The following is a 288358-nucleotide window of genomic DNA, read 5'->3' on the forward strand; positions in this document are numbered from 1 at the left end:
GAATTTGAAGTGTAGATGAGGCCTACTGCAACTAAGGCACTTGTACCAAGGACCCAGCCACTGGAGGTGATGGAACCCCTGCATGTGCTCTAGTCAAACCTTCCTAGTTGGTAGGGGCAGTGAGAAAGGACTCCCCTCTCCCCTGGAGACCCTGGGCTGGGCCTCCCAGCAATCCAGAAGTCCATGAAGAACCCTGGGCCCTGGTACTGCCTTAATCGGCTTCTAAGCTACAAAGATCCAGACATCGCCTGCCTGCACCAAGTTTCTTCATGCCACATGCCATTGATTCTTGGGCTGCACCATGTGTTGGACCTAGTCGCCCAGCTCATGAAACCGACACAGAATCACCAGTTCAGCAAACACCTAGAAGTGTGGATCAATGTTATTGAGCCCCCAGAACCAGAACTAAATGCATTTGAGGTAGGCCAGTCACCCTGGCTTGCCTTAAGAGACCCCAGTGACTTGCAAGACCCCACTTGCTTTCTTTTACCATTTGCTGCAAACAAATTCTTTGCCTGAGCACCTTGTCTACAAAGAAAGTCTGCTGGAGCAGTGGTATTAGAGAGAGAGGTCGAGAGAGAGGTCGAGAGAGAGGTCGAGAGAGAGGTCGAGAGAGAGATAGCGAGAGAGATAGCGAGAGAGAGAGATAGCGAGAGAGAGAGAGATCGAGAGAGATCGAGAGATCGATATCTCCCAATGGACATTACAGGTCAGCCTGCCCCAACAGGACACAGATTGCTAGAGAGCACTGTATCATACATGCCAACATTCAGACGCACCTGGGAGGGATTTTTCCACAGGGAAATCGGGAGACGCATATTTCCCCATAGGAATGCATTGGTGCTACAATTATTTTAGGCGGGAGATCGTGCAAAAATAGCAATACTTTTCACCTAATAATCGGGAGTCTCCGAAATTAAATGTTGGGTTAATTCCTTCAAATGAAAGCCTAAACAGTCATTAAAGCATACACAAAAATAATGCTTTTATTTTACAAATAATGCAAATATGTGGTGCTGGCTTTCAGCCTTTGTTTATATATGTCCATACTAAGGTTAAATGTTACAAACATATATGGTAATAGAAACGCATTTAATACTATGTACATTTTTGGGTGTTGAGGTATAAAACATGAAAGGGAGGAATGAAATTCCTCTTTTGGAAAAATCATCTGTGCAAAGCATCATGTTGTCATGTTCATAAATGGTGCTAGATTGTAATGTTTCATGCATTTTTAGTTTTCACACATAGGTGCCAAAAATTGATGGTGTGCATTGTGAGGGGACAATGGTACACACACATGGATAACCGCCCACCCCTTCACAGTCCCGTGCCGGCCGGCGTGTCATGTGATGCAAGCAGCGTTGCTGGGTTCTTTCTTCTAATGATGATTCATTGGAGGACCGCTTGCAGGTGCATACATGCCAACATGCAGATGCACCCGGGCGGGAGATTTCCGCAGGGAAATCGGGAGACGTATATTTCCCCATAGCAATGCATTGGGGCTTCAGTTATTTTATGTGGGAGACCATGAAAAATAGCAATATTTTTCACTTAAAAATCGGGAGTCTCCCGCCTAAATCGGGAGGGTTGGCATGTATGCCGTGACAAGTTGCTTCATGAGCCAGATTGCAAAGAGCTGCAATGCCGTACGCCATTCTTGTGCAAGCTGAATAGAGCTGGGTATGTTAGGCTGAACCTTCTTGCCGTCTGGCAAACGTAGGCACTGCACGGGTGGCACACTCATGCCCTAGGCCTGTTACATCAGGTGAGTCCTTTCATCTGATGAGTCTCTGTTAGAGGAAAGGACCTTCTTGCAGTGGCAATCACAAGCAGATTACCCAAATTCCAAAATGTGTTTCTCCTCCCCTGAGTAAAACAATATTAATAATGGTCACCAGGATTTTAAGGGGTGGAACTATTTGAACAAAAAAATGTGTGTGACTTTCAATTAAATCACAAAAAGGGAAAAACAGAATTATGGAGAAAGTAGACCTACGACCTGCTGTCTTCAGTTTTCATTAGCGCTTTATAGAGGTAAAGACTCAGCACTTTGTATAATAAGCTCTGGAGTATGTCACAGTACCACAATCCGTTTTCAGCCTGAAAAAACTGCAATGCACAAGTATACAATAAAATGTGCATTAATAGTGAATTTAAAGTCTGCATTGTTGTATAGGCCGACATGCTTGCAATGGACTGCAGGTCAACTGGTGCCTGCACACAACTTTAATAAATGTAATCTTACGTAATAGCGCTATTGGGACAATTTCTTTCTGCCAAACCCTGTTACACAATATGTGTGTATATATATATATACTTGTGAAATGCGCACATATCCTCCAGACTTATGTGAATGGAGTGTGTCAAGGTGCAGTTACACACAGCTCCAGGTACTATATATGAGCAACATATCTGTGCCCCCTGCGAGAGAGGATGCTATGCTCCGGCGTGGCTAGGTGGAGTACGACATTTACTAGGAGAAACATGACTCGGGGCAACATATCTGTGCCCCCTGCGAGAGAGGATGCTATGCTCCGGCGTGGCTAGGTGGAGTACGACATTTACTAGGAGAAGCATGACTCGGGGCAACATATCTGTGCCCCCTGCGAGAGAGGATGCTATGCTCCGGCGTGGCTAGGTGGAGTACGACATTTACTAGGAGAAGCATGACTCGGGGCAACATATCTGTGCCCCCTGCGAGAGAGGATGCTATGCTCCGGCGTGGCTAGGTGGAGTCTGACATTTACTAGGAGAAGCATGACTCGGGCAGCTGTCTGAAGTCATGCTGAATATATCTCCAGAGAGAACGGTTCTCAACCTCAAGGCCCGAACTTTGAAGACAAAGGCCACATTATAAGTACGGCAGTGCAGTAAAAACAGCGGTAGAGCGGCAGTCATTCTGGAAGAGACACTTGTCAGCCGCCTCAGCGCACCACCGTACTATAGGGTTGGAGGTTGATTCTGAACATTACCACCAAACTCGTGATTAGGCTCAATGTGCCTCGACTCCTGGCACCAAATAGCAGAACAGTCTATGGGCACGAATCCTGTACGAGTCTAGCTTTGTGGGCTGTCTGGGAGGGTAAGGGGCCGTCCTTACCTTAACTGGTCAATTGAAGGCCTTCAGGATGTCTGTCCTGAGCATCTACCCAAAGAAGCATTTTTAGTGAATATTAAGGAGTGCATATTTATATCCGTCATTTTCTAGAGCAACGCCACCATTTCATAATTTCTATTATACGGCAGAGAGAGAGGTGTCTAATAAGGATATTATTTATCTAAAATATCTGGAGAACCTCGAAATAGAGTTTGAAAGTTGCTTCAAACATCCATACACTGCAGTGGGGTGGACAAGCCAAATTGTGGATGAAAAGTACATTGCTCCATGTAAATCACTGTTCCTCTGTATGTCAAACCGTATTATAATCCAGGATGCTTCCTGTTGTGAGTCTTGCAAACAACTGAGCAGTGTGTGATAGCTTCGTACAGTTGTATTTAGTGTGCCCCAGCCTACACAAATCAAGCCTAACTGTTTTGTTTTCTTGTACAGTGAAGCCACTCGGTCCCACAGATTTACGATGGGATTATGAGTAGCGGGGGCAATGCTTCCTCCACTCCACTTCCAAACACAGGATTTTGTACTGTGGTAAAACTGGTGGTAATCCTGTGACCGGCTAAAAAAAGTGGTAATAGCAGAATAACTGGCAAAAATGTACTGCGCCGCCCCTCGGAATGAGACCCAGAATACCAGAATATTCTAAGAAGTGGCCTCACGGTGCCTATGACAATTACAAAAAACATAAACCAGCATTTTAATAAAAAACACTCAAAAATGTAAAACAAACCTGCTTAAATAAATGTATCATTCAAATTCCCTAAAAGGCAGATCATGTTCAGGAATTCGAATGTGAGGTACATTCTGGAGGCATTTACCATCCTGCAAAAATGCGTCTGGAAAGGATAAATCTTAGAAGCCGCACTTGCACCAACATTTTCAGTGCCTCTGATATGTAGTAGAAATAGGTCCCAGACACAGGAAAGAGCAACACTTACAGGTCGGCTCACGAAAATGTGAGCAGAAGAAGGGTGGAAAAAAGAGTTCCATGGAAAGATGGATCTGCTTTGAAACTAGACCCCAATAAGCTGTTTCTTAAGCACATTTAGAAGGCTGAAGCCCCATCACATTATCCAGATGGAAGCCATGGTAGGACGCAGCAAGCGAAGGGGGCAGCCTTGACCGGAGCTTGTTCACTGTCCCCAAGATCGTAGAGACCCTCTGAGCCACTGTAAAAGTGCTCTCCTCTTCCGAAGCAACGGCGACCTCCGCTAGTGAGGCTGGATTCAATTGAACAGATCAAGTCGTTTTGGGCTTTCGATCAGTATGATTCCTCGGGCAATCCTTTTGGGATCTCGTAGATCCTCCACCCATTTGCACAAGTATGATCCGCAAAGTTCTGTAACTAGGAAATATTGTTAGAAGAAATTTGATCAGGGATGGGGGGATTACAAAATGAAAATAAAAACGTGTACATCAAATTGCTTTTGTACTCGTTGCTATCAATCGTAGTCAGGAAGAAGAGCCTTCAAAGCTGGCATGGGGAATATGGGCTTCTTCTCAGCGCTGCCAGAGGACCCTTGCAATGCAGGGTTACAACTGTACTTGGTTTGAAAATAAGACTAGTTCGGGCATCTCTTCAATGAATAAGACACTATCATCCATGCCCCCTTACTCCTCTGAAATGCTCTGTTACGCAGCATGGAAGAAAATACACTTGCTGTCTTCAAAAGCACAACTTGTTCTGTCCAATTGTGGGTGTTTCTTACAGCAGCGTGGCGCTTCTGCCATATCTTGAAAAGATACCAATGATACCAACAGGCACGATAAAAAAAAAAAACGTTTCTACTGGTGTCTTTGCCTTTGCCCATCAGTCTTCTCTGGTAGTTGGAGCACTTGTGCTAATCGACAACCAGCACATCGTCATCTCGTTTTTGGTATTTTAAGGTGAAGCACCAAACATCGCCCTCTACGGTCAGCATCCGGTAGGCGAGATTCCTCATTGGGGGACCCCATTGGCTTTCTCGGGTTCTTCTGTGATGTCCATTTCATAGCTGTTGAAGGCGGGATTGTCAGTCCCGTTTTCAGTATCGGGGTGCGGGTTCCACTTCAAAACTTGCACTTTCTCCGTCTAAAATAAGAAGATAACAAATAATTTAGTGGCATGGCGATGGTTTCTTACAAGACAATTACACTTCTAGAAAGTTCTATGAATTTAGTAACATCCCGCTCGGGTCCGTGGCAGCTTCCTTCTTGGGAATCCCTGGGGCGTTCTTTCTTCACTAGAAGGACCTGCTGACTTCCCAGCACACATTTTGGGCTTACGGTAATATGGTAAGTGGGTGGAGCTTCCCTCAATACTACCTGAATAAATGCTTAGTAGGATGTACTTCTTCAGCTTGGTGTACTTTATAGAAAGGTGTTTGGAGGCTAAGCTCAGGTGCCGGCCACATTCATGCCATCGTAATCCCATGAAGATCATTCGAGTGGACTCGTCACGTGGTGAAAAACCGAAACATGCCGCCCTACCACGGCTGTCTCTTTAGCTGTGCTCAATTATCCACAAACACATTGGGCCTCATTACAACCCAGGCGGTAAGGGTTAAAAGGCGCCGTCGGCGCCGTTAACCCTTAACGCCTGATTACCATTTTAACGCCTGCTTTTAGCAAATGCAATGCAAGGCGCTAACCCGTGCCTTCCCCACTCCCATTATGCCCTATGGGGCAAAAATGGGAATGGGGAAGGGTAAATGGGGAATGGGGAGTTACCGCCCCACTCACCTTGGAATGGGGCGGTAAATCCGCCAACCACATGGTGTAAACAGAGTGTACACCATGGTGGTAAAGTAGGGAACTTACCGCCTGGGTTGTAATGAGGCCCATTGCTAGATCTAGGACGAAAGGCGAGAAGTGGTTCCAAGCACAACCTTAATCGCAATCATTTGCCTTTATTCAGATCTCAAATGTATTGTGAGAAAAGTTATTTGACCCCTGCCCAAGACAATTGCTACTCTCCCAGAGGTTGCACCATAGGGTGCAGGAAGTGGTCCCTGATCGTCCAGCGATCGCATACACCACCCTGACATGGACAGCCCAAGAGTGACAGATTCCTAGACTACTTACTTTGCTGCCTCTGCAGTATGCCATGAAGTTGTAGATGTAGTCGAAGTCCTGCTTGTTCAGTAGGAAGTCTGGATTCACAGATTGCTTCAGTCCACCTGCAGAAGAGCCAGAGCAGAAACATTGAAATCAGAAGCCTGCGTCCGATTATTTCTGATAGCAGTAAGAATCCAGGCCTGCTTCAGTCCCGAGTTAAGAATCACTGGCAATAATGAGCCCGCCCCTTAGATGCACACTAAGGCAATGGTCCTGTTTACTGTGCACAGTATGTGTGCCAATAAAGTACATGCTGTGCTGGTGTTCCAAGCTGCAGGATTGATGGTTTATCGAATCCAAAAGGATTCACTGTGCAGTGGAGGGTACAATTCCAGGCACTCGTTGTAGACCAACACAACAAGTGTCTTGTGGATACAACGTTCAACAACGTATTTATTAATAGGAGAGGTTTGAATACACACCTGTTGGGCTTGGGGTTTATTTATGATAAAAAAGGAGTCTGCCTTCCAGAGGTTGGTGTACTTCAGCAGCAGGGGAGTTGCTAGGTCTGGAAAAGACCCGGGGCTAAGCTGATGTCGGTACTGTTGGGACTGGGGGCTAGCTAGTCTTTTGGCTGTAGCTCCTGAGATTCTATCCGGGGCTACAACCAAAAGATCAGGGGCTACAGCCCCCTCAGCCCCCCCAGCAAGGCCCCTGTTCAGCAGTGTCAGGATGGGATAAATAAGAATGCATTATAGCTGCCTATGTTAGCTATACTTGTTTCCCCCAGGTGTCCTAAATGCAACATCGTCGTCCTAGGGATATAGCGCCCAGCTGCTTTCTTGGCGGCTGAAACCTAGTCTCAAGGATATAGCTCCCATCCACGTCTTGGTTCACGTCAGAGTCAAGCCTCTGACTCAGCCTTTTCATTTATCGGCCTGTAGCATTGGTGCCAAACAGTCTCTACTGTGCGGCATTTCTTTTTGAGAGCTTTGGGTCTGTCAATGTACCAGGTTTTGGAAGGCGGTTGGGCAGAACCTTTCTTGAGGGGGCACGAGGCCACGGTCTGGGAGATGGTCAGGAAGTGAGAAATAAAATGATACATTGTCTACGAAGAGTGTGGGCAACAAGGTGGGGTTTGAATTTGGATGATGCCATCTTTTGCATGAACTCAGTAGGTTTGGGGTTTAATCAACTCAAGACAGGATTACTGTTACTGGCAAATCGGGAATCAAGAATTCAGTGGGGTTCTGCCTTCTCCCTAACTGCACCTATCCGATGTGGGGTACCTCAAGGGGCATGTGTTAGGAAGAATTCTCATTCTATGGCTAATTTCCCTCACCTAGTGAGTCACCCAGCAGCTTTGCTGGACTTCTGGAGTTTATTTTTTCCACTTGGTAAGAGTGTGAGCCTTTTCCCCACTCTTACCTGTGTTTTGCCATGCATATTTTTACTGTTTGTGTGATAGTGGGCTCTGGAGGGCCCAACTCCATGAACCCCACTTTTCATGTGTGTTACACAGCACCTTCCATGCAGTAACACGGGGTTGTCTTTAAGACTTCCCCCGACTCCATGTCCTGGGGCTGACTACTGTCCCCCAGAAACAGGTAAAGTTGCCATTTACTTTACATAGTCATTTAAAACTACAGACCCAGTACACCCCATCTTACATGGAGTACTGGAAAGGGTTAATTCTGATCCCTTTTTGTCTGTGCCTCTCTGAGCTTTGTTTTGCTCTTTTAACATTTAGACTTGGCTGGTGGCAGTGGTATCTACCCTAACTTTTCTACCGCGATTATATTATATAAACGTGGTACTGTTCCAGGCTATCATAGTAGCCTCAAACATAAACCTGCTTGACCAAATACTCTTTCTTTTGGCTCCGGTTGGGTTTATTCGCCATTTCTTTTTGTTAAAGTCCTTCTTGTGTTTTACTTTGCGTTGCAAACCAGGTTTGCCTTATTTGTTCACCGTCTTTTGGCGGGCTTCTCTCAAGAAGCCCTCCTTTTGGCGCCTGGGTGTCTAGGTCGGCTGAATGTGAGGGAGGGGTGTAGTCACCCCCTGCACAGGGTATCCTTGGAAACCCAAGTCGCACTTTGTCATGATTGGCTAAGGTGGTTGTCCAGGCCGGACAACCCCCCTGCTGGGTGATTTGACAGCCAGGCTGTGTGAATGGGGGATTTTTGCATAAAAGGCAGGACTCTTGGGCTGGAAGTCAGAGTCGCCACTCGAACTGCAAGGAACCGAAGAGAAGCGGAGAAGAAGACGGCTGCTGCAACTACCGAGTCCCGGTGGAGCCCTGCTGCAGTCCTGAGCTATCTACACTTCGACAAGAGAAGATCGAGTCCGGAGTTTTCTTCCCTTGAGCTTGGTGAGATTAACCAGCTCATCTTCCGCGGGCAGAGGATCCTCTTCTTGGTCGAAATCGCTGCACACAGCTGTAGTGGACTGAAGAGCCTCTCCTGTTTTAAAGGAGCGCTCCTTTTATTCACTGTTGCTTTTGCTGCTGCTGGCTTCATCCCTGGGTAGTGCAGATCACTCCAGACGTCATCCTTCTTGTCCCCACGACTGAAGTCACAGGAACCGTGAGTCTGCAGAAACTACCAGGGACAACTGCCGTGGCACCAGCTCTTCTTCAATTGAATAAGGTACTGTTTCTGACCTCGAGGAACTAGGGTGAATCCCTTTTCTCCTCACCAAACGCTTGTCCTTATCTTCCTTCCCTTTTATAACTTTTGCTTTCTCTTATGACAATATCCAAGTACTCCTGGCAATCTCGAATCGTGAGATCCTCGACAACAGGAGCCCTGTTCCACTTGACACTGGTGCAGGCCTGTTGACTTGTATTCACCTGTAGGGAAGTGACCTCTGATTCTATCTGCCTTGACAAAAGTATTGCCTATGATTTTTATCCCCAACTCTCTTGTGTTGATTCGTGTGCTAAGTGTGTTTTAACTCCGGTAACATTTCTTCCCGATTGTACGCGTATCTTTAGTAAAACCAAACTGTTATTACTGTCAAAAAGTGATCGCATCTGTCCCTCCGGTAACGTCTTTGTTTCACAACACCGGTCTGTAAAAACCAAATTTACTGCACAAAGTGAATTGGTTGTGTGTAGTGTATTTTACGTGTGGTTTTACATTATTAGAAGTCAAGTGTTTAACGAGCAGATGGTCTAGAAATAAATTTACTTTTACTTTTCAACCAGAAACTTGAGTAGGTGTTTGCTTGAGTCTCAGTAACTGTGGTCCTTTGTGTAATCTCTACTACTGCTCATATACTCTTGAGATAAGTCTGGCTGCTCCGCTACGGCTACCACTTTAACAGTGTAGTACAGGCTTGTACCAAGGGTGAACTTGTAGTGCCACCTGTAGTCTTAATTGTGTGTAGTGGTCCCTAAGGGCACTGCACAGGATTCTGTCTAACTACATGTCTATCGCCCATTGTTTTCAATCTTTACATCAGGCCACTGTGCTCGCTCCTGGTGGGCTTGGATATATTTTTACAAACTATGGCAACGATATCCAGCTAGTTCTGGGAATTAGCTGTGACCACATCCATGCCTCTGCCGTCCTAACCAATGTGCGTGATCGAATCGATCAATAACTGGCAATGCAAAACGGAGCTCCTCACTTATGGGTCTCGGCAGGCATTAGCTTAGCTCAGCGCCGGTCAAAAAGGTTTCCAAATTGGGAGCAATATCTTCCAAGCACAAAACAAGGTCAAACGCCTGTGCATTCAGTTGGAGGCCTCACTGAATGCGATGCTTATGTTAACCAGGTGAGCCAGAATTGCAATTACTACCTCCGGCTGCTTAAAAACATCCATCCCTACATCGGAGAAAATAATTGTGCAGTCTCGACTACTGTAATTCACTACTAATCGGATCTATGCCAGCCCGAGAAATCAGGAATATGGTATCTTTTCCAAGGCTTATGAACTGATCCCCCAAATGAAAGAAATCAAAGCTAAATATTGCAAATCTTCCATCTTGCCATTGATCAAATATTATGTAGCCAAAATAATTCTGGTTATTTTGTATGGCTTAGAAGAGAAACCCTTACTCTGGAGTGCAAATTGGGCCAGAATAGAAGGTAGAATTTGGAAAGTCTCTCTTAACCTCCCTATGAATACACCTGGTTGGAACTTGCGGTTTGTACTAGGCCTTGTCTCTTTAGAATGCTGTGCAGAATGGAAGTTAATCGTGTTACATAGAGAGATAATGTGCCATAAACGGACTCCCTGTATGAACATTTTAGAGGTCACTTGAAAGGCTTAAAATCCAGAATCTTGAGAGGGCTGGATTTAAAAACAAATAACATACTGGACAGAGTAAATTCAGATTTTGAAACTCTGATAACCAACCCTCTCAAGGTAAAACGGGACTTGGAGCGGTTAGACTGGATTAAAACCACCTCTTTGGTGAGACGCTCAAAGCCGTGTATGCGTTTCTGAAGGCAGAAAAAAATGTTGCCCATTTGCCACGTTACCTAGTAAAATACCCTGACCCCAGAATAAGATCCAACTTTTTACGGGTGTGATTGAACTTGGTCCCCAATGGGGAGGTCTTGGCAATAAGAAAGCAGGAAGATCTTGCGGTCAAACTATGTAAAGTGTGCTCCGATCCAAGACTCCAATCACTCCGTCATATCCTAATGGAGTGTGAAGGGACTTGGCCCCTGAGGCTAGCGAAATTAAGAAGATTCACACATAAGGAGGTGGGCCTTGTCTCGGAGCATCTTTTGGAAAGAATGATTGCAGGCCAAGAAATCCAGCTATCGGCAACAGGGGTTGAAATATTGGGAAATCCAAACCTGCTAAATTAACTATGTTGGGAAATGACTTGGTTAAGGGCTGAGGGCTTGGGGGGTAGCTTGACCCACATCAAGGAAAACTAGATCATGTGAATACTATTGTGGAATGCTGGGTAAAGGGGAAGGTCAAATGTACTCTTTTATTGTTCGGAAAGTAATTTGCAAACAAAAGGAGATGGGGGGTAATTACCCCACGTTGAGTTTCAAGAAGTGGGGAGAATGGACTTATTTTATTGAAATCAATGTGTGCAAATGGTTATTAATTCTTTTTAAACTATTTTTATTTGGTCTAATTTCCTAATTTTTGGGAATGTTAAATGGTATTAGTTGATAAATAATTTGTAAAGGTTCTAATGAAATGAAAGTGTCTTTTCTTTTTGTGAACCATTTTTTTTTATTTTTTTTTGTTTAAATACTAATCGGAGCCTCACTTTGCAACTTGAAAACATGCCAGATGATTTGGAATAGCGCTGTGCACGTTGTTAAAAAACTCACAAGAAAGGTTAACCTCTTGGATCATAGGAGGGGCCTTCACTGGCTTCCGATACAGGATACAGGAACGCACAAGCTTCAAAGTATGTACCATGATCCAACAGTGCGTCTTCGGAACAGCTCCCTTGTATCTAAAATGATTGACTCCCTGCTATATTCCAACCAGAGTGCTTCGCTCCCCCAAACTGCTGCAGGTGCTTTTCCCAGGCTTCCAACTCTCTAGGGGGCTTGGACGGTCCTTCCCAGTAAAAGCGGCAAACCTCTGCGCTTAGACTGGAGACGGACCTAAAGTCCTTCAGAAAAGTGCTGAACACATAATTGTTCAAGTAATCTTGATACATTTCTTCCGCCCTCCCCTCTATTGGATCTAATCCTGTCTTTTATGTTCGTGTGGAGTGTGTAAGTGTCTTGCGCCCTGTTACCTGCAAGCTCCGCACTATAAATTAAAAAAGAAAAAAACTGTTCTGCTCTGTATTCACGTCTCACATCATTGTAAATTCTCTGTCTACAAAAGAAAGAAAACCCAGCCATGTGCTTGATCTTGGAGCTGAAAAGGTACCGAGACTCCACTGGCCCCGGTTGCATGCAGGAACCAATTCAAGATGGTGCACTCGCCCATCCACACCTGTGGCCTGCAGCCTCCCGTCCAAGCCATCCTACTGGAGACAGGTGCTTCTTGGTTTTCGGCCCCGCCTCTGGAACTCGCTTCCGGCTCATCTGGGAGCCATTAGTGCGGGTCTTCTCACAAGTCACTGGCTCCACAGTTCTCATTGCGCTCTGGAGGTACAGGAGGGTTCACGCTGCAGTTGTTTTGTACAGGCCTAGCTATCAAGGAGGAGATGCAGCGATGTCCATGCAACATCAGCCCAAAAAAGGTGTGTCTCTGCCCGCTCGCTTCACCTGGCAACGTCACTCCTCATCAGCATCTCGCCGGCCTGCTAGGATTCCAGAAAAAGGCTCGGTCTGCTCATAGGCTCCTGCCATCAGTCAAGGTCATCACGTTGCACGTGGTTCCTTCCGGTCAACTCAGTTAGCCTCATTACGACCCAGGCGCTAAGTGGTTAACGGCGCCGTAAAAAGTGACCGCGCCGTTAAACCCTTAACGCCTAATTACGAGATCCCTTTGCGTCTTCCGACCTTAACGGCTGATCTGGACCAGCCGTTAAAGTAGGGACCCGCAAAGGGACCTCGCAGGCAATTACGGTACCGCAATTTGCGGTACCGTAATTGCCGCCTTCCCCATTCCCATTGAGCCTTATAGGGCAAAAATGGGGAAGGGCTATGGGGAAATGGGGAAATACCGCCCCGCCAACCTTGGAATGGGGCGGTATTTCCCCATTTCACCATGGCGGACTCGTTCCAACACCGGCGCCATGGTTTAGCGCCGGTGTTGTAATGAGGGCCAGTGGGATTAACTTCCGGACCCTTTTCCTTGATGAGTTAGGGGTCGTTGATGGGTCTGTGGACGTCGGGAAGTGAGAGTACACTTGGCAAGTGCAAGCAGTAACTGGTGTTTATCTCTCCCCATCCACACTGGTTCCACTGCAGTGCTGCTGTTCCAGCCCTTTCACACTCGAGGGAAGACCCCCCGCTGCTGTCCCTGCCAGCCCATATGGTCCCGGCCCGGTTGGTTTCTAACACACCTGCGTATCCTTTGGGGGAGTATTTTCTGAATAACCTATGTGCTCTCTCCTATTTGAATGCAAATGCCCACTTTAACCTTCTGTTTCTTTTTTCTCTCACTCTTGCTAGCGCCAAGAGGCAATTCAGTTGTAGTGTGTGCTATGCAAATGAACCATACATAAAGAAGTACACTATGCAAGGGAAACGGGCTGCAAGGCGCTTGCTCTCTCAGCCTAGCCCTCCTCCTGCGCAGTGTTACCCTCTGGGAAGCGCAGGCTGCCCCTAGGGGCCACAGCATGAAATGTGCATATTACGCCCCGTGGCTGCCAGCTGCTGTGATGTAGCCGTAAAACATTCAGAATGTGGTACAGGTACAAAAAGACAAACCTGTGACTCAAATGGCTCTCTCTGTACGACGCGTTGCGTACAAGGTTGGTAAGGCGCCCACTTATGCCGCAGCGCACCGTGGCAGCGATGAGGACGAATAGTGCCCCCTTTACTGTACCTGTGAGAAGACTGGCGATGATGCCAATCGCTACAGTCACCAAGGTCCCCAGGGTGCTGAAGTACAGGTAGGACAGCGAGTACCAGTTATCCGCCAGCGCAGGCCTGAAAAGCAAAAGCAGACATGTCAGCCACCATGCAGGCTCTACTTCTCCAAGTCACGTGATATTGGAACTCGAGCCCCCATCAACTTTATAGAGCTAATTTTCCATTAGGCAGATTTTACGCCTTCCATTAACATCATGCCCCATTTTCAATCATTTGTACGGGGGAGGGGAGCAGCGGCATGCAGCTTGCGTTCCCGCCGCCTCCCTTCCTCTACGCCATACGAATGCCCCAGCATTTTTGCTGGCCCAAATGCTGGGGATCCCTACGGAGCCCCCCCGGCTTAGAGCAGGCAGACTCCAGAGGGATCCATTGTAAACACGTTTACACTTCCTAGCATGCTTGATTGGCAGGAGGTGATCACAATAATTTATTTGTCTTTCAGTACATATTGAACTATTCACAAAACAACAAAATAGTTAAAAAATATATTTAAATACAACATATTCATCAACAAGTAAAATAACACAAAAGTGATTAAATATACAGAAAGTCATTATGGCATTACCTATAATTTCCTCTTACTAAAAACGGAGATCCTGTCATAAGAGTAAAATATGTTTCATTCACAATTCATGATAAAACGACTTTAAAAATCAAGAGCAAAGAAGTAACTCATTTCCAAATCTTATTTTAAATGGACAGGTAAATGCCTGCCATAGACGTACGAGGGCAGTTGGACTAGACATGCCACATCCTGACAGACTGTTCAGCCAAAATAATTCACCATGCCCCTGCACCCAACCATCTGTCAATTGTGTGTAGTACCTGATGTAGTGTTCTAGCATGAAAGTCCACCAGGTTAAGACATGTCTCAATCATTCTACAGATTCCAACTCATTGCATAGGCAGGATCCGGGCTCTTCTTTAGGTTTATGCAGCCATGCTCCTAGAACCTCTAAAACTGGTCATTAGTTTAGTCGCATTAGCAGGAAAATACGTCAAGCGGTTGGGCAGGGGAATCGGTATACATATTTGTGTGGTTTTCTGTAGGGGAAATACAGTCTAGAAAGTGTGCTCAGTGAAGAGAGACTCACTATATAATCGTGGTTCTGTGACCAGTTGCACTTTAAATGAGCTCTATAAGGCTCCCAACCCGTCCGACCAATCAGGAGACCAATGTATTTGATAAAAGAAGTTCTCATTATTATTTTTAACTTCCTTTAGCACTCAACAGGGCTCCTCAGAAATGTCTTCCTTTAGCAACAAGAGAATCGACGGCTTATCAGAGCCCATTTTATTGATGTATAATTTGCCTCTACGGCAATAATGGTGGTCCCTGAGGTCAAGTTCTATTCGAATGACTTGAAGTAGAGATGCTTTGGAAAGGCCCAAAATACGTTGCATTCAATTTGTTGGGATCTGACTATGAGCCCTCAAAGGCATAGACAATACTTGCAATTCATTTCTGATGACATAGTGTTACGCTGCCACCTGAACTATATCCTGCTTCGGCACTCACAAAGTTCCTTATTGACATCATCGTAGCTAAAGCCCTTGAGTGTCGCTTCTCGAATATTACGGATTCCTTAGAATGGAATTCCGTCTTGTAGCCAAGATAGCCATCGCTTTGACCATTGTGCATCGCCCCTCCTGGGGTCACCACTCTCAATGTATCTTTCTGGGCGTTTCCAACACACATACATTTGGATGTTTCCATGTTTATTGTCAGGTTGCTATTGCTCGCATATTCATCAAAAGCCGTGGCACTCCTGCCGAGACCAATGTAAGTGGTATCAAAGATGACCAGCTCATCTGCATAGGTCAGATATAAGATCGTTGAGGCACCCAGCTTTGGGGGAAAGCCGTAGACTTTAGACAGATGTTCACCAATGTCAGCCATCAATAGGTTGAATGAGGCAGGTGCCAAAACATAGCCCTGCTTTACTCTCGTTCCTATTTTTATGGATCGTGATAAATCCCCCGTGCTCTCGGGCTACGTTATGAGGCAACTGACCAGCAAAGAGAAGATCTGATGCCATTTCTAACTCTGTCACTTTATCCCACAACATTCCTCAGTCAATAGTGTCGAAGGCAGATGCAAAATCGACAAATAAAATTGACAATTGCACTGCCGGCTTATAATGTGCCTGCCGAATAAGGGAGTTCACTATGAATATGTTGTGGTTGCAGGATAGGCCTGTTTGGAACCCCATCTGAAATTCAGTAAGGACCTGTTTGTCTTCAATCCATTTTTTGATGTTGTGTAGTACACAGGTGGAGGCGATTTTGCTGGGTCCATCTAATGGCGAGAGTATTCTATAGATCACTGGATCATCTCTTTTACCTCACTTATATATTGGTATAAAGTGGGCTGACCTCCAGGATTCAGGAATTAAGCCAGACTTCCTAATTTGGTTAAAGAGAGTCAAAAATATATCTGACCAACTTTCCAGTTTTGCCAAACTTACCATATTTGAAAATCCATCGGGTCCGGGAGCTCTGGATTTTTGAATTTCTTAATAATGCCCAGTAAGTAGTCCCTGTCAAAACTCAGACTAGACAGCGAGCCAGGATATTTGTAGGACAAAGTAGGGGCAGAAAATGTATGGCCCTAACATGATTCCCAGACTAAAGTGACAATGGGATTCACTATACATTTCAAATGTTCTTTACCTTTGGTGTTAAAGATATGCCAAATCTTCTTGGTGTCTCCCTTTCTAATAATATTGTAAAGGGTTCTCGCAGTGGCATTAGCACTAGATAGCTTGTACCACTTCAACCAGTTGCAGAATTTCTTTTTTACATGGTAGGCAGCGTCTAATATTAATTGTAAACGCTGCCTGCTATGCAAGTACTGTTTACTCATTTGCACGGTGGATACGCAGCTGTCCACTAGATTAATTTGTTTCTGGGGGGATGTCGAAACCCTGGCCCATCTGGTGATCTTTTGTCCTCTATATGAAGATTTACGAAAACTGGATCTGTACGATGTACGGATTTACACCACGCGGGGAAAAGAAGAGCCTTGCATGATGGATTCATTCCGTAATAGGGTTATGTGGCAATTGCCAAGTGCTCCTGGACATCTTTAATGTGATATTGGTGGCATGATTTTATGATGATGTTTGTGTACTTTTTTTTAATGTTCTTTTTATATGTGTTTTATGCATTATCTGAAGTAAACAGTGGATCTATCTAATACTGCTTGATAGAGCTATCTCAAAGAGATCCCCAGTGGGTAGGACCCACTGGAGAAAGGTTAGGAAATGGCTGGCAATGGCCATAAAGACAAATATGGCCAGGAGGGGCGGTCGATGGATGGTTAAACAACCTAACAGCACCCACAGGCTGCCAGTCCCTCCTAACATCGCATCTCTCTCTCCTATCTTCACTTCCCATGACAACAGTTTCAGCTCAAAGGAATCACTTTCAGCGTTCCCCTGATAGACAAAACAAAAAGAAAGCAAAGTGCGGACTTGCTGCTAATCCATCCGGAAGCCTGAGAAAATGGATGTCCCAGAATCCTATGCGTGTGAAAAAGTGAAATGGAAGAAACGACAGCACACACTGTCAGCGGAAGGCAGCGCATAGAATCCGATTAAGCATCCGCACAGAACACTAGTCCACATGTGCTTGGATGAATGGGACTAAGCGAGTGAATGCGCCGTCACGCAATCAGACGCAGGCACTGTGGCGGCGGCGGCTGCGCTGTTGAATGACCTTTCTGGCGCCGTTAAGAATACCACAGACTATCTAGCATTTATAAGGCTGGTGAAAACCTACTTATTCTGACCGTCCGGGGCCCGGCTCTCACTTTCTCTACTAGCGCCATGATACCTTCGGGTGACCGTGCGCTCTATAAATTGCGATAACATAACATAACGCGGTGAAGACACTGGGAAATGGAACTAATAAGCAGTGGCTGGCTGAGGTGGGAGTGCTCCGCGTGCATGTTACTTGAAAGGTCTCAGATGACAATGGTCACAGTTCAAGCAGACATGTTACATTGATATTGTAAACCTGTGCGCTATTTAAACGAAATGGGAGGATAATACAGTTGAATATTTAGCTGTTAAACATCTGCTTTTTATGTTTTCATCAAAAACAGGTTCTGCTGTTCAGACTTAAATATTTGCACTTCTAAAATGAGCCATTTGGTTTAGAAGAGAGTGGGTTTCTTAAAGGGCCGATCTACTGAAAGCAAAGGATTGCAGCGGCCTGCAGTGGGAGGATTGGGGAAAGGCCCCTTGATGACGACTGGCTGCGTCTCGTGACACCTGCCGGCAGCCACTGGTTCCGCTTCCAAGGTCAAGAGACAATGGGCACCATTGCATTGGCCCAACACAATGTGTTCACAACATGCCAGCACAGGCACAGTGGTGGCGCGCGACATGTCAACATGGTTTCCAAAAAAGAGCAGAGTAAAGATGGTTGCCTGGTGACTTGGGCTCAGTTTGTTCTGGTTAAATCAGAAGGTTTTAGGGCCTTTGGCATATTCGCAATCCTCATTCTGCGCGTTTTGCATAATATTGCTGGCAGTACCTCTCGGTGCTTATTTGTTGTTAAACATCATGCCCCAGCCCCCGTGACTATTCTACCGCAGTTGATGGCTGTGCCCATTCAGAAAGGAGCTTCAAGACACACATACATTGGCAAGAGAGGCCACATGAAAATAAACAGTGTCGTGCACTGACACTACATGATTCATGAATAAGGCTGTCTGTGCTGCCTGGCCTGCCCTTGCAGCTGGTGTGCCATCACTAACTAGGCTTAAGTGCAAAAGCACTGCTAAGCAAATATCTTTTTTTCATTTTAGTTCTCTAATTAATGAATACCAAAAGCCAAAAATCCTGTCCTGTTTATCCGTCTTCTTATATATGTGTGCGTGTGTGTGTACGCCTACACAGGACTTCAAATGCTTGGTCCTAAAAGGCATTCAGCTCCAAAGACACACATGCTTTATAAATCAAGAGGCTGAATGCATGCTTGGGTAAGACATTTGTATTACAGCGTTATCCATTATCAGCTGCAATTAAGCGATGAACTCTCAGAATGCTGCTTTGATATAATACATGTTGGCCCTTCACAGACCAAATTCTGATCTTACTGCCTGGTCCAGCTGGCTCACAGTGATCACAGTGGGAAGTGTTTTGGGAGGGGAGGGGCAGGCAGTGTGTTAAAATGGCCATAGGGATTAGCATGGCCATGGGCAGTCAGTGGGTGGGTACATAACTAAACAACACCCACACATTGAGTCACTCCTCATGCATCATCTCTCTCCTATCTTCCCTCCCCATGAAAATAGTTTTGGTTTAAAGGAAGCGCTTCCAGCACCACTTTGTAGCCCAAACTAAAAATCTGTCAAACCGAACTACAGATATTTAAGTTTCCGAAAGGTATATCACAGTTTCAGCCCTACAAGTTAGATTCAGCGGAAAACACTCTAGGTTTGTGGAGACAAGAGTGAGATAAAAATACACCATCCCACCTCATCGTTGGTTCAAGGATGTTGAGTATGGAGGAAAGTTTATGGTGAGAGGTGCTGGTGAGAAAGGTGCAGCCATGAGCCAGGGCCATTTGTGTAGAGCAGTAGCAAGGGGTGCTCATCAGTCTGTCAAGATAGTCAAACATACATGAAGTCCTCTGTCCAGAAATCCTATCCTAACCTCATTTCTCTCCCTACTGCTCAAAAGAAAATATACAACCAAGAGATACTTTTGTGCCTTTTCCACAGGGAAAGGATGGCTGCTGGCTTCTGACCCCCGCCCTTATGTCTCTTTACTATAGACCCATGCCTATGTGCACAGTCTAAAACATACAGCCGGGTCTCTCTGGTACTCCTTGAACTTGTGTGTCTCATAGTCCTTCTCCCTTTGAGGAGACTTTCATATTTCCCCCTACCCTTGGTCTGGAGTTTCTTCTGTCTCTTCCTCTCCCCCTATGGGGCTCGCTCTTGCTTTTTGCCCTCTCTGAGCTCCTTGGTTCTTTCAAATACACTGAGTTTCTCTTTGCTCCATTTCCCCAGATCGGGCTTCTCTCGGTTTCTCTCCCCACTCTGGGGTTTACCTGATCTTTCCTCATCTCAAGATTTCTCTCTCTTTGCCCACTTTGGGACTTCTGTGTTCTTCCCCCACACTGGGACTTCTTTCCATTTCTATCCCCACTCTGGGGCTTCTGTGTTTTTCCCTGACCCTAGGGCTTCTCTCTCTCTGGCTTTGCTGCCCGCTCTCCTTTCCTCAGAAGCCACTGCGTACCTGTATCTGATGAGCAGTGATCCCTGGGAGGGCTAAGTACACCGACTGCCCCTCATACCGCCAAGAAACAGCTGACGTGACTCCTGAACTAGACTTCTTGGCAGGGGGTGTCTCCTCCAGGTTCCTGCTGGCTCAGTGCAGGAGCTTGTGGGTGGTGGTACTCTGTTCTTTCTCGGATTTCCACAGCCAATGGCCTCAGTTTCTTGCATGCCGGCCAGCCGGCATTGTACACTCCTAGCGCGGGCATCCGGATACGACGCTACATCTGGCGTTCTATCTCTCCGAGCGTCTTTCCTCTCAATATGCACTGTGACATAATTAAAGTACCTGGAGATTGGGTACGCCGGATAGCCAATGCGCTTAACCTGAATGGTCAATTTTACGGCAAGCTGCAGCTCTAGTACAAATGGGGTATACCCTTTACCCCAAAAAACAGTATTACAGACTTGTACTCGTGGCTTGCGCTTAGCCAAAAAATATATAGACACAATTGTCTGTTGCAAATGTATTAATTATAGATTCGATCTTGATTTATTGCCCATCTTGTCATTAGAGTTAATTCAGCCTGACATTGCAGTGCATTCAGCCGACGCGTGTTTCGACGTAACGTCTTTGTCAAGGCTGACACAATTATAATAACAACAGAAAATATATAACCATTATGTTGGTTACAAAGCAAAATAATTGAGCATATAACCGTTGAAAGAAAAAGACAATGTAAAAATGTTGTGTTACATACTATTGGCAGGATGGTGTGCAGATGAGGAACACAAACGAGACAAAGGGGTAACAGAAACTGGTATTGGACAGGTTGCTACTAGAACATGTTTTAAAACATTAAAACGCTGCTTTATATCTCTTCAGTGTAATCTAGTAGACATTAAACTTCCTACCTTTCTACTTGGCAGTGTGCCAGGTCCGTACATATGTGTATCACCGGACTGCTGGTACATGCACACGCAGTAGATTACTGCGGTATATCCATTGCATACTGACATTTGACCCTTTCCATTCATATTGCAGAGGGTCTCATTCAGAGTTCAGGGGAGTCCAACACTAAATAACCTAATGTAGTCATTGGCCTATTGGAGACTCATTAATAATGGCACATGGCAGCAGACAGAACGCACTTATTGTCTTGGTCTATAACCACACGGTCACTTCTTGTGTGAGAAGTTTAACATGTTCCTCATCTGCACACCATCTTGCCACTGATATGTAACAATCATTTTCACATTGTCTTTTCCTTTCAATGATGATATGCTCAATTATTTTGCTTTGTTACCAAACTAATGGTTATATATTTTCTTTTGTTATTCTGATTAATTGTGGCCGCTTGAAAAAGACGTCACGTGAATGCACTGTAATATTAGGCTGAATTAACTCTAATGAGAAGATAGTCAATAAATCAAGATCGACTTCATAATGAATACATTTGCGACAGACAGTTGCGTCTCTCTATTTTTGGGCTAAGCGCACGCTACGAGTACAAGTCTGTAATACTGCAGCTCTACGCGCTCTACGTGGATACTCCTTCATTGGTTGCTTGACGTGGTTTCAGGAGGCTGGTTTCCCGGTCCTTCCCGCGGCCTTCCCTAAATATGATGAAATGAAGTTTGGGTCAGAAGCCAAGCCAGCCATTGTTAAGGAGTTCTCGCACATCTCAGTGCCTGCATACCCCATAAAGATGTTAGTCTCGGGGTCTCCCTCTGAGGTTTTCCCTGTCCCTGTCCCCTTAGGGGTTGTCACCACCAGAGGGATCCCACTTACTGTCCCCTACGGGGTGTTAAGTGTAGCAGGCTCACCTCCCTAGTCCTAAAGGGGGTGGTGTCCACTTGGGTAGTGGCGTCAAACCGCCTGGATTCAACACAAAACATACAAACACTAACCACACAGCTCATACCCTCTCCCCATACATTCCACTATAAGCGCTACCATAAATACTGGGGAGCGCAAACAATAACACACACGCACCCACACAACACACATCCTCGGGGAAAAACATCCACGCACACATAAACGCTGAGTCAAACACAAAATAAAAGGAAACTCAGTCGAAATTCAGTATTTTCTTCATACAAAGTCCATCACAAATTAAAACTTAACACACACCACACTGCAGCTTTACATAACTCATTTTAACTATAGGCAGATGTAAGTTTATTATTCCTTAATTGGTGTACAATTGTAGAGTAGTGTGATTTATTTTTTGTGTCGGGGATATACTGAACTTGGACTGAGTGTTTGCACAATAATATTGCCACTAGTAATATCTGTTGACTTTGCCTTTTTATCAAAAGTAACCTTAACGTTTTTATTTGTTTATTCCCACTGATTTCCTCCTTTTTATTTTCACTTTGTGTGTCAATATATTGCCTACACATTATCGGTGGCGCTGTTCTTATATTTGTTTGGTGTGAGGGGGGCTTAGGGGGGGGCGTGTGTGTGCGCGCGCGCATATGCACATTGTCCATGCTCTAGGCACTTAGAGAGTACTGCATGCTGCTTGTGCAATGTCATAGTTTATGCGGTTTCTGAGTATATTGTCTGTGCTCAGGTACTCACTAATGTTTCGAGCATCCGTGTATAATTATTGTGGGGGGAGTGACAAACTTTTGGACTGGAAAGGCGCTGGTTGGATTTGATAGTCCAGTATTTGTTTGTAGGTAGTTTGCACAAGAAAATAGATGGTCCAGGTTGTTGGTGTGTTAAACATGAGATTTATAGGTGTATTCCTTGTTATAATCAGCACCAATGAAAGACATCATTGGATGTAAATGTAATATTCATAACATGATGATATGTTACACAGCCGACGCGCGTTTCAACCTAAGTCTTTTTCAAGGCTGTGTTTTTGGTGAGGTGGTGATACGGTATACCCAGTGTAGTGACATTCCAAGCCAATTAGTATTAAGGATATTTCATTCACATCCATTATGCATACATAATTTAGGCAGTATCATGAAACATAGACAAGCCAATTGTGATTAGGGCAAAACAGTACAGTGTGACACCCAGGAGAGGTGATTTACCATGTTGAGTGATTGCAGGTGATAGTGACAGTAAAAAATATAGTTAGTTGGACAGGGCAAATTCACAGTTTTTAGAAAATCAAGTGCAAATTCACAGTTTTAGTTTAGCAGAACGAAGAGAGACCAGTGTACCCAGGGAGAAAAGAACACAACAGAGGATAATAGGTTAGGTTTGGGTAAGTAAGGAGCTGGGTGGAATTCCCACATAGTTTCATAGAATTGGAAGAGTTAGAATCTTACCCAATTGGGTTTGGTGGTTGAGTTTCCAGGTGGAATGGGCTGGTCCTCCCAAGTGTGGGTGCCAGAGGGCTGAATAGCCGTACTGAAAAGGAAAAATAGTTGGAGTAAGTGATAGTCACCTGGAGTCTTAGAAAAGTGGGCATTGCTGTAGTAGTGGCGTGTTGTCCGAGCATGGTGGTATTGGGATGAAAAGGCCTGTTGTGTGTTGGAGGGTTACCAAGTCTAATAGTGTGATTAGACTTTTGAATGTTTGCGAGTGCGCGGTTAATAAGGAGGGAGCTTTAGTTACAGAGATATTTGTCGTATTATGTGCACAGTATGTTGGTAAAACGTGCTTATTATAAGGCGCATTAAGTAAAGGGTCTAAGTGATTCTAGGGCTGTGAGCGACTCCTCAATGTTGGTGTCAGCCTACATAATATAAGTACTCGGATTAATGCTGCAGTCAAGCAGCAATTGGTGAGCAGTACTGAATGTATAGTGAGGGCTAGTGTTTGGACAGAAGGCAAAAATAAAGGGAGATTGGCCCCGGAGGCGTCCAAAGTGGCGCAGTGATTGTCACGTGTTGGCGCTTACCTTGGCCGGGTTGAGCAATGCTGGTGTGTGGAGTCGTGAGTCAGCCAACATTGGAGTTGCACTCCTTCCTGAAATTATGGAAGCAGCGCTGTGGTTGGTGCCATCAACAAGCAATCTGATTCGCTTGTTGCAAGGCGCCCACGGATTGGCTGCAGGGTTCATGTATGTCATGGGGCTTGGAATAGCTTGTTCAATATAATTGTTACGAGTTTTAAAGGGTTCTAAGTCTGATAGTATGACTAGGATTCCAACTGTTTGCGAGTGTCCGGTTAGTGTGAAGGGAGCTTTTAGTTAAAAAAGGGGGGGGGGGGGAAACGAAAGACGATGTGCTTGATCGGGGTGTTTGTCGTATTGTCTGCACGTTGTGTTCATAATATGTGTTGTTGTTTGGCGCATTGGGTTTGGGAGGGCTGTTAGTGACTCCTCAATGTTGGTGTCACCAACCTAATAAAAATGGTTGGCTTAACGTTGCAGCCTGGCAGCAGCCTTTGGACAATGATGCATGTGCAATGGGGGCTCACAGTTTGACAAATTGGTGAAAATAAGGTGAAACGGTCCCGGAAGCGTCCATAGTGGCGCGGCGATTGTCCCGTGTTAGCGCTTACCTTGGCCGGGTTCGGCAATGCTGTTGTGTGGAGTCGTGGATCGGCTATCATGGTGTAGCACTTCTTCCTGAAGTTTATGGGAACAGCGCTGTGGTTGGTGCCAACAACAAGCGATCTGATTCGCTTGTTGCAAGGCGCCCACGGATTGGCTCTTGGGCTTGTGGATGTCATGAGGCTTGGAATAGCCTGTTCTGTAGAGTTATTGTGGGCGATGTTGGGTCTTATACCCTGGTTAGTACTGCGATTCGTGGCTGCGCGAGTGCATGGTGTGATAATTCTGTTCAGGTTGTGTCATAATGGGGATTAGTCCAGTTGAGAAGGGACTATAAAGTTATGGGGACTGTGTCCGCCCATGATGGGCGATGGGTGGGAATGAATGTGGGTGCATTTGGGCAAGCGTGTCAGACTATAGTTGGCATAGGGCCCACTGGCGTGCAGTTGGTTGGTAAGACGGCTATAATAATGAGCGAAGGTCTGGTTGGGGGCAATTAATGAAGGAGGGGCACGAGAGTTTACTATTGTGTCCGAGAGTAAAAACATGGGGTGAAAAGGGGAATTCAAGGTTATTCAAGGGGGTTGGTGCCCTCATGATGACGAAGGGGTACCGAATGTGGTAGTTTGGGTTCCAGAAGTGCCAAGGAGGTCATTAAGCAAATTAATCAAAAAATGTTTTGACATGTACAGCATGCATACTGTCTATATGAGTAAATAGACACTGTTATAAAAACACATGGAAATCGTGGTCACTGTTCAGTCCAGAGGTAACTGCTCGATATTTGCATATCAGCTTTGCTTCTCTCTGCCGTAGTCGGAGTTCCCTGTCTCCACCTCTCACGTTGATTGGTATTTTTTCCAGGCCCACGAAGGTGATGTCATCCTTGTTGTCCCACTGGTGTTTCTCCTGCCAGTGTAGCGCCAGTGGATATCTGGTGTCCTGAGCGTGAAGGGAATTCAAATGTTCCCTGATCCTTGTTCTGAGCTCTCTTATCGTGCTTCCAATGTATTTCCGGTTACAGACACAGTTGATAGCATACACCACAAATTTAGACTTACAGTTTATATATTGCCCAATGGTATGTGTGTCAGTGGTGCTGAAGGTTAACGTTTTAGTTGTAGTGGCGAATTTACACATAGAACAGGATCCACATTTGTAGAATCCTACTGGTTTATTGCTGGTGAGCCAGTTGGTGTCAGTTTTGGCAATGGGTGACATAAATGACGGACTGAGAATGTTTTTTAGTGTTCTGGCTTTAGTATAGGTTAAAATTGGTTTATCTGGGATCCATGCCCTAATGTCTTCATCAATTGTTAGGATATGCCAATGCTTCTTAAGGATTCTCTGTACTAGATGGCTGTCACTGCAGAATTGCGTGATGTACCGTATTTGACTGTCTTTAGTTTCTTCTTTGTTGGTGCGTCCTCTGGGGGTCAGGAGTGTGCTGCGTTCCCTATTGCTGGCCATAGTTATAGCTGATTGGATTGATTGCTCGGGATAGCCTCTCTCGAGGAAGCGTTTGCTGAGTGTTGAGCATTCTTTCCCAAATGCTGGTAGGCCACTACAGTTTCTTTTAGCTCGAAGGAATTCCCCCTTCGGGATATTGTTGATTATAGATTTCTTGTGGCAGCTTGAGGCATGTAGAACAGAGTTGACCTCCGTGGGTTTCCTGTAGGTTGTGGTTGTGAGACTTGTGCCTGATGGTGTGATGGTGATGTCCAAAAAGTCAATGTTTTCCTTGCTTGAGGAGCCTGTTAGTTGAATGCCAAAGTTGTTTTGGTTCAAATAGAGTTCAAATGAGACGAGTTCTTCTTTTGTTCCACACCAAATCATCAGGATGTCGTCAATAAATCGTATCCAAGTGTGGATCAGTTTGTTAAAGTCATGGTTGGTGAAGGCATGTGTTTGCTCGTAGTGGTGCATAAAGAGGTTAGCCATGGAGGGTGCATACGTGGCCCCCATGGCTATGCCTTTCGTTTGTTTATAGTACTGTTGGTTAAAGAGGAAAATAGTATTCGTTAGTGAGAATTCCAGGAGCTCCTTTGTGAGTTCCAGGTGTGACCAGAACGAAGCTGATGCTTTTGTGAAGGCATAATCGATGGCTTTGAGAGCTAGTCCATGGTCAATGGATGTGTACAGGGCTTTCACGTCCAGAGTGACGAGAGTGTAATCATTGCTCCATACAATTTCTTTTAGGATCAACAGGGTATGCATTGTGTCCCGTAGGAAGGTCGGTATCTTGGGTACTTCAGGTGCCAGGACATTGTTGATATATTTGTTTAGAGGTTCAGTGATCCAACCAATCCCGCTTAGAATGGGTCGTCCTTCTGGTATGGGGTCAAATTTCTTGTGTATCTTGGGCAAGAAGTATATTGTTGGCATCCTGGGATGTGAGGGTTGTAGGTACTTCAATTCATCGTCTGACAGAAGTCCACGTCTATGCCATTTGGCCAACATCCTGTTTGCTTCCGTTGTGATTTCCTTTGTCGGGTTCATGTTCAAGGTGTCATAGCAGCCGGGGGTGGTGAGGTGAGTGGTGGCCATTTTGATGTAGTCAGCTCTATCCATTATGACTACGTTGCCGCCCTTATCTGCTTCCTTAATTACAATTTGATGGTTATCTTGTAATTTTTTGAGTGCGAGTCGTTCCTTGTTGGTAATGTTGTCCACTCTTCTCGAGGGATTTGATTTTAGACGATCCTCTATTGCTTGGAGGTCTCTTGTAACTGCCTGGTTAAAGATGTCAATTGCATTGTCCCCTTGCAAATTTGGGGTGAATTTGGGGTGAATTTGGATTTCTGCTTCATTTCCGGTATTTTAAGGTTGCTTTCCTCAATGTTTAAATCCTGTATAGTCTGTGACATGGTCTGTCTTTCACTGTTAGGTAATTGGTCCAGATTCGTCAAGAGGTGTATAATTATTGCATTTCCATATTCAGAGTGCATTGTCAATGCCCGCTTATCGTCCCTGCATTTTGTATTTTGTGTCTGTGTGTTGCGAGGGTTTACAGTGTGCTGTGTGTTGTGGGGAGGTTCTGTGTGTATGTGTGGGCTCCATATGCGTATCTGTGTGTGGAGCTAGGCGTTGGAGAGCGTAGGGGTGTGCATGCATTGTTATTCCAGTGTATTGTTAGTTGGTGTTGTGCTTGCTTGTTTTGCAGGCGTATTGTATGGGCGGTTGCATATTCGACACATTCCTTGCGAGTCGTGTTGTGTTGATGCGTAGGCACAGCTCGCAGCTCTGCGTTTTCCTGCAGTCTCCATGGATACTGTCAGGACACCCACCAAAAGGCATTCTCTCCGAGACACAATGGATACAACACCAAGACCATGCATCCAATGAGAGGCTACCATTGGGAGTCTCCCGCAAAGGGGGGAACCGAGGGAATGCAGAGACCCACGAGGGGCCAAAAGTGAGAATACGGAAAATGGAGAGGCCTGTGACTAACTACCGAGGAGAGTACCCCTGAATGGGGCGATGAACCTAAAACACAATCCCTAAGGCAAGAGAGGCTGACAAGTCTACGCGAAGCTGATTGTGAGATAATCCCAAAAGGGGGTGAATTTCACTCCAGAATCCCAAGAGCAGAGAGGCTGACCAGCATACGGGGAATCGACAGGGCCCCCCCAGGAGGTGGAAGGAAACCGAAAAGCCAGGAGCCTGAAGGGCCAAATAGTTCAAGTCGAACTAGAAGAGCTACATGCAGGAAAGAGGCTATCCGAAGGCAATGGAGATTCACTTTGGAAAACAAGGCAAGCAACGCTTCCAATACCACTCCCTTGCAAGTGTAAGAGAACTCGTGGGACTGTTGGCACACTTTACCTAGGAGCCCCGAGTAACCTAGAGGAGCAGGAAAATACTCCAAGAGCTAGGGCTTGGGACAGAGAGAAAGAGCAGGGAGATAACTGGATGGGGGTCAGAACCCACCCCCCTGGAGCCAATGCATGGTGAGTCCATCTTACTTAGGCCAGTTATTTCGTTCACTTTTAGTGGTAGGGCTAGTGTAGGATAGAATAGGTTTTGGACAGAGGACCGAATCTATGTCAGACATCCTGAAAAGCAAGAGTTTGTTATTTCTTTTGAAGAGAGAGAACCTCATCGTAGTCATAGGGCAGTTCGCGTTTTCTTTTCTTTAATAAACACCCTTGAAACATGTCTTGTTCTCCTATGTCTGATTTACCACAACCCGAATTTACAGGGCAGAAGTATCTTTGCCCGGCCTCAAGGACACACCAACTCCCAAAGACAGTTCAAGGGCGTCCCTCTCTCTCTCAGGATTAGTGTGGGCAGTTCTCTCCTTAGCCCAAGCTTTCCCCAATGCCATGATGATCTCTAGAGCTCGGTAACCCCTACAGCCTAAACATTATTCCTGGCGGACTGTGATGGCCTAATGGAAAACACCAATGTTATCGGTCTCCCTCTAGGATAAATCTAGGCCATCCTACCCGATGTCTCACAATACAATTGAATACTGCTTGGTCCTTCCCTTTGACACCCTTGTACACCTTGCCCTGATGTTCTAGCCTTCCTTTCCCCCTTCTCCCTCCCACTCTCCTACGTCTCTCCCAGTCTCATTTTTCCCTTCTATCCCTCTGATGCTCTCTCTACTCCTACTCTCCTCCACTCTCTAAACTACTCCCTCTTCCCCATATTATGTTTCTCCCCTCTCCATGCTACTACTTCTCTCTCCTTTCTACACTACTACTACTTGCCCCTCTCCATGCTACTACTACTCTCCCCTCTCCACACTACTACTACTCTCCCCTCTCCACGCTACTAATACTCTCCAAACTACTACTCCCCCTCTCTGCACTATTACTGCTCGCTCCTCTCCACACTACTACTCTCCCCTCTCCACACTACTACTACTCTCCAAACTACTACTCCCCCTCTCTGCACTATTACTGCTCACTCCTCTCCACACTACTACTCTCCCCTCTCCACACTACTACTACTCTCCAAACTACTACTCCCCCCTCTGTACACTATTACTACTCTCTGCTCTCCACACTACTACTACTCTCCCCTCTCCACACTACTACTACTCTCCAAACTACTACTCCCCTCTCTACACTATTTCTACTCTCTGCGCTGCACACTACTACTACTACTCTCCCCTCTCCACACTACTAGTACTCTCCACACTACTACTCCCCCCTCTCCACACTACTACTCTCCAAACTACTACTCCACCCTCTCTACACTATTACTGCTCTCCCCTCTCCACACTACTACTACTCTCCACACTACTACTCTCCCCTCTCCACACTACTACTACTCTCCAAACTACTACTCACCCTCTCTACACTATTACTGCTCTCCCCTCTCCACGCCACTACTACTCTCCCCTCTCCACACTACTACTGCTTGCTCCTCTCCACACTACTACTCTCCCCTCTCCACACTACTACTACTCTCCAAATTACTACTCCCCCTCTCTGCACTATTACTGCTTGCTCCTCTCCACACTACTACTCTCCCCTCTCCACACTACTACTACCCTCCAAACTACTACTCCCCCTATCTACACTATTACTACTCTCTGCTCTCCACACTATTACCACTCTCCCCTCTCCACACTACTACTACTCTCCACACTACTACTCTCCCCTCTCCACACTACTACTACTCTCCAAACTACTACTCCCCCCTCTCTACACTATTACTGCTCTCCCCTCTCCACGCCACTACTACTCTCCCCTCTCCACACTACTACTGCTTGCTCCTCTCCACACTACTACTCTCCCCTCTCCACGCCACCACTACTCTCCCCTCTCCACACTACTACTGCTTGCTCCTCTCCACACTACTACTCTCCCCTCTCCATGCCACTACTCCTCTCCCCTCTCCACACTACTACTGCTTGCTCCTCTCCGCACTACTACTCTCCCCTCTCCACGCCAATACTTCTCTCCCCTCTCCACACTACTACTGCTCGCTCCTCTCCACACTACTACTCTCCCCTCTCCATGCCACTACTACTCTCCCCTCTCCACACTACTACTACTCTCCACACTACTACTCTCCCCTCTCCACACTACTACTCTCCAAACTACTACTCCCCCTCTCTGCACTATTACTGCTCGCTCCTCTCCACAATACTACTCTCCCCGCTACTAATACTCTCCAAACTACTACTCCCCCTCTCTGCACTATTACTGCTCACTCCTCTCCACACTACTACTCTCCCCTCTCCACACTACTACTACTCTCCAAACTACTACTCGCCCCTCTCTACACGATTACTACTCTCTGCTCTCCACACGACTACTACTCTCACCTCTCCACACTACTACTACTCTCCACACTACTACTCCCCTCTCTACACTATTTCTACTCTCTGCACTGCACACTACTACTACTACTCTCCCCTCTCCACACTACTAGTACTCTCCACACTACTACTCTCCCCTCTCCACACTACTACTCTCCAAACTACTACTCCCCCTCTCTACACTATTACTACTCTCTGCTCTCCACACTATTACTACTCTCCCCTCTCCACACTACTACTACTCTCCACACTACTACTCTCCCCTCTCCACACTACTACTACTCTCCAAACTACTACTCCCCCCTCTCTACACTATTACTGCTCTCCCCTCTCCACGCCACTACTACTCTCCCCTCTCCACACTACTACTGCTTGCTCCTCTCCACACTACTACTCTCCCCTCTCCACACCACCACTACTCTCCCCTCTCCACACTACTACTGCTTGCTCCTCTCCACACTACTACTCTCCCCTCTCCATGCCACTACTCCTCTCCCCTCTCCACACTACTACTGCTTGCTCCTCTCCGCACTACTACTCTCCCCTCTCCACGCCAATACTTCTCTCCCCTCTCCACACTACTACTGCTTGCTCCTCTCCACACTACTACTCTCCCCTCTCCATGCCACTACTACTCTCCCCTCTCCACACTACTACTACTCTCCACACTACTACTCTCCCCTCTCCACACTACTACTACTCTCCAAACTACTACTCCCCCTCTCTGCACTATTACTGCTCGCTCCTCTCCACAATACTACTCTCCCCGCTACTAATACTCTCCAAACTACTACTCCCCCTCTCTGCACTATTACTGCTCGCTCCTCTCCACACTACTACTCTCCCCTCTCCACACTACAACTACTCTCCAAACTACTACTCCCCCTCTCTGCACTATTACTGCTCACTCCTCTCCACACTACTACTCTCCCTCTCCACACTACTACTACTCTCCAAACTACTACTCCCCCCTCTCTACACTATTACTACTCTCCGCTCTCCACACTACTACTACTCTCCCCTCTCCACACTACTACTACTCTCCACACTACTACTCCCCTCTCTACACTATTTCTACTCTCTGCGCTGCACACTACTACTACTACTCTCCCCTCTCCACACTACTAGTACTCTCCACACTACTACTCTCCCCTCTCCACACTACTACTCTCCAAACTACTACTCCACCCTCTCTACACTATTACTGCTCTCCCCTCTCCACACTACTACTACTCTTCACACTACTACTCTCCCCTCTCCACACTACTACTACTCTCCAAACTACTACTCACCCTCTCTACACTATTACTGCTCTCCCCTCTCCACGCCACTACTACTCTCCCCTCTCCACACTACTACTGCTTGCTCCTCTCCACACTACTACTCTCCCCTCTCCACACTACTACTACTCTCCAAATTACTACTCCCCCTCTCTGCACTATTACTGCTCGCTCCTCTCCACACTACTACTCTCCCCTCTCCACACTACTACTACTCTCCAAACTACTACTCCCCCTCTCTACACTATTACTACTCTCTGCTCTCCACACTATTACTACTCTCCCCTCTCCACACTACTACTACTCTCCACACTACTACTCTCCCCTCTCCACACTACTACTACTCTCCAAACTACTACTCCCCCCTCTCTACACTATTACTGCTCTCCCCTCTCCACGCCACTACTACTCTCCCCTCTCCACACTACTACTGCTTGCTCCTCTCCACACTACAACTCTCCCCTCTCCACGCCACCACTACTCTCCCCCCTCCACACTACTACTGCTTGCTCCTCTCCACACTACTACTCTCCCCTCTCCATGCCACTACTCCTCTCCCCTCTCCACACTACTACTGCTTGCTCCTCTCCACACTACTACTCTCCCCTCTCCACGCCAATACTACTCTCCCCTCTCCACACTACTACTGCTTGCTCCTCTCCACACTACTACTCTCCCCTCTCCATGCCACTACTACTCTCCCCTCTCCACACTACTACTACTCTCCAGACTACTACTCTCCCCTCTCCACACTACTACTACTCTCCAAACTACTACTCCCCCTCTCTGCACTATTACTGCTCGCTCCTCTCCACACTACTACTCTCCCCTCTCCACACTACTACTCTCCCCTCTCCACACTACTACTCTCCAAACTACTACCCCCCCTCTCTACACTATTACTGCTCTCCCCTCTCCATGCCACTACTGCTCTCCCCTCTCCACACTATTACTACTCTCCAAACTACTACTCCCCCTCCCTACACTATTACTACTCTATGCTCTCCACACTACTACTCTCCCCTCTCCACACCACTACTACTCTCCACACTACTACTCTCCCCTCCCCACACTACTACTATTACTCTCCAAACTACTACTCCCCCCTCTCTACACTATTACTGCTCTCCCCTCTCCACGCCACTACTACTCTCCCCTCTCCACACTACTACTGCTTGCTCCTCTCCACACTACTACTCTCCCCTCTCCACACCACTACTATTCTCCCCTCTCCACACTACTACTGCTTGCTCCTCTCCACACTACTACTCTCCCCTCTCCACACTACTACTCTCCCCTCTCCATGCCACTACTACTCTCCCCTCTCCACTCTACTACTGCTTGCTCCTCTCCACACTACTACTCTCCCCTCTCCACACTACTACTCCCCCTCTCCACACTACTACTACTCTCCACACTACTACTCTCCCCTCTTCACACTACTGCTTGCTCCTTTCCACACTACTACTCTCCCCTCTCCACACTACTACTACTCTCCAAACTACTACTCCCCCTCTCTACACTATTACTGCTCTCCCCTCTCCACACCACTACTACTCTCCCCTCTCCACACTACTACTGCTTGCTCCTCTCCACACTACTACTCTCCCCTATCCACACTACTACTCTCCCCTCTCCACACTACTACTGCTTGCTCCTCTCAACACTACTACTCTCCCCTCTCCACGCCACTACTACTCTCCCCTCTCCACACTACTACTACTCTCCAAACGACTACTCCCCCTCTCTGCACTATTACTGCTCGCTCCTCTCCACACTACTACTCTCCCCTCTCCACGCCACTACTCTCCCATCTCTACACTATTATATCCCCTTTCCACTACTCTCTCCACCCACACTTTCTCCACAGTCACCTTCCTTTCACACTCTCAGTCACCTTTCTCAACCCCTCTCCTACACCCCCTACTCTCCCTCCAATAGCCTTACTCATACATCTGACATGCAGACTTACACCTAAGTACCACTTTCTCTTACCAGCCAATACCTCACCGTGGCCACTTCTTCTGCAATCCTTCTCCACGCCCCTTCTCCACGCTTCCGCTGCTTGATCTTTTGGTCTTCCTTCTCCTACCTTGACCTCATCCAAACTACCCACGCCTTCATGTTTCCGTGTCCATTTTCATCCTTTCTCTCCCCTTCCAATGGTCCCCCCTCTCAGCCGGTTCCCCGGGCTAACCGCTGGCTTTCCTTTCCCCAGGGCAGGTGTTACAGAGCATTAAGCCCGACCCCTTCTTGTACATGGGTTTGCCTTCATTCAGGAAACGGTGGCCCACTCATACTGTCCTAAATGTCCCCGTTCATATTAGAGCAGACTGGGGCGTCTGAACCGCTTCAATATGCAGAGCGCTCGTGTCGGCAAAGGCATGAAGACTGCTGCTGGTTCTCTAGCGCAGCATGTCAGAAGGGCGTGGTCAATGTGTGGACCTCTCTGAGCTCTAGCTGTGTGCAATATATGATATGATATGGCATTTATGACGCGCCTATAGACAAGTGTTTCAAGGCGCGGCGAGGCGGGGGGGGGAGGGGAACAGAGGGAAAACCGAAACAACGATCCTACCAGGCCAGGTGTCATTCAGATATAGCTGTCGGAGTCCAGTTTGCATAGAGCACTGGCTCGTTCCGCACTCTTTCATTTTCTAGCTAACTCTCTACTGGTCAGGCTGCTCAGCCATTCCCTCACCACTAGGCATGCTGGGAGCTGAAGTCCTACGGGACAAGAAAGAAACTACAGCATTGTGCAGTACAGGCATGGGGCAAGGAAAGATGGTACGCAATGCATGCCAACAGGCACAAGTAGGTCCCCTCTTGACAGAGTCAAGTCTTTTAGCCTGTCACATATCATAATTACAAACAAGGCTTTTGACATAATAGGATCAAATGTAATGCTCAGTTCATTTTTACAGATGTCCTTTCTTACGATCAGAGCTCAAGGATTATCTGTAATTCCACAAATCCAATCTCAAATCCAAGTCCCGGAGAAAGTCCAAATCCCGGATCCAGATGTGCAACCAGAATAAAACTGGATGCAACCCATCAAGAACTGGAAACTATTAAAACATATCCTTTGAATCTTCAGGAATCCCACATGTTCCATATCGACAAAGGGCCAACAGCAAGTCATCAGGCCCCTGACCAATGTCTACTCTATTTGGACATTTTGCAGGGACAGGCCAAGTGCACCCAATCGGCAATCAGCAGGGATGTGCTGTCTCCGGTGGCTGACCATGCTTGGCCAATCCTGTTAAAGGTCAAACGTGTGCAAGGCGTTCAACCAATAAGAAAAAGATAAGTTCGAATCCAAATACAATATCTTTTTGAAGCCACAAAGTGGCAGCCCTGCATTACTAATGCTGGTCGCTGCAAGCTAAGGCTATGCAATTGGAAAATGGTTTTGACCTGTAAGCCATGTGTAGACCAAGGTTTCTGCCAACCTAGTGACTGAGGGCTTGAGTGCTCGTATGAGTGAGGCTCCCACAAGATGCCACCCTGAGGAAGGCAAGTGGGCGAATGACGGCTACCATCTAGACATTTTGGGGATTTTTAAAAAAGTGAATAACTCAAGTGAGGTTGAGCCCATTTTTAAAATGTTTGTGGCATGTGTCCGTTTCGGATCCGTTGCTAACATCTGATTAATTGATGTGGAAGCTTCCAAGATATGCAAACTGAAGGCCTGTTTTTTGGGGGCCTGTGGGAAGTCCAATGCTGCAAGCGCCTTTTTATGCACATTGCATTTTTCATACCAAACATCACCAAGAATTGGAAAACATCCTCTTTCCCCAATTTATACGATGAAGAAATCACCAAACAAAAATATTGTATTTTTAACAAAAAGCGATTGATCTACTATTAATTTAAAAATGGAAACATCTTTACTCATTGATAACATCACTTCCAAACCATTGATTGATGAGTAAAATAAGTTCCAAATACGGGTGCTCATCTATGACCACAATAAAAACATAAATGTAATTTTGCAAAACTAGAAAAACATTAAAAGCCATCACTTTACATGGCACATGTCACACTAGACATAGACCACACGCAGGCCATCTACATTCTTTGGTTCTGTCGGCGGTGGCCACCTCAGATGTTCCGCAGGTACTGATAAAATTTCAAGACGTTCACTATTTCATACCGGAGTATCACTGCTTAATCACATATTTATCAAAAATCCAAACGTCGACACAATGTGTTTCGACCTTTCAGGAGCTAACCCTTCTATTGCGCCTCTGGTCTTGTGGCCTTCATCAGGAACAAGTACCAGTTAATGCATTCTCATGTATCCACATTTCATGATGCCCGGTTGTCTGTCACCAGTTACCAAAATTCATTTGCTGGCATCCTCCAATATGAAAGAACAATTCAATCATGAGTGGGCCTTAAATAACCTCCTGCCTCACGCGCACTGAAGGGCACGCAAGCTGTGGCCCGCGTCCCTCTGGAGCAAGTATTTTGACGCAAAAGCAGTCTATTAATGTTACCAAATGTGGCATGTGTGTTCAGATGTGGCCAGCTCAGTTTCCTGCAGGTGATCTTATTGCCATCCCTATGGCGGCTTGTCTCCAGCATGACACTACCCTTATACAGCGTTCCTGCGTCTTTCTGAATTGTCTTGTTGCTTCTGTCCATGCTGCCGATATTCCCCATCTGGCATCCCCTCCACAATCATCGCCTGTTATTTTTAGCAAAACCTCTGCTTGCTTTTTTGATGTCCTATTAGTACTTGGCTATTGGACACGGTGTCCGGACATTTCATCGACAACAATTGGTCGACAGGACATTTGGTCGACGTAATTTCGTCGAAAACCAAATGGTCGATTTTTTTTTTAAATTTATATATTTATTTTTAAGGTTGTAGTTTAGGGGAAAAAAGGGTTTTTTAGAGAAAAAAAGTGGGCTGGGGGGGACCCCCCCAAAAAAAAAAAGGGTAAAAATAAAAAAAATAAAAAATTCGACCATTTGGTTTTTGACGAAATTGGTTCGACCATTTGTCCAGTCGACCAATTTTTTTCGATGAAATGTCTGTCAACCATTGGACACATTATGTGGGCCGCTTCCTTAAGAAAGGACGTGGTGCTGCTACTATGTGCAAGACTCTTCTTATGGTGCCATGTTGTCCCCCACTCAGTTTTCAGACTGAAGTGCAGCAGGGATACTTCGTATACCTTTTCCGTTTTTCGTAATATTTTTGTTACTTTGATTTGTCCAAGTCGAATTGTAGCAATCTTTCTACTGCGGTTTTTAGTGTTTCTGAGTGGATAATGCTGTTTTGATTATCATATTCTCAAAATGTCTGTGACAGGTGTTTTTCACTCTTCCATTGGCCATCTTCCTGTCTTCTCAGGTCAGGTTAAACCATAGAGGGAAAGCCCTTTCATAGGCAAAAGCCTTGACGCTCCTGGGCAACGCAGTGATGTAAGCATCTGGCCGGCTGTGCGGGCTGGGGCGGTCTGGTCCCAATCCACACTGGCCAGGAGTATGTCAGTTTCTGGGGACTGTCTAGTTCCAATACACACTGGCGAGGAGTATTTTTGTTTCTGGGGACTGTGGTCCCAATCCACACTGGCTAGGAGTATGTCTTTTTCTGGGGACTGTCTGTTTCCAATCCACACTGGCCAGGAGTATGTCTGTTTCTGGGCACTGTCTGGTTCCAATCCACACTGGTCAGGAGTATGTCTGTTTCTGGGGACTGTCTGTTTCCAATCCACACTGGCCAGGAGTATGTCTGTTTCTGGGGACTGTCTGGTACCAATCCACACTGGCAAGGTGTATGTCTGTTTCTGGGGACTGTCTAGTCCCAATCCACAATGGCCAGGAGTATATGTGTTTCTGGGGACTGTCTGGTCCCAATCCACAATGGCTGGGAGTATGTCTGTTTCTGGGGACTGTCTGGTTCCAATCCACACTGGCCAGGAGTATGTCTGTTTCTAAGGGACTGTCTGGTTCCAATCCACACTGGCGAGCAGTATGTCTGTTTCTGGGGACTGTCAGGTTCCAATCCACACTGGCCAGGAGTATGTCTTTTTCTGGGGACTGTCTGGTTCCAGTCCACACTGCTGAGCAGTATGTCTGTTTCTGGGGACTGTCTGGTTCCATTCCACACTGGCGAGCATGTCTGTTTCTGGGGACTGTCTGGTTCCAATCCACACTGGCCAGGAGTATGTTTGTTTCTGGAGACTGTCTCGTACCAATCCACACTGGCGAGGAGTATGTCTGTTTCTGGGGACTTTCTGGGGACTGTCTGTTTCCAATCCACACTGGCGAGGAGTATGTCTGTTTCTGGGGACTGTCTGGTTCCAATCCACACTGGCCAGGAGTATGTCTGTTTCTGGGGACTGTCTGGTTCCAATCCACACTGGCCAGGAGTATGTCTGTTTCTGGAGACTGTCTGGTTCCAATCCACACTGGCTAGGACTATGTCTGTTTCTGGGGACTGCCTGGTCCCAATCCACACTGGCCAGGAGTATGTATGTTTCTGGGGACTGTCTGTTTTCAATCCACACTGGCCAGGAGTATGTCTGTTTCTGGTCTGATGTGGATCAACAGGCTGTCCAGGATTGAACAGCCCTTAATAGCACAGATTCTTGCCATTGGGGGACTGCGGGTGAGTCTGGCTCGAATTCAGGATAAAAAGAGGAGTCCTGCAGCCACTTTTCAGATCGTCATTGGAGCCCGCCGAAGAGCTGAGGACGACCGTTGAATACATCCAGCATTGCCTTCAGCCAAGTCCCAGTGGCGAACTGCCTCTCTGGACTGAACTGAAAATATTGATCAATGCTTCAAACCATGGGATGATGGCACCAACCATTCCAGAACCCCCGCCCACTGGAGCCTTCAGAAGTGTCCTGGAACCACCCTGTGCGCTGAGCAGTTCCATCCAGGGCACTACTGTGCATTGATCCCCGTTTTGATTTTCCGCTTGGAGGTCACCATCTTGTGTCCTAAGAACCGTCCTCTTACAGCTTCTGCTCTCCATCTTGAAGAGGGGCCTTCTTGGAGCAGTTTCTTTGCGCCTCATTATAACCCAGGCGGGACGGGGTTAACGGCGCCGGTAAAGGTGCCGGCGCCGTCAACCCCATCCTGTCTGATTACGAGGTCCCCTCGCGGGACCCGGTCTGCACGTCTGGTTTCACCAGACGTGCAGACCGGGTCCCGCGAGGGGAGGAGGGAGCAAACAACGGGCCGCTCATAATCGACCCGTTGTTTGCTCCCTCGCCCATTCCCATTCAGCCCTGTGGGGGCTGAAATGGGAATGGGGAAGGTCCGGGTCCGGGTTCCTAGAAGGAGGAATTACCGGGCCCTCCGAACTCGGAATGGCCCGGTAATTCCTCATTCTAGGAACTCGGACCTGGACATGGTGGCATGGCTACCGCCGAGGTCGTAATGAGGCCCTTTGTCTTGGCAACATGTGTCGGCCGCACCCATCTGAGCACAATGTGCTTCTCAGCTGCTGGCTTCAGCCATGTCCTGCGGGTATCCTGGCATTGTGGGACGTCTGGTGGTCTGTTTCCCATGGCGCCTGGGATGGCCCGCTGCAAAGCATCAAGAAGCATCTCTTCGGAGTTCGCGACCACAGCCTAGTTGTACCCAATCCAAACACTGGAAACGATCACTGTTCATGCAGACCTTGAAACGGACCCAATGATCGAAGTAAGTGGTGCCAGAGAATGTAGAAACTCAAGGAGTGGTGTCTAGTGGAGTCAGAGCAAGGGGCCGCAAGCCCATGGGTGGGAGGGTCAGAATCCAGTAGCCACCACTTTCATTGGTAAATTCCCCAAAAGTATTTCTCGGTTAATTTATTTTTTGATTTTCTAGTAGTGGGGCAACAAGCTAGGTTAGAGTAGGTTCCGGACGGAGGATGGCATTTCTGCTTTGCCCACCTGACACTCTGACAAGCATCCTCTTGACTTTCTTTTGTATACAGTAGTATTTAAAGTCATAGATTTACAGAAAGAGTCGGACTACACTGAAGCTAGAATTAAACGTGTGTGACTCATGACTCCTTGTCTGTCTCCTAGTTCTGACCCACAGCAGTTCTCTCGTTGTTATCATTTGTGCTAGCAAATATGAACTAGGATGTCTGTTTCTAAATTAATTGTTGAGAAAATATCAAATGATGTATATTTTTGGTCGAAATATTAAAGGATTGATATATTTTTCTAAAAAAATGTGTTCTGTGTGTATAAAATTGTATTTTGGGGAATTAGGCTTCTATGTAACACTCTGTGTGGTTACCAGATACAGACCAGATGTTTAGTGATTTCAAATAAAATGTATAACTAAATCTTTATAAATAAAATGATAGAATTATTTCTTCCCAAGTGTGTTAACTTAAATATACAACGTAACATTTTACATGTGAAGTGTCAGGTAACCTTAACTACGTGTTGCTACCTCAACCTCGTAGACACGTGTATTTGGGCTTCAGAAGTGTAAAATGTTCCAAACCTTTCCTTTTAAAACTTCATATGGAGTCCCAGAAGCAGCCTGGTACATATACGTGCAAAGAAAATGTTACACAGGGACTGTAACGGTAGCGGTATCAGGAATGAGGTATGCGAGCCAGTATGGCAGCGGAGGGACTGGGTGTGCGAGTCGGTATGGCAGCGGAGGGACTGTAACGGTAACGGTATCAGGAATGAGGTGTGAGAGCCGGTATGGCAGCGGAGGGACTGTAACGGTAACGGTATCAGGAATGAAGTGTGCGAGTCGGTGTGGCAGCGGAGGGACTGTCACGGTAACGGTATCAGGAATGAGGTGTGCGAGCCGGTATGGCAGCGGAGGGACTGTCACGGTCACGGTAACGGTATCAGGAATGAGGTGTGCGAGCCGGTATGGCAGCGGAGGGACTGTAACGGTATCAGGAATGAGGTGTGCGAGCCGGTATGGCAGCGGAGGGACTGTAACGGTAACGGTATCAGGAATGAGGTGTGCGAGCCGGTATGGCAGCGGAGGGACTGTCACGGTAACCTTGAAGAGGTTATCTTAGTGTGGAAATGTCTGTCTTGATGTCCTAATACCTTCAGTGGCGAGACGAGCATCACGGTTCCCATCCAGGTGGCCATAACCATACAACAATGCATTACAAAGGAGTGTCCACACCAGAGAACTCATTCTCGCAGCCCTCCTCTCCTCTAGTTTCAATGCATCTCTAATTTCCCCTTTCTTATGCGCTCACCTTCCTCCACCCCTCCTCCCAGAGTGCAAAGAAACAGCCACCTACCTTTCGTAGACTGCAGTTGTGGTAAGAGTTGTTATGGCGGGCATTTCTGTTGTTAAGGTCCAGTTGCTCTCGGTGCTAAAGTTGCACCCGGTGGTTGAAAGGCCCAAAGGCATACTACTCTCTGGAAGTAGTCCATGGATCTGCGATCCAATCCCGACCCATAAGGAAACGGCGAACCCCGCAATAATTCCGATGATGGAGCCCTGTAAGGAATGTGTCAAATTAATTGTACTCATGGAAGGGACACAGCGATAAAACAGCGATAAAACAGTTCATATTTTGCTAGCCTTGGAGCTGCTCAAATATCCAAAACTGTCGAATGAGGCATGATGTTAGTTTGTATTGACCTTCATTCAAAAGGTTGATTAAAAAAACACTTAGAACAATTTGCATCTCCCTTTTTTTGTTTGACTGTGTGTGATTTAAGTCATCAACGAGGGAAAGAAGAGGCGAAAAATGGTGCAATGTGTACGAAATTCTGATTTCTGTGACAATCCGGTGAATGCCATTGGCACGTTACGGCTAGTGCTCGGCTGGAAGGTGTAGAAGCAAATGGGTTCAAAGGTCAGCAGTGTTTCTTCCTGCAGTCGCAGAACAATGGGCCTCATTACGACCCTGGCGTTGGACCATGGTGCAAGTAGCACCATGGTCCATGCCGGTAACTTACCACCGACTCCGCCATGGTGGAATGGGGAAATACCGCCCCATTCCGAGGTTGGTGGGGCAGTAATTCCCCTTGCCGCCATGGCCCTTCCCCCATTCCCATTTTTGCCCCATAGGGCTCAATGGGAATGGGGAAGGCGCTAAGCACGGAGCCGCAAATTGCGGCACCGTACTTAGCACCAAGGTCCCTTTGCGGGTTGGTTTTGAACGCCTGCAAAAAGCAGGCATTAACGTCTCCAACCCACAAAGGGACCTCGTAATCAGGCACTAAGGGATTACCGGTACGGGTACCCTTACCGGTACGGGTAATCCCTTAGCGCCAGGGTCGTAATGAGGCCCAAGGTGTCAATTTCACACAGGAAGCTGTAATGAAATGCACCTGGTCTCTCTGGATGGTGCCTGAAGAGTCGTTTTTAACTGGCCAGGGCAAAGTAAGCGTTTAAGATAGATACCGCAGTGCTAATGAATGAAAACTTCTGCATATAAACTGCACCCGCAGGTTTGAACCCCAGCAGAGCAAAACTGTCTTGCCACTTTTAATAAGGAGTGCTATCAATGCCCAGTTCAACGATACCCAGGGCAGGGCCTCAAACGGTTTGCAGCATGCAAATGAACCCACACAGCTTCCTTACCAAACATAATAAGAAGCTATATTTGTATATCCCACACAACTTTAAAGTATTCATCTTATGCACTTCCAAAGACAGATAATCTCATCTTGCTGTTTCCAGGTATAGTAACTTATAAAACATTTAAAGAAACAAGCACACAAACAATCTTAAGGCCTATAATGGATAGGAAACACCGTCACCCTAGATAGGAAATATTCCTACCAGATATAAACGACCAGGCAGCCCTGGATTACAAAATGCAATCCTCTCCAGCCCATTTCCCATTGGCCTGGCCATTGGCACTTGGCTGTCCGAGTGACCTCCAAGTAGAAAGGCCCATCAGAGGGGCTCTTGTGGTGTCTCCACCATCCTCCCCTTCTAGGCAGTGCCCTCCTGGCTTCCCCTCTGACAGTCTAACACAGAGGTGTGTGTAACCCCCACTTTGAAACACAGCCACTACTAAACCTGCCAACATCTGGAATTAAACTGGGTGGATTTTGTTTTTGAACCGCTTATCAGAAATTGCATAATTTAACTGTAATTTGAACAGCTCTCAATCCAAGGGAATCCAATAAGCCTGGAACATTCCTATTGAATTTGAGAGGGATGCAGTTCACAGATGTGCCTTCACATCTGTTAACTTTGACACATTCTCTTTGCTGGAATCTGCTTAGAATTTGTGAGAAAAGCCTGGTACCGGAGGATAAATTGCTTGAGGGAAATTTTGTATTGTGTTTTTAACTTTAATTGTCTTTTCTTACTGTTTTTACATGTATATGTATTTTGATTTTATTCAAGCTTATTGATTTATCCGATTCATTGATGTATTGTTATTTTTATGTTTGGTTTATGGATATTCTATCCGAATAAACTTTGATGATGATGGCACCCTTTTTGGAAGCACAATTGGAAGTATGGTGAGAATTATTTGAACCTTTCAGATTGCAGGATAGCGTTACAACTGCGTGCACTGCAAGCCGCACATGGGTGGTGCATTCACAAATGAATGTTATCTATGCATAGAGATGAACTGTGCAAAGGGTTTCTTTCTAACTGTAACTGTTTAGAAATAATTTGTCAAAACGACACTCAATACTCTACCATGTGCAGCAATTCTATCTGTTTAGACTTTTTTTTAATGAAAATACAGTATCAGGGGAGGGAAAAAGTTCAAAACAAAAGACTGGAACATTGTTAAACAGAAGATGTGTATTTTGAAAAGGCCTGAGAGATGCTGTAATAGAAATGACATGTACATTCTCGTGCTTAGCTTGGCTTTGCATAATTGGAAACTAGTTACTTTAAATGATTACGAGTTGACTCCCAGCACCTACAAAAATATCCCTAGAATTAAAATCTACAACCACTGCAAACATCTTTTTTTTGTAAACTCGCCCGAATTTAGCTACTGAAAAAGCCTACTGGGGTTTTCAAACTTGATATTAAAAGGGAAATTAACCTAGTAGAAGGAGACACTGGAGTGACTAGCATACAACATCTTCATGTTCCAATACCTGCTTAATGCAGTCAAGCGGACAATACATGCCTGACAGACAGAAGTGTTATCAGTCCTAACACTCATTTTCCTGTGGCAGTGGCACAATCAGGGAGTCTGCCTAGGGAAACACTTTTTGAAAGCACATGCTGTAAAAAGTAGGGGCGTTATTTAAAACCATTCGCAGAAGTAGGGGTTCAGAACAAAGAGAATATTCTGGATTAACCTTCGAAAACACAGAGCTTCAAAATTGGTTTGGAGGCAATTTAGGATATCCTGGAAATGCTGCTTGACATGGGGGCTTAACATCTGAAGTATCAACACTGGGCCACATGAGTAGATTTCCCCCAACAGAAAGCAACTGACCTTTATACAAGACAACAGTATATCATCTTGAGGAGACACTTTAATGCAATCCTAGCACGAAATACTTTCATTGACGTAGGGGCCGAAACAAAGCACCCAATAAGACACTCTTACCATGTGTAGCTTCCTATTCCTCTCACAAGTGTTCAGGCGAGCTATACATGACTTATCATATCATATCATTATTCAAGGAGTAAATAGGAAGGTCACTTACCAGCCGTGAAGCATAACATTAATAGACACAGGTGGATGCACAATAGGAAATGCAATGCTTTGCACTAATGACATGGCAGAGCCATTAGTGTTACATTTAGTAGTGCGTTCACAGTACGGGTCTAGTGGTCAAGTTCCTATGTAAACACGTCATCGCCACACGCGACCTATCGGAGTGTTGCAAATAAGGAAGCATTTCAGCAGCTCAAGTTCCAGCTGCGAGGAGGTTCTTTCGCATCCCTGGAGAGAAGGTTGTTGCGGTTAGTAGGATGCTAGAACTATGAACTGAGCCACCAACACTGTGGGTTTGTGAGAACCGGTGGGCGTACTTATGTTTAGGCTTTTATAACATAATTGCCCAGAAGTAAGTGCACAAGAACATGGATGACTAGGAAGCAATACATTGTGCAGAGTATTAGTATGATCTGGTTGGTTTGAATGGAGTAGCGCTACACGGATTACAGCATATGGTGGTAAATGGGGCTGCGCAGGAGAGCAGCGAGGAAGAGGTGCATATATCATGACTTCTTTCTCTCTTTCCTTCAGACATTGAATGGAAGCATTGTGTTCATGTGGTCTTAATAATAACACGACAATGGACAGGCTGAGGAGTTCATATTCGTGTAAAACAGGAAGAAAAGTACGTGGAAAAACCATGGTTCAAGCAAGAAAAACTGTTCTAAACTTTGCCAATTTGAAGTGGTGAATGGCACAGGACTTGTTAAAAGAGCATTCTTTTGTATTTGTATTTGGTTTATTTATAAAGCGCAACCAGGCCCAGGGGCATACGGGCGCGTACGTTTTTTGATCATGTTACATAAGAGTACAGTTACATTAGCAAGCAGTAGGCAACACTTACAATAGTTGCGGTTACAAATAAATACATACATTGGTATTACAGGTACAAGCATACGTGTTGCAATTAAGGCAGTGGGCCGAAGGTGAGACAGATAGTAATATTATTTACAATATATACAGTGGGCAGGCAGTAAATCTAGGCTCTAGGATGTTAAGCTGTCAATGTGTCCATGTGGGCGTGTGTGTTTTTTCTGTTTTTCTCTTCTAGAGATACACATTTGAGTGTGCAGCAAAATGCTTAACTAAGGAGTATTCAGAAATGGAAAACTATATTGATTGAAAAATGGGACTACATTGAATGATCCAAAGTAAGTTATTTTGTTTTTCTATTCCTCAGTATGATAAGAAACATCCGGAGGTGAAGGAAATGTTAGAATGGGTGGATGACTGATTGTTGTATGTGTCGTTTGTAGGAGCTGCGAGTGAAAAAAGAATGTGCTTCCCAACCTGTTGCAGAAGCAGACGCCGTGATTAGGTTGCAGTAAAAAATAAAGACATAATATTGGAAGGTGTTAAAATAACACAAATCAAAAATAAAGAGGGCAAGAAAAATCTACAGGATGTAAAAATAACTAAATGTAGGCAATAATGCAGTATAGCAGGTTTGCTAGATATTTGAAAAAAAGAAAAATGGGTACAGTTATTAAAAGAAAGAACAGGAGGGATTAAGGGAGGCTTAATGTGTTGTTGAAGGATGGATGGAGAGCCTATCCCCTTGCCCCATTCAAATATACTTTTTATGTCAAGTGTAGGTAGGATGTATGCTAGGTTAGGTACATTTATTTAAAACAACCATAGAAACTTAAGTAGAAATGGAAACATATTATTATATAATGCACTAGATGGCAGTGTGAGACAATATATACATGCTGCATGTAGATATTAGGCTCAATGAAAAAGGTAACTCGTTATTTTTTATAGTTATTTAAGTGTTGTTATATATGTATTTTGCTGATATCCCAGCGTTAAAATCACGTATAACCAACTCAGTTGACGCAAAAGCTTTTCTGTCTTGAGGAAGGCCTCAAGAGAAAATTACAGGGATTGAGCAGTCCTCCAAAAATTGGATGAAACATAGACTTATAAATCTGCCTGCTTCTACTCTCCGCCCTCTGCAACTCATCCAGAACAGGACTATGAGGAGAGTTGTCCTTGGCCTCAAGCCCAGGAATCGTATCCCTACAGCACTGAGATCCCTGCACTGGCTCCCAGTGGCTGCGAGGATTACGTTCAAGACCCTCTGCATTGTACACAAGGCCTTCTGGGGCCTGGGGCCGCAATACCTTCAACTCTCTCTTCCTAAATACCTTCCTTCTCGAGCTCTTCGCACCTCCGCCTCCAACTCCCTCAGGGTCAGCGGCTTCTCCAAGCAACAAGTTGGTGGTAGATCTCTTTCTTCGGCATGGGCCTCCCTCTGGAACAGCCTCCCTGCCTCCCTGAAACTTGAGGAGAATCATCTACTGTTCAGGAATTACCTTAAGACTTTCCTCTTTACTTCTGCTTTCTCTCTTCCTCTCCCCTGCTGAAACTGCACTGGTCACCTGGCTACCCTCGATCTCGGGCTAGGTCCCCTTCCCACCCAGTTGCACACCTGTACTGCCCCCCTGTCAACCCTTGCACTTGGGTCTGTATCTGTAGCCCTACAGTCCCCCTACCTAGACTTTGGACACCTGCTGTCTGCACTTACTCTTGCACTTGCCACCCTTTGGCCGCACTTCATTTATTGTTTGATCCCATGTACTTCACTGCCCCCCTCCCCTGTCCCCTCGCACTTTTCCCCAAGCTTCTCCCCTGGACTTGCACAATCTCAATGCCACTTGGCCTAGTAAGATTGTTGTCTCTGTCTTCCCTTTGTCCCCCTCCCTTGCCTTGTCGCGCCTTGAAACAATGGGGGGAGGCGTGTTATAAATGCCATATCATATCATAGCAAGCTAGTGTCGACATCTTGTTCTGTTTAAAAAAGATGCATTGCATAACAAAGTTATTGCGGTCTTAGGTGTGACACATTGAAAAAAAATGTCTATTGTCTCTGTGTGTTTGCCAACGAGGGTTAGCCAATATGGATTACTCAGGTGATTGTTCCACTTAAATGGCTACCCACGAGTCATGCTGGTTTTTGAGTCTTGACTGATGCATTGTGTTGTTAGTGTGAACTTGTCCAATAAGTAATGGATTAAATAAGAATATGATTTTGGCTCACTTTACTAACCCCATCACCAAGCTTCTGATCTGAGAAAATGTACAGACAGAGGAGAATAGTTTTAACTGTCTTACTGCCAGCACCTTAGCGCCTACATCATCTCTATATCCTGTGTAGCCACAGTGATAGCCTCAGACTTACTGTCTTACTGGCCAGCGCCTTAGCACTTACATTATCTATATATCCTGTGTAGCCACAGTGATAGCCTCAGACTTGCTGTCTTACTGGCCAGCGCCTTAGCACTTACATTATCTATATATCCTGTGTAGCCACAGTGATAGCCTCAGACTTACTGTTTTACTGGCCAGCACCTTAACACTTACATTATCTATATATCCTGTGTAGCCACAGTGATAGCCTCAGACTTACTGTCTTACTGGCCAGCGCCTTAGCACTTACATTATCTATATATCCTGTGTAGCCACAGTGATAGTCTCAGACTTACTGTCTTACTGGCCAGCACCTTAGCGCCTACATCATCTCTATATCCTGTGTAGCCACAGTGATAGTCTCAGACTTACTGTTTTACTGGCCAGCGCCTTAGCACTTACATTATCTCTATATCCTGTGTAGCCACAGTGATAGCCTCAGACTTACTGTCTTACTGGCCAGCACCTTAGCGCCTACATCATCTCTATATCCTGTGTAGCCACAGTGATAGTGTCAGACTTACTGTCTTACTGGCCAGCGCCTTAGCACTTACATTATCTATATATCCTGTGTAGCCACAGTGATAGTCTCAGACTTACTATTACTGTCTTACTGGCCAGCACCTTAGCGCCTACATCATCTCTATATCCTGTGTAGCCACAGTGATAGTCTCAGACTTACTGTCTTACTGGCCAGCACCTTAGCACTTACATTATCTCTATATCCTGTGTAGCCACAGTGATAGCCTCAGACTTACTGTCTTACTGGCCAGCACCTTAGCGCCTACATCATCTCTATATCCTGTGTAGCCACAGTGATAGCCTCAGACTTACTGTCTTACTGTCCAGCACCTTAGCGCCTACATCATCTCTATATCCTGTGTAGCCACAGTGATAGCCTCAGACTTACTGTCTTACTGGCCAGCACCTTAGCACCTACATCATCTCTATATCCTATGTAGCCACAGTGATAGTCTCAGACTTACTGTCTTACTGGCCAGCACCTTAGCGCCTACATCATCTCTATATCCTGTGTAGCCACAGTGATAGTCTCAGACTTACTGTCTTACTGGCCAGCACCTTAGCACTTACATTATCTCTATATCCTGTGTAGCCACAGTGATAGCCTCAGACGTACTGTCTTACTGGCCAGCACCTTAGCGCCTACATCATCTCTATATCCTGTGTAGCCACAGTGATAGTCTCAGACTTACTGTCTTAGTGTACAGCACCTTAGCGCTACATTATCTCTATATCCTGTGTAGCCACAGTGATAGCCTCAGACTTACTGTCTTACTGGCCAGCACCTTAGCGCCTACATCATCTCTATATCCTGTGTAGCCACAGTGATAGTCTCAGACTTACTGTCTTAGTGTACAGCACCTTAGCGCTACATTATCTCTATATCCTGTGTAGCCACAATGATAGTCTCAGACTTACTGTCTTAGTGTACAGCACATTAGCGCCTACATCATCTCTATATTCTGTGTATACAATTACACTAGTCCTACAATATGTTGGGATGTGTGTTTTGTGCTGAAATCAAATTTCGTTTACCCTATGATGTTTGTTTTCAGCACTGAAATCACATTCAACCCCTAACGTGACATCACAGAACTCATAATGTCCCGACAGACACTGTTTTAGCAAACAGAAATGGTTGTATGTCCAAAACTAAATAACAGTTACTGCAGTTGATTTAGAAAGTGGTAAACATATTATTTGTGCTGCCCTGATTCCAATAGGGCAGTTGGTCTCCAGCATTGCAGATATTCTGGGACCTGATCCAATGACTTTACACCTGGATGACTCAACTCAGTAAGTCTTTGTATGCTCCTGACTAGGATGAGTCAAACCTCAAAGCAAATTTAGTGAATTTTAGAATGTTTCCCCGGCTTCAACAAATTTGCACATTTTTCACAACTATGCATGTTTAGAAGGTTTGTTTGTTTTTAAAACAGGTTGCAATGTTTTGCCTTTTTTGCCTTATTTGCATCGGTAGGAATACACCACACCAAAATATAGACCCATTTGCTCTAAACAATGTGGCCATGGAAAGTAGAAACTCTGCAACTAATTCACTTACCCTGCTCCTGGTAAGGAGAGTATTGCTTCATGTGCCCCTAAAGTCAACACAAATAGCACCTGTACCCCTGCGATCATAGCCACTCACCAACTAGAGGAATCCAGCACAGGGGCAGAAGACGTTACAGGGCAGAACAAAGAAGGGTCGTGAATCACTTGAGCGTCTGTAGATTGGCGAATGGAGCAAATCAGCTGCATGGTAGTGGGGACTCTCTAGGCCAGGTGTCTGCAACCTTTGGCTCGCCAGATGTTTTGGACTACAACTCCCATCATCCCTAACCAGCACAGTCAATAGCCGGATATCATGTGAATTGTATCCCGAAACATCTGGAGAACCAAATAATGCAGACTCCTGAACTAGGTATTTTGAACTAAGACTCCCATGATCTCTCACTGCTGGCTTTGCTGGCCATGAATGACGAGAGTTGTAGTCCGAAACATCTGGAGAGCCAAAGGTTGCAGACCCCTGAACTAGGTATTTTGAACTAAGACTCCCATGATCTGTCACCGCTGGCTTTGCTGGCCATGAATCAGGGGAGTTGTAGTCCGAAACATCTGGAGAGTCAAAGGTTGCAGACCCCTGAACTAGGTATTTTGAACTAAGACTCCCATGATCTGTCACCGCTGGCTTTGCTGGCCATGAATCAGGGGAGTTGTAGTCTGAAACATCTGGAGAGCCAAAGGTTGCAGACCCCTGAACTAGGTATTTTGAAATAAGACTCCCATTATCTCTCCCCACCGGCTGAGGGCAGTTGTTTCAAACTACTTCTGAAGAGCCAAAGGATTCAGTCCCCTGAGTTAAGGTGGTAGGTGTACTGAAGGAGTAGCTCCGATTAAGTAGTGTCTATTGCTCTGTATGGACAGAAAGACATTGGGTTGACAAGACAACTTGGGGCTCTCCAGATGTTTTGGCCTACAACTTCCCTCAGCCCTAGTCAGTACAGTCAATGGTGATGGATCATGGGAAATGTAGTCCTGGCGAGCAGCAGGTTGCCTACTCCGTTCCTAGATTACGTGGCTGCCTAATAATCTTATATTTTACCCATGGTAAGTAATGAACCTTACACAATTTATAATATAAATATGCAATACAAAACATACAATAGAGAAGGCAGAAAAGTAGAAATAGATGGCAAAGTATATGCCTTATTTATTGCACAAGACTTGATCGGGGCTGAGCAAAGTTGACTGATTCATGGCCGACATTGGCAGCACATAGTGTAGTAACGACCCATGATTCTCAAAGGAGGCCGCCGTGGCGCCGTAACGCCAAACTGTTAGTGCATGCACTGTTCCTGCTCTTCCAGGCGGGTAAATATGCATTGGTTCATAGGAGCCGCGACTTGGCTGACGTTCTAGAGCCCTGCCAACCTTGGCAGGCTCCTCTTCCTCCACTGAATGGGTTATGGAAGCATAGCTCATGTGACCAGTCTTAAAGTGCTCTTCATCTGAAATACTCTAATGCAGGGGTGGAAATGGAAACATGGATAGAAAGGCTCATGCTCAGCATGGGCCTTTCTATACGGATCTATGCAAAGCAGGCAGATCGTAAAATGAGGGCTAGCCACTGTGCACTTTTCAATTCGACAGGCCTGAGGTTGTGAGATCAGGTGATATGATAAGTCATTTTTAACGTGCCTTTACACAAGTGTTTCTAAGCACAACAAGACAAGGGAGGTAAGACAGAGGGAGGACAAGACAAACAATCTTACTAGGCCTTGTGTCATTCAGATCATGCAAGTGCGACAACGCAAAGTGCAGGAGGAAAGGAAGTGGGGAAGTGCAAGGGAGAGAGGAGAGGGGAGGGGAAAACAGGGCAGCAATGCTCTGAGTAAGTGCCGCCAGGGCAGCGCGGCTCTGGGTAGTGCAAGGAGAACAAGGGACTGTAGGGTTACAGTTACAGCCCCCAAGTGCATGGTAGGCCCAGAGGCAGTGCAGGGGTGACTGATCAAGAAAGAGTCTGGACTCAGTGAGACTCTGAGGGTAGCCGAGCAACCAGTCAGTACAGCAGACAGGGCCATTCCGGGCAGACGTAGCGTAATTTGCACATCATAGCACAAGTAGAGCAGCAACAAAGGGCTTTGAGTAGCATTCTATGCGCAAATGGCACCCATGTTCCAATTCACATGAACACTTTGCAAATGCAAGTTGGCAAATCAGTTTCTGTAAATCATGTTGTGCTCACAAAAACCCATAACTGTGCTAAATAAATAAATAGAACTATATTGGATCTTTTGCCAACAAAATTTAGTATTCTTGATTTTGAGTTTTGCCTATAAGGTGATGCTTTAGTGCCAACTAGAAGCTGTAGCTAATGCCTTGGAGTACAGCTAGGGAGAGATTGCATATGAGGAAGGCCTCAACGCATGGAGGTGCTGTTTGGTTATTGACAGCCCATGGCCATGCTAATCCCTATGGCCAGTCCCACCCACTTCCGGCCATTCCGCGCCCAAAACACACCCTCCTGGGAGCTGTGTCAGCTGGCTCTATCAAGCCTTAACATCCAACTTTGTACTCAATGTGGCGGCCAGGGTGTTTTAAAGCAGTCTTCTGATAGTTAATGGTTTAGTTGGTGGTATAAAAACGCTACCAGTGTAATACAAATGTTTTACCAAGGTCTGCCTTCAGCCACTTGGTTTATAAGCACTATGCGTGCCCTTCACTGAAGTCCTGTTAAAAACAAGCATTGGCAAAGCCAACAGTTTTGGCTTCTGTATATGTATTGGCCAGTTAGTACCATTATGGCAATGCTTGGCAAATACCTTCCCCATTTCTACACAAAGCCAAATCTTTTGGCATTGCCAATGCTGGTTTATTTTTATTGTGAAGAAGAGACAATGTTCACATGCCACAATTCTGTTCCAAATAACGAATTGATCATTTTCAAGAAACTACGGTTTCCGTTTGTGGAAAACCACATGTAACGCTACTCGGGTAAGTCTTTTTTTGTTTCTACTTACTACTGGAGTCGCGCAAGAGAACAGAATCCCCAAGGAGAAGATCCCCAACAGGGGGCCACCGATAATGCCGAAAATGGAGAGCGCCGCCTGCAGGTGGAATCAAAGACATTGATTAATATTCAATTATTGACAGTGATAAAAAGGAATGTTCACAAATAGGTTATGAGAGCGTCTGTAAAAAGTGCATTCGTCTAGTGGCTGAAGGGGTCGGTACTCAGGGTGGTCTCTCCCAAAGCCTTTCAATTGAATCAGAACAAGTGCATGGATTTCCTACGCTCCTATTGGCCAGTCCTCTCCACTCCCTTCTGCCTCTCTCATTGGTGCCAGGTTTAGTGCTTGCAGGAGCCATCTGTCACCACTAGGTGGCACCTGCTGGTGGCACCCTGGAATTACCATAGAGCGCTCAGCAAACAGGCTGAACAGCAGGAGATGTTAGCACATTAGGATTTATGGAGAGTGAGCCTGGCTAGCAGGTCGCAGCTGCTGTCCAAACAAATGAAGAATACAGAGAGAAAAGGACAAGGGAAGACCAAGCGTAAGGGGCTCTGAGCAAAGAGGTGTTGGGACCCCAGTTGCTTCTGAAGTGCAGCTGAGATGCATTCTTACGCTACTCCAGAGGTCAGGTGCACAGCAGTAGAAGTCACTTTCCAAGGTGTGGGGTAAAGGCTCGGACCGGCCTGCAGGGAGAGAAAGCCATGCCAGAAGTGCAGGTCCAACATGCTAGTATGGACCCGTGTGTTTGCTCAGAGTGGGCCAGCGTTTTAGCCGAAATGGGCCAGTTTGGTGAGATCCTTCGTGTGTACCAGTCACAAAAGGAAGGAATTGTCATGTGTAGTCCAACCCTACGGCAAAGTGAAATGATCTTATAGCATGTTGGGCTGCCCCACCTGCAAGAAAGGTGCCCTTACTCCTAGTATCATGAATTATACTGTGCAGCGTGTATGGGAATCCACTGATTACATCTGTGCCCGTCACATGGGCATAGAATTCAGTCAGCTGTGTTGATTAAAACGCTCCTCAAGCACATGTTTATCTCAATGGATTTTTGAAGATGGCTTCGGTGGTGACCTGCCCTTGCGACATTGTGTATCCATTAACGAAGCAAGGAACGTGCAAGTTCTCCCAGCCTCGTTTGAAATGGACAATGCAATACATTTTGAAATCGAAAGTGAAGTTTTAAGTGAGACGATGCAGAACTACTCTACAAATTGCTGACGCGGCAAAAGAAAAATCAATCCAAAATGGAAGGAGCTCCCACGAAATACCTCTTCAATATAGAAAACCTAACAAGAATGTTTCTCGCATTCAATTCACTAAACGTTACCTCATTGGGAGGCAATACAAGTAAGGCAAACCCTAATAATGGTAAAAAGGATATACAATTATACAATTTAACAATGTTGCATATTGCCACTTAGAAAATGATTCATATAGGACTTTGTATGTCCAATGTAAATGTATACATTTATAAAAAGGTCATAACCTATTTATAACACCTATTTATAATTAGGCCCTGAGGAAGCTCCAAGCGAGAGAAACACGTGTGGGAAACATGGGCATGTTGCTATCCTTACAATATTTTAAAGTCTGGACTTTAACATAAAGGTCATTCAGGAATAAAATACACAAAGATTGAAGATGTACATATATTTTTATTCTAGAATACCAAACAACGTCAGCACACACGGTTATCATGCCGGAGGAGAGATGAGAACCCCAGCATCTAACTAGATATCCATACATTGAAAGAATCTGAGCAAGTCAAAAACTAAAAAAGTACTGTGAGTGCAAGAAATTGATCAAGAATCCAAAGAATACTGCGACTATAGATTGAAGTCACACACGTTTGAGAGCTATTTGGAGACTACATGAAATCTACAACAGACGAACATTAGGATTATCATGTAGTGCAGACTGATATTATCAATAAGGAAAAAGCCCTGAAGAAGCTCACCATAGGATAGCTGTCTTTAATGTCCCATGTGGCGAAACGCGTGTAGACTGAGATTAAGTAACAGATTGCTATGAACACTAATAAACTCTTGACATACAACAAATGATGTAAGCAGCGGAATCAAGGAAGTTCTAACTATCCTTGGAGAAGCTATGTGTAATTTTCACATCTGAGATTTTACTTTTGTTGATGCAACAAGTTTTTTTTTTCTTTTTTTTAGTGTTATAGTTTATTACAAACTTTTTCCCACTCGTCTTTACAAGTGATTTACATTAATCTGTAAAACAACTTAAAATTGAATTTCTTAAAGTTAAAATTAAACTTCATTGCATTTCCTTATACTTTAGCGTTCATTAAGACTCATTATCGCTTTCCAGAATTAGATGATTCAGAATGTCAAGAGTTTTCCGTTTCCAGATTTGATTAAAGTCCATCTCTTTTCTGGATTCAGCTGTATCCTTGTTGGGGGCAACATTCCACTAAATAAAAGTCTTTTATTCTCCAGAGCTGGCCTGGAGAGCTGTACAGTTCATAATGAGGTGCTGTATAGACTCTACCTGATCTTGTTGTAAGGGCATGTACGCTACAAAAAGAAAACAATGCCTACATTTTCAATTTTTGCACATTTTTCCTGAATTACCTTTATCTTAAAGTCCAGACTTTAAGACCTTGTAAGGATAGTAACATGACCAAGTTAAAGTCGATATATGAAGGCAGGAGCAGGTAGCGGGCCCTGGTAATTGGATATGCTGTAAAGTTTTACATTGTGTGCAAATTCAAAATTCTATTCACTCAAAGATTGTCAAAGCGCAATAGCAGAACTTAAAATACCTGCAATTAAGACATTCTGTTTTAAAGTCAACAAAAGCATGTTACCAACCATGAAATGTTCTAAAAATGTATGCCGATAAAAACAGAAACCCTGTTTGAGGCAGTGGTCGAAGTGTACGAAAACAAATAGCGGAACTATGTTCCCTGCTGGGCTGCCCCAGCTCCCCACAAACCCCATCGCCACGCCCCCTCTCACGCATCTACAAACCCCTAAACAACCACACCTGCTGTTTAAGGGTGGGGGTGATAGTGAACGAGAAGAGGGGCACGGAAGAGGGACCCCCCAAAATCAAAACAAAATTGAAGTAACATTTTGAAATAATACTCACAAATTAAATTACAACTAAGTAATTGAATTAGTTGAAATGACATGGAACTGGTCTTAGAGCCGATCAATAACACTTTTGCCAAAATGTCAGGCCTGCAAACAAGTTGGGGATCAAAAACTATCGTCATTGACTACCTCTGGCCATAAATGCTACATTTAAGGAATAACCCAACAATGAGGGTCTTTACAGCATGGCTGTAATTTTAGGGAGGGGGATAGGGGTGTTTGTCTCCCCCCCAATTTTCATGGCACATCATTTTGTCCCCATTCATTTGGCTGGGGCCCCTTTCCTTCAGATGTCATGCCCCCCCAACATTTTCAGCAAAGTTACTCCACTGCTTTACAGACTGGTGTTGGCACCGAGACCAAGTTACAGGCTCGGAAAAATCAAGAGCCTTAACGCAGCCCTTGACACTTTTTCTGTCGGCTAAAGCACCCTTTGTTTATGTTTATATGCTTGTATCGTGCCGGAAGCCCACAGGCATTTGAGAGGGTTACAGCAATTAGTTCGCCATCATGGTGTCCAGGGTGCCAGTAGACAATTGCAAGGTAACATGGGTACCAAGGAAAACGAGAAGGAATCTATTCAAGTCTTTTCTCCTTTTACATGTTAGGCACCGGCGACAAGGGGAGGCTCAGAGTTGCCAGCAGGTGAACCGGGCAAGTGCTGAGGCCCGGCTAAGAAGGCAGAAGGGGAGCACTGGCAGGGAGGAAACGGAGTGCAGGGAAGGGGTGAGGTGAAATGCTGTGAGGCCAAAGGCAGACAGGACCCCAGGAGACAATGTGGAGGGTTCCCATACGTCAGGAGGTAAGGCCCGCATTCCAAGCTCCTGGATTGGCTGGAAGGCAGAACGGCGTCTCCTCCTTGGTCCTTCCTGCCACTAACAGACAATCATATTGTTTGAAATTAATATTGCTCAGCACATATGATTAAAAATCGTCAATAAAAAGGTTACTGTACCTGAAGCAGTCCACCCATGAGGGACGCCAACGCAGCCATGGCAATGCACACAGCACCATATCCCAGACCTAGACAAGCAACAAGTGAAGCGTCAGTGGCGGGGTTCCTGCGCCAAAAGCGGCTAAAACGGATACAAAGTAGCAACGTTGCACTTACTTGTTCCTTTGGAAATCCAAGACAGCTGCGCTTCGCTCAGAGATTTGCAATATGGTTTGATAAGATCCTCGACCGTTACCGCCGCCAAAGCGTTGATGCTGGAGGAGACGGTGCTGTGGGGCACAAAATAAGATGCGTTTCAATTTCCTGCCAAATGGAACAGTTAAAGTGTCTTTTTACATATATCTTGAGTAGCTGTCTTGTACGCTAAAAATCACTCATATTAATATTGTATCGCACTCGACACCAGAGTCTGGCGGCTTCTTTATTGCAATCACCCATCGTAAAGGTAGTCATTATATTGATATTAGATGGGTGACATCCTTGGCCTTATTCGTTGGAGCAGGGGGTCTGCAAAGTGCTTTGAACTATGACTCCCATGAGTCCCTGCCATTGACTACACTGGCTACAGCTGCGGAGTACTATGCTCCAAAACATCTGGAGGGCCAAAGGTTGCAGAGCCCTGCCGTAGAGGTTGGCAACACAACTGTACGTGGTTAATAGGAACTTCACCAAGAGGTCAAAGACCGCTGATTACGGAAGGGCAGAATAGCTCTCCTCTGTCAAATCTTCTGCACTGGTTTAGAGCCAGCAGTAGAAATGGCACCAGTGTAATTGCATCGCAATTAGCGCCACAGTCAAATAGGACCGGCAACGATGGTGGTAATCCACACCAAAAATAGGGTCACCGCCGAGTGGATCCAGTTATCAGCTGCACAGGGTGATCCTATCCCTGCCAATGAAATTAAAATGCTGGCTTAACCCCTGGAACCATCGGTAATATTGCACATAATGTCTGTCACAGATGGATTTTTGATGATATAGTTAATAAGCATCCTTGACGGGGGAGCCAGCCAATCAGGAGGCTTGGAATGTGGGCTGAATCTCCCAATGTTAGTCCATGTGACAAGTCACCTGATGGCCGTTTCCCCCGCCTGCCTTCTTCCCCCAACCCGGACCCCTTTTTCAATAATCCCCCCTCCCACTTACCTCATTGGAGTGGTGGCGCTCGGCGCTACCACTGGATCCTTCTTCCTCTTTCCTCATGCGTGAAGCCACCATGGAAAGGGAAGAAGCACTATGTACGGAGCCCTGCCTTTTCTTTCCATGGGGGCCATCTTTAAACCGTCTTTTTTTCATTCCATGAATGGAAGGCCGCGAGCTGGCCTGTTCGCAAAATGAAAATACTTTAAATTAGGCACGTCGCTGCCCATGGGACGGGTGCTAATGGCGTTGAGCACCCGTTCCAAGGTCTGTTACGGGTGGTAGCATCAGAGGGCCCTCGTTAAATGCCCTTACTTCGCTCGGGGCTTTAGCTTGGGCCGCCGAGACGTTGCCACCTGTTCCAGCCCTTGGAACGGGGGCTTAACGCCATAGTAACACAGGGCAATAAGATAGAATGTCTATTTCATGGGCAGGGATAGAAACACTTCCCCACCGCTGCACAGGTGTTATGTGCCAGTTCACGTTGGTTCCCTGTCATAATACCGTGGATCAAAATAAACGTTACCTTAATATCGACCTTATAATATCTGAAGGGAAAACATTACATTTCCATTAAATTCATTGCACCTGGATCTGGTGCAATACATTTGGCCCATAGTCATTTTCTTACGGGTCTGCGTAAAATATGGATTTACCTTTTGCTCAATATTTTTGCTTGCAGCTGCCCCTCGCCCCTGGTTCCCCCGCTAAAAATCACGATCCAAGCCGCGACGCCATTCTGGCTGACTATTTGGACTCTTTATTTTAGTACATTAGATATGTTGCACTCTTTATTTTGACCTACTTCATTTTTCACTCAACATTGTGACGTGTCACCTAGATCCATTCAAATACCTTAAAGTTCCACTGTAGGCGCAAGCGACAAACAGCCCTGGAAGTCCAGGATAATTCCGCAAGATGTCCAGCGCGAGGTAGGGCATGAGCTGCAAGAATGAAAAATATGTAATAATCATTTTCCCGTCACAAAGAATATCTTTCATGCTTAGCGGGCAAGAGTGGGCAATCACTACCTTCCATCAGCCTCCCGTGCAGTAGATTCCCGGCCGTACCCACTTGCACAAAGCTAAATGGAGAAGGGGGTGGTCAGGGCCTTGCAGGGAAGGCCAGGGCACAGTAATGGCAGCTAAGTGATACACTTGTAAAAACTGTACAAAGTACCGGGCTAAAATTACACTCCCGTCATCGGGCACAAATCACATAACAATTCAACCGGACAACATATGAGCCATAGTTTTTGAGCAACAAAAGAGTAAGATTCTGACTGTATTTCCCCAATCCTAAAAGGAAACCTCTGTTTCACAGCATGCAGCATAATGTTAGCCTAATCCAATTTCCTTTGGATTTTATACCTCTCCTATCAAGACTGAAAGAAGCACATGTGATTACCATCTACTAGTAAATCTGTTGATCACAGCATGTATCTTCATGCACCCTTCCCTTTGCTCGTCACAAAACATGGGCACTTATTAAAAGGGATATGCCTTAGACCATAGCCACTTCCCGTTCCCCACACTCTGCTTTCTCCGCAGCCATCAAATGCTTATTGCTCTTTGATGTGTGTGAATGCAAAACCATAGCACAGCTCCTTGCAGCATAGAAGTTAGCCCCAGAGTGCTGGGAACAGCTGTACAGTGGCACAGACATATACATTTGGTTTCAGTGGATTGTGGAGCCGGGGAAATCTGTCCCTTTTCCTGCACTGATAGCAGTGGATGGGTGGGTGTTAGGGTGCCTCTCAACACTCGCTCTCCACCACCCCTTGTTTAGCACAGACCCAAGGGAAGGGATTGTAGACTCAAGCCTTGCTTTTGCCTTCGAACCGGTGTCCAGAAAACTCTGTTCAATAGCTACACTTGATGTGCTCTCTCTGGGTTGTGGTCACGCCCGAGGTACATTGGAGCACATGTTTTGGGAATGCTAAAAGGTGAAAGATTTTTGGAAAGGAATAACTGAAGTGATGAGCAGAGTAGTGAATGAAGAAAAGGACTCTAACTTTGAGACATTGATCCTGGGAGAAGAGACGATTCTAGAAGAGTTAAGACATCACCACGTAACCTGGATTTTGAAGGGAGCTTTAGCAGCAAAAAATATGATCTTGCGAAATTGGAAGTCGGAGGGTTATCCGAAACTGGACTCATGGATGGAAGAAATGTATTCAATTTGTAACATTGAATACATTTGTAACATTGAAAGAGTGGTGCTAACGATGCAGAAAAAGGAAGCTCTTTTTAAGAACATTTGGGGGGATTCCGAAATTTGGAACTGGATTAAGCTTGTTTCAAGAAGAGAAAATAGAAGAAAAGATAAGTACACTTTCAATTTTCTGTATGTATATATATATATATATACATATACATGTGTGTGCAAGTGCATATATATTTTCTGAAATTGATTATTGAATATTGAGCTCTATGAGGTGTGTATACGTTTTAATGTTCCCCTTGTCTTGTTCGTCTTCTCCCCTTCCCTCCTACACCTTAGGTTTGGATTTTATATCGCTGGTTGGGCGATTGGGGTGAGGGAGATGGTTATGTCACTGTTGCATTTAGGATGGTTAAGTTTATTATGCTGAAGTTATTGCATGTTAATTTGTCTGTTTGAAAAATGGAATAAAGTAGTTTAAAAAAAAGAAGAGAGAAGGAATTGTAGTGTTCGTACTGCACTTCTGTTTCTGCAATCCTCCCAGGTCCACGTGGATCCAGGGAAGACAGGGGCAGCTGCATGTTTTGCCGTAGCCTCTCACCGCCATTCTTAGTTACCTCCAGTGCTTTAAGTGGCATGTGTACTCGAGGGGTGTTGTGTGAAGGAGTGAGAGCTTCAGGCTTTAGATAAAAAGGCTTTGGTGTCCATTGGCCTCATCGGCTGGGGATGCCAGGGGTCGTTACAGAGTCCCGGCAGTGCCCCATCTCGGACACATTTCTCAGAGACTGCAGGGACTCTGCCCTGGCTAGCACCAGCCCACTTAAAGCCATGGCTACCTCAACTCTGACAGGAATAGTGGTAATGAGGCAATATCGAATGGTATGTGACCTGGGAGCAGCTCGTACTCCCTCATAGAACCGGGGCAGTGAGGTCAGGGTAGAAGAGTGGAGAACCCAGAGCAAGGTGCTGCTGGGTGGCCAGGCATTTACACCTATATTTGGATGGGAAAGACGTAGGGAAATCCTTCAGGGGGCAGGGACAGGCTGCGGGATGCCAAGTATTTCTCATGGAGGCCAGCAATAAGGATGGGAGGAGCCTGGAGAGGAGTGTAAATGGGGCTTTACAGAAGGCAGATGCCACTCGGAGCCCCCTGTGGAACATATCCCTGTTGTGTGTACCTGCTGAGGCCATCCTTTGTCGATTAGGAACATGTTTTAACGCCTACATGCCAAGTGCCTCTTAACGCAGCCTTTTATTTAACTTGGCCGAGCCTGTGAAATGTGTGATATATAAATACCCAGAGGAAACAAAGAGTGATTCGGTAACTCGGGAAATGATCAGCTCCCCGGTTAGGAAACCAGCAGAGCCAGTACAAAGGCCGGTCTCATAGGAGGATCAGTGTGTTTAGTTTGGCGCCTTCAACTTGCATGCGCCGACCCTTGAGTACACAGCAAGCTCTCTGGAGCCGGAAGGAGATTCGACCACTCTGCTCTTCTGGGGAGTCTGGCGCTCCAGGGACAGCAGCATCGCACACACCTGTGCCCACTTACAAGGCCCGATGCCAATGAGATGCCCAAGGGAAACTCCAGTCTTTGAATGAGCGGAATGGATGTGAAGAGGGCAACCACTTCCACACCTCAGCGTTGGCATCAGGGGAGGAGCCAGCCTCAACATTGCAGTGTGGGGGGCTGGAGGGTAGTTGTGACAGCTGGTAGTGAGTGGGGCGATTACGCCTGTCACAGTATCAACTCGCCCCTCCATTCCTCTGAGTCTAGGAGGCTGAATAACTCTGTCACCGTCCTTACCCAATTGTTCACAGAAAGTGTGCTGGTTAATGCACCATTTTAACCCATTATTGAAAACATTTTCTTGGGGGGAGAACCCCTCTCCCCGGTACCCACTTGTGCTTGCGCTTGGTTGCTCTTGCGTACTTATGGCAAATACTTACGCCCTCCAATAAAACAATTCACCAATTGCTACTGGCGGCTGGTACATTTGGGGGCCAGGCACTGCCCCCTTGTTTCTACGCTAGGTAAAGATTTGAGCTTTGATTAAAAAACATACATCTTTCACCCAGCGCAGTGCGCGTGTGCTCCGGCAGCAGGATCGTCATGGGCGTGTGCACGCACGCGTGGTGGTCCCGGCCTGCCCGCAGTTTGGTGCATCCCATGCTTTGTTGAGAAATTTGGGAGTCCCTCAACATGGCCTGAAAGGGGGGGGGCACATTTAGTGTTACGCCAATACCCCTGTGCTAGGTGGAGCTGTTGGAGCCTAAGAGGCGGGTGAGGGGAGTGCGAGAGTGAATGAGGTGTGCTAGGAGGGGGGATTAACAGTTTTCGGCACTGTACACAAGTGGTGGGGTTCCCACTTTTTGATCACCTACTGAAACTGTTTAGCTGCAGGGGAAGAAGGACATGTGGAAGGCATCCAACCCCCAGAAGTCACTGGATGCATTGTGTGGGAGCTATATGCAATGGTTTGAAGAAACAGCTCACCTGATCAGGGGCCGACACAAAGTTTGCGCTCCACGGGTCGCAGTCTCGGTAGATGGAGTACATGGCGAGCCCCGAAAATACAGCGCAGGTGAGGATGGCCCAGAGTCCGACGAGATTCACATACAGTGACCTGAGGGGCAAGAAAAAAACAGTCAGTGACGTGCAGACATCAGGAGGCGTGGCATTCCTCCACTCCCGCTGCACGGGCTGGCACGCGCGTCTTCGTGCCTCAGCTTTTACAAGATCAAGAAAGACTATCAAGGAGTTGTGTTCTTACGTTTCCAATTCACATAGGCTGTCCCTTCTCAATAGGCGGTCACTCCTCCAGGACCTCAGGGCATTTAGCTGGTCCTGCACTGTCCTTCAGGCACCATATACTGGTTTACTGGCCAAATGTAGAACACACTTCCAAACTCCAGGTGTTGATGCTTCTTATTGGACCAAGTGAAGCTAATTAACTAAGAAGACAAGAGCTACTGCTCCCTCTGTCAATTCGGACATATATGATCAAGTAAGTGCTAGAATGGAGGATGTACATAAATCATACAAGATAATGAACTATGGCTGGACAATTGTCCTGGATATACCCAACACCGGTCCTGGAGATCCCTTTACTTGCGGCGTCGTCCTAAACATTTGGCGAATGTCCATACCTGGGATTTCACAGCAGTTTAAAGCTTCTCTGAATGCTAATCTAACACCCCACAGCGGGTTGGTTGCTGACCCTTCAGTGCACCTCACTGCAGCAGCCTACCACTACTACGTACTTGAGGCATGAGGAATGCAAACAAATCAGGGCCTAGGGCTACATATGAATGCTGAGAAAGATGCCCATAATGTGGCCACTGAGACATCCCTAAGCCAAGGCCCATAGTTCAAGGTCATTCCCCCTCCCATCCATCTGCCCAGCACCCTTTCCTTCTCCTAAGCCAAGGCCCATTGTTCATGGTCATTTCCCCTCCCATCCATCTGCCCAGCACCCTTTCCTTCTCCTAAGCCAAGGCCCATTGTTCATGGTCATTCCCCCTCCCATCCATCTGCCCAGCATCCTTTCCTTCTCCTAAGCCAAGGCCCATTGTTCAAGGTCATTGCTCCTCCCATCCATGTGCCCAGCACCTTTTCCTTATTGTTCATGGTCATTTCCCCTCCCATCCATCTGCCCAGCACCCTTTTCTTCTCCTAAGCCAAGGCCCATTGTCCATGGTCATTTCCCCTCCCATCCATCTGCCCAGCACCCTTTCCTTCTCCTAAGCCAAGGCCCATTGTTCATGATCATTTCCCCTCCCATCCATCTGCCCAGCACCCTTTCCTTCTCCTAAACCAAGGCCCATTGTAAATGGTCATTTCCCCTCCCAATCATCTGCCCAGCACCCTTTCCTTCTCCTAAGCCAAGGCCCATTGTTCATGGTCATTTCCCCTCCCATCCATCTACCCAGCACCCTTTCCTTCTCCTAAGCCAAAGCCCATTCTTCATGGTCATTTCCCCTCCCATTCATCTGCCCAGCACCCTTTCCATCTCCTAAGCCAAGGCCCATTGTTCATGGTCATTTCCCGTCCCAGCCCATTGTTCATGGTCATTTCTCCTCCCATCCATATGCCCAGCACCCTTTCCTTCTCCTAGGCCAAGGCCCATAGTTCAAGGTCATTTCTCCTCCCATTCATCTGCACAACACCCTATTCTTCTCCTAAGCCAAGGCCCATGGTCCATGGCCATTCCCCCTTCCATCCATCTGCCCAGCACCCTTTCCATCTCCTAAGCCAAGGCCCATTGTTCATGGTCATTTCCCCTCCCATTCATCTGCCCAGCACCCTTTCCTTCTCCTAAACCAAGGCCCATTGTTCATGGTCATTCCCCCTCCCATCCATCTGCCCAGCACCCTTTCCTTCTCCTAAGCCAAGGCCCATTGTTCAAGGTCATTGCTCCTCCCATCCATGTGCCCAGCACCTTTTCCTTATTGTTCATGGTCATTTCCCCTCCCATCCATATGCCCAGCACCCTTTCCTTCTCCTAAGCCAAGGCCCATTGTTCATGGTCATTTCCCCTCCCATTCATCTGCCCAGCACCCTTTCCTTCTCCTAAGCCGAGGCCCATTGTTCATGGTCATTTCTCCTCTCATCCATCTGCCAAGCACCCTTTCCTTCTCCTAAGCCGAGGCCCATAGTCCATGGTCATTTCCCCTCCCATCCATCTGCCCAGCACCCTTTCCTTCTCCTAAGCCGAGGCCCATTGTTCATGGTCATTTCTCCTCCCATCCATCTGCCCAGCACCCTTTCCTTCTCCTAAGCCGAGGCCCATTGTCCATGGTAATTTCCCCTCCCATCCATCTGCCCAGCACCTTTCCTTCTCCTAAGCCAAGGCCCATTGTTCATGGTCATTTCTCCTCCCATCCATCTGCCCAGCACCCTTTCCTTCTCCTAAGCCGAGGCCCATTGTCCATGGTCATTTCCCCTCCCATCCATCTGCCCAGCACCCTTTCCTTCTCCTAAGCCGAGGCCCATTGTTCATGGTCATTTCTCCTCCCATCCATCTGCCCAGCACCCTTTCCTTCTCCTAAGCCGAGGCCCATTGTCCATGGTAATTTCCCCTCCCATCCATCTGCCCAGCACCCTTTCCTTCTCCTAAGCCAAGGCCCATTGTTCATCGTCATTTCTCCTCCCAGTCATCTGCCCAGCACCCTTTCCTTCTCCTAAGCCAAGGCCCATTGTTCATGGTCATTTCCCCTCTCATCCATCTGCCCAGCACCCTTTCCTTATCCTAAGCCAAGGCCCATTGTTCATGGTCATTTCCCCTCCTATCCATCTGCCCAGCACCCTTTCCTTCTCCTAAACCAAGGCCCATTGTAAATGGTCATTTCCCCTCCCATTCATCTGCCCAGCACCCTTTCCTTCTCCTAAGCCAAGGCCCATTGTTCATCGTCATTTCTCCTCCCAGTCATCTGCCCAGCACCCTTTCCTTCTCCTAAGCCAAGGCCCATTGTTCATGGTCATTTCCCCTCCCATCCATCTGCCCAGCACCCTTTCCTTATCCTAAGCCAAAGCCCATTGTTCATGGTCATTTCCCCTCCCATCCATCTGCCCAGCACCCTTTCCTTCTCCTAAGCCAAGGCCCATTGTTCATGGTCATGTCTCCTCCCATCATCTGCCCAGCACCCTTTCATTCTCCTAAGCCAAGGCCCATTGTTCATGGTCATTTCCCCTCCCATTCATCTGCCCAGCAACCTTTCCTTCTCCTAAGCCAAGGCCCATTGTTCATGGTCATTTCCCCTCCCATTCATCTGTCCAGCACCCTTTCCTTCTCCTAAGCCAAGGCCCATTGTTCATGGCCCTTTCCCCTCCCATCCATCTGCCCAGCACCCTTTCTTTCTCCTAAGCCAAGGCCCATTGTTCATCGTCATTTATCCTCCCAGTCATCTGCCCAGCAGCCTTTCCTTCTCCTAAGCCAAGGCCCATTGTTCATGGCCATTTCCCATCCCATCCATCTGTCCAGCACCCTTTCCTTATCCTAAGCCAAGGCCCATTGTTCATGGTCATTTCTCCTCCCATCCATCTGCCCAGAACCCTTTCCTTCTCCTAAGCCAAGGCCCATTGTTCATGGTCCTTTCCCATCCCATCCATCTGTCCAGCACCCTTTCCTTATCCTAAGCGAAGGCCCATTGTTCATGGTCATTCCCCCTCCCATCCATCTGCCCAGCACCCTTTCCTTATCCTAAGCGAAGGCCCATTGTTCATGGTCATTCCCCCTCCCATCCATCTGCCCAGCACCCTTTCCTTATCCTAAGCCAAGGCCCATTGTTCATGGTCATTTCCCCTCCCATCCATCTGCCCAGCACCCTTTCCTTCTCCTAAGCCAAGGCCCATTGTTCATGGTCATGTCTCCTTCCATTCATCTGCCCAGCACCCTTTTCGTCTCCTAATCCAAGGCCCATGGTTCATGGTCATTTCCCCTCCCATCCATCTGCCGAGCACCCTTTCCTTCTCCTAAGCCAAGGCCCATTGTTCATGGTCATTTCCCCTCACATCCATCTGCCCAGTATCCTATTCTTCTCCTAAACCAAGGCCCATGGTCCATGGTCATTTCCCCTCCCATCCATCTGACCAGCACCCTTTCCTTCTCCTAAGCCAAGGCCATTGTTCATGGTCATTTCCCCTCTCAGCCCATTGTTCATGGTCATTTCTCCTCCCATCCATCTGACGGGCACCCTTTCCTTCCATGGATCAAGGACCTAAAGCATCTCTTATTTATAGAAATAAGTGGAAATATATCTGAGGACCGTGGCCCACTCAAGGTCGTAGTGGTCATTGAGCAAGGATGGAAGTGCTTCCAAAGGGCCAGAGAACTCTTCATTCTACAGCAGTAAGACAGTATAAAGATGGATATGGATAAACCTACCATCTTTGGGTCCAGCAAATTAAAGTAACCTAAAATCTGTTCCAGCCAACCTTACGTCAAGAGCATTACATCTTAAGGCTCATTCTAGTTATTCGAGTTTCAAGAAAAAGAACAATCTAAGTACAAGTTACTCATCCTAGTGACTACCGCGCTCCTAGTCTATGGCTGATTCCATACATATAGAATGCCCCCCCCCCCAACCTGAGAACGACATCCCAGACATATGGAGTAAAGGGGACGGGACACCAAACCACAAAGATTGAATATTCAGCATTAGTACACGGCTAGAGGGTGGAGGGGGTGGCAGCCTCCCAGCCAATCAGGAGGCTCAGAACGGGGGCTTTACCACATGGCAATACCCCTGCTCTGAGACTCCTAGGAGGCGGGAGGCCGCTACCTTCCCCACCACTATTGACGTAAGTGTGCCCCCTGTGGCCTCCTTCCCCCACCCCTGAACCTCAGGTTCCACATCCCCCACTCCAATCCCACTTACATTGCGCTCCTTTGTCCTTCGCCGGTACCAGGAACACTCTTGGCGCGGCAATGGACACAATGGAAAAGGAGAAGGGACTACGTGCAGTTCCCTTCACCCTGATTCATGACGGCCATCTTGTTTTGTAGTTTATTTTATTAAGTTGAGAAACGACAAACCAGAATGATATAAAAACTGGCCGGTCTGCTCCATACCCCTCCCTGCTATTAGGTTCCCGCTCCCTTGTACTCATTCCTTGCAGTCGGCCTCCCTTACTATGCACTTCCCCGTGTGACTTGTAAAGTCATCCGTTGTTACCCAAAGCTAAATTCCCTCTCAATAAATATCATAATAATAAATAAATGGTGTCCCCTGTTAGGGAGAATTCTCATTTCTGTGCTAATTCCCTTCTACCTTAGAGAGTCCCAGCTCTTTTGCTGGACTTTAGAACTTTTAATTTTTATCCTGGACTCTATTGTATTTATATCTGATTTGAACTCTGTGTTTCTTTTGGAGTCGGACAAACTCCATAGGCATCGTCTTTTTGTATTGTGACACACAGCACCTTCAGTGCAGTGTCCGAGAGAAGTCCTTTGGATTTCTCTTAAGGTTTAAATACCTTCTCTTGGATAAACTACTGTTTCCAAGAGCAGTGAAGTGAAATTGACTTTACTTACCTTTTTCTCTTTGTAGACCCAGCACCCACCATCTTGCCACAGGGTGCTCGAGGGGTTACTTAGTAGCCCCTTTGTCTACTTTCTCATGTAACATGTTTTATTTTTTATGTTACCCTCACTACAATTAATGGCTGGTGGCAGTGGTTTAATTTTCCTACCATTGTGCGTTTTTACCGCAGGCTGAATCCTCAGCTGCAGTATTGCACCCATGGGTGCCCATTTTGTCAAATGGCCCGGTCTTCTCTTTTTCACCATTTCTTGCTGTAAAAGTCCTTCTTGATATTTACTTCTTGAGATTTACTCTGCGCGCCAAACCAGGTTTGGTCCTTTTGTTTGTTTTATCTTTGGCGGGATTCACTGTTGAAGCCCGCCTCTGGCTTTAGTGTATCTGGCAGGGGCAGGAAGCGAGGGAGGTGCCTGAAACTCCCTGTGCTTAGTCTCCTTGGTTACAGGAATGCACCCAAAGGTGATTGGTTGGCTGGCTGTGCTTGGAGGACAGCCACCCTGCTGTGTGAGTGACAGCTAGGCTGCACATGAAGGGGAGGAACTTGCATAAAAGGCAAGGTCTTTTGCAAGGAAGGCAAAGTCGACCACTGGACTAAAGAACAGAAGAAGAAACTGGAAGAGAAGCTTGCTGCACTCTTCTGGACCATTGGTTTGCCCGGTGAAGCCCTGCTGCAGTCCTGAAGCTCCATATTTCGAATCTACTAGAGAAGCCCGGAATGGACGACTTCTTCCCTTCGGTTGGTGGGACCAACTCACCCCAAGACGAACTCGACTGGAACCCCTCTCCCTGCTGGCGGTACTTCTTCGCTGCTGCTGGAACCGAGAGCCAGGGGACAGGAACACCAGGAACTAGTGCATTGTCTTTAAGCCCGAGGACCCTCCCGAAGCAGAACTACCCAAGCCTGAGCCACCTCAACAGAGTGCTGGACGCCAGAAGCAAGGGGAGCCCACAAAGTGCCCAAGAACCACGGTGGTGCTATTTGCCGGTAGCTGAAACCGTGAAGTGCCGCTGATCTGGAGTAAGCCCATTGCTGCCACGACCTTCAAACCACAGTGCAGGAGTCCCCAGACGTCCTCCCTCTTGTCCGCACGACTGAGGACCAGGAACACAGGATCGGCAGGACTGCAACAGGAACAGAAACCAGCTGGACCCTTTTTCTTCAGAACTAACGTACTGTGTAACTAGGGGTACTTACCTCTTGTTGTGTGTAGCTTGCTTGCTCTCACTGGAGACTTGCATTTGCTGCCCTTTGCCAAGTTGCTTGCAGCTTTGCCTCTCACAAGCCTCCCAGGTTGTGGCCCAACAGTGATTCTTTTCTACAAACTTTCTATATAACATTGTGCAAGACTTTTGTGCCATTGTAAAGAAGTGCTTCAGCTCCCCGAGACTTTGCTCAATTGACATTGGCTGTCCTGGCTCCCTGAAGACTCTTCTTACCCTCTGACTTTGTGTTTATCTGTGCCTCAAAAAATAATACATAAGTTACTTTTATAGCTGGGAAAGGGTTACCCTATACTTCAGTGGGAGATTGTCAAGTACTTACCTGTTCAGAGAACTTGTTAGCCTTTGTTTCCTTCCCTAATCTTTTCCTTTTTCTACAACCTCAGTATTGCATGTAAGTGTTAAAGTGATATACCAGTGTCCACAGTGTCCTAGAAATTGAAGTCCCCTAAGGGTGTAGGAAGTGTGTGTGACATCCCAAAAGGGGATCTACTTACTTAACTGAAACTGAAGGAGTGTATTTTTGAAGTGTATTTTATTGTTACCTATTCCCCTTTCTAAAGAAGGCTTATTTTAAAACTGACTGTTAAATTAATAAATCATTATTTTTTCAAGAAACCTTGAGTATAAGTGTTTATTTGGATACTTTTCACTGTGAATCTCTGTGTAACTCCCCTACTGCTCACATTCCCTCCTGTGATAAGCCTGGCTGCTCAGTCACGCTACCAACCTGTGTAGTACAGACTTATACCAAAGGTGGGGTTCCTATTGCCAGGGAGTCAAGGTTGCTGTAATGCACCCAAAGGGTACTGCAGACAATCTTGCCTAACATCCCTTGAGAGCAGGCACAGTATAATATTCTGTGAGGGGATTCGGGCAGGTTCTTCTGAGCGTGTGGTGAAGACCTAGGCGGCAGGTTCATCTCAAGTCTGCCTGATTCTCTGGGTGGTAAACCGGGCTGAGCAGTCAAGGAGCAGAGGAGGGGTTTGGGGGGCTGGGGAAGATAGCGGTAGAGTGTAACCCTTATAGCATTCAATAAGGGACTATGCAGACAATGTTTTAGAGAAAACATATTGTTATCTGCTGTAAAGAGAAGCATAATGGTGATGCAGTTTACAGGACACAAACCAAGGAATGATCGAGCAGGTTGATAGGCAGGGGGGCCACGAAGAAGGCAAGAATAATAGAAAAGTGAGGAAAGACTAAGGAGGAAACATGATGTTTAGAGGCCTCAAAAGTAAGAAACCAAGGAGCCTTGTGGATATTTAAAAGATAAAACCGACAGGAGCGAGAGGTAGAGAAAATATGAGAAGAAAATGAGTGAGCGAATCAAAAATAACGCCCAGATTCCGAGCAGAAGAAATAGAAATTTCAGAAGGGGGAAGTGAAATTGATGAAGGAGAAAGAGGTGGGGCTTGTAGAAGCAGGAAGAAAATAACCTCAGTCTTGGAAGGATTGAGGGGCAGGCAAGTAATGATTGGACATCCAAGATTGGATGGAAAGCAAGCAGGCAGAAAGAGAAAAATGGATAGAGTCAGACAAGGAGGAAAGGAAAGCAGAATCTGGGAATTGTCAGCACAATAGGTGATAGGAAAAGTCAAAAGAAGCGATGATAAATACCAAGGGAGAGGTGTAAAGAGAAAAAAAGAAGAGGGCCTAAAGCAGAGCCTTGGGGAACAGCATGGGAGAGAGGAAAGATGGAAGAGGAGTGGCCAGCCCAGGAGAATGAAGAAGGTGTGAGTGGAAAGATAGGAGTAAAACCAGTTCAGAACAGGGTCGACCGTATCAAAGGCTTCTGACGAATCGAGGAGACCTAAAAGAGACAATAGAATAGCGGGCAGGAAAAAGAGAATCAGAAACAGCCAAGGGAGAAGTTTCACTACAGTGAAGTGAGCGTTGACCAGACTGAAAAGGAGGAAGGAGTGAGCTATAATCAACAAAAGCAGAAACCAGGGAGTAGGCCATACGTTCTAGTAGTTTAGAAAGAAAAGGAAGAAACAAAATAGGATGAGAATTAGATGGCAGAGAAGGAACAAGTGAAGGCTTTTTTAAGGTGAGAGGTATTGAAGCAGGCTTAAAGGAGGAAAATCAGTTGCAGAAGAAAGTAAAGAGTTAAAAAGAGCAGCCAGATAAGGGAGGCGAGCAGGATAAAGAGAGGGTCTGACAGAGAAGCTGTGGGAGGAGCCTTAGCAATAAAAGACAGAATATCTGTATTAGAGAGAGGATGGACGGTGGACATTAAAGATGGAGACCATAGCGGAGGGTCGGGGGAAGATGGCATAGATGAACCGAGGAGTATGATTTTTGAGGAGAAGTCAACGAAGTCAGAGGCAGAAAGAGAAGAAAGTGAGGCACTGTCAGGAGAAGGGGGAAATACGACTAAGGTTCTGAAATGACTGAGGTGGATGAGGAGAGAGAGAGAGAGAGAGAGAGAGAGTTAAAGTATTGCTCTTGAGCAGAAAGAAGCAAGGAACACTGCGATGAATGAAGAGAAGTTGCCAGTACAGGCATTGACCTTGATTTACGCCAGCAACGCTCTGATGAACACAGAGTGACTGCCCCACTCAGGGTTACCAGAGGACTCACTATGAGCAACGATCTTTAAGCCAGTTCAGAAAAGCAAAATGTTCAGGGCTTACGGCAGTGGTGTAGACCATCTTTCTCTAAAGAAAACGACTCCTGGAATGTTTCCTTTTTAAGAATGTCTACATATTTGAAATCTGAATTGTAAAGTGACATTTAATTGTATTTTTGACCGATTCCTGAAAAAAGTCTTTTCATTTAATCCATTTAGGCTATTGGCCTGATTGAAAGTGTGCAGGTGACGCAGTTATCCATAATTTGGATTTCTTTCGTTCTATATTTGTATCCCAGCCTAGATACCAAGGCTGAGCCATTCTCCCCAGCACCTTAGATATTACTAACCCATCTTTTAGAATAACAATTACCCATGTTTTCGTGGAATCCTGTTTGAAAATTGGTGTGCAAGTGTTACCTTGTGTTTTGTGTAGATCATTCGGCCCAACAAACGCGTCCTTCCTAGATCGGAAACCGAGGAGTAGCCCTCAACGGGGTGTCTTTTCTGTCTTTCCCGTGGCCTTCCTACTGCCACACGTGCCTTTTGGATTCTAATAATTCTCCTGTTTGGTGGGACGGGGGCTTTATGCAAATAGTATTCAGAACTTGTTAAATGTTGTTGACGGTGGGCAGCCCCTGCCTCAAAGGGTATCCCAACCAACTCACCATAGGTGAGTCACCCGAAACGGTAAGTGGACGTTTTGCCACTCTTTTTTTAGGGTGGGTAAAGGGACTGGGGTGGTCGAATGGGGAATCTGTGAGTAGGAGATAGCAAGGGGGTAGGATGGGGTATGAGTGTCGGACCCCTATAAAAAGCCTGTTGGGGTGGAAATGTCCACCGCAGTGAGTTGACAGAGACCAGCTGGAGAGAGCCAACACGTTTAAGAGCTTGGCATGTGTGTGTGTGTACCGTGAATCATCCCAGAGTCACCAAAGACCAGCGCATCTCTGGGGGTTAAGCCTAAGACATATGTGTGGAGACCATGTCCTCTTCTTGGAGAGAGTGTCAAAGAGTGCCCAGCAAGTTGTTTCTTGGGTCGACAAGGTTGTCTTCATGGCAGCAGTGGCATCAGTGACATTCCAGCAAAGCACACCTGTTGAACACACTAACCTGAATAACCGGCCATCATACGAAAGCGGCCTGGGACACATGCGACTAGATGAGAACGAGATGTTGAACTGGGAACTGAACGGATAAGCACGTGCTTCTATGAACCTGGGCCGGCTTTCTTCTACCGGCCTACACTGTAGCTGAATCTTTTAGCTTTCGATGGATCTTTTAGCTTTCGATGGATCTTTTACACTGTAGCTGAATCTGTTACACTGTAGCTGAATCTTTTAGCTTTCGATGGATCTTTTACACTGTAGCTGAATCTTTTAGCTTTCGATGGATCTTTTACACTGTAGCTGAATCTGTTACACTGTAGCTGAATCTTTTAGCTTTCGATGGATCTTTTACACTGTAGCTGAATCTTTTACACTTACGTTCGATGGATCTTTTGGCCGATTTTTCAAATTTCTTTTACGCAAAATGCGGGTTCAGACCCTCACAGCCCCATTTCACTACCCACCCCCATATATATCTCACTGCAACTTACCATCCGCATTTTAAAGCAAAACAAGTGGAAAGAAATTCAGTCAAAAGTGATTTGGCAAGTGTTGAGCCGGCAGTATTGGGGCGCTCCCAATTCTCAATATCTATTCAGAGTTGGAAGGTCGATAACGTGTGCGTGCCAAGCACGGTCCCACTGACCCGCCACCCAAACAGTGTGCCAAGAGAGGACGTGTTGCCACTCCCGTGCCACGTTCACCCGCCCAGGCCTGAGGCTTAAGTGACTAGAACTTTGCTTCTAAGCTGAGATCAGCTGCCAGGGGGCCTGACACTGGTCCCAGTGCAGCCTTTCAGGCGTCATGAGATGTGCTCTGGGCGTGTGGGCCTCCCTTTCCTTCCACCCCACCCTCTCGTCCTCTCTGAAGCATCAGCTCTACCTGCCTCGCCGTGGAGAATGCAGGGACATGAAGGCAATCAGACACCAAAGAACCGTTCCAAGCACATGATCCAGCCTGGGTCGCAGGACACTTACATTTTTGCCTGGAACCTGGATTTGCAGGCGATGTATCGCTGGACTTGAGACTGGTTGACTCCGTAGACACCAGTCCAGGTGAAGGTCCCACCAACTATGATGGTCCAGAAGGAGTGCCTTTGCAAAGGATTAGGGTTGAAACTGAAAAAGAATCAAAAAAAACAAGTCAGGCATTGGAGAGGAGGTGGACTGAAAGCCAGACATTGAAGAAGGACTAAACAAGGGCGCAATGTTTTGGCGGTGATCCTCATGATAAGAGCAGCAGAAGACGCCGAGTTCATACAAACATGAACTCGGATGTGAGTGGATTATACGGAGCACACATGACACTCACTTTAGCTCTGTCAATTTAACACAATAAAGTTATCATTGTAGAAAAATAGTATCTTAATATTGCCTTTCTCATTTTAAGAAAAGGGTGGTGGGTTTCAATACCAGAGCAAGGTAGACACTGCGGTCGGTGGGGCACTGAGCGATTGAGTATAACTGATATTTACAAGAAGTGAGGTATTCTTTTTAGTTTTTAATTTATTGTGCATTTGGTTAAACAGAAAAAAAAACTTAAACACAGTATTTCATAGCACCATAAAAAAGATACACACTAAAAAGCACTATATTTGATCCAATATAAAATACCCCAAATCCAAAAACACATATACAAATTACAACAATAAAACATCACATTTTTTTCTAAATTACACATGCTCTTTCCATACCAATTAAAATATAATGGTGTATTCTCTGCACATAAGTTGAAAGAAATATACACTAAATATAAGTAAAATGTAAACTCTGAATGTGAACAAAAGCAAACTACACTCTGAAAATAATCCAATACACACTACGCTCTAATCATAAGCAACAACTATGCTGTGAACGTACGCCAAAGAAAATTACAATCTCAAAAAAGCCAAAAAACGACACTACACTCTGATCATGTACAAAACCTACACTCTGAGCATAAGGAAGAAAAGCTACACTCTAAACATAAGCAAATACACACTACACTCTGATCATGTACAAAAACCACACTCTGAACATAAGGAAGAAAAACCTACACCCTGAACAGAAGCAAATACACACTACACTCTGATCATGTACAAAAACCACACTCTGATCGTAATGAAGAAAAGCTACACTCTAAACATAAGCAAATACACACTACACTCTGATCATGAACAAAAACTACGCTGTGAAGGTACACCAAAGAAAATTACGATCTCCAAAAAAGTCAAAAACACTACACTCTGAACTTAAGGAAGAAAACCTACACCCAGAACAGAAGCAAATACTCCATGCACTCTGATCATGAACAAATACTACGCTGTGAAGCTAGGCCAAAGGAAATTACACTCAGGGAAAAAAGCCAAAAAACTGCACTCCGTACATAAGGAAGAAACAGACTAGATTACTAAACATAGTCTGATAGGAGAAATATTTCTAAAATTCTGCTTTCAGATTAGTTTTTGTGAATGTGTAGGGGAGGGAAGTAATTCTGTGAAGAGCAGTCCAGTGTATTGCCACGATGGTCATGCAGTGTGGGACCCTGGGTCACGTGGTCCAGTGTATTGCCACGATGGTCATGCAGTGTGGGACCCTGGGTCACGTGGTCCAGTGGAGTGCCACGATGGTCATGCAGTTTGGGACCCTGGGTCACCTGGTCCAGTGTATTGCCACGATGGTCATGCAGTGTGGGATCTGGAGAGATGGGCGATAGCCTAGGTCACCTGGTCCAGTGTATTGTCACCAGTGTATTGTCACGATGGTCATGCAGTGTGGGACCCTGGGTCGCCTGGTCCAGTGTATTGCCACGACGGTCGTGCAGTGTAGGACTCTGGGTCGCCTGGTCCAGTGTATTGCGACGATGGTCGTGCAGTGTGGGACCCTGGGTCACCTGGTCCTGTGTATCGCCGTGATGGTCATGCAGTGTGGGACACTGGGTCACCTGGTCCAGTGTATTGCCACGATGGTCGTGCAGTGTGGGACCCTGGGTCATCTGCTCCAGTGTATTGCCACGATGGTCGTGCAGTGTGGGACCCTGGGTCACCTGCTCCAGTGTATTGCCACGATGGTCGTGCAGTGTGGGACCCTGGGTCACCTGCTCCAGTGTATTGCCACGATGGTCATGCAGTGTGGGATCAGGACAGCTGGCCGATAGCCTGGGTCACCTGCTACCTTTGTGGTGGACTAAAGGTGAGGGTTGGACGGACCATATGACCTTTACTGGAATTGTAGTGAGGTGCAATGTTGGATGTGAAAGCGGCCCTATCACTTGGCCTCAAGGCGCTTCTTTTGGGATGGTAGGGGCGAGCGAGGAGCACCCGGTAGCCTTGCTGGAGAGCCAAGTGCTTTGGGAAATGATGGAGATACTGCAATCATACACAGGAAGCGCAATAGTGCTACTACGCATGCACACACATCATTTCTAGAAGGTTCGAGAGAAGAAGTCTGCAAGTAATTAAGTGATACTCATTGAAATGGCAAGGTTGGCAACGTCTGTTTCACCACATGTATGTATATATCGTGAAAACCTTACTCCCAGAAGTTTAATCTTCCCCCGTGGTAGGAGTCGTTGAGAATAGGCTGGATTCCGCCCTGGACCACGACCGCCCGGATGATGACGCAGGAAAATCCAGCCACCATAATTCCAACCTGGAAAACGTCCGTCCAGACCACCGCCTTGAGACCGCCCTGTGGAGAACAAGAAACACGTGAGGCTTCCCATGTAGGCCTGGTGTCATGGCCACTACTTATTTTCATTACAAAGTGATCTCCATCATTTTCTGCAGTACTGAGACTTAGGAACCTGGACTGTAAAATGGCTGCAGTGGTCCTGGAAGCCCCAAGGAAACTCGTAGGATCCGATTCACAAAGATTTGCACCGAACCCAATCAGGAGATGCCTCTGAGCAGTTCAGATTCTACCTTATACTTTGTCCTCAAACTGGGGCAAATCTGTTTTTTCTGGAGTGTCTCTGAGATGCCCTGGCGCAAATCTGGGCTTTTCTGGAACGTTTCCAAGATGCCCTGAAGCCAATCTGGGGTTTTATGCAGCATCTCTGAGATGGCCTGGAGCAATTCTTGGGTTTTCTGGACCATCTCTGAGATGCTCTGGACCAAACTGGGGTTTTCTGGAGAGTCTGAGAGATGCCCTGGAGCAAATCTGGGTTATTTTGGAGCATCTCTGAGATGCCCCGAAGCCAATCTGGGGTTTTCTGAAGCGTCTCAGAGATGCCAGGAGCAAATCTGGGGTTTTCTGGAGCGTTTCCGAGATGCCCTGGAGCCAATCTGGGGTTTTCTGCAGCGTCCCATAGATGTCCTGGAGCAAATCTGGGGTTTTCTGGAGCATCTCTGAGATGCCCTGAAGCCAATCTGGGGTTTTCTGGAGCGTCTCTTCGATGTCCTGGAGCAAATCTGGTGTTTCCTGTAGCGTCTCAGAGATGCCCTGGAGCAAATCTGGGGTTTTCTGGTGCGTTTCCAAGATGCCCTGAAGCCAATCTGGGGTTTTCTGCAGCATCTCTGAGATGCCTGGAGCAATTCTGGGGTTTTCTGGAGCATCTCAGTGATGCTCTGGATCAAATCTGGGGTTTTCTGGAGCATCTCAGAGATGCCCTGGAGCAAATCTGGGTTTTTCTGGAGCATCTCTGAGGTGCCCTGGAGCAAATCTAGGGTTTTCTGGACTGTCTCCGAGATGCCCTGGACCAAATTCAGGGTTTTCTGGAGCGTGTCCTGGATGCCCTGGAGCAATTCTGGGGGTTTCTGGACCGTCTCTGAGATGCTCTGGACCAAATCTGGGGTTTTCTGGAGCGTCTCAGAGATGCCCTGGAGCACATCGGGTATTTTCTGGACCGTCTCCGAGATTCCCTGGACCAAATCTAGGGTTTTCTGGAGCGTGTCCAGAATGCCCTGGAGCAAATCAGGGGTTTTCTGGGGCGTCTCTTCGATGTCCTGGAGCAAATCTGGGGTTTTCTGGAGCATCTCTGAGATGCCCTGGAGCAAATCTGGGGTTTTCTGGAGTGCCTCCGAGATGCCCTGGTGCAAATATGAGGTTTTCTGGAACATCTCTGAGATAGTCTCCTATCTGGAGCATCTCCAAGATGCCCTGGGGCAAATCTTTGAGAATGGCATGTGCTCCAGAGAAGCAGGCAGCTCTAGAATTGCTGCAGTTTTAGGCTTTGTGAATAAGGTACAAGGTAGCAGGAGCACATGTGAGATTGGCAGGGCCTCTCCTGATGCGGGCCTTTAGTCGTGCAGATATCTCAAAGATGCCAGTCAGGAGACAGGCGTGGGAATGAGAACCATAGAGCTATATAAGCACTGAGAGGAGGACGGGGGTCCGGGAGAGGGCCAGCACCTCCATGGCTGAGAACGCTTGCAAAGGTCCTGTAGCGGGTGATTGCACACATGACCGTACAATGCTCCCGGGACATCACCCAATGGGAAAGAAGAAGCAGTATTCGGACTATGCTGCCGTCCCAAAGTATTCTAGGGCTGGTGCAACTATATAAACAACTACACTCTGAAAGTATGTGGGGAAATTGCTGGATAATGGGAGGAAACTAGCACCTTATCCATGGCTGCTGTTGTATGTGGTCGGGGGCTGTGGGGAAAGGAAGAGAAGTTACTTGGCGGGTCCTGCCACTGTGAGTCACCGGGGACCACATGGCTCATTGGCTATGACTAGTGCACTTCACAGTCCGGCTCTCCCTGGGATGCTGACTACGGGAGACCTAAACCCCGTGGCTAGGTTGGCAAATCTTTCAACGCGCTGCACACACCTTAGCTTATACGTCTGGATTATGAAACAACATATCTTGCAAAACAGTGGCTGAAGCAGAACAATACGTGGCACGTCATCGAGCACATTAACGGGTGAGGCATGAAAGGCCCTCCTAGTGCTTATAAATCCATTGGCTGAAGGCAGACCTGGTTAAGACATTTTTATTACACCAGTAGCAGACTTACAACTTCCATTGAGTCATTAACTCCCAGAAGACTGCTTTGAAAAATCCCTGCCAGGCACTTTGAGTGCAAAGTTTAATAGTAAGGCTTGATTAAAGCAAGCTGAAAGAGTTCCCACAAGATGTGTTTGGTGGGGAAGGGCAAGAACTGGCTGAGAATGGTCATATGGATTAGCATGGCCATGGGCAATCAATGTGGGGGTAAATAAGTAAACAACACCCACAAACTGTGTGTCCCTCCTCAGGGGGTATTTATCCCTATATCTAGTCAAATGCAATAGTTCCGGCTAAAGCCCAAACTGATCAATGTTACTGACACACGTGTACATCACCTAAACGAATTAAGGTCATGCTCGTGTTACTTGCCAACATGGTATCTCATGCCTGTCTGGATGGGGGCAGAAAAAGGTCAGGTGCAGTCTCAGTGTGGCTACAGAAAGGTCAAGTGCAGTCTCAGTGTGGCTACAGAAAGGTCAAGTGCAGTCTCAGTGTGGCTACAGAAAGGTCAGGTGCAGTCTCAGTGTGGCTACAGAAAGGTCAAGTGCAATCGCAGTGTGGCTGCAGAAAGGTCAAGTGCAGTCGCAGTGTGGCTGCAGAAAGGTCAAGTGCAGTCTCAGTGTGGCTGCAGAAAGGTCAAGTGCAGTCGCAGTGTGGATACTCAAAGGTCAAGTGCAGTCTCAGTGTGGCTACAGAAAGGTCAAGTGCAGTCTCAGTGTGGCTGCAGAAAGGTCAAGTGCAACCGCAGTGTGGCTGCAGAAAGGTCAAGTGCAGTCTCAGTGTGGCTGCAGAAAGGTCAAGTGCAACCGCAGTGTGGCTGCAGAAAGGTCAAGTGCAGTCGCAGTGTGGCTACTCAAAGGTCAAGTGCAGTCTCAGTGTGGCTACAGAAAGGTCAAGTGCAGTCTCAGTGTGGCTGCAGAGTTGTGTGCATTGTCTGGATGGGGACAGGAAAAGGTCACGGGGGCTTGACTTTTGCATAGAGAAATAGAGCCGTTGGGGCAGATACTCAAAACATCCAATTGCGCCCAAAAAAGGTGCCCCCAATTCGCAAACGGGCGTTTGAACGTGAGCACCATAGATGCGCATGTTCACTTGCGCCCCCCCCCCCACCATTGCACATTTGCACATATCTGGGGGCGTTCCTGATCAAGCACAGTAAGTCTATTTCTTACCCTAGCATGCATTTTTCAAAGAGGAACAGTAGCAGTGTGTACCACTGCAGTCCTGCTTGCATTTCTATTCCTGAAGCAGAGATAGGAGTACTCTGCACATCGTGCACTCTGCACACAGCGATTAGTCTGTCCTGGGATGCGGTGACAAGCCGGGCCATTGATTGCAGGCATGCAAGTCAAGCACACCCACCGTCAGGGGCCACGTGGGCCCTTGGGTCGCCCTTGAATGCAGGGGTTGGAAAGGGAGACCAAGAGAGGAGGTGAAGGTCTGGAGAGTGGCTGTACAAGTGGGAGGAGTCTGGCTGGGGGGGGAGATGGCGAGCGAAATGGGGGCTGTTCCAGTGGGTGAGGGCAGAGAGAAGATAGGGAAGAGAGGAAGGCAGAGGCAGCAGTGGCAGAGAGCATGAAGGCACATTGATGGAAAAATAGCACAGTTTGGGGGTGACGAAGGACAATAGGGGGTGAGGTGCAAATCAAAGGCCACCTGCGAAACAGGACTCCTCAGCTTCTCATCACAAAATACAACAGGTCAACACACCATGGCAGTAAACCAGAAAGAGACTGTACCCAAAGGAATGTGCGTCCATTTGCAACGGTGGGCCACTTTTTCATTGGTGTCTGAGACAGTTTTATGGTCCAGTCCCATGTGAGCCCCCCCTCCTCCATTTCCCCCAATCTAAAAAAACAGTGTGAAGCCCTCTGGCCTAGTGAGTGGTCGGCAGCTGCATTTGGAGGCACTGCGCCTCCTTGGTGCATGAAGAGGCCACTGGGCGCTGAGGGGAAGGTGGCAAGCAAAGAATGAGCTGCAGGCCCAGGGCTTAGTAGCCATAGAAAGAGCTGCCCCCTGGCTACGGGGAAAGAGCTCATGCTCTTGACCAGACTGGAAAGGTGATCATTGTGTCACGTGACAAGGCTGTGGGGAAAATAGCTGGCAAACACCTGGGAGAATAGGGGGCACGAGGCAAGTTCTGCCACCATTGTACAGCTTCCCTGTCCTCAACACTTGGAAAGCGATGCCACAATACCCTCGTGGGGCACGGATTGGTACACTGAGTCGGATGTTTTGTGAGGACCCAAGGCCCTGGGTACACCCTTGCAAGCAGCCAGGCTGTGAGTGCTGCACCCCCTTTCCAATAATGGGGAGCCGGCCTTATCTAAAGTTCCTACACCTGACGCCGAGCCCGCACGCCAAGCACGTCTCCAAACACCGCTGAGATAAGCGGCTCGGGAGTGGAGGAATGCCCTCGGCCCTCGCCCACCCATCACTCACCGGGGCAGGAGGAAGCAAACACCCCGTGACAGCAAGACGCATCTACCCACAGGACAGGGCAAACAGCGGCTATTTATTCACTCTGGCAAACAGGCTCATCCAATAGCATGACCGGTGGGAGAGGGGGGGAAGGGGGATCCCATCATCCGACTCCAGAGGGGCGCCCCATCACTGCCAAACCTTGTGAACCTATCTGGTCCCGTTCTGGACAGGACCGGTGATGGAGAAGGCGCTGGCAAATAGGCGTGTCATGTAAAGTGGCCTTATATAGCGCCCACATGCTGGCCTCGCTGCGCATCTGTACTGCGCTTCGTATGTCACACACCTACTACCTGCGAAGCAACAGAGGGCTGTGCCAGCAACGGAGCACAACCCTTGGCAATGCCAAAGAGGGTGCACCCGGAAACATTCCAGGAAACACCCAGCATTTCTAGTGTGAGAATACTCTGACCAAAGCGCTATATAACAAAAAAAACCCACATATGTATTGCCCTTGTGCCACCCGACCCGATGTTGTCAAAGAGAGGACTTTTTACCCGGACAAGCCAACACTACCCTCAGACCACACCTGCAGGGGTGGAAAGGCCTAACAGAACGCTTTGTGATTTTACGGCTGGACGGTGCCCCTGCCAGTCGCCCAGGGGGCAATGGCTTGCCAGAAACTCTCTCCATTTCTTTAGACCCGCCGTGCTACTGACCCTGCCCCAGCCCTGCCAGTCGCCCAGGGGGCAATGGCTTGCCAGAAACTCTCTCCATTTCTTTAGACCCGCCGTGCTACTGACCCTGCCCCAGCCCTGCCAGTCGCCCAGGAGGCAATGGCTTGCCAGAAACTCTCTCCATGTCCTTAGACCCGCCGTGCTACTAACCCTGCCCCAGCCCTGCCAGTCGCCCAGGAGGCAATGGCTTGCCAGAAACTCTCTCCATGTCCTTGGACCCTCCGTGCTACTGAACCTGCCCCAGCCCTGGTGACGGGTTTTGAGGTACCACCCTTCTGGGGCATGTTAGGATGACCCCACAGTGCTGACACGGGACTTGCCTTTTCCCTAGCCCCGTGGGCCTTTCACAGCAACTGCTTGCGTGGATATCCCTCAGTGTTCCCCCAGACATGTGCCACTCTTGCTGGGCAGAATTGCTGGCCCAACGGCATGAGTTCACACTTAGCTGTCAGGTCAGCGCCCACAGCACGGCGCCATGTACCTAAGGCGCATTCCATGTGCTGTACCACGTCTGAGGCTTCAGGCCTCCCTCCCACCGGTAGCAATGTTTAAAAGGGTCATATACAGAGCCAGGGATGTCAAGGCACATGTGTGCTCGGTAAATACTCAACCTCATACGTACCAGCGTGCAGTAGAAGGTGCAGACCACTCCAGTGGCGACCACCGCACCCCACAGATCAAAGCCTGTCACTGAAACGAGAAGGAGAGAGCATGGTCACACAGTCTGCCCACAGCACGGAGCACAGACAAGCAGCTTTCAGGAAGACATTGAGGTTCCAGTGATTGTCTACCTCAGCAAGCGGTACTCATTTTATCCACCTCTGGAGATGAAAGGCAGGGCCAGCCTTGTGCAATGCAACCCTGTGCCCTGCTCGCTGCCCCCCCACCACCCCCCCCGATCTCTGTAGTGCAGCCGTGGCTGGTGAGTGTTCAGGCAGCGGGGCAAACATGATTGCTCGTAGTTGGCAGGAGTGAGCTGGCGAACGAGCCCCAAACAAACAAACTAGATTCGGGGTCTAAGCCCCACAGCGCTAATGACTTCAAATGGTAGATTTTACGGCTCATAATTTAGAAAAAACTGGGTAAGAACTTATAGAATGTCCATGTATTACTATAGGGTACACATGAAAAAGATGCGAACAATGCCAGGTCACCCACAGTACACAGACGCGTTTTACAATACCTTTCCATGATGCCCATGGCCACACTATATGCCAGCACTGCCACGGCAAAGCACCTTTTCATGATGGCTTTTCCCTCAATAGATGCATTTCCACTTTGAAGCATACTTTTCATGATACAGTTCCCACGATATATGCCAGCATGACCACTGTAGAATGGACATGATGCTGTTGCCCACAATATTTTCAGGCATAGCCACTGTAAAACATGTTCATGATGCCTGCGCCCTCTTTATATGCCAGCATGACCACTGTCAAACATGTTCACGATGCCTGCGCCCTCATTATATGCCAGCATGACCACTGTCAAACATGTTCACGATGCCTGCGCCCTCATTATATGCCAGCATGACCACTGTAAAGCATGTTCACGATGCCTGCGCCCTCATTATATGCCAGCATGACCACTGTCAAACATGTTCACGATGCCTGCGCCCTCATTATATGCCAGCATGACCACTGTAAAGCATGTTCACGATGCCTGCGCCCTCATTATATGCCAGCATGACCACTGTAAAGCATGTTCACGATGCCTGCGCCCTCATTATATGCCAGCATGACCACTGTCAAACATGTTCACGATGCCTGCGCCCTCATTATATGCCAGCATGACCACTGTAAAGCATGTTCACGATGCCTGCGCCCTCATTATATGCCAGCATGACCACTGTCAAACATGTTCACGATGCCTGCGCCCTCATTATATACCAGCATGACCACTGTCAAACATGTTCACGATGCCTGCGCCCTCATTATATGCCAGCATGACCACTGTAAAGCATGTTCACGATGCCTGCGCCCTCATTATATGCCAGCATGACCACTGTCAAACATGTTCACGATGCCTGCGCCCTCATTATATGCCAGCATGACCACTGTCAAACATGTTCACGATGCCTGCGCCCTCATTATATGCCAGCATGACCACTGTAAAGCATGTTCACGATGCCTGCGCCCTCATTATATGCCAGCATGACCACTGTAAAGCATGTTCACGATGCCTGCGCCCTCATTATATGCCAGCATGACCACTGTCAAGCATGTTCACGATGCCTGCGCCCTCATTATATGCCAGCATGACCACTGTAAAGCATGTTCACGATGCCTGCGCCCTCATTATATGCCAGCATGACCACTGTCAAACATGTTCACGATGCCTGCGCCCTCATTATATGCCAGCATGACCACTGTAAAGCATGTTCACGATGCCTGCGCCCTCATTATATGCCAGCATGACCACTGTCAAACATGTTCACGATGCCTGCGCCCTCATTATATGCCAGCATGACCACTGTCAAACATGTTCACGATGCCTGCGCCCTCATTATATGCCAGCATGACCACTGTAAAGCATGTTCACGATGCCTGCGCCCTCATTATATGCCAGCATGACCACTGCCTGCGCCCTCATTATATGCCAGCATGACCACTGTAAAGCATGTTCACAATGCCTGCGCCCTCATTATATGCCAGCATGACCACTGTCAAACATGTTCACGATGCCTGCGCCCTCATTATATGCCAGCATGACCACTGTAAAGCATGTTCACAATGCCTGCGCCCTCATTATATGCCAGCATGACCACTGTCAAACATGTTCACGATGCCTGCGCCCTCATTATATACCAGCATGACCACTGTCAAACATGTTCACGATGCCTGCGCCCTCATTATATGCCAGCATGACCACTGTAAAGCATGTTCACGATGCCTGCGCCCTCATTATATGCCAGCATGACCACTGTCAAACATGTTCACGATGCCTGCGCCCTCATTATATGCCAGCATGACCACTGTCAAACATGTTCACGATGCCTGCGCCCTCATTATATGCCAGCATGACCACTGTAAAGCATGTTCACGATGCCTGCGCCCTCATTATATGCCAGCATGACCACTGTAAAGCATGTTCACGATGCCTGCGCCCTCATTATATGCCAGCATGACCACTGTCAAACATGTTCACGATGCCTGCGCCCTCATTATATGCCAGCATGACCACTGTAAAGCATGTTCACAATGCCTGCGCCCTCATTATATGCCAGCATGACCACTGTCAAACATGTTCACGATGCCTGCGCCCTCATTATATACCAGCATGACCACTGTCAAACATGTTCACGATGCCTGCGCCCTCATTATATACCAGCATGACCACTGTCAAACATGTTCACGATGCCTGCGCCCTCATTATATGCCAGCATGACCACTGTAAAGCATGTTCACAATGCCTGCGCCCTCATTATATGCCAGCATGACCACTGTAAAGCATGTTCACGATGCCTGCGCCCTCATTATATGCCAGCATGACCACTGTCAAACATGTTCACGATGCCTGCGCCCTCATTATATGCCAGCATGACCACTGTAAAGCATGTTCACGATGCCTGCGCCCTCATTATATACCAGCATGACCACTGTCAAACATGTTCACGATGCCTGCGCCCTCATTATATGCCAGCATGACCACTGTCAAACATGTTCACGATGCCTGCGCCCTCATTATATGCCAGCATGACCACTGTAAAGCATGTTCACGATGCTGGTGCACACTTTGGATGTGACAGTAGAGCAGATCCTGCTGGGCCGAGGTATAAACAACAGCACTCAAGCTCTGCAAGACAGCGCAACAGGATGTGACAAAGTAGATCCCACGGGGCAGAGGTAAAAACAACAGCACTCTAGCACTGCAAGACAGCTCGACAGGATGTGACAGAGTAGATCCCACGGGGCAGAGGTAAAAACAACAGCACTCTAGCTCTGCAAGACAGCTCGACAGGATGTGACAGAGTACAACCCACGGGGCAGAGGTAAAAACAACAGCACTCTAGCTCTACAAGGCAGCTCGACAGGATGTGACAGAGTAGATCCCACGGGGCAGAGGTAAAAACAACAGCACTCTAGCACTGCAAGACAGCTCGACAGGATGTGACAGAGTATATCCCACGGGGCAGAGGTAAAAACAACAGCACTCTGGCTCTGCAGGACAGCGCAACAGGATGCGATAGAGTAGATCCCACGGGGCAGAGGTAAAAACAACAGCACTCTAGCGCGGCAAGACAGCTCGACAGGATGTGACAGAGTAGATCCCACGGGGCAGAGGTAAAAACAACAGCACTCTAGCGCTGCAAGACAGCGTGACAGGATGTGACAGAGTAGATCCCACGTGGCAGAGGTAAAAACAACAGCACTCTAGCGCTGCAAGACAGCTCGACAGGATGTGACAGAGTAGATCCCACGGTGCTGCGGTATAAACAACAGCACTCTAGCTCTGCAAGACAGCTCGACAGGATGTGACAGAGTAGATCCCATAGGGCAGAGGTAAAAACAACAGCACTCTAACGCTGCAAGACAGCTCGACAGGATGTGACAGAGTCGATCCCACGGGGCAGAGGTAAAAACAACAGCACTCTAGCGCTGCAAGACAGCCCGACAGGATGTGACAGAGTAGATCCCACGGGGCAGAGGTAAAAACAACAGCACTCTAGCGCTGCAAGTCAGCTCGACAAGATGTGACAGAGTAGATCCCACAGGGCAGAGGTAAAAACAACAGCACTCTAGCGCTGCAAGACTGCTCGACAGGAGGTGACAGAGTAGATCCCACGGTGCCGCGGTATAAACAACAGCACTCTAGCTCTGCAAGATAGCTCAACAGGATTTGACAGAGTAGATCACATAGGACAGGGCTAAAAAGAACAGCACTCTAGCACTGCAAGACAGCTCGACAGGATGTGACAGAGTAGATCCCATGGGGCAGAGGTAAAAACAACAGCACTCTAGCGCTGCAAGACAGCTCGACAGGATGTGACAGAGTAGATCCCACGGGGCAGAGGTAAAAACAACAGCACTCTAGCGCTGCAAGACAGCTCGACAGGATGTGACAGAGTATACTCCACGGGGCAGAGGTAAAAACAACAGCACTCTAGCGCTGCAAGACAGCTCGACAGGATGTGACAGAGTATATCCCATGGGGCAGAGGTAAAAACAACAGCACTCTAGCGCTGCAAGACAGCTCAACAGGATGTGACAGAGTATTTCCCACGGGGCAGAGGTAAAAACAACAGCACTCTATCGCTGCAAGACAGCTCGACAGGAAGTGACAGAGTATATCCCACGGGGCAGAGGTAAAAACAACAGCATCTAGCGCTGCAAGATAGCTCGACAGGATGTGGCAGAGTAGATCCCACAGGGCAGAGGTAAAAACAACAGCACTCTAGCGCTGCAAGACAGCGCGACAGAATTTGACAGAGTAGATCCCACAGGGCAGAGGTAAAACAACAGCACTCTAGAGCTGCAAGACAGCTCGACAGGATGTGAAAGAGTAGATCCCACAGGGCAGAAGTAAAAACAACAGCACTCTAGCGTTGCAAGACAGCTCGACAGGATATGACAGAGTAGATCCCACAGGGCAGAGGTAAAAACAACAGCACTTTAGCGCTGCAAGACAGCTCGACAGGATGTGACAGAGTATATCCCACAGGGCAGAGGTAAAAACAACAGCACTCTAGCGCTGCAAGACAGCTCGACAGGATGTGACAGAGTAGATCCCACGGGGCAGAGGTAAAAACAACAGCACTCTAGCGCTGCAAGACAGCTCGACAGGATGTGACAGAGTATACTCCACGGGGCAGAGGTAAAAACAACAGCACTCTAGCGCTGCAAGACAGCTCGACAGGATGTGACAGAGTATATCCCATGGGGCAGAGGTAAAAACAACAGCACTCTAGCGCTGCAAGACAGCTCGACAGGATGTGACAGAGTATTTCCCACGGGGCAGAGGTAAAAACAACAGCACTCTATCGCTGCAAGACAGCTCGACAGGAAGTGACAGAGTATATCCCACGGGGCAGAGGTAGAAACAACAGCATCTAGCGCTGCAAGATAGCTCGACAGGATGTGGCAGAGTAGATCCCACAGGGCAGAGGTAAAAACAACAGCACTCTAGCGCTGCAAGACAGCGCGACAGAATTTGACAGAGTAGATCCCACAGGGCAGAGGTAAAACAACAGCACTCTAGAGCTGCAAGACAGCTCGACAGGATGTGAAAGAGTAGATCCCACAGGGCAGAAGTAAAAACAACAGCACTCTAGCGTTGCAAGACAGCTCGACAGGATATGACAGAGTAGATCCCACAGGGCAGAGGTAAAAACAACAGCACTTTAGCGCTGCAAGACAGCTCGACAGGATGTGACAGAGTATATCCCACAGGGCAGAGGTAAAAACAACAGCACTCTAGCGCTGCAAGACAGCTCGACAGGATGTGACAGAGTCGATCCAACAGGGCAGAGGTAAAAACAACAGCACTCTAGCGCTGCAAGACAGCTCAACAGGATGTGACAGAGAAGATCCCACAGGGCAGAGGTAAAAACAGCAGCACTCTAGCGCTGCAAGACAGCTCGACAGGATTTGACAGAGTAGATCCCACAGTGCCGCGGTATAAACAACAGCACTCTAGCTCTGCAAGAAACTCGACAGGATGTGACAGAGTAGATCCCATAGGGCAGAGGTAAAAACGACAGCACTCTAACACTGCAAGGCAGCTTGACAGGATGTGACAGAGTCGATCCCATGGGGCAGAGGTAAAAACAACAGCACTCTAGCGCTGCAAGACAGCTCGACAGGCTGTGACAGAGTAGATCCCACAGTGCTGTGGTATAAACAACAGCACTCTAGCTCTGCAAGATAGCTCAACAGGATGTGGCAGAGTAGATCCCATAGGGCAGAGGTAAAATCCCATAGGGCAGAGGTAAAAACAACAGCACTCTAGTGCTGCAATACAGCTCGACAGGATGTGACAGAGTAGATCCCACGGTGCCACGGTATAAACAACAGCACTCTAGCGCTGCAAGACAGCTTGACAGGATGTGACAGAGTAGATCCAACGGGGCAGAGGTAAAAACAACAGCACTCTAGCGCTGCAAGACAGCTCGACAGGATGTGACAGAGTAGATCCCACAGGGCAGAGGTAAAAACAACAGCACTCTAGCGCTGCAAGACAGCTCGACAGGATGTGACAGAGTAGATCCCACGGGGCAGAGGTAAAAACAACAGCACTCTAGCTCTGCAAGACAGCTCGACAGGATGTGACAGAGTAGATCCCACAGGGCAGAGGTAAAAACAACAGCACTCTAGCGCTGCAAGACAGCTCGACAGGATGTGACAGAGTAGATCCCACGGGGCAGAGGTAAAAACAACAGCACTCTAGCGCTGCAGGACAGCTCGACAGGATGTGACAGAGTAGATCCCACGGGGCAGAGGTAAAAACAACAGCACTCTGGCTCTGCAAGACAGCTCGACAGGATGAGACAGAGTAAATCCCACGGAGCAGAGGTAAAAACAACAGCACTCTGGCGCTGCAAGACAGCTCGACAGGATGTGACAGAGTAGTTCCCACAGGGCAGAGGTAAAAACAACAGCACTCTAGTGCTGCAAGTCAGCTCGACAAGATGTGACAGAGTAGATCCCACAGGGCAGAGGTAAAAACAACAGCACTCTAGCGCTGCAAGACCGCTCGACAGGAGGTGACAGAGTAGATCCCACAGGGCAGAGGTAAAAACAACAGCACTTTAGCGGTGCAAGACAGCTCGACAGGATGTGACAGAGTAGATCCCACAGGGCAGAGGTAAAAACAACAGCACTCTAACGCTGCAAGACAGCTCGACAGGATGTAACAGAGTAGATCCCACAGGGCAGAGGTCAAAAACAACAGCACTCTAGTAGCGCTGCAAGACAGCTCGACAGGATGGAACAGAGTATATCCCACAGGGCAGAGGTAAAAACAACAGCACTCTAGCTCAGCAAGACGGCATGACAGGATGTGACAGATTAGATCCCACGGTGCCGCGGTATAAACAACAGCACTCTAGCTCTGCAAGATAGCGCAACAGGATTTGACAGAGTATACCCCATAGGACAGAGGTAAAAACAACAACACTCTAGCGCTGCAAGACAGCTCGACAGGATGTGACAGAGAAGATCCCACAGGGCAGGGGTAAAAACAACAGCACTCTAGCGCTGCAAGACAGCTTGACAGGATTTGACAGAGTAGATCCACATTGCCGCGGTGTAAACAACAGCACTCTAGCTCTGTAAGATACTCGACAGGATGTGACAGAGTAGATCCCATAGGGCAGAGGTAAAAACGACAGCACTCTAGCACTGCAAGACAGCTCGACAGGATGTGACAGAGTCGATCCCATGGGGCAGAGGTAAAAACAACAGCACTCTAGCGCTGCAAGACAGCTCGACAGGATGTGACAGAGTAGATCCCACAGTGCTGTGGTATAAACAACAGCACTCTAGCTCTGCAAGATAGCTCGACAGGATGTGACAGAGTAGATCCCATAGGGCAGAGGTAAAATCCCATAGGGCAGAGGTAAAAACAACAGCACTCTAGCACTGCAAGACAGCTCGACAGGATGTGACAGAGTAGATCCCACAGGGCAGAGGTAAAAACAACAGCAATCTAGCGCTGCAAGACAGCTCGACAGGATGTGACAGAGTATATCCCACAGGGCAGAGATAAAAACAACAGCACTCTAGCGCTGCAAGAGAGCTCGACAGGATGTGACAGAGTATATCCCACAGGGCAGAGGTAAAAACAACAGCACTCTAGCGCTGCAAGACAGCTCGACAGGGTGTGACAGAGTAGATCCCACAGGGCAGAGGTAAAAACAACAGCACTCTAGCGCTGCAAGACAGCGCGACAGGATGTGACAGAGTAGATCCCACAGGGCAGAGGTAAAAACAACAGCACTCTAGCGCTGCAAGACAGCTCAACAGGATGTGACAGAGTAGATCCCACGGTGCCGCGGTATAAACAACAGCACTCTAGCTCTGCAAGATACTCGACAGGATGTGACAGAGTAGATCCCATGGGGCAGAGGAAAAAACGACAGCACTCTAGCGCCGCAAGACAGCTCGACAGGATGTAACACAGTCGATCCCATGGGGCAGAGGTCAAAACAACAGCACTCTAGCGCTGCACGACAGCTCGACAGGATGTGACAGAGTAGATCCCACAGTGCTGTGGTATAAACAACAGCACTCAAGCTCTGCAAGATAGCTCGACAGGATGTGACAGAGTAGATCCCATAGGGCAGAGGTAAAATCCCATAGGGTAGAGGTAAAAACAACAGCACTCTAGCGCTGCAATACAGCTCGTCAGGATGTGACAGAGTATATCCCACAGGGCAGAGGTAAAAACAACAGCACTCTAGCGCTGCAAGACAGCTCGACAGGATGTGACAGAGTAGATCCCACGGGGCAGAGGTAAAAACAACAGCACTCTAGGGGCAGAGGTAAAAACAACAGCACTCTAGTGCTGCAAGACAGCTCGACAGGATGTGACAGAGTAGATCCCACGGGGCAGAGGTAAAAACAACAGCACTCTAGCGCTGCAAGACAGCTCGACAGGATGTGACAGAGTAGATCCCACGGGGCAGAGGTAAAAACAACAGCACTCTAGCACTGCAAGACAGCTCGACAGGATGTGACAGAGTAGATCCCACAGGGCAGAGGTAAAAACAACAGCACTCTAGCACTGCAAGACAGCTCGACAGGATGTGACAGAGTAGATCCCACAGGGCAGAGGTCAAAACAACAGCACTCTAGCGCTGCACGACAGCTCGACAGGATGTGACAGAGTAGATCCCACAGTGCTGTGGTATAAACAACAGCACTCAAGCTCTGCAAGATAGCTCGACAGGATGTGACAGAGTAGATCCCATAGGGCAGAGGTAAAATCCCATAGGGTAGAGGTAAAAACAACAGCACTCTAGCGCTGCAATACAGCTCGTCAGGATGTGACAGAGTAGATCCCACGGGGCAGAGGTAAAAACAACAGCACTCTAGGGGCAGAGGTAAAAACAACAGCACTCTAGTGCTGCAAGACAGCTCGACAGGATGTGACAGAGTAGATCCCACGGGGCAGAGGTAAAAACAACAGCACTCTAGCGCTGCAAGACAGCTCGACAGGATGTGACAGAGTAGATCCCACGGGGCAGAGGTAAAAACAACAGCACTCTAGCACTGCAAGACAGCTCGACAGGATGTGACAGAGTAGATCCCACAGGGCAGAGGTAAAAACAACAGCACTCTGGCGCTGCAAGACAGCTCGACATGATGTGACAGAGTAGATCCCACAGTGCCGCGGTAAAAACAACAGCACTCTAGCGCTGCAAGACAGCTCGAGAGGATGTGACAGAGTAGATCCCACAGGGCAGATGTAAAAACAACAGCACTCTAGCGCTGCCTGGGATTCCACCTATCAGAGCTGCCGGCCTGTTGAGAAACCTCACGGTTTTTCTGCAGGACTAGCAGCCGTTGTTCTGGAAACAGTGGTTTAAGTGGGCTGGGGCCTGCCGGGGCCAGGCCACGGCAGTCTCCAGAAAGTGGGTCTGAGCCGGGGCCCTGCCGGGGGCCCCAGTCCCACACAACATTGGCGGGACGCATTATCCCGCCGCGGCTGCAGCCGCGACGGGAGATGCACCCGCCATTATGTCAGACAGGCTGACAGAAGTGGCAGCCAGGCACAGCGTCGCTGAGGCTAGCTGTCACTTCCGTCAGTCAGTGTAGCTTCCTCTGATGACCCCTCATCAGGCTCATCAGAGGAAGTTACTGTCCCTTTGTTTACCCTCCCCAGGTCACTGGCCCTCGCGGGCTCTGTGATCTAATATGCAGATTAGATCACAGAGGCCGCGGGTTCGCAGAGGGTGAAAGACCCTCGGGCTCTGTGATCTATGTGCTCAGAGCAGAGATCACAGAGCCCGAGGCACCTTTCTCCTTTGGCAAGGCTTTATAAAAGATGCCTTCAACTGTGTACCTTTCAAGCCATCTTTTCGAAACGTAGAAATATTTCTACGTTTATAAAAGATGGCTTGAAAGGTACACAAACCATAGTAGTACGCACACATATACATGCTCACATACATTAATATATTTGTTTGCACACCTTACAATGATTTGTGCACTTTTAGACCACGCCCACAGTGAAAGGCACGCCCTAAAGCACTGTCTGGAACCTTCTATCCCCCAAGCCCCTGCCAGTAACCACACGGTGCCGGTAAAGCTGCGAGTTTTCCTAACGCAGCAGCCGAGCAGCACCAAAGCAGCACTAATACCTTAATCTGCCCGCCGTCCGCAAGGCGAGGAGTCACCAGAGCCGAGGCTTTAGCTCATCTCTCGCGTTACGTTACTAATTAAACAGTGACGCAGGCAGGACAGTCACAAGCATTGGCAAAGCCAAGCGTTGCATGAGGTAGGCATTTGCCAGGCACTGCCATGATGGTACCGCCTGACATTTAGATGGCACCAATTGGAAAACGGTGTGAGTACCTGGACATATTTGACAGCGCCTGGCAAATGCCTAATACATACACACAAGCACATACACACACCTTTGGCTTAGCCAGTGCCTGCATGCTTTAACAGGACTTTGGTGCAAGAAAGACAGGCAATGAAAAACATCACTTAAAATCAAGTGGCTGAAGGCACACTTCATTAAGACATTTGTATTACACCAGGAGCTGTTTACAGCTGCAACTACGCCATGAACTCCAAGAAGACAGCTTAGAAATCACACTGGCAGGTGCTTAGAGCAGAACGTTTGCTGTTACAGTCTGATAGAGCTAGCGCAAAGAGAACTGATGAGGTTGAGTTTTTATGTTCTTTCTCCGAAAGAGCACCCCCCTCCCCTCCCTTCCCATCACATCCACATGCAGTCTTTTGTGCCATTTAAATGCCACTGTCTCAGTAGACTGCTTTTAAAAAAAACACTGGCAGGCTCTTTGAGTGCAAGGTTTGATGGTAAGGCTTGTTAAAGCGAGTTCAAAGAGTTCGCAGGGGTAGGAGTTTTGGACGGGAGGGGCAGGAATTAGGTGGGAATGGCCATAGGGATTAACATGGCCATGGGAAGTCAATAGGTGGGCAAATAACCAAACAACACCTAGAAGCTGTGTGTCCCCCCTCATATGCCATTTCTCCTCAGCTGCACTCTAATGCAATAGTGTGTCTAATAGGTGGCGCAAGAGAAAGTTAATAGCCCAAACTAATGAAAGGGGCTTTGGGGTCCTGCTGGTGAGAAAGGATTGAGTTAAAGGCACTGTATTTGCTATATACTCTCTGTGCATGGCCATTTACAAGCTATTTATTTCATATCTCACTTAATGTTAGTTTGGGCTATTAGGGAGCAAAATCAGGATGCGTGCTGGGGGGTGGAAGGAATGACAATGACGAAAGGGTGCAGCCCATGAGGGAGGGAGGTGGTAGCTGGCTGAGAAGAAGCAGGCGAGGTAAGTTCTGAGATGCGTTAGAAGGGAGCAGTAGGGATCCCCATGACACTTAAGAGACCCAAGTGTTTGATTCTGGACAAATCATTTGTATACACCTGTGCCACACTTTTCTTACCTGTTAGAATTGAATAACCATAGTTAAGCACATTAGAAGAGGTCTATGAACCAGCTGTTGAGTTTTGATCAGAAAAAAAGGGGGAAACTAGCACCTGAGATGACAGCCTAGAAACAGTATTCTTTGGCAGGGATCGAAGTGGGTGGGAGCGGAGCTCCTCTACTTTTTTTTAATGAAGTTTTACTGTTCCTATACTGTTATTTTACAAACAAACCGTTCCAGAATGGTTTTGTTTTGAAATAAAAGTGTAGGAAGAAGTTGAAACTTGCACTTCAGTGCACTGCACTGAAAGTTCCCTTCGACAGCAGGCGTATGTGTTTGGGGGTCTGTATAGTGTGGGGATGGGGTTTGTGGGAGGCGGGGGCAGACCAGCAGGGAACATAGTTTCACTACTTCTTTTCGTACACTTCGACCACCAGTCTTTGTTCAGGGCAGCCGCATCGCTGGCTGGAAGTTTCTCAGACTCTGTGATCCCCTCAGGGCACAAAGCCTTTTGTGACTGTTTGTCAACACTAGCTCTTCACCTGTGTCCCTGACAATCAATGCTCACCTTGGTTCAGCGCCAGAGCCGGAGCGTAAATGACAATTCCTGTGTATAAGATCTAGAAAAAAGAAAGACAGGAACATATATGACTATTGCAGAATGTATCAATCAGTACAGGGACAGCAGCTCCTATTGTATGATACAATCAAGCTTTTCCCAGAAAGCCTTAAAGATTGCAGACTGCGGTGCAGGGTTTCATGTAGAAAGGTCCGGACAAGCGTACATGCTCGTAGTCATTTTTTCAGATACCAGGAGCCGGGATTACAAGTGGTGAGCCACCGCTCAGATCTGGAGCCCCTTGATGACCGGCCAAGACGGCTGCCAACTACCTCTCTTCTTCTCACGCTGAATATTTCCACAGAACAACCACATTTGTAACTAGCAGCCCTACATGAAAAGGACATTGCTTCACGTAGTTGTGCCTGTACTGTTTTTTTTGCAGTCCTCCCACCACTCTGAATGGGCAGGCAGCAGAATACACTGAAGGAATTAGCCTGCCTTGCGACAGCAATCTGGCATCTCCTGAGTTACATCTATTCAAAAAACGTCTGAGAACAATTTTGTTTAAATAAATTATATAACCTTTCCTTTCACACCTGTCTGCTTCCAGCAGTCTTTTTGCCCCTTAATGCCTGTGGGCTCCGGCGCACTTTAAGAAGATAAATAAATAAATAAATCACAGGGAGTCTCCTGAGGGACGCCTTCCTGCGTCTGAGAGGGCACCCCCTTTAGATTGCCAGCTCTTCTTTTCAAAACATTCTGCATGATTAAAATGGGGACAGCAGTCGCACTTGTGGGAGAGGAGGGTTCTGGAAATACTCACGGTTTGTATGATGAAGAGGAGTGTCCCCAGGAGGCGCACGTACTTGTTAAAGCGGAGTTCCAAGTACTGTAAGGAGCAGACATAGGTCGCGTTAGCATACTCCATGCAAGTCTAGATATGCACTTAAGATAACACCATTCCTTATTTTTTTATTTTCTTATTTATTGTGCATTAGCCATCGATTTATTTATTGACTTTTTACACATATTCTATAAAATACAAAACATAAAAAATCGTACATCCACATAAAATTCCGCAAGACAAAAAGAACGAAAAGAAACTCAGATTAGAAAAGAATGATACAGTTACACTTATCACCCAAGTTTTCTTTCTCAATGACCATCTAATCTTAGATCTCGTAACAGTCTTACTATTTCTGCAGTTAGGACAATGTCATGCCCGGATGAAGCTCTGGACCAAAATTCCTCTGTATCTAGCCAATGAATGTCATGGACAAATCTTCTCAGCCTCACGACTCCCAACTCCCGTGTGCCTGTGCATTTAGATATCAGATGTTTCAATGTTTGGGTTTCATTGATATCACAATTCAAACATCTATCGTCTGATGAGGCTGTCTCTCTGGCTGATTGAATGTCCCTGGTCGGGAGTAAATTGAGCCTGAACCTTAAGAATAAGTCCCTAGAGCTTGAATCTGGGTATTTTCTCAAATAAGGGGGTAAAATCGTTCTTTTTTTCCCTATAATAGAGAATGATTGTGACAATTTTGTCATCCTCATCCTATCTCCTGTATTCACCCAACTCCACATTTTCAGCCGGACTTTCACTTTCATCGGATTTTGGACCAACATGTCCAATGTACACTCTGCGTTATCCAACAGGTTTAAACATTTCAGCTTCAATTTTTCCAGGAACTTGTTTGTATTGCATTGGAGTAGAAAAGACAATTCCTCATAAGGGAACCCTTAACGGGAACAAAAAGGGACCTATTCAAGGAAATCCCTTTCCACTCAAGCCAAGATCTCAAAGAAAAGAGACCAAACTCATGACTCAGAGCTACAATGGGTACACAATTTGGAAGGGATAATGATTTTTTCCAGAGTTTTGATTCCATCGCATCCCAGTTGACCTCCATTGCGAGGGGATTTGTAGCCATACTAAATCGAATTGTTGGGACCACCTTTCCTAAATAGAATTTTACCATGGCCAATATAGAGAATTTACAGTATTTCATTTTTATCCTCTTCATCTGGGCCCCTAATTTAATAGTTTTTAAATGGAGAGTTTCCGATAGATGAATTTTTGTTGAATGTGATTTAATTATCGATCCTAGGTAAATGAGCTCGGACACAATTTCTATTGTTCGATGGTCCATTTCCCATGGATAGTTCTTCACTATTTTTTGGGGATTTTTAAACATAAGAATCCTCGATTTGTCTGGATTATTTATTTTTATTTATTTATTTAATTTTTTTTTCGACATTTTTTTTTTTTTTGTCTGGATTAATCTTCAGATCGTTCTTTTGGGCATACTGTTGCAAAGCAGTAAGAAGTCTCTGCAGGCCACCTGGGAATGATCCAATACCACCACATCATCGGCATAAGCCAACCAGTTGATTTTCGTTAAGCCGAGGGGGGGTGATACTAGACCAGTGTCCTTTAAATCCATTCCCAGATCAGCCATGAAGAGGATGGACAAGAGTGGCGCCATCAGGCAACCCTGGCGGACCCCTCTGTTTACCCATATTGGTTCTGTTAAATAGCCTGGTTTAGAGAGTCTAACCCTCATCCTGGTGTTTTGGTGTAATTCAATCAGGATTGAGCGTACTTTTGAAGGGATTCCCCATGTATACAATTTTTTCCATAGAAGACCCCTATTAACCATATCAAACACTTGCGTGAGATCAATCCAGGCCCCAAAAAGAAAAGACCATTTTTCTTTCCCAGATCTCCCCTCAAGCAGCTCAAGACCAGACCATTGAGGGACGTAAATGGTCCCTTTCTAAATCCAGTTTGTTGTTTCGGAATTATATTAATTGATTTCGCCCAGTCTTCCAACTCTCTTAAGATCAGGCCAACAAAGATTTTACTGTCAGCATCCTATAATGAGATGGGTCTATATTTCACTGCTAGAAGTATATCTCCTTTTTTAATGATTGGGATGGTAATCGAGTTTTTCCATGATTCTGGAAGGCATTTAAATTTGATTATTTGATCAAACAGTAACTTAAGTATATAGGCCCATATTGATGGATTTGTTTTTAAGGTCCAATTACTCAAGCCATTCAGGCCTGCTTCTCTAGAACTAGAACAGCATTTAATTAGTAACTCAATGTCCGCCTCAGTATACGTGAGAGACCATTGAGCACTTTCCCAGTCCTCCACCGCCGATGGACCCACTAAACCATAAACCTGGGCGAAATATTCCACCCAAGTCTGTTCTTGGATAATGACATCTTGATTTTCCATTTGCAGTTCTTGTTTGCCTCCCAAAATTGCCCAGAAATTTCTCGAATTTCTCTGACATAAAGACTTTGACATAAGTTCCCCATCCTGCTTATACAAGGATGACTTAAACAATCTCTTCCAATTTCTTTGGTGGTTATTAATGAGGGCAAGCGCTATCTTAAATGATTCTCTGTCCAGATTAGCTCTTCTTAAATCTGGTTTTTGCCTTCTTTTCTTCCTCTTCTGTTCCATAATCTGTTGCTTAGAGGAATGCTTATGGGGCAATTTACATGTTTGGGTGTTCTGTTTCTGAGGATCCAGATCCAACAATAACAGATGAAAATTAGATGGATGACAGGATTCATATATTTGATCCTCAGGATCGTTAGCCACCCAATTTTGTAATTTCATAGTCAAGATTTACCCTCCCCTATGAAATTTTCTAATGCAGTTACCTGCCATATTCACCGACAGTTTGCATGTGTATGAGGAAACAGTTGAGGACAGATTGACATTAATTGCTAATGTAAGCATTGCATGGTCGTCCGCATGCCCCTCTTCTATAGATAACATCATGCAATTTTTCAAGATTTCCCCAGAGGCAAAAAGATAGCCAATCGTGGATGATGCTACTCCCCTATGCCATGTTGGGGTACTCGGGATATCACCCCTGATATTTGCATTCAACATCCACATATTCCATCCCTTCATAAAGTCAGTCTATTTTAGACCATTTTGTGTTTGCTGACGTATGGTCCCTGTTACTTGATCTTTGGTCATCAAACATTGGGAGTTTAAGTCACCTGCTATTAGAACTTCATCCGTAGAGTAGAGGGAGAGTAAATCCACCAACAAGTCCGACAATTTTGATAGAAAATTCAAGAGATCCCCCCCCGAGAATTCCAATACAAATTAACCAAAATCCAACTATGTCAAATGTTAGGGACTTTAAACTCCAATCCCACCATCAAGATACCTTGAACTTCATTCGATAGTAGTCTGGATTCATACAGGGGACTATTTTTACAAGCAGTCAACAGACCCCCCGAGGGTCTGCCTCCTTCCGACCCCACTGCTAATTGTTGGAACATGGTGAATTCATCTATTCCAATTAAGGTTATCAACCACATTTCCTGAAGGAGGATCAAGTCAAATGTTCCAAAAATGTAGGATTTTCTTGGGTCTAAGTAAAATGAATTATAGCCTCTTGAATTCCATGACAGTATCTTAAATTGATTTTTTACTAGAGGTTCTGCTGTTGTTTACCCACCCTAAGGATTCCTTGTGTGACTATTTCTGGCACCATCTCCCAGGTGGCCGTGGAAGCAGGTCCCACACTATGAGCCTTGGTTTGGGGCAAATTACGAAGCTGATTTCCTGAGACCTGAGAATGTATACTTATTTGCAATGGGCATGTTCCAGATATCTTAAAACCCCTTTCTCCCCAAGCTTCAGTTTCTCCCAAAACCAATTCTAGACCCAAATTTGATTTCAGCAAAATTTCCACAGTATTTGTATCTGGAAAAAAAGGGATTTTCTCGCTTCAATATCCTGTGAGGAAAAGTATTTTTAGCCCGGATTGATTTCATTTCTTGTAAAATCTTCGAGCGGTTCAGTGGTTCTCCCACTTGCCGCCTTGCTGACAATCTTGATACATAAACTCTTAAATCTTTATTCCGCTTTAAGTTCTTTGGACTTTTATTGCCAGCATCTAGCTTACCCTCTGTCTGTGAATGTGTCGGAGTATTTTTATTTAAATCACCCAACAGTGCAGAGGTTTTGAGTGAGTCTTTGGTACATCCTGGTTGTGGGTTTTTTACAGGCAATATCTGTGAGCATCCCTCTACTCCTGTCACTGGCGGCCCGCTTTTACCAGCCGTAGTTGGGCCTCTAGCCCCAAGTCCAGCGTCTTGAGATTGCTTATTCTTCAAGAAGATTGGGGCTATCTTAATTGTAGGTTTCACCAACTTTGTTTTTTTCCTTGGAATAAGAAAAATGGGCGCAATTCTTTTTGGAGATTCGATGTTATCTGTTTGCATGCCCACGGTTATTTCCTTTAAATCATCCTCAGGCGTCTCCTTTGATTCTTTCTTATCTTTTTCTTTGATCTTTTTTTCCTGTTTTTTTCCCTTTCCACTCCTTGGTAGAATCTCTTTTTCTTCTCTTATTACCTGTCCTGCCTTCGCCTTAAGACTCTTCACAAAGCGATTGGGTTCTGTCGTCAGGTGTTTCCTCTTTGCTTTACATTTCCCTTTTGCCTTCCCTTGTACTTTTACAGCCTCATCCAAAGTCATTTTTTGCTTTTTCTTTTTTGCTTTTCCAGACAATTTCTTTTTTTTCTCTGTTTTCCAATCTTCAGAGTTGGCAGATGCATTGGCTGGAGGATCCAATGTAATACATTTAGATGTTACATCTAAATCCATGGCCTGTGCCATTCGCAGAAATTCCTCCATCACTGACGTTGACAAGGGAGAATCATCTAACGATAGCTCCGGTACTATCGTGGGTTGCTCTGGACTGGACGCCTTCTCAATTACCTTCTGGAGAGGTTTAGAACTTTCCACCAGTTTGTCTATATCCATTTTCATCATACCACACTTGACCGATAATTGGCCAAGTTTCAGTGATTGATAACACCATTGCCTACAGCCACACCTGCTCTCCTTGGACATTGGCGTGTTCCACTCTGCACTATGAGGAGAGCAGTGAGTGCACACTCCCGTGCCAGGTCATCCTCACTACAGCCATGTCTGCGAAATAAACCCAACTCACACCTTAGAGGAGCCGGAGTCATGGAGGCCACACGTGTGTGTGTCCTGGACTCTCTGCGGCGCTATCGGCCTCGTAGTGACGTGGCTGGCCTGTCAGTAGCAATATTGGCATCTTGATTCTCGGTTTCTCTGCGTCACAACTGGACTCTCATTGACAACACTTATCTCCTACTGACAGTACTGGCCTCTGAGTAGGAACACCAGTCTCTCCGTGACACCATTGATCTCTTGACGTCACTAGTGGCCTCTCAGTGGCAATACTAGTCCATCCTTGACTATATGAGCCTATCAGGGACAGTACTGGCCTACTAAAGAATTTGCTGACCTCTCATTAACAACACGCATCTCCTACTGGCAGGACTGGCCTAGCAGCCATTATAGCGACCCCACCTCTCATTGACCCCTTCTGCTGTAAGACCATGAGGCTGAGAACGTTACTGTGGAAGTAACCGGTGGTGCCCGAAAGGTGGGTGGGTGATGGGTGACTATGCAGGGCACTATGAAAGAGTGCGTGAATTGATGCACACTTGAGTGGGAGAGAGAGTGAAGGGGAGGGTGGGTGACGTCGTGCCTACATGAATGGGTGTCTGAGTGAGAGAGTGCGCCAGCAAGTGTGACTCACATGTAGCACAGAACGCGACCAGGTGCTCTCTCATTATGTAGGGGCAACGCCAGGCACTAGTGAACCCCAACAGCAGCACAGCAGTGCGCCCCAGCACAAGTGGCTCAAGGTGTGCACCCCTACTGTAGCCGGGGCACACCTCCATGTGATGCCAGGCAGGCCGGAGGCATTGAGGGGCAGCCAGCATGCAGGGACTCGTGCCAAAGCAAAGATCCTCACTGCAGGTTCACACTCAGGGGCTCCATGGCAGGCTCCCAAACTGCCTCCAGGGGCGTCGGTGGGGCGCCCGTCTCTACTCACTCAAATACACATACATTCATTATCCCACAAGGAGGATGGCTCACCTTTCATCCAGACAAGTATTACCTGCTTGGTGCAACTTAGAAAAGTGCCCTCCTTTCATCCCAGACACATATTCACGTTCTCGTGCTACCTAGATAATTGCCCTCCTTTCATCTTAGATGCATATTACTTTTCCCATGCTACTCAGAGAATGGCTCTCCTTTCATCCCAGATACATATTCGCGTTCTCATGCTACCAAGAGAATAGCCCTCCTTTCATCAAATACATATCGTCTTTATCAGGCTACCACGTGAATGACCCTCCTTTCACCGCGGATACATATTGACTTTCTGATGCTATCAAGCGTACGGCCTTCCTTTCATCCCAGATCAGCGTTGGTCTAGGACGTAAGAAAGACGTTCTCCAACTGGCATGGTACAGGCCATACTTTATTTATTTATTTATTTAGACATTTGTTAAGCGCATCTAGGCCAGAGGCTTCTAGGCGCTAGTTACATAAGAGTGACGGTTACAGTCGTTGCACGTTACATTAAGTTACATCATATGTATATTGGGCTGTGCACTCACAATGAGGTCTGTGCAGCGTAAACTTGTGAATAGGAGGTGGAAGAGGGGGCAGCCCCCCACAGCGGAGGACTGGTTGCAGGACATGGTATGGGCGAATGATCAGGAAGAGACATACGCCAGCCTACTTCCCAATACCAATAGGCCGAAAAGACATATGGGAAGTCTCGGCCAGTACCTAATCGATAGAACGGACACTGCCAGCAGGGAAGAAGAAATACTATGCAGCCTACTGTATGATGTCCCGGATCAGCGTAATATGTGCTATCTGTATTACTGACCGCTATGTTGATGTTTACTGTTATTTCTGTGCCATTTAAATAACTTTTTTTTTTAAGTTACATCATATGACAGGTTAGGTTACAGTCGTACATATTACCATTCGCATGTTACCGTGTGTACATTCCGGTCGATCCATTCTCAGATAAGCCCCCCTCTTCACTCTCACCCCCTGGCCCACCCTCTCCCCTTCTGCTTAGACTTGGTTCCATGGCCCCTCGGACCCATGTGCATATCAACCCTGCATCTGCACTCCAGCATAGTCTAGCTCCTCATCCACTATGCCTTGCTATGCATAGCTCTGCGATGCCCGCGAATTCCCAGGGCCAGTTCAGCACTATATATAAATCCCAATAAAATAGATACAGTTGGTTTCTAGTGGATCCAGTCGTGGCATGTTGGGGTTTGGACATTGGACTTCCTGGACCTGCTCCCTAAAAATGTGCAACAGCAAAAATAAGGAGATGTGCATCAGACGTGCACCTGCTCCCTTATGCTCGTGCACCTGCTCCCTTATGCTCATGCACATGCTCCCTTATGCTTGTGCACCTGCTCCCTTTTTACTTGTGCACCTGCTCCCTTATGCTCGTCTCCCTGCTCCCTTATGCTCGTGCACCTGCCCCCTTATGCACCTGCTCCCTTATGCTCATGCACCTGCCCCCTTATGCTCGTGCACCTACTCCCTTATGCTTGTGCACCGGCTCCCTTATGCTCATGCACCTGCTCCCTTATGCTCGTGTCCCTGCTCCCTTATGCTTGTGCACCTGCTCCCTTATGCTCATGCACCTGCTCACTTATGCTTGTGCACCTGCTCCCTTTTTACTTGTGCACCTGCTCCCTTATGCTCATGCACCTGCTCCCTTATGCTTGTGTCCCTGCTCCCTTATGCTTGTGCACCTGCTCCCTTATGCTCATGCACCTGCTCCCTTATGCTCGTGTCCCTGCTCCCTTATGCTTGTGCACCTGCTCCCTTATGCTCGTGCACCTGCTCACTTATGCTCATGCACCTGCTCCCTTTTTACTTGTGTCCCTGCTCCCTTATACTCGTGCACCTGCCCCCTTATGCTTGTGCACCTGCCCCCTTATGCTCGTGCACCTGCCCCCTTATGCTCGTGCACCTGCTCCCTTATGCTTGTGCACCTGCCCCCTTATGCTCGTGCACCTGCTCCCTTATGCTCGTGCACCTGCCCCCTTATGCTCGTGCACCTGCTCCCTTATGCTTGTGCACCTGCCCCCTTATGCTCGTGCACCTGCTCCCTTATGCTCGTGCACCTGCCCCCTTATGCTCGTGTCCCTGCTCCCTTATGCTTGTGCACCTGCTCCCTTATGCTCATGCACATGCTCCCTTATGCTTGTGCACCTGCTCCCTTATACTCGTGCACCTGCCCCCTTATGCTTGTGCACCTGCTCCCTTATGCTCGTGCACCTGCCCCCTTATGCTTGTGCACCTGCCCCCTTATGCTCGTGCACCTGCCCCCTTATGCTCGTGCACCTGCTCCCTTATGCTCGTGCACCTGCTCCCTTATGCTTGTGCACCTGCCCCCTTATGCTCGTGCACCTGCTCCCTTATGCTCGTGTCCCTGCTCCCTTATGCTTGTGCACCTGCTCCCTTATGCTCATGCACATGCTCCCTTATGCTTGTGCACCTGCTCCCTTTTTACTTGTGCACCTGCTCCCTTATGCTCGTGTCCCTGCTCCCTTATGCTCATGCACCTGCCCCCTTATGCTCGTGCACCTACTCCCTTATGCTTGTGCACCGGCCCCCTTATGCTTGTGCACCTGCCCCCTTATGCTCGTGCACCTGCCCCCTTATGCTCGTGCACCTGCCCCCTTATGCTCGTGCACCTGCCCCCTTATGCTCGTGCACCTGCTCCCTTATGCTCGTGTCCGTGCTCCCTTATGCTTGTGCACCTGCTCCCTTATGCTCATGCACATGCTCCTTTATGCTTGTGCACCTGCTCCCTTTTTACTTGTGCACCTGCTCCCTTATGCTCGTCTCCCTGCTCCCTTATGCTCGTGCACCTGCCCCCTTATGCACCTGCCCCCTTATGCTCGTGCACCTACTCCCTTATGCTTGTGCACCGGCTCCCTTATGCTCATGCACCTGCTCCCTTATGCTCGTGTCCCTGATCCCTTATGCTTGTGCACCTGCTCCCTTATGCTCATGCACCTGCTCACTTATGCTCATGCACCTGCTCCCTTTTTACTTGTGCACCTGCTCCCTTATGCTCATGCACCTGCTCCCTTATGCTCGTGTCCCTGCTCCCTTATGCTCGTGTCCCTGCTCCCTTATGCTTGTGCACCTGCTCCCTTATGCTCATGCACCTGCTCACTTATGCTCGTGTCCCTCCTCCCTTATGCTCATGCACCTGCTCCCTTATGCTCGTGTCCCTGCTCCCTTATGCTTGTGCACCTGCTCCCTTATGCTCATGCACCTGCTCACTTATGCTCGTGTCCCTGCTCCCTTATGCTTGTGCACCTGCTCCCTTTTTACTTGTGCACCTGCTCCCTTATGCTCATGCACCTGCTCCCTTATGCTCATGCACCTGCTCCCTTATGCTTGTGTCCCTGCTCCCTTATGCTTGTGCACCTGCTCCCTTATGCTCATGCACCTGCTCCCTTATGCTCATGCACCTGCTCCCTTACACCCGATTGAGGAATCATAAAATGGGAAACTCTTTAAGAATTTCAGGTGCAAATGCAATTCACAAAGAAGCCGAGATCCACAGACAGGGTCCACGATCTGGGCACTGAGGAGAGACATTTGTTGAGAAAGCTGGGGAGCATCAGAGGAGACGACCTTGAACACCAGCAGATAGGGGTGATCCAGTGAGGGGGGAAAGAGCCCCTTGGACCCCAAAGGGGTGTGCTCCACTGAGGAGGAGAAGAGCCCATTCAGACCCAAAAGAGGGGTGTGCTCCAGTGAGGGGGGAGAAGAGCCCCTTAAGCCCCAGACGAGGGGTGTTCTCCAGGGAAGGGGAGCAGAGTATCTTGATCCCCAGAAGAGGGGTGTGCGCCAGTGTGGGGGAGAAGAGCCCCTTGAGCCCCCCCAGGAGAGGGGTATGCTCCACTGAGAGGGAGAAGAGCCCCTTGGACCCCAAAGGGTGTGCTCCAGTGAGGGGGTGAAGAGCCCCTTGAGCCCCAGAAGAGGGGTGTGCTCCAGTGTGGGAGAGAAGAGCCCCTTAAGGCTGCAGAAAAGGGGTGTGCTTCACTGAGGGGGAGAAGAGCCCCTTGCACCCCAAAAGGGTGTGCTCCAGTGAGGGGGAGAAGAGCCCCTTAAGGCTGCAGAAATGGGGTGTTCTCCAGTAATGGGGAGAAGAGTCCCTTGAGACCCAGGAGAGGGGTGTGCTCCAGTGAGGGGGGAGAAGAGTCCCTTGCACCCCAAAAGGGTGTGCTCCAGTGAGGGGGAGAAGAGCCCCTTAAGGCTGCAGAAAAGGGGTGTGCTCCAGTAATGGGGAGAAGAGTCCCTTGAGACCCCAGAAGTGGGGTGTGCTCCAGGGAAGGGGAGGTGAGCCCCGGATGCCCAGAAGGGGTGTGCGCTCCAGTGAGGGGGAAGAGAGACCCCTGAGAACAGAAGAAAGAGATACCCCAGAGACCTTTCACCCAAGAGAGGGCATGTGAAAACTAGTAAGAGAGAGAGTGACTTGATCCCCAGGAGAGGGGATGTGTAGCAGAGTCCTTTGCCTCCTCACCAGCCCCCCTGCCCCAGAAGAAGGAAGTAAGTAACAGAGAGGAGAACCCCAAGAAGGGGAAGTCTTTGGGACACTTGGCAAAGGGAGGAAGCCCTAAAATCCTGAGAGAGGTGGAGAGGCCTTGTAGTCCCCAGAAGAAAGGATAATAATTGAGCTCTAGAAATCACCAAGCAGGGGGCCTTCCTGTCTGGAACTTCGTGAATGCCTTTTTATTCACATATAAAATCCTGCCTTCAAGGACTACATTTCCCAAGAACCTTTATGTTGCAGCCATCCGAGAAAAATGTCCCTGCAATCGTGTTATATTTTACTTTTGCTTAATAAAACAGTTTAATTTTCTTTTGGCGTCACTAGTTGTGTGTTACGTCGGCCATGTGCCTGGAGCAACTCCCTGGCAAAGTGAGGTGGCAGTCTGCCAGCGGGGGGCAAAGCTCTGAGGAAGGTAGGAGCCTCTGAGTGCGGAGTTGTGGAATTATATTGATGCATGTTACCGCTACATGTTCCTCATACGGTCTGCTAACATGTGGTATTACCTGAATAGCAAAACTGGCCCCGATGCCCAAACGCCATCGACCGCAGCTTCTTACAGCAAAGAGGTGAATGTAAAGAACTCAAACTTGCACAGTGCAAATGCACCCCCCCGCCCCCGCCCATTATATAGAGGATTCATGTCACAAGATTACCACAGTCTGCATGCCCTCTACCCCACAATACACAGGACTTCATGTCATAAGAGGACCACAGTAGGCATGCCCCCCACTACACACAGGACGTCATGTCACAAGAGTACAACAGTGTGCATGCCCCCCACTACACACAGGACTTCATCTCACAAGAGTACAAGAGTGTGCATACCCTCTGCCCCACTACACATGGGACTTCATGTCAGAAGAGTACCTCAGTGCACATACCCCCACCACTATACACAGGACTTCATGTCACAAGAGTACCAAAGTGTGCATACCCTCTGCCCCACTACACACAGGACTACATGTCACAAGAGTACCACAGTGGGCATGCCCCCCGCTACACACAGGACTTCATCTCACAAGAGTACAAGAGTGTGCATGCCCTCTGCCCCACTACACATGGGACTTCATGTCAGAAGAGTACCTCAGTGCACATACCCCCACCACTATACACAGGACTTCATGTCACAAGAGTACCAAAGTGTGCATACCCTCTGCCCCACTACACACAGGACTACATGTCACAAGAGTACCACAGTGGGCATGCCCCCCACTACACACAGGACGTCATGTCACAAGAGTACAACAGTGTGCATGCCCCCCACTACACACAGGACTTCATCTCACAAGAGTACAAGAGTGTGCATGCCCTCTGCCCCACTACACATGGGACTTCATGTCAGAAGAGTACCTCAGTGCACATACCCCCAACACTATACACAGGACTTCATGTCACAAGAGTACCAAAGTGTGCATACCCTCTGCCCCACTACTCACAGGACTACATGTCACAAGAGTACCACAGTGGGCATGCCCCCCACTACACACAGGACTTCATCTCACAAGAGTACAAGAGTGTGCATGCCCTGTGCCCCACTACACATAGGACTATATGTCAGACGAGTACGTCAGTGCACATACCCCCACCACTACACACATGACTTCATGACACAAGAGTACCACAGTGGGCATGCCCCCCACTGCACACAGGACTTCATGTCACAAGAGTACCACAGTGGGCATGCCCCCCACTACACACAGGACTTTGTGTCACAAGAGTGCCAGAGTGTGCATGCCCTGTGCCCCACTACACATAGGACTCCATGTCAGAAGAGTACCTCAGTGCACATACCACCCACCACTACACACAGGATGTCATGTAACAAGAGTACAACAGTGTGCATACCCTCTGCCCCACTACACACATGACTTCATGTCACAAGAGTACCACAGTGTGCATGCCCCCACTGCACACAGGATCTAATGTCACAAGAGTACCTCAGTGTGCATGCCCTCTGCTCCACTACACATAGGACTTCATATCAGAAGAGTACCTCAGTGCACATAACTCCACCACTATACACAGGACTTCGTGTCACAAGAGTACCAGAGTGTCCATGCCCTCTGCCCCACTACACACAGGACTACATGTCACAAGAGTACCACAGTGGGCATGCCCCCCACTACTCACAGGACTTCATCTCACAAGAGTACAAGAGTGTGCATGCCCTCTGCCCCACTACACATAGGACTCCATGTCAGAAGAGTACCTCAGTGCACATACCCCCACCACTACACACAGGTCTTCATGTCACAAGGGTACAAGAGTGTGCATGCCCTCTGCCCCACTACACATAGGACTCCATGTCAGAAGAGTACCTCAGTGCACATACCCCCACCACTACACACAGGTCTTCATGTCACAAGGGTACCAGAGTGTGCATGCCCTCTGCCCCACTCCTTCATGTCAGAAGAGTACCTCAGTGCACATACCCCCACCACTATACACGGGACTTCATGCCACAAGAGTACCACAGTGGGCATTCCCCCACCACACACAGCACTTCATGTCACAAGAGTACCACAGTGGGCATGCCCCCCACTATACACAGGACTTCGTGTCACAAGAGTACCAGAGTGTGCATGCCCTCTGCCCCACTCCACATAGGACTCCATGTCAGAAGAGTACCTCAGTGCACATACCCCCACCACTATACACGGGACTTCATGCCACAAGAGTACCACAGTGGGCATTCCCCCACCACACACAGCACTTCATGTCACAAGAGTACCACAGTGGGCACGCCCCCCACTATACACAGGACTTCGTGTCACAAGGGTACCAGAGTGTGCATGCCCTCTGCCCCACTCCACATAGGACTCCATGTCAGAAGAGTACCACAGTGCACATACCCCAACCACTATACACAGGACTTCATGTGAAGTAATATACGTTATTCTACGCAGTATCGAAACGCTTATAGAATTCCATTTATATTAACACATTTTTGTCTCTTAAACGGTGCAGCTGCCTACATAGAACGACAGGCTCCAGAATGTACTTTTCGTAACGTAACATAAATAAGTACAGAATCACCATAAGTTTACAAGTCCCGAAATAGCGTCTGCCTTAGTACCAAGTCAAAAAAAGCCTGCAAGTGCCAGAATGCACGTTGGCCTGGTCAGTGCAGGTGTACTTAACCCAATTCCACCTAGGGCAGGACCAAATACCACATAATGTCCTCTGGTGCATTATAGAGGGCCCCCTACTCCAGCTGGACTACATGTCCCAGGATGCAATCTACCTAAACACAGGGAGGACACCATACAGCACTACAATTGCCAGAATAAACACTGCCTCAGTGTGGAAGTACACTGACAACGTGTCGCAGCTCGCACTACAGTTCCCTCGTTTCCCAAATCACCTAAACACACACTTCCAAGCACCCGGACATGCCATCCAAATAGTCCGGGTGGGACACATAGATACATATCTCAGAATTCCCTCTGCCTCACTTAGAAGACATGTCCCCCATGACTACATGCCCCATAATGCACCCGGCATAAAGGGGATGGGACGGCGGCGAGCCCCGGATAAAGCAGTAACCTCTGCACCCCTCCCAGTCCTTCCCGTAAGCCACTCCCCCATACTCTCAGCGGCCGAGTACTCTGCTGTGGAGCAGCCAAGGCAGAGCACGTGACCGGGCACTGGAGAGGGCCATGATTGGCTCCCTCCTTCTGCCTTCCCTCCACGTCATGGTAGCGGGGCATATGGAGCAACCAATGAAAATGGAGGCACCTTTGCTGGTACTAAGTGATAAACTCAACAAACCCCATCCGTTTTACCGAGCCTTTAACAGAAATGCAAGGACATCCCCACCCCCCATCGCCACTGGGTGTAATATCCCATTGCATCTCTAAATACTGTCATTATTGTACTGCACTGAGACTTAGTAAAGCTCAAACAAGACCAGTGATGGCTTCAAGGCGCTGAAGGGAAGAAGCCAGAGAATTTACATCAGATACGTCTTAAGGCGCGTACGAAAAGGGAGAAAGTCCGAGATATTGCGAATCTCAGAAGGGAGAGCATTCCATGAAGTGGGACCGAGCACCCCATTACCCCAGATGTGTGTAGGGCTTCTCTTCTGCATGGCACTGAGAAGCACTCAGCAATGCGACTGCTCCGCCATAAATAAGATATGATAGGTTATTTATAACGCACTTAATACCCAGAGGTTTCTAAGCGCGGACCCTGTGTTGCCCCGTGTAGTCTTGCTTCCAAGGCGAGCACGTTGCCCCTGAGCTATCCCCCCAAGCCACATATGCCCCGTATACAAGGCTTCTTGGCAAAGCACTTTTTATTTTCAATAAAAACATCCCCATAAATGTTCCCAGTTTATCCTTAAAAATAAGGCTTTTGCGCTCTAGAAATACCTTCAGTGACCTCATAATTGGAAAGGCGACGTCACACAAAACCTGAAAACACCACCGCCGCGCCATATATGAAGGATGTGGTTAACATGAAGCAGAAAAGTCCATAAAGAAGAGGAAGCAGGATAAGAGATGTCAGGGGCGTGGGGGTCAGGTGAATAAGGGTCAGGGGGTCAGGAACAATTAAGCGCTGATATTGGTACTGCAAGAAAAAATAGAATAAGGGGACAGGCCCCGAACCCCATTAAAAGCAAAAAATTCCACAAAAATGAAGAAGGGGGCAAGGGCTTGAGGTTATTTAACATATAACAGTGGGGTGTGGGGAGGGGGATGTCTACGGCAATATAGAAAGATAGCAAGAAAATATATCTAAATTTAAAAAAGAAGCTTTACAGTGTGTATATAAAAGTCAGAGCTATAACACATAAGATGAGTGCTAGAAAATAGTTCTACAATTTAAATGAAATACATAAAAAATAAAACAAAATAAAAATAACACATAATAGTTCCATTATCAGAGCTGCTCGTTACATTGGGACTCATTGCCAGTGTGGCGGTAATCCGATGTCGGTCCTATGGCATCGGTGGTAGTGCGCCAGTGTAGACCCCCATTTTAAGAGTCCACAGGATTCATGGTGATTTTCAATGGATTTACCGCGAGCGGTGATACTGTGCATTTTGAGAATTAGCACCTGCAGGCTCTGGGCCGAGGGGGTATGAGCTGGGCTCTCGAAAGCCTCCTTTTCTGCCAGTGCCACCGCACGCACGCGCACACGCACACACGCACACACGCTCTCATGCGAGGCCGATTGTTGGCTGTTCAATTGTTGACTTCATTTTAAGGGTTGCACTTTCCGGGAAGTAGGTCAACACCCCGCAAAGAGAAGCACTTACATATCTACTTAATGGAAGGGGCGGAGCTTAAAAGGCCCCGCGATGGAAGCACAAATAAAGACTCGGATCAGGAATCTGTCCAAACTGAACTGTTGCTTTAAACACCAAGCTCTCAAGTCTTGTTTCAAAGCATAACTGCCAAATGGAAAATGTGAGAGAGGAAGACTATGCTGTGACGTCGAGGCAGCGTCCTGTTAACTATTTGCCTTCCCTGTTACCCAATTTATACCTAAGAACCGTTTGGCCCACAGGGTCATGGCACACCTTGCGTCCTGTTTTCCCAATATGAGTAGCATTGCACAGTGGCTTGGCACGGCACGACTAGTCAGGGGCGTCCTTTTATCAATTTCAGGAAGTTCTGCTTCACCAGGCGCGGGTAGGCATGGCACGACTAGTCTGTGGTGTCCTTTTAACAGTTTAAGGATGCTCCGGGAAGATACGGCATGACTAGTCCGTTGTGCCCTTTTATCAATTTCAGGAAGTTCTGCTTCACCAGGCGCGGGGAGGCATGGCACGACTAGTCCGTATTGTCCTTTTATCAATTTCAGGAAGTTCTGCTTCACCAGGCGCGGGGAGGCATGGCACGACTAGTCCGTATTGTCCTTTTATCAATTTCAGGAAGTTCTGCTTCACCAGGCGCGGGGAGGCATGGCACGACTAGTCCGTATTGTCCTTTTATCAATTTCAGGAAGTTCTGCTTCACCAGGCGCGGGGAGGCATGGCACGACTAGTCCGTATTGTCCTTTTATCAATTTCAGGAAGTTCTGCTTCACCAGGCGCGGGGAGGCACGGCACGACTAGTCCGTGGTGTCCTTTTAACAGTTTCAGGATGCTCCGGGAAGATACGTCATGACTAGTCTGTGGTGTCCTTTTATTAAATTCAGGAAGTTCTGCTTCACCATGCTCGAGAAGATACGTCATGACTAGCCAGGGGCGTCCTTTTATCAATTTCAGGAAGTTCTGCTTCACCAGGCGCGGGTAGGCATGGCACGACTAGTCTGTGGTGTCCTTTTAACAGTTTAAGGATGCTCCGGGAAGATACGGCATGACTAGTCCGTTGTGCCCTTTTATCAATTTCAGGAAGTTCTGCTTCACCAGGCGCGGGGAGGCATGGCACGACTAGTCCGTATTGTCCTTTTATCAATTTCAGGAAGTTCTGCTTCACCAGGCGCGGGGAGGCATGGCACGACTAGTCCGTATTGTCCTTTTATCAATTTCAGGAAGTTCTGCTTCACCAGGCGCGGGGAGGCACGGCACGACTAGTCCGTGGTGTCCTTTTAACAGTTTCAGGATGCTCCGGGAAGATACGTCATGACTAGTCTGTGGTGTCCTTTTATTAAATTCAGGAAGTTCTGCTTCACCATGCTCGAGAAGATACGTCATGACTAGCCAGGGGCGTCCTTTTATCAATTTCAGGAAGTTCTGCTTCACCAGGCGCGGGTAGGCATGGCACGACTAGTCTGTGGTGTCCTTTTAACAGTTTAAGTATGCTCCGGGAAGATACGGCATGACTAGTCCGTTGTGCCCTTTTATCAATTTCAGGAAGTTCTGCTTCACCAGGCGCGGGGAGGCATGGCACGACTAGTCCGTATTGTCCTTTTATCAATTTCAGGAAGTTCTGCTTCACCAGGCGCGGGGAGGCATGGCACGACTAGTCCGTATTGTCCTTTTATCAATTTCAGGAAGTTCTGCTTCACCAGGCGCGGGGAGGCACGGCACGACTAGTCCGTGGTGTCCTTTTAACAGTTTCAGGATGCTCCGGGAAGATACGTCATGACTAGTCTGTGGTGTCCTTTTATTAAATTCAGGAAGTTCTGCTTCACCATGCTCGAGAAGATACGTCATGACTAGCCAGGGGCGTCCTTTTATCAATTTCAGGAAGTTCTGCTTCACCAGGCGCGGGTAGGCATGGCACGACTAGTCTGTGGTGTCCTTTTAACAGTTTAAGGATGCTCCGGGAAGATACGGCATGACTAGTCCGTTGTGCCCTTTTATCAATTTCAGGAAGTTCTGCTTCACCAGGCGCGGGGAGGCATGGCACGACTAGTCCGTATTGTCCTTTTATCAATTTCAGGAAGTTCTGCTTCACCAGGCGCGGGGAGGCATGGCACGACTAGTCCGTATTGTCCTTTTATCAATTTCAGGAAGTTCTGCTTCACCAGGCGCGGGGAGGCACGGCACGACTAGTCCGTGGTGTCCTTTTAACAGTTTCAGGATGCTCCGGGAAGATACGTCATGACTAGTCTGTGGTGTCCTTTTATTAAATTCAGGAAGTTCTGCTTCACCATGCTCGAGAAGATACGTCATGACTAGCCAGGGGCGTCCTTTTATCAATTTCAGGAAGTTCTGCTTCACCAGGCGCGGGTAGGCATGGCACGACTAGTCTGTGGTGTCCTTTTAACAGTTTAAGTATGCTCCGGGAAGATACGGCATGACTAGTCCGTTGTGCCCTTTTATCAATTTCAGGAAGTTCTGCTTCACCAGGCGCGGGGAGGCATGGCACGACTAGTCCGTATTGTCCTTTTATCAATTTCAGGAAGTTCTGCTTCACCAGGCGCGGGGAGGCATGGCACGACTAGTCCGTGGTGTCCTTTTAACAGTTTCAGGATGCTCCGGGAAGATACGTCATGAGTAGTCAGGGCGTCCTTTTATCAATTTCAGGAAGTACCACTTCACCATGCTCAGGGAGGCACGACATGACTAGTCAGTGCATTCTTTTACCAGTTTCTGGAGGTTCGGCTTCACCATGCTCCGGGAAGGTACAGCATGAATAGTCAGTGGCGTCTTTTTTCACACTCGTATGTAATCCAGGGTGGGGCCTGGCAGGTAGACATTGTAGGCATGGCCATATATGGTCATGGCTTTGCCAATCAAGGAAGCCCCAGTAACAGACCAGATCCGTTTCAGTCGAATGGGTTGAATCCACATCAGAGAGTTTTCCATGGATAAGCAATGGAAGTGGGAATGTGACAGACCCCAGTGATATGGGGAGGGCATTAAAATATATGTAAAATATATGTATAGATGCAGCTTGTAATTGCGGCTTGGGATACTTACCGTCAACCCAATTCTCAAAGCAAACTCTTGAAGTAGATCCTGACCTCAAGAGTAGACGCAAGGGCGCCCTGCTAGAACCTGCATCCCTCCGTTACTCCCTGGGCAGCAGAGCTCTTTCCCATCCCTGCAGGAATAGGACCAATGCCACATCAGGATGCTGCTTGCTCCCTTTGATCTGATGGCACCAGCTTAATCATGATCACAAGAACCAAGCCCAGATCCCTCTGAAGTTTCTTCTGCGCTGTGGCCGATACCATCGACTCTGATCACAAAGAGGTCTGAGTACCAAGGCACCTCCACAGCCGAGAGAGAGTGAACACCTTCAGCTAGCACCCCAAAAAAAACAAGGTGCCCACCCGTTGTGGGTTACATCCTGCCCTGGAGTGTCCTCTCTAGAGGCTGTTGCAGCCACGCATCAGTCGAACGGCACCCTTGTTGGATCAGCCGGTCTGTACTTTACGGCGACTTCAATACTTGGCCTCAATGGCTCTGAACTGCTCCTTTGCCACAGGGATCTGTATGCAGTAGGGCCCTGACACCACTGGAACTTAGGAACCACTAGAGCCCCACCTCTAAATGGAGCTAAGGCCATGACAGCTGGCCTTGGCCACCCATGAAGAAATGTCAGGGTCAGGTACCTTCTGCATTGTTGACTGTGTGTGTGGCCCAAACTGTGCTCCGGAGCCAAACCTGCCTTTGAGCGGCCCACTCCGACAGGGGACTGTGAAAATCTTGCCCACAAAGGCCCTGCCATGAAACCCTGACCACTTCCCTCGCCTCTACCCCCAACATTGACAAATTCAATATCAGGAATAGCCCCACTCGCCCAGTCAGCCTCCGACGCCCTCAACACCCAGACTTTGAGGTAGAAGCACATTCCAATTGAGGCAAGAGTGGTCCAGTGTCCGCACCTCAAGCCACATCGCGGACTCAGTGGTCCCAATTCTGAGGTCCACTTAATTTAAAGTATGCAGGTGTTATGTCCACCAATATAGTGCAACCCCATGCTGAAGCGGTGGAGGTGTTGGACTGTCAGGTTAGCGGTAGCTGCCATTAGCTGGTCACAGCTCCATTTTCGGTACATACCAGCTCTTCTCATAAATTGACCTTTGTCGGAACTCATTTAAGTCAGCAACCATTTCCTTATTGCAGAAATCTGTCTTCTATGTCGGGGTCAGGGGTTCATATAACCATTGTGCCTCTTGGCTTTGATCTACGTACATTCTTCGTGGTTGACTGCGCAACCCGACAACTCAAAGGTTGCTGTTGTCGATTGGTGCCAAAGGAGAGACCACAGGCAAAATAAACAGTTTGGGCTTTTGTGTAGGCACGGGAACGGCACTGCTGTATTGGTATTAACTGGGGGTTAGCCTGGCCATAGTCGGACAATGGGTGAGCAATAACCAAATAACACCTTCAAGCTGTGTGTCCCTCCTCATGTGCCATTTCTCCCCATCTGTACTTTAATGCAATAGCTTTGGCTTATAGGTGGCCCTAGAGCGCCATCTAATAGCCCGACCTAAAAATGCAAAAATGCTGGTTGCCATGGAGGTGGTTACTATGCCATAAATAGAAGCCAGCATTAGAGAAAGGGGTGTACAAAAATAGGCACCTTTTTTTATAACGATCAGAATATGGCGCAAATTATAACAACGTCATTAGGAACCTCAACTACACTTTTCTCCATTAGTTCTTGTTACACAAATGCAATTTGCACAATATACAAACACACAAAAAATGTCAAAAATACAGAGAAACATGCACCAGGAAAAAAAATGTGGGTGTTTGTGTGTGTATCTATATTCAGGGGAAAAAAAATGTGTTGCAGGGATGTGAAGGTTAACAATACGTTGTAACAAAACCTTTGAAATTCAAGGAAAAAACGTTAGTTGCGGGACGTTAAGGTGATCAATACACTGTTACAACACCTTGGAAATTCAAGGAAAAAACGTTAGTTGCAGGGAAGTTAAGGTGAGAACTTAACGCAGCAAAACCCCTGAAATTCAGCTAAAGCCACCTCAACTTTGCACCCCTTTTTGCGCAGCCTATGACCACAATGATGACATCACAGATCACATCACTGATGACATCACTAATTACATTACAACAGTAACTGGCATTAAGCATGGCCTTCAGCCATGGTCAGTGTGCATGGCCAAAAATATTTTACCACAGGAATGGGTACTAGTCATGGGGCCTCATTCCGAGAAGGGTGGTAAGGGTTAAAAGTCACCGTAACGAGACCGGTGCCGTTAAACCCTTACCGCCCTACTACGAGTTCCCTTTGTGGGTCCTTCCTTAACGCCTGCTTTAAGCAGGCGTTAAGGACGGGACCCGCAAATGGACTTTAGTGCTAATAACGGTACTGTAATTTACGGTACCGTTATTAGCGCCTTCCCCATTCCCTTTGAGCCCTATGGGGGTTCAAATGGGAATGGGGAAGGGACCTGGTGAATGGGGAATTACCGGTCCCTCCAACCTTGGAATGGACCAGTAATTACTCCATTCACCAGGGCGGAGTCGGAATGATTTTGGAGGCAGCCATGCCGCAAATAGCGGCGTGGTTACCTCCAAAGTCGGAATGAGGCCCATGGTCTTCAGTAATGGACAGGGGTTACAACCGTCAACCATGTGCACTGAATATTTGAAAACACTAACAGGCACCAACCATAGATTTTGGCCTTTACCAGTGGATGCAGCTTTCAACCGTGTCTATTGCATATTATATACACTGGTCAGGCACTAGCCATGGACTTAAGCACAATACTGGCCACTGGCCACAATCTTTGGCTGTGAACACTATGGGCCTCATTACAAGAATTGCGGAATGGGTTAACGGGTGCCGCTAATGGTGGCGGCACCCGTTAACCCATTACGCAATATTACGAGGTCCCCTCACGGGACCCGGTAAGGACACTTGGTAAAACCAGGTGTCGTTACCGGGTCCCCCGAGGGGACCACGGAGCTAACAACGGGCCAGTCGTAATCGGCCCATTGTTAGCTCCCTGCACCCATTCCCATTGAGCCCTATGGGGGCTCAAATGGTAATAACCCTGTAGGGGTTATTACCAGGCCCTCCAAACTCGGAATGGCCCGGTAATTCCCCATTCAGGGAACCCGGACCGGATCCGGTTTTGGTGGCATGGCTACCCCCAAAGCCGTAATGAGGCCCTATATATTCTAACATATAAATGGGCCACTAGCCATGGCATTTGACATTGAGCAGTTTGTACATCTTCTGGCCATGTCCACTGTATATTTTAAAATAAAAAAATGCAATAAGCGATGGCCTTTGGCCGTGCCCACTGTGTATTACACAACACTAACCAGCCACTAGCCATGGTCTTCAACACAATACTAGCCAGCGGCCACGGTTTTGAGCTAAGCAGAGGGTATATACTAACATATTAATGGGCACTAGCTATGGCCTTTAGCCATTTCCACTGACTACAGCTTTCAGTGTTGCCCACATTGATTGGCTACTAGGCATGGCTTTTAACCATGCACATTGGTATTTTTGAACACTAACCGAGCACTAGCGATGGCCGTTGGTGCTGGCCAGTGACCCCAGCCTTTGTCATGGCCAAGTCCATGGCCTAAATTGTAATTAAGATAATCAAACATTTCATGAGCTAACTTATAAATGATGTTATGTCTAATTCCATTATTGAGGTAATCAGTTATATTCAATGTAATTAGTGTTGTCACCAGTGATGGCATCAGTAATGTGATTTGTAATCTCATCAGTGTTCTCATACAGCATGTAATTAGTGATGTCATCAGTGATATGATCTGTGATGTCATCATTGTGGTCATAGGTTAGGCAACAGGGGACGCAAAGTTCCCCATTCCCATTCAGCCCTATGGCTGCTTTATAAAGCTAACTTGAAAAGTACACATACCATAGTGTCACTCAAGTATATAAATCCTTAGAGAACTATGTTAGGCAAAAGTGTACAACTGTGACATTATTCCCGCCATGTTCACTGTGAGACTACACATACCAGAATGCAGTTCAGCAAAAGGAAAGAAATTGTCTCTGAGTGCAAAACTTTCAAGGACTGACAGTAGCATGGTGTGAGATTTTTAAAATTAAGAAAACACACAGCATTCAGGACTGTGGACTGTCTGCCATCGATGCAGTAACCGGGACCAACCCTGCTTAGTTTCAAAGCGAGGAAGGATCCAGCCCCCTTACGCCATGTTTCTGTAAGTGGTCTTGTAGGGTAGTCTTAGATATTAGGTAATGTGGCCTTAGGGGGATAACCCCTTCTTCACTTTGAAGCTAAGCAGGGTTCATCCCAGTTACTGCAAGGGTGGGAAATCCACTGTTGCTGTAAAAATATCTATATTTCTGATATTATTATTGACTGGGAGACTACAAATACCAGAATGCAATTCCACAAAAGGCAATACATGATCGCTAAGTGCAAAACTTTCAAGGTCTGACAGTTGCACGGATTAAAATAAATAAATAATTCAGATGCCCAGTAACTGGGACTCACCCTGCTTAGCTTCAAAGAAATGAAAGGGCTGGCCCTTTCCTCTAAGTGGTCTTGTAAGTTTGGCTCATTTATCTGGCAACATGGCCTGAGGAGGCTGGCCCCTTCCTCGCTATGAAGCTACGCAGAGTCTTTCTTGATTGCTGCATGGATGGGAGACCTGGATGGCAATCAAATCACTGCCCATGGCTTTTGGCCAGTGATTTTTCACCCTGATGGACACTATACCTGTAAAAATATCTTTAAATAAATGTAATTGCAGGTACAGAACTACACATACCCAGGGTTATCCATAGTCCTTTGTAGCCTCGAATATAGCTGTGAATATCTGCAATACAGCCCAAAAAAAAACAGCACCTCACAAAGTGTCCCCATCACCTGTGCCAGCCTCCCCCACTCCCCAGATGGCCTCCTCACCTCCCCGCCCCCTTCCCCCCCACAACCTATGCTGCTTCCGTGACGCAGTTTGCTTTCAGATGTCGGCTATAGCCGCGGCTACGGAAAGCTTTCTGCTGCAGGCTCAGTCCCTAGACCCCCTCCAACTCCCAAATTTCACTCAGTGCCCTCTAGCCATCCCCCACCTCAACCATGAGGGCATGTTTATGTTTTTTCGCCTGCAAATTTCTTTTTACTGCATTTTGCTTTCCCATAACCTCTGTTATAGCCGCGAATATCTCTCGCATTGAGAGAAAAACAAGATGGTGGTCGTTTCATTTTTGAAAACCATGATCATGCAATGCACCGTGAGAGATATCTCTATTTTTGGGGGGCAAGGGGGTGCCCCCTTCTCTGTCAAATATTTAAATAACTACTGCACAGAATAACCCCAAACCAGGCAAAGCACTCTTTTGAACCCTTCGTGCCCAAATTGTTTCGGACCTGGTCCAATCCATCCAGTGGTTTAGGCTGTGCGCTTTAGCAAGAATAGACCCTTTTTGTCTATGTGGAAATGAATGGGAAGTAGACTGCACTTTTGGAGAAATAAAATGTGTTGACTCTTAATAACTTTCTTATTCTTTAACAAATCTTACAATGGATTCCACTCGGGGGCACTTCGCTCTCTATTGCTGAACTTCTCTAAGAATGCAGTAATCAGCCTTTCGGCCCCAAATGCCCCCGCTCCTTCCTTCACCCATCTCATGTTCTCATGCCTTCCTCTCCCGTCTCCCAAACCTCACAAGGTTGGTGTCCATTTTGACAGTGGCCTAAATCTTCATCACTTAATTATCCAGACTGCGGCCCCCATCAACCTCATGAACATCTCAAAAATATGCCACCTTCTCACTTACAACTTCACAATATCTCTCGTGCTAAGCCTGGTACTGTGCCAGTCTCCTTCTTGGCCACCCTCTCTATACCTTCTCTGCGCTCGATACGTTCTCAGTTTGACCACCCGCACTCTTTACAGTCTACCCCGCTCTTCTCCCACCTCTGAACACTGCCTTCATGCTGGGTGTCATTCAATGAGGAATTGATCTCCCCTTTAATTACTACTGTGTGTCTTGAAATCCCTGCACAGACTTGCTCTCCCACCCAACAGACACTACTGCCCCTACTTTCCCATGCACAGCCCCCCTGTGTCTTCTTTACTTAAGCTTTCGGTTCCTTCCCCACCCTCCTTACGCTCTGCATCGCTCCCACTCCTTTACTCAGCCTTACCCGACTTAACTTTCACTCCGTTCCTCTGCATATCAAAAACTGTCCACTCATGTGAGTCCTCACTCAAGCACCACCTACTTGCTTCTGCCTGCTGTCACATTACGCCTCGTCGCTAACTTGCTTGCTGCTCAAATCACTGCATGCCTTCTTGTTCACTCTCTAATGAGCAGGGGTCATGTCCTAAAGAAACAGTTGCCACTGCTCCTGAACTGCCCTTTCTCTATAGTACTTACAGCACCAGTGTTTTGGCTTTAGGTGGTCCTAGCGCGTGACCAAATGCAACAAAGTGGGGGGACTCATTAACAACCAGAAATTAGCAGTGGGAGGACCCTTGAAAAAAGTGGGGGTACTCGGTCCACCTGGGTGTTCCCCGCGACTTGAGCCCTGCTAATGAGTGGCTGTGCGTACCATGATCCACCGGCGAGAAAAGGAGTCACTCCCTCCTTTCCTCGTAGGTTGCCCAGCACACTCTTTACTTTTGTACGCATTTCCGATTGAAGCGCTTTAACCTCAATAAATAAATGCAAGCATCTGTGGCCGTTTTGCATTTTACAAACACCCAAATAGTACAACCGGGCATCCTGGTGGCCACCTGAGGCCGCTCCCGCGAAGGAATTGGACAGCAACTACCCGTTGCTAGGGCCACCACCGGAAATTGGCCAATAGTTGCCTAAATCTTCAGAGTCCAACCTAGGCTGTGCCTGTGGAAGGCGGGGGTCACTGTAGCTGATTTTGGACTTGGAGGGACCCCTCCCTTCTCTAAGTGTTCATCAGTTCAGTCCTTCAGTAGCTTTCTCACTTCCGGTTTGATGATCAATTCCTTGATGACAGTTTAACAGGAAAACCAAAAACAATTGCCTCTTTTGTGAACAACAAGGTTTGTAAAGTTGTCAAGTGTTTGAAATCCTACGTGAGAGACACTAGTCCGTGTTTTTTTATTATGAGGAGATCTTTAGAGTACAGACATTCATTCGATCTTACTTGGTGCCTGTGGGGATCTTGGAAAACTTTCCTGGCCCAAGTATCTAAGAGCAGTTGGAAGGGATAACAATAAGATGAATTTGCAACTCTATTAATATGGGAATGACTCCTTTTGGGTACTGCTAGCATTCAAGTGTCTGTGGCTAGGAGTTCTCTTTTCGTTTTTACTTTTCTATATGACATCATCCGCTCTTGGTGAGATGTTGCTGCTGCCCATGTATAGTCCAGTCGGTGTTTCAAGAGTTTCGCTGCAGCTCTTGTGGCCAATCTCTAGGATTGCTGCACTCACTTTTTCTAAGCGCGGGGAACTTTGTGCTAATATCTGTCACTCTTTTAGTTAGTGTGACAAATAGATTGGCGACAAGAGTCCCTTTAAACAAGGAATCTGCTGACGTTTGACTTGGAGCTCCTCCTTTCAATTTAGATTATTCCAAAGTCTTGGCAACTTCTTTCCATTTGCGTGCGTATCTGCGAGCGGGGGAGTTCAAATCCAGCCTCGAAGGGAAAGTGGTCCCACCGCCCAAGTGGCCTGTGGGGGTCCAGGGAAAAGAAGCAGTCTTCATGTGCTCAAATGAGATCTGGGGAAGGGCCACCATTATGCTTGGGACCACTACCACTTGAGTAACACTTATTAAGTGCAGCCTGAGTGTTTGAGTCATTACTTTCCAGCACAGATAGTCAAATCCTTGCGTGTAATTAGGTTCTGTGTAAAAGCGAAATTCGTGGATCAGAGACAAACAAATGTCCTTTGTTTCACTCCGCAAAAACAAGGGGGTTCTGGAAGTTTCTCTACTACCGCCTATATCCCGGGTTAGAGTCTCAACCAGAGTCTTTAGCTCACCAACCTTTCACAGAAGAGAAATTTCCACTACATATCAGTTTTTGTCCTGCCCATGGGCAGTCCAGCACCGAAATGCCAGGCAATTCTCTTCTGAACAAGAGTACCAACAGCAACCCCAGACATGTGTTTCACTCCACCTTGAGGAGATTGACAAACTCATATTATGGATCATGGACCAGCAGAGGTTTTGGAAGTCGGTGATGGTTGGTTACTGCATTTTGAGTCATAGAGAGAGCTCTTGAATTCCTGAATGCAGAAGAGCTGATCTCTGAGAGCATGTTCTCAGAGAGGAAGGTTGATCCAGGGTTTAGAAAGCAGATGTTGCCTGGAACTGATCACGCGTTGATGAGTTGAGCTGAAGTGGCCATATGGAGAGGGCTGGCCATTTCCAGGATTCTAATGCCTGATAAAGTAGTGGAACTCTTGCCCGCTGCGCCGGGTGCAAGGGTCATTCTGGAAGTCAAGACTACTAGAGTCCTCAGGGAAGGGATCGCGGCAGCGCTAGGGAGTGCTGCTGTGCTATCACACCTATTCACACCCTATATTTGGCAGTGCCAGCTTGCAGCAGAGTTTTCCATCCAGTGGTGTTACCATTCAGTTCTGGAAGGGCATAGATGGGCCTGCGTTTGGCATAACTTAGGCACATTGCTGGCATGCCCACTGAGCCGCATCACCACTGTGGCTATTTAATAGTGATGCACAGCACAGCACAGTGAAGGCACACTATGATATGATATATGATATGACATTTATAACACGCCTATACACAAGTGTTTTAAGGCGCAACGAGGCAAGGGAGGGGTAACAGAGGGAAGACAGAGTCAATGATCTTACTAGGCCCGGTGGCATAATAGCAATAAATAAGAGTGCGGGCAGCTGGTGGCAAGTGCAAGGGACAAACCAGTGCACCAAACTCACAGTATGCAGTGACTTCTGAGTGCTAGAGAACAGCAAATCACCGCGGAATTACACTATTGGCTAACCACAGTGCATAGGCACACACAATTCAGTCATGTCAGAATGCTTAAAAATACAAAAACCACAGTGAAAGCGACCTATAGATAGGCCATGGTGCCCAGGCTAACCAGTGCCACAGTGCCCTGGCTAACCAGTGTGCACTTTTAAGTGTCCATAATCACACTGACTATACAGTAAAGAGAAGCCACGATATACAGGCTCAAAGTATGCAGTCATTTCTGAATAGTACAAAGTGTCCATACTCACAGTGAAAGTGTACTCAACTGTGAAGCCAAGGATTGCCACTGACTGAAAGAGTACCTGATTGGAATTACCTGATTGGAATTACCAGCTCACAGCACTGCGAGCCGAAGCTCTTGCTGTGGATCTTTCCTGCTTACTGGAGGAGGCGGGATCAGTTCGCGTCACATGACTGATCATGTGACACTTTGCGAGCTCTTATTGTGGCTCGAGGCGCCCGAGCGGCGTATTCAACTGTGAAGCCAAGGATTGCCACTGACTGAAAGAGTAACTGATTGGAATTACCTGATTGGAATTACCAGCTCACAGCACTACGAGTCGAAGCTCTTGCTGTGGATCTTTCCTGCTACCTGGAGGAGGCGGGATCAGTTTGCGTCACGTGACTGATCATGTGACACTTTGCAAGCTCTTATTGTGGCTCGAGGCACCCTTGCGGCGTTAAGCACATCGGCGTCAAGGCCACTGGCTGTTGTGCGGCTGTTAAGCGCTGGAGGCCACCCCCCCTACTTGCAGTCTTGCTTCAGGGGTGCATAAGGTGGTGGCATCTCTTGTTCGCATTGCCGCTGGGTTGCGGAGTCCAAGGCCCCACGACATCTTTCGCTCCTACTTGTAAGTAAGATGCAACCACGCACTTTGAAAACTGGTATGCCTCTTGCAACGGGCTCCCTGGCGGTTAGAGGTGAAAGAATATTACTAACCCCGGTGCCGCTGCAACACGCTGCAAGCATGGCATGCTCCACCCCTCGTTCGCGGAAGTCAAAAAAAGAGGTATGGCTTCTCCGAATTTGGGGAATTGTAAAGATATCTGTATATTTTGGAAAGAGGCCAGAGTAAAGACCATTGCTAGCACAGGCCTGGGGTCGGACCAGTTGCAAACTGGAATAACACACGTGAGTGTTGCATATAGTACCATAACATCAAGAGCAACACTGAAAACCTGTAAGTCAAACTATCCTCCCCTGAACAGGGTAATACCCCCAGTCCCTGAGCCTGAGGTTGTTCATATATCCCTCTCTGAAGGAACGTCAATTTCAGATAGTGCAATTCCCCTTAACAGCTAAATTACCATCAAAAAATATAGTAACTTGCCTGAGCTCAGATGTGGCAGTTATAGATTTAGACCCTGAAGGTACTGCCTTTTCAATACAAGTTCTCCCAGATAATCTCTCCAAATCCAGAGTGTTGTTTGATTCCCCTGATGAGGGGAACAGTAGTTCTGCTTTGAGTGTCTCCTTCATGCAACCAACACCTAGAAAACCTCCAAACTTGCTTCAAATGACCACAGAGTCCTCTAGTGAAGCACAACATGGAAAGCTACTTGAAGTAACATTGCACTCCATGAATATGGCAATCCAGGCATTAGGTAAATTATACGAGTCCATTGATTCTAAACTTGCTAAACACACCACTAATATGGAAGACATACGAATTTGGCAGGAAACGTTTGAACAACAACTTACCAACAGACTCCTATCCCGGAGTCCGACTAAAAAACCAAAAATACCTGAGGTAGCGGTCGCTTGCCAAACCTCTAATGTCAGCAAATCCCTTGGGCCTGGCAAGCTAAAAAAGACACTCATATCTCCACCATATATTGAAAAAGTCATACTTGAGATAATGGAGCCGGGCCATGTTCCGCAAAACAAAAAACCTGCAGTAGAATTAGTAACTAGCAGTAACCAGGAAGCTGCTTCTAAAAAGAACTACACCATCTTTAAGGCAGGTAAAGCGGGCACTCTTTTAGAAAATGGTATAAACAATCCCGTCAAAAAATCAAAGAAAGAAAAGAGGGGGGTGACAGCAAGTACTAAGCAGTTTTTTAAGGCTATTAATCTACCTCAAAAAAGTGCAACTTCCGCTTGTCAGGCGATAAAGAAAAAATATAAACAACAAGCATTCGCGAAAGAGAATAAAAGTCTGATGAAAGTCTCAGTTGATCAGATGTCATATGCTCCATTACATGACCTACTGCAGCACATAGACATTGGTAATTCAAATTCTTGTCCTGAATCAAATGATCAACTGGAAAAAAGTGTTACAGCGATGGACCATTAAGAGGGAGCGATTGCATTGGCACAAGCCCGTGATTTAGAAGCCAAGAACCAACATAGACTGGAGATACGGAAAGCTGTGGATGCTTATATGACTAGCCATAGAGCACCGGAAGCCAACAAACAAGGCGTAGTGAGAGAACTGCAAATGCCAACTGCTGAGAGAGAGAAGATCGGAACCAGGTTGTTTGAGGGAAGGGTTCACGAGGGCAAAGAAGAGTCTAGCCATAATATATACAATGGTGCTGAACCTCTAAATCCTCGTGGCCCCCTTTAAGCACTGGCATCAGTGCTAAAAACAGCTAACATAGAGAACAATGACTATGTAGCCAGCAATTCACTCGTGGCCACTGAAGTTCTACACAGAATTGAAACAGTCCTGAGAACCATTGAAGCTAGTCATAATCGTACAAGTTTGAACAAGCCTCAGTTGGAAGAAAGGAAAAATGAAAGAAATGAGAAATCAAATCCTGACCTCAAACTAGGACTGAAATGTCTGGCGACATATTCTTTGACACTAGCATGCCGTCCGCCCCCTGGAGTTCAATATGATCTAAACAGGAGATCGGTAATGGAAATCTTCTCAGAAATAACAGAGTTAAAGGACATAACATCCTCAGATATCGACTGTGTAGAATTTACTAAAGATGGAAAGCTCAACTCGGTTCGACTCTGGCTAAATTCCAGAGTCGTCCAAAACGTAATATGGTCCTCAAAAAAAGCTCTATATAACCTGGGTTTTGAGTGAAGCCCTGAACTAACCATCAATATAAAGCAGAGTGTTGAACTAGATCAAGTGATTGACCATAAAAGAAACGCAGCTCAAGAGAAGGAGGAAAAAACAAGACAACAAATGCTCCCGGAAGCCATGTTAACTAGACAGATCAAATCAACAAAACTTAGCTACACTTTCAAGTTGGAACATAAGAGGGTTTGCCCATTTACTCAACAATGATGATAGTAATTTAGGGTCTATAGACATCAAATTATTGCAAGAGACGTGGTTGACATCAGTTCTGGTGTGGGATAACCATGATATCTATTTAAACCCTGCATTTAAACACTCCTCTGGAAGACCATCCTCGGGGCTTCTAATTGCCATCAATTCAACAAAAGTAACATCATCGGAATTATGGGCAATGCCAAACAATCATATGCTCACGGTGAAGGCGATCATTGGGAATACTGTTTACGCTATTCTAAATAGATATTGGAATAGCATGGCAATAACAGAAACTACATTTTATCATGAGTTGTCCATGCTTTTGGATTTAATTGAAACTGACACCACAGTATCCTATGTAGTAATGGCAGGTGATCTTAATATTAACTGTTGGGAAAGTAAAACGCAAAGTGATAAACTTAAAATACATAGATGGAAGTTATTCACGAAACATCGAAATCTCCATATGCTTAATGGGGCATTCAAAACAGATATGGCACCTCATGCCACGTGGAAACGAGGGAGTAATCACTCCACAATAGACTACAAATATGTAAATGAGAACTTATTTTCAATTGTAGTGGGTTTTGAGGTGCTGCACTCAGAAAAAAGTGAGCACAATATTTTGGCAATGACTTGGCTAAACGAGTATCAAAAAACAATGTGCAATAATACGCAGCAAGGAAACCACCTTTGTGTCAATCCTGGGATGAATCGCCTTAGATGGTCTGAGGAGAGTTTACAGCACTTTAACACATTTCTGACAAATTCCCTCTCTAGGGAAGTGGGGAGCAGGGGCCATCTGGGAACATAATATAGTAATGCAATGCAACTTTTTCAGCAGCCCAAGTCAACATTTGTCAAGTTAACAGCTAAACCTCATCTACATTCATTTGATCCAGAATTGAAATTGAGAATAAGAGCATATGGTGCCGAAGTGAGGCGCATAGCTAGCAACCCTCTGGATCAAAAGGCGCTTCAACTCAGGAAGGCTAAAAGTCAATATGTAAATTGGGTAAGACAACACCGAAACCAATTGTATCAAAATGATGGTGCTAACATGCTGAGCGTTTTAGCCACTAAAAATACAGCAAAAATGTGGTCGATTATTAATCAGGCGACGGTTGGTTCACAGGTCGCAATCCAAGCGAATGCAGTCAATGAAGAAAAATTGGTACAGCACTTTACAAAACTATATGCCGCTCCACGGGGTAGTGAATGCCTAGAGGGTAACAAGTCCAAGCACAAATTCAACTTAGAATTTGATCAAGAGGACATATGGCTCTTGATCCAATCAGCAAGCAATTCAAAGGCATTTGGCCCTGATGGGTTATCTAACTACCAGCTGAAATTACACCCGGAACTTTGGACATCTATATTGTACACATTTTCCTATCCATAAACCAAGAGCAAGTGATCCCAAATAGTTGGACTCATGCCATAACTGTGCCCCTATTTAAAAAGGGAGATCGTCACCTGCCGACTAGTTATCGACCCATTTCACTGCTTGATGTCCCTGGTAAAATCTATGGAAGACTTTTATTGAAAGAACTAAACAAATGGACTACAGCTCAGCATCAATGATCAATTTCAAGCAGGCTTTGTGTCGGGCTTGGGCACAGTGCCAAATATCTTATGCCTAAACTTGATAAAACAGCAATACGCAGAAAAAGAGCCAACCATTATACCTGGAATTTATCGATTTTCAGGTGGCATTCGATTCGATTGACAGAACTATGCTATACAACAAATTGAAAAAACACAAGTGTCCTGTTTCCATATTAACCCTGGTTATGCTACTCCATACGAATACCACAATGCAAGTACGTCTAACATATGGGGGCCATTTATCAGAAATAATAGCTACGAAGAGAGGTCTGAAACAAGGATGTTCTCTTGCATCATTTTTATTTAATTTTTTGGGATATGGGTGACATATTCACTAGCATTATCTGTGACGCACCAAAGTTAGGCAACCAAAAAATAAAATATCTACTCTATGCCGACGATTTGGTAATTATGTCTCAAACCCCTAATGGGCTGCAAAACATGCTACAAGCTCTAGCTGCATACACCAAAAAGAATAACATGATCATAAACATCAATCAATGTTATGTTATGTTATGTGCGTGCTTATTACGCGCCGGTAGCCCGCAGGCATCACAGGTGGTAGCATGCAAGCCGAGACCCTCTAAAAAAAAAAAAGAAAACAAGAAGGCCCATGGAGAATTCAAAACACAAGTTTCACTGTAGTTGATCATTACAATTATCTAGGTTTAATGTTTTCAAACACAATTAACCAAATTCACCACATATGTGAACTAGAGTCTAAACTTCGAGTTTTAATATCACAAGCTAAAATATTAGCATACGGGTTTGGGAAATTTTCACTTAAACATGTCCTGTCATTTTATCAAATGAAAGTAACACCAATTCTAAGATATGGCATGGAGGCCTTTTGTGTGATAAAAAAAGAGGAGTGGAACAAATTGGAAGCCAGTTTTTGGAAAAAAAAGTATTGCATTTGCCCCACTGCACCCCTCTACCCCTGATCGATACGAATAGGGGTCACTCTCTCTGTATTCTCAATTGTTATGGAAAATGTGTTCCTTGTTACGCAAATGTATACTGAGTATTCAAATGCATAATGTGTTGAGCATAGTAGCCAAACATCTATTATCAAACTACAACACACTATCAAAAATCTGGTGCAAAATAACATATGATGCTATGACAGAAGCATCTATTGATTTGTAATTATTAATGAATAACCCTGGTAGAGCAAAAATCAAACTCTTCCAAACTGATTGGATTCAGAATGCAGAGATTTGTAAGCAATATAAGAACGTTGGTACATCATTGTTTGGGACAAAAGGGTATAGACAAATGGCTGAATATCTGATTAAATGCCCCTCACCTCGTATTCAATGTCAGTATATGCGTTTTAGGCTTAATTTGTGGCACACGCGCGATGTATTGGTGCGAAGGAGAATAATACCTAAAGAGTTAATACATTGCCGGTATTGTTTAAATGATTGTGAACCCGAAACATTGAAACATTTATTGGTGCAATGTCCTGCCTTGATTGCGATTCGCAAAAAACATTTTCTAAGAGTGTTTGATTTTACGGCACACTTAAATGTTCAGGACATTTGGCAATTGGTTTTTTCATGCCCAAGAGTATCGGTAAAAGCAGCAATTGTTCACTTTTTAGAAATCACTGTGCCTGACCGTAGTCAAAGCAAGAAGGCTAAAAGTGAATAATGATGTTTTCAATTTAAATTTTAAATGTCAATTTAATCATAGTTTTATTATAAATTAAATGAAATTAATTGTAATTAAATGAATTTTATGTTCACATATATTTGAAAAGTTGTTATGCAACTAAACAAATTAATACAAAATAAAAAAAAACAGTGAAAGTGCAGTACAGAGAAGCCACAGTACCCAGGCTCAGAGCATGCAGTCATTTAGGCTTGAGTATGCCGTCATTTCTGAATAGTACAAAGTGTACACAATCATAGTGAAAGTGCAGTGCAAACAAGCCACAGCATCTAGACTCAGGGTATGCAGTCATTTCTGAATAGTACACAGTGTACACAATAAAAGTGAAAGTGCAGTGCAGATAAGCCACAGTATCCAGGCTTAGAGTATGCAGCCATTTCTGAATAGTACACAGTGTACACAATCACAGTGAAAGTGCAGTGCAGACACAGCACAGTACCCAGGCTCAGAGTATGCAGTCTTTTCTGAATAGTACACAGTGTACACAATCACAGTGAAAGTGCAGTGCAGACACAGCACAGTACCCAGGCTCAGAGTATGCAGTCTTTTCTGAATAGTACACAGTGTACACAATCACAGTGAAAGTGCAGTGCAGACACAGCACAGTACCCAGGCTCAGAGTATGCAGTCTTTTCTGAATAGTACACAGTGTACACAATCACAGTGAAAGTGCAGTGCAGACACGCCACACCATCCAGGTTCAGTATGCAGTCATTTCGGAATAGTACAAAGTGTCTATACTCACAAAGTGCAGTACAGACAAGCCACAGTACCCAGGCTCAGAGCATGAAGTCATTTCTGAATAGTACAAAGTGTACACAATCACAGAGAAAGTGCAGTGCAGACAAGCCACATTATCCAGGCTCACAGCATGCAGTAATTTCTGAATAGTACACAGTGTACACAATCACAGTGAAAGTGCGGTGCAGACAAGCCGCAGTATCCAGGGTCAAGGTATACAGTCCTTTCTGAATAGTACACAGTGTACACAGTCACAGTGAAAGTGCAGTGCAGACAGGCCACAGTATCTAGGCTCAGAGTCTGCAGTCATTTCTGAATAGTACACTGTGTACACAATCACAGTGAAAGTGCAGTGCCGACACAGCACAGCATCTAGGCTCAGAGCATGCAGTAATTTCTGAATAGTACAAAGTGTCCATAATCACGGTGGCGCACAGTACCCAGTCTCAAAGTATGCCGTCATTTCTGAATATGTTAGGCAGAATCCTGTGCAGTGCCCTTAATTAAGACTACAAGTGGTAATACAAGTTCACCTTTGGTACAAGCCTGTACTACACTGTTAAAGTGGTAGCAGTAGCGGAGCAGCCAGACCTATCTCAAGAGCAAATGAGCAGTAACAGATATTACACAAAGGAACACAATGGGCCTCATTCCGAGTACGGCGCTAACCAATGGCGCTATTAACGCCTTGGTTGACGCCGTACCCGGACCGGCAGCGCCTTGGTGGTTGGCGGAATTACCGCCCCATTCCAAGGTTGGCGGGGCGGTAATTCCCCAATCCCCATTTACCCTTCCCCATTCCCATTTTTGCCCCATAGGGCATAATGGGAGTGGGGAAGGCGTTAATTACGCCACCGTAAATTACGGTGGCGTAATTAACATCAAGGTCCCTTAGCGCCATGGTATTTAACGCCTGCTAAAAGCAGGTGTTAAAAGCACCATGGCGCTAAGGGAACTCGGAGTATGGCGGTAAGGGATTACCGCCACCGCTCTCGTTAGCGGTGGCCGCTATCCCTTACCGCCATACTCGAAATGAGGCCCAATTACTGTGACTCAAGGAAACCCTTATTTTTAAACCATCTGTTCACAAAACACTTAACTTCTAGAAAAATAAAAACACACTTCAAATACACTACACACAACCAATTCCACTTGTGCAGAACAATTCAAGCTAAGTACCTTAGGATTTGACAGTGTTATGAAACAAAAAACGTTACCGGGAATACATATGCGATCACTTTTTGACAGTAATGACAGGCCGGTCTTACTAAAGATACGCGTACCCGCGGGAAGAAATGTAACCTTAGTCAAACACACTTAGCACATGAATTAACACAAGAGAGCTGGGGATAAAAATCATAGGCAATACTTTTGTCAAGGCAGAGAGAATCAGAGGGCACTTTCCTACAAGTGAATAAAAGTAAATAGGCCTGCGCCAGTGTCAAGTGGAACAGGGTCCCTGTTGCAGAGGATCACACAGTTAGAACAGTTCACGATTCAAGGTTGCCAGGAGTACTTAGATATTGTCAGAAGAGGAGGCAAACGTTATAAAAGGGAAGGAAGAAAAGGACAAGCCTTTGGTGAGGAAGAAGGGTTCACCCCAATTCATCAAAGTCGGACACAGTACCTTATTCGTTGCAGAACGCTGGTGCCACGGCAGTTGTTCCTGGTAGTTTCCTGCAGACTCACGGTTCCTGGAGCTTTAGTTGTGGAGACAAGAAGGAGGACGTCTGGAGTGATCCGCACTACCCAGGAATGAGGCCAGCAGCAGCGACGGTGTATAAAAGGTGCGCTCCTTTAAAACAGGTGAGGCTCTTCAGATGGCTGTCCGGACCACTACAGCTGTGTGCAGCGATTTCGACCACAGAGAGGATCCTCTGGCTGTGGAAGGTGAGCTGGTTGACCCCACCAGGCTCAAGGGAAGAAGACTCCGGACTGGATCTTCTCTGGTCTTTGAAGGGTAGATAGCTCAGGACTGCAGCAGGGCTTCACCGGGACTCGGGGTTGCAGCAGCCGTCTTCTTCTCTGCTTCTCTTCGGTTCCTTGCAGTTCCAGTGGCGACTCTCACTTCCAGCCCAAGAGTCCTGCCTTTTATACGAAAATCCCCCATTCACACAGCCTGGCTGTCAATCACTCAGCAGGGGGGTTGTACCACCCGGACAACCACCTCAGCCAATCATTACAAAGTGTGACTTGGGTCTCCAAGGGGACCCTGTGCAGGGGGTGACTACACCCCTCCCTCACATTCAGCCCACCTAGTCACCCAGGTGCCAAAAGGAGGGCTTCTTCGTAGAAGCCCGCCAAAAATTCGGTGAACAAAGAAGGCAAACCTGGTTTGCCGCGCAAAGTAAGACAAGGGCTTTAACAAAAAGAAATGGCGACTAAACCCGACCGGAGCCGAAATAAAAAGTATTTGGGCAAGCGGGTTTAAGTTCGAGGCTACCACAATAGCCTGGAACAGTACCACGTTTACATAGTATAATCGCGGTAGAAAAGTTAGGTAGATACCACTGCCACCAGCCAAGTCTAAATGTTAAAAGAGCAAAACAAAGCTCAGAGAGGCACAGACAAAAAGGTGTAGGAATTAACCCTTTCCAATACTCCATGTAAGATGGGGTGTACTGGGTCTTTAGTTTTAATGTGACTATATAAAGTCAATAGCAACTTTACATGTTTCTGGGGGACAGTAGTCAGCCCCAGAAAAAATTAGTAAGTGGGAAGACTAAAAGACAACCCTGTGTCACTGCACTGAAGGTGCTGTGTAACACACACAAAAGGTGGGGCTCGTGGAGTGGTGTGCTCCAGAGCCCAAGATCACACAAACAGTAGAAATAACCATGGCAAAACACATGTAAGAGTGGGAAAAAGGCTCACACTCTTACCAGGTGGGAAAAATTAACACCAGAAATCCAGCAAAGCTGCCGAGGGACTCACTAGGTGAGGGAAATTAGCCATAAATGAGAATTCTCCCTAACAGTGTACACAATCACAGTGAAAGTGCAGTGCAGACAAGCCACAGTATTCAGGCTCAGAGTATGCAGTCATTTCTGAATAGTACACAATGTACACAATCACTGTGAACGTGCAGTGTAGACACGCCACAGTATCCAGGCTCACAGTATGCGGTCATCGCTGCATAGTACAAAGTGTCCATTATCACAATGAGGTACAGTACTGACAAGCCACGGTACCCAGGCTCAAAGTATGCCATCCTTTCTGAATAGTACAACGTGTACACAATCACAGTGAAAGTGCAGTGCAGACAAGCCACAGTATTCAGGCTCAGAGTATGCAGTCATTTCTGAATAGTACACAATGTACACAATCACTGTGAACGTGCAGTGTAGACACGCCACTGTAACCAGGTTTACCAGTATACAGTCATTTCTGAATAGTACAAAGTGTCCATTATCACACGGAAAGTGCAGTGCAGACAAGTCATAGTACCCAGGCTAACCAGTATGCAGTCATTTCTGAATAGTACAAGGTTTCCTTAGACACAGTGAAAGTGCAGTGCAGACAAGTCACAGTACCCAGGCTAACCAATATGCAGTCATTTCCGAATAGTACAAAGTGTCCATAGGCACAGTGAAAGTGCAGTACCGACAAGCCACAGTACCCAGGCTCACAGTATGCAGTCATTTCTGAATAGTACAAGGTGTTTCCTTAGACACAGTGAAAGTGCAGTGCAGACAAGTCACAGCACCCAGGCTCACAGTATATAGTATTTTCTGAATAGTACACAGTGTGCAAAATCACAGTGAAAGTGCAGTGCAGACACGCCACAGTATCCAGGCTCACAGTATGCAGTCTTTTCTGAATAGTACACAGTGTGCAAAATCACAGTGAAAGTGCAGTGCAGACAAGCCACAGTATCCAGGCTTAGAGTATGCAGTCATTTCTGAATAGTACACAGTGTACACAATCACAGTGAAAGTGCAGTGCAGACACAGCACAATACCCAGGCTCAGAGTATGCAGTCTTTTCTGAATAGTACACAGTGTACACAATCACAGTGAAAGTGCAGTGCAGACAAGCCACAGTATTCAGGCTCAGAGTATGCAGTCATTTCTGAATAGTACACAATGTACACAATCACTGTGAACGTGCAGTGTAGACACGCCACTGTAACCAGGTTTACCAGTATACAGTCATTTCTGAATAGTACAAAGTGTCCATTATCACACGGAAAGTGCAGTGCAGACAAGTCATAGTACCCAGGCTAACCAGTATGCAGTCATTTCTGAATAGTACAAGGTTTCCTTAGACACAGTGAAAGTGCAGTGCAGACAAGTCACAGTACCCAGGCTAACCAATATGCAGTCATTTCCGAATAGTACAAAGTGTCCATAGGCACAGTGAAAGTGCAGTACCGACAAGCCACAGTACCCAGGCTCACAGTATGCAGTCATTTCTGAATAGTACAAGGTGTTTCCTTAGACACAGTGAAAGTGCAGTGCAGACAAGTCACAGCACCCAGGCTCACAGTATATAGTATTTTCTGAATAGTACACAGTGTGCAAAATCACAGTGAAAGTGCAGTGCAGACACGCCACAGTATCCAGGCTCACAGTATGCAGTCTTTTCTGAATAGTACACAGTGTGCAAAATCACAGTGAAAGTGCAGTGCAGACAAGCCACAGTATCCAGGCTTAGAGTATGCAGTCATTTCTGAATAGTACACAGTGTACACAATCACAGTGAAAGTGCAGTGCAGACACAGCACAATACCCAGGCTCAGAGTATGCAGTCTTTTCTGAATAGTACACAGTGTACACAATCACAGTGAAAGTGCAGTGCAGACAAGCCACGGTACCCATGCTCAGAGTATGCAGTCATCGCTGAATAGTACAAAGTGTCCATTATCACAGTGAGGTACAGTACTGACAAGCCACAGTACCCAGGCTCAAAGTATGCCATCATTTCTGAATAGTACAACGTGTACACAATCAGAGTGAAAGTGCAGTGCAGACACGCCACAGTATTCAGGCTCAGAGTATGCAGTCATTTCTGAATAGTACACAATGGACACAATCACTGTGAACGTGCAGTGTAGACACGCCACTGTAACCAGGTTTACCAGTATGCAGTCATTTCTGAATAGTACACAGTGTTCATTATCACAGTGAAAGTGCAGTGCAGACAAGTCACAGTGCCCAGCTCAGAGTATGCAGTCATTTCTGAATAGTACAAAGTGTACACGATCACAGTGAAAGTGCAGTGTAGACACGCCACTGTACCCAGGCTTACAAGTATGCAGTCATTTCTGAATAGTACAAAGCGTCCATTATCACAGGGAAAGTGCAGTGCAGACAAGTCACAGTACCCAGGCTAACCAGTATGCAGTCATTTCTGAATAGTACAAAGTGTCCATAGGCACAGTGAAAGTGCAGTACAGACAAGCCACAGTACCCAGGCTAACCAGTATGCAGTCATTTCTGAATAGTACAAGGTGTCCATAGACACAGTGAAAGTGCAGTACAGACAAGCCAAAGTACCCAGGCTCAAAGTATGCAGTCATTTCTGAATAGTACAAGGTGTTTCCTTAGACACAGTGAAAGTGCAGTGCAGACAAGTCACAGCACCCAGGCTCACAGTATGCAGTCATTCCTGAATAGTACAAGGTGTTTCCTTAGACACAGTGAAAGTGCAGTGCAGACAAGTCACAGTCGAGGCTAAAAGTATGCATTAATTTCTGAATGATACAACGTGTTCATAATCACAGTGAAAGTGCGGTGCAGACACGCCATAGTACCCAGGCTCACAGTATGCAGTCATTTCTGAATAGTGAAAAGAGTCCATAATCACAGTGAAAGTGCAGTGCACACAAGCCACAGTACCCAGGCTCACAGTATGCAGTCATTTCTTAATAGTACAAGGTGTTTCCTTAGACACAGTGAAGGTGCAGTACAGACAAGCCACAGTACCCAGGCTCACAGTATGCAGTCATTTCTGAATAGTACAAGGTGTTTCCATAGACACAGTGAAAGTGCAGTGCAGACAAGTCACAGTACACAGGCTAAAAGTATGCAGTCATTTCTGAATAGTACAAGGTCTCCATAGACACAGTGAAAGTGCAGTACAGACAAGCCACAGTACCCAGGCTCACAGTATGCAGTCATTTCTGAATAGTACAAGGTGTTTCCTTAGACACAGTGAAAGTGCAGTGCAGACAAGTCACTGCACCCAGGCTCACAGTATGCAGTCATTTCTGAATAGTACAAGGTGTTTCCTTAGACACAGTGAAAGTGCAGTGCAGACAAGTCACTGCACCCAGGCTCACAGTTTGCAGTCATTTCTGAATAGTACAAGGTGTTTCCTTAGACACAGTGAAAGTGCAGTGCAGACAAGTCACAGTACACAGGCTAAAAGTATGCATTAATTTCTGAATGATACAACGTGTTCATAATCACAGTGAAAGTGCAGTGCACACAAGCCACTGTACCCAGGCTAACCAGTATGCAGTCAGTAATGAAAATCACAAGGTGTCTATAGACACAGTGACAGTGCAGTGCAGACCAGCAACAGTACACAGTGTACGCGATCGCAGTGAGTGCACAGTGAAAGAGGCCGTTCTACCCAGGCATGTAGCCCTTCCCGCTCTCCTCCGCCCTTACACTCCCAGAGTAAGGGTACCGCCCACACAGTGGAAAGCACCACGCGCCGCCCATGCACCCCTCAACAGGACAGGGGTACAGACTGGAATGTCCTGCAGGCCGCCTTCTGTATTATTGCCAGAATGATCATGGGAAGTGTGGCCACATGCTGGGGCCCTGCGTGCTAACGCCTGCCGAACCCATGTCCCCGGAATGATTCATAAATGGGACTGGGCATTGGGGTGTGGGAGTGGAGGTCTGCCAAGGAGTACTCCAGAAGTCAGAAGAGAAGCTGGCAGCGATCATTCAGCGGGTCCTTCTCTCCCCTGCCTTATCCCTGATAATGGCATGATGGCGAGGCCTATATACTCCCGAATAGTTCAGCAACAGGTGACTAACCTGCCCTGCTGCTAAGTCCTTCTCTCCCCTGCCTTATCCCTGATAATGGCATGATGGCGAGGCCTATATACTCCCGAATAGTTCAGCAACAGGTGACTAACCTGCCCTGCTGCTAAGTCCTTCTCTCCCCTGGCTTATCCCTGATAATGGCATGATGGCGAGGCCTATATACTCCCGAATAGTTCAGCAACAGGTGACTAACCTGCCCTTCTGCTAAGTCCTTCTCTCCCCTGGCTTATCCCTGATAATGGCATGATGGCGAGGCCTATATACTCCCGAATAGTTCAGCAACAGGTGACTAACCTGCCCTGCTGCTAAGTCCTTCTCTCCCCTGGCTTATCCCTGATAATGGCATGATGGCGAGGCCTATATTCTCCCGAATAGTTCAGCAACAGGTGACTAACCTGCCCTGCTCCTAAGTCCTTCTCTCCCCTGGCCTTTCCCTGATAATGGCATGATGGCGAGGCCTATATACTCCCGAATAGTTCAGCAACAGGTGACTAACCTGCCCTGCTCCTAAGTCCTTCTCTCCCCTGCCTTATCCCTGATAATGACATGATGGCGAGGCCTATATACTCCCGAATAGTTCAGCAACAGGTGACTAACCTGCCCTGCTGCTAAGTCCTTCTCTCCCCCCCTTATCCCTGATAATGGCATGATGGCGAGGCCTATATACTACCGAATAGTTCAGCAACAGGTGACTAACCTGCCCAGCTGCTAAGTCCTTCTCTCCCCTGCCTTATCCCTGATAATGGCATGATGGCGAGGCCTATATACTCCCGAATAGTTCAGCAACAGGTGACTAACCTGCCCTGCTCCTAAGTCCTTCTCTCACCTGGGTTATCCCTGATAATGGCATGATGGCGAGGCCTATATACTCCCGAATAGTTCAGCAACAGGTGACTAACCTGCCCTGCTGCTAAGTCCTTCTCTCCCCTGCCTTATCCCTGATAATGGCATGATGGCGAGGCCTATATACTCCCGAATAGTTCAGCAACAGGTGACTAACCTGCCCTTCTGCTAAGTCCTCTCTCCCCTGGCGTATCCCTGATAATGGCATGATGGCGAGGCCTATATACTCCCGAATAGTTCAGCAACAGGTGACTAACCTGCCCTGCTGCTAAGTCCTTCTCTCCCCTGCCTTATCCCTGATAATGGCATGACGGCGAGGCCTATATACTCCCGAATAGTTCAGCAACAGGTGACTAACCTGCCCTGCTCCTAAGTCCTTCTCTCCCCTGCCTTATCCCTGATAATGGCATGATGGCGAGGCCTATATACTCCCGAATAGTTCAGCAACAGGTGACTAACCTGCCCTGCTGCTAAGTCCTCTCTCCCCTGCCTTATCCCTGATAATGGCATGATGGCGAGGCCTATATACTCCTGAATAGTTCAGCAACAGGTGACTAACCTGCCCTGCTGCTAAGTCCGCTCGCCCCTGGCTTTTCCCTGAAAATGACATAATGGTGAGGACTGCTTACTCCCGAATAGTTCAGTAACAGGTGACTAACCTGCCCTGCTGCTAAGTCCTTCTCTCCCCTGGGTTATCCCTGAAAATGACATAATGGTGAGGACTGCCTACTCCCAAATAGTTCAGCAACAGGTGACTAACCTGCCCTGCTGCTAAGTCCTCTCGCTCCTGGCGTATCCCTGAAAATGACATAATGGTGAGGACTGCTTACTCCCGAATAGTTCAGTAACAGGTGACTAACCTGCCCTGCTGCTAAGTCCTTCTCTCCCCTGCCTTATCCCTGATAATGGCATGATGGGGAGGACTATATACTCCCGAATAGTTCAGCAACAGGTGGCTAACCTGCCCTGCTGCTAAGTCCTTCTCTCCCCTGCCTTATCCCTGATAATGGCATGATGGCGAGGCCTATATACTCCCGAATAGTTCAGCAACAGGTGACTAACCTGCCCTGCTGCTAAGTCCGCTCGCCCCTGGCTTATCCCTGAAAATGACATAATGGTGAGAACTGCTTACTCCCGAATAGTTCAGTAACAGGTGACTAACCTGCCCTGCTGCTAAGTCCTTCTCTCCCCTGCCTTATCCCTGATAATGGCATGATGGCGAGGCCTATATACTCCCGAATAGTTCAGTAACAGGTGACTAACCTGCCCTGCTGCTAAGTCCCCTCGCCCCTGGCTTATCCCTGATAATGGCATGACGGCGAGGCCTATATACTCCCGAATAGTTCAGCAACAGGTGACTAACCTGCCCTGCTGCTAAGTCCGCTCGCCCCTGGCTTATCCCTGAAAATGACATAATGGTGAGAACTGCTTACTCCCGAATAGTTCAGTAACAGGTGACTAACCTGCCCTGCTGCTAAGTCCTTCTCTCCCCTGCCTTATCCCTGATAATGGCATGATGGCGAGGCCTATATACTCCCGAATAGTTCAGTAACAGGTGACTAACCTGCCCTGCTGAAGTCCCCTCGCCCCTGGCTTATCCCTGAAAATGACATAATGGTGAGGACTGCTTACTCCCGAATAGTTCAGCAACAGGTGACTAACCTGCCCTGCTGCTAAGTCCTTCTCTCCCCTGCCTTATCCCTGATAATGGCATGATGGCGAGGCCTATATACTCCCGAATAGTTCAGCAACAGGTGACTAACCTGCCCTGCTCCTAAGTCCTTCTCTCACCCGCCTTATCCCTGATAATGGCATGATGGCGAGGCCTATATACTCCTGAATAGTTCAGCAACAGGTGACTAACCTGCCCTGCTCCTAAGTCCTTCTCTCACCCGCCTTATCCCTGATAATGGCATGATGGCGAGGCCCATATACTCCCGAATAGGTAAGCAACAGGTGACTAACCTGCCCTGCTCCTAAGTCCTTCTCTCACCCGCCTTATCCCTGATAATGGCATGATGGCGAGGCCTATATACTCCTGAATAGTTCAGCAACAGGTGACTAACCTGCCCTGCTCCTAAGTCCTTCTCTCACCCGCCTTATCCCTGATAATGGCATGATGCGAGGCCTATATACTCCTGAATAGTTCAGCAACAGGTGACTAACCTGCCCTGCTCCTAAGTCCTTCTCTCCCCTGCCTTATCCCTGATAATGGCATGATGGCGAGGCCCATATACTCCCGAATAGTTCAGCAACAGGTGACTAACCTGCCCTGCTGCTAAGTCCTCCCTCTCTCTTCACGGTGTAGCGCTGTCACTTTTTAAGGTGATTTAAAGGGGCAGGTAGTGGCCATATAGTGTCACGTGGCACCTTAAAGGCCTGTACCTGGACAGGCATCCTACAGTCCCCTGTCACCAGATACCTGCTCCTTCTACATAGCAAGGGCCTCATTCTGCAACGCTGCACTTTACAGAAGATACCAGCTCCGAGCCTGCAAAGAAAGCCGAGCGCCTTGCGGCCTGGCCAGGACCCCCACGGCCCCACTCACTCCACTCTCTGGTGAGGAACCTGGCGGGGGCCAGAGACACTGTGCGCTTAATATTTCATTTGATGGATGGCCAGGGGACCAGGCAGAACCTGCTGCTTTTGGGCGCAGATGGAACCTAAATTAATAATTTGCCAAAGGGATTAGATTAGTGAACAGAATAAACAAGGAGGGAAATGAAAAGAAAATACATGTTTTCAGGTTCCGGTGAAAGGCCAGCCCTGAAGCGTGTTCCAGAGGCGAGGTCCGAGCAGAGGGAATGACCGCTCTCCTCTGGGGATGCAGCCAGGAGTGGGAACAGTTATATACATTCCTTTTATATTTTATAAGGGCTGTCTGTCCCTCCACTCTAAAATGTTCCTCTTTCTCCCAAGAATGTGTCTTTTTCGCCAGCGAGGTATCTTTTTGCAATTTAAAAATGGGCCACTTACCCAAAAGGCAACACTCAACCCCAGCATTGGTCCCCAAACTATCTATCTGTCCTTTCCAAGTAATGATTTGTCAGAGACTCTAATCCTTCCCAAAGCTGCACCTTCTCAGCCCAACATGCCTCTATTTCAGCCCCCCGGAGTGTGCGTCTCCCCAGGCAAGATCCTAGTAGCCGGGGTTCGTGCCAAATGTTTGCAATCCACCCCATAATGTCCTTCCCTCCTCCACCGCAACATCTGTACCCCGTCTCCAGATGCTCCCCTCCCGCCCGAAATTCTATTCTTTCTCTTTAAGAATGTAACCTGCACCTCTTCATCATTCATACACTCTGGTGGTGATCTTTATAACATATAGATCTACCTATAGATCCATCCCCTATGCCCCCAATGCTTGGCCCCACAAAGTGACTGCATTTCATCGAGAATGCCCTACAAGTCAACTTTAAATAAATAATTATGCCTCTGAGGTCTGAAAACGGCACCGCCATCAAAATGTGTTCCCAAAACTACTTCTCAGCTTTTCCCCCCATTCTTCTTCTAGTTCCCTCTGAAAAGTTGCCACTTTCTCAAACATGCCTCGTGCCCTCCCACCTCACTCAATATGCACTTCATTGCCCACAAAATGCCCTTCCTTTTATCTCCAAGACACCAGCCGCTCTTCGCCTAAATGTCCTGCTCTCTCTCCAAGAGCTTAATATACAAATCGCCCAAATGCCTCTTTAAAAGGCCTCTCATTTACTATTAATATAGGCATCCGTGCTTAAATAACCACCTTTCCACAATGAACCCCGCTATCTTCTGTGCCCCCCAAGCCCTCCACCCTCTAACCGCTCAGCCCACCTCTCCCGTGTTCTGCCCTGACTGCTCTATACTCGTCCCAAGCTCTCAATATAGTAAACACTGTAATATCCTCCAGGCCCTGCCTGTCCCTGCTTTATGTTCCTACTCCTAGAATAATACTGTCCAGTAGAGGCCCTGTAGCCCAGGACTGAGTTCATCACTCAATGCAATAATACTGTCCAGTAGATGCACAGTATCCCTGGACTGCCTCTGCACCAGGTATATGCATCACTCAGCAGAATAATACTGTCCAGTGGAGGCACCGTATCACAGGACTGCCTCTGCACCCAGGTATTTGCATCACTCAGCAGAATAATACTGTCCAGTGGAGGCACCGTATCCCAGGACTGCCTCTGCACCCAGGTATATGCATCACTCAGTAGAATAATACGGTCCAGTAGAGGCACCGCTTGCTTATGTATCACTGAGCAGAATAATACTGTCCAGTAGAGGCACCGTATCGCAGGACTGCCTCTGCTCCTGGTATATACATCACTGAGCAGAATAATACTGTCCAGTGGAGGCACCGTATCCCAGGACTGCCTCTGCACCCAGGTATATGCATCACTCAGCAGAATAATACGGTCCAGTAGAGGCACTGTATGCCAGAACTGCTTCTGCTCCTGGTATATACATCACTGAGCAGAATAATACTGTCCAGTAGAGGCACCGTATCGCAGGACTGCCTCTGCACCCAGGTATATGCATCACTCAGTAGAATAATACGGTCCAGTAGAGGCACCGCTTGCTTATGTATCACTCAGCAGAATAATACTGTCCAGTGGAGGCACCGTATCCCAGGACTGCCTCTGCACCCAGGTATATGCATCACTCAGTAGAATAATACGGTCCAGTAGAGGCACCGCTTGCTTATGTATCACTCAGCAGAATAATACTGTCCAGTAGAGGCACCGTATCGCAGGACTGCCTCTGCACCCAGGTATATGCATCACTCAGCAGAATAATACTGTCCAGTGGAGGCACCGTATCCCAGGACTGCCTCTGCACCCAGGTATATACATCACTGAGCAGAATAATACTGTCCAGTGGAGGCACCGTATCCCAGGACTGCCTCTGCACCCAGGTATATACATCACTGAGCAGAATAATACTGTCCAGTAGAGGCACCGTATCGCAGGACTGCCTCTGCACCCAGGTATATGCATCACTCAGTAGAATAATACTGTCCAGTGGAGGCACCGTATCGCAGGACTGCCTCTGCACCCAGGTATATGCATCACTCAGTAGAATAATACTGTCCAGTAGAGGCACCGTATCGCAGGACTGCCTCTGCACCCAGGTATTTGCATCACTCAGCAGAATAATACTGTCCAGTAGAGGCACCGTATCGCAGGACTGCCTCTGCTCTCTCTCATTGCCTAATTTATGCTCGAAATGGGCGCATGTTCTTACACAAATATTAATGCAAATCCTTCACATCACTGTAACTCTCTTTCAAACGCCTTTCCTCCCCCTCCAAAAATGCCACTCTCCTTTCCAAACATGTCCAACGTACAGTCAATGATGCCTGATAGTCCCCAAAAGCATCAGTTGAACAAGATGCAAAGCTTCGCCCATGAACAGGGACGTGCCATCCGAAATGTGCCTCTTTAGCCCTCCAAAAGTTCTATTTCCCCAAATATCTCAGCTTCACCATCAGGTGAACTTTCTTCCCCAAAAAAGCACCACTACAAAGGGACTGGGATTGTCTTTCAAAATAGAAAGCCCTTCTCCACAAGTCACCCCTTCTCTGTCTAAATGCTCCCCTCGTGCCCCAAGAAGCATCATACGTCTTATAATCACATTGTCAGGAAAGAGCAGGTCTTCTTAAAATGCCTTTCCTCTGAAAACAATCTTGCCCCTTCTTCCTGCAATGCGCTCATCCTCAACGTTCCACTCAAAATGTATCCCTTCTGCCTAGAACCTTCCCATTGGGCATGCCTTTTCTCATCAAGTTTAACCTCGCTGCTGTCGTCTCTTAACAACTCCCTCTTGAGACATCACTTCTCCCAAAACAGATGCCCCCCCCCTCCACATTGCACATATTCTGCCCTTTCTAAGGCCACCACACACCCCAAAATGACACTCATTATTTCCCGAGGCCTTTACCCCAATAATAGCAGTGTTCACGCTCTGTTATCCCAGTCCGTCTGCCCAGCATCCCTCCTCTTTGTGATGCCAGTCTGTGTGCCCACTCAATGCCACTCATGCTTCTGAGGCCACTAATTCTGCCTCAAGGATGCAGTGTGTAGCCCTCAACAAGGCCTTTTGTTTTCCTCCAAACGTTCCTACGCATAACATTCTGCCTGGCCCGCCACCCCCCTGCCCAAGACCTGCATCTCCTCCTGACCACTGCCCCTGGCCAGCCACACCCCTTGACAAGAATTGCATTTCCTCCTGGCCACTGCCCCTGGCCCGCCACCCCCCTGCCCAAGAACTGCATCTCTTCCTGACCACTGCCCCTGGCCAGCCACCCCCCTGCCCAAGAACTGCATCTCCTCCGGGCCACTGCCCCTGGCCAGCCACCCCCCTGCCCAAGAACTGCATCTCTTCCTGACCACTGCCCCTGGCCAGCCACCCCCCTGCCCAAGAACTGCATCTCCTCCGGGCCACTGCCCCTGGCCAGCCACCCCCCTGCCCAAGAACTGCATCTCTTCCTGACCACTGCCCCTGGCCAGCCACCCCCCTGCCCAAGAACTGCATCTCCTCCTGACCACTGCCCCTGGTCCGCCACCCCCCTGCCCAAGAACTGCATCTCTTCCTGACCACTGCCCCTGGCCAGCCACCCCCCTGCCCAAGAACTGCATCTCTTCCTGACCACTGCCCCTGGCCAGCCACCCCCCTGCCCAAGAACTGCATCTCCTCCGGGCCACTGCCCCTGGCCAGCCACCCCCCTGGCCAAGAACTGCATTTCCTCCGAACCATTGCCCCTGGCCAGCCACCTCCCTGCCCAAGAACTGCATCTCCTCCTGACCACTGCCCCTGGCCAGCCACCCCCCTGCCCAAGAACTGCATCTTCTCCTGACCCCTGCCCCTGGCTATCCAGCCCCCTGCCTAAGAACTGTATCTCCTCCTGACCACTGCCCCTGGTCCGCCACCCCCCTGCCCAAGAACTGCATCTCCTCCAGACCACTGCCCCTGGCCAGCCACCCCCCTGGCCAAGAACGGCATTTCCTCCGGACCACTGCCCCTGGCCAGCCACCTCCCTGCCCAAGAACTGCATCTCCTCCTGACCACTGCCCTGGCCAACCACCTTCTGCCCAAGAACTACATCTCCTCCTGACAACTGCCCCTGGCCAGCCACCTTCTGCCCAAGAACTGCATCTCCTCCTGACCACTGCCCCTGGTCCGCAACATGTCTATTCCTCTGTTCCAAACAGCCAAACTAGCCCCTTAACAAGGCACTAGTTCTTTTCAGAAACCGCATTCCACCACCCTCAAATCTGAGTCCTCAGAAAGGACCCCCCTTCCCACAGAGAGCCACGTGGCCGCCTTCTTGGCCCCACTCACCTCATAGGTGCTGGTGATGCCCAGCCTGTAGAAGACGGGCAGATAGACCTCGGAGGTGATGAGCACCACCAGGGCATAGGTGATGGCGAAGAGGCTGAACATGGCGCCGAAGCGGTAGACCTCCGAGGGCGTCCCCAGCACTGTCACCGCTGACATGAAGCTGGCGGTGAGGGACAGGGCAACGGGAACGGCCGTCATGCTGCGACCACCCATCAGAAAGTCCTTGGAGGTCTTCTGCCCACCACCGGCGAAGGCGTAGTAGACACCAATGACGGCCGAGATGACCAACATGAGGGCAAAGACCAGGTAGTCCCAGACGACAAAAGTGCCAATGTCCCCGGGAGCGCCCATACTGACCGCAGGAAGCGAGGGGAGTCAGGCAAGGTCCTGAGAAGAAACAATAGCTTGAGGCGGTATGAGGTGAAGATGGGGAGATGGTCAGGGGCAAGAGAGACCCACAAGCGCAGGGACAGAGAAGGAGCCTGGGGAGGTGGGCTGGGGCAAGAGAGACCCACAAGGGCAGGGACAGGGAAGGAGCCTGGGGGGGGTGGGCTGGGGCAAGAGAGGCCAACAAGGGCAGGGACAGAGAAGGAGCCTGGGGAGGTGGGTCGGGGCAAGAGAGACCCACAAGGGCAGGGACAGAAAAGGAGCCTGGGGAGGTGGGCCGGTGCAAGAGAGACCCACAAGGGCAGGGACAGAGAAGGAGCCTGGGGAGGTGGGCCGGGGCAAGAGAGACCCACAAGGGCAGGGGCAGAGAAGGAGCCTGGGGAGGTGGGCCGGGGCAAGAGAGACCCACAAGGGCAGGGACAGAGAAGGAGCCTGGGGCAGGAGAGACCCACAAGGGCAGGGACAGAGAAGGAGCCTGGGGAGGTGGGCTGGGGCAAGAGAGGCCAACAAGGGCAGCAAGAGAGACGGAGCCTCTGGACCTGGGCTGGAGCAAGAGAGGCCAACAGGGGCAGGAGGAGAGATGGGCCTAGGCAGGGGGTATCAGCGGGGGGAGGGGTCAATGAAGGTCAAGGGGAGGGCTGTAGTCTGGAGTGGTGGGTGGGTCTCTTGGGAGTCCCTCGGGGACAAGAAGAGGGACAGTGGATGTGTGCAGGGACTTAAACGGATTGCAAATGTTTGTTCAGGGAGTGAGTAATAGAGGGAGGGGGAGAGAAAGGGCGGCAGGGGTGAACAGGGGAGGGAGAGCCCTAGGGAAGAGGAACCTCCCCGGGTCCTAGGGAGGTGCAGGAGGGGCCACGGGTCTACAGAAAGGATGCAGGCGTGAGGCCAGGGAAGGAAGAGCCCCAGGCGAGAGGAAGGGCCCCACCAGCACCTGTCAGAGCGGGGCTGGGCAGGGATGAGTGGGCACGCCCAGGATCACGGGTTCACAGGTAGCAGAAGTGGGCAGCAGTGCCTCTCAGCTGAGCGCCGGCAGGAGTCGCGTGTAGCGCCGGGGACGTCGCTTTATATCGGGGAGGGAGGAGGGGTGGGGGCATGACGAGCAGAAGGTGAGCGATTAGGTGCTGGCAGTGGCAGCGGGAGGGGCTCTTGGTTGGTCAGTGCAGCCCTGGGCCTCCGGCACCTGAGCAGGGAGGGCTGAGCCCGGGATGTGATTGCAGCAGGAGGGCGTGTGCGCACCACTGAGCACATCACACAGTCACCCCCCACTCCAGGCACACTCCGTCCTGAGGCATGTGGCAAAAACACCGCCAAGTGGCCCTACCAGGCAGAGCCACAGCACAACAGGACAATGATATTGTGTGCCCCTCGGCACCTGGTGACATGCGCAAGCGGCACCACAGCACCTACACGCCTGGCATTGCCCACCACATCACCAGGTGACCCACAGCACAAGAGGGCAATGGTAGGGTGTGCCCCTCGGCACCTGGTGACATGCGCATGCGGCACCACAGCACCTACAACGCCTGGCATTGCCCACCACATCACCAGGTGACCCACAGCACAAGAGGGCAATGGTAGGGTGTGCCCCTCGGCACCTGGTGACATGCGCATGCGGCACCACAGCACCTACAACGCCTGGCATTGCCCACCACATCACCAGGTGACCCACAGCACAAGAGGGCAATGGTAGGGTGTGCCCCTTGGCACCTGGTGACATGCGCATGCGGCACCACAGCACCTATGCCTGGCATTGCCCACCACATCACCAGGTGACCCACAGCACAAGAGGGCAATGGTAGGGTGTGCCCCTCGGCACCTGGTGACATGTGCATGCGGCACCACAGCACCTACGCCTGGCATTGCCCACCACATCACGAGGTGACCCACAGCACAAGAGGGCAATGGTAGGGTGTGCCCCTCGGCACCTGGTGACATGGGCATGCGGCACCACAGCACCTACAACGCCTGGCATTGCCCACCACATCACCAGGTGACCCACAGCACAAGAGGGCAATGGTAGGGTGTGCCCCTCGGCACCTGGTGACATGGGCATGCGGCACCACAGCACCTACAACGCCTGGCATTGCCCACCACATCACCAGGTGACCCACAGCACAAGAGGGCAATGGTAGGGTGTGCCCCTCGGCACTTGGTGACATGCGCATGCGGCACCACAGCACCTACAACGCCTGGCATTGCCCACCACATCACCAGGTGACCCACAGCACAAGAGGGCAATGGTAGGGTGTGCCCCTCGGCACCTGGTGACATGCGCATGCGGCACCACAGCACCTATGCCTGGCATTGCCCACCACATCACCAGGTGACCCACAGCACAAGAGGGCAATGGTAGGGTGTGCCCCTCGGCACCTGGTGACATGCGCATGCGGCACCACAGCACCTACGCCTGGCATTGCCCACCACATCACAAGGTGACCCACAGCACAAGAGGGCAATGGTAGGGTGTGCCCCTCGGCACCTGGTGACATGGGCATGCGGCACCACAGCACCTACAACGCCTGGCATTGCCCACCACATCACCAGGTGACCCACAGCACAAGAGGGCAATGGTAGGGTGTGCCCCTCGGCACCTGGTGACATGGGCATGCGGCACCACAGCACCTACAACGCCTGGCATTGCCCACCACATCACCAGGTGACTCACAGCACAAGAGGGCAATGGTAGGGTGTGCCCCTCGGCACCTGGTGACATGCGCATGCGGCACCACAGCACCTACAACGCCTGGCATTGCCCACCACATCACCAGGTGACCCACAGCACAAGAGGGCAATGGTAGGGTCTGCCCCTCGGCACCTGGTGACATGGGCATGCGGCACCACAGCACCTACAATGCCTGGCATTGCCCACCACATCACCAGGCAGAGCCACAGCACAACAGGACAATTATATTGTGTGCCCCTCGGCATCTGGTGACATGCGCATGCGGCACCACAGCACCTACAAGGCCTGGCATTGCCCACCACATCACCAGGTGACCCACAGCACAAGAGGGCAATGGTAGGGTGTGCCCCTCGGCACCTGGTGAAATGGGCATGCGGCACCACAGCACCTACAACGCCTGGCATTGCCCACCACATCACCAGGTGACCCACAGCACAAGAGGGCAATGGTAGGGTGTGCCCGTCGGCACCTGGTGACATGGGCATGCGGCACCACAGCACCTACAACGCCTGGCATTGCCCACCACATCACCAGGTGATCCACAGCACAAGAGGGCAATGGTAGGGTGTGCCCCTCGGCACCTGGTGACATGGGCATGCGGCACCGCAGCACCTACAACGCCTGGCATTGCCCACCACATCACGAGGTGACCCACAGCACAAGAGGGCAATGGTAGGGTGTGCCCCTCGGCACCTGGTGACATGGGCATGCGGCACCACAGCACCTACAACGCCTGGCATTGCCCACCACATCACCAGGTGACCCACAGCACAAGAGGGCAATGGTAGGGTCACCAGGTGACCCACAGCACAAGAGGGCAATGGTAGGTGCCCCTCGGCACCTGGTGACATGGGCATGCGGCACCACAGCACCTACAACGCCTGGCATCGCCCACCACATCACCAGGTGACCCACAGCACAAGAGGGCAATGGTAGGGTGTGCCCCTCGGCACCTGGTGACATGGGCATGCGGCACCACAGCACCTACAACGCCTGGCATCGCCCACCACATCACCAGGTGACCCACAGCACAAGAGGGCAATGGTAAGGTGTGCCCCTCGGCACCTGGTGCAAAGTGCATGCGGCACCACAGCACCTACAACGCCTGGCATTGCCCACCACATCACCAGGTGACCCACAGCACAAGAGGGCAATGGTAGGGTGTGCCCCTCGGCACCTGGTGACATGGGCATGCGGCACCACAGCACCTACAACGCCTGGCATCGCCCACCACATCACCAGGTGACCCACAGCACAAGAGGGCAATGGTAGGGTTTGCCCCTCGGCACCTGGTGACATGCGCATGCGGCACCACAGCACCTACAACGCCTGGCATTGCCCACCACATCACCAGGTGACCCACAGCACAAGAGGGCAATGGTAGGGTGTGCCCCTCGGCACCTGGTGACATGCGCATGCGGCACCACAGCACCTATGCCTGGCATTGCCCACCACATCACCAGGTGACCCACAGCACAAGAGGGCAATGGTAGGGTGTGCCCCTCGGCACCTGGTGACATGGGCATGCGGCACCACAGCACCTACAATGCCTGGCATTGCCCACCACATCACCAGGCAGAGCCACAGCACAACAGGACAATTATATTGTGTGCCCCTCGGCATCTGGTGACATGCGCATGCGGCACCACAGCACCTACAACGCCTGGCATTGCCCACCACATCACCAGGTGACCCACAGCACAAGAGGGCAATGGTAGGGTGTGCCCCTCGGCACCTGGTGAAATGGGCATGCGGCACCACAGCACCTACAACGCCTGGCATTGCCCACCACATCACCAGGTGACCCACAGCACAAGAGGGCAATGGTAGGGTGTGCCCGTCGGCACCTGGTGACATGCGCATGCGGCACCACAGCACCTACAACGCCTGGCATTGCCCACCACATCACCAGGTGATCCACAGCACAAGAGGGCAATGGTAGGGTGTGCCCCTCGGCACCTGGTGACATGGGCATGCGGCACCGCAGCACCTACAACGCCTGGCATTGCCCACCACATCACCAGGTGACCCACAGCACAAGAGGGCAATGGTAGGATGTGCCCCTCGGCACCTGGTGACATGCGCATGCAGAACCACAGCACCTACAACGCCTGGCATTGCCCACCACATCACCAGGTGACCGACAGCACAAGAGTGCAATGGTAGGGTGTGCCCCTCGGCACCTGGTGACATGGGCATCCGGCACCACAGCACCTACAACGCCTGGCATCGCCCACCACATCACCAGGTGACCCACAGCACAAGAGGGCAATGGTAGGGTGTGCCCCTCGGCACCTGGTGACATGGGCATGCGGCACCACAGCACCTACAACGCCTGGCATCGCCCACCACATCACCAGGTGACCCACAGCACAAGAGGGCAATGGTAGGGTGTGCCCCTCGGCACCTGGTGACATGGGCATGCGGCACCACAGCACCTACAACGCCTGGCATCGCCCACCACATCACCAGGTGACCCACAGCACAAGAGGGCAATGGTAAGGTGTGCCCCTCGGCACCTGGTGCAAAGTGCATGCGGCACCACAGCACCTACAACGCCTGGCATTGCCCACCACATCACCAGGTGACCCACAGCACAAGAGGGCAATGGTAGGGTGTGCCCCTCGGCACCTGGTGACATGGGCATGCGGCACCACAGCACCTACAACGCCTGGCATCGCCCACCACATCACCAGGTGACCCACAGCACAAGAGGGCAATGGTAGGGTTTGCCCCTCGGCACCTGGTGACATGCGCATGCGGCACCACAGCACCTACAACGCCTGGCATTGCCCACCACATCACCAGGTGACCCACAGCACAAGAGGGCAATGGTAGGGTGTGCCCCTCGGCACCTGGTGACATGGGCATGCGGCACCACAGCACCTACAACGCCTGGCATTGCCCACCACATCACCAGGTGACCCACAGCACAAGAGGGCAATGGTAGGGTGTGCCCCTCGGCACCTGCTGACATGCGCATGCAGCACCACAGCACCTACAACGCCTGGCATTGCCCACCACATCATCAGGTGACCCACAGCACAAGAGGGCAATGGTAGGGTGTGCCCCTCGGCACCTGGTGACATGGGCATGCGGCACCACAGCACCTACAATGCCTGGCATTGCCCACCACATCACCAGGCAGAGCCACAGCACAACAGGACAATTATATTGTGTGCCCCTCGGCATCTGGTGCAAAGTGCATGCGGCACCAAAGCACCTACAACGCCTGGCATTGCCCACCACATCACCAGGTGACCCACAGCACAAGAGGGCAATGGTAAGGTGTGCCCCTCGGCACCTGGTGACATGGGCATGCGTCACCACAGCACCTACAACGCCTGACATTGCCCACCACATCACCAGGTGACCCACAGCACAAGAGGGAAATGGTAGAGTGTGCCCCTCGGCACCTGGTGACATGGGCATGCGGCACCACAGCACCTACAACGCCTGGCATTGCCCACCACATCACCAGGTGACCCACAGCACAAGAGGGCAATGGTAGGGTGTGCCCCTCGGCACCTGGTGACATGGGCATGTGGCACCACAGCACCTACAACGCCTGGCATTGCCCACCACATCACCAGGTGACCCACAGCACTAGAGGGCAATGGTAGGGTGTGCCCCTCGGCACCTGGTGCCATGGGCTTGTGGCACCACAGCACTTACAACGCCTGGCATTGCCCACCACATCACCAGGTGACCCACAGCACAAGAGGGCAATGGTAGGGTGTGCCCCTCGGCACCTGGTGCAAAGTGCATGCGGCACCACAGCACCTACAACGCCTGGCATTGTCCACCACATCACCAGGTGACCCACAGCACAAGAGGGCAATGGTAGGGTGTGCCCCTCGGCACCTGGTGACATGGGCATGCGGCACCACAGCACCTACAACGCCTGACATTGCCCACCACATCACCAGGTGACCCACAGCACAAGAGGGCAATGGTAGGTTGTGCCCCTCGGCACCTGGTGACATGGGCATGCGGCACCACAGCCCCTACAACGCCTGGCATTGCCCACCACATCACCAGGTGACCCACAGCACAAGAGGGCAATGGTAGGGTGTGCCCCTCGGCACCTGGTGACATGGGCATGCGGCACCACAGCACCTACAACGCCTGGCATCGCCCACCACATCACCAGGTGACCCACAGCACAAGAGGGCAATGGTAGGGTGTGCCCCTCGGCACCTGGTGCAAAGTGCATGCGGCACCACAGCACCTACAACGCCTGCCATTGCCCACCACATCACCAGGTCACCCACAGCACAAGAGGGCAATGGTAAGGTGTGCCCCTCGGCACCTGGTGACATGGGCATGCGGCACCACAGCACCTACAACACCTGGCATTGCCCACCACATCACCAGGTGACCCACAGCACAAGAGGGCAATGGTAGGGTGTGCACCTCGGCACCTGGTGCAAAGTGCATGCGGCACCACAGCACCTACAACGCCTGGCACTGCCCACCACATCACCAGGTGACCCACAGCACAAGAGGGCAATGGTAGGGTGTGCCCCTCGGCACCTGGTGCCATGGGCTTGTGGCACCACAGCACTTACAACGCCTGGCATTGCCCACCACATCACCAGGTGACCCACAGCACAAGAGGGCAATGGTAGGGTGTGCCCCTCGGCACCTGGTGCAAAGTGCATGCGGCACCACAGCACCTACAACGCCTGGCATTGCCCACCACATCACCAGGTGACCCACAGCACAAGAGGGCAATGGTAGGGTGTGCCCCTCGGCACCTGGTGACATGGGCATGCGGCACCACAGCACCTACAACGCCTGACATTGCCCACCACATCACCAGGTGACCCACAGCACAGGAGGGCAATGGTAGGGTGTGCCCCTCGGCACCTGGTGACATGGGCATGCGGCACCACAGCCCCTACAACGCCTGGCATTGCCCACCACATCACCAGGTGACCCACAGCACAAGAGGGCAATGGTAGGGTGTGCCCCTCGGCACCTGGTGCAAAGTGCATGCGGCACCACAGCACCTACAACGCCTGCCATTGCCCACCACATCACCAGGTCACCCACAGCACAAGAGGGCAATGGTAAGGTGTGCCCCTCGGCACCTGGTGACATGGGCATGCGGCACCACAGCACCTACAACACCTGGCATTGCCCACCACATCACCAGGTGACCCACAGCACAAGAGGGCAATGGTAGGGTGTGCACCTCGGCACCTGGTGCAAAGTGCATGCGGCACCACAGCACCTACAACGCCTGGCACTGCCCACCACATCACCAGGTGACCCACAGCACAAGAGGGCAATGGTAGGGTGTGCCCCTCGGCACCTGGCGACATGGTCATGCGGCACCACAGCACCTACAACGCCAGGTATCGCCCACCACATCACCAGGTGACCCACAGCACAAGAGGGCAATGGTAGGGTGTGCCCCTCGGCACCTGGTGACATGGGCATGCGGCACCACAGCACCAACAGCACCTGGCATTGCCCACCACATCACCAGGTGACCCACAGCACAAGAGGGCAATGGTAGGGTGTGCACCTGGTGCCAGCGAGCCTGGGGCATCAGGGGGCACTCATCACCAATGTACCCGCTGCATCAGAGAACTGCTGCACCCTGTGATGCCCGGCGAGACTGGGTCATCAGAGGGCACTCATCACCAGTGTACCCGCTGCACCAGTGAATTTCTGCACACAGGGATGCCCGGCGAGACTGGGTCATCAGAGGGCACTCATCACCAGTGTACCCGCTGCACCAGTGAATTTACACAGGGGTGCCCGGCGAGCCTGGGGCATCAGAGGGCACTCATCACCAGTGTACCCGCTGCACCAGTGAATTTACACAGGGATGCCCGGCGAGCCTGGGGCATCAGAGGGCACTCATCACCAGTGTACCCGCTGCATCAGAGAACTGCTGCACCCTGTGATGCCCGGCGAGACTGGGTCATCAGAGGGCACTCATCACCAGTGTATCCGCTGCACCAGTGAATTTCTGCACACAGGGATGCCCGGCGAGACTGGGTCATCAGAGGGCACTCATCACCAGTGTACCCGCTGCACCAGTGAATTTACACAGGGGTGCCCGGCGAGCCTGGGGCATCAGAGGGCACTCATCACCAGTGTACCCGCTGCACCAGTGAATTTACACAGGGATGCCCGGCGAGCCTGGGGCATCAGAGGGCACTCATCACCAGTGTACCCGCTGCACCAGTGAATTTCTGCACACAGGGATGCCCGGCGAGACTGGGTCATCAGAGGGCCCTCATCACCAGTGTACCCGCTGCACCAGTGAATTTACACAGGGGTGCCCGGCGAGCCTGGGGCATCAGAGGGCACTCATCACCAGTGTACCCGCTGCACCAGTGAATTTCTGCACACAGGGATGCCCGGCGAGCCTGGGGCATCAGAGGACCCTCATCACCAGTGTACCCGCTGCATCAGAGAACTGCTGCACCCTGTGATGCCCGGCGAGACTGGGTCATCAGAGGGCACTCATCACCAGTGTACCCGCTGCACCAGTGAATTTACACAGGGGTGCCCGGCGAGCCTGGGGCATCAGAGGGCACTCATCACCAGTGTACCCGCTGCACCAGTGAATTTACACAGGGGTGCCCGGCGAGCCTGGGGCATCAGAGGGCACTCATCACCAGTGTATCCGCTGCACCAGTGAATTTCTGCACACAGGGATGCCCGGCGAGACTGGGGCATCAGAGGGCACTCATCACCAGTGTACCCGCTGCACCAGTGAATTTACACAGGGGTGCCCGGCGAGCCTGGGGCATCAGAGGGCACTCATCACCAGTGTACCCGCTGCACCAGTGAATTTCTGCACACAGGGATGCCCGGCGAGCCTGGGGCATCAGAGGACCCTCATCACCAGTGTACCCGCTGCACCAGTGAATTTACACAGGGGTGCCCGGCGAGCCTGGGGCATCAGAGGGCACTCATCACCAGTGTACCCGCTGCACCAGTGAATTTCTGCACACAGGGATGCCCGGCGAGCCTGGGGCATCAGAGGACCCTCATCACCAGTGTACCCGCTGCACCAGTGAATTTCTGCACACAGGGATGCCCGGCGAGCCTGGGGCATCAGAGGACCCTCATCACCAGTGTACCCGCTGCACCAGTGAATTTCTGCACACAGGGATGCCCGGCGAGCCTGGGGCATCAGAGGACCCTCATCACCAGTGTACCCGCTGCACCAGTGAATTTCTGCACACAGGGATGCCCGGCGAGACTGGGTCATCAGAGGGCACTCATCACCAGTGTACCCGCTGCACCAGTGAATTTCTGCACACAGGGATGCCCGGCGAGACTGGGTCATCAGAGGGCACTCATCACCAGTGTACCCGCTGCACCAGTGAATTTACACAGGGGTGCCCGGCGAGCCTGGGGCATCAGAGGGCACTCATCACCAGTGTATCCGCTGCACCAGTGAATTTCTGCACACAGGGATGCCCGGCGAGACTGGGGCATCAGAGGGCACTCATCACCAGTGTACCCGCTGCACCAGTGAATTTACACAGGGGTGCCCGGCGAGCCTGGGGCATCAGAGGGCACTCATCACCAGTGTACCCGCTGCACCAGTGAATTTCTGCACACAGGGATGCCCGGCGAGACTGGGTCATCAGAGGGCACTCATCACCAGTGTACCCGCTGCACCAGTGAATTTCTGCACACAGGGATGCCCGGCGAGCCTGGGGCATCAGAGGACCCTCATCACCAGTGTACCCGCTGCACCAGTGAATTTCTGCACACAGGGATGCCCGGCGAGCCTGGGGCATCAGAGGACCCTCATCACCAGTGTACCCGCTGCACCAGTGAATTTCTGCACACAGGGATGCCCGGCGAGACTGGGTCATCAGAGGGCACTCATCACCAGTGTACCCGCTGCACCAGTGAATTTACACAGGGGTGCCCGGCGAGCCTGGGGCATCAGAGGGCACTCATCACCAGTGTATCCGCTGCACCAGTGAATTTCTGCACACAGGGATGCCCGGCGAGACTGGGGCATCAGAGGGCACTCATCACCAGTGTACCCGCTGCACCAGTGAATTTACACAGGGGTGCCCGGCGAGCCTGGGGCATCAGAGGGCACTCATCACCAGTGTACCCGCTGCACCAGTGAATTTCTGCACACAGGGATGCCCGGCGAGACTGGGTCATCAGAGGGCACTCATCACCAGTGTACCCGCTGCACCAGTGAATTTACACAGGGGTGCCCGGCGAGCCTGGGGCATCAGAGGGCACTCATCACCAGTGTATCCGCTGCACCAGTGAATTTACACAGGGGTGCCCGGCGAGCCTGGGGCATCAGAGGGCACTCATCACCAGTGTACCCGCTGCACCAGTGAATTTCTGCACACAGGGATGCCCGGCGAGACTGGGTCATCAGAGGGCCCTCATCACCAGTGTACCCGCTGCACCAGTGAATTTACACAGGGGTGCCCGGCGAGCCTGGGGCATCAGAGGACCCTCATCACCAGTGTACCCGCTGCACCAGTGAATTTCTGCACACAGGGATGCCCGGCGAGACTGGGTCATCAGAGGGCACTCATCACCAGTGTACCCGCTGCACCAGTGAATTTACACAGGGATGCCCGGCGAGCCTGGGGCATCAGAGGGCACTCATCACCAGTGTACCCGCTGCACCAGTGAATTTACACAGGGGTGCCCGGCGAGCCTGGGGCATCAGAGGGCACTCATCACCAGTGTACCCGCTGCACCAGTGAATTTCTGCACACAGGGGTGCCCGGCGAGCCTGGGGCATCAGAGGGCACTCATCACCAGTGTACCCGCTGCACCAGTGAATTTCTGCACACAGGGATGCCCGGCGAGACTGGGGCATCAGAGGACCCTCATCACCAGTGTACCCGCTGCACCAGTGAATTTACACAGGGGTGCCCGGCGAGCCTGGGGCATCAGAGGGCACTCATCACCAGTGTACCCGCTGCACCAGTGAATTTCTGCACACAGGGATGCCCGGCGAGACTGGGTCATCAGAGGGCCCTCATCACCAGTGTACCCGCTGCACCAGTGAATTTACACAGGGGTGCCCGGCGAGCCTGGGGCATCAGAGGACCCTCATCACCAGTGTACCCGCTGCACCAGTGAATTTCTGCACACAGGGATGCCCGGCGAGACTGGGTCATCAGAGGGCACTCATCACCAGTGTACCCGCTGCACCAGTGAATTTACACAGGGATGCCCGGCGAGCCTGGGGCATCAGAGGGCACTCATCACCAGTGTACCCGCTGCACCAGTGAATTTACACAGGGGTGCCCGGCGAGCCTGGGGCATCAGAGGGCACTCATCACCAGTGTACCCGCTGCACCAGTGAATTTCTGCACACAGGGGTGCCCGGCGAGCCTGGGGCATCAGAGGGCACTCATCACCAGTGTACCCGCTGCACCAGTGAATTTCTGCACACAGGGATGCCCGGCGAGACTGGGGCATCAGAGGGCACTCATCACCAGTGTACCCGCTGCACCAGTGAATTTACACAGGGGTGCCCGGCGAGCCTGGGGCATCAGAGGACCCTCATCACAAAACGTTTGTTTGCACGAGGCACAAGAATGCAAGAGACCCACATCGCCCACGGGCCGCAGAGCGCCCCCCCACTCCCGTGTCACAGAGTGGCGGGGCAATGCCAGGCAGACAGAGTCACAGCACCGACCTGGTATCTGAAACTGCCCCCTACAGCTGTCACTAACCCCGGGCACCCGTCGGGGGTCTCGAGGCGGTTACAGGGGGCTCGGGCCGCGCTGAGGGACACAGAGGCGCTGCACGCAAGGCACGTGCGCAGGGCCCCCTTGTCCATTCCCCACCCCTACTCCTGGGATACAATGGGCGCAAACAGGGCCCCGCGGTGTGCAGCGAGAGACCGGCCCATAAACCCATCATGGCCTTAAACCGATCCCGAATCAATCAGTGGGCGGAGAGCAGGTGACGGTGGCGATCTCTTAATCTGCTCCAGTACACATCCCTGCACCCCTCCCTGATAACCAGGGGCAGAGGTCAACGCCCCCTGGAGTACCCGCTGCTCCCCTGCACCAGGTCAGGTGACTGGCAGCCCCCGGCCATCGGACCCCTCCCTGATAACCTGGGGCAGCTGTCCACACCCCTGGAGTCCCAGCTGAACCCCTGAACCAGGGCAGGTGACTGCCAGCCCCCGGCCACCGGACCCCTCACTGATAACCTGGGGCAGCTGTCCACACCCCTGGAATCCCAGCTGAACCCCTGAACCAGGGAAGGTGACTGCCAGCCCCCTGGCCACCGGACCCCTCCCTGATAACCAGGGGCAGAGGGCCACGCCCCCTGGAGTACCCGCTGCTCCCCTGCACCAGGGCAGGTGACTGCCAGCCCCCGGCCATCGGACCCCTCCCTGATAACCTGGGGCAGCTGTCCACACCCCTGGAATCCCAGCTGAACCCCTGAACCAGGGCAGGTGACTGCCAGCCCCCGGCCACCGGACCCCTCACTGATAACCTGGGGCAGCTGCCCACACCCCTGGAATCCCAGCTGAACCCCTGAACCAGGGCAGGTGACTGCCAGCCCCCGGCCATCGGACCCCTCCCTGATAACCTGGGGCAGCTGTCCACACCCCTGGAATCCCAGCTGAACCCCTGAACCAGGGCAGGTGACTGCCAGCCCCCGGCCACCGGACCCCTCACTGATAACCTGGGGCAGCTGTCCACACCCCTGGAATCCCAGCTGAACCCCTGAACCAGGGAAGGTGACTGCCAGCCCCCTGGCCACCGGACCCCTCCCTGATAACCAGGGGCAGAGGGCCACGCCCCCTGGAGTACCCGCTGCTCCCCTGCACCAGGGCAGGTGACTGCCAGCCCCCGGCCATCGGACCCCTCCCTGATAACCTGGGGCAGCTGTCCACACCCCTGGAATCCCAGCTGAACCCCTGAACCAGGGCAGGTGACTGCCAGCCCCCGGCCACCGGACCCCTCACTGATAACCTGGGGCAGCTGCCCACACCCCTGGAATCCCAGCTGAACCCCTGAACCAGGGCAGGTGACTGCCAGCCCCCGGCCATCGGACCCCTCCCTGATAACCTGGGGCAGCTGTCCACACCCCTGGAATCCCAGCTGAACCCCTGAACCAGGGCAGGTGACTGCCAGCCCCCGGCCATCGGACCCCTCCCTGATAACCTGGGGCAGCTGTCCACACCCCTGGAATCCCAGCTGAACCCCTGAACCAGGGCAGGTGACTGCCAGCCCCCGGCCACCGGACCCCTCACTGATAACCTGGGGCAGCTGTCCACACCCCTGGAATCCCAGCTGAACCCCTGAACCAGGGCAGGTGACTGCCAGCCCCCGGCCACCGGACCCCTCACTGATAACCTGGGGCAGCTGTCCACACCCCTGGAATCCCAGCTGAACCCCTGAACCAGGGCAGGTGACTGCCAGCCCCCTGGCCACCGGACCCCTCACTGATAACCCGGGGCAGCTGTCCACATCCCTGGAATCCCAGCTGAACCCCTGAACCAGGGCAGGTGACTGCCAGCCCCCTGGCCACCGGACCCCTCCCTGATAACCAGGGGCAGAGGGCCACGCCCCCTGGAGTCCCGGCTGAACCCCTGCACCAGGGCAGGTGACTGCCAGCCCCCCCGCCATAATGCAGACAGACGCCCACGGTCACAAAACGATATCCGGACCAACATGATCCATTCCGCAGGCGCTGCTCCGGGCCTGCTTTTAAGTTTGCCCTGGGACTTGTAGTTCTGGGTTTGTAATGGGAAAATGTGGGACTGCAAGTCCCAGAGTGCAAAGTTGCCAACTTGACTGGGTAGCGATCACAAGTGGAATGGATGATGTTGCCTTGAATGAAGCACCCATCCCCAGATCATGTTCCTGGCATGGTCTAGTTCAAGTTTGATATATTTTTTAATTATTTTTAAATTAATTTAGTTCCAGCCCTAATTTATTTTGTATATATATATATGGAAATGTAGATATATTAAAAATCATTAAAAAAAACACTATACATCATTTCAACATTACATTATTAATAAATATTCATTGACAACTGATCTAAAATAACAATGCACGTCTGATACAAATTAATCATAAGAGTTAAGCAATTAACATTTCCATCCATTACTATTTTCCATAAAGATGCGCAGCGCCCCTCCTCATTCAACCTGTTGTGAGATTCCATATGTTTATGTCTGAAGACATTCAGGCTGGCGACCCTCAACACGATGTGCCCAGATGTTTCCAGGTCTGCCTGCCTAGACGATCTGCTGGTGCTAGCCCTAGTTTAGGGCCTTCCATCTCGATCTGCCGGTGCTAGCCCTAGTTTAGGGCCTTCCATCTCGATCTGCTCGTGCTAGCCCTAGTTTAGGGCTTTCCATCTCAATGATCTGCTGGTGCTAGCCCGAGTTGAGGGCCTTCCATCTTGATCTGCTGGTGCTAGCCCTAGTTTAGGGCCTTCCATCTCGATCTGCTCGTGCTAGCCCTAGTTTAGGGCCTTCCATCTCGATCTGCTCGTGCTAGCCCTAGTTTAGGTCCTTCCATCTCGATGATCTGCTCGTGCTAGCCCGAGTTGAGGACCTTCCATCTTGATCTGCCGGTGCTAGCCCTAGTTTAGGGCCTTCCATCTCGATGATCTGCTCGTGCTAGCCCTAGTTTAGGGCCGTTTAGGGCCTTCCATCTCGATCTGCTGGTACTAGCCCTAGTTTAGGGCCTTCCATCTCGATGATCTTCTGGTGCTAGCCCTAGTTTAGGGCCTTCCATCTCGATGATCTGCTCGTGCTAGTCCTAGTTTAGGGCCTTCCATCTTGATGATCTGCTTGTGCTAGCCCTAGTTTAGGGCCTTCCATCTCGATGATCTGCCGGTGCTAGCCCTAGTTTAGGGCCTTCCATCTCGATGATCTGCTCGGGCTAGCCCTAGTTTAGGGCCTTCCATCTCGATGATCTGCTGGTGCTAGCCCTAGTTTAGGGCCTTCCATCTCGATCTGCTGGTGCTAGCCCTAGTGTAGGGCCTTCCATCTCGATGATCTGCTCGTGCTAGCCCTAGTTTAGGGCCTTCCTTCTCGATGATCTGAACTAGGGCCTTCCATCTCGATGATCTGCTGGTGCTAGCCCTAGTTTAGGGCCTTCCATCTCATTCCATCTCGATGATCTGCTCGTGCTAGCCCTAGTTTAGGGCCTTCCATCTCGATGATCTGCTGGTGCTAGCCCTAGTTTTGGGCCTTCCATCTCGATGATCTGCTCGTGCTAGCCCTAGTTTAGGGCCTTCCATCTCTATGATCTGCTCGTGCTAGCCCTAGTTTAGGGCCTTCCATCTCGATGATCTGCTCGTGCTAGCCCTAGTTTAGGGCCTTCCATCTCGATGATCTGCTGGTGCTATCCCTAGTTTAGGGCCTTCCATCTCCATGATCTGCTCGTGCTAGCCCTAGTTTAGGGCCTTCCATCTCCATGATCTGCTCGTGCTAGCCCTAGTTTAGGGCCTTCCATCTCCATGATCTGCTCGTGCTAGCCCTAGTTTAGGGCCTTCCATCTCCATGATCTGCTGGTGCTAGCCCTAGTTTAGGGCCTTCCATCTCCATGATCTGCTGGTGCTAGCCCTAGTTTAGGGCCTCCCATCTCGATGATCTGCTGGTGCTAGCCCTAGTTTAGGGCCTTCCATCTCGATGATCTGCTGGTGCTAGCCCTAGTTTAGGGCCTTCCATCTCGATCTGCTCGTGCCAGCCCTACTTTAGGGCCTTCCATCTCGATCTGCTCGTGCTAGCCCTAGTTTAGGGCCTTCCTTCTTGATGATCTGCTCGTGCGAGCCCTAGTTTAGGGCCTTCCATCTCGATGATCTGCTCGTGCTAGCCCTAGTTTAGGGCCTTCCATCTCGATGATCTTCTGGTGCTAGCCCTAGTTTAGGGCCTTCCATCTCGATGATCTGCTCGGGCTAGCCCTAGTTTAGGGCCTTCCATCTCGATGATCTGCTGGTGCTAGCCCTAGTTTAGGGCCTTCCATCTCGATCTGCTGGTGCTAGCCCTAGTGTAGGGCCTTCCATCTCGATGATCTGCTCGTGCTAGCCCTAGTTTAGGGCCTTCCTTCTCGATGATCTGAACTAGGGCCTTCCATCTCGATGATCTGCTGGTGCTAGCCCTAGTTTAGGGCCTTCCATCTCGATCTGCTCGTGCTAGCCCTAGTTTAGGGCCTTCCTTCTTGATGATCTGCTCGTGCTAGCCCTAGTTTAGGGCCTTCCATCTCATTCCATCTCGATGATCTGCTGGTGCTAGCCCTAGTTTAGGGCCTTCCATCTCGATGATCTGCTCGTGCTAGCCCTAGTTTAGGGCCTTCCATCTCGATGATCTGCTGGTGCTAGCCCTAGTTTAGGGCCTTCCATCTCGATGATCTGCTGGTGCTAGCCCTAGTTTAGGGCCTTCCATCTCTATGATCTGCTGGTGCTAGCCCTAGTTTAGGGCCTTCCATCTCGATGATCTGCTCGTGCTAGCCCTAGTTTAGGGCCTTCCATCTCGATGATCTGCTGGTGCTATCCCTAGTTTAGGGCCTTCCATCTCCATGATCTGCTCGTGCTAGCCCTAGTTTAGGGCCTTCCATCTCCATGATCTGCTCGTGCTAGCCCTAGTTTAGGGCCTTCCATCTCCATGATCTGCTCGTGCTAGCCCTAGTTTAGGGCCTTCCATCTCCATGATCTGCTGGTGCTAGCCCTAGTTTAGGGCCTTCCATCTCCATGATCTGCTGGTGCTAGCCCTAGTTTAGGGCCTCCCATCTCGATGATCTGCTGGTGCTAGCCCTAGTTTAGGGCCTTCCATCTCGATGATCTGCTGGTGCTAGCCCTAGTTTAGGGCCTTCCATCTCGATCTGCTCGTGCCAGCCCTACTTTAGGGCCTTCCATCTCGATCTGCTCGTGCTAGCCCTAGTTTAGGGCCTTCCTTCTTGATGATCTGCTCGTGCGAGCCCTAGTTTAGGGCCTTCCATCTCGATGATCTGCTCGTGCTAGCCCTAGTTTAGGGCCTTCCATCTCGATGATCTTCTGGTGCTAGCCCTAGTTTAGGGCCTTCCATCTCGATGATCTGCTGGTGCTAGCCCTAGTTTAGGGCCTTCCATCTCGATGATCTGCTGGTGCTAGCCCTAGTTTAGGGCCTTCCATCTCGATGATCTGCTGGTGCTAGCCCTAGTTTAGGGCCTTCCATCTTGATCTGCTCGTGCTAGCCCTAGTTTAGGGCCTTCCTTCTTGATGATCTGCTCGTGCTAGCCCTAGTTTAGGGCCTTCCATCTCGATGATCTGCTCGTGCTAGCCCTAGTTTAAGGCCTTCCATCTCGATGATCTGCTGGTGCTAGCCCTAGTTTAGGGCCTTCCATCTCCATGATCTGCTGCTGCTAGCCCTAGTTTAGGGCCTTCCATCTCCATGATCTGCTCGTGCTAGCCCTAGTTTAGGGCCTTCCATCTCGATGATCTGCTCATGCTAGCCCTAGTTTAGGGCCTTCCATCTCAATGATCTGCTCATGCTAGCCCTAGTTTAGGGCCTTCCGTCTCGATCTGCTGGTGCTAGCCCTAGTTTAAGGCCTTCCATCTCGATGATCTGCTGGTGCTAGCCCTAGTTTAGGGCCTTTCATCTCGATGATCTGCTTGTGCTAGCCCTAGTTTAGGGCCTTCCATCCCGATGATCTGCTCGTGCTAGCCCTAGTTTAGGGCCTTCCATCTCAATGATCTGCTCATGCTAGCCCTAGTTTAGGGCCTTCCGTCTCGATCTGCTGGTGCTAGCCCTAGTTTAGGGCCTTCCATCTCGATGATCTGCTCGTGCTAGCTCTAGTTTAGGGCCTTCCATCTTGATGATCTGCTGATGCTAGCCCTAGTTTAGGGCCTTCCGTCTTGATCTGCTGGTGCTAGCCCTAGTTTAGGGCCTTCTATCTTGATGATCTGCCGGTGCTAGCCCTAGTTTACGGCCTTCCATCTCAATCTGCTGGTGCTAGCCCTAGTTTAGGGCCTTCCAACTCAATGATCTGCTGGTGCTAGCCCTAGTTTAGGGTCTTCCATCTCGATGATCTTACGGTGCTAGCCCTAGTTTAGGGCCTTCCATCTCGATGATCTGCTGGTGCTAGCCCTAGTTTAGGGCCTTCCATCTCGATGATCTGCCGGTGCTAGCCCTAGTTTAGGGCCTTCCATCTTGATGATCTGCTGGTGCTAGCCCTAGTTTAGGGCCTTCCATCTCGATCTGCTTGTGCTAGCCCTAGTTTAGGGCCTTCCATCTCAATGATCTGCTTGTGCTAGCCCTAGTTTAGGGCCTTCCATCTCGATGATCTGCTCGTGCTAGCCCTAGTTTAGGGCCTTCCATCTCGATGATCTGCTCGTGCTAGCCCTAGTTTAGGGCCTTCCATCTCGATGATCTGCTGGTGCTAGCCCTAGTTTAGGGCCTTCCATCTCGATGATCTGCCGGTGCTAGCCCTAGTTTAGGGCCTTCCATCTCGATGATCTGCCGGTGCTAGCCCTAGTTTAGGGCCTTCCATCTCGATGATCTGCTCGTGCTAGCCCTAGTTTAGGGCCTTCCATCTCGATGATCTGCCGGTGCTAGCCCTAGTTTAGGGCCTTCCATCTCGATGATCTGCCCGTGCTAGCCCTAGTTTAGGGCCTTCCATCTCGATGATCTGCTCATGCTAGCCCTAGTTTAGGGCCTTCCATCTCGATGATCTGCTGGTGCTAGCCCTAGTTTAGGGCCTTCCATCTCGATGATCTGCTCGTGCTAGCCCCAGTTTAGGGCCTTCCATCTCGATGATCTGCTGGTGCTAGCCCTAGTTTAGGGCCTTCCATCTCGATGATCTGCTCATGCTAGCCCTAGTTTAGGGCCTTCCATCTTGATGATCTGCCGGTGCTAGCCCTAGTTTAGGGCCTTCCATCTCGATGATCTGCTGGTGCTAGCCCTAGTTTAGGGCCTTCCATCTCGATGATCTGCTGGTGCTAGCCCTAGTTTAGGGCCTTCCATCTCGATGATCTGCTGGGTCTAGCCCTAGTTTAGGGCCTTCCATCTCGATGATCTGCTTGTGCTAGCCCTAGTTTAGGGCCTTCCATATCAATGATCTGCTCGTGCTAGCCCTAGTTTAGGGCCTTCCATCTTGATGATCTGCTGGTGCTAGCCTTAGTTTAGGGCCTTCCATCTCGATCTGCTGGTGCTAGCCCTAGTTTAGGGCCTTCCATCTCAATGATCTGCTCGTGCTAGCCCTAGTTTAGTGCCTTCCATCTCGATGATCTGCTGGTGCTAGCCCTAGTTTAGGGCCTTCCATCTCGATGATCTGCTGGTGCTAGCCCTAGTTTAGGGCCTTCCATCTCAATGATCTGCTGGTGCTAGCCCTAGTTTAGGGCCTTCCATCTCGATGATCTGCTCGTGCTAGCCCTAGTTTAGGGCCTTCCATCTCGATGATCTGCTCGTGCTAGCCCTAGTTTAGGGCCTTCCATCTCGATGATCTGCTCGTGCTAGCCCTAGTTTAGCGACTTCCATCTCGATGATCTGCTCGTGCTAGCCCTAGTTTAGGGCCTTCCATCTCGATCTGCTCGTGCTAGCCCTAGTTTAGGGCCTTCCATCTCGATGATCTGCTGGTGCTAGCCCTAGTTTAGGGCCTTCCATCTCGATCTGCTCGTGCTAGCCCTAGTTTAGGGCCTTCCATCTCGATGATCTGCTGGTGCTAGCCCTAGTTTAGGGCCTTCCATCTCGATCTGCTTGTGCAAGCCCTAGTTTAGGGCCTTCCATCTCGATCTACTCGTGCTGGCCCTAGTTTAGGGCCTTCCATCTTGATCTGCTTGTGCAAGCCCTAGTTTAGGGCCTTCCATCTCGATCTGCTGGTGCTAGCCCTAGTTTAGGGCCTTCCATCTCGATGATCTGCTGGTTCTAGCACTAGTTTAGGGCCTTCCGTCTCGATTTGCTGGTGCTAGCCCTAGTTTAGGGCCTTCCATCTCGATAATCTGCTCGTGCTAGCCCTACTTTAGGGCCTTCCATCTCGATGATCTGCTCGTGCTAGCCCTAGTTTAGGGCCTTCCATCTCGATGATCTGCTCGTGCTAGCCCTAGTTTCGGGCCTTCCATCTCAATGATCTGCTGGTGCTAACCCTAGTTTAGGGCCTTCCATCTCGATCTGCTCGTGCTAGCCCTAGTTTAGGGCCTTCCGTCTCGATCTGCTGGTGCTAGCCCTAGTTTAGGGTAGGGCCTTCCATCTCGATGATCTGCTGGTGCTAGCCCTAGTTTAGGGCCTTCCATTTTGATGATCTGCTGGTGCTAGCCCTAGTTTAGGGCCTTCCATCTCGATGATCTGCTGGTGCTAGCCCTAGTTTAGGGCCTTCCGTCTCGATCTGCTGGTGCTAGCCCTAGTTTAGGGCCTTCCATCTCGATGATCTGCTGGTGCTAGCCCTAGTTTAGGGCCTTCCGTCTCAATCTGCTGGTGCTAGCCCTAGTTTAGGGCCTTCCATCTTGATGATCTGCCGATGCTAGCCCTAGTTTACGGCCTTCCATCTCGATGATCTGCTCATGCTAGCCCTAGTTTAGGGCCTTCCATCTCGATGATCTGCTTGTGCTAGCCCTAGTTTAGGGCCTTCCATCTCGATGATCTGCTGGTGCCAGCCCTAGTTTAGGGCCTTCGATCTCGATGATCTGCCGATGCTAGCCCCAGTTTAGGGCCTTCCATCTTGATCTGCTGGTGCTAGCCCTAGTTTAGGGCCTTCCATCTCGATCAGCTGTTGCTAGCCCTAGTTTAGGACCTTCCATCTCGATCTGCTCGTGCTAGCCCTAGTTTAGGGCCTTCCATCTCGATCTGCTGGTGCTAGCCCTAGTTTGTGGCCTTCCATCTCGATGATCTGCTCGTGCTAGCCCTAGTTTAGGGCCTTCCATCTCAATGATCTGCTGGTGCTAGCCCTAGTTTAGGGCCTTCCATCTCGATGATCTGCTCGTGCTAGTCCTAGTTTAGGTCTTGCATCTCGATGATCTGCTGGTGCTAGCCCTAGTTTGGGGCCTTCCATTCCGATCTGCTCGTGCTAGCCCTAGTTTAGGGCCTTCCATCTCAATCTGCTGGTGTGAAATCATCTAATGCCATCCGGTTCTGAAGAGCCACTAATCTTATCGCTTTCTGTTCTAACGTCATATTATAGAGTATGTCAGTGGTCTGGTTGATGGTTCTCTCCAATACTCTCGCTATTCCCCTGATATCTTCTGAATTCCTAATTTGCCCAAAAAATGGCACAAAGGATTTCATGATGTCTCCTAGAGTTTGTGCTGGAGTATCCCCCTTCACACCTCGTCGTGGACGAGTCTTCGAAATTTCTGCAGTACTGGCAATAAATACCCCAGGTAATAGAATACCTAAATAACAGGTTCCTTGGCAATCCCTGGGCAACCATGGTAATGCCACATTACCGCAAACAAAATAGACAGGTTCACCTACGTACAGAGGTCTGTTCTCACTAGTCAAATTCGCAACGTTGGCGCATTTTCTAAAATTACCCCTTGACCGTGTTCCATTCCTCTGTATGCAGAAGGATACTGAATCGGGGCTGTGGTTAACAGAATAAGATGGAGGCGTGGCATCCTTATTGCCTATAGGAGCCATTTTGAAAGAAATCAAAGACTGAAAAGGACGAGACAATCTATCAGAGGGCCTAACAGAAGCAACGTTTGGCTTACTCCTATTTGCAAAAAGCAAGCATCCCAGGGGCATCAAAACACGTTTTTCGAAACTATCCAAATTTGTACCATCAAAGTTCCCTGAGACGCTGTCATTCCATCGTCCAAAGAATGGTGCTCTAAGAGAAGCATAACAAGCAATTGTCAACGGTAAAGGATGAATATACCAACCTAGCCCCTTATCCCCATGTTGCGGTAGATGTGAGCAGATCCAGCAGTTGGCCTTATTCAAAATTGCATGAGTGGCATTCATTATTAACAAAAGAGTATTATTCTGATAATTCCGTCTATGCGAAGAATCTCTAGGCGACAAGGTATGCAATTGCACGGAAGGAGTGGGGAAAACAGATACATTTTCAACAGGTAAAAAGTCCTCTAGCAGATTTGCTTCCTCCAGATACCATAACCCAAAACCAATAGTTACTAAAAACCCAGTTATTATTACAAAAAGGCAACAATACACTTTCGGGGTCCCCTTACATGCTTGATCATTGTGTCTGCTAGTCACATATTTATCTAAAAGTTCGGTACGAGCGGTAGCGGGTGCAGGCATTGTAGTCTTCAATCCAAAAAACACCAATTGTTCGTTTGCTGGCGACTCCAATCGCGCGTCTTCTTAATGTCTTTCCCACAACCCTTAGCCAACAGAATCCTTTCGTACAGTCGGGCGAAAAGGCAAGCCCTCAAATGATTTCCTCAATCGCACAGTCAAACCGTGCTGTACGTCTATTTTCTTGGACGTAAATTATATTTCACAATTTCCGGTGCCGAAGGATCGGATAACAATATGTCGTCACTTCCCACTGGAGGTGGCGAGTGAACGGAAATGGGATCAGAAAATGATTGATCCGGAAGTACCACTGTTGGAGAGTGCAGAGACAAGATGGCCGTTTTGTCTGGCCTTACGAATTCTGAAACGGTCTCCGATACTCTCTTGTCAGTTGTTGCTGTTTCAGGCATGTTGGTTACAGCAGTGGAAAGGGATTCTGTGTCTTCTGTATTGTATGGCACGGGCTGCGGGATCCGTTTGGTGTGTGTCGCGTGGATCCAGTTCTTTCGCCCTGCTACCCGCACAGCAGTCTGGGTGACTAGCAGGACCTGGTAGGGACCCCTCCACCGAGGTGCAAGGCAAGACGACCTCTCGAAAACTTTCGTGAGCATCCAGTCCCCCGGTCGTAGACTGTGACCAGGATCCTCGTAACGTACAGGTAATGCCTCTCGCACCTGGTGATAAATTGGAAACAGATTTTTAGTCAACTGGTTACAGTAATCTGAAAGAAGCATATTCTCTATATCCCGCAACGAGCGACTTTTTGGCATACCCCAAATATTAGCAGGCCTCCCCATTACCACCTCAAAGGGAGAGAGCCCAGTCTTAGTTTGAGGGGTTGTTCTCATCGACAGCAACATGATCGGTAAGGCGTCCGGCCACTTTAACTTGGTGCCGGCACACGTTTTAGCAAGCTTGTTCTTTATAATGCCGTTGTGCCTTTCCACTAATCCGGCACTTTGGGCATGTCTGGCCGAATGGAACCGCTTATCAATCTGCAATCCTTTGCATATTTGTAGGATTACGGCAGCGATAAAGTGTGGCCCATTATCTCTAACAGGAAAGGCCTCAACCCACTTGCTAAATGCACAAATGACAACCAACACATATTTAAGATTGTTGCAATGTTCCATCTCAATAAAATCAAAGTGGATAACTTCAAACGGAACGGAAGGTGGAGCAAAACTTCCTCTAGGAGTCGAGGTACCTTTTCCTACATTGTGCTGCAAGCAGACCATGCACCCTTGGACAAAGCGCTCCGCAATTTTGAAAATGTTATCATTGGCCCATACACTGTGTAACATTTTGGTCAATTTACGCGCACAGACATGGGTCGGACCATGAGCCATAATGACCATCATTGTAATATAGGCGTCAGGGAGTAACCATTTTCCTTCATCATTGTCCACCCAACACCCATTATCATCCAATCTCCCTGCACCGTTGACCCATTTCTTGGTCTCCTCTACAGTAGCATCTGCTTGAATGTCCTTTACAGCCTCGATACTTTCACCAAAAGTGCAAACATTTACAGTTTCCCTTACAGCATACATTTCTGAACTAAAATCAGTGGCAGTTTGTTTAGCTATCTGATCAGTGAAAGCATTCCCTTTTCCTATATCAACTGTAACCTTTTGATGTGCTGCACATTTTATAATGGCTAACTGAACAGGGAGTGCGAGCGCTGAAAGTAATTGCACTATTAAAGTGCCATGCTGTATTCTCGTGCCATGTGAGGTCAAGAAACCTCATTCTTTCCATAATCTACCGAAGTTGTGAACTACCCCAAAGGCATACTGACTGTCGGTATATATATTTACCGTAAGCCCTTCAGAAAGTTCACAAGCTCGAGTTAACGCTATAATTTCTGCGGCCTGCTATACTATAAATACTTGGACTTTCAGTGTACCCTTGTGGTGCACAAGTGAATGTGAATGAGCGTCCACCTAGGGTAAATGCGAACAAATACCTGCTATCCTTGTGTATGGGAATACTGAAAAACGCGTTTTTGAGGTCAACAACGCTAAAGTGAGTGGCAGAAACCGGAATCATGGTTAGTATTGTTGTAACATCAGGTACAATAGGAAATTGAGGAGCCACAATTTTGTTAATAGCACGCAAATCAATTATAAACCAAAAGGGAATCGCATTATCATCTTTTTTGTATACTTTCGGGCTGTTACACAAACTACCGGTAATTTCCTCAATTACTCCACGATGTACAAAATCAGAGACTATACATTTCAAAGCCTGTTTGCCTTCAACTGAGATCTTATATTGCGGGATGTGAGGCAATTTTACTCCAGAATACTTTCAGAATAATTTTAACAGGTTCAATTTGAAGAATGCCCACATCATTATCATCAATTGCCCATAACCATTCCGGAATATTACTGAATTCTGGCGGTAAAGGTTGAGTCAAAAACTGAGAGGCGAGTGATTGCTGAAGTGAGATTGTTAACCGAACTCCGTCCGGGGAACAATGTATTACTGCATGCAATTCCTTCAACAAATTTAGCCCCAGCAAATTCTCCCCACAGTTTGTAGTAAGTAGAAATGGACACTGCTCCGTGAAGGGACCCAGTGTTATCGGTACCGGCAAAGAGACCAGACAAACTACAGGTGTGCCTGAAAACCCTACGGAAACGTTGGACTGCCCTGACAGGAGAATGTTTGGAACCAGTGAATGGTCAATGGAACATTTCTGTGCTCCCGTATCTACTAAAAATAGATGCTTCCTATTTCCCACCGCCATATCAACGTAGGGACCTTTCTGATGAACGGGAATAGGCGTCAGTTCCAAATCCTGCATCGGGCAATCCTAGCAAAACAGAATGTCGTCAAAAGGAAGCTCTTCAGAGAGGTACGCGGCAGAAGGGTGATCAAAAATGTTTCTATTATCCACACTCGATACTTGTCTATCCTGTGAAGGAGGTTGCTGTGATTCTGGTGCAAACTGACCTCTGCCAGGGCCCCCTGCACCTGGGCGACCTCTGGATCATCTACCCATGTTCCCAAATGACCTTTGCTGCAAGGTCGGACATTGTGCGCGCCAGTGGTCTTCCTGTCGACAATAGGCACACTGGTTAAAGGTTACCGGAGCCAAGGGCACACTTCCCTGTGGAATGTACTGACCTCTAAATTGATTACCCCCTCTGGGGCTTCTAACAATCTGTTGTAATAAAACTTTTGTTTTCAGGTCACCCTTTTTTTTCTCAAGTTTTTCCTTTTCAGTATTTACACGATTTTCATAGTACTGAGCCATATGCAGTACTTCTGATTGAGACTTTGCCTGCCAAGCGCTTTCAGAAGACATAATCTGTAACTGGATGTCAGGCAGCAATCCACGTACAAATTTGTCGACAAACAGCCTTTTCCCTGACTCTGTGCCTAAGTCTTGTCCACTGAAATCTGAAAAAACCTGCTTGAACCGATTGAAGAAATCGGTAGCACCCTCAGACTTTCCTTGGACACAGGCCGTAAGCTTGTCCCAAATGATTCTTTTTTCAGGAACTATAGTTTTTAATTTTACAATAATCCTATCAGGCAAAGTTAATATCACTTGAGGCGGTCGCACGCCAGCTGGTCTTTCTCTGTCGAGCCTAACCATGTTATCCCATGTATCTCCTAACCCAGGTACATCATCTACAGTCCTAATCTGTTCCCACAAATCAACTGGCAGGAGCACAGGAAATAATAAATCAATATCACTTAAGATGAATACCGATGATTGTAAGACCGACTCTATTTCTTTATAGAACCCCGTCGGATTCTTTCTTATATCAGGAATAGATTGCTTTATAGTGTTCACTTCCTGTCTTGAGAACGGGACGTGAACAAACTGCGATACGTAATGTGCAGCAATGTCCACCGCGAGTATGCCTTGTGCAGATTGGCCGCAATCTCAACTTTCGGGAAAAATGTCGGCGGGACCTCTCTCATAGGCAACTGAGAAGTAGGCAGCTCCGAACGCTTACTAAGCAACAGAGCCAAATCAAGCGCTAAGGCAGTCGAAGAGGTATCCATCGAAAAGGCTCTCTTATAAACACTCAACAATTCTGCGGGACAACAAATCTTTCTTTTTACACACTCATTCTGCAGGTATTCTACCATGACCTGAATCACTTTCTTTTGCATTTCTAACGGATACTGACCATACGTGTCATATACTTAATCTGGAGTTATCGACGTATCCGAAATCCATCTTATCGCATCCTTTGTACAAATTCCTCACCTATCAATTCACGGCGAGGAGAAAACCGTTTCTGTAAGAACATATTACCTAAACTATCATCATCTACTTCTTCATTCTGTAGCTCTTCCAACTCCTTCTTATACACAAAATCCTCTTGATATGATCATATACTTTCTCCGCAGTATCTCTAGACAACGCTAAGGCGTTCAAATCCCGTAACCCTTGTGGGAGATCTACATCGTTTAATCTATTCCACATTATGCTCAATTGAATTCATAACCCTTCAATAAAAACATTTTTCTCAGGAATACCTTTTAAATTTTCGAGTGTGGAAAAAACATCAGCTTGTTCACCCTTCTCCATACAATGTTTAGCCCAAGCAATCAATTCATTCTTTTTATCTTGGGACACAGTATTACGAGTCACAACCCTTGATCCCGCTCCCTGGTTTACTACAAGCGATACGGAATCACTTGGAAGAGGAAGAGTAGGCACATTCTGAATGTCAACAGTTGTGGGCAAGGGGGCAGGCAAAGGGCTGGAGGAACAACGGGAAGAACAACAGGGAGGACCGGAGGAACTATAGGAGGAGGAATAACAACAGGAAGGGGCAAAGCACCAGGAGGAGGGACGTACGGGGGTGGTGCAGAGGCATCGGGACTTCGTTCATGCAGAAGTTTGTTAATCAATTCATCGGACGTATGAAAATCTTTCGAAGGGTAGATTTTCTGAATGCCTAATTGAAACGCTCTGTCCGCGTTCCTAACTGATTCCAATTGTTTATTTTGATCATATAACCGTGCCTTTTCGATACTCGTCATATGTCGACGCATATGTTTCTCTCTACACTTTTGTTGCTGCAAAGCTTCTATTCTCCAACTGTGCAATGCGTCAAATGCTGCAGGTCTAGCCTTTTTCTTTACTAATACAGACTCTAAATATTTATACAAGGGATTTCAAAGCTACCATTGGTTGGCCACCGAAGATTAGAGTTATGTCTGGTCTGTCTGTGCCAAATGTCATTAAATGCTATACTACCAAAGCCTTTCTTACAGTACATAGTACATGCCGGCAACCCCTCTGGTGGTGCGGGATGGCTATCTTCCAAAGATTGTCTGTCGCTGTGGAATAATGCCCTGAAGCAGGCAGACAATTTCCCAGGCATATCAGAGTTCTGGTGTTACCTGGTCAAATAATTGTGCTCGCGAGTACAATGCGCCAAATTCAAATTGTCAGGGTTAAATTAAGAATCGGGTCACAATTCACCTGACCAAAGGACTGGGAGGCCCGATCGGGTTACTAAGAACAATTCTAAGGACCCACGTGTCTGGTGATTTCAGCAAATTTACCCACCTCGATATATGGACCCTCATCAAGACGTTGTCTCGGGCTACAGCTCACCGTTCAGAGATCGGATCGTGCTGTTCCGCTGAGGAATTCACTTCTCGTCCAGAGGGGCCGTTTTGTTCGCACCGTCTGATCCCGGTCCGATAGCCGAGCCAACCTTCAACGAGACAAAGTCAATCTTCAGGGTCCCTATTCGGGCGCCATCTGTGGAATCAGAGAATACAATATTAAGGCTTTTACCCCATGCAAAGAGAAATACACCGACACAGGATTGTAAAGATTCCCAGAATCTTTATTGCAATTCTGTACAGTTTACAAAACAAAGTACACAAATAGCTATTTGGCCGTCAATACATTACAGAGACCACCAGCAGGGTTCAATGTGAGCAGTGAACAGGAATTGCTAGCTGGACATCAGCGTATTTATATAGTTTCTTTATAACGATGTCCAGCCTCCTACAAGTTAATCATGTACTGGGCTAGGGTCGCGCCAGGTTCATTCCTAATTTACATATCTCGTGCATGCGGTTTACTTTTTTAATACATTTGCTAACAAACACTATTATTCTCTAGGTTTAACTTTACACTCTTTACACATTGCTTTAATAGAGGTCAAACAGATGATTCGCATGTCGTGTTTAGATAGCGTTATTGTTCTTGTATACTTGTAGGTTAACATCACCGATTCAAGTAATCCCCTGATCCCGAGGTCAACAAAGGACAAGGTCTACATGACCCTAACATGTAGCCTGCAGGCAGGTTGGACATTAACTCTCCTACAGAGGTTGAAGAGGTTAAAGCAAGAACAAGAGAACACAGGTTGGCCATTTTAGGCCACAGGGTGACTTTGCACGATAAACTAAAATGGCGGCTTTAACCTAAAATGGTGGCTTGATTCACTTAAGGTCACGACCTTGCAATACGGATTTCCTCGCAAAGCGACTGGGCATAGGCCAACATATACAATGAGGACGAAACAATATTATATCAGTTTTAACACTGGTGCTAGCCCTAGTTTAGGGCCTTCCATCTCGATGATCTGCTCGTGCTAGCTCTAGTTTAGGGCCTTCCATCTCGATCTGCTGGTGCTAGCCCTAGTTTAGGGCCTTCCATCTCGATCTGCTCGTGCTAGCCCTAGTTTAGGGCCTTCCATCTTGATGATCTGCTGGTGCTAGCCCTAGTTTAGGGCCTTCCATCTCGATCTGCTGGTGCTAGCCCTAGTTTAGGGCCTTCCATCTCCAGCACTCTGGTCACATTGAACTTCAATAGCAAATATTCTCTAACCATATCGCCACTTGGATAGGCTTTAATGCACTGCGGCTCCTGCATTCGTCCTATCCAATACTGAATAAAGGGGCCATTATTGACATCAAATGCCAGGCGTACCATGTCTACTTCTTTTCTATATTCGCATGTTTTCTGTCTAACCAATTTCTTCTGTGCTAACAATATGCTGCCATTCGACTTGGCTTCAAATCCCGACATCCATGTGGTATATTTGGCTGGTAGCTTCCCCAATATTCCAGTCCGCACATAGTTGTCAAAATTCCTGACAGCCAACAAATACTCAACCATTATTGTTTCATTGTCTAATCGCAACAGTTTTGCATAGCACATGGTTGATTTCTTATAGGACCCCACAGTCACACTGGTGAGTGCAAACTGCAAGAGTATGTATTCTATAGGGAGGGACTTGGGCATACGGAACAATAGGCGCAATATATTTAACTTTCAAGTTTTCCATGGGTCACCTGATACCCCTCCCCCACACTTCCACTCCACATAGCAGACATAGAGCAACCTTAGAGGAGTACAGCAACAAGATGGTCTTGCTGGAGCAGCCACCCTGTCTACCAATACATGTACTCATCACATGTGCACTTCTCATGCACTTAGCCTGTGTCTCATTCCAATGGGGGGCCCAGTTTAACTGGCATCAATCACAACACCAAGATATTGAGGTATCCAGTAACAATGTCCCTGATACAGGGTCACCATACCTAATGTCGCCAGGAAAAGGTTGTGGCAACATTATAAATGGTGACCATATATATGGGGTCAAGGAGAGTGGGGGATGTGGGGGTGACCCCTGATCCCCCTGAAAAAAAAGGCTTTGTGGTTTGCGGGGTGTCCACCGCATGTTCAATGTAATAATGTCCCTGCAAAAAACAGCAATCTTTTGGCAACTTTTTTGCGGGGACATTGGGCCTCATTACGACCCAGGCGGTAAGGGGTTTACGGCAGCGTAAACAGCGCCGACCCTTACCGCCTGAGTACGAGGTCCCTTAGCGCCATGGCGGATTTAACACCTGCTTTTAGCAGGTGTTAAAATCCATGGCGCTAAGGGACCATGGAGTTAATTACGCCACCGTAATTTACGGTGGCGTAATTAACGCCTTCCCCACTCCCATTATGCCCTATGGGGCAAAAATGGGAATGGGGAAGGGTAAATGGGGATTGGGGACTTACCGCCCCGCCAAGGTCGGAATGGGGCGGTAAGTCCGCCAACCACCATGGCGTAAACGTAGTTTACGCCATGGTGGTAAAGTCACGGCCCAGGCGGTAACTTACCGCCTGGGTCGTAATGAGGCCCATTATCTCATGGAAGTGACATTTATAGGTGCTAACTATATCAACTAGCTGTAGGTCTATTTACCATTTATATTTACAGTTATTTCTCCTTTTTCCCAATAACGCCATGATTTTTGTTTTACTGATGTTGATACAAAGGCCATTTATTCTCGCATACTCACACAAAGCAGCTAGCATGGTTTGCAACCCACTTGGGGTGTGGTCTAGTATTAATAGGTCACCTGCATAGCCAAGCCAAACCAGGACTAGCATCAGGGTTGTTAAACATCTCAACCAGGTCTGCAAGGTACACATTAAAGAGGGTAGAGGCCAATATGCGACCGCGTTTAAGACCCCTAGATGGACACTCTGCCCTTTCCATTCATTCTTACTCTTGCACGTGTTTCACGATGTAACTGCATGATCATAGTTATGTTCCACGCAACCAACTTGGTCCATAGTCTGTTCCTCATGAGCGTGTCAAATGCTGCGCTGAAGTCTATGTCGGCCCCATAGACAGGAAGGTTGCGTCTAGTCCAAGCCTATTCTACAGCTGACGTGAGAACAAGCAGATTATGTATAGTGCTGGACTATCCTCTGAACCCAGCTGATTTACTCATTTAGCAAAACCCGGCAAGTAGTTTTGCTGGAATAGCTAGCATTGCAAGCATTTTTGTATTTTTGTATTTATATAGCGCACAACAGACCGTAGGCATTGTGGCGCTGTTACAGAGATAAGTAGGCTGCTTAGTTACAATGGTACAGACAGAGGGTGTTAAAGATATAACAACTGTGGTGAAATGGTTACAGTGCTACAGGAATAGTTACATTGGTGCATGACAAGGCACATACGGTGTAGACAATTGAAAAGGTTGCCGGAGACATGAGTACGCATGCGTGAGGCACAGATCGAGGGTGAGGCAGAAGTTAGTTAAACAACCAGGTTTTGAGTGCTTTGCGGAATGTGAGGTCTGATGGTTCGTTTCTGAGGGTGAGTGGAAGGGAGTTCCATTGTCTGGCAGTAATGAAGGGGAAGCTGCCGCCACCTGCTGTGGCTCGTTTGACTCTAGGGATTATGAGTTGGTGTGACTATGGTGTTCTTATGGGTCTGGATGAGCCTGTTCTCATTACTTTTGAAGAAATGTGGGGGGGCTGTGTGGTTAATGCACTTGTTGATGGCAAGAGTTTTGAATAAGACGCTTTCTTTGATGGGGAGCCAATGGTCTTGGCGTCTGGCAGCAGATATGTGTTCTGTTTTGGGGATGTTGAGAGCAGCACAAAGTGCATTGTTCTGGATTACTTCGAGTTTCTTTAGGTTCTTTGCTATAGTGCCAGCAAGCAGGACATTGCAGTAATCCAGTCTTGAGCCTATTATGGCTCTGGCGATGGAGAGGAAATTCTCAGTGGATAAAAATGGTTTGGCTGCGTTGATCAGCTTAGTGTACTAGGCCACTAAGGAGGCAATGGCGCTGACTTGCCTTGAAATGGAGAGGGTGGCATCGAGGTAGACTCCTAAGGTTTTGACCGATGGGGAGACTGGGATCTGTATGTTGTCGACTGTGAATGTCATGTATTGGTTGGAGAGTTTGTTTAGTGTTTCTTGGAAACCTACTAGGAGGATTTCAGTCGTATCGCCTTTGAGGTAAAGACGGTTGGCTGACATCCAGGCCTGAATAGTTGAATAGGCTGTGTTCAGGGCCATGGCATCAGTTTTGTAGTTACCGGAGAGTGGAAGTAGCACTTGGGTGCCATAAGCATAGTTAGTGTAGGCTATGCCAATAAAGTCTAGGATGTCAAATAGGGGCTTAGTGAAGATGTTGTAGAGATTGAGCGGGATACGGGATCCCTGAGGGACTCCGCAGTGGATGATGGCGGGAGCTGCGCAAGCCTGATCTGAGAAAACTCTCATGGCTCCCCCTTGCAGGAATGATCTGATCCAGGCTGTGGCATTAGGTGAGAAGTGTGCTAAGAAAGTGAGGTGGTGACAGAGAATGTTGTGGTCCACTAGATCAAAAACGGCTGATAGTCCAGGAGGAGGAGTAGGGCAGGCTTGCCTGCATCCTTTATGCCATTAAGTTGTTTTTAGGTCAAGCAGAGCAGATTATATGCCGTGACCAGGGCAGAAGCCGGATTGGCGTAGGCCCAGGATATGGTTGGTTTCGAGGAAATGTTGGACCTGAGTGTAAGCAGCTTTGTCGAGGAGATTTAGCAGGAAAGGGACTGTGGTATGGGTCTATAGTTATTTGGGGATGGAGGGTCAAGTGACGGCACGCAGGCTTCCTTAAAGCTAGAGGGGACCAGTCCTGATGCAAAGAAGGTGTTGATAAATGCTGTGAGAAATGGGCTAGTCTGATAGCACAGTCTTTAATGATTGTGGCTGGACAGTTATCACCTTTACCAAGGGTTTGCGGTGTTTCATGAGGGTGAGAACTTCTAGTTCCGTGACCACATTGAAGGAGAAGGGGGGAAGTCTTGGGCAGGGGGGTTAGTGGTGGGTGTGGCTGAGGGTAAGGACAATGCGTTCTGGTTAGTTTGGATTCTGTATTGCGGAAGGTCAAATTTGTTGAGCATGGCAGTTTGGACGTTGGAACACCATGAACGTCTTTGGTTATGATCTGCGTGGTGGGAGCTGGTGACTCTAGTTCCCTAAAGATGGCGAAGATCTCCTTGGTTCCAGATTTTGCATTGGTAATCCTATTGTTGAAGGAGGCGGATTTGACGAAGATGGTTGCTTTTTTATTGAGTAGCTATCTTGTTCTTGTAGGCTCAAGTGGGTTGGTTTGCCAGGAGAAGAGGGTGGTGTGATTCAGTGAGGAGAGTTCCAGTAGCTCTGGGGTGAACCATGCCTTTGCATGTCTGGTAGTTTTGGCTTTCCTGGCTGACAGTGGCTCTATGGCATTGACAGCATTTTTAAGTGCATAGCTGTATATATTCACTAGAATGATGGGTTCATTGCAGAAAGGAGCTTTGAATGCGTGAGTTTCTAAGTAGGGCAGGAGCCTCTCTTTGGTAAGTTTCTTTGAGCTGCGAGCTGGCGCTGGTGGTAGTGGGGAGGAGAGAGATTTTAGTTTCGTGGGTATGGGGATAGAGAAGTGGATGATGTGGTGGTCTGTCCAGGAGCAGAGGGCGTTGGAACGGATGGATAGAGAGCAATTGTTGCGCCTATCCAGTCCCCACCTTGAAATGGGTGGGGTTGGTGATCGATTAATTAAACCCCAGGGTGTCTAGAGCTTTAGCGAGGGATTTGGCATGTGAGTCCTCAGGGTCATTGAATCCAAGGTTCAGGTCCCCTAGTAGAATGGACTTTTAGGTTTTTAGGTTGTTGGATAGTAGGTATGAATGGTGATGGTGCAGTTAGCGGAGGTGGTAAGTTTGAGGGACAGGGCGTCCATGTTACCTCCGAAGGAGCTTCTGACCTGTTTTAGGAGGAGGGATTCTTTGTCAATGATGGCAACTCCACCACCTTTGGTGTGTAAACGGTCCTGACGGTAGAGGTTGGGATAAAGTTTGATATATAGGTTTTTATTCTTGGATGGCCGGCAGGAACCGTGTATATTGGGAGGGGGGTTGTATTTGTCGTCAGCAGCGGCGAATCAGCAAGGAGCGGCAAGGAGTTTTGTAATCTTCGCTACTTCTCCTACTGGGTTGGATGTTCAGCTGGTGGATTTGTGCGTGTGGGCTGGGAGCATGTATGCAGGGTAGAGGCTATGTAGATTCAGGCGAGAGGCCAACCCGTCTAACTATAGGCCTATAATAACTGTACCCTTTTTACTAAAAATACTGGATAGAGCAGCCTACCTGCAAATACAGGCTTATCTAGAATCGAATAATCAATTGGGACTAAGACAAGCCGGTTTCCGACCCAGACACGGCACAGAAACTGCCTTAATAGATCTTACTACTCAGATCCAAATCCTGAAAGACAATGGTAAGCTAGCACTCCTCTTACTGCTTGATCTGTCAGCAGCTTTTGATTTGGTCAACCGCCAAACGCTCTGCCACCATCAGAAATCTGCAGCACATTTCTCCGACGCAGCCACTGCCTGGATCAGCTCCTTCTTGGCGAACAGAACTATGAGGGTCTTCTCTCCCACTGACTCGGCTGAACCTTCACCGGTACTTTGTGGGGTCCCGCAAGGCTCCTGTGTGTCCCCAAAGCTCTATAATGTCTTCACGAAGCCCCTATTCGATATCCTTGACTATCTGGGTGTCACGTATACTAACTATGCAGACGACACCCTGATACTCATTCCTATCTCTGGAGACTATGCAACTGACAGCAAAACCCTTAACGAAATCTGTGCAGTAATACAAGCGTGGATGGCACAACATGGTCTTTGTCTTAACGACGAAAATACTGAGTTGCTCATCCTTGGTACTCACGCTAAACTAAAAAAATGAAATACTGCATTCAAATCATTCACTATAGATGGTAATCCCATCACCGTCTCAAACAACACTAAAACCCTCGGCATTTACCTTGATGCCACCTTATCCTTCTCCAAACAAACTAATGCAGTAGCATCATCATCCGCTTACACTTGTAAACGTATCACCGCCGGCAGGCCGTTCATCTCCACACCTAATTGCATTACACTTGCTAGAACTTTAGTTTTGTCCAAAGTAGATTATTGTAACGCCCTCTATTTAGGTACTTGCCACAAAAATATTAACAAGTTACAAGTAATACAAAATAATGCCATCAGGGCAGCCCTCAACATCCCTAAGAAGTTGCATATTTCTGAGACTAGATGCAATCTGCACTGGCTCGCGGTAGAGCATAGTACATCTCTCAAAACCCTTGCCCTAACACACAAAGCTAGGGCCAACCTTGCACCAGCCTACCTTACTAACAAACTCACCCCACATACATCATCAGGACCACTTAGAGCAGCTCAAGCAAACACTATGTGCATGCCGAGATTCAAACTCCATAACTCGGGTGGTGCTAGCTTCCCTGTACAGGCTTCAAAGTTATGGAACAAACTCCCCGCTCCCCTCAGATCAGAACCTTCCTTCCACCTATTCAAGCGCAACACTAAGCGCTGGCTTCATAACTTGGATACAATGACAGTCTAACTTCCCGGATCTTAGACTTGCTGCCTGCCCACTGTATCTACCGTAAATACTATACTATATTATTTAACTGCATCCTCCATTGCCTACCGCATGCAAATGCGACATGTATGTATCTGTAACACTAATGTCTGTATGTAACTGTAACTTTCTGTAACCTGATCTAAACTGACGCGCCCGTATGCCCCAGGGCCTGGCTGCGCTTTATAAATAAAATAAATACAAATAAATACAAATAAATAGGTCTGTCACAGGGCCTAAGTACGTGTGTTTGAATAGGCTAGGGGTTGTGTTGAGGTTGGGTGTGCAGGTAGGTGCAGGTGGATGTGTTTGGGGGACAAATCAAAATAGATTGGGTTAGGAGAGTCTAACATCAGTTAAAAAGCATGGCTAGAATTGGGTTATGAGCACACACCTAGAATCAATTTATAAAACGCAGCTAGAATCAATTTTAAGCACCGCTAGAATCAATTTAAAAACACAGCTAGAATCAATTTTAAACACACCTGGAATCAATTTTAAAAAACGCAGCAAGAATCAACTTTGAACACAGTTAGAATCAATTTAAAAAATGCAGCTGGAATCAATTTGAAACACACCTAGAATCAATTAGGAAGGTGCTTGTGAGGCACAGCAATAAATGGGTACAGAGCTGATGTGAGCGCAGGGTGGGGAGCACATTTGTGTGCAATATCACCTGTTGGCCGCAGCGGGATCAGACTGTTGTTATAGCTGGGTAAACTTGCAGTGGTGCAGCAATGGAGAAACGTTTGATTGCAGGGTAGATTTGTGCTCCTTATGTATGTCAAGGAGGTAGGGTATTGGGTGGTATCAGCATCTGAGCATAAATATGGAGGCAGAGTCTTACCAAGGCAGGGGGGTGGTCATCCACGATGTAGCTAGGTCCCACGTTGTAAACTAAGACGGGTTTAATAGTGACTCATCAGTGGCTCGGACAGGCACAGAAAGGAGCCTTAGGAGTGGGGCCTTGGGATGGAGGGGCCGGCTTCCGCCTGTCGGTGGACTTGATTGGTCAGCCAATGATCAGCCAATCGGGGATGGTCAGGATGAGTGAGCTGTGATGCTCGCTTTGGTGAGGAGGCATCTGCCATTTTGGAGGTGGTTTAGGCTGCTGTAAAACGAATATCAGCCGGGTTGTTTCGTGAGGATCCTTGTGTGAGGGATGACGGCCTCAGGTTGCCACAATGGATTATACTAGAAAAGAAGTAATCTCAGTTGATTTTGGATTGTGCGACTGCTTCAAACATCGTAGCAGAAGGGTTTCATAAAATCCATGGGTCAGCCCCAATAAGCCCACCAGGCTTACCTTTCATGTAGGAGTGGTCGCACTGCTCCTGCAGTGTGCAGGGGAGGTGGTGAGAGCACCTGCTCTCTTAAGGCAGGTAGTGCAATAAGATGTAGTTGGGATGAATGAATGGAGGCGCTTAGGCTCAGATAGGAGCCTTAGGAGTGGGGCCTTGGAATGGAGGGTCCGGCTTCAGACCTGTCGGTGGACTCAATTGGCTCTTACAGGGTCGATGAGCCAATCAGGGATGGTCAGGATGAGCTAGTTTGTGGGAATCTTCCAACAGCCTTTCTTATGGACAGGTAAGATGTTACTTCCTCTCCAGGAACATGGAACCTGGCCAGATTTCACAATGTTTTCAAAAAGTATATGTAGCGTCGGGGCCCATATACCCGGGAACATTTGAACTAAACCATTACATGTCCCATCCGGACCAGCCGCCGGAGAGTTATGCAGTCTCACAATGATATTTGTAGTGCCTGACACCGAAGATTTGCACAACCATATTTCCTTAACATTCAAGTCGGCATCATGTTCTGGTTCTGTAAATCCCAATGTGTTAGCTACATGGATTTTACGTGCCTCTTCAGATAAACTATTGATCGTCAAATCCTTTTTTGCTGATCCCCTAATCGCAGGTCATACTCACATGCTGTTATTGTTTGTAGTATGATAAGCTAATTGCATCCCAACTCTGTTCTCACAGCTGAGTTGATGCCCCCTCAACCAGCTCTGATGTGAAGTTTTCAACATTTCTATTTGCTTAGCTATGTAATGAGCTGTCTCTACACCCACTGCTACTGAATATATGTGAGCGATGTCATGTCGTAGCTGCTCTTTCACTGCTTCAATCTTATGATCATAGCCTCTACTCTTACAAAATCCCTTATTCCAGGTTTCACTTGGGGTCTTAATCTTCCGTTTTGTGCACGTAACCTCTTTGATCTTTAAAAGCATGGCCGAGAATTCCTGCAATGGGAGAGGCCCACTGTAGATAGGATTCAACATCTATCTTTCTATGTATTGTGGCAATTTCCTCTCAGCCACAAGCCTACCCTTGTCAAGGTTGGTGTTATTCCACTGTACTCGGTTCGCACCACAGCTCAGATAGATGTCACCATTTAGATCATATTGACCACCAACTTCTTTAGTATTTACCATCACACAGATCGGCATATGGTCAATTTCCTCTCTTATAAGTATAGCCATATCTTCCACAAGGCCCAGGGCCACCTGATTTACAAAGACATAATCCAGGGTAGATTTACTTTTCCCACTCACTTGAGTACAAGCCTTGTACGCATCCCCAACACATTGTCCATTTAACATGCGTAAGTTATATGTATATAGCATCACTGCCCATAATCAGGTGTACCTCTGCTCCTGCTGATGGCCGTTTCACGATATGCCTGGGCCTTTCGCAAGTGGTGAACAAGGTCACATATGTTCGCATAACACCATGAACAGTGAAGTTGACTAGTCGAGATGCGGTGTGGTGGTCGTGCAACCTCTTCCCACATGTTTGGCCCGGGGGAGGGGACCGGGGAATGTCCAAGGGGCTTTATCAAACTGTTTCCAAGTGCACGCCCTCCTCCAAAATGAACACAACATCAAACCAAATCATACGTTATTGTTTGTGGTTACACTAATGGAAATGCAGCAACCCTCCACTTGACATAGCAACTCCGGCACGCTACACACATAACACAACAATAACCTTCAATGTACACTCACTGGCCCTGCAAACCCAGCTCTTGTGTAACAGTAGAACATGCTTCATGTGTCGGATCCCGTGTGTCCACTTCTTTTGAGAATTGCAGCACAGCCAGCGCAGCTATCCATCCTGGTGTATTAATGGGCGCTTGGCCTCAGGCACCTTCTTGCTCCATTAGCTTCACTAATTCAGCATTCAAGACTATTGCCAAATAATATGAAATGGCCATTATCAAAGCCAAGAGCAATTCCTTCACCACTAGGATAGCAAGCGCCAAATCCGGCTCTAAAGAAATCTTTGCTATTTTCAGAGAGCTGGAATCACCAACTCCCACTCCACCTTCCAACTATAAAAACGCAAACTCGTGTAATAATATCCAGTTTGCCATGCTTGACAAACTCAACAGCCTGCAAAGCAAAATCATCGCCCATCAACAAGCCCTAAACCAACAAATTGCTTACCTCCATTGTCAGACTGCTGATGACTCCCCCTCATTTTCTCTCAGGGAAATGAATGAACAGGAAGTCCTTACCCTCCTGAATTCAATCAAACCTTCCAACTGCAAAAGAGATGCCTGTCCTGCACAATTTATCAAAGCATGTGCCTCCACCCTAGCCCCTTTCCTGACAGATTTTATCAATGCCTCCTTCACATCTGGACTTGTCCCTGCATGCCTCAAAGAAGCCTGGGTACGCTTGCTCTTGAAGAAACCTGCACTTGACCTAACCGTCCCAGGGAACTACAGGCCCATTACTACTGTCCCCTTTCTTTTAAAACTGCTGGACAAAGCAGCCTATAAACAGGTCCAAAACTTCCTTGAAACCAACCACCTTCTGGATCTACGCCAGTCAGACTTCAGTCCCGGATATGGGACAGAAACTGCACTTCTAGACCTTAAAAATCAATTTGATGATCGCATGGATGCAGGCAAACCAGCACTCCTCCTACTACTCGACTTATCGGCAGCTTTTGATCTTGTTGATTACAATACCCTTTACCACCTCCTCTCATCCACTGCCAACACTGCTACAGCTTGGATCACGTCCTTCCTCCAGGGTAGAGTTATGAAAGTCTTCTCGGACCAAGCTTGCGCCAATCCAGACTTGATCAAATGTGGTGTCCCGCAGGGCTCCTGTATCTCACCCACCTTGTACAACCTCTTCAAGAGGCCCTTATTCAACTTCCTGGATGGGTTAGGCATAACGTATGCAAACTATGCGGATGACACGCAGGTGATCATTCCACCCACCGGCGACTATGAGGCTGACAATAAAAAGTTAAACTCCATTTACTCCAAAATTCAAACATGGTTGGCAGAAAACTGCTTTGCCTCAACGGTGAAAAAACTGAACTGCTACTTATTGGGTCCCCGGCAACCCTAAAGAAACTAGACGAAAAGTACAACTCCTTTAAAAAGGTTAAAAGAAAAATGCTGTTCAGGAGAGGTATGCCCCAAATTGGTTTCTCATTGCATTTCTCTGCTGCAGGTCCCCAAATGTGAAACTGGCTGTCAAAGCTCTGGTGTCATGGGAATGAAAGTCTGGTCCTCCTTCAAACATGAGCCCATTCCTTTAAAAATACAAACCTAAGGCTGGTAGAGATCCTTTGTGCAGGGGGGCAAGATAAGAAAATTCTCCTGCTCCCCAGTTTTATGACTAAAACCACTTAGGCCATCATAAAACTGGCCATTAGCCCTTGAAGCCTCACAGATGCGAGGGAAACATTAACAATACTCCTATCTCTGTGTTGCATGCGGCCAAAACCTTGGGTGTCTTCTTAGACTTGATATTACCATGAACAGACAGGTCAACACAATTGCATCTGCTGTGGCATACCATTCAAAACTACTCAATGCAGCCAGACACTTCTTGCCTTTACAGAACTGCCTCACCATAGCAAGGGCGATAATTGGTTCCCAGTTGGACTATTGTAATGCTCTCCTAGTAGGCACTTCTGCTAAAAAACATCAGAAAACTTCAGATCATACAGAACAATGCCCTACCGGCAGCTACTGGCATCTCAAAAAGGGAACATATCACTTCTACCAGGAGACTAGTACACTGGCTCCCCATCAAAAGGAATGCTTCACCTTCAAAACTCTCGACATCACACACAAATGTCTTAATAACACTGCCCCCTGTACCTCTCCAAGAGATTTGCTAAACCCATCTCTGACAGACCTACAAGAAAAGCCTACACTAACATGGTCACCGTTCCTAAAACCCTGAGGACGGTGGATCCAGTTTCCCAGTCCTCGCCACGACACTTTGGAGCTCACTGCCAAACCTCATCAGAGCTGAATCTTCATTCCACGCCTTTAAGAGGATGGCCAAAGCTTGGCTTCGCTCACAAGACCATCCTAGCTCTACTAGTTCCTAATCTGCTCAGCCTGCCACTATATTCTACGCAGATGCTTCTGCGGACCACTCCCTGATGTAAATACTTTGTTAAATTGTACTTTGTAATTATTTGCAATTTTCCCTCTCCATGCGCATATGTTGACTCTAGTTTCTACACCTGCATTGCTCCTCACGTTTGTACATTCCTACTAGCAACATCTATCGATGTTACCATGCATACCTAATCGCCTGTCATGCACTTCGTAATTTATTGTGCATATGTCTCAGCTTTCTCTTATTCTACTGCTATCATCTTTGTATATTATGTTCTATGTAAGTATTCTCGATCTTATTGTACTGCTCTCATCTATGTATATTATGTAACTGAAACCTTCAGGAAATGCGCCCTGATGCCCCCGGGCCAGGTGCACTTTAGAAATAAATAAAATACAAATACAATACAAGAATACTTGCGCAGGAGGATCTAACTTCCCTTTAATGGCTGCAACGCAATGGAACTCCCTACCACCTCACGTAAGGAGCACTGAATCACACACAACCTTCAGGAAAGCCATAAAAATGCTGTTGTGTGTATAATGGGCCTCCTAGTTTTTGGTTGCCTCCCATCTGTATCCCTGCACTGTAACCATTTTCTAACCTACGAGCAAACCTTTGTACTGTGTAACTAAGACGCCATCAAGCAACAGCTGCAGTTCGCTTTACAAATACAAAATAAATAAAAAATAAACATTTACAAAATGGTTTCAGAAACATAACTTGGTTGAAATCTATCTATCTATCTATCTATCTATCTATCTATCTATCTATCCATTTTTTTTATAGCGCCATGTACTCAAGGGCCTCAAAATGCTGAAATGATTCCAAGGGCAGGCAAATAGGGCATATGCACGATTTCATGACAATAATTCCAACATACGCACTGCCTTTCTTCCCACGGCTGCTTTCTCCGTCTTTCTAGAACCACCTATCTCCTATCACCTTTGTACTTGATGTATTTGCAAGCTATGGTGCATGGCAGTTTGCAATACCGATTTAATAATATTCTCATTGCAGGCTAGTTGTGACATCCCTACTGACATGTAATAAGACAATGACACCACAATTGCTCTGTAATCAGTTATTATGCTTCATTTGTGACGTCAGAATTCCAGCTGCCACTACAGCGCTTAATTAAAGCCATGACAAGCTTTTCAAATTCCTTTCTTGTAAAGTAGCTTTCACGGGCACTTTACAGCCATATGCTGGGAGGATAGCTCAGGGGCAATGCGCTCGCCTTGGAAACATGACGAAGTAGAGCCGCACAGGTTCGATCCCCGGGTCCACGCTTAGAAGCTTCTGGATATTAAGTGCATTATAAATAACTAATTATATATATTCACTGATAAGGAGCCGTTTATGGTAGCGTGTTTATGTTGTGCACTGCAACGGTTTAACAGGAGAGCAAGAATCTGCATTTATTTATTTATAACGCGCTTGGACAAGGGCCCTTGGGCATGTCAGCGTGGGCAGATATACAGCAAGTATCCTAGGAGTCATGCGCGGGAGGCATATCAGCTTGCTTCCTATCAAACAGAATGTCCAAACCACTACAGACCGGGATATCAGCACTTCCACTCCCGACAATTCCCTGACCAGCAGTAGCGCTAGACTCCCCAGGCTGCAGTCAGTTCAGGGCTTTAGATTACCTGTGGTGCAGGGGAAGCGGTGTTCCTTCTTGCAACGGAGGGGCATTGGTCATCCTCGCTGGAACCCCCGTTTCCATTGGCAACTTCCCTGGAGACTGCGATCGGGTAGGAGGACCCGATCGCATTGGCTTCCTGGTTACGGGACGCTTTCCCGGTCACGTGTCTCGCCCCCTGTTCACTTGATCGGGCATCGCCGTGCATAAAGCCGGCCAGTTCGAAATGCTTGTTGCCTCACAGCTGTTCTTTGTATCGCTGTTCAGCATTTCGTCTCGGATTCAAGATTTACGGTACCCGACCTCGGCTTGCGGATCACGGACTTCCTTGCTAACTCCTTTGTTCTACTACCTTGGCTTACGGATCACGGACTTACTTGCTCGCTCCTTTTGTACTACTACTTCAACCGGCACAGACCACACGGATTTTGACCTTTGGACAACGTATACCGGACTGCCCCCGAAACACTCCCTGGTTTGTTGACTTTTCCATGCTCACCTGGCATCGACCTCGGAGTGCTTTTGGACTTGCCTTTGCCTTCCCCTAATCTGTCACGAATCACGCTCAAGCATTCAAGCCTTACCCTGTGCCACGAATCAACCAGGTGTTTGCAGTCGGCTCAGCCGGCTTCAAGAACTTCACTGCGCGTCCCCTGCACCACAAAACCGATACCAGGACAGTGTTACAGGACTTAGGTAAGAACACTTCAGTTATTCACTCGTGCCTGCATTTCTGTATACTGTGCCTGCTTGTGCTAAACTTGCCTTCCTTCCCACAGTCTTGGGGTCTTCGGCGGCGCCTGGTTCTTGTGCAAACAACAACAACACCTGTGGCTTCAAGGCTCGCACAAAGAGTGTATTCTATCTCTTTGTGGGGAACTTGGGGACAGAGGCCTATTACTCTTCACGACACAGCAAGTCTGACACTAGGGAAGTTTCAGACTGACGATCAAATCTAAAGATGCAGGTTATTGCTTATTCCCAATCACAAGAAGACGTTTTAGAGGCATGCAGCACATCAGCTGCATCTTAGTTTTTTTTATCCAAACAGATTGCACATGGATTATATGGATCAGCATTTTACCCCTTTCCCCAACTTGCCCCCCTCCGCCTTCAAAGCGATCCCTTCGGTCGAGCTCTTTGGAAGGAGGATCAAACTCCATCTGCTAGCAATGGAGGAAGCCCCTCAAATCCTGTGCCCTCCTATCCCAAGGAACCGCGCAGAAGGCCCCCAGGAAAACACTACCTGCCCCATTCTCTACATGGTCACCTGTTGCACTGTCCTCCAGTCACTGTCCCTGTGCTATGTTCCCATTCGTATCCCTTCGCCACCCCGCATGCGTGTTCAATCCAACGATGTAAGGGCAACTTACCCTAGGACGACCTCTGACAGTGCCTACTTTTGAAGTCATTTCTGTGCCCGCAAGCACTGTCTGTAGCCCAGTCTCCTTCAACAGATGCTGCATCAACTCCTACCAGCTGGGACCATAGCAGTGGCTATAGGCATGTGTATCGAGCTATGGGTAGTCCAGTTAAAAAGATGCGCCATACGAGTGATTTATAGCACAGGGAACGGTAGCGGCCACTAAGGACGACAGGACGCTTAGATGAGTTCTAACTGTCTTTATTAACAAGACAAACTGGTGGGCATAACTTGTCCTTATGCAGGGCAGGGGAGTTACTCACAGTTCCAGTTTGGGCCTCCCATTTGCTTCACTGGAGGCAGGGTGTGCACATGGATGGCACACTGTAAGCTTCCAGGGCCCCCATGTGGCCTCCTGTGGCATTGGACTTATGCCCTGGAAGCTGGACTGTATGGGCTTCTCTGGGCCCCAGTTATGGTGGCTCCTTATCAGGAGCAGCGCTGTCTGTAGACTATTGGTCTCGCGCTCCCCCAATTGTGCGGCAACGTTCTCCCTGACGATCTCACGCGGAGCGTGGGCTCGCAAGATCTCGTTATGTTGAGATCTCACGAGATCGCGCTCACACGATCACGTGACGTCCCCACACACCTCCTTTGCTGGGAAAAGGATAGATCGTCATTCCATGACAAAGTCTGCAAACTTGCTGGGTTTCCTTATCTCTCTCTGAGGTCTGCCTTGATATGGAAGCGGGGCAGGGCTGTGGGAGCACTCTTGGGGAGGTGCGGGTGATTCAGGTTCTCCTTGTCTTACCCTTCGCTGTGACTCCCTAAGTGGGGTTGGGGAGTTGGCGCTTGAGAACTTGTCGCCGTAGGGTGACTCTGAGTCATCTCTTCCTGACTGGCAAGGGTTTTCGGATGGCTCTGTTGGTCTGGGTCTTCTCCAGTTTCCCAGTGTGGCTGCTCAATGGATTCTTTTCTGCGGTACATGGCCACCATTTCTAGATTCCATCTCCTTCCGTCGCTGGTAAAACATTTGGTTTGACCCTTTCTCAATGACTTCTATGGGACTGCTGTATCTGGAGCCGGTTGAAGTGTCTTTGTGAGGGAGACGTATCTTTACCAGGCCGCCTTTGTTAACTGCTGTCTGGCGAGCGGCTTGACGCATGTCCCCTTGAGCCCTCATGGCTTCTTTGTTACGTTGCATACGAAAAACTACATTTTCCATGTCCACATCTTCGTCGGCCCTCACTTGATGGAGCCAAGGTGGTACCAGTGTGGATGCTGCCCTTCTCCCCCTTAGCAGATGGAATAGTGAAACGCGGGTGATGGCGTTGGGGGTGATGCGGTGGGCTGTGACAGCCTCCTTGACCGTCTTGTACAGGTTTAGGCCTGCACGATGCTCTACTTGCAGCGCCCCTTTAATGAAACGGTTCGCCCGCTCGACCAGGCTATTGGCCTGTGGGTGGTAGAGACTTGCTCTCTGCTGTCGAATGTTGTTGAGTTTGAGGAATTTCTCAATTTCTCGAGAAACCATCTGGACTCCATTATCCGTCACAATTTCCTCGGGGAGGCCTTCGCACTGGAATATGGTGGTGAGTGCTTCGATGACTGTGCTTGTGGTGATGTCTGAGGTGAAGTCAACTTCGACCCACTTGGAGAAATAGTCGACCGTGACTATACCATATTTATGTTCTGGGGGCATGCTGTCCAGAGGCACGATGAAATCCAACCCTAATTTGCGTCACACCCCTTTGGAGACTTCGGTGGGCAGCATTTATTTATTTTATTTTATTTTATTTGCATTTGTTAAGCGCACTTGCAGCCCATGAGGCATCGAGGCGCTGTTACAGAGGAAACACAGATTAAGATTAGATTTTTTCTTTGTCTTAGTTACGTATTTATAACGCGCTTAAACACTCGGAGGTTTCTAAGCGCGGACCCGGGGATCGAACCTGTTGTTGCTTTGTGTCGTCTTGCTTCCAAGACGCGCACGCTGCCGCTGTGCTATCCTCCCGGGACATGGGGGGCTTGTCTCACAGCCAGGCGCTTGTCACTGTTTGTGCACTCATGGCACCTTTCAACCATTTGTCGTATGTCCTGATCCATGCCTGGGCACGAGTAGGCGTCGCGTATCCTGCATCTGGTCATGTTGCATCCCAGATGGCCTGAGTGTGCTCTGCACAGTATCACTTTGCGAATTCCGCTGGGCCGGATCACTTGGTCGCTCTCTGAATGAGACCGTTCATGGTGGTGATTTTGTCGTTCACCTTCCAGAAGGGACGTAGGCCTTCAGGGATTGTTCTTTCATCAGGCCACCCTGCGTGGACCCAGGCTGCTACGCGCTGTAGAGCATCGTCCTGCTCGAACTCCTCCTGCCTGTGGCGCTCACTTAGGTCCATGTACTCCCCGTTCCTCAAGTCACTTATAGAGGCTACGACACATTCATCTTCCAAGAATGTGGTCCCAGGGGCGTTTTGGTTCAGGAGTCTGGACATGCAGTCCGTTTGCGTGTTTTTCCAGCCAGCAATGTGGGCTATCTCGTATGTGTACTCTTGCAGTTTTGCGGCGATCCTGGCCAGTTTCGAGTGGCAGTCTTGGTGCCGCCCAAGCTCAACATGTGAATGAGGGGTTTGTGGTCGGTGACCAGTCTAAATTTCGTGCCCCAAACATGTATTTATTTATTTATTTGCATTTGTTAAGCGCACTTGCAGCCCATAAGGCATCGAGGCGCTGTTACAGAGGATACACAGATTCAAGATTACATACAGGTGCCAGATGGCTTAGTTACAGTTTGGCAGGCATATACGCAGTGGAGGAAACAGATTTAGTTTACACAAAAAGTCTGGTTTTGATAGCCTTACGAAAGGCTAGGTGGGACTCAATGAGTCTTAGGTGAGGAGGCAGGGCGTTCCAGTGCGTGGCTGCTAGGGTGGGGAAACTGGAGCCACCCGCGTGCACTTTCCGTGAGGTAGGCGTAACAATGGTGTTGGCATAGATGGATCTGAGCGGTCTTGTGGCGGAGTGCCAAGTTATTCTGTTGGTCAGGTAAGGGGGAGCAAGTTCGTGGAGGCATTTGTGGGTGAGGGCAAGAGTTTTAAAGACAATTCTCTCTTTGACAGGGAGCCAGTGTACTTGTCTTCTGATTTCATAGATATGGTTTCTCCTTGCGGTGCCGGTGGCTGCCCTTAGTGCATTGTTTTGGGCTAGCAGAAGTTTGGCCAGGTTTTTGTTGGAAGTCCCCACGAGAAGGGCATTACAGTAGTTAAGTCTTGACGGGCCAGGAAGGGCCTGGCTGCGTTGAGGACTTTGGAGTAGTAAGCTGAGGAGGCAGTAATGGCATTGACCTGTCTGTCCATCGACAGGTCGGAGTCGAGGTAGACTCTGAGTGCCTTAACATGGTTAGAGACCCTAATTGGAATGTTATCAATAGTGAAGGAGTCGTACTGATCTCCAAGGTTAACGAGGGTGAACGGTGAGCCAATAAGGAGGAGTTTGGTTTTTTCGCTGTTGAGGCAGAGCCAATTCTCAGCCATCCAGGATTGGATGGTAGAGTAGATAGAGGTGAGGGTGTTGGAGTCTGCTATGTAGTCGCTGTGAGTGGGATGAGTACCTACGTATCGTCCGCATAGTTGGTATATGAGATACCAAGGGAGTCAAGGATGCTAAACAGAGGTCTAGTGAAGAGGTTGTAAAGTGTAGGTGCGATACAGGATCCCTGAGGGATACCGCAGGTGAAGAGGCTGGGGGTGGCGCGGCAACTTCAGAAAAGACTTTCATGGCCCTTTCTTGGAGAAAGGAGGTGATCCACTGGCAGGCTTTAGGGGAGAAGTTGGCTTGGGTGGCTAGGTGGTGACACAAGGTATTGTGGTCAACCAAATCGAACGCTGCGGAAAGGTCAAGGAGCAGTAGAAAGGCAGGTTTGCCTGCGTCTCTGAGATCATCCATTTGGTTTTTCAGGTCTAGGAGGGCTGTTTCAGTGCCATGTCGGGGGCGGAACCCAGATTGCCGTAGGCTGAAGAGACGGTTGTCCTCTAGGAACCTTTGGACTTGCAGGTAGGCTGCTTTGTCCAAAATTTTGAGCAGGAAGGGTACAGTAGTGATAGGCCTATAATTCCAGGGACGGAAAGGTCCAGCAAGGGTTTTTTGAGGAGTGGGCGTACCCAGGCTTCCTTAAGTCCTGATGGGACATGGCCTGATTAGAAGGATGAGTTGATAAAGGCTGTAAGGAAGGGGGCTAGGCTGGGTGCGGAGTCTTTGATGAGGCTGGCAGGGCAGGCATCACCTTTGCAGTTGGAGGATTTAATAGAATGGAGCATGGTGATGACCTCTTGCTCGGTGATATTTTTGAATTCGAACATCGGGTAGGACGTGGTCTTGGTAGGTGGCTTGGCGTGCATGTTTGCTATAATGTCAGAGAGGGCTTTTTGGTGGCCACAAAATTTAGTTTGGAGGGTGTTGAGCTTCTGTAGCATGGCAGATTGAATGCTGTTACACCATTTCTCATCTTTGATGACTGAGGAGGGGGGGGGGCAGATGGTTTTTCGAGTTCCCTGAAGATGGTGAATAGTTCCTTGGAACCTGACTTGGCATCAGCGATCCTGGTGTTAAAGGAAGCAGCCTTTGCCAGAGTGATGTTGGCCTTGTATGATTTGGAGATGGCTTTGAATTTCTGTTCAGTGGCTTCAGAGGGGTTCGCTTTCCATGTGGATAGTGCAATCCTCTTCTGCGCACATTGGTCGAGGAGTTCTTTGGAGAATCATGAGTTGGCATGTTTGGCTTTTTTAGCTTTTTTGAGAGTCAGGGGAGCAATGGCATCCACAGCTGACGTGATGGCTTCCTTGACGGTATTGGCTAAGGTATCAGGGTTGTTCGAGGCAGGACTTGAAGGGCTGGGTTGAGGAGGTAGGGTGCCAAGTTCTCGACTGTGAGAAGGCGAGAGCTCCTGGCGTAGGTGGCAGGGCATGGTGGTGGCGGAGATAGAGCCACTTGTTGGTTCCGAGGATGAATTGGATGTAGTGGTGGTCGGACCAAGGAATAGGGTTGTTGTCCGTGATGAGAAGGGAGCAGTTGTGATGGCTGACCCAATCAAGGGTGCGTCCTTTGATGTGTGGGCTGGGAAATGGAGTGCGCGAAGCCTAGGTAGCAGAGTGCCTTCTTGAGGTGTTTCGCAGGGGAGTATTTGGGGTCGTTCAACCCTAGGTTGAGGTCACCAAGGAGTAGAATCTGTGAGGTCTTTTTGATGTTGTGAGACAGTGCAGTGATAAGGGTGTCATGGAAGTCGGTGCATGGTCCTGGGGGTCTGTAGACAATGTGCATGGATATGGTGCAGTTGGGTGAGACATTAATTTTTAAAGGGAGGTAGTCGCTGTTGCTGTCAAGGATGTCTTCAGCTTCTCTGATGGAAAGGGTGTCTCTGGCGATGAGGACAACGCCTGCACCTCTCTGAGAGGTGCGGTCTTTCCTAAGGATTGAATAGCCAGGTGGGAGGGACAGTGATAGGGCTGGGCCTGAGCTTTCATTCAGCCAGGTTTCAGTAAGGATGAGGAGGTCGAGCTTGTCTTTTATAAGCAGGTCGTTGATGTCGAGAGCTTGGGCTGGTGAGGAGCGGGCATTGAGCAGGGCGCACCTAAGTATGTGGGTAGAGGAGGGCAATGGGAGGGGTGTGCTGGTAGGTGGGTCAGAAGAGCTAAGTGGTGTGGTCACGGGAGTGTGAACTATAGGATCAAGGGGCATAGGAGCATCAGTAAATTGCATACATTCAATGGGGGCGCCAGCAGTAGGCCCAATAGCCAAAGGAGCATTAGTAAATTGCACACATTCAATAGGGGTGCCAGTAGTAGGCCCAATAGGCAAAGGAGCATCAGTAAATTGCACACATTCAATGGGGGCGCCAGCAGTAGGACCGATAGGCATGGGAGCATCGGAGAGCTGCGCACAATCCATTGTGGCAGTGGGGGCGCTAGCAGTGGGTACAGTGGAACAGCGGGGCGGAGGTAGAGATTCAAAGTCAATGTTATTAGAGGGGTGGTGTTTGTTGTTATGAACCTTTGCTGTCATGGCGTGGCGTGGCAGAGGACTGCGGGGCAGTCCTGGGGCCCAGGGCGCATTTGGTGCCAGCGCACCTGAGTAGTGGCGGCTGGCTTCTTGTGGCCAACCTGGCGTTGCGGTAACCCACGGTAGGGGTACAGGTGATGGGCTTGGTGGGCAGGGTGCAGGATCGTAGTCGCGTATTCCTGCTGTTGTACAGCGGAGGGCGTGCAGATGCTGGCAAGGTGGGCGCACATGCGGGGTGAGTCAAGGGGGCATTGAGGCTGTTGGCCTTACCTTGAACTGGTTCAGCAGGGCGTTGGGGCGCCATCTGCGCCCTCGAGCAGCGGAAAGCTGCAGAGAGGGGTTGAGGCCTTGTCTCCACATAAGATCTGAAGTAGTCGACGGCCCAGGCACATGCCAACATTTCTTTCTCAACGGTGGAGTAATTCTTCTCCACTGATGATAGGGCTTTTGATGCAAATGCCACAATATTTTCAGTGTCGCCCTTCTTCTGGGTCAGAGTGGCCCCCAGCCCGTACGCGCTGGCGACCATTGTGATACAGGTGTCCATTCAGGGTTGAACGGTTTCAGGCATGGTGCATGTAGAATTCTCCTTTTGATTTCAGTGAAGGCTTAATTTTGTTCTGGCCCCCATGTGTAGGCTGCCCCCTTCTTCAGAAGCTCCCTCATGGGGTACGTGGTTTCGGAGAACCGTGGGATGAATTTTGCATAGTACTCGGCTAGGCCCAGGAACAATCGTAGTTCTTCTCTGGACATCGGGGTCGGGGCGTCTGTTATGGCCTCCATAAGATTCTTCTTGGGGCTCACCCCTTCACTTGAGATGCCGTACCCAAGGTATTCTACCTTGCTCACTCCAAAAATGCATTTCTCGTGGCGTTGATGGACGCCTCCCTCTTGAAGCTTGCTCAGGACTGCCCTGGGTGCTTTGTCATGGGTCTAGTTGTCCTTGGCCTACACGAGGATGTCGTCCTGAAAGAATGAAACATTTCTGAGTCCTTTAAGTAGGGAATTCATCATCCTCTGGAATGCGGACGCTGGCAAAGACAACCCAAACGGCATGCGGGTATATTGAAAAGTGCCCAAAGGAGTGATGAACGCCATCAGGGGGCGTGAAGATTTGTGTAGAGGAATCTGGTGATAGGCGTCACACATGTCCAGCTTCGAGAAGATGGCCACTTCTTTCATCATGAGGACAATTTTGCTGAGGAGCGGAAAGCTATCGGTAACAACCTCTAGATTCAGGCTTCTCAGATTGATGCATATTCTGAGGTCTTTACTGGATTTCTTTTTAACTAGAACCACTGGACTCAACCACTCGGAGGATTCCAAGGTCTCGATGGTTCCTTCTTCGACCATTTTCCGAAGGTGGGCATCTAATGCAGGTCTTGCCGTGGCAGGCACTGCTCTAACTTTGTGTTTCACTGGCACCACTTTGGGTTTCAGATTAATCTTGTGGACAAAGTTTCTCACTTTCCCCGGGTTCTCGGAAAACAGGCTAGGGAAAATCTACTTGAAATTTTGCGCTGCTCCTGAGGAGACCATGAGTATCTGCTCCGGAGTGCTGGGATCCAGTTCAATACTGAGTCTGTGTTGATCGTCCCATCCAAGCACGGCTGGGCCTTTGGGTGAGAAGTACACTTTGGTGGTGGTAGACCTCCCTTTGAATTCAATCCGGGCTCTGATGTAGCCCAGCAGGTTGACAGTTGCACCTCCGAAGACCGTCGGTTTTTGCCTGCTTTCCACTTGTGCTTGTCCCATCATCTCCTTATACGTGTCGATGGGAAGGATTGTGAGGTCTGATCCCGAATCTGCCATGACACGTGTTTCCCTTCAGTCCACTTAAATGGTGCAGTGGGGCTTTTCTCTCCTGGTGTGGAGGGTGTTGACCATGATGACCATGGGTCTGTCCTGTAGCTCGTCATCATCGCTTGAGGCGCGGTCACCATCGACGTGGGAAACGGTTTTCTCCCGCCAAGTACATGCCGGAGCCACATGACCAATGCGTCCGCACTTGGAACACTCCTTATTCCTGGCGGGGCAGTCACGATCATTCGCCATGTGCTTGGTACTGGCGCATCTATAGCATTTTGGTGCATCCTTTTGCCTGGGGCTTTGTCTCTTGGGCTGTTGCGGGACTGCTTGTCTCTGCGCCCTCTCCATTGTAGCGCCGCAAGTTCGGGTACGGGCAGGTGGCTTCCCGCCTCTTTGCACCTGCTGGAGGTTTCTTCTTCCGCCCTGGCGATTTGGATGGCCTTGTCGAGGGTCACTTCTTTTTCTTGAATGAACTTGTCCTGCACTTTGCTGGAGTTAGTGTGGACGACCAGCATGTCGCAGATAACTTGTTCTGCGTTTTCGCCGAACGCGGAAAGAGAAGCCAGCTCCCTCATTCTGGTGATATAGTCGTCCACGGGTCCGCTCCCTTCTTGTTTACGGGTGTAGAACCTCAGCCTGTGTAGCACCACGTTCTCCTTATTGGTGAACCTCTTCACGATGCGACGGGTCGCCTCCTTGTAGACGTCGTCGTCGTCATCTAACACGGGTATGGCTGTTAAACTGGCAAAGATGCTCTGACCTTCAATCCCCATTGCGTTCAGCAGCATCGCCTTCTTCCTGGCGCGGGCATATCCCGTGCCGCCCACAGCCTCCAGATACGTGGAGAAAAGGGGCTCCCACTGCATCCACGGGATTGCCGGGGTCCCAGGTGAGGGGAGAAACGCAGGGGGCGGTGTGGCACCTTGCATGGTGGGCCCGTGGGCCTTTTAGTATCCTCGTCGCCTATTATGTAGTGGCCTCTAAGGACGACAGGACGCTTAGATGAGTTCTAACTGCCTTCATTAACAAGACAAACTGGTGGGCATAACTTGTCCTTATGCAGGGCAGCGGAGTTACTCACAGTTCCAGTTTGGGCCTCCCAGTTGCTTCACTGGAGGCAGGGTGTGCACATGGATGGCACGCTGTAAGCTTCCAGGGCCCCCATGTGGCTTCCTGTGGCATTGGATTTATGCCCTGGAAGCTGGACTGTATGGGCTTCTCTGGGCCCCAGTTATGGTGACTCCTTATCAGGAGCAGCGCTGTCTGTAGACCTCTTGGTCTCGCACTCCGCCAATTGTGTGGCAACGTTCTCCCGACATTCTCTCGCGGAGCGCGGGCTCGCGAGATCTCGTTATGTTGATATCTTGCGAGATCGCGCTCCCGCGATCACGTGACGTCCCCACAGGAGCCGAAACATAATTCTGATCCTAATGCTGCTACGGAATCGCAATAGCCTTTCCGCACGACAACTCCTCAAATGTATCCACGCTTTTACTCACCTTGGGGTAAAGCCTAATTGCCCATCCATATAATATACCTGCCATTACTTTTAAAATGTATGCTTCCCCCTCAAAATAGAAGCGTTCTGTTGCACCTGCATGGGAAAAGGCGCAAAGGGTGTGCAACACGGGAACTCTCATTTACTTGTTGTAAGTGGAACAGCAGTGATATGAGCTGGCACTGTTGGGCTTACATCTCTATCCTTCAAACATGTTAAGGTCCTTAAATGCCTCCTTACTGTCAAATGCGCGGATTTCTTACTGATAATCTTCATTACGCCTAGTCTCTTCCTCGTCCCAGTGCTTAACTTTGAGTATGTCCATGCTCACAGGAACTCTCTTTTCAAGCTGGCCTCCTCTGGCCCCTCTTATCCCAGGAGGTATAACCTCCCACTTTCCCAACACACAGCAGTGAATCCAAAGCCAAGTCCTGGGAAACATCTACCCACGGGTGAGAGGGAATGGTAGTCTGTATTGGGACGAGGAAGAGTAGGACTAGGATTAATGACGATTACTGAAGCATTACCGCCACGTTCTTCTTAATCCACCGGCTGGTAGTAGTAGTTGAAGGCCTGCAGCCACAAACCCCGCCCCAAAGGTGACCAAGAGATGAGCAGGAACATGAAAGGACTCCATCTGGAAATGATGGTGCAAGATCACTGGCTTCACATCCAAGCAATGCCAAGCCTCCTCCTCAGGAGAGGAAGGAACATAGAAGAAAGCAGGAAGGACCACCTCCTGAGACCAATGGAAACAGAGGAGACATTAGGCGCAAAGGCAGAGTGATATCGCAGGACCAAGGCCTCCTCCCAGACCACCAGAAACGGAGGCCGACACAGGAGGGCCCTGATTTTCCCCCGACGATGAGCAGAAGTAACCGCAACCAAAAAGGTAGTCTTCAGTGTCAAAAACGTCTGCTCGATATCCACCAGTGGCTCAAACGGGAGGCTTCTGCAACATAGCCAGGATCAAAGGAAGATCCCAAGGAGGATCCCCAACCGGGCCCAAAGAAGGAGAGTCTGCCACCCCCTTGAACAGCATCAAGAGCAGAGCCCCCCCCCCCCCCAGCCTGAGGGGACCAGTTAACCCAAAAGGCCTGAAAGGCTGCCCGTTGAGAACAGAGAGTAGAGACAGCCAACCCCTTCCCAGACCCCCCATGGAGAAATTGTAAAATGTCAGGTAGCCCGCAGACATGTGCCAGAACACACTTGGGGAACACCAAGACAGAAAATTGGCCCATTGACGGTCATAAGAATTAAGCGTAGAGGACTGACGGACCTTCCCAGCAACAGCAGCTGAAAGCCCTAACGCCTGCAGAGCCCTCCTCTCAGTTTCCAGACCTGCCAACGGATGGGAGAGGAGAAGGGGGGACCGCCCACCCTCAAGGGAGACGGCCAACACAGCAACACCCACGGAGGGACAACTGCATCTCCAGAAGAAACAGGAATGCCCCTCTCTGAGGCCAGTAAGGGACGATCAGGACAAACACCCCCGGGAACACCTTGATCCTGCTGATGACCCATGGAACCAGGTAGATCAGAGGAAAGACATAAAGAAGCTCTGGGGGCCATACCAAGGAAAGAGCATCGCGCTCAAAAACACTTGTGCATGATCGCAATATAAACACATTTTCATATCATATCATAGCATCCACACCCCATGTCCCCAGGGATGGAGCCCAGGAACAAAACCAGAGAAGCTGTGCGATGCAGGGGAAGACAAAGATGTCCAACTAGCGGAGTCCAAACTGCCAACTGTGAGGAATTTGACCATCCGCACGGGGAGTGTGCGCTCACCTAGGCTTTTTTTGTAATGAAATGGAATGCTGGGGGATCAACCTCTGTAAAATGTGTGAGGTTAATCTGCACACATTTTCCTATGCTGACCGTACCACAAACACATAGTCGTGTGTACTCTGGGTGAACACAGCCTACAGGCGCAGTCCTCCTGTCATGTTCAGCTGGAATGTGACAGCCATGGGTACCTCAAAGCATCTCAAGAAGGGGGAAGGCAAAACTCTTGCCATGGCCAGCATCATTAACGGACAAAGGCTCCATGGATCCGCCCTATCCTTTGTCTGCCCTACTGGTGGCAGTGCGTACTGATGAGAAGTTAATTGAAGCAGGCCTGCGAGAGTGTCATGATGCCCGCTCCCGGGGAGCCGGTTCAAGCCCGGCGTCCCCGAAAGCGGACATCCAGTCCCCAAGGAAGGACCCAGCAACCCCATATAGGGGCCCTTTGGACAGTGTCCTGGCGCCATAGGCGCCAGGCTCATAAAAGACATCAGTCCTGGCGCCATAGGCGTCAGGCTCATTATGGGAATGCTTGGGTGCACTTACCTGATGCAGACCATGCTGCAGGATCCCGGCCTCCTTGAGGCCTGAAAGGAACTACTTTACCTGTGGGACTAATTTACCATCCGGGCGTGGTCGGGGAAGGATACATACCTGATTGGAGGAAGGATACATACCTGGAACTTCTTCCAAGGCTATTTAAACCCCACCCGAACAGCCACACGTGCTTCGCGTTGTTCTGCATCTAGCAGCTGGACGCTCACCGTGTCTGCTCCTGCATCCTGACTTCTGCCACGCCTGCCAGCATCCTGGATCACCTGCAAAGGAAGAGAAGAAGAGAACAGAAGAAGGAAAAGTCCTTACCTGCTAAATCCGCATCCCGGAGACATCTCGCCGACAATCCTGAAAAGGAAGACTTTAATTTAAAAGCTCAACGAGTCGATCGCTGCAGCTCTGCATTCCACTCACCTTTACAGGGTGCCTCCATGTTCAGCAGCGGTCATCCGGATTCGCAGTCACGCCCCAGCGCCTAGGGAGAAAAACACCAGAACAAAAGGTGAGAGAGAGGAGGGAATAAGGAAAGCTAAATCTCCATGTTAAGACTTACCTGTTGATTCATTCCCTCTTCATTTCGGGTCCGTGCCGCATCCTGGCATTTCCGGACCCCGGCCCCTAAGGGGAAAAAGAGACATCAGCGTTAATGAGCGAATGAAAAGACATTATCAAAAAACGCTCATTAAAGACTTACCTGATTTCTACAAGGATTTCACCTCTCATCTCGGGTCGGTGCCTGTTCCCCGGCATTCCGTACCCCGGCCCCTATGGGGAAAAAGACACTAGCATTAGTACATTAATGCATGGACACAAGGGGAACCTCTTATCAAAAAACTTACCTGGAAGCCAAGCAAGTTTGGTTCTCACCAATCCGAAAATCCAGTGAAGTAACTGGATACCAACGCGCCCCTGCATCAGAAGCAGGATGGAGAGCTCGTCCTTCCAGACCCTAAGGTGAGACGCTACGAGAAATCACAGAAGGGTCTCAAGGAGGGTGAGAGGGGAAAGTGGGAGGCCGATTGCATTACCCCGCAGACAGTTAATCCCTTATTTTCGCCTACAGAAGGATACTTCTGCGAGCCAGACAAGCCAGATTTGGGGGCCCGGTCCAGTCCGTCTTCCGAACCCTGCGCATCACCTTAGAAGAGGTCACAGCAGCGCGAACCAGGCCAGCGCATCCGTGGGAGTCAGGTGAGCGTAACAGAACGCGAAGCCTTCCTACAAATTCCCACCCAGGCGCTATGGAAAGTTCTGAGACTGATCAGTTGGCCCAATTACTGGGGGAATTACGGGCCAAAGTACATGCCACTCATCAAGAGACTAATGCCCTCAGGAGGGAATTAATAATATCAAAGGAAAGAACTGATGACCTGGCCAGACAGCTTTTGCAAGGTCAAGCTGGGCAAACTCCTCTACCCGGTTCCGGAGGGAACCCCGCTCCTGTGGTTTCCAGTAACCCTGTGCAGATTAATCTACCTGGAAACATGCCGCTGGCCCCACCCAAATGCTTTGCTGGGGACCCCAAACGATTCGCCGTATTCATGAATCAGTGTCGTTTGCACTTCCTATGCAGACCTGGGGCCTTCCCTAATGATCAGACCAAGGTAGCCTTTGTATTGTCATATCTCAGCGGCTGCGCTGCCGATTGGTCAGTTCCACTGGTTACTCAAGATGACCCGATTCTCCGTGATTTTCAAAGGTTTCAAGCAAGCATGGAAACGTTATTTGCTCGACACTCTCAGGGGCAGGCTCTGGATGACAAACTTCTATCCCAGCGACAGGGCAATCAGGACCTCCTATCCTATATTGCAACCTTTAATAGACTAATTGTGGAAACGGGATGGCCAGAGGATAAAAGAGTCACGTTGTTTTATCGAGGCCTTCGCAGAGAACTTAAAGATGTCTTGGCCCAAGTTGTAAATCCGCCCCAAGAATACACAGAGTATATAGACTTAGTGGTCCAATTGGATCACAGACTTCAAAACAGAAAAGCAGATCGGTCCAGTTTTGAGACCCGGGTGTTGGTCAAGACCCATGCTAATCCCAAGGGAGTTGATGTCTCTGAGCCTATGCAAATTGGAAGGGTTAAAGGACCCTTAACTCAAAAGGAACGTGAAAGGAGGCGGCAGTTAAAATTATGTCTTTATTGTGGGAATTCTGGACACTTTCTACGAGATTGCCCAGCAAAACCGCCCCGAAAGGCGGTAGGAGCCGCTGATAAAAACCATGAAGACTCTGTTTCGGGAAACGACTCCGCCCGACAAGTGTAGGGGTCCGCTTGCCGAGCTTGAAAACTAACTCTCAGACCTCGCATTTCATTGTGCCAATGGTTCTCGTAGATCCAGAACAGCCTAAGCGGTTGCATGCAGTAATACATACATCGATAGTGGGGCTATTGGAAACTATGTGGATCATGAATTGGTCTCTAGGATTAACCTCCCTCTCCGTCCTAAAACCAGCAAAGATGTCATCACCACAGTCGATGGAACTGAAATTGCCTCTGGACCGGTAACACATTCCACTACTGAGGTGACTCTTATTGGTCCCGACGGCCATCGGGAGGGTGTTGTGTTTGATGTAATCAAGGCTCCACAGTTTCAGGTTATTCTTGGAATCCCTTGGTTAGAGACACATAATCCTTGAATTGATTGGCGAGCTAAGAGAATAACCTTCCCGGATTATACACAAACCTGCTACCCAGAAAACCTGAAGATTAATCTAGCATCTGTAACCTCCATGCAACTACCTCCGGAATACCAAGACTTTCAGGACATCTTCCAAAAGGAACAGGCCAACACGTTACCTCCTCACAGATTGTACGATTGCCAAAATCGATCTGGTCCACGGTGCACAACCCCCTTGTAGCAGGATCTATGCCCTTACCGAACCTGAGAATCTGCATTTGAGACAATATTTGGATCAATACCTAGCTAATGGTTTTATTCGCCCGTCAAAGTCCCCGGCATCCTCGACTTTGTTCTTCGTGCCCAAAAAAGAAGGCGACCTTAGAACTTGTATCGATTACCGCGCATTGAACCAGATAACAGTTAAAAACCGTTATCCTCTGCCTCTGATCCCTGAACTCCTTGACCAGGTGAAGGACACTTGCATATACACCAAGTTAGATCTCCGGGGGGCTTATCATCTGGTACGAGTTAAAGAAGGCGACGAATGGAAAACTGCCTTCCGTACTAAATACGGATTATTCGAGTACCAGGTGATGCCTTTCGGATTGTGTAACGCGCCGGCTGCCTTCCAATACTTCATGAATAATGTCCTTCGGGAACTCATCGATGTTTGTGTTGTCGTATATATCGATGACATTCTGGTGTACTCCTCTTCGGAATCTGATCACAGAAAACACGTCAGGGCAGTACTTGAAAAAGTGCGCCAACACAAACTATTTGCTAAATTGGATAAATGTGTTTTCCATACCACAGAAGTCGAGTTTCTAGGGTTCATCCTGACACCCAAAGGAGTCCGAATGGACTCAAGAAAAGTGGATGCCATCCCCAAATGGCCATCACCTAGCTCTGTAAAAGGGGTTCAAAGCATGCTCGGCTTTGCCAATTTCTATCGCAGGTTTATCCCGGAATTTTCACGTGTGGTACAACCCATTACTGCACTCTTGAGGAAAAATAAACGTTTTGAATGGTCTGAAGAAGCCGAGCAGGCCTTTCAGGATTTAAAAGCTAAGTTTACCTCCGCACCTATTTTGAAACAACCGCGTCCAGATCTTCCTTATGTCGTCGAGACTGACGCATCCAGCCTAGCCATGGGAGCTGTCCTGTTCCAAAGAGATCCCGAAACCAACCAACTGCATCCCGTAGCATTTTGGTCCAGAAAATTCTCAGCACCCGAGGTTAATTATGCAATCACGGACAAAGAACTGTTAGCCATTAAGTCCGCTTTTAAAGCCTGGCGGCATTATCTGCTTGGCGCTCGACATACCATCACAGTGATCACTGATCACCGGAATTTACAGTATTTGAAAACCGCCAAGACTCAGTCATCACGGCAGCTCCGATGGGCTTTGTTTTTCGCTGAATTTGATTTCGTGATTACCTATCGACCTGGCTGCAAGAATGGCAAAGCAGATGCCTTATCCCGAATTGGAATGGGAGAATCTGATACAAACTCAGAACCAGTACCAATAATTCCCGAACAGAGGATTCTAGGTATGACTTCGTTACAGACGCTTGAAGACATTCAAGCCAGAGTGAAACAACTCCTGGACCCTCAAGCTTACAGGAATGGATACAAAAGGGATCAGACTTTACCATAGATAATGGTTTACCTTATTTCCAAGGACGCTTATTCCTGCCACATAAGGAATTACACAAACTAGTTATTTCCGGTTATCATGATACATTAATAGAGGGACACCCCGGTATTGCCAAGACAGAGGAAAAGGTGAAACGACAATTTTGGTGGCCCTCTTGGCGAAAAGATGTTAAATCTTTTGTGATGTCCTGTGGTGTTTGCGCCCAAAATAAAAGTCAAAAGAAAAGACCAGCCGGTCTCCTTCAACCTCTAGACATACCACCAGCACCCTGGCACACCCTATCAATGGATTTTATTACGGACCTGCCTCCTTGTTCGGGGTACAATACTATTCTGGTAATTGTGGATTTGTTTTCCAAAATGGCCCACTTTATTCCTTTGAAAGGTTTACCTTCAGCTTCTGTCGTAGCCAAAGAATTCCTCAAAAATATTGTTCGGCTACATGGATTCCCATCTCTACTAATCTCTGACCGGGGAAGCCAATTCATTTCCAACTTCTGGCGCAAATGTTGTCAAATGGCGCAGATCGACGTAAGATTATCGACCAGTCACCACCCTCAGACCAATGGTCAGACCGAGAGGACAAATCAGACCCTAGAACAGTACTTACGGCGTATGTTACAGCAATCTGAAAGCAACTGGAAAGACATTCTTTGGATAGCTGAATACGCATATAATAATTCGGTACACTATGGAACTGGCCACAGTCCTTTTTATACTTTGTTTGGGCATCACCCTCGAACCTCAAACCTTGACTCACCTCAGAACCTCGGAATGCCTGCAGTAGAACATCTGCATTCTACAATTACCCAAGCCTTCAAAGAGGCAACTACGTATTTACAACAAGCCAAGAGAAAATACAAGCAGAATGCTGATCTACATCGGAGTGAAGCACCTCCGTATCAGATTGGGGATCAAGTGTGGTTAGCTACCAGACATTTACCACTCAAAGGGCCTCAAACTTTTAACCCAAAATATCTGGGACCTTATTCTATTACGGCAATAATTAGCCCAGTGGCTGTTAAACTTGATTTACCAGCTAGTATCCGAATTCACCCTGTTTTCATGTGTCACTTCTGAAACCAGTGGTACCTGGAACCCGACTACTCAAACCTCCAGAACCTATTCTAATAGATGGGGAGCCCGAATTCGAAGTGAAGAACATTTTAGACTCAAAAATGTTTAGGTGAAAACTGTTCTACCTAATTGATTGGAAGGGGTACGGACCACAGGAGAGGTCGTGGGAACCCAGCGACCATGTGCATGCACCTCGATTAGTCAGGAAATTCCACCGACTCTTCCCAGACAAACCAAAACCCCCGGAGGGAACAACCTTGGGAGGGGCCTTGAGGGGGAGTGCTGTCATGATGCCCGCTCCCGGGGAGCCGGTTCAAGCCCGGCGTCCCCGAAAGCGGACATCCAGGCCCCAAGGAAGGACCCAGCAACCCCATATAGGGGCCCTTTGGACAGTGTCCTGGCGCCATAGGCTCCAGGCTCATAAAAGACATCAGTCCTGGCGCCATAGGCGCTAGGCTCATTATGGGAATGCTTGGGTGCACTTGCCTGATGCAGACCATGCTGCAGGATCCCGGCCTCCTTGAGGCCTGAAAGGAACTACTTTACCTGTGGGACTAATTTACCATCCGGGCGTGGTCGGGGAAGGATACATACCTGATTGGAGGAAGGATAAATACCTGGAACTTCTTCCAAGGCTATTTAAACCCCACCCGAACAGCCACACGTGCTTCGCGTTGTTCTGCATCTAGCAGCTGGACACTCACCGTGTCTGCTTCTCCATCCTGACTTCTGCCACGCCTGCCAGCATCCCGGATCACCTGCAAAGGAAGAGAAGAAGAGAACAGAAGAAGGAAAAGTCCTTACCTGCTAAATCCGCATCCTGGAGACATCTCGCCGACAATCCTGAAAAGGAAGACTTTAATTTAAAAGCTCATCGCGTCGATCGCTGCAGCGCCGCATTCCACTCACCTTTACAGGGCGCCTCCATCTTCAGCAGCGATCATCCGGATTCGCAGTCACGCCCCAGCGCTTAGGGGGAAAAACACCAGAACAAAAGGTGAGAGAGAGGAGGGAATAAGGAAAGCTAAATCTCCATATTAAGACTTACCTGTTGATTCATTCCCTCTTCATTTCGGGTCCACGCCGCATCCTGGCATTTCCGGACCCCGGCCCCTAAGGGGAAAAAGAGACATCAGCGTTAATGAGCGAATGAAAAGACATTACCAAAAAATGCTCATTAAAGACTTACCTGATTTCTACAAGGATTTCACCTCTCATCTCGGGTCGGTGCCTGTTCCCCGGCATTCCGTACCCCGGCCCCTATGGGGAAAAAGACACTAGCATTAGTACATTAATGCATGGACACAAGGGGAACCTCTTATCAAAAAACTTACCTGGAAGCCAAGCAAGTTTGGTTCTCACCAATCCGAAAATCCAGTGAAGTAACTGGATACCAACGCGCCCCTGCATCAGAAGCAGGATGGAGAGCTCGTCCTTCCAGACCCTAAGGTGAGACGCTACGAGAAATCACAGAAGGGTCTCAAGGAGGGTGAGAGGGGAAAGTGGGAGGCCGATTGCATTACCCCGCAGACAGTTAATCCCCTATTTTCGCCAACAGAAGGATACTTCTGAGAGCCAGATAAGCCAGATTTGGGGGCCCGGTCCAGTCCGTCTTCCGAACCCTGCGCATCACCTTAGAAGAGGTCACAGCAGCGCGAACCAGGCCAGCGCCTCCGTGGGAGTCAGGTGAGCGTAACAGAGAGGCCTGGTCGCAGAACTGACAAAGGACAGGATGCCCAGCACCCTTTTGATATGCATTTGTGTCAACCTGAAGTCAGCTCCCGCCTCTTAGTTTCAAAGGCAGTGAAATGTCATGTCTGGGACAACTGTTTACAGTGGTCATCCGCGCAGGGGACCCCATTCAGGAAGGTACGAGTATGTGGTTTGGCGGCGACGATAAGTCTGGTCTGACTGCTCCTTCAATGGAGACCTGTCACTTTTAATCAGTACCACAGAGAGCTCAATTACCCAGAGAGACACTTTGATCCACAACAGACAGGAAGATGGGTGGGACTTAGTAGTACATGTTGTCACCCCTTTATCTTTCCTGTTGCAAAGCACTCTGGTTATGACCTCCCACATAACAAAAGATTATTGGTGGGGACCCAGGATTGGTTCATTAAGGTATGCTTATCCTGTACCAATAACTGGAGGCCATTTGGCTGTAAAAGAAGGTTGAGGCCCTCGTTTGGGAGATAATCTAAAGACTTTGCAAGGAGTAGCACGAAGAACTCATTGGTATCCTGAGTGATGATACAGTCTGCCTTACATCTTCCACCAGTGAACGAAGGCCAGGAAATTCAAGAGGGAAGCAAGATCCCTCCCCTAAACATCTCCCAGGGAACAGAGTGAGATACTGAATCCAGAGGATACTCAGAGCAGCTCCAGAACCGGTACCCAGCCGGGACACAGCGTGCCCTGCTAGGCTCTTTAAGCAAGCTTCCTAGGTGGGAAGTGCCAGAGTATCTCTGAACCAAACCAAGGACAAGGCCGTTGCCTGCAACAGTCTCCTCAGCGTGGGCCATCCACCTTGAAGGTCCACACAAGTCAAGTGAAGAGGCTAGGAGGATTGTCACAACAAGCATCAACCAGCGTCCATCTTTTAAGTACATTTTCGAGGCAGTCAAGCCCTCGAACCGCGACCGGCTGAACCACTGACTGTTCACGCTCCAGTCACTAAAGCCATTCGAGACACTTGGGCCAGCGTTACAGATCCGCCAACTAACACAGAGACAATGATTCTTGACCCTGAGGCTCCGTGTAGGACAGCCTTCAGCTGTACGTCCAGCCTCGCTTGACGAACTGCCTGCCACCTGATACCCGCAGCTGTCTCCTGTATTGAACTCTGTGGCAGGAGCTACAAAGTGTCCTGGAACCAACGCAACCCTGTTGAGTATCAACAACATCCCAAGCACCAGGTACATTGTGGTTCTGTCCCCCTGGTCCTTCTCCGAAGGTCCATAGAGACATTCATGACCCCTTACTCCCTTGGTGCTGAAACAAAATAACCTCGAACAGTTAGGACTGATTGCTTTACCGACTACCCTCCTGTCAGTATCCAGGGTGCAACCCTTTACTTCATGAAACTATCTGTCCTCTGTGTTCCTTTACAGGATGGGTTGTATTTTGTAGTGTGCTAGAACTGTCTGGTGCAATAATAACACATTAGATATCTTTATACAACCTTGACTGGACAGTCCCATTTATCATTGGTTAATAATTGTATTTTCGCTGTGTTGCAACTAACCAACTATCCACGACTTTGCAGAGATAAGCCTGCCATTCCGCCTGTTATAATTTTCTTGTGTTTCCAATCTGTTTGGATCCCTTCTTGTGGGGTGTGGGGCTGATTGATGGTTTAGAAACCGATATTCGTCCCTGTACCACTGGTGCCTCTGAAGTTAATTTGTCACACCAACACACCTCCCCAAAAACCTCAGGGCAAAGGGACAACTCCCCCGAGACCAGAAACATGCTGCTGAGATGGTCTGCAGTGACATTGTCCATCCCCCTGGATATGAACCGCCCTCAAGGAGACAAGGTAAGCCTCCGCCCAGGTCCCAATGGAAAATGCCAGATCCTCCAGGGAGCGGGACCCCGTCTGATGGTTGGTATAAGCCAGAGCAGCAGTATTGTCTGTCTGAACCAGAACATCCTTCCACAGGAGCGAAGGCCAAGCGACCACCAGGGCCCGCTGAGCAGCAGCCAATTCCTTACAATTGGAGAACCTCCCCAAGTCCATAAGAGACCACTTTTCCTGATGAGTCAATTACAGGACAGTCGCCCCCCAGCCCAGGCCTCTGTCATCGGTGGTAAGAATTATCGGCAAGGCCAGGGACAAGGGCACACCCCTCTGCAGATTGGACCTTACCAACCACCAGTGAAGGGACGCCCAGAGGGCCGAGGAGACCGGGGATCAATGAGTCATATTGAAGGGACGCCAGGCGCCAAAGGGACAGCAGGTGACGCGCCAAAGGTCTCAAATGCAGCTGGATCCAGGGGACCACAAAAACACAGGAAGCTATGTGACCCTGGAGAGACAAACGGTCCCTGGCCAAAGCTCAAGACCCGTGACGGAGAACCTGCAGGAGTGAATGGAGTCGGGAGGCCCTGTCCAGTGGGAGCCGAACCAACTCCTCCCGGGTATAGAACTGGGCACCAATAAATTGAAGAGTCTGCAAGGTAGACAAGCGGGACTTCGGAAGCAGGGCACAACAGACAAGACGAAGATGGGCTACCACGCGGAACCGGGAACTGGTTCAGATCAACCAATCATTCAAGTAGGGGGACACCTGAATCCTGGCCAGGTGCAAAGACGCCACCAGGGGAGCTAATAGCTTTGTGAAGACTCAAACCGCAGATTTGAGACCGAAGGGCAGAACTCAGAACTGGAAGTGATCCAGCTCCATGGAAAACCATAGGAAACGCTGATGACTCTGGAAGATTGGGAAATGGTAATACGCATCCTCTAGGTCGAGGGAAACCAACCAATACCCCCTTGATACCGCCAGGATGACGGACTGGAAGGTCTCCATCTTGAAGCGCCAAGACCGAACCAAGGCATTTAGATTCTGCAGGTTGCTGATGAGACGAAAGGAGAGCCCCTTGGCTTGGGGACCAGAAACACTCAGGAATAGAAGCCAGTCCCCCTCTGGCCCGATGACACTTGGACAATGGCCCACTTCTGAAGAAGGTCCTGAAGGGCAGAGCGCAAGGCCACCCGGCAACCTAACTCTGTGTGAGCTTAGAGCCCTTTAGGAACGTGCATGTAATGGATGGGATCACACAGAATAACTCTGCGTCCAAATAACCGAACCAGCAAACATCAACGGGCATACGCTCAGGTTCTCTTAGCGATCTTTTCACAAAACATGGTTTATATGTCAAAAATATGTCAGATGTGACATCATACTAAGTGGCAAAAATGAAAAACCTACTATGGGTCAGCATTGGCTTAAGCGGAACATCTAAGTATATTATCTATAGGAACTAGGATTGTGTTTGGCTGCCCACTGTCAGGTGGACAGTATATACCTACCTCTAAAATATGTCATCTTCAGATACATTAGATACAAATTTCTCAATGGTTTTCAAACTATAAGGTCCTTCGTTATTGGTAGGTAGAATCCTGTGCAGTGCCCTTAGGGACCACTACACACAATTAAGACTACAAGTGGTAATACAATTTCACCTTTGGTACAAGCCTGTACTGCACTGTTAAAGTGGTAGCAGTAGCGGAGCAGCCAGACTTATCTCAAGAGTAAATGAGCAGTAGGACCACAATTACTGTGACTCAAGCAAACACTGACTCAAGGTTTCAGGTAAAAAATATAAGTACATTTATTTAAAACCATTTGTTCATAAAACACTTCACCTCTATAATTTCAAAACCACACGTAAAATACACCACACACAAACACTTCCACTTGTTCCAGAAAATTCAAGGTAAGTACATTAGGATTTGACAGACCGGTGTTGCGATACTAACGCGTACCTGCGGATAGAAATGCTCACAAAGTTAAAACACACTTTGTACTTTAGAATTTTGAACAAGGGAAAATGGATTAAAATCACAGGTAATACTTTTGTCTAGGCAAGGGAATTGGAGGATTTGTTCAAAGATACAGATTAAAGTCAATAGGCCTGCGCCAGTGTCAATGGAGCAGATGCTCAGTTGCCGAGGATCACACGTTGAACAGTTTGAGATTCGAGATGCTAAGAGTACTTAGATATTGTCAATTGGAAGGAAAAGTTATAAGACGGAGGGAAGAAAGTATAAATCTTCGTGGAGGAAAAGGGTTCACCCCGATTCCAGGTGGTCAGTCAGAGAGAACGCCCAAGTGTGCACAGTACCTTATTCCGTTGTAGAAAAGCTGGTGCCATGGCAGTTGTTCCTGGTAGTTCCTGCAGACTCGCGGTTCCTGCGGCTTCAGTCGTGGGGACAAGAAGGAGGACGTCTGGAGCAATCTGCACTACCCAGGGATGAGGCCAGCAGCAGTGAAAAAGGCAACGATGAATAAAAGGTGCGCTCCTTTAAATCAGTAGAGGGCTCTTCTGATGGCTATCCGGACCACTACAGCACAGCAGTGATTTCGACCCAGGAGAGGATGTTCTTACTGAAGAAAGGGTGAGCTGGTTGATCCCACCAGGCTCAAGGGAAGAAGACTCTGGACTGGATCTTCTCTTGTCGTTGAAGGGTAGATAGCTCAGGACTGCAGCAGGGCTTCACCAGGATCCAGGGTTGCAGCAGCCGTCTTCTTCTCCACTTCTCTTTGGTTCCTTGCAGTTCCAGTGGCGCCTCTGCCTTCTAGCCCAAGAGTCCTGCCTTTTATGCCAAAATCCCCCATTCACACAGCCTGGCTGTCAATCACTCAGCAGGGGGGTTGTCCCGCCCGGACAACCACCTCAGCCAATCAACACAAAGTGCGACTCGGGTCTCCAAGGAGACCCTGTGCAGAGGGTGACTACACCCCTCCCTCACATTCAGCCCACCTACACACACAGACGCCAAAGGAGGGCTTCTGGTTAGAAGCCCGCCAAAGGTGGGTGAACAAAGGAGGCAAACCTGGTTTGCCACGCAAAGAAAGACCCAAGAAGGATGTTAACAAAAAGAAATGGCGACTAAACCCAACCGCCGCCGAAATAAAAAGTATTTGGGCAAGTGGGTTTAAAGCCTAAAACGTTACCATGTTATATAATAAAACCGCGGTAGGAAAATTAGGTTAGGTACCACTGCCACCAGCCAAGTCTTTATGTTAAGGGAGCGAAACAATGCTCCAAGAGGCACAGATATAAACGGCTAAGAATTAACCCTTTCCAATACTCCATATAAAATGGGGTGTACTGGATCCGTGGTTAAAAGTGACTATGTAAAGTTAATGGCAACTTTACCCTTTTCTGGGGGACAGTAGTCAGCCCCAGAAAATGGAGTCGGTGGGAAGCCTAAGAAACAACCCTGTGTTACTGCACTGAAGGTGCTGTGTACCACACAAAAGCGTGGGGCTACTGAAGTGGTGTACTCCAGAGTACACAATCACAAAGACAGTCAAAATACACATGGCAAAACACAGGTAAGAGTGGGGGAAAAGCTCACACTCTTACCAGGTGGAAAAAATAAACTCCAGAAATCCAGCAAAGCTGCTGGGGGACTCACTAGGTGAGGGAAAATAGCCATAGAATGACAATTCTCCCTAACAGTTATATGGACCACTACAATTGGTTGGAACGCTTGTGCCATGTTTGGAATATTCGGTTCATTTAGAAGCACATAAGCCCAGACCCAGGTGCAAGGAGATGGGGCATGATACCACCTACGCATTAATTAGCCCAGCATCTCTCATCACCCCTGCCTTCTGCCATGAAGATTGTCTTTGAACATGGCCTTGCAAAAGTATCCTTGTCTTCAGAATTCATGGGAGTGTGCGCGCTCACTATCGTGTTCTGAGACTCCAAGTCCGAACTCTCTTTTCATCCTTGGCTAACATGACAGGAGACCACGATTTGGTCCATTTTGCATGTTTTAAATGTATTAAATCAATTAAACTTGGCAATCTTGGTGTTCTTTCTTTGCATCTTAACAAGGGATGATTCATCCTTTGCACGTTCGCTCCTTTCCAGAATAGATAGCTGACCTTGGCTTTGCCTGCATCCTGTTCACTACGCATAGCCAGCTTCTATGATGACTTAGTCTACTTGCATTTCAGCATCTCAGGACACATGCGACACCCATGAGGACAGAAATCAGCATCCCTAGCCAACTCCAGCCAACAGCCTCACCCGCTCCATATATAGAGTTGTGTGAATGTTAGCACTTGCCACACTTAGGCTAAGTTGTGGACATTTGAATGGGTATTGACCAGACAGAGTTGTGAATGAAGGCTGCTGCCGCCCCTGGACGTAATTGCAAGCGTCAGCATATGCCATGTTTCGAAGGGGCTGGGAGCGATAACCTGCATGAGCAACTGAATAAGATAACAAATGCCAACCAGCCACCACATAGGGATGGTGTAGCCTTGGCTAGTTGATGCCGTGCACTGACTGGATTGGGAATCCTCTCTGGGCCAGATTTGAAGGGACGCACAAACGCCTGCCTGCCCGCATACAGACAGGTATCCCATAGGACAAACTGGGGAAGGATTATGAATGTGAGTGGATGCCATGTGTGAAAGGGAATGGGAATATCAGATGGCACCAAATCAGGATGGAGATGCAGAGATGCTCCCACACCTTACCTGGAGAGAATACAGAAATGTAGCGCCTCACTTCCAGACAGCAATGCTAATTTAACCAATCCACTAACAATTTCACCCCTCTGCATACACCTCTCAAGCCCTTGCCAAACACAACCACAAGCCTACAAAACAACAATCCGCACAAACTTTACTACACTGCAACAACAAAACAAACCACACATAGACTTGCACAACAGCACACGACGACTACCGACTATAAAACACCCCAAGCCCAGCCAACAGACTTACTGGGCTGAGGCCACCAACAGCACATCACTGCTCTCTTGCACTTTTCTAGCTTATTCCCACTAACTCACCCCCACCCTTCCCTTTTTCAGAGCCGCCAGAGCGCCAGGGGACCACTCCGGTGGTGATAGTGCACGGTACAAATATCTTTAACATTAACATTAACATCTGTACAATTATTGAAAGGTTGATTCTCTGCAGCACTTTGTGCATGTGTAATCTTCTTTTTCGTATTTAAAAGTTCACTTGATTCTTTACTTCGTCATTAGTTTCTGTAGGATCCATACATTCTCTTTAGCTAGTATCTCAAGACATCGTATACGATCTTTGTGACGTCACTAGCTCCTTTCTTTGCTCTTTTTCATATTCTTTCAGGGAGTTCCTCCCTTAGGTTGTCAACGCTTCGGGAATACATTTGGTATGGTTGTCTCAATGGGTATCTTCTTTCGAACACACATTGTGGTATTGGCACAGCTGCTGACGTCAAACATGGCACAATCTCAGCTGTCCAACATATGGGAGGTAGGGGGTCAGGGTTTCCTGCAGAGGCATTCAGCTGCTCCTCTACATTCCCCCTCTGGTAGTGTCCTCGACCACCTTCTCAATCATTTCCACATCCTGGTATTTTCTCTTGAGGAAATGTTTCTTTGGTGTCCATATCTTCATCACCCCCCTCAGGGAACCTGCTGATTTGACATGTTCATCTACACTCCAGGTCATGTAGTTACATTGTCCATTCGGGGTACAATAGACCCATCGTCCCACGCACCTCTTATGATTCTTTGGATACAGGAACTTCATTCCCTCAGGTACTGCAATGCTGACCTCTATTTATTTTCTGACAGCGTCATCAGTCAGCTCCTTGGCGTTTGGTTCAGGTGTGACATCAATCATGATCTTCATCCCTACCACCTTCTTTGCCATTTTCTTGCATTGGGCAAACACCATCCTGACTACACGGAATCCGGACATTACTAACAGTAGTATTACTCCAAGAACCTTAAATATATTTGCCAATCACTGTGCAATCCACTAAACCAAAGAGGCAAACCAGCTGTCATCTTCAATGTCATCTGTCTCGTCTTCCATCTTGGTATGCAGGTCTGACAACAATGTTATGGTCTCTGTTAAGGTTCCATTTTGGTCATCATACGAAGGAATAAATGTGCAACATGATGGCCCGATTTTGGTGCAAACCTCTCCTTCCATCACTGCGATCTGCGATCATATCAAGGACATATCGATTCTGGAGGGTCATCAGTCGTATGGCCCTCAGCTCATATTTAATGCTGTTGAATCCCTTTATGGTAGCATTGATTGTCTGCAAAAGCTCCCATATGGTGATTTGCAACCACTTGGCATTTGCCACAGTTTGGATCCCAGGCATGAATATAGCTGTCATTATCATAGCAGTCTTGCTGAACAACTTGTGCTCCTCAGGAATGGTATCATACGCTGTTACCGATTTGGCTGAGAAATAATTTTCTCTTTTTGTCAGTCGGAGAAGTTCAAGCGATCTTCTTTTTCTCAAATGGGCATCTACTTTTGGAAATTCACCAATTTTTAGGTCGCTCTGAGGAATCACTAATGCTGAAACATGGATGAGTACCAGGGAACATACTCCGCCCCACTCCTTGGGCAACTTCATGTAAGCTGTAGATCCACAAGACCAATATCAATCCATAAGGACGGCTGTTCCTTCTCCCATTCTGGGGACGTCAATTGTGGTCCTGCATTCTTTGTTATTTCCTACATGGTTCTTACCATGTCTTCAGCATAGTGCATAGAAGCATAGTGTTGCATTAACGAACAGGATAACAACTAGTCGGCCTCTACCCATGTCAATAGTTTGGAGTGCTTGGCCCATGACTTTAAGCATCCATTATTCACTTTCTGCACTTCTTGCACAAAGTCAGTATTCAGAGGATGAGCTGCACAGGACACCATTCCTTCTTCCCATCCTTTCTTGGTATGCACTCGTCCATAGATAAACATTTGAGTTTGTTCCCAACATCCAGGTGATCCTGCTATTTATTTTCACATCAGGACAATTCATTCTCTTGATTTCTTCAATGATCACCTCATCCTGTCCTGCAGCAGGATATTCATGCATCTTGCTCTGACATCCAGGTTCCTTCTCCATTTGTGTGGTCTTGATATAGTCATCCTGGTATGAAAACGTCCATTTTGATCTCCATTGCAAGGTCGTCCAATATCCTTGAAACTGTCCTCGAGTATTACATGCTGCAAAATGGCTGAGGCGCTTTTCATCGTGTGCTGAAACCTCCTTTCGAAATGAAGGTCCTTACTGTATTCATGGCATAGGGGATGCGAGAGCAGGCATAGCAACTCTCATCAGCTGCTCTTTCCCCCACCTTTTTTCATGTGTTGATACCACATGTTATTCCCCAGGTGAGCTGCATTATCTAGATATTTATTTATCCCTTCATTGTATTCCTCTGCATCTCTTTTATGTCTCCAATATACTTATAGCAATCAATGAATTTATCATTATTCATTTTCATTGTGGGGAGAACCATAATAGCTCTTTCTTCAGGTAGAAACATTAACATTAAGATGATAGAGTCTGTGAAAGATAATGTAAACAATCATGCAAATATATATCATGCATACAAATCTGGGGAACCATTTCTCACGCCATCCTACTGTTTGCTGAACTTGTTCGCTCTCTATGATCATGCCATCTTCTTCATTAATCATTTTTAACACAATCATCAAGTTTGTTTTATGCCTGCAACTGTACAATTTGTTCAATTATAGCCATAAGGAGTCTTCTTATCACCGGGCCGTTTTTAGGATCCTGTACAAAGGTGTGAAAATTAATGTCTCTTCTAACAAGAGCAGGTTAAGATTGAAGTATAGCCGGTCAAGTGGCACAGCGAGTAGAGCGCTCGCTTTGACATCAGTGCAGAGCCTGCGAATGCAGGTTCGAATCCCGGCAGCGCCAAACTCAGCGTTTCATCCTTCCGAGGTCGATAAATGAGCACCACACACCATGGGTAATAATAAGCAGCGCTCAGATACCTGAGGGTTCGTAGCGCTAAATAAATGCCAAATTATTATTATTATTATTATTATTATAAACACAAAGACAGCAACCACAAGCCGATGAACGTCACTGTCGGCAGGTATCATGTAATTTTATCATTTAAAACAAACATTTTTCACGAAATGAATCCGCACACTGATCTCTTTTCCAATTTCTGATCAAGAACTGACATTTAGGCAGTACTCTGATGCATTATTCTCTGCTTCAATATATTTCTAAAAGGTTATTTCAAAACTTCTGGAATTCTCTGCAAGTCCTTGCACTTCATGCTAATGTGTATATAAGGAGTGTCTATTGAATTCCAGTCCAACTAAAGTATGTGTTAATCACTTGTTGCTTTATCGTCCTTCTTCTTAGTCATCAGTCAAGTCTGCACACAAACATATTCTTCTTCTTTTCTTGCTTCTGGATCAGCAACGGTGGGAGGGAATGTCTCGCCTTTATAAACATTCACGTTGTTTAGGTGCAACCAAGCTCGTCTTCCTGATATTTTGACAGCAGAAAGGGACACTTCCTGAACAATGAAAGGGCCATTAAAACGAGGCTCGTGCCACTTTTGGGTAAAATATCTAACTAGGATCAGGTCCCCAACATATAACTTAGGTGGTGGTAATAGTTCACTTGGATTGGTTGTTGAATTATCTTCTTCCGTGTTCTTAGACCATCCCCCTGACGCTTGACTTGATATGAAATGAAAGAAATACTGGTCAATACAAATACATGTCAAATAATCATGCATCTCATCACCTAAAGTTCTAGCCAAACTCTGGGCATCGCTCCTAATCCTAGACGGAGGTGTAAGGGGCATTCTCATTCGACATCCTGTAACTAGCTCATGCGGGGTGAGCTGGTGGTCCGACCCAGACTGATTCCGAAGGGCATATAAGGCCAGGCCTAGGCAATGCAGCCATCCCTTTTTCAAAGTCAATTTAATCTTGGCATCCTTTCTTTGAGGAGGCCTCTGAGTCTCTCACATACCCTGTTCATTTGCAGGTGATACGCAGAAGAGAACTTGTGCTTTATACTTAAACACCCTATTTGTTCGAATAGCTCATTGACAAAAAGTGGCCCATTATCGGATCTTAGTACTTCACACACACCCCACTTCGGGAATACATTGCACGCTAAAAACTTTGCTGTGCAAGTGGCATAAGGGTGTGTACACGGACCCTCCTCGATCCACCTAGAAAAGGGACACACTACCACTGATAGATAGCTATATCCATTACATGTTTGCAGCATATTGACATAGTGAATATGTAAATGTTGAAACAGACCATTCGGTTGAGGTATTACTCCTCTGATGATTGTCAGTGTATGCCCAATAGTACACTTTCGACCCACGATGCGATTCACCATAAATAGTGCAAGGTGTTCCAGCACATAAGGAATGAACTAGTATTCTGCAATATTAGCAGCAAGACGTTCTCTAGTTACATGCGCAGGGTAAAGCAGCTGTTCATGCGCGGCTTCAAAAAAGGTTACTGCCCTCACTGGCTTTCCAGTGCTGTCCTGTCACCATAAAGATTCCGTAGGGGATAAAGAACATCCTCTTTATTTCCACAGTTCTTGCTCTTCCTGTGGTGTGCTACCCTGAATCTCTATTAATTGGGTTATTGACAACTTATTATACCCCTCTTGTACTAACATGGTTGTAACTGAATTCTCTTTAATACTCTCAGTATCAAAACTCAAAATTTCTGGAGAATATGTAACCCTTGTGGCTTCTACATCTGTGGCTTTGTTCCCGCAAGAGATAAAATGTGTTTGCTTTGTATGCGCTGAAAAATGAGACGGTAGTCTAGAACTTGCTACCACCTCGAATTCTCCATTTAATCTGTGTTTTACTATTGCAGCACCTGAATGCCTTTCCCCACTAGGCTGATACATTTTTGAAAAACCATCAATGAAGAGAATCTCCCATCCCGCTAAAGCATTCTGCTTTAAACAGGGTATATCATCATAAAATTGAACATAATTGCCACAGTCATGCACATGATCACCTTCTTCTATGGGTTCAGCTATAAATGTGGCTGGGTTCACTATTTTACATCTTACAATTTTAATCGCTGGGTTAGAAATTATTACCTCATAAGCTGAAGCTCTTTGGGATGTTAATGTGCCCTAGTGTTTCTCTAAAATGGCAAATAGAGCATGCTCCATGTAAAGGGTCATAGAACAGCCCATGACAATACTTGTGGACTTCTCAATTGCAAACGCGGCGGCTGCCAAAGATTGTTCACAAGGGAAGTGTCCTCTCATGACTGGGTCTAAAATCCCACTGTAATATGCCAATGGTTTGTACCCTAGTGTGGTTCTTTGTGTATGCATTGCTGTCATTACTTACCCATCTGTGTGTGAAAACAAGTTAAATTCCTCAGCATAATTGGGAATTCCTAAATCTGGGGCAGTCCAAATTGCTTTTTTCAATTCAAATCATTCCTCCATTTCTTCGGTCCATTCTAGTTTTGTTGTGCTTTCTTTAATGCTTGCAGAAGTGGCCTTTTGTTCATACTATAATCAAACACCTAGGCTCTAACGTAATTGCACAAACCAATTGCATCTGTCTCACTGTGTTTGGTTTTGATGTTTTCATGATTGCCTCAGCTCTCTCAGGTATCACTTTCTTTCCTTCATGCGAAATCAACTGACCTATGTATAACACCTCTTCTTAACAATATTGTAACTTCTCCTTGTCCACCTTATATCCCTTGTCTGCCAGAATAGTCATTAATTGGATAGAGTCCTGTCTGCACTCATCCTCTGTTTTACTGCAAATCAATAGGTCATCTACGTATTGTATCACCGTACTTTTGAGATCAATATTTCCTAGATCCATCTGTAGGACTCTGTTAATGATTGATGGGGACTCACAGTACCCTTGAGGCAAACAACTGTGTTTTAGTCTTTTTTGGAAAAACGTAAATGAAGTCAAGTCTTGGGAGTCCTTATGCAACGGGATCAAGAAAACGCATTTTTCAAACTGATCACTGCAAAGTATCGAGCTTCTACTGGGATACCACATAATATTGTCACCGTATTAGGAACTAAAGGAAACTCAGCATCTACGATCTGGTTAAGAGGTCTCAAATCTTGGATAAATCTCCACATCCCTCCTTTAGATTTTTTAATCGGATACACTGCAGTATTACATGATGACTCTGATGGCACCAGAATCCCCTGATTCACCAGTGCTGAAATAGTATGAAATATACCTTCATCAGCTTCTCGAGACATGGGGTACTGTTTTGCTCAGGGTAAAATTGATCCTGGCTTAAGTTTTATTTTAACCTCCCCTATCCCCTTCAATAAACCTACATCATAAGGGCCTGTGGTCCATAGGGCACTTAGTACTTTTTCAAGATCCTCCTTCAAAAATGCTGGTTGCTGCCACATTATCGCCATTCTTTGTGGAACTTCTATTTTCTCTATCCTTATCCAGTATGTAATGCTCATGAAGAACACTACTTCGTCATCACTTCAGTCTTCCCTGAACATATCATCATCAGTTATGTCAGTCAGTCTGTACCCCACCTCAAGAACTATCGCTGTTCTCCATGGTCTACCCTCATCATCTATTTCTTCGAGCATTGCCATTTCATTTTGTACTATAGCTGCTTCCAACTCTATGGGAATAGTCTGTTCCCCCTCCTCATTGTAAAGACTGGAGGGGGGTTATCTGTACTCCAGCTCTCTATATGGCAGAGTAGAAGCACAGAGCACCCCTGATTCTCTAAGCAGTAGCAATGGACGAGCAATCAAGGCTTAAGCTCTTAAGAGGTGATGCAGGCTGACTCTTAAGTACAGTGTAGTCCCCAAGCACCCACAAAGAGATGTCCACACACTATGTTAGTGATAACACCGTTTTTTATATAAATAAGGTTCAAGTTATATACACACACAATAACACACTTTGTGCTCAGGCAATATTATAATGATAAATATGAACAATATCTATGTGGTACCACAGTTAACATTTGATTCCATTAAAATGCACCAACTGCTGACAGTCTCAATGGCATACAAATCAATTAGCAATGTGAACCAACACTAGACATGCGAGAACAACAAGTTGGGTTAAACAATTGGCAGAGTACTTTGTCCCTACCCAAGACACAGTTCTGTGTGAGGATCCCCCACCTGGGCAACCTGTAAATAAAGTATACTGACAAGCCCAGTCCATATATTGTTTAGCAGAGTCTTGTACCCTTCTAAAAATGTTCTACTACATCAATGTACCTGGTTTAGCAGAGTTCTTCGATGGTTCGTCGATGGATCCTTCTTGAGTGAACTCGATTTAAGGCAGGAGCCACAGATCGTCGAGATTCCTTGAGGAAAAGGTGAACACGGTCGTCAAGGGCGCAGCTTCGACCTTCGTGGTACTCGTCGACGATTGGTCTTGGATGTCCTGTGAAGATGAGGCGTGCATTGCACCTCAATGATGAGAGTTTGTTGCAGCAAAGCAGAGTCAATGAAGAACATAGGCCCAGCAAGGGCGTCAGGTCATCGGCGCTGGTGTTGATTGTCAGGGCTCAACCGCGGCTGGCTTTCGCATCTTCGTCGGCATATTTGTGGATTTCAGGTGGCAGGAAACCCACTGGCAGATTCTCCACAGTTCGTCAGTGACCTCGACTTTCTCCGGCGGGACAAATCGGTCGACGGTGATGTGCAAGGGAGTCCTTGATTTCAAAGGGCCTCATTACACGTCAACAATGCACAGTGAAGTGTGATGGTCCCCCCAATCATGTGTCCATATGAATGCCGTGGATCAAGCCACAAACAGACATGCATGCATCACCACATACCCGTTCAACACAGAGCCATTCATGCATGACCCACCTAACATCCCCATTACCTGCATCCACACTAAAGACCCCTAAAGGCATAGGACGGCATGACGTATTCATTCAGCATAAAACAGGTCACCCATTATTGATGATTTTCCACATTTCTCGCCCGTACAGGATCACACACAGAAACTAAGGAGGCACGCACTTCCACACCTGCTCCCACATCCAGCAAGAAAGCCAGGAGGGATGCCACAGGGGACACCGCCACATCCTCAAGGGCAGCCAGGAGGAGTGACCATGACCACAGGGACAAAGGCAGCAGGAGCACCAGTTGCACGCAGCCACAGGCCATGCCTGCTGCCGTTGTGGCACCCACGGGAGTGTGTCTCCCAGCAAGTGAAGGCAGCATTGAGGGAATACACTCTGCTGCCACCAGCTCAACAAGTGAGGCAGCGGCCACTGCCCCACTTTCGGATGAGGAGGAAGCACCTGGCATTGAGGATCTAAGCCAGAGCCCCAGACCAACACGCCCCTTACTGTCAAGCCAGAGGCTGTCATCAGGTCCGGGTAGCCAAGGAGAATCACCCATCCCCACCCTTGAAGGGCCATGGAGCCCCCAGGTGTTCTCACCTGATGCAAGTGCCATGGATCCAGGCACATCAGCCATCCCACCATCACCCACCATGCAACATGACCTATCATCCATCTTTCATAGGCAGACCGAGATGACTGGTCTAGTAGGGCAGCATGTGGCTGAGACAGGCCGCCTGAGGGAGGACATTGGTACATTTGCACAGCAGACGAGGGAGGCCATGGAGTCATGCACCAACCAAATCTGCAATGAAATGGGCTAACTCAGGGAGGCCATGAACCGCATAGCAGACACAATTGAGCGCTGATGCCCACTCCCAACCCAGGAAGAACCGGGCCCAACCTCCTCTGGGAGTTCACGGAAAAGAAGCCCCCTACGCCGGTCTCTGCGGAACCTGCGGCGCACCACTTCACAACCACCAGATGAGGGAGCAGGCACTGGCAATTAGTGCCAGCAAGGACTGGGTGCCACATGTGGAGAAGGACACATTCACGCCATAAGGCTCACATGGGGGTGTTGTGGGGGAGGGGCGTAAGGGTGATTTTGGGAGTGTTGTGGGGGGAGGGGGGTAAGGGTGATTTTGGGAGTGTTGTGGGGGGAGGGGGGTAAGGGTGATTTTGGGAGTGTTGTGGGGGGAGGGGGGTAAGGGTGATTGTGGGAGTGTTATTGGGGGAGGGGTGTAAGGGTGTTTTCACAGTTGGGGCCCTGCACTTATTGTCTTTTGTTCACAATACACTGTTTGAAAGTTTACACTGGCTTGGCATTCATCATTGTGTGTGTGTACTGTATTGGGGAGATGGTTCTTTGTGGGACTGAACATATGCATCAGGGCAGTAATACCCATCTTTATCCATTACAGTCATACCTTGTATGACATGCAATCTGATGCATCAGATGCTGACGCACATCGTGTCCTGCCTGGACATTGCCACTTGCATGTCCCTGCGGGCCTTTTGAGCCATCCTCATCACCATCCACACCATCCTCATCTTGTGCTTGCATGTCAGGTGGCATAGTCACATCCCGCCTCATGTAATTTCAGTCCCGCAACACACATGCCATGCTTTACTTCTGCACTTTGTCATGGCCGTACAGGAGGGCTTCACCCAGCACGCTTAGGGACCGGTGCTGTGTGTTGTAGAGGCCGGATGCCTGCTCCATCACAGCGCAGGTACAGCTATGTGCAATTTTCTTGTCCTCTTACTGCTGGTTCTGTAGTATTTCTGGGTGCCCTGCTGGTGCTTGCTGCGCCTGTCTTGCCCTACTCCTACTCCTACTCCTCCTGCGTCTCCTCTGTGCTTCGTGCTCACATCCTCAAGCCCATGTAATGCGGGCAGTATTGGAGGCATTTTTGTGTGGGAAGGGGTGTGGGAAGGGGTGTGGTGTGCCCTTTTGTGCTGCCATAGTCTCCATCCCCTACACCTGTGCTGGATGTGTCCACCTGTGGCAGGTGGACTGCTCAGGTCTCTTAATGGGTGGTTCAAGAAGCCGGTATTAGCGCCATGGCGGTAGGGTGTTTTGGGGTCTTTACCATGCCGCTATTACCATGTCCGCCTACCTTGTGATGGGATGCTATTATCGACATGCCGCTATTTCCGACCTGGGGTTCGCGCGCCCACGGACTTGCTGCTATTAGTGCCACCGTACTTAATGATGGCGCTAATAGAGGCAAGTCCGGGTCGGAATTGGATAGGAAATTTAGAGTTACCGGTATTCACTTACCGGTAACGTTATTTCCTTACCGCCGTCCGTGTAATGAGGCCCAAAGTGTCTTACGCAATCGAGCGTTGTGGCTCTGGTCGACGAGGTTACAGAGGTCCTCCGAACCTCAGTCGATGGTGATGGTCGTCAATGGCCCTGACATCCTGGTGCTTCACTTCAGATTCCTCGGTGATCCCTGTCTCCGGTCGGCAGCCTTTCAAGGACTGACTTCCAGGGAGCCTTGGTGAAGGTTAGCTGGTGCACGATGTTCCCTCGTAGCTCGAGAAGAGGTCTCTTAGCCGGGTCCTCTCTTGGATCAGTTCTTGGAGACACGAGAGCTTTCAGATTGCGTCGAAGGAAAGCAGCAGCAAAGCCTTCTTCTTCTAGTTGGGCTTCAAGGTAAGCATCAAATTCCAACTTCCGCTTCTGAACAATTCTGATAAGTGAGAGGTCCCTAGATATACTGTTCTGTCTCTCATAAACAGCTGAGCCAGGCTCAGGCAGCCAATCATTCAGAAGGGCATTCAGCAGACAGGCAGCCAATTAGGTTCACAGTGCATTCAGACCATTCTTCTCCATCCAGACACTAACAACAAGGAATGTGGATTGGGACAAGCACCCAGCCATCCAGCACTCCACACTGCATGCATACCAATTTCGGGCAGGGCTGTCTCCATCATTGTGTCACACACCAGAAACCAGATACCCATAACATGAAATGTATATTGGTCACACACTCCATTCACCCAGGTCCCACCCCAAGGGTGTACACACAACATACAGTCAATGGGAAGGCTCCAGCCAGTCTGGCCTGGACTTCCCTAAATACCATATATGGAATTTCCACCCAACAGCCAGTCAGGAGAAGGGACAGAGTCAGGGCTTCCCAGAACATTGGGAAAACAAGGTAACAGGCAATAGAAAGCAAGAGGCCACAGGGGTCATCTTGTCTCCTATCAGGAATCAACTGATTCCAATGGCAGGGCCGGGGTATCCCAAAATGGAGGATACTCAGCGCACCTGTCAAATTCAGCATGGAGCTGCCACCAGCACCATACACCACTCTGTGGGCCACACACAGGTGCCAAAAAACATACACTAAGGGTACAGAGTTGTACCCCCACACATGGGTGCCATAAGGATATCCCAAGGGTCTGTTCACCACAACCAAAAAAGGAAGAGCTGCACTGCAAGGAGTCCCACATGGACACCTGTGCAGAAAACAACACAGAACACACATGAAAAAGGAGTACAGGACAAGGACAGGGAGGCCCTGTCCCTCCAATGTATTTCCAGCATCACACTCATCTATAGGTATAAACATTCATCAGGTATACTCACAATCTGTCCTACCAGGCCAGGTAGACTTGTCCGTAAAATGCTTACCCTATATAAAAGAAATCTCTGGATCTACTGAAACGCCTCACAGAGCTACTTGCACTGTGAATGCCAGTACGAACTCTCCCACGTTTAATTAGTGTATTGCTGGAGTGGAGCACACTATTCCTTGGTCAGTAAATGAAATCGTCATATTAAGTTTCATCATTAAATCTCTTCCTAAAATGTTAACCAGTGTCTGTCATGAATATAACACAGGGACGGACATGTCACATTCTCCTATCGAGACTGGTGATTTATCAGTAAAAGGAACTCGACTCATTGCTCCAGAGAACCCTTGAGCATTCATGGCAATACCTGACATTGGATATTTTCCCTCTCGTATACACGAATAAGTTGCTCCAGTTCTACAAGAAAAGAAAAGGATTTGCCTCCTATCGTCACATCAACCCTTGGTTCTTCTTGGGGTTCTGGTGTCACAAATAGTACTAAACACCTCAAGTCACCCTGTGAGCTGTCTTATTGTGGATACAAGCTCATCCCCATCCCTGTGAAAGGATTTCCTCCTACCACAGTGGGCCTCATTACAATGTGGCGGTCTGGTAACAACGGTGCCGGTAAGCCTACCGGCACTGTTGTTACCGGACCGGCACACTGCGAGTCTGCCTGCCGGAGTATCTGTGTCCGACAGGACTGACGCTGCCGATCACAGCAGCTGCGGTAGGCATACCTACACAGAAGCACCAGCACGGTTAGTAACAGTGCGGGTGCTTCCGTGCTCCCCATTCCCCTAGAGTCCTATTGGACCCCATTCCCATAGAGTCCTATTGGACTCTATGGGAATGGGGAATTCCATTTTTCCGGCATCTGACTTTCCAGACCGGCAGGGTTAGAATCCTGCGCTGTACCGGCAAGCCAGGCACTGGAAAAATGTGCAAGTCTGGCGGAAACCTGCCGGATTTACTGGCACGGTTACCCCCGGGCTTGCAATGAGGCCCAGTGACACCTCCTATTCTAGGTGTCAATGCTTGTCCTGTATTTGCATACTGCTGTATCTGCATAGGGGCTTGTTGCGACTACCATTGTGGCGGATTCATTTGTACTTGTCCCTGCTGTTGCACCTGCTGTACTTGCGGTGCTTGTGCCTGATAAAATGTGTGATCTTGGGCAAAGCCTTCTCTGGTCTGTGTGCTGTATGGCGGAGGATAAGCTGCCCCCCTCTGGAAAATTGGACATTTTGTACATTCGCTTGGCTCCCACATACGCTTGCAATATGTCCTGTCATTCCACAATTCCGGCATACTGGGGAAACCCTCCTGTTAATCCCTCCTTGGTTATTTCCTCCCTGTGCACTCCTTTGTTATTCTGAAATGTGCCTCCTCTTCCCCTATAGCCCATACCTCACTTTGAGGCGTAAACCCATACCCACCTTGGTCCATCGGGCACGAAGTATTCGCCTGCGATGTATCTATTGCTTCCAGCATTCCCAATCCTTTCTCCGCTTGTCAGTACTGCTCCTTCTATGGCAAATTTTGACAACTTTTTCTGAACTAACTTGGCTTCCCCGATCTTCCTATTCTCATCTTTCTTCTTGTTTTTCTCTTGTAATAACCGACAATGATGCACTATCGTCAACTGTATCTCAGCACATAGCTTCGCTTCCATCCCTACTTGTTTTTTCATCTGCCCCTGTACTGGCCCAAGCAACCCCTGATATAAAATGTGGTAAAATAATGCCACTGTGTTTTCCCACGACTCGAGAGTTTCAAGTTGCCATTTCTCCTGATTGTCCTGAATGCAAGCAATAGGGTCTTCGTCTTCATTCATTTTACGTGTCATAATTGCACCCATATCTGAAGTGTTAGGATATTGTACCCTGAGAGCCCTCCAAACGCCTGCTCTACAGTTATTAAATGGCGCTCCATCATGTGCTGTTTTTTGTGCAGTCACACTTGAATATCCCGCTCTCCTCAATATTTCATCAGCCATCTCTCCAAGAATGGCTGCCAGGAGACCTTTTATGTCCCACATGGCCAGCGTATTTCCTCCTGTCATTTTCTCTAATTCGTATATACATTTTCCAGCCCCTGAAGTCAAACTAGGGAGCTTGCATTTAAAGTTATCCTTGTCCATCTGTGGCAATGGAATGTATTGCGGTCTTGCTCCCCCCCTTCTCTAACAAGGGGAACTGTGTGAACCCCATCCCATAGTCGGATCCCACTTTTAGTCTATCCATGGCAGGGATAATCGTCGCTATCTGTCTCCTTGTCTGGTGATCGATCACCATTCCCTCGAGTTACAAACTCGCTACCTCGTCTTAACTGTTGATAGACCTTATCGATCCTTTCTCCAATGCTTTTCGCATCAAATCTTTCTTTTTCTAGCACTACTATAGATACTGCTGGCATTACTTCCTTTATTGGAAGAATCTCTTCCACTCTGTCCCATCGTATTTCTGGGCTTGACCTAATTCATTCCTTTAGGTTGAGACTGGCATCGAAACCTTGCAGTCTCCTTTTTTGTTCTATTTCTTCATCGACTTCCCTTCGCTTTCTTGCATCTCTTCTAATTCTTTCTTCCTCTTGCTTTTGTTCCTTTCAACTCCTTACTCCCTTCCCTTTTTCCTCTTCTTCTCTGTAATCTTTTGTCCCTTAGTCTTCGTGCTTCTTCCTCCTCTCTCCTTCTTTGCTTTCTGCCCCTTTCTGCTATCACTCTTTTTCTATTGTCATACTTTCTTTGTTCTTCTGCCCGTTCTTCAATTTTCTCTTGCTCCTCCTGATATATCTGCTCTCGGCCCTCCCTACTTTTCCTTTTCTGCTCATCCTCTTTTTAATCTTTTCTCTCGTTCCTCATCCTTCCTTTCTTGTTCGTCCTTATTTTCTCTTTGCCTAACTTCCTCAATACTTTCCCCATCTATCTTGGGTAATATCTCTCCTCCCATTCATTCGTTTTGTATGCGCACTACCTTGTCAGCCTTATCTTTTTCTCCTTTCCATATCTTAATCTCCCTGTCTATTTCTGTAGACAAATTCGACTGCTCACTTTTTTGTTCCATGTCTTGTATGAACTTATAAATATCTTCCTTTCTTTTATTCTCTTCCGGACTATCGCGCTACTGTAAGCGTTGGGTTCATATATTGGATTACTGTACCCTCCTTGATGCTCTCAATTCCTTTAAAGGATACACTCCTATCTCTTCCGTAGCAACACTTCAGGCAAGGTAAGCAGAGATGAGGGCTCAATGCCTTCTCCCGTATGCTGATTAAGCATCCACTCCTCAGATGGCGGGTCTTCTCTTTCCTCTTGATACATCTTTCAAAGCTCTAAAATCTTGAATCCTTTCTCTAATGTCTTCCCTGTGTATGGAGCATGCAAGTATGTGGTCATGTGTTGCAATACCGCTCTTGACATTGATCCCCCTTGTTGCCACGGCATGAATATTCTATCTGCTGTGCCCTTTACCCATTCTGCATTGTACTGTTTGAGCTTGGGCATATGTTTTGGCAGTATCTTGCATAGATGCATGAGAAGAGTATCCCGCATAATGACTAGTCTCAATTGACTGTCAATACTAACCAGACCACTGAGAAATGTCTCTCTCCTCTCCCCAACCCCTCCCTCCCTCTTCTCTCGCCACCCATGGACACATGACATACTTGGAACTGCCACCCGTTTCGGTTTTTCTGATATACCCAAAGTACCCATATTACCCTGCTGCCTCTTATTGTCAGTACTGCTGTCATTTTCAGTTGAATGCCTATGTTTATCATGGATTTGTTGTATAAACCCAAATAAACAGAGTTATAAAAAAGTAAAAATACTAACCAGACCATTAAATAAACCTTTGACCTTAGCTAAATCACAACTTTTCAATGTTTTGAAAACAACAAATATGAGCGAGCACCATCAATTGCTGCTCAATCCTCTTGTTTCAATGGCCTATCCTTTTGATTGGCGCCAATCGTTTTACTACACTTTATCTTTACTCACTGTTACTTTTTCAACTCTTCACAATTTCTATTGTTCCTCGATATTTTACTCAACAAACAACATTTAGACTAGTCAGACATTTACACTTTATAAAACACTGTGGTCACCTCTTCCCTCGCCTTTACTATTTTACCTTGTATAGGGTTTAAGACATCACCTTATGCAGTCCTGGCTGCACGTTTTATATTTCACCCTACTGCCAATGGAGTATGAAATGTCTTCTTCTAATTCCCTTGAATTAGGATCCTTAGGCGGTCTCTCCTATTTCTACAATTATTTCCCCGTTCCTCAAAATGATCACAATCCTGTGTCTTTATTTGCCATTCCCCTTGGTCTACTCACCATTCGTTAATCACTTGAGGCCTTCGGTATCGACTCCTACTCCAATCTGACCACTTCTCTTTCTGTCCACAGAGCACCTGCAGAAACCGGGCAGGGATTCCTTCAAAGAGGGACCTGCCCACTGTCACGGTTCTTCTTGCAAGTTTATTTCTATTTGGCCGCTCTCCACAGGAAACTCTGCGATCTTCCAGCTAATGGTAGAGGATGCCTGATTGTCCGAATATCTGAAGCTGAACTAGTTTGGATCTTTTGAACCATCCGCACCACTACCATGTGAGCTTAGGACCCTTTATGAACGTGCATTTAATGGATGGGATCACACACAATAACTCTGAGTCCAAATAACCGAACCAACTCAGGTAGATGGCAAAGTACTGTTTTATTAACAATTATCTAAAACAGGGAGTTTACAATGAACATCAATGGACGTACGCTCAGATTCTCTCAGCAATCTTTTCACAAAACATGGTTTATATGTCCAAAATACGTCAGAGGTGACGTCATACTACATGGCAAATAATGAAAAACCTACTACGTGTCAAGATTGGCTTGAAGGGGATCTAAGTTTATTATCTATAGGAACTAGAATTGTGATTGGCTGCCCACTGTCAGGTAAACAATATATGCCTACCTCTAAAACATGTAATCTTCAGAAACATTAGATTCACGGTTTCTCATTGGTTTCCAAACTATAAGGTCCTTCATTATATGGACCACTATAATTGGTTGGCACGCTTGTGCCATGTCTGGAACATTCGGTTCACTTAGCAGCACGTAAACCCAGACCGAGATGCCAAGAGATGGGGCATGACACTACCTCCCCACCCAATTAGCCCAGCATCTCACATCACCCCTGCCTTCTGCCAAGAAGATTGTCTTTGTAATTGGCCTTGCAAAAGTATCCTTGTCTTCTGAATACATTGGCGTGAGAGCACTCACTATTGTGTTCTGGAACTCCAAGTCCGAACTCTATTTTCATCCTTGGCTCACGTGACAGGAGACCACGATTTGGTCAATTTTCCAGGTTTTGAATTTCTTAAATGAATTAAACTTGGCCCTCTTGGTGTTCTTTCTTTGCACCTTACCAAGGGATGATTCATCCTTTGCACATTCGCTCCTTTCCAGAATAGATAGCTGACCTTTGCTGCTTCAGTCTTGACGCCAGGCCAGACAACCTTCCCATGCAGCTCCACGATTCAGCTTATTCTTCCTGCACCACAATTTTCCCTTCCCTCGTCATGAGTCCTGGCTTACTAAATGCATGATACGGATGTCCAGCTTCTATACGATGCCGGCTTCGTCTACATTCTATTCGCTACGTATAGCCAGCTTCTATGATGACTTAGGGCCTCATTACACGGTATGCAGTAAGGGTTTACCGATACTGGTAAGGGCACCTGTACTGGTAAACCCTTACCGCCTTACTACGAGGTCCCCTTGCCGGTCCCGACCTCAATGGCTGGTTTTACCAGCCATTAAGGAACGGGCTCGCAAAGGGACCTTGGTGCTAATTATGGTATCGCAATTTGCGGTACCGTAATTACCTCCTTCCCCATTCCCATTGAGCCCTATGGGGGCATAAATGGGAATGGGGAAGTGCCTTGGTGAATGGGGAATTACCGGCCCCGCTCACCTTGGAGGCCGGTAATTCCGCCATCCACCAAGGCGGACACGGTAAAACACTGGCGGCAATCATGACGCTAATAGCACCATGGTTACCGCATACAGTGTAATGAGGCCCTTAGTCTACTTGAGTTTCAGCATCTGTACAATTATTGAACGGTTGATTCTCTGCCCCACTTTGTGCATGTGTAATCGTCGTTTACATATTTAAAGGTTCACTTGATTCTTTACTTTGTCGTTAGTTTCTGTAGGATCCATACATCCTATTCAGCCAATATCTCAGGACTTCGTATACGTCTCTTGTGATGTCACTAGCTCCTTTCTTTGCTCTTTTTCATATTCCTTCTGGGAGTTCCTCCCTTAGATTGTCATCGCTTTGGGAATACATTCAGTATGGTTGTCTCAATGGATATCTTCTTTTGAACACACATTGCGTTATTGGCACAACTGCTGGTGTCAAACACGGCACAATCTCAGGTGTCCAACATATGGGATGTAGGGGGGAAGGGTTTCCTGCAGAGGCATGCAGCTGCTCCTCTACACTTGGGCAGAGGAGTCACCCGGAGACCGGACTCCAGAGGAGGGGAAACAATGTCCAGCCGGTACCCCAGGCGCACCTTGGACGAAGCACAGGTGACGGAGGCCAACTGGTCCCAGGCCCAAGAAAAGTTAGACAAATGCCCCCCTCCACCCTCCACACTGGCCAGAATTGGGCATCAGGACCCCTGAGTCTTAGCAGGGTCCTGGAATGTCAGAAAGCACCCCTGAAACCCTGTTTCCTACGATCCGCACAGGGACATGGAATATAAGACTTGCAAGGAACATGAAAACCACTGGTCGAGGCAGGAGCCACCTTCTTCCTCAATTTGTCTGCATGTTAATCAGCTTTAATGACCAAGTGAACTTTGGACTCCAGAGCATCACCAAACAACTTCCAACCATCAAAGGGAAGCTTCAAAGCAGCAGGCTTCTGGGATACTTCAGACTTCCAATCCCGAAGACACAAAGGCCACCTGCTATAGATAGTGGCGCCCATGGCCAAAGTGGTGTCCGAACACCACCAGCATAAAACAGGACTGACATGAACTCAGACTGATGGTGGCTGAGCACAGTCAGTGACATCAGCCAGGGACTGGTGCAGATTCTGAAAGCCAGCCAACACAGTATCCGCATCATAGAACCTATAGGTGCCGGCCCGTGGGGCCAGATGAGACACCATGTAGGATTTCTTGAGGGCAGAATCTACCTACTTGTCCACAGGGTCCCTGACAGCAACCTCCTCAGCAGACATGGAGGAATGGCCCACAAGGCTGGCCAGAATGTCATCATGCTCCACCGCAGGAGGCATGCAGGATTCTTCGCCCCTGAGGGGGTACAATTTAGCCTTCAAACAAGGCATGGAGATCTGTTCCAATCTGGCCCACTCACGAAGGACCTTGTCCCGCATGGCAGAAATCAACCGAAGACCCAGTTTGGGGGGATGTTTATATTGTCGAATAGATGGCTCAGCATCCCTCTCCACAACAGAAGGCTTCTGAAACCCCATAGAAATGTAGATCTGGTCCATCGCTAGCTGGACCTCATCCCGGTCCAAGTACTTGCCAGAGCATCCTCAACATTCGATGAACAGGAGGACCCAGCAGCGTCCAAGGAAGAGGAAGAAGAACAAGAAGAGGAAGACACAGGGATAGGTCCAGGCACACCAGGAACCACAGCACAGGACGCCATGGATTCTTTAAACAGGGCTTTAATATCCTTACTAGAAACCCCAAGAGCCGGGTCAGCCACCTTCATCCTCTTAGCCACCCTGGAGGAAGAGGAAGAGGCAGGCTCAGAATGCCTTCTCTTCTCAGAGTGCTTCCCCATGCCGGTATCGCAGAGAAACAAATCACAGCACCCCCGGCAACCCCGAACACCAAATATAAACTAAGAAACCCTGGAAACCCTTGGATGGCGTCCACGTTGCCCCAGCAACACCGCAATGTTGAAAGCAAAGGCCCAGCAAGCCACCCTGCCTCCCAGGGGAACAGCTGCCAGGGCTGAGCTGCAGATTTAGGCCACAGACCGGGCCGGCAGAAAAAACGGCGAACAGGAAAGGCGGGTCACCTCTAAACTGACCCCTCATCACATGGAAAGCCAGCGGGCCGTGAGTCAGGGAAAGGAAGCACCGCGGCTGAAATCTATCCACCCAGGAGGAAGATGCAGAACAGGAAACGGGGAGGACGGAGGCCCCACAACTGCCTCCCACCCTCAGCACACTCACTGTACACACTGGGTGTGGCACAGGACCCCCCCATCCCCTTGGCGAGAAGGCGACGGTCACCTGGAGGCCAACGGGCACACTCAGCTTGCTGGAGGACACCAGCAAAGCAGCCGACAGACCCCACAGCCCCGCAGGGGGCCTGGTGGGAACACCAGCACTCTGCAGCGAACAAGCAACACAGAGATGCTGCCAAGTTCAGGACAGCAGCCACTGCCCCTCAAGAGCCCTGCACGGAGAGGATCCAACAGTTCTGGCAGGAACAAAAGAACTGCCATGTGTTGAGTAAGAAGGAAGATGTATCTCCTGGGAGGGGAGCAGCCAGAGGAGGCCAGCTTGAAAAACAGTTCCTGTGAGCATGGGCATACTCAAAGGTAAGTACTGGGACGAGGAAGAGGGACGTGGAAGTAATGAGCACCCAGCACCCATGTAGATGATGCAAGCCTGTTATGCATTCATATCAGGAGTGTGCTCCCAGAACTATTGTTTGCAAGGATGCTGGTCAGCTATCAGTTGAGCCGGAGCACAGCACCCCGGAAGTGTGCAGGTCACATTTGTGAGTAAGGTGATGTGTGTATTTCCCAAAAATAGGGCATCTAAAAAAACACTTCTCTGCACTATTTTTAGAATCAGACCTATTAGAGCTCAGATTACATATAGCAGTGCCCTGATTACTTTCTGGTAATATACAGAAAATTCTATTTGGCCGTCTAGGGGCCGCTCCCTGTGGGAGGTACCTTATGCACTGTATTTATATACCTCTTAGTATGAACAGGAGGAACTGCCAAAACAGCTTCCCCTGGATATACCAAGCACAGACTAGAGCAGTGGTAAAAGAGGGCTGGGCAGGGAGAGGTGTTAGCGGTCACCGCGTGTCCCGTGAGCCCCCCAACCCCCGGACACAGACACACGGACACAGTGCAGCTGGTGCGGCCTCCCCGGTGGCTCTGAGGCCGCTGGGAACGCCCTGTTTATTTATACAGGCATGCGACAGAGTGGTACGTCACACTGTCACGTGCGCGCCCTTAAGGGGTCAACGCCACACTCCTCCTTTTTCATAACAACAAAACAGCTGACAAGGAAGAACTAACTATCAACATCACAGCACACAATATCAACATGTCCCTGGAAACCCCTTTAATGATACCCACCCTGGGTCCCCCAGTGGTATCATTCTCCAAGCTAGGCCCGGAAGACCCTCCGCATATGGAAAATAAGGCACAATCACCATATACTAGTGACACGACAGACACAAGGTTCGATTTTCCAAGTAATATGGTTTATTTCAAAGTATGCTCAGTCGGCCGACTGTGGTCTAACGTCTCGCAACGTGTATCACCCAGACCTCGTGAGACGCAAGAGAGTGAGCATCGCTCAAGCAGCAACATATATACAAACATGCAATCTTTGAAGGCAAATCAAACCGCCCATAATGTATCTTTAGGGCTAGGGTTCGGTGATTGACAATCATGACAATTATGACACATTATGACAAGTTTCTTATTGGTTCTAATTATAGTTATTCTAGCAACAGTTGCAGAGACAGTTCTTTATTATGGAGAATATAAAGCTCTTGTTCAGCAAGGATATCATGTTCGTAAGAGACACACATTCCTTAGTACGTTATCTACCCATTTCTATTCGTGAACCAGGGGTCAGACTGTTCTGAGGCAGATCCGCGAAGGAGGACCACTAAAAGAATATAATTCATGCTTTAACTGCCTATTGCTACAGCTTTGGTAAGACAGGCCGGCACCTGGGCCGCTGATTAAATGCAGTTTCTGCTTGCCTCCAAGGACTTTGTGAGGGAGGAAAACAATGTATTTCTGTACTGTTTGGCATTCCTGTCTGAGTTGATCTTTCAACATGCATGCTGTGGCCTCGCACCGTGTATGAGCTTGAATAATAGAATACATTTGCAAAGCGGTTTAGACAGGAAAGAATAAAAGCAAATGGCGAACACTTTCACAAAATGGACGCCCTCTGGTTCCATTGACGGTTCTGTGTTTGCAATGTTTGTCACACGTATTCACATGATGCGATTGGTTTTCGACCAATATAATATACATGCTATACAATCTATAGGGTTGTTTCTGGACTAACATCTGTGGACTCTGGGGTATGACAAATGGGACGACCCTCCCTTAGTCCATGTCATAGTCCATAAGACGGTCAGGTTTCCCTTGCCTTGTCCTCAGGGGCTACCGCCTGCCAGTCTCTCTGGTTGGTGTTCCTTCACCATGCAGACCGTGTTTCGGGGACTACGCTCGAACTAAGGGTCCGCCGCCCTTGTCGGGCACCTCCTCCAGGTCCATGTCCGCCATCGTCTCTGCCCTGGGCTCACCCAGTTTCTTAAAGAAGCTGGCATTCCTGGCAACAGATGCCGTTCCATCGGATGCGGTCACCATTGACCCCTTCACTGCCACCACGTCCAATGGAGCCGGCTCATAGGTGAGGGGGAGCTTGCCCTGAGGGTGGTGATTCCTCACCAGGGCCTCATCCCCCGAGGCAAGTCTTGGTGTTCTTAGACCCCTCTGGGCATTCTCCAGCTCAGTTTGTGCCCTTCTCTCCTCCTCCACCTGCTCATTATTGATGACGGCAGGTTCACACTCCCCCACCTCCGGTATGATGTCTCTCGGGCAATGCTGAAATAAGGCCTCCGCCGGCTCCACCCCCATGGATGAGTGCGGGGTAGCCCTGTACCCTTGCAGGAACACATACAGTGCCCTTTGCAGACACTCGCCTTTGCCTTGGGTGATCCAGAAAACCTTATTCAGCGTTCGCATCATCCGCTCCGCTTCTCCATTCGCTCGGGGCCACAGTGGGGTAACCTTCATGTGGTATATGCCATACCCTTTCATGAGGTCGGCAAAACTCTCACCCTGGAACGGGGCCCAGTTGTCAGAACATAGCACCTTAGGCAGTCCATGGGTGGCGAAGATCGTCTCCAGCGTTACCACCACTCTTTCAAACGCCACAGACGCTACGAACTCCAACTCAGGAAATCGGGACCACTCATCGACAACCACCAGGAAATGTGTGCCCCTGGTTGTGGAGCCAAAGTCCACGTGCACCACCTCCCATGGCCGTGTCCCTCTGGGCATGATTTCGATGGTTGGCTCATGCAGCGCCGGTGAAGCTGCCTGGCACCACACACAGGAGGCCACAAATTTCTCCACCCTCCTTTCTAGCTCCAGGAACCACACTTTCTGCCGGAGGCGGGCCTTCGTCTTCGGCGCCCCTTGGTGCCCTTGATCTGCCAGGGCGATGATTTGTAGCACCCTGGGCTGTGGGATCACTATCCTGTCCCCTCTTAGCAGCAATCCTGAGTCCAAGAATGTCAGCTCCTCGCGTACCCGCCAGAGCTGTTCCAGGGCCACTTTTGCCTCATGTGTTCTCAGGGCCAGGGACTCCATCACAGTCCTCCATGCCCCGTGCTCCATGGCTGCTTTCAGGATGCCAAAACACTCATCTGTCTGCGAGGCCTGTTCCAGCTCTTCTACCGGTACCGAATTGGGTGTAGCCGCCTCGACCACCAGCCGTATATTTTCATCCGCCTCCTCCGCAGCCGTAGATGGCTGGTCGCCCCCCCCCCCCTTGGGCGCCTGAAAAGATAGTCTGCAGCGTTGTTGCTGCCTGGGAGGTATACCAATGATACGCCGTATTACAGGAGCGCCAGCATCCACCGGTGTATCCTCACCGGAGGTTTGGAGGACGAGCCCGCCATGATGGGAAGTAGGGGCTTATGGTCCGTGACCACCGTCACTGGCCTCCCTAGGACATACAGTCAAAAATGCCTACAGCCCCAAAGTACAGCGAGCGCTTCCCGCTCAATTTGCGAGTATCGCTGTTCAGTGTCCGACAGCGCCTTGGTGGCATATGCTATCGGCCGGACTTCCTGATCAGCCCCCACTTGAGTGAGGACCGATCCGAGGCCATAGGGGCTGGCATCCACGATGATCTCCATCTGTAAGGCCGGGTCAAAGAATGCCATTGTGTCCTCAGCAGTGAGGGCACCCTTGATGTCATCAAAGGCAGCCTGTTCCAGTAGCCCCCACTGCCAGGTGACGTCTTTCCTTATTAGTGTCCGCAACGGCTCTGACCGGGATGCCAAGTTCCGGATGAACCGGCCACAGTACGTGACCATGCCCAAGAAACTCCTCACTTAAGCCACGTTCTCTGGCGGCCTGGCCTCCTGAATGTCTCTCACTTTGCGTGGATCAGGGGACACCCTGTCGGCCTTAAAGACAAAGCCGAAGAACTCTATGGTGGTCTTGAGATATTCGCACTTGTCTCTATGCAGGGTGAGTCCCAGGGAGTGCAGGCGCTCAAATGTCTTTGCCAGGCGGGCCAGATGTTCTGCCTTGGTCCTCACGAACACCAGGATATCATCACTGATATTGAGCACCCCTTCCAGGTCTGCAAGGGCCCCTCTGATGATATTCTGAAAGACCTCCACCGCTGAAGACACCCCAAAGCTGAGCCTTTTATACCTGTACAACCCCTGCTGTGTGGTAAAGGTGGTGATATATCGTGACTCAGGATGGAGCACCACCTGATGGTACCCGGCCCGGAGGTCCAGTTTGGAAAAGAACCTGGCACCCTGTAGTTCGGATATGATGTCATCAATTGTAGGCGTTAGGTGTCTCTCCCGCTTTATCGCCTTGTTGGGTAGGCGCATGTCCACGCAGGTTCTAACCGAATCGGGCTGCTTGTGTTTCCGGGCAATCACAATCGGGGAGACCCACGGGGTGGGGCCCTCCACCTTTTCGATCATGTCCAGGTTATCTAACTCTTGATCCACCAGGTCTCTGAGGTGGAATGGCACCCGCTGATGTTTCAACGCCACAGGTTGGATAGCGTCATCAATGTCTAGCCGGACCGGTTCGCCAGCCATCTGCCCTATGCCCTCAAACAGAGATGAGTGTTTGCCCAGCAGCACCAGGATGTCATCTATGACATTAGAATGTATGTGAAGGTTACGATGCCTAGGGCCTCTGCCGCTGCACAGCATAGTAAGGTGTTGTTGCTCACTGGCGTGACGTAGAACCTTCCCCAGATTTTGGCTTCCCCATATCTCACATCTGCTATGAACGCACCGTCCAGCCGAATTGGCTGCGCCCTCCCGAATGTGAAGATGCGCGTCTTCGGCGTGGTCAGGACAGGCAGGGAGTGCATGGTGTCATAATGTTCCCGGGCCATTACGTTCACAGATGCTCCAGTGTCCACCTACATCGGTATAGAATCCTCATTGACCAGTACATTGCATTTGGGCTGTCGCTTGGAGTTGGAGCGCAAGTCACCCACACTCGACACAAAGTATACATTTTCTTCTTCTTCTTCCTCTTCCTCACCTTCAGGACCATTTCTGTTGTCCCCTTGGTCCACCTGCGCCACATTTGATGAGCGCTGTTGGCAGAAGAAACTGGCCTGGACCGGCCCTCTTGGGATGATCATCGGTGTCAGGGCCTTGCACATGCAGGCATAGTGGTCAGCGCCCCCACAGCGGCCACACGCTTTTCCGATGGCTGGGCACTCCGCAGGATGTGGGAGGTCGAACCCACACTTCAAGCATGAGTTGACCGATGATTGCCCCCTATCCCTTTGGTTGCCTGCTGGGCGTCTCATCCCTCTGCCTCTGTCGATGGCACAGAAGTCCTCCACCTTGTTAGGGCGCACTCCTGCCCCCATGCGGGTCGCCCGCAGCTCAGAGACCTCATGGCACCTCCCCAGTTCCAGGATGCAAGGGAGGGTGATGCCAGGCTACCTCAGGATCTGGCGGTGCAACTTTCCAGACACACCCCCCTGGATGAGTTGGTTTCTTATCATCGTATCAGGGTCATTCCAGGCACAGGGGACTGCAAGCCTGCGCAGTCTCCCATAAAATGTGTCCAGCGTCTCATCGTCCTTTTTGTGCGCTGCGCCCATGAGGAAGCATTCGTAATCGGCATTTGCCATGGGCAGAAAATGATTGTGGAGAGCGTCCTTTGCTGCTGCATATGAACCATCTGTAGGTTGGAGGGACAGGAACCCCTCATGTACCGCCGGGCCAGCACAGTACAAGAGGGTAGCCACCTTACTGTTGTAATTAGTCTCCATGGTGGCTCTAAAGTACATTTCTAGCCTGTCCATCCACATTTTACACCTTGGCCCCAGACTTGATGGTGCACCTGAGATATCAAACTCAGGCATTGGCTGCAGGTGTCAACACTGTCAATGCTTTCTATCTTCTGCTGTGATACTTGGTTTCCATGCTTCCAGGGAAACACCAACCCACTCCCTTCAGCTTCCTCTTCACCTGAGCTGTTGGTTAAGGCTGTCTCCACATCCAGGTGTCTGCGGGTAAAGTAGTCCTTCTCTTTCTTTTGCGGTAAGTTCCTGCCTCAGGTAGAAGCCATAGTGACCGCCTGTGAGCTGCAGGACTGTGGCTCCTATATCCCGGGTATAGGCAAAATACAAGGGGAAAAAAGCTTTCGCTTGACACAATGGATATGCGGGCAGCCGTAGATCTTAACTCTGCTTCCCACAGAGTTAGGGATCCACGCGAGGAGAAAAAAAGTAGCTGGGCAGGAAAAAACCCAGGCGGAAGGACAGCCGGTTTCGTAAGGAGAATCGGAAGTAGATGGAGCCAGAAGAGGAACCAGGAGGGAGACGGAAAAAAGAGTGAGAATGCCAGAGCAAAGGTAAGAGGGAAGGAGCTGACAGAACCTGGATGAACACCATAGGAAGAGGGCGCCAGAGCCGGTAAAGGGGAAAGGAAAAGCTTTGTGCGAAGCGAAAGTAAGAGCACTAGCGTGACAACCAAAAAAAGCTGTGAGTCAAGACGGTTGCAACGCCAAGACTGCTGGGAGCGGAAGAGTAAAGTACCTCCCAGCAGTCGCCACAGTGCAAAAGCCTAGACCGCCATGAGCAGAAAGAGAGAAAACGTAAAGGCTATACCTAGCATCGGAACCCGCCTCCCATACTCCAACGTGGAAGCACTCACCAAGTGCGATCGTGCAGGACAGCAGGGCTCCAGGTGGTTTCAGCAGTGGTCTTGGTGGTAATGCTGGTGGTGGCTGTTGGGCCGCTGGTGGAGGGGCTTGCTGTTGGGCTGCAGCTGCAACTTGGCCGGCTTCCATGATGGCGAGTGCACAGGCATCCCTGATGTAATGAAATAACAGGGGCCGCAATTCACACCTCACCTCCTTCACAGATGGAGCTAGGCAGGCCCTTGATGATTCACTGGCACCAGTTGTAGTCAATAACCTCCAAGGATCAAGGTTCCCCACAGTCACAATGTCCCTCAACAAAGCAGGGCAGATGCCAGGCAGTTCAGAGGTCCCAAAAATGGAGCAGGGTGGGTCCAGGGTGTGCACACAACAGCAGGCCTTCCCTGGCTCCACACCCACTACTCAACGAAAAACAGTGAAAATACTGGAAAATCACTCCCAATACACATTCAGTGTATCATTTGGCTATCTGCCACCTGAATATCCAAAGGTTATGCCTGGATGGTTCACCGTCACTTCAAAACGAAGGCGCTACCTTCCAGGGCCTGAGATCAAAGATGGCCGCCGACCGCGTGGATTATGCCCCTCTCCGCGGCATGTTTCATGCAGTGCGCTTTACGTCAGCTCATCAAAACCCACTGATGAAAGTTACCCCTTTCCTGGGTCATGATTCCAGTTCGTCGCCACTATTAGCGGTCACCGTGTCCCGTGAGCCCCCCACACCCGGACACAGACACATGACACGGTGCTGCTGGTGCGGGCTCCCCGGTGGCTCTGAGGCCGCCAGGAATGCCCCGTTTATTTATACAGGCACGCAACGGAGTGGTACGTCACTCCGTCGCTTGTGCTCCCTTAAATGGGCAATCCCACAAGAGGGAGCTGGACCAGGAAGATTGGGACTCTGGATTAGAAGTATTGAAGATTACTCATAAATCATCTGAGCATTGCCCCTCATCATCCTCCCTTGTCCCAGTCCTGTCACTTTAAGGATGTACCAAGCATCCAGTATTTGATAGCAACAAATACACAGAAGAAGATGCTTTGCAGTCATGCCACCCTAATCATTTCAGACAGAAAGGGCAGCTACACCACCAGTAAACCAGCCACCAATCCCTTTGGCGAAACCACCTGTTGCTCATGGGCAGCCACAATGGTCTCCCAAACCTATGTAACCATAGACTGCTTTTTGCCCTACTGACCTGGAACAAATGACACACAAAGAAAGACAGAAGCCCTTAAGCTTGTCAGTACAAATGGACAGCTCTACCCACTACTGCTATACTCATAGGCCAGTGCAGAAGTGGTACTGGTTTATCTAGAACTAAACAAGGGTTTATGTTTTGAAACTAAGCCAAAGGTGCCAGGATGTGACAAACCAGAACGCCCAAGAAACCCTCCTCTGAGGGTCCTACTGAGAAACGAACGGACACCACTCCATCTTGCTTTGTCATAATATAAATGTGAAAGGGAATCAAGCATATATCTTGCATCATTCTAAAAGAAGCAATTACATTTCCCTAATTATTCATACTCTCAGTAGTAGTAGTAAGTGTTGTTATTCTTTTAGCATCTTTCAGCATTGGTAGGTCCCGACGAGCTGTAGGTTGAACTCCCTTGGGGGACCAATGTCCAGGTATGGGAAATTTCGTCACAGGAGTTTAGAGTACATGTGTGCATTTTGGCTGAATTGAAAGTTGGGTAGGCGTGGTCATGCCCCTACTAGCTACCCATATCGAGCTGGCAAGTAGATGGGTGCTTTGAAGTTGGTGTGAGCGAGTGCGAGAGTAGTAGAATAATAATGTGTCCAGCTAGACCGATTTCCTGTCGTGGGAGATGGCTGTATTCTTATGGCAGAGGTGGTGTGCAATATGTCATTGGGAACGGAGTATGGTTGCAGATGTCTGGGAGTTAGTGGCCTTGCCTTCGGCTATCTTCCATTAGTGTAGAGTGAGATATGTACCCGTCGGCAGTTACTGGCTTCTTGGTTTCGTGGATGCGGTAAGGACTCTCTCCTGTGCTGTGCAGAAGGTCTAATTCATTCCAGTACCAATAGGAAAAGATGTGTGGAATGCTTGTCCCAACCACACTTACTGCTACTACACAACAATCAATAATGTCCTCCTCAAACGCTCACAACATGAAAACAACCTTCACTGATTCACAAGCACTATACATTCAAAGGGAGACCATCACACTTTATTCTGCTACCTAAACTATAAGGTGTTACCTCAACATGTTTTGGTACCCCTTTGACAAAGTGACCTTTGGGAATGTGATCCCCATGTCATCTAAGCAAGCTGTAATGAGGGGGACCCAATCCAGCAAAAAGTGTGTGTTTGTGGGAGATGGGGGGCCAGGGATGAAGTCCCTGCTCTCCCTACTTTTTTATCAATAATAGAAGATAGTTCAATATAGTCATTAAATAATGTGGGTGCTTGCAAAAAGATGATCCTACAGAGCAGAGGATCAAAATAAACAGACGTTAAGGGTGGTGCAACCGCTTGCGCACTCTAAACAATTGCTGCACACTCCCCAAACAGAGACCATTAAGGCAAGTAAGTCCACAGAGCACAAACGCAGGTGCAGAGGGCTTGTTTTTACAGGTTACGTGAGTTAGCACACTTATATTCTTAGGTAAAAAGGCAGGTAGGTTGGGCTTAGTGAACTGTATTCAGTAGAATTGTTACTTGTTGTAGGGAGCATATTGGAGCCATGCAGTGTTGAAAGTTGCAGAGTATCATGGTTTAGCTAAAGGCTGTGGGTGTCATTTAACTGAATTTCAGTTTTGCTGTTGGGCAGAAAAGCGTGTAGAGCGAAGGTCAGGATGGAAGGGGATGACAAACAAAGTCCAATTAATTGTTGCAAGGGAGTATTTTCTCATGGGCTGTTACGCTCACCTGGCTCCCACAGGGGCTGCAGTCGGACCCGGACAGCTGCGGTCTCCACCAACGTGATGCGTAGTGCAGCGATGACTGACTGGATCTGCCCTCCTAATCTTGTCTGCTTAACCCGTAGAAATATTCTCCTGCAAGTGGAGAGATGGATTTAGCCACTTGTGGATTCAAGTGATGGCACCCCCACAGTCCTAACCAACTCACCCCCCCCAAATGCCCTCACAGCAATCTCACCTTATATTCTTGAAAGATGAGCTCTCCATCCTGCGTGGATTTGCAGGGGCGCGTCGATTCCTGTTACTTCACTGGTTTGAAGGCTCGGGAGAGTTCCGGAGAGTATTGACTCTGAGGTTCCTGGTGAGGACCAGTAAGTATTAAGTTCATAGAGTTCAATATGTCCGATGTTCACTCTTGTTCCCACCTTCCTTTCTTGTCTTGCAGCTGGCTCGTGAAAAGATGCTCTTGTGGCAGCTGGTGGCGCTCAGGTAACAGTCTGTATTACCCGGCGCTGTCCGATAAATGTTGCACGAGGAAAACGTGTTGTTTTGTCTCTCTTTACAGATGCGTCACGTGAAAATATGGAGAGTCACAAAAGGATGCCTCCGGTGGTAAATCAGGTAAGTCTATGGTGGTAAGAATTATTTTTGTTGGTTCCCTCGGCTCACCTTGTGGTTTTCTTTTGTCTCCTAGGTGCCGAAGTTCGGCGAAGAAATGATGGAGGCAGCGCCGACCCGAAGGATGCTGTGAAGACTGGTGAGTATGGCGCGGCGCTGCAGATGGAGGTGCGGCGCATGCAGAAATTATGTTCTTTACAGGTCCGGAGACGAGATGGATCCAGAATCAGGTGTGGAATAGAAATAAGTTTGTTTTCTAACCTTGTCCCTTTCTTTCCTCTTTGTATTAGGAGCTCCGTGTTCGAGGCGGGCGTGGCAGAAGACTGGATGCAGGCTGCAGGCACGGTGAGCGTTACACTGCTGGATGCAGAATAACGCGAAGCGTGTGTTGCTGGTCGGGTGTGGTTTAAATAGCCTCAAAAGTAGTCCCAGGTAAGAAGTCCCTAGAACCACACCCGAGTAAAAAATAGTCCCTGTAGAAAAATAGTCCCTTTCAGGCTTCATGTTGGATTGGAGTCATTTGCAGCATGGTCTGCCTGAGGTAAGTAATGACTATGAGCCTGGCGCCTTAGGCTCCACGACTGATTCCTACTATGAGCCTGGCGCCTAAGGCGCCAGGACTGAACCCAGATAGCCCCTAGCCGGGGCTGCTGAGGTTTTACTAAATGTCTAGATGCCTGCTCCCGGGGCTGATGGGCTTGGTCCGGATGCCTGGGGTAGGCATCATGACATGGGCATACATTTGCTCTTCCGACAGCAAGTGCCTTCCCAGATGATACCCCAATGAATACACAGTGATTGTGAAGGACATACTATTTATTTTTATTTTTTATTTATTGAACGTTTGTTTGGAGCCTATATATCAAAAAGTGTTTCCAGGTGCCACAAGACAAGGGGGTGGACAGAGGAGAAAATAACATTAACGGTCCTACCAGGCCTTGCGACATTGGGATAGTGCAAGTGCAGTAACAGGAAGTGCAGGGAGAGGGGAAGAGGGAGAAGTGCAGGGGAGAGGGGGGCCCAAGGGCTGGGCAAGTGCTAATGGAGGCCCAGGGGTACAAGCGCTTGGGGAACAAAGGATTGGGGTAACTAGTGAAACGGAGTGGGGGTTGTACCAGACTCAGTAGGCTAGTCAGAGAAGAGTGCCTGAAAGCAAGTGCTGGTAAGAGGTGAGGGGGAAGACTGGTTGAAGGAGGGGCTGGCCCCAGTAAGTCTCATGAGGGATACAGGCAACCAGACATTGAAGCAGGTGGAAATTATCAGGAGGGGGGAGAGGGACGGAGGAGGAGAAAAGGAAGGTCTTGACAAGCTTCCAGAATTTAAGGAGATTTGGCTCAAGATGGACAGGGGCGGGAAGGTTGTGCCAGAGGGAGGCTACAGCCGAGGAAAGAGATATATCCCCCACTCTCTGCTTGGAGAAACATCTGACCTGCAGAGAGTTAGAGCTAGAAGACCGAAGGACTCTAGCAGGGAGGTATTCAGGGAGTTGGATGTAGTGGATGTAGTGAGGTCTCTGGTCCCAGAAACCCTTATGGACGATGCAAAGGGTCTTAAATTTAATCCTTGTAACCACAGGGAGCCAGTGGGGAGATTGTAGGGCTGGAGAGATGCGGTCCTTGGGCTTGAGGCCAAGGATAAGTGTTACAGTCCTATTCTGGATTAGTTGAAGAAGGCAGAGGGAGGAAAGAGGCAGATTAAGGAAGTGGCTATTACAGTAGTCCAGCCTGGAGAGAATGTGTTTCTGGGGGAAGGTGTGGAAAGTGAGAATGTCTCTTAGGAGGAGAAGATGAAAAAGAGATGTCTTGGCAAGGTCAGCGATATGAGGTGAGAAGGAGAGAGAGAGGAGTCGAAGATGACATCCAGGTTTTTTGGTTCTATGTGAAAAGACCTCTTTCTAGAGGTCTTATGCGAAAAAGACCGATTTCAAATCATCGATTTTCTTCTGCTCGCACAACCAGCATATTTAGGTACAGTCAAGTGCAGCTTTCACTTAGGTCGCCTTTTATTTATTTTTTAATTCCCCCCGACTCCCACATTGCTCCTCCCCACCCCCACCCTCTCCTTCTCATGTGCAATTACCTCAAAATTGTGAGGTTTGTCCCCTGAACTCCCCTCTGTTAGCCTCTGCGTCCACCTCTCCCTCCCCTACCCTGACTCCCCAAACGGAAACACACACAGATACACAACACACACACCAACACAAATGTGCAAACAGACATCATTGTCTTCCGGGTCCTAATGAGCTTGTCAGTCCCTGCGCGCACATGTGTGCATCAGGGGCATGACAGTTCGATTTAGAAAGACCGCTCCATTGCGGTCACAGACCCATCTTTCTAAAGTGATATTTTTTCGAGTCGGGTGAAATAAAAAGGTAATTTCACCTAGAACTGTTTTTTTGCCTCACACAAGGGTGAGGGGAGGGAGCCCAAGGAAGCCAGCCAGAGAGAAGGAGGGAAGGAGGGGGCAGGAATCCGAATGAGTAGGATCACAGTCTTACTGGCATTAAGGCAGAGATTCTTAGAAGCACACCATGCCTGAATAGAAGTCAGAAAGTCGGGAATGAGAGGGGAAGGAGAGGAGGAACAGGAGGGAAGCTTAAAGGAGAGCTGTGTGTTGTCAGCATAACATTGGAAATGAGGGGAGAAGGTGAAGATCAGGTGGGCGAGAGGGGCAAGGTAGATGTTGAAAAGCCACGGAGAGTAGGTTAGAGTCCTGAGGGACGCCGCAAGTAGAGACTGAGATAGAGGAGAGAAACAAGCCCAGTCACAGTTGGGAAGGCCAATTCAAGAGGAAAGAAGTCTGCCAATCCAGTTCCCGGACTGTGATGCCTAGGGTATCACATAGCCGATTTATGAGGGTGGAATGATTGACCGTGTCAGATCTAGGAGGATGATGATAACGGAAGGAGAATTGGAGTCAAGGTTTCGTAGCAAGATATCACAGGTGTTCAGGAGAGCAGTTTCTGTGCCTCTGGCCGCTCTCAAGCCCGACTGGTGGTCGTGGAGGCAGCCAGCAGATTCAGTGTGATGGATTCATTGAGAGATGACCAATTTCTGTAGGTGTTTGCCCAAGAAAGGGCTAGTGGAGATAGAACGGTAGTTAGCCATGCAGGAAGGTTCCTTAGGTGGCTTTTTTAGGAGGAGGTGCACAAGGAAGTGCTTGAGGGGTGATGGGAAGGTGCCAGTGGCAAAATAATGGTTACAGAACTCGGCCAAGGAGGGAATGAGAGGGGCAATGTTGTCCTTGATAGTTCTAGAGGAGTAGGGGAGCACCTGTTTGGAAGAGACATTCATAGAGCAGACTGTCTTGATGACCTCATCCAGCGCTATGGGTGACAATTAGGAGAGTAGGGGAGAAGGAGAGAGGGGGCCAAAAGAGGCCTGGGTACAAGGGGGCGGGGGGAGTGTGGGGGGTAGAAGAAAGAGAAGACAGGATATCCTGAGTTTTGTTAGTGGGTGGCCAAGGCCATTCATAGGGCCTAGGATGGAAGTGGAGAAGTGGAGACAGAAGTAGGATTGGCAAGTTCCTTGCAGATTTTGAAAAGTTCAGCCGTGTTGTTTGTGGCCGACAGAGATGCAGGCTTGCATATGGGCACATTTCTTGGAGTGGATAGAGAGTCTGTATTTCCTCTGGAGAAGGCGACAGGCAAGTTTGTCAGAGGATGTGCTAGAAGCCAACCACTTCCGTTCAGCTTCTTTGCACTTGTGTTTAAGCGAGGCTAGGTCGCAATCATACCAACAATTGTACTCGGAGGCAGGTTTCGTGCAGATCCTCATGGCAGGGGCAAGGATATCAAGAGTGTTGGAGATGGAAAGGTGAAGTTTAGCAAGGGAAGAGTCAGTAGGGGAGTCAATAGCAGAAGTGGGGGGAGGAATGAAGGAGGCAGCAAAAGCAGCTACTGACACTCACTTCATCAGTCGAATGACGGAGGAGACTGGCAGTGAAGGCAGAGGCTTAGCCGGGGAGCCCAGGAGATATCAGCTGTGATGAACGCATCCAAGGTGTGCCCGGCTGAGTGTGTTAGACCAGAGGAAAGAATGGTGAGAGAAAGTGATTGTTACAAGCGTTACAAGCGTTTGGACAAGTGTGAAATATAACTTCAAAGTCTCAAGTAACGAAGGAAGCCACCTACCTGGATCAGAAACACTTGTTGAAGATGCTTGGAGAATTCTCCTGGTCGCCCCCTGCAAGTAGGAATTGGGTTTCCAGGGAAACCCTCTGGGCCATAAAACCCTGATGGTAGTAGAGATAGGACGTCTCTCCCTGGCGATTCTCCTGTGGGAGGACCGTTGTGTGGATAGCATTGTCAACTTCTTAGTGCTGTGAAGATAAGACGTGCAATCCTTCAGGATCTGTTGATTAAAGTATTGGGTTTTAGGGCTGGTGTTTAGAGGATGAGAGTAAGATTGATTGGAATCTTGCTTACCAGGCGTGCAGCAAGACGTGGAGACATGTTTGCAGCATGAAAACGTCTCGCGTGGCAAGAAAGCCACCTTAAGACTGGAGTGTGCTTTTGGGTAAAGAAAGTAAAGTGTAAGTAAGAGAATAGCCAACAAGACAGACAAGGTACGATATGTGCAGATGAACTACAAGTGTCTTCCTACCGGTATCTGTGAAGGCAGAGTGTTGTGACGATGTTATGCTGACAGCCGAGCGTTCGCAGACTTCTGGGTCTGTTGAACGCGAGGAAGGTTGCCGTGGGAACCGAATGTCATCGGTTGCGGACCGCTGAATGTTCTGAGAGGTGGATGAAATAAATGTGTTTAGCAAGTAAGAAAGACGGAACAGTTTCCCTACCAATTGCCTACATAAGTTCCTACGTACTTCTAGATGTTTGGATGATGGAGTGCAAGTAAAGGAATCGAGGCTGTCACAGGAGGCGAGGTCGCTGCTAACAGTGGCGGGGACTGACAGAGGGAAAGAAAAAACAGGATGAGCTCAGTGCAGAGGCAGGGAGAGAATAGAAAGTAAAGCGGAAAGGATCTCAGGACGAACTCACGGAGCAAAGCCATGGGAAGCATACCAACGCAACGCTGCTCTGTCCCTGCTGCCAGATAACTGTTCCATGACAACAGGGGTGGAGCTAGCCACCGAGAAACACTGCTGGAAACTGGAACACTGCTTCTCCTCCACAGTACCATCTTGGGAGGGCCAAGGGTGACCAACCCAATTCACCTCCAACGCTGCCATAAGGACCACTTGCGCCCGTGGGACATAACAAAGATTCACAGAGGTTGCGGAAGAGTAAAGTGGCTGCATCAGAGGAGTCTAATTGAATATTGAAGTCTCCAAGGAGGAGAAGCTTATAGGTCGAGGTTAGAAAAAAAGAGGTGAGGTCGGCCCACTCTGAGAGGAAGAGGGAGATCAGTGAGAGTGAGCCAGAGGGAAGGAGAGATGCAAATCTTACAAACAAGACATTCAAAGGTGGAGTAGGAATGAGGGGGTATGATGGAAGCAGGGACCTATTCAGGGAAGACAAGAGCTACTCTGCCTCCAGACCGGTTAGACCTTGGCCCAGAGGGGATCTTGTAGCCCACAGGAAGGAGAGTCTCAAATGCAGTAACAGAGCTGGAATTGAACCACATCTCGGTGAGAGCGAGGATGTCAAGGTCAAAGTCTTCAAGGAGGTGACAGATGTGAAAGGAGTGTTTGTGTAACGCTTACCTTATCTCTGTGGGAGCGTTGTGCTTCACTGATTTTATGGGTGCTGCTAGGACCTTGCTGAGAGTGGTGGGAACCCTGCAGTAGTGGAGAGAGAGGGGGAATAAATATCTGGTGAGCTAGGTGCTCCTACCCGTTCCAGCTCTTCAGTGTTTTCTTCCCTGGGCTTAAGTTAACCCTTAATCTCACCTGTGGATGGTAATTAGGGGGCTCTTCGTCCTGCTATCTAGCAGGGGCGCAAGTCAGTGAGGCTGCAGTCTCAGTGCTGGAGAATGGGGCTGTGTTAACCGCTGAGAATGGAGCGGCCTCTTCTTGGTGAGTGTCTTTAGTTCCTTATTGGATACTTAGCAGTGTCTTGTGTCTTGTTGTAGTTAAAAGGGGGGCCTTTGGTGATTAATTGACTCTGCTGTGGTTATTTATCCTTACTTGCAGGCTGAGAAAACAAGGCAATTCGGAAGCAAGCGGGGCTAAAGGAGCATCCGTGAAGGCTTAGGAAACTGAGGTAAGTCTGAGCGCGCTGCTTGGGATAGCGCAACATAGGACCGGAGCACACGTGGGTCCTTGAAGCATGGAGGAGTTTGTGGAATGCTGCAGTAAGTGTGTGCACGTTGGCCTTTCCATAAATGCGCAATCACAAGTTTCTTAAGGTTAATGTCTGTACCTTGTTTTTTTCAGGTTTAACACAGAATTCGGATTTCGCACCCAGTGGGAAATGCGAGCGCCTCTGGAAAGATCGCTGAGCTTGAGCGTGGAATTCACAGAAGGAACCCGCGGTGAGGAAAACTGCTGCGGATCGTGTCAAGCTTAGTTCTCTTGTCTGTGGATTTCTCATTATTTCGGAGGTCTTTAACATGTCTTCTATCTTCTTTTTCGGGTCTGAGAAATGGAGCGCCAGTAAGCGTTGTGCTGCTGTCAGCGGTAACAACGTGAAGCATTGGCGCGGGCGGGGCTTAAGTAAGCCTCCACGCCCAGACACTAGTCTCCCTGCAGCACACCAGCCGGAGGCTCACTATGCCGCCATCTTGGGGGAACGCCAAACCTTGTATCTCAATGGACTTACTAATGCTTGGGCAATAACAATAACAAGCACAAGGAATGTCTAGAATGCCAAGCCTGAACCCATCTAGCCCCTACATGACTACCCAAAGCAGCAGTGCTACTCTGTGGAGAAAATCCCAACCCGTGAGTTTTCTTGGTGATCATGACAGTTCCCCCCCGCCCTCCCAAGGCCCTCCCAAGGGTAGATCTCCCACCCCTGGTTTAGTGGGATGATTCTGGTGAAGCCTTTTAATTAGCCAAGGGCATGAATGTTGGAACTGGGTTCCCAGGTTCTGTCCCATGGGCCATACCCCTTCCAATGCACCAGGTAAAACAATTTCTTTCTGACTAATTTTGAGTCTAGAATGTCTTTTACTTCAAACTCAGGGTCACCTTCTATCACTACTGGGACTGGAGGATTCTGCACTCTCATTACTGGACAGACAGGCTTTAATAGTGAAACATGAAACACCGGGTGTATTCTTATTTTGGATAGAAGATTTGGGTTCAAAGCTACTGGGGAGATGACTGCCTCAAGGGGAAATGGACCCAAAAACCTAGGATGGAATTTTCTCGGCCCCTTCAAAGCAATGTGTCTGGAAGCTAACCACACCTTGTCACCCACCTTATATCTTGGAGCATCTCTTTGGTTCTTGTTAGCAAATCTTTTTTGACTCTCTTTAGCTGCAGCCAGATGTGTCAAGGCCTTTCTTTTTGCTTGAGCAATGTTTTCATGTAGAGTTCGAACTGCAGGCATCTCCAAAGCTTCAGGCAGATCAAAAGCTGAGGTCCGCGGATGACAACTGTACAAGGTGTAAAAAGGACTGAGACCAGTAGATGTATGCACTGAATTGTTGTAAGCGTACTCCACAACCCAAAGTAGATCTACCCAAGTGGGATCCGTTTAATGCAGAAGGCACTGGTGGTACTGCTCTAAGGTCTGATTAGTTTTCTCTGTTTGTCCATCAGTTTGCGGATGATGACTAGTGGATTAACGCACCTCAATCTTGGCCATTTCACAACATTTTCCTCCAAAACCTGGACACAAATTGGCTGCCTCTATCCGACACCACTGCCAACGGGAAACCATGAAGTCGTACAACGTGTTCCAGAAAAACCTTGGCCAAGGCTGACGCCGACGGAATTCCCTTCAGGGCCACAAAGTGCGCCATTTTGGAGAACATGTCCATGTTGAAACCAGAACAGGGTGGCAAATCTGTGATACAATCCATAGAGATGGTGTGCCAAGGTGCCAGGGGAACTGCTACAGAGGTTGAAGCAACCCAGCTGGTCTTTGCTTCTGCGACTTATTCTGGGTGCATATTTCACATGTCTGAACAAAAGTGATGTGATCCTTGCGCCATGTCGGCCACCAATAAACCTGCTTAATTTTTGCTGTGGTCTTGGCTATTCCTGGATAACCCTCCACCAAAGCGCCATGGTATTCTGCTAAGACTTGTTCTTGCAGGGGGGGCGCTGTTGCGCACGTTCAAGATGGCCGCCTAGGTGGAGAGCTCCGGCACGTTCAAAATCCTTGCAACAAATTCATCCTTCCAGCTCCAAGTTGGTTGACGGTTGACCATAAAATACTGCGGCGAAAGGTCTAAGGAAGAAATCCTGAAAACGCTGACCACAGCGGCCCCAAAACAGCGGAGATATCCGGGAGTGAGGCTGCAGCGACTGCTGGGCTGCAACACGGCCGCCCGAGGGCTCCACACAGCATCTACGTGAGCCCGGCGCTTGTAGACGCGGGTCGGCCGAGTGGGGGAGGGGCAACGCATCAACACCCGGGTGCGGCTGAGGGACTGCAACGCACTACATCGCTGCCCCCCGCCTGGGAAAAGACATAATCGCGTCGGACCAAGAAGGCGAGACCTGGTCGAAGGCTCTGCATCGGCGCACTCCCCCATCGAAGCGGAGGCCCGGCTCAAGTGCTGCTGGCGCAGTGAGTGATCCGGGGAGAGGGCCGCAAGAGCTCAATAATAACGACCTGGGGACGGGAGTATACACCTTGGTCGCGCCAAGCCTCAATCCCTCATTTGGGTTGCGACAGGGCTAAGGCTGCTACACCACCCTCTCATACAACTGCTGACATCAAACTCTGGTCTCCGGGGGACCCATCACATATACGTGGGAGAACGCAATCCACCTCACACCAGTGGTGGTAACTAATGGGCCGCACTGAGAAGAAGGCTGCGGGGGTGAAAAAAAACAGCCCAATGGATACCTTTGCCAGCTCCCAACCGCAGGTGACAACGGGGGGTGCGGCACAAACATCCGAAAGCCGAGACACTGACCCCTTGGATCGCCTGGCAACAATCGTGCAGAATGGGTTCCTGGCTGTTAACGTCAAGTTGGACGACATAGTGGCTACAATTGGTTCTCTAAAGAAGGCGAGAGTGGAAAAGGAAAGCACGCGCATCACGGAGGCAGAGAACAGAATAAGCTCCAACGAAGATGTACTCACACAACATGGCCGTGACATAGCTCTACTTCAAACCGAACTGCGCAAAACCCTGAATAAGTGTGAGGATCTCGAATCGAGGTCCCGTAGAAACAACATTCGGATAGTCGGCGTTTCGGAGACGTTCGGCAAGGGCTCCATGGAAAGGCAAGTGGAGGAACTGCTAAAGTCTGTGCTGGGGGCAGGATCCCTTTCGGACCACTTCCTTGTTGAAAGAGCTCACCGTACCCTTGCACCGCCTCCGAAGCCGGGCGCTCCACCCCGCACTATCATAGCACAGCTCCTCAACTACAGGGACAGGGATACAATACTCCGGCTGTCCAGAGAAAAAGGTATGTTACAACATGAGGAAAATAGAATCCACATTTATCCGGATTGCTCTGCGAACATACAATCACATCGTAGGTCCTATGAGATGGTTAAAAGACAGCTACGGCTCCGTGGTGTCCCCTACGCTTTAATGTTCCCCGCAAAAATGAGAATCCAGCAGAGAGGGAGGGCCCATTTCTTTGAGAATCCTGCTGAAGCTATGGCATACATGGAGGCCTCCATCCCATTGCCCCCTAGAGACCGAAATGTGGATCAAAATGCGAGACCCAATCCTGGTGAAGACTGAAGAGACCTGACAAATGGATGAAGCTACACCATCCACGCCATGGTATTTTGCTCACCTTCCTTCATATAAGTCGATACAAATGGACTGGACTGATCTCTGTAGTTACTGAGCCTGTGGCCTCTGGCGTGGGCGGCCAAGTGGCGACAGTGGCTGCCCCTTTGGAAATGTCCACTTACTCAATAGGAAAGCCCACCGGGCGAGTTATGAGTGTTCATGGGTTGCATCGTCGAGTTGGGGGAGATGATGCGGGTGGGGGGTCAGGTTGCGAGGCAACAGTTAGCTGCGTTGAGCTGTGGGTGAAAGTGGAGAGGGGGGTAAGTTGCTTTGTTATTGAGCTTGGTTTGAAGGTTAAGTGGTCTCGCAGTTGCGGTTGCTGCTCCCGCCATGTGAATACTGGAATTGGTTGATGGTATGGCAAGTGTCATTACACATGGGAATGTTACCACAGTGGGGCTGCGAATACCGCTGCTGTCCTGGAATGTAAGAGGTTTAAATAACCCGATGAAGGCCAGGAAGGTCAATAACTATGTTTCTAGACATTGCCCTCAGATCGTGATGTTACAGGAGACCCACTCTATGGACGCAGTAAATGTGAATATAATGCCCAAATGTGGTAAGACACGATATTATACGAGCTATTCGTCCCAGTCCCGGGGGGTCATCACTCTCATTCATCCCTCGCTGGGTTTCCGGACGGAGGGACACAAGGTGGATGAGATGGGGAGGTTCATACTTGTATGGGGGAAGATAGCGGGAAAGCAAATCACTTTGGTTAATACATATGGCCCCAACGTCGATGATCCAGATTTTTATTTAAACATTTATGAAACCCTCAACAAACTAGATGCTTCCTCCATAATATGGGGGGGGGACTTCAATATGGCCCTGAACCCGGGGATGGATAGATCCAGTACGAAAACAAGGACACCAACCAAAATGGCACTGACACTGGGGCAACTCCTTCCACAAATGGCGTTAATAGATGCATGGCGCACATTACACCCAGACGTTAGACAGTATACCCACTACTCATCCGTTCACCACAGTGAATCGCGAATAGACTACTTCTTTCTATCCCAGAACGTCTCCGAGACACTGCACAGCTGTGAAATCCTGTCCCGCACACTGTCCGACCATTCCCCGGTTACAATTGAGCTCAGGCTGAGAGATGCTCCTAGACCTGCCAGAAGATGGCGTATGCTGGCTGGGATACTTGGTGACCCAGGTGTAGCGGAGACCCTATGGGAAGAAATAACAGAGTTTTTCAAGAATAACGTTGGGTCGGTGGCACGAGTCTACACGATATGGGAAACCTTTAAGGTCTGGGCTAGGGGGGCAATTATCTCGAAATCCACTGGACTCCTGAAGGGAGTGAGGAGGGAGCTAGAAGGGGTAGAAAATACCTTGAACAGCCTTGAGGGGACGTATAGCCGTACACACGATAAGGCCGTTCTGGCCCAGATTAATAAGCATATTCAAACCTTTAATGAGCTGGATGCTAGAGAAATACATTATATAGCGGCCCCTGCCAGAGCACGCAGATATGGTGAAAGTAATAAGGCGGGCAGAACATTGGCTAACTTGATTAAACATGAGAGGCAGCCATACCCAATCACTAGCATACAAAACGCTGCTGGCGAGGTACTGACGAGCGAAGAGGGTATAAATGGAGAATTTGCCAAATTTGATCAAACGCTGTATTCAAATAAAGATAGGAAAACGACTACTGAGATTAAAACATATTTGCCGTCGCTGGGGCTCCCACAACTTTCACTCGAGAGTAAAATGGCACTAGATCAGCCGGTCACTGCGGAAGAAATGAGTGAGGCAATTATGGGGCTAGCATCGGGCAAAGCACCGGGCTCTGACGGGTTGGGGGCTGAATTCTATAAGGAGTTCCGCACGGAACTGATCCCCATAATGTTGGAACCCTGGGAGGAAGCCCTAGAGGGAGGCATACTACCCCCGACGATGAGGGGAGCCATTATCACTGTGCTGCCCAAACCCCGACGCCCACCCAGCGACATGTCATCATACAGGCCCCTTTCACTCATCAATGTTGATGCCAAGATTTTTGCTAAAGTACTGGCGAATCGAATGCTGCCCCTGGTCTCCACTCTAGTTTCATCCCCCAGAGGTGTAACGCTCACCTGATTCCCGTAGAGGCGCCGGTCTTGACTGGGCGTATACCGTATCTTCAAAGGTGCTGTGTAACACACGGCTGGCTCTTTGGGCTGGACCTCTGTGCACTGTATGTCTGACTCGAAGGGTAAGATGTCTGCAGATAGAAAATATGGGATTAATGAACTGGGTTATTGAATGTCTCTCTCTTCTTCCCTTTCTCTTCTCCTGTAGAACCCCAAAGGTTAACGCTCTCACCTTAGGTAAGTGAACGCCGTGCTCTCCATCTGCCTCGGGGCAGGGTGCTGTAACCAGTTTCTTCACTGGATAAGGGGAGCAGGCCTCTTGACTTCAGAGGACTGCTGTCCATCGTTTACTGCACGAACGGTAAATTTCGAGTAATTCTAATGTCTTTAAAAGTCTTTAGTAATGATGTCTCTTGTTTTGCAGGGTTCCAGCGATGGCGGATGACGGGCTGAAGTGAGTTGAAGATGGAGCCCGTGTGATGAATAGAAGCGCCTGGAAGCACGTAAGTAAGCGCTTGTTGCCTGCTTCACGATGCGCTCTAACTGTCTTTTATTTTGCAGGTACAAGTTCGGAGCGGCTGCAGGGTGCCGGAATACCCACTGGGTTAGATGTGGAAAGGAGTAATGGCACGTGAGTATTAAAGTTCCCCAATGTCTTTAAACGCACCTTGTTTTGTCTTTCAGATGCGGGTTGCAGCGCCGAAGGCCTCCGGAGCGTGCGAAGAGTTGATAAGCTTTTGTCTTTCAGATGCCGGAATGCAGTGCGAAGACCTCCGGAGCGCACGAAGAGTAGGTAAGCCTTTGTCTTTCAGATGCCGGAATGCAGCGCGAGGCGTTGGTGACCAGGTAAGTGAAGCGCTGTCACTGAAGACCGTAATGCTAACCTGTTCTTTCTTGTCTTTATAGGTGTTGCTGAAGACTGGATTCAGGATGGTAAGCCTTTTTCCTTAGGCCCAGGATCAGATGCAGAAGACACGATGAGCTGCAGAGGATGCAGAATAACGCAAAGCAAGATTCATCCATCGGGTGTGGTTTAAATAGACTCCTGTAGTGCTTAGGTGTCTCCTTCCACAGCCACGCCTAGGTAAGAAAAGAGTTCCTGCTTTCCAGAAGAGTTCCAGTGTTCCGAACCTAGGGAGTGGCTCCTGCCCCACCCAACAGGAAAAGTAGTTCCAAACAGAAGAGGATCAGAGGCTCAACTGGCAGGCAAGTAAGCAGCATGGTCTGCTGCAGGTAAGTCCACCCAAGCATTATGAGCCCGGCGCTTCCAGCGCTGGGACTGGGCATATTTATGAGCCTGGTGCCACTGGCGCCAGGACTGGGTCCAAAAGGTCCCAATTGGGACTGGTTGGCCCTCGGAACCTGGGTTATGGATCTGCTTCCAAGGGAGTTGGGAAAACCCTGACCTTTTGGAAGCAGAGATCATGACAGAGGTCCACCGCGCTGAACCTCCGTAGACTAGTATAATAGCACAGATTGACCCAGGCAGAAGCGCAGCAGCTGTAGCCCTAGACGCCGAAAAGGCGTTCGATTCTGGATCATGGGTCTACCTTTTCACGGTTTTGGAAGTGTTTGGGGTTGGGCCGGCGTTTATCGGATTCGTAAGGCTGCTCTATACTGCACCGGGCGCCAAAATCTGCACTAATAGAACCATTTCTGAGATGTCCAATTGGGTAGAGGAACTCGGCAGGGATGTCCCTTCTCGCCCATCTTGTTTGCCCTAACTATTAAGCCTATGGCAGCTGCGGTTCGGCTGAGACATAGGGACAAGGGAATTAACATGAAAGGCTCTATCCAGCTAATCTCACTTTACGCGGACGATACATTACTCTACGTCCGCGAGCCAGAAAAAAACATAACGTCCATTATAACTGATATACATGATTTCGCGGACTACTCAGGATACGTCATTAATATAAACAAATCGGAAATATTCCCACTCACACCCCACACTAAATGCCCTGCGAACACCTGCGGCCTTAAATGGTCGGACCAATATATTAGATATCTTGAGATGTTAGTGTCTAGGACCAGGCAAACTCTCTACACGGACAACCATGAGAAGGCGCTGCAAACATTGGGCACTAAGTTACAGATCTGGGGTCACCTTCCTATATCCCTGTACGGCAAGATAGCCCTACTCAAAATGATAGCCCTCCCCAAACTATTATATTTTTTTGTAAATATACCCATCTGGCCAGGTAGAGACTTTTTCTCGAGACTACGGTCGCTGGTAGTAACCTTTATATAGAACGGGAAGGCGGCCAGAATTGGGTGGGAGAAAATGACAGAGCCCAACGACACCGGAGGCATAGCGGCTCCAAACTTTGAGCTCTATTACCTGGTCGCACAGGCACAGTTTGCAAAATATTGGTACGAGGAACCTGGGGTTACACCACACACCTGGGTGGAAGCACAAACTATATTCCCAGCAGACAGTAAGTCGGTCCTATTTAATTCACGTCACAAAGACACCTGTGATTACGATCCGGTTAGCTGCACGGTCAGGGCCTGGGGGGCATTATTTAAACGACTGAAGCTGGAAACACCATACAACACAGAGGTCCCCTTGTGGAATTTTCCGGGCATCCCCCCTATGTCGGATGTGAGTATCCAGGAAGGCTGGGATCCACGCATGGAAATGAAGGTGGGTGATATGTTCATAGATGGTAAATTTGCAACCAGAGAGGACTTTACTAGAGCGATGGGGGGTGGGCCACACAAAATACTACAATACTACAGAGCAAGGGCCGCATTTCAGAAAAGATGGCCAATGTTCCCAGATGAACCGCCTCAACACCCCTGCACACAGCTCATCACAATGAAGGCTGGGCTAGGCATTTCTAAACTATATGGGGCAGTACAGGCCCACACCCCCTCGGTGAACCGGGTCAAGGACAAATGGGAGACAGACTTACAAATACCTATCCCGGAGGACAAATGGAACAGATATTGTTCACTCACAAAAAAGGTTTCATTGAATGCAGGATTACGTTTGATACAATTTAAACTCCTAAATAGGTTACACTACACGCCAGCTAAGATGGCAAAATTTATTGCGGAACATGGGGGGGAATGCCCCAAGTGTGGGGCCCTACATTCGGTCTCCTTCCACATGTACTGGAAGTGTCCTGCTCTCTTGAGATTCTGGGGAGAGGTGGCCGAAATATTGACTGAAATTACACAGATACCCCCACAGCTGACCCCCCAAAAATATTTATTCGGAGACATTGGCAAGTGCTCGGAGAAAACCAGGAGGCTATTAAATGTCGCATGTGCTGTGGCTAAGAAATGTATCCTGCAAGCCTGGAAGATGCCTGCGCCACCAAATGTGACCACTTTCCTCCGCGAACTTACATACATCAATGAATGTGAGGAACAATTTGTGTTGACTTTGCCAGGGGCAAGCCGACCAAAAGACATATGGGGCCCCTTCCGAACCTATCTGTGTGAGTTGCTCTCAGCCGATGAAAGGTCCATATAATGTTGAATGTAAATGTTTTCTTTGCTTGTCGACTTGTGTTTCTTGATGGGTTATGTTGCTGTAACTGTTGAGACCACCGTTGAACAATAAAAAGAGTTAAAAAAAAAAAGACTTGTTCTTGCAGGGCCCGTGTGGGCAAATACAAGCATCCCTGGAAATACGGTAAGTTATCTTGGATCGAGAACTGAAGTCCTTTAGACGCCCAGACTTCCAATTCTGTGGCTGTCATACTGAGACGAACATTTTCCATCAAATCTTCTAAGGGAGAGTCTGTAGCTCGCAGAAGCCCAAGCAGCTTTTCTCCAGGTATGATGTTCACGGGGTCGGAGGTAACATAGACATCTTCACCTTCCCCAATGTGTGATAAGGCGTCCGCCTTACAGTTGAGCACCCCAGGGTGATAAGTGATGAAGAGTTCATACTCAGCGAAGAACAGAGCCCAGTGGAGCTGCTGAGATGACTGTGCCTTAGCCAAACGCAGAAATTTCTTATAAGTGAGTAAAAAAACAGACACTTTACAAATGCAAAACAGCGATATGCAGGTAGGGAGATTCACAAATAAGCAGGTAGGCAGATTCGAAATTCCTTATAAGGGAGTAAAAAAACAGACACTTTACAAATGCAAAACAGCGATATGCAGGTAGGGAGATTCACAAATAAGCAGGTAGGCAGATTCGAAATTCCTTATAAGGGAGTAAAAAAACAGACACTTTACAAATGCAAAACAGCGATATGCAGGTAGGGAGATTCACAAATAAGCAGGTAGGCAGATTCGAAATTCCTTATAAGGGAGTAAAAAAACAGACACTTTACAAATGCAAAACAGCGATATGCAGGTAGGGAGATTCACAAATAAGCAGGTAGGCAGATTCGAAATTCCTTATAAGGGAGTTAAAAAACAGACACTTTACAAATGCAAAACAGCTAAATGCAGGTAGGGAGATTCACAAATAAGCAGGTAGGCAGATTCGAAATTCCTTATAAGGGAGTAAAAAAACAGACACTTTACAAATGCAAAACAGCTAAATGCAGGTAGGGAGATTCGAAATGCTGCACAAGTGAGTAAAAAACACAGTATTTGGTAAGGAAGGTAATTGCAAGATGCATACAATAGATGGGAAAATGTGGTCTGTATAGTCGCAGGCAATGCCTAGTGAGGAAGGAGAAAGGCACTGTGAAAGGAAGGCGGGAACATGATACATTTTGATATACGCAGGGCCGTCACAAGGGGGGTGCAGGAGGGGCAAACTGCCCCGGGCCTCGCGCCTAGACAGGGCCTCGCAGCTGCCAGAAGCACAGAAACATGTTCAGCCTCATCAAGGTTGTTGTGTGAGGTTCTCGCGTTCGCAGCATTTCCAGCTGAAAAGTTTGGGAACAGTGTTGACTATAGATCCTCCTTCCGCCCGCCCGGAAGTTTATTTTTATACACAGCTTTTTTGAAACTAAGGCATGCAGCTCTCAACAATGCATACACAAACATCCACAATATTAACCATCCAAGTGATAGACCATGACATCCTTTTTAGTTTTAGCTTTTAGGTGCGCCACCTATCAGTCAAAGCTACCGCATCATCCTACAGATAGGGGGAAATGGCACAAAGCGTGTAGAAGTTGTCTGGATACCTCCCTCTACCCCCCCATTGACTGCCTATGGCCATGCTAATACCTATGGCAATTCCCACCCAGTCCCTGACCCCTCCTCCCCCAAAAGACACTGCCTTATGGCAGCACTTTGAGCTAGCTTTAATAAAGCCTTACCTGTCAAACTTTACACTCGAAGCCCAGTGTTTTCTCAAGAGTCTTCTTGGAGTGAATGACTTAATGGACATTGTAAACACACCACTGGTGTAATAAAAATGTCTTAACCAGGTCTGTCTTCAGCCACTTTATTTAAAAGTGCCATGCGTGTCCTTTACTGAAGTCCTGTTAAAAACAAGAATTGGCAAAGCCAACCGTTTTGGCGTGTGCATAAGTATTAGGCATTTTCCAGGAACTGCTACTATTTGGGAAGGTTCTCGAACCATTTTGCACCTACTGCCATTGATGGTCAGTTAATTCCAATACAGCAGTACCTTTCCCATGCCTACACGAAAGCCCGAACTGTTGCCATTGCAAATGCTTGTTTTGCTGTACCCCTGATGCACAGGACCATGCATCAAGGGTAGAGCAAATTTAAATGTTACTACATGGCTAATCTGGACCACATTGAATGTAGGCCCGTCTAGCCAGTAATAACACTGATGTGCAGCCAGCCTGGATATACATTCTGGGAATTCTTACAGAGTAATACTGGCATATATTGGTGCAGCCTGCATGGACATACATGGAAACAGCCAGCATTAACATATTTTTATACTGGCATATGTATTGGGCAAGGGCGGCATGAAATGCATTTGAAAATGTTCCTGTGAATGGTTGGTGACTTGCAACTATTGGGTTTCCATGTGCTACCATACAACACCAATTGCAAACTCTATGGCTTCTACCCATTTTTTTAAAGAAATGGATGTAAAATGCACCATTTTACCCCAATGGGCCTCATTCCGACTCTGGAGATAGCCATGCCGCTATTTTCGGCATGTCTACCCCCAAATCAGGTACCGGTCCGGGTTCCCTGAATGGGAAAATACCGGACCATTCCGATCTTGGAGGGCCCGGTATTTCCCCATTCAGGGAACCCGGACGCTGTACATCCCCATTCCCATTTGAGCCCCATTGGGGCTCAACGGGAATGGGGAGGATGCAAACAACGGGCCCGTTAATGACGGGCCCATTGTTTGCATCCTGGTCTGCTCGCGGAACCCGCCTGGTTTTACCAGGCGTCCTTAGCGGGACCCGCGAGGAGACCTCGTAATGAGGTGGTAGGGAGCTAACGGGGCCGGCAGCTCTACCGGCCCCGTTAACCCCCTACCGCCAGGCTCATAATGACCCCAGTGGTAGGGGGTTAATGGGGCCGGCAGCTCTACCGGCCCCGTTAACCCCCTACCGCCAGGGTCATAATGACCCCCAATGTTTCAAACATTTTCTCGGGAGTGAGAACCCCTCTCAAGCACCCCTTGTTTAGTTTGGGCTCCCTCACCAGACTCCACTGAACATGTTACTTTGTATGATGTATGTTGTAATACGCATACAGGGGCTGGACCATCCTTAATGCTGGCGCCTTGCACCACACTTCGGCATGCCATCCTATACATATTTATGTATATGATACAAAGGTTAGTCTGACATAAACCTTTCTTCAGTAGAGAAACCTAACTTTGCTGTAGTTGATTCGCAGTTCTAGGAATAAACCATATTTCAGTTACAGGGATATTTCTCATGTCTCCTGTTTGCGGCTGTGCAGCCGCTGGCCCAGTGCAAATAATCATAAGGGGGCCTCACCAGATTTTTTGCCCCGGGCCTCACCACACCTTGTGACAGCCCTGGATATACGGACTGGGTGGAATTGACTGAGAAAACGGTGCTTTGAGTCCATCAAAGAACTGTGGTGCAGCAAGTCAATGAGGAAGGTGGATCCGGGCCATATGCAGGAGCAAGGACGGTGGGGGGCCGTGAGGCATAACACAGAAGGCAGTATAGGTAGAATAGAACACAGGAGTGAGGGAGAGGCGGCAAGTTAGTGTTCAGTAAAAGCACGCAGGGCAGGAGAGGACGCGTCAGAGGAGTGTCTGCATAGGAGCTAGATCGGCGATGTGGGGCCAGGTGAGGATGCTCACTGGAGGCACGAGTGAGAAGGAGGAGGGAGGAATGTCTTACCAGCTGTGTGCACAGCGGGGGATCCGGAGGTCGGAGACGGTGAGAAGCAGGATTGCGGACGCTACCATCCCTCCATCCCTCCAGGACCCACACAGACCCAGACAGGAAAGTCCCTGCCCTTTGAAGGCGACCCTTCGATGGGCTCGGCGTTCTCCTGCCAGCTCTCGGCCCTGGCACGGATATGATGAAGCCTGCGACCAGTCTTTTTGGAGGAAACCGAAAAGGAGCCCGTGCGTTCAGACATCTCTGTGTGAGGATTGTGCAGAGTCGGCCATCTTTCCATGTGACTTCAGAAATCCACTCAACTGTTGATTAAGGCTAATGTTATTTAATTGTGTGAGTCACACGAAGGACACAGGTGTTTGAGTGTCAGCTTTGTAACCCTGAAGAATGTCCGATAACATTCCTTTACTGTTAGAGAGCAGAATGAAACGTGTAGGATGTGTCCTGAGCGGGGATCAAGTCCAGGGTACACCCGGGTGGACGGCCCCGCCCACTTTTTTCAGAGGGCGGACATCATCCCACCTGGTATTTTAAAGGCTGTTTGTAAAACAGTACACTTTGGCTGTCTTTTTCATATTTATTATTTTAAGTGCGAAGTGGGGATTCGAACTGTGGTCCCAAGTTCAGAGGCTGGGCCCCTCACCAACAGCTCCATATGGCGAGTTGCAAATGGCAAACAACTAAAGCTGAAATGTCACATTTCGGGAGTGTACTCGCCTGGGAAAACATTGGCATTGATTCATGGAGTTTAAAACGGGCAAACTTTTTAAAATTTTCAAACACTATTAGAAGAAAATTTCTCTCTTGTTTTTTTTGCTTGTGTTGATTTTATAAAAGGCAAATGCCCGTTTGTCCTGTGCAATTTGTATGTTTATACGAAGCCGATTGATATACTGATTTCTGGTGACGTCATTTCCCATTCTGTATGTTAATGAGTCCCCCTACTTTTATTTTAGGACTTTACCCCTGGTTGTGAGTAGAGTAAGTGTCACAGTATGAGTAGGTGTGTAGTGTAGGATGTGTAGAAGAAAATCGACCAATAGGCCTAGTGCAGTGGAGTCTATCAATTGTTTTTTTTTATAGCTGACACGTCTGCAATTGAAGGGACTATGACATTTTATTTGTTCTAAAAGCAAAACATGATATAGCTAAAAACTGTGCAATACTAGAAGCAAATCAGTTCATAAATAGTTTTTGGATTGATACCGTATTTTGTGACTTTTTGAATCATTGCATCTGCGGGGTGCTAGTCCAAGGGTTTGGAGTATTTTAGTATACTCGAGGGAGCAAGTTTTCACACATCTCTGCCATTTTGGTTCGATTTTCTAGCACAGAACAGGCCCACAGTGGGAAATTCACTGCATATGTTCCCCGCTTGGTGCAGTGGGTCCAACTGTGCTCAGTATTTCGCTGCAGGTTGAAGCGAGAGGGCTCTTGGCGGATTCTGCCCTCATTTTAGCGTATGCTAAAAGCAAGGGGAGTTGCGCTGTATAATGGCTGCCATGTTTTTTCATGCCGCCCCCATTACCGATTACGGACGAGAAACAGAGGCAATTTGAAGTCAGACCAAAAACCCTTCAATGAATACAAGTCTTCTTTGAAGGTGCTAACGTTCTGCAATTAGAGTAGCAGAGATAGGACTTCAGTTTCCAGACCAAGCAGTTATGATATGATATGATAAGTTATTCATAACACGCTTAATACCCAGAGGTTTCTAAACGCAGACTCGGGGATGGAATCGGAGGTGCTCCATGAGCATGTTGCCCCTGAGCTATCCTCCTGAGAGAGTTATTCATCCACAGGTAGCAAAACAACATGTGGCGAACCAACTTCCGAGGCACCAGTGGTCCAGGGATGAATATCGGTTTCTAAACCATCAATCAGCCCCACACGTCTAGCACACCAGAAGGGATCCAAACAGATTGGAATACAACTGAATCATAAACCTCATTGTCCAATTTTGGTTACGTAGACGCAACGGCAACTCCTAAAGGTTGTGGATCGTTGGTTAGTTGCAACACAGAGAAAATACAATTATTACCCAATGATAAAAAGGACTGTCCAGTCAAGGTGGTATACACATATCTACTTTATTATTATCATCACAATAGACAGTTCCAGCACACTACAAATACGACCCACCCTGTAAAAGATTGCAGAGGACAGACAGTTTCAAAGAAGGAAAAGCATTGCACTCTGGATACAGACAGGAGGGTAGTCGGTATAGTAATTAACCGCAATAGTTCAAGAATACTTAGTATTAACATAAAGGGAGCAATGGGTTGTAAAATTACACCAAGGGCCTTAAGCGAAGGACCAGGGGGACAGAACCACAATGTACCTTGTGCTGTAGGAGTTATTGGTGCTCGACAGGTTTGAGTCCGTTTCAGGGAGCTTTGCATCTTCTGCGACAGAGTTCAAGACAGGAGACAGCTGCAGGTATCCGGTGGCAGGTAGAGCAAAGCTGGATGGATGGCTGCTGGCTGGCCTACACAGCAGCTTGAGGTCAGGAATCGTTGTCTCATTGCTGGTCAGTGGTTCAGAAGCACTGGTCGAGGCATCTCAGATGGTTTTATCGACTGCGGCGTAACAACAGTCAGCAGTGCAGACGGTTGCAGCTCAAAGGCCTCGACTGGCTCGAAAATGTCCTTTAAGGCGGACATCGGTAGATGCTTGTCGATGCACTCCTCCTAGCTTCATCACTGGGCTTGTGAGAACAGTCCAGAGAGTGTGGCAGGCAGCTGTCTTCTCCTTGGTTTGGTTCAGAGACACTTTGCCACTTCCCAGCTAGGAAGCTTGTGCAGAGCATAGCAGGGCATGCTGTGTGCTGGCTGGGTACCGGTTCTGGAGCTGGAACATTTTCTAGAGGTTGATCTACCATCATTCAATTTGATTTAAAATTTCAAACAAGCGCAGGCAAGCGCACATCCACCATGCTGATGGTCGACATGGGAAAAGGGGACAAGAACTTGAAGGACCACGAAGAGCAAATGGTAAGAATTGAGATGCAAGGTAGCCATGGCTCAGGGGTGTTTTATCATATGTAGTGGTATGAGAATTCCCAAACTCTTTTTCCAGACCGAAAATATGGGGCTGCCCTCTTGGTGTTACGCTCACCTGGCTCCCACAAGGCGTCGATCTGCACTGGACAGCTGCGGCCTCCACCAATGTGACGCATAGTGCCGAGATGACGGACTGGACTGGCCCACACAGCTTCGTTTGCTTGGCCCGTAGGAATGTTCTTCTGCAAATGAAGAAAGGGAATTAACCACCCGTGGAGTTGAGCGTTAACCCCCCCCCCCACTCCCGCTGTTCTCACCACTGATCACCTTTGGTGTCCCCTCTTATAGTCTCACCTGATGGTTTGGAAAGGTGAGCTCTCCATCCTGCATTGAGCGCAGGGGCGCGTAGATAACCAGTTGCTTCACTGGCTCGAAGGAATTGGTGAGTTCCAGAACAATATTGACTCTGAGATTCCCGGCAAGACGCCGTAAGTATGTAGTTCGTAAGAGTTCAAATGTCTGACTTTCACTCTTGTCCGATTCCTTGCAGGTTGCAGCTTGACCCTAGCGAAGAGTTCCTCATGGCAACCGGTAATATTCTGGTAAGGATTTGTATTATCCAACACAGTCTGGTAAAATAATGTCAATATGTAACCTGTTGCTTTCTCCCTTATTCAGGCGATGAGAGAAAGTACATACGCGATGGCTGCCTTGAATCTACGAGGACCATTGGTATGATGAAATGTGAGGTCTGAGTATCCTTCTTCAAGCTCGGCAAGCGGACCTTTACGCTTGTCGGGCGTGGTCGTTTCCAGAGTCTGACTCCATATGGCTTTTATCAGCAGCTCCTACCACCTTCTTGGGTGGTTTTACAGGGCAATTCCGTAGAAAAGGCCCAGAAGTTCCACAATATAGACACAATTGCATTTGCCGTCTCCTTTCTCTTTCCTTCTGGGTTAAGGGTCATTTAACCCCTCCGATTTGCATGGGTTCTGAAGCATCTGCTCCTTTGGGGTTAGCGTGGGTCTTGACCAACACCCGATTCTCAAACTTGGCTCGATCAGCCTTTCTGTTCTGAAGTCTGTGATCTAACTGGACCACTAAGTCTATATATTCAGCGCAGTCTTGAGGTGGGTTCACAACTTGAGCCAAGACATCCTTGAGTTCTCCTCGAAGCCCTCGATGAAATAACGTAATTCGTTTTACCTCAGGCCATCCAGTTTCCACTATCAACCTATTAAAGGTTGTGGTGTAGGATAGAAGGTCCTGGTTACCTTGTTGTAGGGACAAAAGTTCGTTATCCAGGGCCTGTCCTTGGGAATGCCGGGCAAATAGTCTTTCCGTGCTCATTTGAAAGCCCTGAAAATCCCGAAGAATTGGGTCATCCTGAGTAACTAGTGGAATTGACCAATCAGCTGCACTGTCGCTGAGATATGACAATACAAAGGCTACCTTGGCTTGATCGTTTGGGAAGGCTCCAGGTCTGCATAAAAAGTGCAAGCAGCATTGGTTCATAAACACAGCAAACCTTTTGGGATCTCCGGCAAAGCGTTCGGGCGGAGCTAATGGAATATTTTCTAATAGGTTTATTTGCACAGGGTTACTCGATGACACAGGAGCTGGATTCCCCCCGGGACCTGGTAGGGGTGCTTGTCCAGCCTGGCTTTGCAGTAGTTGCCTAGCAAAGTCATCAGTTCGCTCCTTTGACAAAATCAGTTCTCTCCTAAGGGCATTGGTTTCTTGACGGGCGGAATGCACTTCAGCCCTCAGTTCCCTTAGTAATTGGGCCAATTGGTCAGTTTCTGAGGTATCCATAACACCCGGGTGGGAATTTGTGTGTAAGCTTCGCGTTCTGTTATGCTCACCTGGCTCCCACAGGGGCGTCAATCTGAACTGGACAGCTGTGGTCTCCACGAATGTGACGCATAGTGCCGAGATGACGGACTGGACTGGCCCACCCAGCTTCGTTTGCTTGGCCAGTAGGAATATTCTTCGGCAAGCGGAGAAAGGGAATTAACCACCCGTGGAATTGAGCGTTAACCCCCCCCCCCATTCCCACTGTTCTCCCCACTGATCACCTTTGGTGTCCCCTCTTATAGTATCACCTGATGGTTTGGAAAGATGAGCTCTCCATCCTGCATTGAGAGCAGGGGCGCGTAGATAACCAGTTGCTTCACTGGCTTGAAGGAATTGGTGAGTTCCAGAACAATATTGACTCTGAGATTCCTGGCAAGACGCCGTAAGTATGTAGTTCGTAAGAGTTCAAATGTCTGACTTTCACTCTTGTCCGATTCCTTGCAGGTTGCAGCTTGACCCTAGCGAAGAGTTCCTCGTGGCAACCGGTAATATTAAGGTAAGGATTTGTATTATCCAACACAGTTCGATAAAATAATATCAATATGTAACCTGTTGCTTTCTCCCTTATTCAGGCGCTGAGAGAAAGTATGAAGTCTCAGGGAATAATGCCTCCGGCGGTAAAATCAGTTAAGTCTATTGTGGTGAGGAGGTTTCCCCTTGTTTGTCCCTTTGTTTCACCTTGCTGTCCTTTTGTTTCCCCTTAGGGGCCGGGGTTCGGCGAGAATGCAGTGGAAGCTGCGCCGACCCGTGAAGAGGAATAGTACCCCCGGTGGTAAAATCAGGTAAGTCTATGGGGGTAACTAATATTGCCTCTGTGTATTCCCTTGGCTCACCTTGCTGTTCTTGTCTTCCCCTTAGGTGCCGGAGTGCGGCGGGAGCATGCAGAAGGATGTGGTGGAATGTGAAGATGCTGCGAAGGCCAGTGAGTTCAGCGCGGCACTGCTGCAGGCGAGGCGACGCTCATAAAATAACTTCTTTCTTCCAGCTCGAAGGCGCGTTGGATCGGGAATTCAGGTAAGGATCAAAGGTATTGCTCTTGTTCTAACCTTTTCTCCTTCTCTCCCCTTTTTCTAGGAGCTCCGGACTCGAGGCGGGCGTGGCAGAAGACTGGATGCAGACTTGCAGGCACAGTGAGCGTTACGCTGCTGGATGCAGAATAACACGAAGCGTGTGTTGCTCTTCGGGCGTGGTAAAAATAGCCTCCAAAGTAGTCCCAGGTAAGTATATCCTCCCCAGCCCCACCCGAGTAAAAAATAGTCCCTTAGGTAAAGTAGTCCCTTCCAAGCCTCCTTTGGCTTGGAGCTCTTGCAGCATGGTCTGCATCAGGTAAGTTTGCAGCATGGTCTGCATCAGGTATGTTTTAATCTATGAGCCTGGTGCCTATGGCGCCAGGACTGACTCTCCATATGAGCCTGGCGCCTGACTGCACCCAAATAGCCCCTAGCAGGGGTTGTTGGGTTTGCTTAGTATAACTTGATGCCTGCTTCCGGGGTTGCTGGACTTTGTCTGGGTCCCCGGGGGTAGGCATCATGACAGCACTTCCCCCCAAGGCCCCTCCTAAAGTCATTCTTCCCTGTGGTTTCTGTTTGTCTGGAAAGTTATGGTGGAATTTATTCACCAATCGGGGTGCATGAACGTGGTCACTAGGTTCCCATGATCTTTCCAGTGGTCCGTAACCTTTCCAGTCGATTAAATAAAAAAGTTTTGACTTTATCAGCTTGGAGTCCAGGATGTTCTTAACTTCAAATTCGGGTTCCCCGTCTACAAGGGTGGGGTCTGGTGGCTTGGTTAGTCTTGTCCCTGGTTGCACTGGCTTCAAAAGTGACACGTGAAAGATGGGTGAATTTGCATATTAGCAGGTAAATCCAACTTGACAGCCACTGGGTTGATTATGGCCTTAATTGAGTAAGGTCCCAAATATCTGGGGTTAAAGGTCTGTTTTCCCTTTAGAGGTATATGTTTTGTGGCTAACCATACTTGGTCCCCTATCTGGTATTGTGGAGTATCACTTATATGCCGATCAGCATCTTTCTTGTATTTTTCTTTCGCCTTTTTTAAATGTTCAGTTGCTTCCTTAAAGGCTTGTGTAATCTTAGCGTGCAGATGGTCCACTGCGGGCATTTCTAAGTGTTGGGGCGAGTCAAGGTCTGAGGTTCGAGGATGGTGCCCATATAAGGTATAAAAGGGGCTTTGTCCAGTTCCAGAATGTACTGAATTATTGTATGCATATTCGGCGATCCAAAGAATGTCTTTCCAATTACTATCAGTCTGATGTAACATACAACGCAGGTATTGTTCGAGAGTCTGGTTGGTTCTCTCCGTTTGACCATCGGTTTGGGGGTGGTGACTGGTCGATAACCTCACATCGATTTGCGCCAATTGACAACATTTTTTCCAAAAATGTGAAATGAATTGACTGCTCCGGTCAGAGACCAATACGGACGGAAATCTGTGTATGCAAACAATGTTTTCGAGGAACTCTTTGGCCAGGATTGAAGCTGAAAGTAATCACTTTAAAGGAATAAAGTGGGCCATCTTGGAAAAAAGATCCACAATAACTAGAATGGTGTTAAATCCATTGCCTGGGGGTAGATCAGTAATAAAGTCTAACGATGAGGTGTGCCATGGTGTAGGCGGAATGTCTACAGGTTGTAAGAGTCCAGCTGGTTTTTTCTTTTGACTTTTGTTTTGGGCGCAAATGCCGCAAGACATCACAAATGATTTAATATCCTTTCGCCAGGTGGGCCACCAGAATTGTCTCTTAATCTTAGCTTCAGTTTTTGCAATACCTGGGTGCCCCTCCATTAGGTTATCATGATAACGGGAAATGACTAGCTCTTGTAGTTCCTTATGTGGCAGAAATAGCCGCCCTTGGTAATAAGGCAGGTCATTGGTGACAGAGTATTCCGGGCCTTTCTTTACCCAGTCCTGCAGGGCTGTAGGATCAAAGAGTTGTTGGATCTTTACCTGAATGTCCTCTAGTGTCTGTAGAGTTGTCATGCCAAGAATCCTTTGTTCAGAAATTATAGGTACTGGTTCTGGGTTCCCTTCTGCCTCTCCCATCCCTATTCGGGATAAGGCGTCTGCTTTACCATTCTTACAACCTGGTCGATAGGTTATCACGAAATCGAACTCGGCAAAGAACAATGCCCATTGGAGTTGGCGTGACGATTGGGCCTTGGCTGTCTTTAAATACTGTAAGTTCCGGTGATCGGTGATCACAGTAATGGTATGCCTGGCACCGAGAAGATAGTGCCACCAAGCCTTGAAGGCGGATTTAATGGCTAATAACTCCTTGTCGGTAACTGCATAGTTTAACTCGGGTGCCGAGAACTTTCTGGACCAAAATGCTACTGGGTGAAGCTGGCCAGTTTCAGGGTCCTTTTGAGACAGGACAGATCCCATGGCTAGACTGCATGCATCAGTTTCCACTATGTATGGAAGTTCAGGGCGCGGGTGCTTTAATACAGGTGCAGACGTGAATTTCGCTTTCAGCTCTTGGAAGGCATTTTCAGCTTCTTCAGTCCACATAAAGCGTTTATTTTTTTGCAAGAGTGCTCTGATGGGATGTACAACATGTGAAAAATCTGGGATAAATCTGCAGTAGAAATTGGCAAAGCCAAGCATGCTTTGTACTCCTTTAACTGAACTTGGTGATGGCCACTTAAGAATTGCGTCCACCTTTCGTGAGTCCATTCGGACTCCTCTTGGGGTCAGGATAAACTCAAGGAATTCAACTTCTGTGGCATGAAAAACACATTTTTCCAGTTTTGCATATAGTTTGTGCTGGCGCAATTTCTCAAGGACTGCTCGGACATGCTTCACATGGTCAGATTCTGATTAGGAGTATACTAGAATGTCATCGATATATACGACAACACAAACGTCAATGAGTTCACGAAGGACATTGTTCATGAAGTATTGGAAGGCTGCTGGTGCATTGCATAACCCGAAAGGCATCACCTGGTATTCGAATAACCCATACTTAGTGCGAAAAGCAGTCTTCCATTCATTGCCCTCTTTTACACGTACCAAATGGTATGCCCCCTCGGAGATCTAGCTTAGTGTATATGCAAGCGTCCTTCACTTGGTCTAGTAGTTCAGAGGCAATGGGTATCGGTTCTGAACAGTTTTCTGGTTCAATGAGCGGTAGTCTATGCACGTTCTGAGGTCACCTTCCTTTTTGTGGCACGAAGAACAAAGCTGAAGATGCAGGGGACTTGGATGGGCGAATGAAGCCATTAGCAAGGTACTGGTCTAAGTATTGTTGTAGGTGAAGGTTCTCAAGTTGCGTAAGGGCGTAGCTCCTGCTACAAGGGGGTTGTGCACCGGGTATGAGATTGATTTGACAATCGTACGATCTGTGAGGTGGTAAGGTGTTTGCCTGTTCTTTTTGGAAGACATCCTGGAATTCTTGGTATTCTGGAGGTAGTTGCACGACTGCTGTGGTTACTGGGCCCAGGCCTGCATTCAGATTTTTCTTTGGGTAACAGGTTTGTGCAGAATCCGGGAAGGTTATTCTCTTCTCTCGCCAATCAATACAAGGATTATGTGTTTCCAACCAAGGTATCCCCAGTATTATTTGGAACTGTGGGGCTTTGATTAGATTAAACACAATAGTCTTTCGATGCCCATCCTGACCCAATAGTGTCATCTCTGCGGTGGAATGAGTTACAGGCCCAGAGGCAATTTCAGTTCCATCGACTGTGGTGATGACATCTGAGGCGGCTTTTCGGCAGAGAGGTAGAGTCATCCTGGAAGCCAATTCATAGTCCACATAGTTTCCTATGGCCCCACTATCAATGTATGCCCTTACTGCGTGCATACGCGATGGCTGCCCTGGATCTACGAGGACCATTGGTATGATGAAATGCAAGGTCTGAGTATCCTCCTTCAAGCTCGGCAAGCGGACCTCTACGCTTGTCGGGCGTGGTCGTTTCCCGAGTCTGACTCCATATGGCTTTTATCCGCAGCTCCTACCACCTTCTTGGGTGGTTTTACAGGGCAATCCCTTAGAAAATGCCCAGAAGTTCCACAATATAGACACAATTGCATTTGCCGTCTCCTTTCTCTTTCCTTCTGGGTTAAGGGTCCTTTAACCCCTCCGATTTGCAGGGGTTCTGAAGCATCTGCTCCTTTGGGGTTAGCGTGGGTCTTGACCAACACCCGATTCTCAAACTTGGCTCGATCAGCCTTTCTGTTCTGAAGTCTGTGATCTAACTGGACCACTAAGTCTATATATTCAGCGCAGTCTTGAGGTGGGTTCACGACTTGAACCAAGACATCCTTGAGTTCTCCTCGAAGCCCTCGATGAAATAACGTGATTCGTTTTACCTCAGGCCATCCAGTTTCCACTATCAACCTATTAAAGGTCGCGATGTAGGATAGAAGGTCCTGGTTACCTTGTCGTAGGGACAAAAGTTCGTTATCCAGGGCCTGTCCTTGGGAATGCCGGGCAAATAGCCTTTCCATGCTCATTTGAAAGCCCTGAAAATCCCGAAGAATTGGGTCATCCTGAGTAACTAGTGGAATTGACCAATCCGCAGCACTGCCGCTGAGATATGACAATACGAAGGCTACCTTGGCTTGATCGTTTGGGAAGGCTCCAGGTCTGCATAAAAAGTGCAAGCAGCATTGGTTCATAAACAACGCAAACCTTTTGGGATCTCCGGCAAAGCGTTCGGGCGGAGCTAATGGAATATTTCCTGGTAGGTTTATTTGCACAGGGTTACTCGATGACACAAGAGCTGGATTCCCCCCGGGACCTGGTAGGGGTGCTTGTCGAGCCTGGCTTTGCAGTAGTTGCCTAGCAAGGTCATCAGTTCGCTCCTTTGACAAAATCAGTTCTCTCCTAAGGGCATTGGTTTCTTGACAGGCGGAATGCACTTCAGCCCTCAGTTCCCCTAGTAATTGGGCCAATTTGTCAGTTTCTGAGGTATCCATAATGCCCGGGTGGGAATTTGTGGGTAGGCTTCGCTTTCTGTTACGCTCACCTGGCTCCCACAGGGGCGTCGATCTGAACTGGACAGCTGCGGTCTCCACCAATGTGACGCGTAGTGCCGAGATGACGGACTGGACTGGCCCACCCAGCTTCGTTTGCTTGCCCCGTAGGAATATTCTTCTGCAAATGGAGAAAGGGAATTTACCACCTGTGGAGTTGAGCGTTAATGCCCCCCCACTCCCGCTGTTCTCCCCACAGATCACCTTTGGTGTCCCCTCTTATAGTCTCACCTGATGGTTTGGAAAGATGAGCTCTCCATCCTGCATTGAGCGCAGGGGCGCGTAGATAACCAGTTGCTTCACTGGCTTGAAGGAATTGGTGAGTTCCAGAACAATATTGACTCTGAGATTCCCGGCAAGACGCCGTAAGTATGTAGTTCGTAAGAGTTCAAATGTCTGACTTTCACTCTTGTCCGATTCCTTGCAGGTTGCAGCTTGACCCTAGCGAAGAGTTCCTCGTGGCAACCGGTAATATTCAGGTAAGGATTTGTATTATCCAACACAGTTCAATAAAATAATGTCAATATTTAACCTGTTGCTTTCTCCCTTATTCAGGCGCTGAGAGAAAGTATGAAGTCTCAGGGAATAATGCCTCCGGCGGTAAAATCAGGTAAGTCTATTGTGGTGAGGAGGTTTCCCCTTGTTTGTCCCTTTATTTCATCTTGCTGTCCTTTTGTTTCCCCTTAGGGGCCGGGGTTCGGCGAGAATGCAGTGGAAGCTGCGCCGACCCGTGAAGAGGAATAGTACCCCCGGTGGTAAAATCAGGTAAATCTATGGGGGTAACTAATATTGCCTCTGTGTATTCCCTTGGCTCACCTTGCTGTTCTTGTCTTCCCCTTAGGAGCCGGAGTGCGGCGGGAGCATGCAGAAGGATGCGGTGGAATGTGAAGATGCTGCGAAGGCCGGTGAGTTCAGCGCGGTGCTGCTGCAGGCGAGGCGACGCGCATAAAATAACTTCTTTCTTCCAGCTCGAAGGCACGATGGATCGGGAATTCAGGTAAGGATCAAAGTTATTGCTCTTGTTCTAACCTTTTCTCCTTCTCTCCCCTTTTTCTAGGAGCTCCGGTATCGAGGCGGGTGTGGCAGAAGACTGGATGCAGACTTGCAGGCACGGTGAGCGTTACGCTGCTGGATGCAGAATAACCCAAAGCGTGTGCTGCTCTTCGGGCGTGGTTTAAATAGCCCCCAAAGTAGTCCCAGGTAAGTATTCCTCCCCAGCCCCACCCGAGTAAAAAATAGTCTGTTAGGTAAAGTAGTCCCTTCCAAGCCTCCTTTGGCTTGGAGCTCTTGCAGCATGGTCTGCATCAGGTGAGTTTGCAGCATGGTCTGCATCAGGTAAGTTTTAATCTATGAGCCTGGCGCCAGGACAGACTCTCCATATGAGCCTGGCGCCATAGGCACCAGGACTGCACCCAAATAGCCCCTAGCAGGGGTTGTTGGGTTTGCTTAGTATAACTTGATGCCTGCTTCCGGGGTTGCTGGACTTGGTCTGGGCCCCCGGGGGAAGGCATCATGACACTTGGTTGGACCACGACCACACAGAGTACAGATACCAGGGGCTGCCCTATTGGAACTGATATCCACCATAGTGCCCGGATAACTACCTTGCTAGCTATGCCCCCGAACTACTAGGGTCCATAGGGCATTACAGTGTACTCTGTGGACCACGTGGGTTTGCCCAGCTCCTGGCAGGAACAGCAAACCAGCCACCAAATTCCTGGGGCTTAAAGACTCCAAGAGAATGTGTGGTCCTGCCATATCTGGTGGGCTCCAGCACGAAGACCCATGACCACAGGCTGCCCCCTTGGAGCCATGGTGGGAGCTATAACAACCTTGTTGAGAATTTCTTGTGGCCAAGCCCCAAGTATATGCGCTGTGCATGACTGACGCAATATCAAGCGTGAGCAGTTTGCGTTGACTCCATCTGGAAAGTCTACTATGGCGCAAAAGGATAACACAGAGCGCTCTTACTGCGCTTAGGCTGCCATGCAAAAGGGCAGCACACCCTCTCTGGAGAGTCCTAAAATCCGGCCTCGAAGCACAAAACACGGAATGTCTACACTTGTCAACTCACACCTTAAAGGAATGGTTCGGTCAAAATGTTTTATTGTCCCTACTGGTCGGCAATGTGTTTTCAAGCCTAAGTCGCTTGATTTTAGAAAAATTTCCTATGGACCTTACCTGAGTTTTCATCCATTAAATGCACGCGAAAACAGGCACCAGGGCGCTGCCATTTTGTGATAATCCTATCACTTGCCCCATCGCCCTGGCTGACCTGCTTTTGCGGCACTAAATCATATCCCCGCCTCTGAGCCTGTCATCAGCAGACGCGTACCGCCCATTTCACAACGCCAAAGCACGTTTTGTGTCAACAATCGCTGCGCTTCAGCTAATGACGTGTCGCCATGGAAATGGCAAGACGCCTCTTTCCTCAATAAGTATAAACAGACAGTTTCACAACACACAGCAGCAGATTTTCGATTCCATTCCTCTCTCTGTGTTACTTTGAGTATTTTGTGACTCGTTTCTGTGCTCTGGTCAGCTACCTTTGCCGCTTGTATCCCGTGTGAACACCTGTACCATCGCTATAAATTATTTTAGTTTGTTTACCACACAATGGCTACAATAATGCCCTACATGTACGAGCCTGAGTATACCGAGGAGGAACTACTGGAAAGGGAAACATGCGAAAACGATGGGGCTTCGGACGGCAGTTGGCAGGACGAATCAACGGATGAAGACACTGGACCTAGTCGCATGGACGGTGTTTCCACCTCGTGCACATGCAATCGGTGCAAGCTAATGCTAACCGAGGAGGAGAACTGCTGCTGCTGTGAAAACTCGGATGCGTGGCCTACATTTCGGAAGGCAAGGCACGGCCGCAATGCATCACCGAACTGCCAGACTTCAGGGCAGCCTGCCTCACACGGTCCGTGTTGAGGATAATGATGGTCCTTATGCACGAACTTCGCGCAACTGTTCGTCCTCTTAATCCGAGTAACGAGTAACGAGTAAGTATACTCTGCTTGTGATGCCACTACTATTTCATGGTCGTCTCCTATATCCAAAATTGCATCTACATATCATTGTAACGCATGAAAGTCGTTCAATAGTGTGCAGTGTTTAGATTGCATTTGTTCGAGCAGAATGCCATTAGTTACAAGAATTGTCATTGACAACAAACGTTTAATCAACTTATCTTGGTCATTTAAAAACAGTTTGTATCATTATTTTTCACAGGTGGTACCGGCTGGTGGCCTATCGTTCCTTTACATGGTGGCTTCATGGGAGGCTTGGACACCGCGTTCGAAGAGTAATACCCGCCTGTGCCGTTTGTGCCATAAGAGAAACTTTCCCGAGTGACAGCGGTCAGTACAGGGGATTTTCCCTCGCTGTGCTGCAACCGTTCCTGTACAATGTGTAAAGTTTTGTATTTTTGTGCTATCAAAAAAAGAAACAAAATAAAACACCACATATATTTTAACAATGGTTGTTTCGATTTTTTAAATGAATCAAGTGTGTCTCCATTCAGCAGTCTTCCTGTGCCTTGTCTGCACGCCCACCGGCCCATCCATCCATCCACCCCGCACCCCTATCAAAGGCGAAGTATACCTATATAAAGTATAAAAAAGTGGTTAGTTTAACATAAACAAAGGTCCATAACAACAAGTCCAGTGTATGCGCGCTGCCATGGGGGGCTGTCAGGGGCGCGAACGGCCAAGGTGACAAACACCATGTACACTTCAAAAGGTATCCCACGCCAAGGGGCCATCGCTCACATGGCCTCCTCAGACTCTGTGTCTCCAGGCAGGGCTCCCCCTTGAAGCAGGCCGCCCCTGCAATCCACATAAGTGTGTCTCCATTCAACAGTCTTCCTGTGCCTTATCTGCACGCCCCAGACCCATCCATCCCACCCCCCTCTATGAAAGGCGGTTCGCGCCAGTGGATGCGCGCAGCCATGGGGCTGCCAGGGGCGCGAACGGCCAAGGTGCCAAACAGCATGTACACTTCAAAAGGTATCCCACGCCAAGGGGCCATCGCTCATATGGCCTCCTCCGACTCTGTGTCTCCAGGCAGGGCTCCCCCTTGAAGCAGGCCGCCCCCCTGCAATCCACATAAGTGTGTCTCCATTCCCAGACCCATCCATCCCACCCCCCTCTATCAAAGGCGGTTCGCGCCAGTGGATGCGCGCTGCCATGGGGGGCTGTCAGGGGCGCGAACGGCCAAGGTGCCAAACACCATGTACACTTCAAAAGGTATCCCACGCCAAGGGGCCATCGCTCACATGGCCTCCTCAGACCCCGTGTGTCCAGCCAGGACCCCCCTCACGCTGGCCGCCCCCCGGCAAACCACATAATACCACGACATACACACATCATTCATTCACAAACACACCCCTGTTTGTAATACTTTATAAACCACTTGATATGTCTCATGAGCACATCTTTGTGCTTTGAAAGTCAACTCCTGAACGTGCTACCTGAGAACCACTGAGATCTATGCTAATCTGGTTGTCGTCGTGCCATTCGTGAACTTCTGTGACCGCTTCGAGCAAACTCGTCAGTGTGTTACCTGTGGCCATCTACCTGTTCTCCTGCAATATACTGCTCGGCTTGCTGAATCCAACTGTTTGTTGGTCAAGGTAAGGCCATGTATCCAATGTCATATTTCATTGATTTTTAAATTTCTATCTATTTGCGAGTAGAGTACTCAATAGTGCTATGTTCATTGGTCTCATTGATATTGACTTGAGTTTCCATTGTTATGCTATCAATAGATCTATTTATTTTCATCTGTGTCAATTGTCATCGAATTGCATCCTTCGGGGGTCCAGTCTATAATGTAAGCATGTTTCCTTCTCGTGCAAGACAGAACATCCAAGGGACGAGTCACATGTTCAGAGTTTAGTCACATAATTTATACATTTCTGCAACTTATGCAAATACTAAGCCGCACATGAAGAACTGGTATAGTTCCTGCGACCAAAACAAACCTTGCATTTAACACTGTATGGTTCATTTACTTTTGTATCACATTTTTATTCATCAAGATTGCATAATAATGTCGATATTTACTTTTCAGAATTTTCAACAATGCCTGCCTGTTCGATTAGCGGTTGCCCTTCGAAGACCCATGCTAAATCTGAAGGCACTACAATGCATGTATTCCCGAAAACTGTTGATCGAATAAGAGAATGGGTCAGACATTGCGGATATCCACTGGATGAGCTGGAAAGTAGAGTCCAACAAGTCTTAGAGGACAAGAGGGGTGATCGATACCGCATCTGCAGCCGGCACTTTTCCTCGAACATATACACAACATCTTGGGTAACAAAGAAGAATAAACGGCGAACAACCCGAAAATTGCTCGTGAACACTATTCCCACTCTATTTGTCCACATTCCGCCACTGGTGAGTCAAGTGTCCGGATTTAGCTTTAGGCCTTGCGGTAGTGTGTAGGTAGCCGAATGGATTCATTGATATTTTTGGTGTTGTGTCCCTTGTAATAGCTTTTTTAATAATGACATTTATCAATATATTCTTTTTCGACTTCATAACCCACAAACGAAATCTATATATGGGCACAGGGAACTGTGCTATATTGCGCATTTTCAATAGCATTACTCTCAAGTATTCTGTCTCCTTACATGGTAATTTTTAATATTGGCATTTCATTATCAATCAATAATTTACCTTTACAACTGCTTGACTATCCCTTGAATCTGAAGCAAGAACATTCTACATCCGTGACATGCTCGCAGTTATCAACCACTTCTAGCGCGTATCAGGTAATCTTACTTGGCTATTCCACTGCAGACTTGTTTTATGCATGTCAAGTAATATTTTTATTGTATCGTGTAATTATTTTCCCGAATGTTTGGTTAGTGCTTTCCAATTGATATACACCTTAGTTATCGTCCACTGGTGTTTGTTTTCAGTTATGATTAGTGTTATCCATAGTAATGCAAGTACTGTCTTTCAGGGAGATGCTGAAGCGTCCACCACATTGACAACATCCCTAGATGTTCTTAAGCAGCACGAGGTATGGATACTGACAGCTCCATTGAGCGTCATCATATAACGTGATTCCATTTTCTATACTTTCTTCCCTATTACCGCAAGTACTGTGTTTCAGGGAGACGACAGAGCTTCCTCTACAATTACAACATCCCTTGTAGGTGATTCAGATGTAAAGAAATCGGAGAAATAAGTCGATGAAATCTGATCATATTTAGATATTCCTTGATTCTTTTAGGCAATGCATCATTTGTGGTTATCTCTTTATATGTACCTGTGCCGTCGACCCCAAGTGTGTGTTATGTTTCCAATATTGAAAACCATACTAGTGCAAGTACTGTGTTTCAGGGAGTTGCTGATGCCTCCTCTCCAATACAACCATTCATGGCAGTCCATGCGGAGCCAGAGGTATGGATACTGACAGTTCCATCAAACTAGATCATCAGAGCTTGAATACTTGTTGTTTGATTGTTCTACACAATGTTTAATTTGTGTTTAGCTATTGAGGTGTACCTGTGTGTTCGTCCTCACATGTGTTTTATGTTTTCAATATTGTGATACATAGTAATGAAAGTACTATGTTTCAGGGAGTCGATGGAGCGTCATTCCGTGCTGTCTATACGGATCCAGAAAATATAGTCGCTGCAGCGCAAGAGGAAGGGAAGACATGCGGAAACGAATCAGAGCAACAGCGTGCAGATGTTGAAGTTCGAGTCAAGAAAGTTGCAAAGAAAAGAAACAAAAATAAGGTTAGTTACAAACAGTTCATAATTTTAGGAATTGTTTTGTGATGGGGACTATATTATGGTTTTTTTCTGTCAATTGTACTATACTTTATATTGGCCCTCATTACGACCGTGGCGGAAAGCGACTGACCGGAGCGCCACAGCGTAAATAGCGTTTCCGCCATTGCACGAAGGAGCAAAGTGCGGCCCATTCCGACCCATCGGGCACGAGCACCACGGCATGGCGGAAGTGCAAAGTCCGCGATGGCGGAAATGACCCCAAAACGGCCCACACCGCCGCCGTACGGCGCCCCAGGTGCAATACCGCCACCCCTCTTAGCGGTCACCGCAGTGTGCGCCTACCGGAAAGTACGGTGGCCGGAAATATACGGAAACGGAAGTTAAAACATGGGCCCGGAACGGGAAACATCCCGGCGTACACCTATAAATACACTAAAACCACACAACCACTAAAATCACTACCCTGAAACACACCCCAACCCGTCAACCACCCTAGCGAAACCAAGAATAATGGGAAAAGCAGCGAAGAAAGCGTGCGACCGCAAGCGGCAGGTCCACTTCTCCCGTGAGGAACTCACCGTGCTAACAGAGACCCTCCAGGAGAATGCAGCCGTCGTCTTCTGCACGCAAATGACCAGGACGGCACTTGCAAACAAGAAGGCCATATGGGCTCTGGTGGCACAGCGGGTAAGTGCGGTGGGGACCGCACCCCGCACCCCACAGCAATGCCGCAAGCGATGGGACGACCTGCGGATACGCGTCCGCAGCATACTCTCTGCCAACCGCAACATTGCCACAGCCACCGGGGGAGGTCCTGAATCACCCATCAAGTTGACCCCCTGGGAAGAAATCTGTGCCTCCACCATCGGAATGGAGAGCATAGAGGGAGTCGGAGGGATGGAGAAAGGAGTGCAGACATCCGAAGATACAGGTAGGTGGGCCAGGAAAAACAATGCCAAATCCACACAGTCCATCCATGTGAAGTACCATGCGTCCACATAGTGCAACAGAAACACATGTCCAGGAGAACGTCCACACACATCGGCCTGATAGCGCACGTTAAAACCCACAATAAATACATAAATAATTAAAAACCCCTAATACACGCACTACACGTGCAGCAGGCACACCCTAACTGCAGGCTGCCAAACAACTGCACCCTCACTCCACACACAAATCAAAGCACCTCCAAGGGCCCGGCCCAAATCACCCTCAGGTACCACCCCAATGCATGTGACACAATGCAATTCCAATTCCCACAGACCCACCAATAACCCTCACCCTCCTCTACTCCACCACAGGGTCCGATCCAAACGACGAGCTACAGGACACCCCTACCAGCACACCTGCAAAGAGGGCCAAGACCAACGGCCAGAGACCCTCCACCTCAGCTGCACGCATCAAGACACGGCAGCAGCACAAATCAGGTGGCAGCACAGAGGAGGGAACATCAACAGGCACCCCAGCAGCCAGCATGCCCACAACACCACCACCACAGGTCCCCCCAATGGATGCCACAGAAGGCACTGCCTCCGGTGGCAGCAGCACCATAGGTGACACCCCATTGATGGCAGCATGCTCCAACACAGAAAACGGGGATGCCGAAGTCAGATCCATCCATGACCTGTCCCAATCCCCCTGTCTGTCCCATCCCGTACAACATGAGGATACCACGCAGGGGCACCCACAAGACGACGACTGGCCATCCCCCACAAGCCCTGTGGCAATGCAACATGAGGACAACAGCCCCTCTGTGACACCCCCGCAAATGGCCTTGGCCCAGCAGAGGCAACAGTCCCTCGACCAGTTGATCGAACAACAGCAGCAACTGGCCACGCTCCTCAAGGACCATGCTGATGAATGTGGGGGCACTAAGGCAGACATAGAAACATCAACTGAGACACTTAGGGCACAAATCGAGAGTAGCACCGAGAGCCTGAGAGTCCAAATGGAGAGAAGCACCGAGAGCCTCAGGGGGGAACTGCATGCGACGGCCAAGGACGTATGTGCCGAACTTGCCGCAGTGCGCCGTGTGCTCACTGAGCTCTCGCAAACCCTTAGGGACATGCATGGACGTGAGCAGGCAGACACATCATCCGTTGCAAGCTCCGTCCAGGGCAGCCCCCAACGTAGATCTGGAAGGAACCTGCGCTCCACAGGCAGGGGTGCCCCTGATACCCGCAGAGGGGGCTTGCAATAGCGACAGCCCACTGACAATGAGCATCTTTGGACACTGGTGTTCGGGGGGGAGGTAGGGGGGTGGAGGGGGTGTGTTGGGCTCACTTGGGTGGCGGGTCGATAGGGTGTTCAACATGACATCACATATGCCATAAAAAGTGCACGATCAACCAATGAGATGTGTGGACATTGATCTTTGTGTACTAGGCCATCATAGGCGTACAGTCCATATTGTGCATGTCCCAGACACACGCAGTGCCACGAGTCCCGTGTCCATGTATCAGCCACCAGGCGTGAGTGCTAGAAGCATACATCAATGAGATGCTGACGAATGTCACGGGCCTCCGGTGCCTCGCAGACTCCATGAGGTGCTGCCACATCCCCACCCTCATCATGACCATCATCAGGTGCTTGCAGTTCTGCGTCAGGGGGCATGGGCACATTTCTACGTACGCACATGTTGTGGAGCATGACACATGCCATCACCATCTTTGCAACCTTCTCATGGCGGTACAGGAGTGCCCCGCCAGACCTGCTGAGGCAGCGGAAACGGCCCTTCAGTAGGCCGAATGCCTGTTCTATGACTACACGGGTACGTGAGTGGGGATGGTTGTAGTCCTCCTCATGCTGGTCCCGTGGGTCCGGACTGGTGTGAGGAGCCATCTCTTCAGTGGATATCCAGCATCACCTGTATGTGGACGAGAAACGTATGATGTGGAATGCCATTGATACGTACGCACACCCCCCCCCTTCCTGCAAGGTCATTGCCAATTCACATACCCCACATCATCATGCATGTAATGAGACTCACCGAGTAGCCAGGATCTGTTCCCTGCGTGTCGCTCCATGTAGCGTGGTATTGTAGAGTTCCTCAAGACCATAGAATCATGGGTTGATCCAGGGAATCGGGCACAACAATGTGTAATGATCCTGTTGGAGTCACACACCATTTGTACATTCAGGGAATGAAATTGTTTTCGGTTGCGGTACTGGGCCTCCATGGCATGTGGGACGACCAATTCCACATGGGTGCAGTCGATGGCACCAATGCAACCCGGTATGCCGCCAAGTGCATGGAATCCCACTTTCGTGTTTGTAATTTCCTGCTCCGAGCGTGGTAGGGAGATGTAGTCGTCTGCGTGCTGCAGGAGGGCATCGAGCACTTGCAATAGTGTCCGTGAGAACAGTGGCTGAGAAATGCCATGCAACTGTCCGACTGTGTGCTGGTAGGTGCCTGTGGCCAGGAAGTGGAGTACAGACACCACCTTCAGTAGGGGTGGGATGGCGGTTGGGCTATCTATCATGCTGACAAGGTCAGCCTGTGTCATGTCCACAATGGCGGCTATGGTGTCCCGGTCCAAACGGTAGAGGGTGTGGATCTGCTCATCAGTGAGGTTGAACGGATGTGCTCGGAGGCGTGGGATTGCGGGCTGCCTGCGTGGTGGTAGTGGCTGTGCTGGTGGGCCTTGCTGGCCCTGCCTTGCCCTCCTCCTCCTCCTGCGTCTCCTCCGTGCGGCCGGTTGTAGTTGGTGTTCGTCTTCCTCTTGGAGTTGGAGCACTTGCAGTGCTATCAGGTCCCCCAGGGCCAACATCGCGAGTCCTGCCGGTAGCATTTCGGTGTGGTTGTGGGAGGAGACTGGCTGTGCAATTCATGTGTTTTCAGGCTGTATGGCCTCCACCTGTGGTGATTCATTCCACCTGTGCAAACTGCTCTCCCCTTTGGCCGAGCACGTCACGCGCACAACGCTGCAATTCGGGGAATGGTATCTTGCTATTGCTATCATGTATTTGTACCCGATGGGCGTGTTGGATTGGTTGTTATGTTCATTCGGCTATGGTCCCATTGTTTCCCATTCTATCTGTGCAGTCGCGAACAGACTTGTGAAGGGTCAGTGGAACGTAGTACTCGAGTAACGGTGGGCCCTCATGCATCACTGTACCGAGTTGCAACGACGGGCGGGGCGTCCCATTCGTGGGTGAAGGCAGTTGCCATTTTCACACACAGCCGCACTCGATGGAATAATTAGTGATTTCAAACGGCCACAGATGCCTTTTCGACGTGATGTTGCAAATGAGGAATTCGAAGGGCGGCGCTTTCGGTTATCAGCTGGCGGCGAGGAGATGCCCACAGGTCTGACTGCAAATATAACGTTCTATTGTTCAATGTCCTTGAGACAGGGCCCATGGCGAGGGAGCAATGATTGATATGAATAGTTTGGGATGCGCATTAGCTACGTGGGCGATGAGGCCGGCCGTTCCCAAATACATGATACTTCACAACACTGGAATT

General features: G+C 48.5%; 1 protein-coding gene across 1 annotated transcript; it reads right to left on the reverse strand.

The window, feature by feature from the left end:
• Positions 1-965: 965 nt before the first annotated feature.
• On the reverse strand, positions 966-147886 carry LOC138514395 (sodium-coupled monocarboxylate transporter 1-like). The gene is made up of 15 exons (XM_069629876.1): positions 146484-147886; positions 96104-96169; positions 95287-95338; positions 82772-82839; positions 76571-76725; positions 74035-74175; positions 62607-62736; positions 58804-58892; positions 56965-57077; positions 56809-56876; positions 52735-52821; positions 41135-41337; positions 13589-13692; positions 6182-6276; positions 966-5189 (listed from the first exon to the last, which is right to left on the reverse strand). Exons 1-15 carry the CDS (start codon positions 146832-146834, stop codon positions 5058-5060), a joined length of 1854 nt encoding a protein of 617 aa, XP_069485977.1. The 5' UTR covers positions 146835-147886; the 3' UTR covers positions 966-5057.
• Between the last annotated feature and the right edge of the window lie 140472 nt (positions 147887-288358).

Source organism: Ambystoma mexicanum, chromosome 12 (genome assembly GCF_040938575.1).
Source record: "Ambystoma mexicanum isolate Mex_15411 chromosome 12, UKY_AmexF1_1, whole genome shotgun sequence".
NCBI lineage: Eukaryota > Metazoa > Chordata > Amphibia > Caudata > Ambystomatidae > Ambystoma > Ambystoma mexicanum.

Coding starts and splice junctions, on each gene's coding strand:
- LOC138514395 (XM_069629876.1), bottom strand. CDS start 146,834: ATGGGCGCTCCCGGGGACATTGGCACTTTTGTCGTCTGGGACTACCTG. Junction 56,877..56,964: donor TTGGATTTCCAAAGGAACAA/GTAAGTGCAACG, acceptor TTGCTTGTCTAG/GTCTGGGATATGGTGCTGTG. Junction 41,338..52,734: donor TCTCTTGCGCGACTCCAGTA/GTAAGTAGAAAC, acceptor CATTCCTTACAG/GGCTCCATCATCGGAATTAT.